We start from the raw sequence: 243,793 nt of genomic DNA on the forward strand, positions 1-243,793 counted from the left end.
ACAGAGGGCAACACCAGCTTTAAATAAGGGCTGTGGACCCTGGAACACCAATACATCCATAGATGACTAATGAATCACAACATCACTTATGCATTAACTTCTTTGAAATGCAAAGTACTCCCTTGATATTTCAGCGTTTTCCACCTAGTCCAAAGAAAAACCCAACAGGCAGAGAGGAGACAAGTGGGAAGCTGAGCAAGGTAATATTTCCACCTTGTGTCTGTTACAATGATTGCATCAGCTTTAATTACAAAGGGACTTTCTGCCCTTTAAAGCAGCTTGGTGCACATCATATTCTCAGCTTTCTTGCCTCTGGCTGCCTCCGGCTCTGAAATCGTTTCTTTCATGCATTCAAAACAGTTTGTAATTAACAATCACATTGTTTTCCTTTGAATATCGATGGAGATACAGAAAACAGAGATTGGGAGCTGAGGTGCCGATATGACTGAGTATTATTTTGCTTCCATGAAATAACTTTTCTCATTTTACAGCAAATTTTGTGCTGATGAAAGACTCAGGGTAGTGGAGAGACTTTGCTCACCAGTTGGCCTTGAAGCTTGGGAAGCTGGCTCAGACATCTGGAAAATTTCCTGCCATATCTATGGGAAAGAAGGAAATTTTAGGTCTGCTGCCCTGTAATCTTTGGCCCATCTTCAGTGCATGCCTATGAAGTAAAAATCCCTGACATCATTGCTACTTTTACAAAATATCCCTTAATGGGAAACCAGCAGAAAAAAAGAGTAAGTAAAACCAGGAGTATCTCAGCTCCACAGCTCCCTGAGCTACTCAGTCAGACCAGAGGGGGCTTAATGTGAAGCCTTGGCTCTGTAAACAAGAACCAGATTACAAACTTCTTCAGTTCTGGTGCAAAGCTTGGATGGGAGGATTGTTCCCTCCATCTGTTCTTCTCATTGACAATCTGCCTTTAAAGCCATCACTGCATAAATCTGGAGGAAGCGTAAATGCAGGAGCACCTGAATATTGTTTAACAGATGGGGACACACATTTTTCAAGCAGAGATTTCCCTTACATTGCCCCATTTATTTTAGAGGGTGTTTTTCAGTACCATCCTTGCAATGCCATGCTTGCCTGGGAATAAGCTGGCATCCCAGTCCAAGGCTTGTGGCTAGCCAAATTGATTTTCAGGAGGAAACTTTACTGCATGAATACTGCTGTGACATTTTTGGTTTGCTTTCACCCTTTTCAGTGTAATTCCCTTCTGACCAAATTCACATTTCCCATCCAAGGCTTTCAGGAGGACTGTTAACTGTGAGCACTCCTTGTTTCTCATTCCCACCCTGAAAAGGCTTGAGGAGATCATCCACACACCTCACTTGGAACTCATTCTGGCATAAACAAACAAAAGCCTACAGGAATAAACAAGAAGTCAAGTTTTGAACCCTGTGGATTCCTGCTTCACGTATCCTTCTCCTCCTTCCCTGACAGGCAGCCTGGCAGCTCCCATCCTGTTGACAGCACTCTCTCTTGTTCTTCCACCTTCCATCCCACAGGATCCCTAATGCATTTAGCACCATGGCTTTCAGCTTCGTTAGCTTAAGGGCCACTACAAGTCTGCTGGCAGCAACACAGACGTGGACTGTTGAATGTCAGAGAGGAAATTACTTTTCTTTGCAACCTTTTCACAGCTCCCTGCAGTCACTGACCCTCTGGGTCTCAAGGACCACGGATTGAAAACCACTGACTTACCAGGCAGAACATGGAGTTCACATCAGGTAAAGTCTCCAGGTTGGAACAGGCTAGCCATCAAATTTAGCAGGCAGCAGCATTTCATGCAGATAAAGGAGGGAATAAGAAAGCTACTAAAATTGCACTGGGACTTTGGATATTCCTGATGGACTCTGCCCTGCTACAGTGTCCATCCTTGTAGTGAGCAGAGTCTTGGCTGGGAGACACAAAGATATGCCTGAGGAGATGAGCCTGAGTCCTTCACCTGCTCTCCAGCATAGAGGCACAACAGCTGCTGCACTGCTGACCCCAGACACTCAGAGTTTGCCAGTCTGGTCTCCAAATTCAAACAGAGATATTAAGTGCTGTTGTCTTTTCACTTGCCTTCTGGCTCTGTAACCAGTAGGTTGCACTCAAATAGCTCTCACAGCTTTTATTTATTTTTCCCCAACCACAAGAACTAGAACTTTTCCTTTTTAATTTTTTTTTCTCAGTGTAAGCCAAAAAGCTGAGTCTTGCTGAATCACTTGTCTCCATGAACTGGGGCTTTAAGGGAAGTATCCAGTACTGGGAAGTGTGCAGTGTATGTGTGAGATTTGGCAGTGCCACCAGGAGACAGAACCCAAAGGTGATGTCATCCAGCCATGGTGGGAGAGACAACGTGATGATTGTGTTGGGGTGTAGGTTCAGCCCATGCTGGCCTCCCCCATCCACTACCCCTGCTCCTACCGTGGGAGTCAAGGTACAGATCACATCCTCTAGGAGAGATGGGCAGTGCTGTAGGGTGCTGGACCAGCAGCAAGAAGATGTAGGACAGAAGGTGGATGGTGCAGGAAGGAAAAGAAGATGAGGGAAGAAGGGATAGGGCTTGGAAGTGGGAGAAACACATGTGGAACAGGCAGGTTGTCCCCAAAACAACCTGAGTTGGACCTTAGCACCTGGTTGTTGGCTCAGTGGCCCTCATTCCAGCTGATCCACTGTCCTGGACTTGGAGAAATGCAGCAGGAAACACAAGGCAGCTTCCTGTGAGTAGTTACGTGGTGCAGCATGCCAAGTGCAGAGTCCTGTTCTCCCGGGGCCATTAGATCTCAAAATCCAGCTACCAGGAGAAATCTCAGCCTAAGAAGAAGGGAAAAAAAGCAGAGAAAATATGGTCATAGATGATGGACCCCCCAATTTCTCAGCTTTCATATCACTTTCCCTTCCCCCTCCTTCTCCCTTCTTCAGTCGTTGTATTCTTCTTGGGAGAAAGTGTCTGTTGGAAAACAGAGAGAGAAAACGACAAACACTGCTGTGGAATTATTTAACGAGCCAGAATGAATTGCATTTGAAATCATTTAAATGGGATCTGGGAGTATTTAACTGCAGCACAGGAACTTAACAAGAGTGGGAAAGGATTTTGTGCTAATTGCTGGCAATGATATACCTACGGAGAGAGAACATGCAGCAATTAGTAAGCAAGGCTGTAATTTCAGCCTAAGGTCCCTGTCTGCCCTGGAATATGGCATGGATTATCTGCTGGAAAGAAGACAGGAGCCCTGATCCACAGGTGACCAGAGAAAGGAGCAGATGAGATTCTCATTAAGTAGTCATTAACCAAGTTTTAACAGCACTGGGATGCAGGAGATGGGTTTGGTCAGACCCAGACGTCCCTTTGCATCGCCCCAGGTTTTAGTCCTGATCTCCTGTTCCCCAACCTAATTGGTAAAGCCAAATTGGAGCACAAAGCCTCCTCCAAACCCACCTGTTCTCACCCACCCAGAGGTGGCAGGGACTGACCCTGCACTCAATGCCTGCATAGCGGGGCTACAGCTCCCAGGGTGGGGAGCCTGGGGACCAATTTAATCATTCCTTGCTGAGAACTCAGCAGCTTCGGGGCATCCTCAACACTGCTGGATTTGGGAAACCAGCAGGACAAGACCAGGGAGCTGGGGCTGGGATGTAGCCTTGTTCATAGCCTGCATGAGGGCAGAGCCTGTGGTGAAGAACCATGTGCTGGGGGCATGGGGTGATGGTGGGGTGAGATAGGATGAGGGGTAAGGAAACGAGGCAAGATGAAATGGGAAACCTTTGCAGATGCAATGACAAGCAGACAGGAGCCTGCACCCACTAGAAACACCCCAGATGGCCCCAAGTGTCCTGCCCTTCCTATAGTGATGCCCATATAGGAGAGACCCTGTGGTCCCACTCTGCCAAATTCACAAAACTGGGGTACCATTGATGCCCAGCATTCCAGGCTCAACCCAAACAGAGAATATGAGAGATTTTTGAGCTCTGGAAGGGACAGCCCCTGCTGGCAGCAGCCCTGGGAGGGTGTCCTCACTGCAGGGGAAGGCAGACAGCCGGCAGCTCTTGTCCTGACGCCCGGCAGCTGCAGGCAGCCTCCGCCAGCCTCTGCTCATTGTTCCCTGGTCCTGCCGCTCCCCATCTCCATTCTCTCCCTGTGATGTGTCTGTCTGTGACTTTTTGTCTTTCAATCAGTTTTCATCTCAGTAATTCCCATTCAATGGTTAGTCCCTGATCTTTCTAATTGAGATCAGAGCTTCGTATAATAGGAATGGGGGGGAGGGAGACTATTTTTAATTTGCTACGTTCCCATTAATAACAAGTTCTAATTAAAAACCCTCCATCTTCCATCCTCCCAAGTTCAGAGGAAAACTCTCTACGACTTCTGTTGGAATCTTCTCCTGATAAATTGGTACCACAGCCTCCTAGAACAGCTGGTCCTCTTTAGCAGGCATAGTAATTAATGGGAATAATAAATGCATTCAAAGCAGGTTCATAACCCTCCTTTCTGTGCACTCAGACATCTCTTCACATTGCAAGAGACACACATCAACATTTCCATTTACAAAACAGGCCCAAAAGATCTGCTTATGTCTAACAAGCTTGGGTTTCATCAGCACTCCTTGTCCCGTGATAAACCTTGTGATGCAAAGGTTCCCCACGGACAGGGATGTTCCCTCCTGACTGGGAGTGAGGTGGATGTACCGAGCAGGAGCCATGCCTGTGTAGCATCTCTGTGTCTCTCCAGGACTTTCTGCCAATCCTGAGTTTTATATCACAGCTCCCAGGATCTGTGGGCAGGAAAGCCCTTCCCTGGGAGCCTGCCCAGTGGGGAAGGGTGTCCAGTTTTACAGGGCATAGATCCACGCTCAGATGGGTGGGGTGAACATGGGGAGAGCTTACCTTGTTCTGACCTGCTGGATTGTGCTGCCAACCCAGCCAGGACCAGCCCCACCTGTGCCTGTGCTCCTGGGCAGTGCTGGCCTTGAGGCTATGGCAGGGGAAGGCAAAATGAAAAGGGATCTCAGGGTGCTTTGCCACTTGCACAAGGAGACAGGAGATCAGGATTTTCCCTTTTCTCCAGCTCCTGTTCTGCTCTGCTGTGTCTATCTTCCTGCCCACCATGTGTTGAGGTAATGGGTGCATTCCTGCTTCAAAGAGATTGGCTGGGTCCCCTTTGCTTGAGTTTGAATCCAGCTTATTATTTTCATACCTGGGGACTTGTTTACTCCGTGTTCTGTAACGAGCTAAGCTGGTCGAGTAAGTGTCTGTCATGGCCAAATTATCTTGTGCAGCTCACAGCCCAGCTGTAGCTGTCACAGGGGTAGGCAGATATTACTGCCTTGCAACATCCACACAGTGAGACTGAGGGAGAAGGTGGAGTAGATGCCAGGTGAAGACTGAGGCCACACCATGAGCTGGAGATGATACCCTAATGTTCTGATTTCCCTTCCTGGGCACCAGACCAACATATACAGACAATTCTGTCCAGTGAAGGAGACGGGGCCATTTCCACCTGGGGTCAGCAGACACAGAGCAGCAGAAGCACAAGGTCTAATGAGCTGCACACCCTCTCTTCCCTTTGTGCAGCTCTCCATTTACAGCAGCTGCTGATTTGGGCTTCCTTGGATGTGCAGATCAGCTCTGCTGGGGATGGATGACCCCTCGCTGTCCCTTTCTCTTTTGTACACCACTGCCGAGTTAATGGACTCATCTCGGGAGTGGCCAAACCAGGAGCCATCAGTGCAGATATCCCTGAGCCGAGCAATCTGTCCTGAGCACTGATTTCAATTAAAGGGTCATTAGTGTGAAATCTTATCCAGCCCAGCTCCCATTTGCCAGCAGGAGGTCCTTCTCCCCATCCCAAGCCCTGCTCTGTGGTTAGAGCGCGCTGCTCCTGCTGGAGTCCTCCAGTTTTGCTAAAACACAGCAGCTGCTGCTAATAAACAAACATATTGATCATAGAGATATGGGCTGTCAGGGACTTAATTCATGAATGAAATGGGCTTAAGAGTGCCCGGTAGGCAACGGCTCTACTTAAAGAGCTCCTCATCAAGATGGAGCTTGGAGCTGGGAACTGAGAATCCCAGCAACTACTCAGCACTGGGATGTCACACTGGGGCTGGTGTAAGGATCTGGGGCTGAAATTTATTTTTGGGACTGAAAGGAGCAAAGCAAATTTCCCCCTTTATCCTTGTAGGCCATTGCTGAGAGGGATGTGGTACAGTGAAGGGCTCTGTGCCTCCCTCCTACTGTGAACAAGAGGCTCCTGGTTCTGCTCCATCCTACCAGGACCATCTGGGCAACCCAAAAATTCAGGGATTTTTAGGAGAAGACTATCAAATATCTCCCCCCAAACATCAAATATCTCCCCCCAAACTAATCCTTCTAGTCTCTTGTGGGTCTGGAACTTGTAGAAAAGCCAGAGCAGGACCCATGCCTGCCTACTGTAGTTTGTGATACCCATTTCAGGGGCAGATGCAGCAGCAGCATCACTTAGAAGCTATGTCAGAGCCAAGAAGAGGAGAGTATCACAGCTCCAAATTGCCAGCATTTCTATTCTCCTGACAGCAAACAGGTTTTCCTAGCTTTTGATCAGATTTTCCTTCCACAGACAGACAGTAAAACTGTTTCTGCACATAAGACCAAGGCTGTTTACATCACTAATGCTGCCATTGTTTCTGAATTGTCATCATTGTGCAGAGTCAGACTTAAACAAGGTAAAATCAGCTCAGAAATGGATCCTGCACAGCCAGGGGCTATAATTAAAACAGAAGTATATTTGAATATAGTCTTTATAGGTGCAGTAAATTACACCACAGTACATGAGGATATAGGTTGATCTGTAACAGATTTCAATCCTTTGGTATTGGCCAGGATGAAAGCAGCTGTTAAAATAGGTCTTAGTATTTATGGTCCTAGGATGTGAAGGCCTTGCTGAGAGTTTGATGGATGAACTTTCAAGGACAGGAATAGTTGTCAGCCTGAAATATTTATCAGTCTGAAATCTCCCTGCGATTCATGCCATAGTTTCATACTTCCATTTTTTCTTCCCATTTTCTAGCTGAGGTTTGTAGCTGAGGTTCCCCAGACAGAAGGAGGGTCTCTGCTGTGGGGCAGCAAACCCCACTCTGGTGATGTTATCTGTTCTTCCCATGCCAGCAGTGGCTGCTGTTTTAACCAGCTGTGGTACCCTGCACAAGCCATCCTGTGCTGCCAGCCCTGGGCTGCTCCTGCTGCCCTTTGCCCCAGGGGCTGCCTTCTGGGGCTTGCCAAAGAGATTCCTGCTCCTTGCACAGCAGGACATGGAGAATATGTCTGGACAAAGTGAATGCCTCCCCTTGTGTGTGTTTAGACACTCCTGCTGCAATGCCTTTGCTATGGGCCTCTCCCATGCCTCTGGCCAAGGAGAGATCAGGGGAGATCAAGGCCAGAAAGATAAAATGGGATCTCCATCACTCTGCATCTCACTTCTCCCTGAGAACTGCACAGCCCCATTTGCTGCCTGATCTCCAGTGTCCCCTTGGCCCCTGGCAGCAGCAGCATGCCTTGGAATGCTGCCTTGTCTGACGAGGAAGGCAGCCTGGATACTTCACTCCTCATGGCTACGGGAGGGGAGGAGCTGTATGGTTTTACACCAGTGCAGATGAACTTTCCTCTTCTCTTCTGCAAACACAAACCCAAACTCAGAGGAATGTGTTTCATTTCTGGCCCATCTTTCCATGCTGCTTTTACAAGTCTGCTGGGTTTTGCAGGGTGAGGACCACGAGTACTACACGAGGCTGCTGCAGAACCACGTCCCACTGAGGATGAGAGGGGCTGCTGAGCAGGGAAAATGCTGGTTCCGTAGGGATCCACTGCTTAAGAAAACACCAAGGACCATGACTTCATGTTTCTAGACTCCTCAGGTCTTCGAGGCACCCAGAACCTGCAAGTTAAAAAATGTTTAGACGTTATCCCCTGAGAGAGGGGATGAAAACTCTCTATGATTCACCTGCAGCAAATGCCAGCAAAGCACATTTGCTTGAGGTTTCTTGAAGCTACCACTGAAAGGTCAGATCTCTCAGTGAGACGAAAAGCTCTCTTCTTCCTTCTAGCTGTTCCATCAATACTTGTTTTTCCTCTCCATTTACTTTTACCTTCCTGTTCAGAAAAACATACACAAAGAGGGGAAAGAATGCTGCTTCCCATGTCAGCAGCTGAGCAGCTTCTTCTGCCAGTGGCCAGAACAAAGACCTCAGTACACTTGGGGACAATACTGGAGACCAGTGCTGACCAGGGCCAACACAAAGGCTGTGAAGCTGAGGTGCAGAGGGGACATTTGATCTTTTCCAGCCAGAAGTGAGGCATGGTCCTTGTCCTTCCTGTGCTCCTTTCAGCCTGGCTGGCTCCAGGGTCCTTTCTGAGTCCTGAGGCAGGAAGATGCTGTGAACAGAGAGAAGAGGAGAACACTATACATAGTGCATCTTACCTTCCATGGTTTTATGACAGCCATTGCTTTAGCCCTTGAAGAGAGGCAGCAGGTAGGAACAAGGATCCAGTTTCACCCTTGAAATGATTTCTCTGAAAACAGTGACCACTGTTGTAGCCTTCAAGGAGATGCCTGGAACCCCACTTGGAGGAAAGCAAATGGCTCTCCAAGCTTTTGGACATCTGCCATGGAGGTCACTGTTCTGGTTTGGATGGTTCCTTCTCCCAACAGCCACCCAACATGTTTTGGCCATGGGCAGTCAGTGCTGTTTGGATGGGAAAGGAGACCTCAGTGTCTGGTGTGGGAACAGGAGCTCTGAGCAGAGAACTGGAGCCCTCTCTTGCTCATTTAGTTAATGGCTCTCCATTGTGTGAGTTATTCCCACAATACCTTTTGGGAATAATATTCCTTAACCCATTGCTGGGCCCTTTGGTGATGATTACTGCAGCTGCAGCCCACCTCTCTTCCACTTGGCACTCCCACCCCTCCCTTCTCCCCCATCTCTGCCTTGTTTCTCTCTCTTGGTAGTTATGGCCTTCATCCAACAAAGCACTTAACCAGGTGTTTCACGGAACAGTAACCTGGCCCTCTCCACGCGGCGGATCCGGATGCCTGGTGCAGGAGGCATCTGGCCACCTTTGCCCTCTGGACACCTGGGGCTTTCATGGCGTGGAAAAGCTCTTGGGCTGTGGGTAGAGGAGCTTGGAAAACCCTTGGGTGGCCCTCCTGACCTGCTGACTATGATCTGCAGTCCTGACATCTGCTTGCGTGTAAAAATTGAAATAAATCACCGAAGATTTCCTCCCTGGGCTTGGGGAATGGGAGCAGTGCTGACCCGGGGACAGGGCTGGTGCTGCTGGAGAAAGGCTGAACTTTTCAGAGTTCTACTTGGGAGGAAGAGGTGGGAATGATGGGTGCTGCCTGGCCATGGTGGGCAGCTGGAGAGCCCTGGGAAGAAGCCTAGACAGGGGTGCCCACACCTCTCAACTTCTTTTGCTCCTGCAGTGCTCTTTGTAGGTGTGTTTCTTATTCCCCATGGACACTGTCACATGTCTCCCAGGGCACACAGTTTTGCACAACATCCAAGTCAGAGAATTGTCCAAGCCCACAGTATTAGAAAAGGTAGGACATTATTTTTGCTGCCACAAGAAAGAGGGATGTCTCTGTGTGGCTGAGTAGTCTACCAAAGTGGTAGAAATATTTTTTCAGAGGACCAAATCCTCTGCCTTTTGCCCTAAAAGAGTGAGACTCAAGGTTGGCTTCTCACACTGGTGCAACATCTCTGCTGCTCAGTTCCGTAACAAGCCACAGATAAGACAGTGGGGCTTACATTTCAGGACTTAAATATTCAATTAATCAATGGAATATTCCATTAGTGTAATAATCACTTGGCATTGCCTGATCTATAGGTACATCTCAGCTGGGCCTCACAAATTGATTTCTGATGAAGTTCTAATTGACTGCACAGGCAGAAGAGGACTGGGCTGAGCATGCTGCAGCAGGGCTGGTAAAGGCTCTGGCAGCACCACCTCCCCCCAAGGAAGGGGAAAAGCAGGGGGAGGTGTGATTTATGCCCCATTTATCACGACAGCCTCTACCCTATCCCGTTTTATTGCTCCCAAGTGAGGCATGAGAGCTTACAGCTTTAATGCAGAAATTTGCAGGCAGCCGGAGACCCCCGTAAGCTGCTGACAGCTGCTTGTCACTTATGCAGTGGGTGCCAGGGGTACCCTAAATCCTGAATCTCCCAACACAGGATGCAGTTGTGCCACGAGGCCTATGGGGAGGTCTCAGGTTTCCTCCAGCACGTGTGTATTCACCGGCTGGGCTCTGCCACCCCTCTCCATAGAGCTCTGGGGGATTCTTCCTGCTGATGTGGCTCAGAGAATGAGGGGATGGATGTGTCTGGAGGGAGGCAGTGAGTGGCCCACGTGTCCTTCTTTCATGGCCATCCGGCAGCTCCTTATCCTGAATTCCCTCCTTCCTGCCTTTGGAGGTGGTCCCTGAAGGAGGGTGGCACAGCAGAACCATCTCTGTTGTCAAAGGGATACCATGAAATCATAAAATAGTTTGGGTTGGAAGGGACCTTAAAGACCATCTAGTTCCAACCCCCTGCCATGGACAGGGACACTTTTCACTAGACCTGCATGACAAAGACCTCCAAAGGCTCCAACATGGCCCCACCTTACTGAAACCCTGCCCATGCTGGCTGTGAGCTTCCCTTCTGGAAGAGCTGATGATCACGGCAAGCCCTAGGAAAAGCGTGTGATGAGTCTGGGGGTTCAGGCACTCAGAGATCCCAGCCTCCTGGTGGGATGGGATTGCCAGCCTGGTGCTGTGTGTTGCACCAGGGGATGGTTTGCCCCCCCAAGGCCACTCCTGACAGCCACAGTCACAGACAGAGGTGTGCAGGGGCACGAGTGACTCAGCAGGAGCTGCTGTGATGGTGAGAACCAGCACACCAAGCCCTTCTAACAGCCCCCTGTTTCTGCCCAGATCCTCACTGCTGGCTCCCTCTGCATTCTCCTGGAGGAGCTGCTAAAAGGGAAGGTTTAGGGGTTTCCCACTCTGAGCATCAGTGGTGGCAAGGGGACAGTGGTCCCCAGGTGTGGGCTGACTCCTCCTCTCCTCCTGCCTGCGTGGGGATTCACGTGGCTGAGCTGGGCAGGGGAAAGGTGGCAGGCAGTGATTTCAGGAAAACTGCAAACAACAACATCAACGAAAGCAATCAAAGCATGTGTGCCTGGCTGCTGAATTCTAAGAGAAATAGCTGCATTTTCAAACATACAGGAGTGACTGTAACTTCCTCTCCATCCTCTGCCTGCATTAACTTAAGAGACAACCGGGTGCTTAAAGGTTACTTTGCAAGCAATGACTGTTCTGTAAAGGGCTTCTCATCTCTAACAGAGATAGGTTTTCTTTTATTGAACATCAGGCAGAGTGGATGAAACCTGATAAAAACCACAGAGTGATAGCTTTTTTCTCCCCCCCTTTTGCAGAGAGGAATAATAACTAGCAAAATAAAAAGGCAGTTGCCTTGCTGTATGTCTGTTTTAAGCAACAGCCTTGTGTGGAGGGGAATGCAGCTTAGGTAGATGCCTAATTAGAAAGATTTTGTAGGAAGACCTCTGAATCATCAGATCTGAACCTCTCTCAGCACCATCACCATTTCTTCCCCCATTATTTCTAGCCTCACCTACTTATGCAGGAAGGAGTTTTCAGTAGTTGGAACACCATGTGTGGAGTTTATGTGACAAAATTGTCCCCAGGATCATAAGGGATGGGTGGGCAGCATGGTTTGGAGGGGTGGTTTCCTCCAGATCCTGGGAGTCCATGAGTCACTTTGGGTTGTGTCTCCTTCCTGTCAACAAAAGGTGCTCTGGGATTTTTGTGGCTCCTCCCAGAAAAGGGTTTTGGCTCAAAAAAATAATAATAGCTGTAATAGCAGCCTCCTACATGGGGAAGATGATTTTCCCTCATGCCAAATCCAAGGTGGTAGGCTGTGAATCAAGCCTCTCTGTGGCTGTAGTTGGTTGTTTCAGAGCAGTCTTGAGTGATGAGGTTTGCATAATTCCTAGTTTGCTTGTTTTTGCTATTTTTAAGTGAATGTTTTTAATTACTTGGTGAGTAGAGCCAGAAGTATAACCCCTGCTGGAAATCCAGCTGAGAGGAGCAAGGATGCAAAGAGCTCAAGGAGGAGAAACCCATGGCTCTGACATGGAGGGACCTTTCCAGCAGCTTTTCCCCTCCACTCTCTCCACCTGACATTCTCTCAGGAGACCCCTTCCCCATCCAGCCTAGGCACCCGGCAGAGAAATCCCCTCCCAGCAGCCCATGAGTGCTTGCCTTGGGAGACATCAAGGACTTCCATCCTCTGGGGCTTTCCCCAGACTTCCCTCTGTGTTATCCTAAGCACAGGACATTGTTTGGTAGCCATCCAGCTTGTGAATGGGCTCAGCAGACTCCCAGGGTGTCTTTTGGCTGTCCCTCCTGGGATGCACATGGGCTCCTGATGATGTTTATTATCTGTACACGGAGCAGACCACATGCGTGGCTTCAGCATGGCCAAGGCAGAGCCCTCAAGAGCTGAGCATCCCCGGGTAACCCCAGCCTGCTCCTGGTTCCTGCAGTGGCTGAGGGGTGAGGATGCAATGAACACGTAGAAAAATTCTCTCAGAGCCTCCAGGACAGGATTCGGTTACAACAATGAGCATCTGGTGCTTGTATCCATTGTAGAAGGAGAAGACCCTGATCTCTAGAGCTGTCAGCCCTAATTTTATCTGCAACATGAAATTTAATTAAAATTCACATTATTTCTTTTCCAGAATGCTGTTTGTTTGTACCCCTCCTTTCTTTGAAAGCTGCACGACATATGAGGCAACCACGCTGCATGTGCTGAGAAAGCATGTCCAGTCCTCCATGTGTCACAGATTCCCACACAAATATGGAGACTATTAGGCAGAAGTTATTAAATGTCATTATTAATACACTGGAATGCGATGGGAGGGGATTTATTTTTATGTCAGAGCCTTGCACATATGCTCCCACCATGACAGGGAGGAAGGGGAAAGGGGAATTGCCCCCAGCAGGTACCAGAGCCATGGGGCTGATGTGGTGCCAGGCTGGTTGGGTGCCAGGTCTGTGGAAAGTGCTTGGTGAAGCCTGCTTGGCTTTTTCCAGGGCACCTGGTTGTGGGGAAGTCTGAGAACAAAGTCACCACCAAAGCCTGGTTCTGGGATTTCTGTCTTGTCCACTGAAAAAGAAAAAAAACAAAGAAACAAAGAAGGAAGGAAAGAGAAGCTTCTTCAGATAGAACACTAAACATCTGATTCAGAGAGAAATGAGCAATGGAAAGAACTGTTTTGTTCAAGTCTTGTAGACAATTTAATCCTTCCCCCTGGGCAGGATTGTCCCTTGCCTGTTGTCTCACACACACTCTGCTGTCCTGGCTACGTCTGGCCGAGCTGCTTTCTTTTCTCCAGCATCAGAAGGGCTCTGCCCTCAGCTCCTGCCGGGGTCTTTCCTCACCCTTTTTCTTTGAGATGCTCTCCCTGGCAGGTCCCAACCCACATTTGGCTGTGGCTGGGGAGCATGTCTGGAGATAATATTTCTCATCTGAGTGATTCTGGCTTTCCCCCTACTGTGGCTCCCCCAGCCTGCTTGTAGGGCATGAGCAGGGATGAACTCAGACCCTCCACCTGCTCTTGTCACCAGCATCCCTCTGCATCCATGCAGGACATCCTTTTCTCTCCCTCCTTCCCAGGGGATGAGTTTCAACCTCTCCAAGACAAACTCTCTTCCTCTCCCTGTTCTTCATTGTTTTCTGTGCAATGAAATACAGTTTCTCTCCTAAACGAGGCTACAGGCAGTTTATTAACTTCACTAATTAACCCATAATCAGCGTTATGTTCTCCTCTAATCACACCCTTGGTTCGCAGAATGCAGCCCTGCTATAGCACATGTATTTATAAAGGGAAAAAAAGCAGTGTGTGACATGCCACAAGCTGTCTTTGCAGGGATCGTGTCACTTCACTCAGGCACATGGTGTGACCTCTCTGGGGCAGGGAACAGGAGGCTCAGATGACTCCAAGGGGTGACAGTGAGCTCTGGAGCACAGGTTCAGTGGCCACTCAGGTCACTAATGGCTGGTTGTCACTGCTGGTCAGCAGTGGTTTGGAAAGCCTTGAGGTTGGAGGAGAAGCAGACTAGGATGTCTTGTAATCTCCATCTCTGCTTAAGCAGGACTATTCCCCAGGGGGTAGTTTTTTTCCTGATGTTTCCAGCTGGGTTCTCCTCTCCATGCAGCAGTGATCTTTCTGTGAATCTGTCCCAGATATGCTGAAAACATCTTGGGGAATGCACCAGTGCTTTTTAATTTACTACTGTTTTTTTTTTTTTTAATTTACTGTATTTTTTTTTACTACCTTTACTACACCAGGTACCACCTTCCCCAGCACCTGCCTTTTGCCCTTCCCATCATTGTGGCTGGATGCTCAGTTCTCCACTCTAGCCAAGTAAAATGGAGTTAGCTTTTTTAACGTTTCCTTGTAAATCAGATTTCCGATTATTGCTGCTGCCCTCTGAACTCTCTCCAAATCGTCACTCTATTCCTGGTACTGAGCTACACCGACCATGAAGAGACAATGTTTGAAAACATCCTCAACCCGGGTGGCGATCTAATGAGACAGCATATAAAAATATCGTTACATGGTGAGCTGAAGGCATTGTGCAGCTCTGTAATCATTTTCAAGATGGTAAAATCATTCTGCAAGGACAGCCTGTCTCCACTCTGATAAAATCAGGGCCAGAAAGGCAGTCCAGCTTGGAGGAACAAATTGCAGAGGTTTTTTTTTTTTTCCTTGTGTTTTTTTTTTCTTTTTTTTCCTCCAAGGATTTATTTTTAAGTAAGGGAGCTGTCACAAAGTGGGACAGATGTTGAGAAGAAGTGAAATCAAAGTGGTGGTGTTTTAACCAAGTGGAAAGTGAATGGTTTCATCCTCTGCTCCCACTTTGGTTCCCTGGCTGCCCCGCAGTGCCCTGACACATCATGTCCCAGGTGTCCCCAACCACCCCAGGCTGCCAGTGCTCTCTCTGAGCCTTTTTGGACCCACAGCTGAAGCCACTCTCTGCTTCATCTCCTGAAGCAGGTGGGTCCTTCCCACATCTCTACTTTGCTGTGAAGCTGCTCTTGTGTTTCCAGTCTGCTCTCCCTCTCCATATCTGTAAGGCTTGCTGTTGTGAAAGGAGATGAAGACAATGAATTGGGCCAAGAAGACACCAGAAGAGCCAGGTGGGGAGGCTACACCTGTGCTAGAGGTGGGTCTAGCTTGGTGTTCACCAGTTTGCCCATCACTGGGGCACCTGGGTGTTGAAGGCTCCACAAAAGAGCCCCAGTGCCCTTCCACCTTCCAACCCCATGAGCATCATGGCCTTTTCTTCTCTTCTCCCCCAGTATCTTCCTTGCCTTGTGCATTGCCATCTTGTAAACTGGGGAAAGGTGAATTTAATTACAGGCTAATGAAACTCACAATGCATTTCCTGAAAAGCTGCAATCTGAGTTAAGAGAGGGTATTTCTGTTTACAGATCTTCTTGGCATTGGTGTTTTTTTTTGTTCCTCTCTCTTTTGCATGGTAAACATGTATTGCATAAATCCTTGGCATGTTCATGGGATGCTCAGAACATTGTCCTCACTTGCCATTGTTCGGGTTAATTTATGCTGGGTTAGACCTCACCCTTTGGAAAGGGTCCAGAGTCCTGATGATGTAAATCTTCCTGATTTATGTCTCCCCCTCTCAAGGCAAAACAAAAAAACAAAACCAGAATTTAAGGAGTCTCAAAGACAAGAGAATTCAGGATGGTTTGCACCAATCACTTGCTCCTGGCAAGGAAGGTTGGGATGATTTGAGGTTGGTAAGCACAGACCTTTCATCTGTTTGTAGAAAGAAGGAAAATTAAATCTCATGGCCTGTTTGTGAAAGGAAATTGCCCAGAATAGCTCTGACAGAATAAGCTATTCCACAATAGCTCCCCATGCGGACACTCAAGCCACTTTGTTCCAGGCTAATTAGTGTGCTTCCAAGCGGAGTAATTATTCTGGAAGGGAAATCTCTCTTCTCCCACGGAGTGTCTACATGGAGGTAACTATTTGGGAATGACACAAGTGGGCCATCTGAAACCACAGCAGCTCTACAGACCAGTGTTCTCTCTTGGAGACTTCCTGGGCTTGGGGAGGTCCCACCATTTGTGGGTGGGATGCTTGGGGGGTGTTTAGAGGAGGGCTGGGGAAGCAGGGAACAGTGTGGTGTATCTGGCAGGTCACCCAGGTCAGGTGGGCTTGGTTGGACTCCCCCCATGTTACAGGCTCCAGAAGAGGAAGTGATTCAGAAATAAGAAAGGATTGCACCAATGCTGTTATTTCATTTAGTCCTCTTTCACTCCACTGTTTTATGACCATGCTATTAAATGTTTGCTCTGAGGGTTTTTTTTTCTTCTCTCAGATCAACTCACTTTTTTTTCTGAAAGCATTCTTTTTTTCACCTACTTTGCTACTGACTCACTGGAGAGCCTAGATTTAGTCTGAACGTTTCTTGGGAGACTGCCTGGTGTCTCATGTGGCTCGTTCCCCACAATTCACAGAGAAATTCCTTTAATGAAAGATGAGGATGTGTGTGAGCAGGGAGTTGCACCCAGAGGGGCAACAGCTTAGCCAAAGCATTGGGCTGGTTTTGAGCTCCTGGAGATGGCTCTGCCCTTCTCCACACTGCTTGCACCAGGCTCAGTGCAGGATGACTCAGGTCACACTTGAGGTCAAGTCTCTCTCTTCTTCTTTCACAATAAACCAGTGTGAGCATCTACATCTCTTGGAGCAAACCTCCACTTGCCTGGTTGCTCTTTGAGTTCCTCTTGACAAAATGTTTGTGATGAAAGTGCAGCAAAAATAACAGAGGAGATCAAATCCAGGATCCTGGAGATGTTTTATAATCTGCTTGTATTCAGGGCTTGGTAGATACAGTTCAGTCCAAAGAATCCTTGCAGCTGCAGTTTTGTCTTGGAGCTGTGAAGAATCTCAGCTCAATTTCTTGCTCTTCACACATCGTTTGGGAGAAAGGAGGCTAAGTCCTGCACTGTTTCTCTGGCATTTATAGTCCTTTACTGCTTGGGTTACTTTTCCCCCAATGCTTAGCCCTGGGCTTGGGGGGGACCTGGTGTTTGGAGAGGCAGAAAGAGGGGCTAGGAGGGTTGAATGACTCACACTGGATTTCTTCCTCCTGGATAAAGTTCAAAACAACTTCATAAGCATTTTAGTGTTAGAGAGATTCTCCACAGCCACAGACCCTGGCATGGACTGTAATTACACATGATCTGCCCACTCTGAAAAATTGATACTCACATGGTCCACTGGGCCTGTGTCCCTGTCAAAATGCAGATCAGCCATTCCCTGTGGGACAGAGCACTAAATGAAAACGGATGGGAACATTTTTTTCATTAATGATAACTTCTGTCTCCTTACACTCAGACTCCACAGGGTCCCAGAAAGACTCTGGGGGCATGTGATGAGAAATAAAGTAAATTTCTTTGGTATCTGGCTAGGATGTGTCCCTGTTTGAAAGAATCTGGAGTGGACTCACAAGCCATTGAGGAGCTCAGGGGTGCCAGGGGACAGCAGCTCTCAGTAGTGCTGAGTCTTATGGGTCTCCAGAGTGGAGGAAGCATTGAAAGAAGGATGGAGACAGCATGGATAGACAAGGGAAATGACTGGCCCTTGAGCTGGCAAGCTCAGGTGAGGAAATTATTGCTGCAGAGAACTAGTTGTGTCCTTACTAAATCTCCTGGGTCCTCTGATCTAGCACAGCTCCTGCAGACCATGGACTCTGATCCTGGGATCCCTCCTCTACCTTGTCCCTGCCTCTCTTCAACCAGGAAAGGAGACACAACTGGAGAAAGTAGTCCCTGAAAGAATTAAGAGAGGAGGCTGATAAGAATTAGAGGCTGATTAGTAGCAGAACTGGTCTTTGTGACCCACAAGGCCCCATGTCTCTATAGGGTCTAGGCAGGGCACATCTCAGAACTGCAGCAAGGAGTGGGAAAGTGTTCCATGGAAAAGCAGTGCAGTTTTGCCAGGAGGCAGCAAAGGAGCCTGGGGAGCATCTCCTGCCCCCAGCCCAGTCCTGGCCCTGCCACACCAGCCCCAGAGAGGCAGGAGAGACTGAAGGAGGGAGGGAGGCAGTGGCAGCACTGGGGGATCCTCAGTTTGCCTCTACCGAGGGGGAGAGGTAAAGCAATTGCTGCCAGTGAACATCTCTGACACCTCTTCAGTACCTGCAGTGACTGATATCTCCTTATTCTGAGAGATTAATTATCTGAAAATAGCTGTGCATCACCAACTACCAGATCTTGTCTCTGCAGAGGAGTCCTCTCCCCTCCCAGCAGCAGGCTGGAGCAGGGAGCAACTGGGGGATTCCTTTGAGGTGCCCCAACCTCCCCCAGCTTTCTGCACCCACCAAACCCAGCCAAACCCAAAAGCAGCTCCAAAAAGACAGCACAGGGTGCAGTGTGGCCGGGGCAAGGCAATGGTGACAGCTAAGGAGCAAAAACTCGGTTTGAAGGAGAAGGGGCCTTTGCAGTTGCACATTTTGGTGATTGCATCAGGGTTTATAAGCTGCATCCTGGGGCTCCCACATCTGTGGCAGGAGCAGGGCATCCCAAAACCACCATGGCCTGGCAGAACCTCTCTGAAGCACTGGCTCCTCGGGAAGCCCATGTCTGGCAATTTATCTCCCAGACATCTTCTGTGTCTCTGTATCTTCCTTCTGAGCTGACCCCTTGCTCCAGCCAATATTTTTTTCTCCTCCTGAATTATATTTCATCTGTTGAATCTGGAGAGATGAGCTGTGTGGAAAATTTGCAGATCTGCCTGATTTCTGCCACTTTATCCAAGCTTCACCCACTTCAAAGGGTGTAAATGCAAATATTGACAAGTTCAATAAAAAGACCCATCTAGCAGGTAAACAGCTTAAGAGGCTCTCTAATGAAGGGGTGCAGGGAAGGTACTTGAAGGGAAAATCAGCATTTTTAACCTATTTTTACATGCTGGCTCTTTCCTAAGCCCTGAATAAACCTGAAATATGGGCACATGGAGTGGTTAGCTCTTCCCAACAGCCCTTGCCAGCCCAAGTGGGGGAAGTAGCTTTCCCCTTGGGGTTGGAAAGCCAAAATCCCCTGTGTTTACTGAGCTCAGCACTTTCCATGGAGTGGCATCACAGTGGTAACTTCCCAGGTCCCCCAGCTGCCCCATGACTTGGCTGTGCAGCCCTGCCTGCAGCCATCTCTGCTCACTGGTACCCGATATCTTAATTCAGCCCTTCCTTAATGACATTTGCAAAGATTTCCACTGGTGGAGCAGGATGCTTGCTGCAGTTCCCACCATGTTCCCAGCCCATGGATGTGCTCCCCTTGTCCTGGATCGATGTCCAAATCGGAACTGGTGCAGTTTGATCTGTTCATTGCGATGCAGGGGAGGGGAGTGAGTCCAGGGAATGAGCCTCTTTGGAATTAAACCTCTCTAATGTGATTACAAATGGCTGTTAACCCTCATATCAACGTGAAGGAATGGTGTCTAGGGGTGGTGGGGGAGAACAGGACATGAAAGCTCCTTCTCTCTCTGTGCTGAATGAAAACAAGGGGCGCTTGTTACCAGGAATAATTAGGCTTCCCCAGCTCTCTCACCGTGGGTCAGGATAGTTATTTCACATTTGCAAAGTGCTTTCAAGAAGAGAAACGTGCTATAGATGCTGCAGGTACCAGCACCATTGCTTCCAGTGCTGTTTTGCTCAGGTGAGAAGATTTGAGCTGTGGGGCATCTTCCACCCAAGGATTTCACAGCCCATCTCCTCTGTCAAGCACATGCACAGGGTGGAAATATTATTATTGTAGCATTTTTGGCAAATGGAGAAACAGGAATGCAGAGCATGTGAGCTGCTGAACATCTCTCATAGGGTAGGGATTAGGAGGGAAGAGTCCTATTCCACATGCTGTTGTGATCTCCACCTGGAAGACACTTGGACTTGCAGACACTGGGTTTGGCATGCATTGATTGACAGTGCTGCTGTAGGGGCACAAGATTCTCTTCTAGCCAAGTTTAAAACCTGTTTATTTCAAAAATCTCCATGTGATTTTGTAAAATATTGTCTGGATCATTAGCTTTCCAGTCTGAAGGGCCCAGGAGAGACCCGAGTGCTCAGCTCTGGCTGTATGTCTCTCCCTCACATCAAGTCAAGCCTCAAGATCACTCACCTCCTCCTCCAGCATCCCTCTAAGCCTTAGGAGGAACTGGACATAAGACAGGTGATGGGGATGTTTCACCCCAACAGAGTCCCTGGTCTTGCTCAGAGGAGCCTGGAGCTATAATTTTGTTGGAGATACCATCTCCACAGGGCTGCCCATTGCCAGGAGTGGGGAGGCTCCCTGGATGCCAAGCTGAACATCACACAGCAGACTCTGATGAAAACTAATTTCCCCCCAACCTTCCCATTTTGTCTTTACAGCAGAAACATGAGGCAGGCTGTACAGAAAAGAAGAGAGCTGTACCAGAACAAGCTTGGCTTGGCTCCCACTGCCAGTTTTGTTCTCTCCATCAACAATCAACCAGGACAGGAGCATCTGCTTAATTCAGAAGGGCTCTTAAGCATCATCTGTGCACCCCATCACAGAAACCATAAGACTTTTCCCCCAAACCCGTTATCAGTGCATAACTCGTTGGCCAGAGAGTGCCTGCAAAACCCCTTCTAGCATTAATTTCTACAAAACTCCATGACATCCTTGGAAGAAGGCATCCAGGGGCAGAGGGAACCACTATCTCCTGAGCTGAAATGGGGATATGTGCAATGCCCAGGGGTGTCTGCAAGGACGATGAGCAGAGGGTGGGAAGGCACCTCCCCAAGGTGGGCCGTGGAGGGTGGGGACAGCAGAGGCACAGGACATTCTCAGAGCACAGACAGTAAGAGCCTTGTCCATGCTTCTCCTTTCTTCCCTGTGACAGCTTGACAACCTAACAGGAAAAATGAAGTCAGTGAAGGGAGAAATGCTATCAGGAGCCCTGTGCTAAGAGGGCAGACAGGCCAGATTGGAGGAAAATGAGAAGCTGTCCGGACTAATGCAATCATTTATCACATAATCTTGCTCAGCAGTTGGGTGGGGAGCCTGGCAGTGCCTGGCACTCAGAGGAGCCTCTCTTGGCCCCTGATACCCTGCTCCAGTTGGTGAGGGTTGTTTCCCCTGGATTCTCCAAGGCTTGAGGTTTCCCTTTGACCACCTTGTTGTGCTTGTGGTACTTACCTGCCTCATTTTACTCTTGCTGTTGTCCTCTCCAGAGCCAGACTGGGGCTTTTGCTGCTTTGCTGTGGACCCTTTTTTAGAAGAGCTGACACCTTATTGGATCACTGCTCATGCTGAGACATTTCATCACCGGGCTGTTTTGGCTCCACGCTGTGTTAGCCACTCGCCTTGAACCTGGATTTACTGCTTCCCCATCCCTTCCTGCTCCCTCATCCCATAAAATGGCATTGCTGAAACGCCACTGCAAAAAAGGGTCAGCACGAGAGCGTTACCAAAAGGAAGCAGCAAGGGGATTTCTCTCCCTGCTCAAGTTGCATCCTAGGGTTTGCTCTGTGTTCGGGCCATATGTGATCCACACCCCAGGGAACGGCCGGACATCAAAGGGTGGCTTCTGGCGAGGATGAGCTCATTGCCCCTGCTCGACCCTTGCTGTGAGCAGGGGGTGGGAGCTCCCTGACCACCCGGCAGCTCCTCCTCAGGCAGGGCTCTGAGTGTCTGGGGCAGGAACCCCACTGGCTGCAGCTGCTCTGGCTCTGGCAGGACCTGCTCTTCCTCCTCTCAAGTCTGCAAATCAGAAGAGGACCTGCACCCCCCTGTAACCCATGAATCCCCTGTGCTGCCAGCATGGCACTCATCACCGTTCTGTCCAGCAGCATTTCACACTGGGGATGGGTTATCCGAAAAGTTTTCACATGAAATTTTTAGCACCTGGCTGCAGGACCGGGATTCCCACTGAGCCACCTCTCCTCTGCAGCCGATGCTCATGGGCTTTGCCATTAACATCATCTTCTGGATCTCTGGGACAGTGATGATGTGCCAAACCATACAGATCATTTGTACAGCCCCTCACAGCCGAGCACTTAGCTGGGTAATTACCAGAGCTGGCCACAGGACGGGAAAGCCGATTTCAGCACCACTCTCAGGTTTTGTTGTTTCTTTTCCAAGGAAAAGCAAATAAATATTCAGGCACTGAGAGATGAGGGCTGGGCTGGTGTGCAGGGCATGGCTCGGGGCTGGGGAGCAGAGCTTCAAATCCTCTCTCTGCCTGAATTATTTTCCCTCCTGGACGCTTCAGCATCCCATATCTCTGACGCTCCATCTGCAGACCCTCTCCCTTGTGTCCTCTCACCTTCCCTGGCTGTGGAAAACAGCTTGTTTCCAAGAAACATTTTGGCTTGGACTAAGTTTTCAGCACTGTTGCAGCCAGGTCCAGCAGTTATTCCTCCTTCAGCTGGACTCCTGGATGGGCCCCTGCATGTGTCCAGCTTCATCACCATCTCCTCGCCACCCTGTTTCAGAGCATCTTCGGCTTGTAATTTTGACAGGGAGCTGCTCTTCTCTGAAAGAGCTCTGTGCCCTTTCTTCCCCCCAGCGCAGCCTGCATCCAGCTGGAAGATGTGGAGCCCTTCCATGCCTTGTGAGATCCTCCTCAGCAGACCTGATCCCCCTCCAGCCCTTGAACTTTCCACAGAGCCATTTGCCACCCAAACTTCTCCAACCCTTCCTGCCCTCTCTTGCAGAGGAACCATCAGGAGGAGGAAGGGAAACACAGCCCCTCTGTGGCACCAATGGAGCCTCCCAGGGTTTTCCAGCTCTGTCTGTCTGCTGAGGCAGTGTTGATCTGGGTCCAAGGAAAATGGGGAGCTTTTGCCAATATGCATCCCATGATAGGGATCCATCAGGTGTGTAACAACACCAGCCACATCTTGTCTGCCATGGAGAGGCATGCTGTGTCCTCTAGGAATAGGAAATGTTAATTATTATTAATGACACCCTCTGACTTTTATTAACAATTCTAATTAATTGGATTATTGCTATTTCCTCTCTTGAAGGTGCTTGGGAGTGGCTCACAGAAGTGATGGACATTGCTTTCAATACAGAGAAGAGAAAAGAGGGACCTCGGGTGATGCTATTTGGGTAATATAAAGTGGCAGAGGTGACAGGAGATCTGGGAGACTGGTCCTAGAGGAGGCAGGGATTAGCAATGCCAGCAACAAACCCTTCAGAGACTCGGTGGTGCAACTCAATACATGGTTCTGTTATTTTCCAGCTATAAACACATAAAAGACTAAAACCAGTCAGCCCTAAGAATGCTTAGCTCTTTGTGCCTGAATCAATGATGAGTCTCTCCAGGTTTTTGGACAGTCAAGGCTAAGCCCAGGAGAAAACTGGCAGCAGACAGTCTCTGCACATGCACAAGAGTGCCTTTGTGCCTAAATCTTTGTCTTGTCACACTTGGTCAGACAATCCATGGGGATGCCCAACACACCTGTCCATCACACCACTTCCTCCTTACCTTGAGCTTGGCATGAGATAGTCTTCCTTGTGGTGAGACCCATCATTAAATGTATGGCACAGCACCAGTTCACCAAAAATAGCTCTGAAGAAAGAGAGCAGCGTGCGTGGGGCCTGTGCACGCGCGTCTGTGTCCACAAACCCATTTGCTGTTTTAGGTGTCAGAAATAAATTTTACCACTGGAGTCTGCAGCATCTGATTAGTGAATTATTCAGTTTGGAGATTGCCTTTGCCATGACCTCATTAGTAACCCCGAGGTGAGCGGGACGCATTAGAGTAACCACCAGGCTGTCACTGAGGAGCAGAACTGGGGCATTAAAATGGATTAAAGTGCTTTACCAAGAAGTGCGGCACAACTCATAAAAAAGAAAAAAAAAAGAAAAGACAAAGGGAAAAGAGAGAGGAGTAGAAGGGGGAGAAAAGAAAGGCCAATAAAATAAATAAACAAATAAACAAACCATCCTGGCTGGCAGCCTGAGGATAAACAGGCAAGCAGGTGGAGGGGTGCAGGGGTTGCAATGTCTGGCAAAGCACAAGCCTTCTCTCTGAAGGGCAGGCCTGTGGTTGGGAAGAGGCACCTGCAGGGCTCTTCACTGTCTGCTCTGCCAAGGGAGCCCAGCATCTGCTCAGTTAAACCAGCCCTTAGGCTGCCAGCCAAATTCCCCTGGCTGCCCAGGAGAGCCTCCTTTCTGACCCCCGTTGGGCTGACACCCAGCCTTGGACCTCCTCTACATCAGGGAGTGATGTGGGGCTGAAAAGAAAGTCCTCACACACACCTCTAGGAGCTGGTGCCCATGTTGGGGTCCTCAGTTGTTCCATGCTGCTGGCTGCAAACAGGAATCTGGTGGGAATGTGCACATCCCCCAAACCTGCCTGTGAGTGGGACTTAGCTGACATGGAGAGGAAGACGTGGCCCATGGTGATCATTCAAGGACCATAATGACCCCTTTGAAGGGGGCATGATAGAGGGAGGTGGGGTGAGGCACCCCGTTTTGTCTCTTCCTGACAAGTCTACAGAAGGGAAAGGGGGATGGGTTTGTACCACACTCCCTCAGGGTCAGCTCTTCTTTCCTGGGGGGAGGCATTGGCTGATGTGAACAGCTTTCATCTGGGATGGGCTCAGTGACTGATGTGGTCACATTTGTTTGCTCAGCAGCAGTTGCAAATAATGGATGCTAAAAGGCTTTGTGGTTCATTGATGGCCATGCTCATAACCACACGCTCTTCATCCAGTTCTGGGGGAGAAATGCAGTGCTCTCCATTTAACTTCTCAGGTCCTTAACCCTGCTTTCAACTTGATGTGGCCTTGGTCCTTGCGCTGTGCACAGCAGACTGTGCTGGTGAGAGCTGCTCCAGCCTGGTGGGTGGACCCTGAGAGGAGATCATCCAAAGGTCTGTTCCTTCATCCCACCACTGCAGCTGCTAAAACCTTGGACTTGCACTCATGGGATGACTCAGACCTCTGTGGAATTTCTCCATGGCCGTGCCTGTTGACTACACTTGGCCTCTCCCACTTCTTAAGTGACAATACTGGGAGCATCTTATTGCCAGCTCATATCAGGGCCAGACTTCTAAAGGAGATTATGGAATTTCACTGTGCCATCCAGTTCTCAGAAGCTCCCAGGTTACTTCAATACAGCCAAATGTTTACTTTCCATTTAGCAACACTGGTTCAGCTTGGGCCCACCTGTAACAAGGAAGGCCCCTATTCAATGCCTTCCCCAGTTATCCCAACTCATCCATTTAGGCCACCACTGAACATGGGCTATCTCTGAGCCAATGCAGGAATGGGAGCTTGGTGTGTGTCACTTCTCTGTGGGGTTTTGGAACTTTACAGAGCTGGGCTGTTTTGGCTGACCCTGCCCCATTTCAATCCATTAGGTATGCCCTGGCCTCTCCTGGGAGGCTGTAAGGGGAACAAGAAGGCATAATGAGGGTAGGACATAGCTACCTGAGTTTTATTAGGTTTAATTGTCCCTACTTTATTATACGTGAATGCATAAAGAATGTTAATTGAATCGATTTCAAATACCCAGAGCAAACGAGCCACTCGATAGAGACAAGCTGAGAAGGGAACGATTCAGGCTGTCAGTTCCCCGGGCCTTTCCTGAATCCTCCCTCCTGTACCCACCAGGCGAGTACGGGAAATTTGTTCATTTATTGCTGCTTAATAATATATACTCATGCAGTGAGCATCCCGAGCTATTTGCATTGTCAAGTCATGTGCATTGAGGCAGAAGCTTTGCTTTCCCCTGTGTTGCTGCTGGTGTCATCTCTGAGCGTTTGCCTAACGATGACTTGAAGGAGTGAAGGCAAAGATGCAGCAGAATTGAAAAATGACTGGGGGAGCCCAACCAGGGCTCTCTGTCACTGTCCTAAGAATTGCTGGACTGTATTAATTGAGCATCTATCAGGGACATGCACAGTAGTAGATCCTCTCCCTCTAATTAAAGCAGCAGCATTGGTTTTGTTTTGAAGGCTGGCCAAATTTCACTTCAGTGATTTCCAGGATGGTTGTCCTAGTGGCAGTCTCATCTCCCATGAAGAATTGTCCTTGTCTCAGTTTAGCCATCTCCAAAAAATAATCAGCTTAAAACAGAAGAAAGTGCTATATCAGATAAATAGAACAGTCCTTGAATTTAATTTTCCTTTTCCCAGCTAGCTTCTTTTGATCTGCTGTGCTGCCACAGATACACAGGGATATGGAGAATCTTTCCCTGGATTGCCAACACTGTCTCAACAACTTCCCATTGGATCTATGTCTCTTGGCATCTTCTAAACGTGGGGGCCAGGCTTGTAGGTGGATTTTGAAGGACAGAAGATCTGCTTCCTTATCTTATGCATGGGTTTCCTTCTTCCATCTTGTGTTTCCCGTGGGGGATCCTTGCAATCCATGTTTCCAGTGCTGAGCAGAGCTGCATGTCGTGTCTCTTCACAAGATTTCTTCCAGCCCCAGTTACTTGCTTAATTAGTTGGAAAACCCCTTCTACCACCCTGGTGAGGACACTGCTGCACACAGTTCCTGGCCAGGCAGCTCAACAGGCTGCCAGCTGCTTCATGCCTGTTCACACAGCTGGGGATGTGAGTGCAGATATGGGAGCATCCCTCAGCACCTCCAGGTGCACTCTCCTTGGCACTAAATTATCCATAAGGAACCTTGCTCATCACCATGGAGGGATTACCCACTGCACTAAAGCTGGGCCTTCCTCATCCACTCACTAGAGATGGGCACTTTGCAAGGGACCAGTGTGAGAATCAACACAGGACAAGAGCCCAATCCCGTATTTCCAACATCCCAGCCAGCAGGCATCAGCACCCTCCCCACACTGGTGTTCTCTCCAACTGCAATCAGCACCCAGCTATGCCTCCAGCCCTGGAGCATCCTCTTCCAGCTCCCCAGCAGCCAGAAGAGGGTGGCATCAATCCCTGCCTGTTTTGTGAAGCAAGGCTGGAGTTTTCTTTTGGCCATTTGCTAAACAGCTGGAGTGCTCCCTGTATCCAAGGAAACCTGCCTTAACCTGCTGCTTACAGGGAGGCTTCAGTTGGGCACGGTTCTCTCGGCTCCCAGGGCTCCTGGGTTAAGGTTTTAGGACATCTGTGAAGTGACATCTGCCTTTCTCTTGCCCTCCCAAGCTATTGTGCTCCCCTCTTTGGAAAGGGAGCCTGTGTAGAAGAGAACAGGAAAACCCCTGCTTTCCTCATTTTTTTGCCACTTAGTTCAAGTTTCACAGAAATAGAGGCAGAGCCTGGAGGCTGTTTTTCTTCTTCTATTTCATTTTCCTTTCTTCTTCTTCCCTACTCCCAACACTTCCAGTGGGCGAAGTGCAGTGTAACCACCCACCACAGAGATGCTCTGTGCTGCATCTTCAGCTGGGGTCAGGTGTGGGAGCTGAGCATCACTGGGAGAGGTGTGTGAGAACTTGGGGGGAGGTGGAAAGAATTACAATCCAGGAACTCTGGAGGGGCTGGCAGAAACCTGTGACTTCGGAAGTGTCTGTGGCTGTATCTGGGACCTCCCACCTCTCACCCAAAGCAGGAAAGCTTGCAGGCAGCAGGTGCAGCAGAAAGCAGGCAATGATCTCAGGTTTCTCTCTACCCTCTCTTCCACTGGCCTATGTTTACTCTCCAGATGTAGTTGTCTGCAGCTCTTTGCCCTGCCAAGCCACTGCTGCAGCCCTGATGCTCCACAGGGCAAGTCTCTGCCCTGCCCTGCAGCACTTGAATCCATCCCATCCCATCCCATCCCATCCCATCCCATCCCATCCCATCCCATCCCATCCCATCCCATCCCATCCCATCCCATCCCATCCCATCCCATCCCATCCCATCCCATCCCATCCCATCCCATCCCATCCCATCCCATCCCATCCCAATGTGACACTGTCAGCATCCCATACCCTGCATCCCTGCCCCTCCTGTTTTGTTCCTCCTGGCCCTTCTCGTCTCTCAAAGCAGCACTGATTCCATTTCTCCTTCAGAAAGCTCACAGTCAAAAATTTCCCCTTTTCCTTCCCCATCTTTCCTGCTTAGCAGCTGGGTGCAGCAGGAGGGTAGGAGAAAACCATAGATAGCCCCGTGGGGTAGCTCAGAGCAGCTGTGAGCACATCTTGGGGCTGCAGGGGTGAAAGAAGGTGGGCAAAGCCCAAGGAACAAGCCCTGGGGATTTTGCCCAAAGGCAATTTGGGCAGAGAAGGGATACTGAGTTTCCTCCAGGTTTAGGAGCAGCGTGCTGGTGTGAGCAAGGAGGAAAGAACTCCTGTCCCCTCCCTGTTCCCATCCAGCTTGGCCACGCCAGCCCCAGACAGATGCTGGATCGCACTCAGTGTCCTGGTGCCGGCGGGCACGGCTCTGGTGCCTTGCTTGGCTCTGGTACCGTCTCGCTTTACACCAGCACATCCCTTTAGTGCATCCCCGAGCAGCTCCGGGAGGATAAATGGTGCTGTGGGAGCCGCTCCTCTCCGTCCAGCACACCCATAACGATGGAGCAGTAATGGCTGGGCTGTGCTAAAAGCCTTTTCCTGCCCGTGCTGGAGCGGGGCCGGCGCTTTCCCAGAGCCGGGTTAATGCAGCGGCAGCTCGGGAGGCGCAGCGCTGAGCGGGGTTAACTCAGCGCTCCCCCCGCGGCTGCCGGGAGGTTAAACCCTGCCTCGGCCTCGCAGGAGCTGCTTGCTCTCCAAGCCAAGGCGAGAGTGCCAACGCTTCCCGCTCTCAGGTTAAGCATTTCTTTGGCTTTCCCTAAGGTGGCAGTGCGAATCCCGGCACTGCAGCATCCTCCCGCAGCCCCGCTCCTTCAGCTCCGAGCTGGCCCCTGCCTCCCCAAGCGCTCAGCGCTGTTTCCTGGATCAGCTTCCATCCGTGACACCCCACCTGTCCCCGAGCGGCTGCTGGGGGACCCAGGGTACCGCGACACTGGTGGCTACGACCCGCCACTGGTGGCAACAGTGATACCCACACAGCCCCAGGGAGGAGGATGCAGTGGGGAGCCGGCAGTGAGGAACAGCCAAGTTTGGGAGGGTTGACAAGCTTCTATGGTCTGGTCAACAGGAGGAGAGATGCTGGAGAGGCATAGAAGGCTGGAAGAAAACTTATCTCGGTTTTCCACCAATAGAGAGAAACAGGCATTATTGCTTCGTGGTGGTGTGGAGAAGTTTTAAAGAGTGATAAGAGGGTGTTAGGAAGCCTTGGAGGCAAAGAAAGGATGCTTTGCATGCCAGCCTGACGTTTTCACTCCTGGTTTATAAGATCTGTCCTCAGCATTGCCTGTGCAGTGCAGTTTGACTCAGGGCTGGCCAAGGGAATGTGTCCTGCAAGGGCAGAGCCTGGCCAGGGCAGCGGGCTGGCTCCTTCCTCCAGGGAGCCCCACTGCTGCCCTGTACCCCTGAAGCTGCTGGGATGCTCCTTGGGGTCTTCTCCACCTGTAGCAAAGATCGAGCTTCTTTCAGAAGTTTCAGTGTGCAGTCTGTGGGCTGATTGCTGACTATGTGATCCTCCAGCCTTCCAGGGCATGGTGGCCAGCACAGGTTAAAAACTATCTGGTTGGCAAAAATACCCTGTAATTTCCTCTCTCTCTGATCACAAAGTGCCCCCTTAGGAATGCCAGACAGCCCTGGGCTGCAGGCACAGATTTGGATTTACTTCTGTTGTTCAGACCAAACAGCTGCTAAGGGCGTCAGTTATACAGACATGATGATGTTGTCACTTTATGTATCATTTTTATTTCATTGCTCTCCAATGTTTGTAATACCCCGGAGCTCAGAAGCTTAAATAACAGCTCTCCCCATATTGATTTTATCCTTCGCCATTTGGCACTCATTCATTCCTTTCCCTTTGAGTTCCTAGTAATCAGGATTTTAACTGAGCAGCATCCCTCTCCTTGCTTGAGCAGTGGCTGTGGCCAGTCAGAGATGTGAAGGGAAGGGATGGGAGCAGGGCAGTAGTTTTCTCCACAGATGGGGCTGATGCATGTGTGATGCTGCATTGCCTCTTGGACTCCTCCTTACAAAAAAAATAAAGTTAGCACCATGAACAATGTTTTCACTCAGTTGCAATAATCCTGAAGGAAGTTGTGTTTAGGAGCAGCGCCCTCTGAATTTTGGGGATGGGGCGAAGAATCTGATGGTGCTTAAGGAATTATTCCATAACAAAATGTTTTTTCATCCCAGTGCAAACTGCCTGTGAAGTGGCCATGAACTCTTCATGTGTTTTCCCTGCATGGAGATTTGCTGGTTGCTCACCCTGGGGCTTCTGTGTCTGAGCCATGGGACTTGGACTTAGGACCATGCTAAGCCTTGTTTTCCTGCTGTTTTGATTGGGATGTGGTGGTGTCTTTTGTGGCAGGACAGGTGAGAGGAGGAGCTCTCTTCTTGCCAGTGTTAATAAGCAATAGGTGGAAATATTTATCATAACTTGGTTAGATGCTCTGACACATCACTGCGGGAGGTGAGGGAGCGAGGGGAGCCCTGCAGCACGATGAAACAACTGCTGCTGAATCTGCCTGCTCAGCACAGCCAGGTCTGTACACAGACAGGTCAGACTGGCACAGCCTGGTCTGCAGCCTCAGCTTATCTGTTTGATTGTAGAAATTCCATTTGAATAATCTGCACATGAGACGGCTGCTGGGCCCACCTCTGTCACGGTGGGAAGCAGAGGTCTCCATCAAGATGCTGCTCATTACAGCACCAGGAAGAACCTGATGTCATTTCAGGTCTCCTTGGTCATTTCACCTTTAGGGGCCATCTCCAGATTTCAGCTGTGTGCAGTGTTCTGTGTATTTGAAAAAAGAAAGCCATCCTTTAATATTTAATCATTCATTAATCACTTTTATTTATTTTACTCATCTGAACTGTATCACAAGTGTTTCACTGGTAGTTATTCATTGTTGAAGCTCTTTGCTGGAGGGAAACTCTCCATTGTTTGAGACTGGGGACCAAATCAGTTCTGTCTGGGAGATGTCTGTCTCCAACTCCCTGCAGGGCTTTCCCAGAGCTCCCCAGGAGGAGCATGGCTGGCAGGGCTCTGGTTAATGCTGCTGCTGGGTCTACTGTTGATGTGCTTGGCTATCACAAACCACAAACCCTGCCTGGCAGGGGGAGCTGAGCAAGGGGAGGGGGGGAATGGAAAGATGTGCTCTGGGGACCCCATCCCGCTGAGAAGGTGGGTTGTGTTTTACATTAGCTGATGCTCCTGTGTGGTTTCCAGCACCAGCCCAAATGCAAAAAGCTTGTGGCAAGAGTGCTTGGGTGTGCTGTAGGCATAAATCATGTCAACCTTTCTCTGTAAGGATGGGGAGGGCCTCTTTTCAGCCTGGTGGGCTGATGGAGGAATTGCTCAGCCATGGGCTGAAAGTTGTGGGCACTTACCCCTTCAGATTTACCTGCACTATGAGATCTTGGGCTTTGGCTTTTCCTTGCTGGTGTTAGATGTGTCAGAGCAGGGGTGACACAGGTGCCAGTGTGAAGAACAGTATGACACACGTGTCTTCAGGACCTGCTGGTGTTATCTGCTGCTTTCCTGCCCTGCAGTGTGTCCCAGATGAGCACAGGGACCTCGACTTTGACCTTGCTGGTGCCTGTCACCAACCAAAATGACACGAGAGATCATTGCAATTATTTGGCGTGCTGCTGCAATTGCCTGCAGCCCTCTTCTCCTTGGCCCCCTGTGGTTCCCCCAGCTGGCTGCTTCCCACACATGTCCCTAATCCTGCAACTTGCCTGCCCTCCTCCTCTGGATCCTCCATTTTCCTCTGTAATCCACACCTCATCCTCCTGCAGCCTCATTGCAGGCACCCCACCTTTGTTCACCCCACACACTTGCCTTGAAACGCTAAAATAAGCTCTACCTGGAGTGTGTTCAAAGGCTAATGTACATCCTCCCTTAATTATTGATCTGTTTATTGCAGACACTTTGGCAGGACGTGGCCAGAGCTCACACACCAAATTCCTGCCCTCAGTTCCCCTTGTGGCTCACAGGGGCCGAGGGCAGAGTTAGGGGGCCTGACCTGGGCACCTTATGGCCCACCTTGAGGACAATCCCACCAACACACACCTGTGTGCCCCAGGGTCTCCCAGGTTAACCATGGGAACAATAAAGGGATTTCCTGTGGAGCCCCCCCTGCATGCCCCTCTTTCTCCTCAGGTGAGCAGAGCTCATAAGAGCTCTTTCCCCCACAGCAAGGCCCTCTCCTGTGAGGTGGTGTCAGCCCCCAGGAAGTCTGGCACAGGGGATCAAAACAATTATGCCATTGAGCCCCAGCTGCTGTCATCCCCAGGCAGGCAGAGATGAGATGCTGCATTAGCAGGATTGTTAACGACCCTGCAAAAGCCATGTCGAGAAACAAGTGTGGCAGTGGCCGGAGAGGAGGGCTCAGAGGCACAGTCCTGCTGCTGGGGCTGCTGCCAGCCTGTCACCTCCTGCTCCAGGAGCTCCAGCAGCTCCAGCTTCCAGGTGATGCTGGAGAGGCACCAAAGTGAGAAAGCACAGATGCCACCAGCTGCCGATGGGGAGCAGCCTGTGCTTGCTTGCTTTTCTCCAGAGTGAGGTGAAGTAGCTGGGACAGAGTCCTTCTTGCTCAGCCCAGGGCTGCTGGCTAAGCCAGGATTTGTGGGTCCTGGTTCCTTTGGGTTTGGCATGGTCAATTCTCCCTGCATGGTGGGTTCAGAGTGGGACCAGATGTCTTACTTGCACTCATTATGGGATGAGGATTTAAAGCGATTCAAGGTTTCCTGAATCCTCTGATGGACTAAATAACCATTTCAAACAGCTGTTGCCCCAACTCATCCTTGGGCTAAGAGAGAGATGGCAGAGAATTTTGAAATGGTGCCCCTTTGGGGCCACAGCCATCTCCCCAGTCAGTTCTGGGGGCTGCAAGTTCTTCATCCTCTGGATGCTTGGGAAGGATATTAGGCAAAAATTACCTTCCCTACCCTGCTGTAGATAATAGTAACTTCACCAGATTTATTTGGGAAAGCAGCACCTTACAAAAAGATTTTGGTAAATTGTTTTATGAAGAGCTGTTATTAGCGTCTTCTCTGCTTAATCCTGTTCTGGTAACAAACTCCCAACAAACTCCCCAGGAAGAAAGTTCAGTAACAGACTTGGAGGCATAAACCTGGAGGCTGGGGAGTATATTCTAAAGCAATTTAGCTTCCTCACAAGGGTGGATGTGGATATAGAACATCTTCTCTGCCCATGTGCAGAGAAGAGCTCAGTGCAAGGAGGAATCGATGCTCCAGTGAACTGTGATTCAACCTGGAGGCTTGCTAAGGGCCTGACATGAGCATTGTTACCTCTCTGATGAGGTACGTGTCATGGACACTATTCCTTTTGTACAGTTTCTCCCCCACCAGGTCAGCAACAGCCTAAGTTTCCATGAACCAGGCAGTGGTTCTTGAGGGAAGCTCCCAAGGGGAAAAGGTGCCTGGCTGGAGGATAGGGATACTTGGATGGAACCTCACAGTGCAAGGGAACAGGACTTGGCACAGATGTCACTCTTCCTGTTTCTCTTAAAACATGCTTGGAAAAAAGCTGAAGGCTTGTGGCCTAATTAAACAATTGATTTTGATTAATTTTAAAATCTAGAGCAATTTTTCTTACATTGAGGTTCTGCAGTGTGGGATATTCCAGGTGCTCTGTGACCCCACTGCAGTCCCAAATACTCCACTTGTCTGTTAAGAGACCGAATAAGCAATGTGGGATTTTTGAACGAGCAGACTTGATTTGGGGAAAACCATGGGGGAACATGATGGATACTTCTGCTCCTTTGTCCTGGCAAGGGTTGTGTCTTTGACTGTGTGTCCCAGCCACTCACATCACGAATTTCCTGACTGGTGCCCAGAGGCGAGTGGCTCTGAGCGTGTAAAATGCCCCGAGAGAGGTGCAGATGGCAGGGCATCAGAGCAGCAATGCTGTAATTCCCCTTATCTGCCTGCAGCATGGCCATCTCAAGTGCCTCCTGGGACTCCTTTGCAGCTCCCTCCCCAGCTCCTCTCCCAGCAGCTGCCCTCAGGCTCTGCAGCCTGGCCCTGCTTCCCCATCCCAGTCCCAGAATGTTCCTCTTTCCTCGGGCTGGAGAGGGACCGGCTCTGCCGAGCATTGCTGCCAGATCAAAGCACTGCCTTGATTCCTTGATGGCAGCTATAATCTGACCCATGTCATTCTTTTTCCTATTCTTTGGGCTTTCTAAGACCTTTGTTTCAGTCTTTTTTTTAAGAAAATACTAAATTTAATTGCAGACATCCTCCCTGGACCACCTCTTGTACATTGCAGCCATGACCAGACCTTTTCCCTGGCCAGGCACATTAATTCAGGAGCTGCCTACGTGGGAGACTGGTTCAGGTCCCAACACTGAATGCAAGCACAGCAATATTTGTTATCTTCGTGACAGGGCTGTTTCTTTAGACCTCAGTTGAATATGTTTTCTCCTGATTTTTTTATTACTGATAATTTGAGCAAAGAGTTCAAAGTCAGATGCTTTTCCCTACACTTTGTTATCAGCCTTGTAGAGTTTATGGATAGGACATCAGCTGGATTGGTTCATTCTGCCCTTGTCCCTACATGTCCACAGCATGGTCAAGGTCAACCCAAGCTTGGAGTCTTCTACCACAGGCTGCTGTCCCTGAGCTGAGACCTTCACCTTTCATCACACAGCTGCCACTGCCCAAAAATGATTGTCCCACACACCTTTCCTTGGCCCCCTTCCTGCTGCTCTTCCTGCAGGTTCCCAGGGCCACGCTGACCCAAGTTCAGGATGTGACCTTCCCTTCTGCACAGGTCCTCCTGCCAAGCACTTGAAAAGCAATACAGACATCAGATCAAAGGATGCTACCAAGCGCTTCCCAGGGTGGTGGGAACAAGGAGCTCTGCTTCAGGGAGTGACACTTTTGATGCCTGTGTTCCTGCACAGCTCAGGTGAGGGGCTGATAATTTCCTCCTGCAGTCCATCTCAGTGATGCTATGGTGGATGCTGTGCCCTCAAACCAACCCTGACATCCTCCTCTGAAAGCTGGCACTACCCCCTGGGCGTTTACTCTGCAAGCTGGACCCTCTCCAAAGTGTAGCTTTTGGGGTGTCTCTGCAAAGGGGCACACGAACCTGCAGGTGAATTCCCAAGGCAGAGCATTAACTCCTTTTCCCTGCCCCTCCTGTCAGAGCTCACACCCCGCTCTGCCCGGCACCACTGCCGAGCAGCTCTGCCCGCCCGGGGCTGGCTGCCTGTCAGAGGTGTGCAAAGTGCTCCTGCAGATCTGCAGATCCTTCTGGACGTGAGGGGGGTGCTAGGAAAATGTCAGCTCATCATTTTCAGTGAGCAGGAGTGGTGTTCTGGTAAGAGGGAGCGGGGTGGTGCGAGCCTCAGCGCGGACCTGCTGGATCGATACGGAGATCAGAGGCTCGAGTGGATGTCGGAGCTTGTGATGACTGAGCAGATATTGGACCACGGATCTCTCTCTGGTCATGCCCCCAGGGGCTGTGGTGTTTGCAGGCCTCGGGAGACAAGCAGTGCATTGGGCAGCCTTTACCTGTGATGGGGGGTGGCAAGGGGAGATTGTCCCCAGGGGACAGCTAGCCTGAGAGTGAGAGGTTAAAGGCAGCTCTGTAGGTGGGAAGAGTAGAACCAAAAACCAAACAGCTGCCCTCACTTCTGTCTGTGGTCAGGAGCTCCTCAGGCATTCCCTAGCCCTGCTCTTTCGTCTGGGATGAGTGTTTTGGTAGCAACTTGTGTCCCCATGCAGAGGGCAGCTGGGATGGGGCAGATGGGGAACTCTCTGCAGAGGAACTTGTGTTTAGTTTTGGCCAAATGCATCCCATGGACTTTCTGGAGGCTCCCAAAGGCCAGAGGAAACCCAGCCCCTGAGCCCCTGTGGGGCAGAGTTCTCACAGGAAGCACTGATTTCATTCTTCATGGAGATGCTTCTTGAAAGAGCAATTTGCCAGCATCCCTCACAGCAATAACGGCAAGGCCTCTGCTCGAGATACCATCTCTGTGCTCTGACAGCCCCATCACTCATGCCCTGCTCCTGCCTCCCTCTTCCACAGGGACAGGAGTGAGGGATGGAGGCAGGGTTGGAAGCAGGAATGATGTGTTCCCACCACGGGCAGCTCCCAACTCTTTTGGGTCTGGGTGTGCAAATGGCAGCACTGCTCTTGCTGGGCATCCTCTCTTCTTTGTCCATGCACAGGTGAGGGGTGCTGGGTTTGAGCAGGGGAAGCAAGACCAGGGGCCACCCAGCTCTGGTGGTGGCTCCTCTGCCTTCTGTGGCAGGGACTTTGCTGTCACTGCAGTCTCTTCTTCCAGTGAACTCACCAATCCCTCTGGCAGCCAGCACCAGCAAGAATGAACAATTCCTCTGTTTCTTTCTCCTGCCTACCTTCCACCTGCCCTCAGACGCCCAGCTGGATGCTCTGCTCGTGCCATTTCCCCACTTCGCCTGGCCATGTTCTTCTGTGAGAGCAGATTTATCTATTAGTGGTAGAGGAAGACGTGGCTTGGCACAAATCCTTCTCATCAGCTGCTGAAGCAGGGCCTGCCTGACACCAGGTGGCAGAGTGGGGTGGGAAAGTCATGGGGGTGGGTGGGCTCCTGTGTCCCCCGCACCCAGGACAGCCGACCTGAGACCTCCCCAACTTTCTGTGGGTCAAACCATGGCTTTGCAAGCAGAGGGCAAAGCTGGTAACTGGATTGCAGGGGACCTGAAAATCTCTCTGACCGTGTTTGTGCTTTGTTAGCAGCTGTACTCTGCTCCAGGCCAAGGGGTGACCCCACGCCCTGGAGGACAGGGGGACAGGGTGCTCCTCTGTGCAGCCCTGGCTAGCAGTGCCACCCTGGCACCTCCAGGTGACAGTGGCTTCCTCCAGGTCCCACTGCTGATCTGCCCCAAAGAGAGCCTTGCTGTGTTGCAGGACTGCAGTGGGTCCCCAAGGTTGGGTGTGTGCTCCCTGAATGTATCCCCACCCATGGCTTATCCTGTGGTGACACGTCAGGGTGTGCCGATGGCCTCACACTGGTTTTATAGGTGATGGTGTGATTGATGTCAAGTGCCACGAAGAGTCTGTGACCTTGCACCAGCCCCAGTGTAAAGGAAGCCCTGGTGTCATCCTGGGCACTGGTTTTGGGGGTAGTGTGACATCCTCAATCCCTGTGCTGCTGGGGGATGAGCCCACATGCTGCCTGGGCATTGTGGGGTGCCTGGTGTTCCCCATGGGCAGGGAAATATGACATGGTTCCCTCCATCAGTGTCTTCTGCAGTCTGGTCACAGGGCTGAGCCACAAGAGTGGCATCTCTCTGATACAGGTGGGGAAACTGAGGCAGGGAGTAGAAAATACGCCTGGGTGTTTTCCTCTCTGGTGCCTCTGGATGAGAGATGCTTCTCATCATGGGAGTGGGAATCTACAAAATGCTCCGTTGTGCTCCTCTTTGTTGCAGTGCCAGGCACTCCAGTGACTTCTTTTGTTCCAGGTGTTTCACTGTGGTAGTTCAGAAGAGGTGGGGCTCAGGGAGAAAACAGCCTTCCCACCTCAATATTTCTTCTCTAGCCCAATACACCTGCTTCCCTTGGGGAGCCCGGGCAGGAGCAACCCTGGTGAAGCTGCCTGGCATCCAGAATACCCCGTGGGAGAAGGACTGATACCCTGGAATGAGCAGCCCCTTGCACATCACTGCCATTCCCAGGGCTTCTGACACGGCTGGGCAGCAGGGGGTGAGGACTTGCCCAAGCAGGAGCCCTGCCCGTGTCCCACTGGGACAGGCTCCCTGCAGATGACCATGGGTGCATGAATCCCAGTTGCAAATCCTCTCAGTGTGGTGGAGTTTTATTCCCTCTTTCCTTCCAAATTCTGTTGTCCCTTCTGCAGCAGGATAATTCTGGGTGTGTAACGGAGTTTGAAGGTGTTGGCTCAGCCAGTGCTGTCTCTCGTGCAAAGCTCTGTGCCTGGCAGAAGTAGACCCTTGAAATATGTGGAGTCCTACACCTGTAATTCCTCCCATTGCCCGTTCTCCTGCCTGCAGCACCATCCCTTTATTGCTGTGTCTCTGTGCAGAGGAGCAGAGACATGAAACTATTGGGGAGAGAAAAAAAAAAAAAGGCATGCAGAAAAGCGCTGTGGAAAAGCAGAGCAAATTAAGCAGAGCTCTGATCTGCTTGGGTTTGTGCTTGCCAAAAATGCACCATGCATCTTAATTCGCTCTGCTGTTCAGCTCGCACTCACTGCTCTCCTGATGCCATTTCGGCGCTCTGAGCTCAGCCTTTTCAACACTTCAGTCTTCCTCTTTCAGGATTTTTTTTTTTTTTTTTTTTTTTTTTGCATGTCTGATTGCAGAATCTGCTGCAGGAGGAAAGGGGGAAGCCAGGGGAGGGAGGACGGGAACCCCGACCCTGGGTGCTCCTGCCTCTGCTTCCCGGCAGCCGCTTTGGTCCCCAATGCATTTTTTAGGGGCTTGGGGGGGGGTGCATCTTTTCTAGAAAGTCCTTCCTGGGTGCTCTTCAGTCGCTTTTTTCACACCCAGCCGTCTGATCTGCCTCTCGCTAGGATCCGAAGAAGAAGGAAAAAACCCACATTTAAATTGCTGTAATCCACACTGGCTTTTATTCTCTTCCAGTTCAGTTTAATCTCCCTTTCCTCTCCACCCTTATGTCCGGGTTGGGGGAGGAGGGGGGGAAACCCACCCAACAACGAAGGGAAAGGCAGCATCGTCCTCCAAAAGAGCTTGAGAAAGCAGGAGCCGAGCCAGAGCCCCTCTGCTCTCCCCCACCACAAATTTAACCCCAGCTTCAACTTTTCCTCCGCTGCCGTGGCTGAGCTGGGCTCCAGCAGTGGGGTTTTTCCCCTCTCTCCCCCCCCTCCTCCTGCACTGATTTTAGCGGAGAGGGAGGGGGGTGGGGAATCCTTTTTATTGCGGAGCCCGGTTCTCTTTGCAAGCCTTCCTCCTCCTCTTCCTCCTCCTCCTCCTCCTCCCCTGCTTTTTTGTGCCCGCCGCAGCAGGGCTGGCCAGGCCGGGGGAGGGAAGAGATGGGAAGGGGAGATCGCCCCCTCCTCTCCCTCTGTCTGTTTTTTTTGCAGGTGTGTCAATTTTAATTCTGCCCAGTAGGTGGGACTTGGTGACTTTCGCACCGTTTTTGTTATTTATTTATTTCCCCGGCTGCTTCTCTCCCTCCCTTCCTCCCCTCCCATCCCTCCCTCCCCAGCCTCCCGTTGCGATCCTCCGGAGCGGCTGCGGGAGCGGCGGGCGGCCGGGCCGGCATGCATCCATCCCCGCCCGCGGCCGCGGCCGCTGCCCTAGCGGGAATTACAGCCTCTCCCAGCCAGCTGCCAGCATGATTTCATCTGCTGGAGGATTTTTGCAGCTGATCGCTTGAGGTTTTGTTGTTGTTGTTGTTTTTTTTTTTTTTTTTTCTTTCTTTTTTCCTCCCCTCTGTCTTTGTTTCCTTCCCCCTTTCCCCCCCTTCCCCTCCCTCCATCCCCCCTTTCCTCCTCCTCCTCTTTTTTAGAAGCAGCAATCGGAGATGGATGTCTCTCTTTGCCCTACCAAGTGCACTTTCTGGAGGGTATTTTTGCTCTGGAGCATTTGGGGAGACTATCTGCTTTCGGTGCTGGCTTGCCCTGCTAATTGTCTTTGCAGCAAGACAGACATCAATTGCAAGAAGCCGGATGATGGGAACCTCTTCCCTCTCTTGGAAGGGCAGGATTCAGGCAGCAGCAATGGCAACACAAGCATCAATATCACGGACATCTCAAGGAACATCACTTCCATGTAAGTGGGGGTCCCCCAGGGCTCCCCCTCCCGCGGCAGGGTGCGGGCTGGGCTGCCCGTGCGGGGCTCAGGTGCCCCCGGCATCGCTGCACTGTCTGGGCTCAGCCCGACTCCCCGGGCAGAGGATGCAGATCTGGATTTTGCCTTACCCCATCCCCCCAAAAAAAACCCCATAAAAAGCCCAGCAACAGTTTGGCCAAGGCTTAAGAGGAATAAAGTAAATGAGATCTGATTCCTTAGCAGGAGAGAGAGCAGCAGGCAAAGATGCTAAAGCTGCTGCTTCCTTTAACTGTTTGCTTCTGCAAGGGGAACGGGGACGCCACAGCCACACACCGCTGCATATTTACCCAAATTGGGCAAGAAAAGCAAGTTTTTTCTTTCTTGAGACTTTGTATCCAGTTAAAATGTCATTATTTTTTTACATCCCCATATCAGAAAATGCTCCCTTCCCTGCCCTGGCGGAGTGTATCTGGGGATCTGCGGTTTCACATTTTTAAGAGGAGGGGAAAAAAAATGGGACAGTGAGATGTCCCTTAAGTAGCTTATTTAATTCACATTGTTATAATTTTGTAACTCGTCGTGGTGCCGCGGTAGGATTTGTGCGTTTTAGGTTCGGGGTGGTGGCTGTGGGGAGAAGCATCGGAGCAGAGAGATATTTTTAGTTGAGCACTTTGCGTTTGTTTGCATGCTTGTTTATCTGGAAAATCAACTTGAAGTTGCATTATCCTTGTTTGGAGAGGCAGTTAGCAAAGCCCATGTTAATCTCATCAGTGTGGAGTCGAGAAAGGAATATATTTCCTTCTCCTGAATCCATCGTGCTCTGTGCGTGTGTGAAAAAAAAAATTCCTCACTGCTTCCAATCTCTGCTCTTTATTTTCCAGTACATTTTTGGGTGAGATGAACTCTGAGCCATTTCATTATTCTAATGCTAATTGAAATGTGAGCATTTAGGGAAATGTAGCCCCCAGAGCAAGTTGCCAGTGGGAGTTGAGCAGAGAAGAGGTGGAATCCTTTATTCTGGCAGTTAAATGCAGCAAGGTTTGAAATGAGTAATGGAGGGTTATTTATTTATTTATTTTCCCATGGATGGCACGGTTGCATGGAGGGAGAGAGCTTTGGGTCTCTTCCTGAGGCTGTTTTATTTGGTCACAGTGCAATTGCAGCAGAGCCATGGAGTAATTGCAGTGCCTCTCTCGCAGCTCTGCTCATCACCTTTGCTGGGTGAAGATGACGGGAGCTGCTTTCCCCGCTTGCTTACAGGTCCATGCAATGCCCAAGCAGGTTTTCAGCAGGTCACTGACCCTGAATCCACCACAGCCCTGCCTTCCCCTTCCCAGAAAACCTTCATAAAAACAGCAGGAATGGGGAAAGTAAATGGGGTGAGCTAATGCAACACTCCCCTTCCAATTGCCCCATATTTATCCTGCGTCGTGGTGCTGGAGTGTTTTCCCTGTGATGCTGGAGGGATGAGGGTGATGCTGGGGAAGTCGGAGAAACTCGTGTTTTTTCCCTGTGCTCGCTGTTTGTTGTGGTTTAGTTTTAACCCTTTGGGGGCCGGAGAACCACAGGAAAGGCTGGGAAGGGTTTGGAAGCCACCAGCGTGAGTGACTGTGCGTTGTCAGATGCACAGACATCTGAACTGCTGTGAGAGGTAGTATTACACGAGTGCTTTGTGCCCAGAAAATGTCTTTACTGCTTTGAAAATGAAAAATGCTGATAAGCAGTCTGTAAAAAGGAGTGGGGAAAAAAAAAAACAAAAACCAAATGGACAACTCCAGAAACAGATATTGGGTATTTTTTTTGGAAAGGAGCTTCTCTTAAGTTGGGGAAGGAGAAGAAGGTGCCAGTTTTTGCTGGAATCCATATGCCTCTCTGCTTCATACTGAGCAAAGCACATTTCTTCACCCCCTGCATCACTGCTGGACCCTTGCCTTCCTTTTTGGGCTTGGGAGGGCTGAGGCACAGGACTAGGGTGAACCCCAAAATGCTCTCAGGGGCTGAGACTGAGCACAAATGAAAACTTTCCACAAGGGTCTGTGCTTACTGGGAAGGCAGTGGTGGTTTATAGGGGATGCTTATGGGAGCAGAGGGTTGATTTATGTGGCAGGGATGCTTCCCAGCAAAGGGGTCACTGCTGGGAGCCAGAGTCGAACCACGTTCATGCTCTTGTGTGGAAGGCATCAGGTCCTGCACCCTTTCAGGCTGATGTCAGGCCTCTCCTTGCCAGCCCTGACATCATGGGTGTTGGGGTGAGGGTGCCTAGAAGCCAGCCTGGTCATCGCTGAATCACTCCTGGCATGTGAGTGTGATTCAGCTGGGCAAGGAGTAGTGTTTTCCCCCTGCTTGCCATGCTCACCGGGGACTTGGCCTCGTTAGGCAGCTTGTGGGCAGCCAGTGGGCAAAAGCACCTTCTCCCACCGGGCTGGGGGAGAGCAGGGGAGGCTCAATCCTGTCCCAGGGGCTGAGGGATGCAGTGCCCCAGCTGGAACCTCTCCACAGGCCCTGGGGAAGGTGGTGGTCGCTGCTCCATCTTGTTGCTGGCGAAAAAGCAAATGGAGTGTGGGGTGGTAAAACAACCCTGCGACCAGGCAGAGCCTTATTCACATCCAAAAGAGAGCTCAGCTTCCAAATCAGGGCTTGAGTGTTGCTGATGAAAGACTGCCAGAGCCCATTCAGAGAGCTGGCTAAAAAAACCCCAATATGAACAGCTTGGAGGGCTTGTCCATATAACCCCCCTGAACAAGGGCAAGACCCCTCCATGTCAGCCCACCCCAACCCAGCACTGGGGGCTGAGCTGTCAAAACTTTGGGTTATATCACTTCTCAGAAGTGGCTGGTGAGACCCCATGAGGCAAGGACAACAGAAGAAGAACAGGGGGTACTCAGCCTATAGTGCTGCCCCAGGAGGATAGTGGGGCAGGCCAGCCCTGTGGGTACCCCCTGTGTACCCCACCATCGAGCCTCCTGTTGCACCCTTCAAAGGAATGGCCTTTGCTTCAATTGCTGGTGCTTCTGGCTTCCCACACATCCTCCTTTTGGTAAAAGTCAGGGCTGGGTGGCTCCTGCCCTGGCTGGGCTGAAGGGGACAGTAACACACAACCTTCTTGCAAATCCAGGTGGTGCCAGGTCAGTAGTGAGTGAGGCAGAGAAAAGGCAGGAGGGTCCTGCACTGAGATGGATGAGGAGGAGGTTGGTTTGGCTGATGTCCCTCTGCCCTTTTCCAGCATGCCCAGAAACTTACCTGACTTTGGGTTGCATCCCTGGATATGTGACCCTGCCCACAGATCCCTGTGAGAGCTGCCAGCAGCCCTGTCTAGCCAGAGCCAGCTTGGACCTGGCTGACACAACTCCAGTTTGGAGTCATGCTCTGTACTTCCCTCTCCCAATTCCAGGAGAGGTCACCATGGGGTTGGGATATGTCCATACCATCACTTTTCCTGTGCAGCTGGGTGGACTTTTCTGTGTCCCCAGTCAGCTGTGATTTAGTGATGCTCAAGTTGTCCCCAACCCATCCTCACCCCCGTGACATGGGGCTTTACTCCTTGCGAGACGAGATGCACAGGCAGAACTCTGATCCCGGCGTTCCTGTGGCACAGAACCCCTTGTGCCCCGTGTGCTGAGCAGCCGGGTGTGTTTGTCACGGCGGGTCCCCAGCCCTGGCCTGGCAGGGGGCTGGCTGGCACACGGGGCTCGGTGCCGGGGCGCCGGGCCGGGGGCTCGCCCCGCTGGCAGCGTGGGCAGCGCCTGCGTGCGCCGGCACCGTGCGTGCGTGGGGAAGGACAGACGGAGGAGTTTGCCATCTGGGCCTCCCTACTTCTCAGCTGTTGCTATGGCACTGCGGAGATGCTGCTAGGCAGGCGGTGGTGGCCTGTGTGTGTCACCCCTGGGCTCCCTCGAGGTAGGGAGATGTCCCTGGTATATGAAACCTCACTCTTTACCCAGCCTCACCAGGGAGAATGGGGGGTCTTGTGGTAAAATACGCTTGATGGGTGGATATTCAGGGTGTATCCGTGCAGCTCGTAGCTGCTGTCAACAAGGTGAGATGAATTCAGAGCAACCCAAGAGGAGATGGCTCACTGTGGAGCACAGTGGGATGCAGGATTTTTGGGTCTCACTGCAGGGGCAAGAGGAAGCATCTTGCTGTCCTCCATAGACAAGAAAAGCATGTTCATCCTTTCCTATCGGGCTGTCCCAGCAGTTTGTGGCAGCATCCGCTGCATGCCGTGGGCCTGGCCGGGGGTGGGAGAGCCACGTCAGCGCTGGGAGCTGTGGGGGGAGCGGCAGCACAGCCCCCACTCGCTGCGCGGGAGCTGGGAGCATGTGGAGAGGGGGAGAGAGAGGGGGTGCTCAGAGCAGCAGCACCCCTTCCCTGCTGGTGTGGGGAGAGCTGAGGCGCAGGCAATGCTCCTGTGTGTCCATCTCTGGGAAGGAGGCAAGAAAGAAAGGGCAGGCCTCTTCCTGAAAGTGCTGGAGGGAGCAGAACTTGCTTTGGTGACCCAAACAACCACGAGAAAGGCTCCTGTGATGCTCAAATTATTGACTGCTCTGCTTCAGACAACAGGCACAAACTTTTCTCCTCTCCGTGAATCAGCCACGTTGTGCCCAGTGTGCCTCGTGTACTACTACTCTCCAGAGATGAAGGGTTCTGCATTCCCAGTCTCCCATCTCCTGGTCCCAGAGGCTTTGGCTGCCCCAGAGACAATCAAAAAGATCCCTAATTCAATCCATCTTGGGTTGTCAGGGCTCTTGTTCATGCAGAGCATCTATTCTGAAGAATGTTAGGATTGGAGAGCGCAGCACCAAGCTTTGAGGACAGAAAAGGGTGCAGAGATATTTGAGACAAAGAGTTGGGCTGAGATACATGGTCTTGATGCTCTAGAGGTGATTTAAGCCAGGAGCACTGATCTGTATCCTCCCCCTTTCCTGTGGGCTGGCTGTTGGCTCCTTGCCCTGCTCTTACAGTCTTTCTCTCTGCTGACCAGTCCTGGAGAGAGGCACTTTCCGGGCACAGGTGATGTCAGGTATTTCTTCAGGAAGGAGACAGTTTTGGTGCCGGCCAGCACTTCCCAGACTTTTTCTGAGCCAAACATGGGGCCTGAGCTGCTGGCCTGACAAGGAGGAGCTGGTGGCCCAGATGGTTTCAGGGTGCATGTGACATCTCCCAAGTCCTCATGTCCTGCAGGTTTTGGAGAGGTCTGAATTGGTTCTCTGGAGAGGTGAGACAGGTGTTTCAGGTCTAGGACAGATGTTTAATGCGAGGAAGAAGAGACAGAGGAAGGAGCTGCCTTGTTGTCCCTGGAGGCTCAGAGGGGCTGTTGCCTCTAAGGGCTTTTGTAGAGCTCAGTCAGGGGAAGCTTTCTGGGTCTGCTTTATGTTATTAGTTCACCCCGTGAGAAGCAAAGCATCTTCATGTGCTTCAGCATGAGGCTGCTTGAGGTCTGCCACAGCCCTGTGATCATCCATGCACCCAGCAATGCTGGGCCTCTCAGTGAACCCCCCAAACAATCCCTGAGATATCCCATGGGATCACCTTTGGGGAGCCCTACAGGCCGATTGAACTTGGTGATGCTTCCCAGTGCCACCCTGGCACACCAGCTTGTCCTGCTCAGTGAAGAGCCTCTGTTTAGTGTTGTCCAGGAGTTTATGGCTGGATTTGGTGCATCCCATTTAGGGGGCTGCTGACAAGGGGGAAATAAACCAAGCCCTAAGACTGCCAGACTTCCAAAGTGAGTGTTACCAGTGCTTGTAACACAGAGTTTTATTACCGGGCACTGTGGAATAGCAGTAGTTCAGTGTTTCCTGCAGAGGGGGTTTCGACAGGTTATGTAGGTGCTTTCTGAGCAGGTGTGTTTGACAGCAACCTGTGGGCTCTGCTCTCCCCAAATCCTCTTGTTCTGCACCAAGGGGCACACACACAGCAAAGCTGTCATCCAGGAGGTGCTGTGGGCGAGTTCCTTGCTCAGAGGCTGCACTTTGTGCCGCGGCTGGATATCGCAGCACTTTGTGCCCACATGAGGAGATGAGGACCAGCAGCTCGCTCACCTCTCGTGGTTCTCCAGGCTCCTGAGAGCCACGCATGCAGCACCAGGACCGCGGCGGCACCGGGCTGTCTCCATCATCCCCCAAAGAAGAGACGCTCCGGGCTGAGACTGTTGGTGCAGGAGCGCTGGCAGACGAGCAGCCCCATGGATGCTCCACAGCTCCCGGCCGAGCGCCCACCCTGTGCCCCGCTGGGGCGGCCGGAGCCCGGCTCAGCCGCGGCTGCTCTGCCGGCGCATCCCGGCTCATCCGCTCCGCTATTCCCGTCGGAAGGTGGCTGTGCCGCTAGAGGGCAAGCGGCAGCGCCAGACAGCCGGGCTCCGGGCTCCGGGATGCGGGATGCGGGATGAGAGATGCGCGGGCACGGCCGGCTCGGAGCCGCACCGGAGCGGCAAGGGCTGCGGGGGCCGCGGGGGCTGCGGGGGCGGCGGGGACTCGGGGACTCGGGGACTCGGTCACCGCCTGCTCGCTGCCACACTGAAAGGCTTTGCCAATAAATAACCCCCTCCTGAGTTCTCATCTGCTCCCTAACTCGGCAGCCCCATTCCTGTGTGGTGTCGGATGGTCCCCTAGGACCCGAGTGGGTTGCTGGGTCATGCCTTTGTTCTCAGTGCTGCTGCGGGAGAATGTGGTCAGTGCACCCCCACCTACCCATGGCTCTTCCACCAGTGCTGCACGGTACAGCCCCAGCCTGTCTGTGAATTGAGGTGATTTGCAGCTTTTTGGATGGTATTGGCCCAGCCAAAGCGGGTGCGTTGAGAGGGTGTTGCTGGACAAGCAGTGCCTGACTGGGGTCATGACCTGCCCTGTTTGACCATCTTCTGGCTGTGATCCTACAAGGAAACTCTAATAGGTGTGTCCATGTCACTAATGGGGAAGCTGAGGCACGGAGCAGTGGTGGAGCTGGCCTGCAAGAAGCAGAATGAGGATGGAGATTCTTTAGCCCAGCACTGGCCAGAGATTAGGGAGAGGCCAAGCATGGAGGGAGGACCATGATAAATGGATAAATAAGGCTGTTCTATTGGTCCTGTTGTGTTTAGCAGACATGAAAGAGCTCCATGGAGAAATCCTGGAGGTAGAGACAAGAGGGCACAGGCTGAAAGCTGTCTCTGAGGGCCTCCAGAGTAGGTAAAAAGTTCTTTGCTCCTTTGATTAAATCTCTGCTGCACAGGCTGGATGGAGGTCAGAGAGCTATAGAGACCACATGTCCTTCTCCAAGGGAGGAAGGCTGAGAAGAACCTGGTGTGAGACAGAGCAAGGGTGAGTGAGGGCAGGAATATAGCCTTGACCCTGTGACATCCTCTGTGTGCAGCTCCTGGGATTATCTCATTTTCCCTGGCAGCTGGGCCAAAGAAGGGCTGGTTATTTCCCTGCTGGCTATTGCCAAGGGCTGCCAGCATGATGGAAAGGCTGTGACACCCTGTGGTCCTGCAATGCAACAGCAAATGGACCCCCAGCATCGTGGCAGAGGCAGCATTTGGGTGGATGTGTGTTGGGGAGTAGGTGATGGATCATGGGTTAGAGCCCTGATACTGCTCAGGGCCTGGGCTTCACTTCAGTTGAAGAAAGGGGGTCTAAAATCTCTCTGGAGTCCCTTTGGAACACTGCACTGGAATCAATGCCCAGATCACAGGGCCACTCCACCAACACTGCTGTGCTGTGTCCTTGGGTATCCCCATCCCCCAGGTACTACCCAGTTTCCAGACCCCAAGGAACTGGGGGGGGTCTTCCCTGTTCCCCTCTGTGTGAGACCTTGCTTTTCTGGAAGGGTGGCACCAGGAAAATATGTGCTGTATTTTTAGCTTGTTTTCATGTGCTGTAGCAGTTGAGGAGCTGAAGGAGAAGCCAGAGTCATGTGCACAGCCAGCTTTCCTCCAGCTGCCACCCAGTGTTTTGGAATGGTGGATAATGGAGCCTGGTAGTGACCATGCCCTTCCTGTACCTGCATGTGACACCACCCCCAGCTTCAGTCTGCCTAATAAAAACTGCCCTTTTAATTAAAAACAAAATTCCCAGCAGTGGAGCAGAGAGGTCAGGAAGGATTCCCAAGAGATATTGATAGCACATGTGACACTTGAGGTGCTTATTCTTGACTACACTGCTTGTTGAAGTGACAACTAAATTGTCTTGGGATCCCAGGGAAGGATGCAGGGAGAGGCTGAGCCAAGTGCTACCCCCATGCAGCCTCCTGCCTGCAGCTCTCCTACAACTCTGTGCTGGGCTCAGTTGTGCTGGGAAGGGGACAGGGCACTAGTGCCTTTGCTGGCAGCTCTGCACTGCCCCTGGGGGACTGAGAAGTGGGTAGGAACAGATGTGAGCATGGTGAAGTCCTCATCCTTCTGGGTTGTGCAAGGCTGTCCCTTAACTAGTTCTCACCATGACGTCCCCACTAGGAAATGTTAATGTGAAAATGCTCAAACAGATGCTGGGAATCTGAGTGCTGCTGAGGACCTTGCAAGCTCAGGGTCTTGCCAGGGTAAATTAGGAATATGAATGCTCAGCTGAGCTTCAGAAATGCCAGGCTCTAATTCCTGACCCTGCCAGGACATGAAGCCACATGGGGGAGATCTCGGGTGCCTGCAGCTGCTGACTTTCCTTCTGCTCCTGGAGCAGCTTTGGCCTCATCCCCCATCCCATGCTCTCCATGGAAATGCTGTGCAGTGACCTGGCCTGGGAACAAGGAGTCCTGGCTCTCCAGTCTGTGATCCAGCTGTGCAAATGTTCCCTTGGGCTGCCTGCCCTCCTCCTGCCTGCTCCTAACCCAGGCAGACAAGGCCCGCTTGGGCATCTCTTGTGTCCCTTCCAGTACAGATGAGATTGCCTGTGGGAAGCTCTGTGACTTGTGTGGCAGGAAAAATTTCTCTTGTCCCCAAAACTCTTTCTTCCAGGATGTGGATGGGTGTTCCTGGGGCAGTGATGTGGATCCTGGCTTTGTCTCTCATGACTTGCCTGTGCTCTCCCAGCCAAAATATAATCCCAGGAAAAGTAAGGTGAAAGCCCCCGAGTCACTTGGTGGCTGCTGCTGAGCAGCTTGTGGAGCAAGTAAAGTTCAGTGGGACACAGGGTCAAGGATGCTGTGTGTTCCCAGCTCCCTGGTCTGCTGAGAACATCCTGAGAACATCCCTTCCTCCTGGGGCTCTCTTTGTGCCTCTTCAGAGAAGCTGAATCTTACTGGGGACTATTTCCTCTTTTGAGCCTCACATGGGCTCTGGACACATCGGTGCTTCCAGCCCCACAGGCTGTCCCAGACTCTGCAGGGGAGAGGGCAGAGTAGCACAGACCTGAATCAACATTAGAGCAGCTCCCTTGAGAAGTGTTGTGCCCCTCATTTCAGGTGGGGGCACATGGTGAAGGGTGTCCTTGGGAGCATCAAAGCAAAGCCTGAACTCGAGGAGTGCAGGCAGGGCACTACTCTGGGCAGGGAGGGGCAACGAGGAGCTCTGCAGGGCTGGCACTGTGGGGGTTAATGGCAAGGTACAGAAGAGAGCTGGAGCGGATTTGGGAGAGGCAGAGCCTAATGAGGCTGAAGAGGTATCAGGAGGAAGAGCTGAGCTGTGGATGCTGAGATGTCGGGGGTTGTGTGTGAGGGGGTAGCGGTCGCTGCTCCTTGCAGGATGCTGCATGTTGGTTTTTTGAGGAGAGGAGCTGGAACAGGGATGCTGGGGATGCTCTCAGGTAAGAAGCTGTGCTGGTTGCTTGTTCTGGCTCTGGGTGGTTGGGAGGGATGTGAGTGTCCGTGGCTGGTGGCTGGAGCAGCCCTGGGTGCTGGTGTGGTGCTCGCTGTGGTGATGTGTGTTGGTGTTTGTGTCCCCCCAGCCCTTTGTGGGTTCATCTGCTGGCCCTTGGCAGCACAAGCCCTTGGCTCCTTTCTTGTAGCTGAGATGCCATCCCAAGGCTAAGAGGATCTGCTGCGGGCACCCCTGCCTGGAAATCCTCCTCTCTGTGCCTTGTCCTGCCTGTGCTCTCCTGCAGGACCTGATGGCTGAGGTGTCTGATGCTCCCAACCTGGTGTTGCCAATAAGCCCTTCCTTCCAAGAGGGACGGTGGTGGGATCCTTAAGCTTTGCCCCAGGCAGACTGCCCAGCACCCAGCATGTTCTGGCCCCAAGGGAAGGATGCCTGCCTTCCAAAAGGCACGGGTAGCATAGATTTATTTATTCGGAGACTTAATTAGCATCTTTAAATATTAAATAGTAAACAAACTGCGTCTAGTGGGATCAACGTTTACAAGCAGGGATTTTTTTTTCCTCCTCTCTGGGACATGCACTTGTTTTTTAAGTGTTTGGGGAGGAGCAGCTGTGTGTGGGCTCTGGTTGATGGGTGAGGGATGGACCCACAGCGCTGCTGGTGAAGGAGGGGGAGAAGACAGGGATGAAGGGGCAGGAGGGCTTGGGAAAAATGGGGCAGACAAGCAGGGGTGTGTGCCTGGAGCATTGATGTTGGGGAATTGCAGAGCCGATTTTGGCATTTCCTGCAGGATGTGTCATTCCCTCCTGCCCAGGCACGTGGAAGGGGACAGGCAGGAGATGGAAGCTCCTGCCTCAGCACAGTTAATTGCAATCAAAAGGTGGTGGTCCCTGCAAGGGGAGGTGGTTTGCAGCTGATCTGCATCCTATTATCTCTGCAAATGGAGGCCTGCCTGGTAGCAGATTACACTGGGGGTTATTTATTGGCAAAGCACTGTACAGTTTTAATTTTTCCTTTTTGCTTATTCAGGCTTTAGCTCCAGAGGAAAATAGCCTGGGGTGGCTTTGAAATGGATTCTCTCTGCCCCATTAACTTATTCAGTGAGTTTAATGGGCCTTTTTTTCTCTGAGCCTTGAAGCCATCATTAAAAGGCAGAGATTTATAAAAGCAAAGATACTCCTGAGCTTTAGTCAAACTTTGGGGGAGCGGGAGGGGGGAAATGGTGTTGCTGCTGTCTGTGGTTCTGGTGTTGCTATTGTGCCTCTCGGAAAGTTTTACACGGATAAGGGGACCAGCTTGTTTGGGATGCTGCCCGTGTATCTCTGCTGAAGATCTGTGGGGTCAGCTGGGCTGTGGGTGAGTCCTCATCTGCAAATGATGGGATTATATCTGGGCTCCTACACACTGGGATATTGCATGACCTGTCTAGGTTGCAAAGCTGCATCTCTCCAGGCTGAAAGAGAGAAACTTCTCTAGCTTTGTTAAGGCTGCTCATAACTTTATTTTCACTTCTTTTATGCCAGGGCTGGGCAGGGCTTGATGCTTTCGTGGATGTCTGTGGTCTGTGCTTGGAGCTGTTCCCCTCCATCCCTCTCTCTGTTAGTGGCATGAGTCTAATTGCTCTCCTGTGCTGAGCAGCCCAGTGCTGCAAGAGGTTGGGGTTTGCAATCCTGCAGGGATTGCACTTGTTTAGCATGTGGCCTCCTGTATCTGTTAGAAAATAGAGGAATGTCTGGAAGATGAGACTCAGATGAAATGCCCGAGTGAATTCCCTCTTGTTTTGGCTCTTCTAGGATCAACATCTCTACTGCTTGTTTTGCAAGCCTCTTCTTGGGGAGTAAATGTAGGAGCATGCAAGGTGTGGATTGGCATGTCACCTGAGGGCATCCTCCTGCTGGCATGGCTGAAGCTTTGGTCCCCAGGCCATGGCAGTGCTGCAAATGCCACTTCTGGAAGGGCAGACTTGTACCACTGACAGGAAGCAGTGGCAGGGAAGAGCTGTGGGCAGCAGGATGTGTGTCCTGACTCACTCCAGAACATTAAGTTGAGCTGTCACCTCCTGGGCTGGCAGAAACCAGCCATGGTGTGCTCCAAAGTGGTGATGTCACAACATGGTGGAGTTGCTGTGCTGGGATGACTTTTCCTATATATTTCTTTTCTTGCTTGACGTGCAGTGTGAGCAGGTCAGGTGTAACATTTGTGCCTCTGTGCCCAGCCTGGCACCTGCCCACTCAGGACAGTCAGGGCTGGGAGGTTTGTGATAGCTGGAGACACAAACACACTGCCACCCCTCACATTTTGTACTGTGTGCTTGAAGAGTGTGTCCCTCACCAGCCCTGCTGCAATTTGGGACTAGGGGCAAGATGCTGTGGGACAGGGAAAGAACCTGCTTGCCCAAAGTGATGTGTTCAGGATCACACATGTGGGGCTGACCCCAACCCCTGGCTTCTGTTGGAAAATGGGATTGGATAATGAGTGAGACACACTCCTCATGTGTGTCTGTGCTGGTGGCCCTGGGGCTGGCTCACCACTTCCACCACGCAGATCATGACCCTGCCACCAGCCTGGCAGCCCTTGTCCCTTGGCAGGGGGAGAAACTGGGGAGGGACTGTGGGGCTTGCCAGGAGGAAGGAAGGTCCCCAGCTCCAGGAGGAGATGTCTGAGGGTTTGTTTGTAGCCTCCCTGGAGGCACTGACCACCAAGGCTGCCCTTGGAACACTGCCCCGGGGCAGTGGTGGGACAAGGACGCACTGTAATGACCCAGAGGTTGTTGTGGCCAAGCAGAAACCAGCTGCAGCAAGCAGCCGTGCTGGGATAGGGATGGTTCCCCATGATGGCCTGTCTGTGACCTCCAGAACAAGGGGGAGGCTCCTTGGAGATCCATCAACTCTCACATCCCTCCCCAGGTCACAGCGGTCAGGGGAATGAGATGCTCATTTTCTAATAAAGACCCATAAAATGCACTTCTTCTCTGCCCCTGTAAATCCTTGCCCCCCTGTGCTACCTGCTGTGTAAATTGCTGCTGACCCTGTAAATCACCCTCTGCTTTGCTCTGCCTCCCCTGAATCCAGCCCTTCCTTGTAAATCCCGTCCCCATTAGTTTTCCACTGCTAACCCCCTTGCTCTGCCTGTGCTGTAAATCCTGAGCCCTGGTGAGCCTGGGGGAATGGGTGGGGTGATGGAGGGCAGCTGTCCCAGGATGGGTTAATCCTTCCCACCAGCTCCTTCAGGACTCACTTGCCAGTGGGAGCTGGTGGAGGACATTTTGCCTGGCTGTCTGCAGGGAAGGTCATCCTTGTGCTGCAAGGGCTAGGCTGTCATCTTCAGCTGGGCTGCAGCCAGCTGGCTGTAAACTGGAGGGTGTTGGTATCCCAGCCCTCAGCAGGGCTCCTGGGGATGGCTGCTCCCCCAGGACACATTTCTGAGATGTAAAAATAGCTGGAGTAAAGAGAAAAATCTCCTTTTATCCCTTGAGTGCTTGGGGTCATGCCATAGCTTAGCTTTACCGTGCCCCTATGTAATCTCCCTTCAGTGGGCACTGAAGGAGCTGTGGGCAAGAGGTCCCTTGAGTAATGGGGAATTGTCACCCGGGCTTCTGCTGGATGCTGATATACTCTTTCTGAGTCTTGAGTTGCTGGTATGACCCTGCTGTGTTTTGTTTTTCTTTTCCCCCTGAAACAGCACATAGGATCTGAGGCAAAGGGTCTGACAGACACCTGACCTGATGGAGGTGTGGGAAGCCAACATCAGCTCAGTGCCATAGCCTGGGTGTGCTAGGATGTGCCAGGGGAGGTGGGAAAGGCTGTGGGAAAAGCTGTGTCTGGAGCCCATGGCTTGTCCTCCATACAGGCTGGAAGTGCTGCTGCTTTGCTGTGGCTGGCTGGGGTGTCCCGAGGGTGTGCAGGCAGCTGGCACCCAGGCAGGTTTATTTGGTGTACAGATTACTGAGCCTTTCTAAACCCTGGTGAGCAGACAGCAGTGACACTCCAACACAGCTGCCTTTTTCCTCCTAATGAGCAGGAGTGAGTGATACCCTGAAATGCAGGAGCAGCTCTGCCCTGCTCCCACGGAGATCAGTGGAGCACAGAGCAGAGAGTCAGAGTTGGGATGGGGTCACCCATGGGAGAGTTTTGGGATGGTGCTGCCCGAAAAGCTGCTGTATGATCGCAGAACTTACAGCTTCTGCTTGGCTCACTGGGGAGGAAAATGCTGCAAGAGATCTGAATGCCTTGTGATGTGGCTTTCTGAGTAGCTCAGTCCTCAAGGCATGAGTGGGAAACTGGGATACCAGCCCAGAGCAGGGGAGTGCAGCCTTTCCTGACCTTTCCCTGCAAGTCCCAGGCCTGGAGGAGCTCCTCAGCTGCCCGAGTGGTTCAGGGTTTGGTTTACAGAAGTGCTGGTCCTGACCCAGCATGGACTCTGTGTGCCCTCATGGCAAGGCACCGACCTGTGTCACTTGTGGCTCAACTCTCCCTGATCACCCTGAGTGTGGCTGCCAGAAAATTTGCAAGAAAAACGTGGAGATGCTCAGGATGGCTGATTCAGGAATTAATATTAACTGTTGGTGATGTTCTGCAATGGACTTGGGCTTGACCCAGCTGGGTGTTTCCTTTAGACCTTTCTCCTCTGCCAAACATTATTTTTTTATTAGTTTTTCTCCTGTATCTTGTGTCTGAGCTGTGTATTAACACTGGGCTTATGATGCTGCTGTGCTCTGCCTTTGGGAGGAGGATGGAGGAGATGATGTGTTCGGTGGGAGCACAGGGATGCTAAACAGCAGTGGGAAAGGCAGGGGGCAGCGGAGGAGAGCAGAGGCAGATTTTCCAAATCCATATAAATAGCAAAAATAAATTTCCAGCAAACGCTTCCAGTCCTGCAGTATTAAGAAAGTGAAGCACTAGAGGATAAGGAAAGCATGAGCAATAACAGCAGGGATTTAGAAAGAATAAATCTTGCCAGACAAACCTGATTGCTTTTTCTTTTTGATGGAATCACAAAATTAGTGTCTGAGCAGAACGTGGAAATCCTAATATATTTGGATTTAGCAAAGCATTTGATATAGTGTCTCACCAAATCTTACTCTCAAAATTAGTTCAGTTTGCCTTGGATACGATGCTGCCAAATGGACTGAGAACTGGCTTAGGGCCCTAAACTAACAGTGATGGGCTGTGTTTGGGGAGAGGGGGAGCTATGGGAGCAGAGCTACAACCTGGCTATTCTCACTGAAAAAAACTGCAAAGCAAAGCAACAGAAACTCCCAAAATAATAATTAAAAATATCCAGGAATGAGGTCTGGGTTTGAGGCACCTTATTATGGGAATATTGACAAATTGGAGAGAGTTCAGAAGCAAACAGAGCAGAAGGGGGAAAAGGCATCAGAGGGGTCGGATTACTCATGGAGGGAGGCTGGGTCTGAGAAATCCCAGGGCTGGAGGCATTTCAGGGAGGAGCAGGTGGAGGCCAGTGGGGCTGGGATGGACATTTGGGACCTGGCAGGGAGCAGCACCTCAGAGCCTTCGCCCCCGCACAGCAGAGACTCGCTGGGCTCCCATTTCACGGCTTGTATTTCCAGATATTATCGGATAAGCAAGCAGAATATTCACCGTGACTGTCAGAAAGAACATCCCTGACCAGGGGAGCTGAGCACGTTTCCTCAGGGAAAATCTTGAGTCTTGGAAAGAGCACAAGGAGATGGCCCTGGGTGATTTGTGTCAGTAGCTGAGGATTTTTTCCCTGGATTGTGGACTTGGGTGGGAAGCTGAGGGTTGATTGTAGTTGCTTTGAGGTGCTGCCTCCTGCGATATTTATCTGCACCTCAGAGGCATTTATTTATCACTGGGGAAAAGGCTGGGAAACTGCTGGTGACAGCTGGAATGCACATGTCCCCCAAGGGAGGATGGCCAAGTCCCTTCATGTTTAAAGCTTCTGGAAAGGTGGTGACCCTTTGGTCACTTTGCAGAGGAAGGACAGGACAGCTTGATGCTTCTCACAGGATTTTGTGTGAGGAGTTGTCTGTAGAAACTGGGAAGGATGAGGTTTTCCAGGAGGTTCATCCATGAAGCTGTCAGTCCAGCATGCTCATCTCTAGGAGTCTTTCAGCACTCAGCTGGGGCCTGGGAGGGATGCTGAGTGTGTGGAGGCTCTTTGCATAACTGCAAGGTTCCCACAAGGTGAGGAAACCTGTGGCTGTCAGTGATGGCTGGTTTGGGTCATTTGGGTGCCACCAGGGCTATTGTCCCCCACTGCCAGTGGGATGGATTGGTTGAGCCAGGCTTTTCTGCTTGCCTTTTAAAGCAAATATGTGCCTTTTGATACAGCTGTGAAGAAAGTTTTAGTGTGGAAAATGTAACTTGCTAGAGGGAATGTTGCTTTGCATAGGGAACAGAAACCCTTGTGATCCATTGTGGTGGGGCAGGAATTAGCTGGGATGAGCCAGAGCTGGAGAGAAAGCCATGGAGCAGAGCTTCCATGAAGGGCTCCTGGAAGATGGGGTAGCCTTGTGTTGGTGTCCTGGTCTCCCTGTGAGATCACAGGGTTTTTTCAACCCTGCATGGTCCTTCAAGTGTTCCCCTGCTTTGCATTTCTCCCTGCCCAGAGCTGAGCCTGCTGGGATAGGGCTGAACCAGGCAAAGTTTGGGAGGTATTTTTAGCTGTTCTAATTGTGGCAAATAAATGCCATTCTTACTTGTTGGGATTGAGCTATGGCTAAATCACAACTAGTTCTAATGATGATAATTACCGGATTTCAATATTTATAGAAACGGGTGCTTCCTTCGTATTGGCAGATGCTGCTGTGCTCTCACCTTCACAGATCGAAACCTTGCCTCATTATCCCTGCACCTATTTACTTACTTGCACATTTTTTAACCCACAGATGACAGCACATGAGAGATCTGAAAAGATGTGGGCCCAGTGCAGGCACTGTAGTCTTTGGGTAGAATCTGTGGGATGAATAGGGAAGCACCTCCTGAGGACCTCTGGGTTGGATCCTTGCTTTTTGGGAACTCATGAGAGATGTTCTCAGGGCTGCAAGCTTGCCTGACTCTGCCAGAGCTTAGCCCCAAGGGGTGGCAGTGGCTGTGCATATTTTTGCCTGTGTTAGAGCTGTGTATGCTGCCTTGGGCTCCTGTGTGCACCAGCACACGTACACGCTGTAACTGGGACAGAGCTGAAAGGTGAGGCTGCACCAACAGCTCCAGTGGTGCTGGACTTGGAGCTCATGGAAAAGGCTCTGGGAGGTTCCTGCCTGCAGCAGCAGCAGCTTCTGGATGTCTTGATTTAGCAACATCACTCTAGACTCTGATACTGCAGAAGGGTGAGCACCTTTAGGGTCATATGGGTGCAGAGCCATGTGTTTGGGTGGCACGTGTGCCATCCCCTAAGCCTGGGATGAAGGTGCAGGTCCCCCTGGGCTGTGTCAGACCAGCCCTGTTGGGTGATTGCTGCCTGAAGATCCTCACTGGTATCCAGCCCCATACACCCATCAGGTCTGAGACTCCCTCCTTGAGCAAGGTGTAGAAAAGATTCACTTATTCAATTTACTATCTCTCTAGTGCCACATAAGCTGTATTGATAAATTAATCTTATATTGTTGTGACTAAACAGCCCTGCAATTTTTTACACTGTGCAGTCTAATCTGTCTTGACAGCTGTATCATTAGTTTATATTTGTTGTAATCTTATTCACTGTGCTGGCTGTGGGGAGGTTTTATTTGAGGAGCTGTGCTGCTATGCAGGCAATGGGCACAGATCTCTGCTGGGCATCTCAGGGTGCTGTGGGGTGCAGCTGGGTGTACCCAGGCAGCCACCTGAGTGCACTCCCCAGGAGTCAGCCCCGAATTCTGCTCTGCTGCCTAATAGCAGAAACTTCCTGCTAGCAGCATCCACAGACCTGACTGGGCCTCACCAGAGCATCCCTGCTGCTGTGGTTTTGATGGGGATCCCCAAGTTGGGGTAAAGACAGAGAAAATGGGGATGTTGGAGGAACTGCACTTAAGGCATCCTGAAAGTTCTGCTGTGTGATGAGAGACGAGTTGTTTACTTGGTCTGTGGTTTAGTTTTCTATGATACAGTCTGGTCCCTGTTCCACTGCTGAGGTTACCTCTGGGTCACAGGGGATAAAGGGACCATGGGAGCTGGGACTGCACAGTCTGTCACCTAGGCTTTGGAGATGTTGCAGAATGGATGGTGATATGTGCTGGCATAGTGCTGTGAGTTGGAGGTGACAGTGGCACAGAGTCACTGGTGGCTGGCTGCTCCCCTGGCTTCAGCCTTGTTTAGCTGTCCTTGGTCCAAGTGGGGCTGATTCAGGTCTCTGATTTTGTAGCATCCCTTTACTTTGCAGGCAGCTTTATGTGCATTTTCTCTCAATAACATCTCCCCCAGAACTGTGGAGCAAACAGTTTTGGATTGGTGCAATGAGACTTCTGCCAGCAGGGAGCAAGAGAGACTGCATACCCTGGGCAAGGGACAGGGGGTGGAGGCATTTTGGCTGCTGCTTTTTGCTTTGTCATAAACTTGCTGAATTTGAGTGACAAAGAACAATTACTGGAGTGAAGAGTTCTATTATTTGCAGCATCTCTGACCAGGCGTGGACAGTTCAGTAACAGCTCAAGCCCAAACTTCTCTCGAGTGCGTTTGTTTGGTTGGGAGAGTATTTGGGATCTGGCAAAATGCTCCCAAAGTAGGTGTGTAGATGTGCTCCTTGCAACCTGATGGTGCAAATTGTTCTTTAGTGCTTTGGACAGGGTCATGCACCTATAATGCAGGGTCCAGCAGTGCTCTGTGCTGTGCTCAGATCCACCCTGGGACCAGTAATGTGTGACTCTAATGGATATGCCAGCTCCTGGTGCTGTGCTGGAGTTTCCCCTGTGATTCCCCCTTTGCAGGCAGGTCTGGGAGCAGAGGGTGGGATGTGACAACTCCAGGGGCTTTGTGTAGGGCTGGTGGGGGAGGATGGTAAAACTTGATGAGTTCTACGTGGTGGTATTGGCTTTGAGGGTAGGAAAATCCCTGCTCCTGGAGGTAAATGCCTGGGAAAGCATCTGCAGCCTGCTTGTTGCCTTGCAGTGATGATGTGAAAAGGGTTTCACATGTACTTGTCCACCTTGAGTGCTGGTTGGACGCTGGTGATGTAACAACCCACCATGCAGATTGGGAGCTCCTTGCTGTAGCCCAGGTTGCAACAGAGTTAAACTGCTATTGGTGATGTGATCTCTGGTTGGGAATGACTGGGTACATCCCTCGTAGTGGCTGAAGCCTTGGTTTGCATCCTGCAGCTGGAGAGCCTCCTGCTGTCATTTGTCACGGGCTGCAGCTGGTGACAAGGTGACAGATGCCAGCAGGTTGAATATAGCTCCTCAGCATGGACAGAGGCAGGAGGTGTCCACACTGTTGGTAGAGGGACCACATCCTCCCTCTCTCCCAGCTGGGTGGGGTGATGGACATGGGGGTCCCTGGCACTTACCCTAATTCTGGTGTTGATGACAGCTGCAGTACATCTGCCAGCACGGCAGTGGCACCTCCCTGTGCACAGAGTGCTGCTGGCCTGCTGTCCACTCCCATGGAGAAGATGCATTTCCCACTCAGCTGGTCTCTGGTGCCTGGGGACCTTGCTCCAAGCTCTAGTGGTAAAGGATAATCTATCATCTGCAAGGGCTCTGGCAGTGTTTTCAGCAAGGAATTGACTCAAATCTGAATGCTGTGCAGCTGGGGCTCTCAGGTGGGAGGGGGTGACTCGGTGTGTGGAGTGGGTCCACTGGAGCACGTAGCAATTGCCCAACAGGCTGCTCTCTTTGCCACATGGAAGAGATTTCTGTTCTGCCTTCCAGCCCTCTTCACAGCATTTGATGGCTGCTGTTCACACCCTGCTTGCTGATTAGCTTCATGTCAGCACTAGGAGTGCAGAGCAGGCAGGAGAAGCCTCCCTGGAGGTTGCATTGGTGGCAGGGCCAGTGATAAAACCCAGCTCTGCTCCTGCTACCCTTGTCTGTGGCCATCTCCTGCTCCAAGTGAGGGTGTTGCTTGGGGCAAATTGCAGCTTTTTGCTGTTTATAACCCCCTCATCATTAGCCAGTGTGAGAGTGTCTCAATTATCATTTTAACCTGTTTATCCCTGGCTGAATTGCACATCCCTGCCCTTGGCTCCCAGATGGATCTTACTCATCCATTGGTGCCAAGCATTGCTTTAAGCTCAAGTACAATTCCCTGTGCAACTTGGAGTAACCTCCAGTGCTGCTAAATCCCAGGAACTGGTGTCAACTGGGAGCCACAGGGAGTTTTGGCTGGTACTGCTATGCTCCACCCATACTGATGAGACTATTTCCATAGCAACTACAGGATTTTTCAAAGGGGAGTTAGGGGAAAGATGTGCAAAGCCAAAACCAACCCAGCTTAAAACCATTATGGGCAGAATTTGTTGGCCAGTGTTTGAGGTGGGGAGGGGCTTCAGGAGATCTTGTATTGCCTCTCACCCAGAAGTTCTCTGGCTCTGTGTATTTGTGTGGGACCTCATGGGCCAGCAGCCCAAAATACAGAAATGGGAGCTGGTGCTTGTATTGCAAGGCTCGGGATGTCCTCCTGGGGCAGCTCTGCCAGGGCTTTGGTGCTGGGAAGGGGCAGGAGTGTGCCTGGATGGCTGTGTGGAGGCAGCATGTGCTGCTGCTCTCGGGGGAGCCATGGAGGATGTTGCAGCTGCTGATGCACAGAGTCATTTCCCAAGCTGGTGGCATCACTGTGCTCACTGTCAGCAAGGTGATTTCAGCAGTGCTGGGGACTGTGCCAACTCAGATGGGAGTCAGGAATGTCTGACACTTGATCCTGCTTTCCTGTAGTGTCCAGAGTCCTAGAGAGGGAGCTACAGCTTCTGGCCTTGGAGCATCCCAATGCTGCTTTGGCTCTAGGCTCTGCCCTACCCTCTGTCCTTATCCTGCTTCCTTCACTTCTGAGAGCCAGCAGAACACTGGAAGGGCTCTAAATGATGATTTTGGGGCAGAAAACTTTGGTAATGTGGTGACAGGTGCAAGCCTGGCGTGGGGACACTGTGTCCCATCCCAGGGGCTGAATCTGAGCCTTGGCATTGCAGCAGGAGAGATCAGAGTGTGGCTTGACCCAGTGCTGTTGGAGATATCTGTAGTTTTGGTGGTGGCTTGAGCCTGGGGAATTTGGGCAGGTCTGGCCTTCTGGCAAACTGGAAGGTGTCTGAGGGGCTGCTGTGCTGTGGGGAGGCTGTGAGTGAGGTCACTGTGGGGTGATATCAAAGTGTAGGTTGGTGACACCTGGTCCCAGCGCTCCAGCTGCAAAGGAGGGAGCACAAAGGCAGCTCTTCTCCATGCCATTGCCATCGCCACAGCTGGAGGAGTGGCTGCAGGAGGGCTGTCCCTGCCAGCTGCTGTCCCCAGTAAGCCCAGCCTGGCACAGAGTGTGGGTTCTGGAGCCCAGCTGCTGCTGGCTGTGAGTGAGCCACCCCCTCCCCGGAGGGCTGCCTGCTCTGGGGGCCGACAATGTCTGTATTCTTTGTGCAGAGTGAGTTTTCCTTCGCTGATAACCCTCTGAGCTTGGGTAGTTTGCTTTGACGATGGGCTGGTACTGGGACCCTCCAGCTGCCTAGGAGCAGAAACAAAATTTGAGTGATTCTTTGCAAAAACAAACAAAAAGTAATGAAACAACATCTCCCTGGAGGGACTGTGATCTGCTTTTTGGCTTCAGAATTGTTCAATGACCCTCAATGGCACCAAAAAGACACATGTCCTGTTAAATGCATATTCAGAGCAAGTGATGAAAGGGCAAGCAATGTCAGGAGGTGCATTGTAACTTCCTTGCTCCCTGCCTATCCTCAATTAATACCGAGCAGGACCTTTGGATTCCTCAAACACCCCTGTGAGATTTTATACCTGTCAGTTTAATGCCAGCCTCCTGGAAATCCTTCAGCAACAGGAGGCTCATTTTCAGGAGCACAAAGCTATTGGGCTCATCCTATTTTTGCTCATCTTGTGGATGTCCTTACATGTCACTGGTGTGGCCTCAAACCTCTGTGCAAAGCCCCAGTGATGAACAACATCTTCAAATAGTGCAAGGAGACCCTTGTGCAGGCTGGGGGTGTCAGTGCTGGGTTAATGTTTGCCACGTGTTGGCCACGCTGCAGTAACTCAGGTTGTGTCCTGTCTTGCTCCTGGTACAAAATAAATCTTATCTCATTAGCAGCCACTGCAGCTCAGCAGTGGTGAATTTGGACAGTGTGAGCTCCAGGGTTTCACCCACCTTTGGCCCTGGTGAAGGAGGTGCCCATGGTGAGCAGAGGGCTGGGGCTTGGTTGAGGGGGACTGGTCTTGGTGTCCTGAGGAGCTGCAAGTCAGGGTGCCAGGCAAGCAGAGGCTTCTCCATAGTTCAGCTATGCCTTTATCCAGAGGAATGGCAGATTGAGCCAAGAGAGGTGATAGAAACCATCCCAGGATTTGCTGTTTGTGCAGCTGGATCAGCTCTAACACAACAGCCTGGTTAGCAGCGTCTCTGGCTGTCAGAGTGTCTTCTATAAGATTTTTGCAAGGTGCTTTTTTCACATTTATAAGAACAAAGAATGCTGGGAGAGGAGCTTTTAAAATGTCTGTTGCCTCCCTGCTCTCCTTTCTTCCCCTCCCTGCCTCTCCCTGCCTGTGTCATGTTTATAGGCATGCTGGTTTGCTTTTCTTTTTCAGAGCCAGCTGACTTCCCACAAAATACCTGTTCTCCTGGGAAGCCTTGAGCTCTGAGTCACCATGACTTAATGAGTACATCCCCCTGCTCCTGAGTGATGCTTCTGTTCTTACACCTTTGCAATGAGAGCCAAGTCTGTGTGTGTGTGTCCCTTGCAGGAAAAGCTTAGTGGAGGGAAGGGAGAAGGTTGTTTTTGTGGCTTTTCCTGGTTAAAAGGGGAGTGAAGCCTTCCCCTGGGTGATGGAGGAGCCCCTCCATTGCTGCTGGGGAGGGTGGGCAGAGCTGGCTGTGATTTATTTGAAGTGCAGATACAAGCCTCAGGGGGTCACGGTAGTTGGCTCAAAAATAAACTGTACGGAGAATTTATCTGGTTCTTTGGCTTTATGGGGAGCAGCTGGAAGCTGGGCAGGCAGGTCTGTGATGCTGTGGAGGTAACGAGGGCCTTGGAAAGTCTCCTTTGAGGTTGGAGTTACCCTACCCATGACTGTCCCCATGAAGGCAGAGGCTGGGAGCCTGGCCTGTGGCCAGCCCAGCTGGGCATTGCTGCTTGCTTGTTTGAGCTTCATAAACATCTGAGGAACCAAAATGATGGAGGATCAAAGTTCAGGCTCCTTGGGAGATGTTTGGAGAAAAAAAAAAAAACAACCCAGTAGTCTCACAGGAGCAGGATCCAAGCCCAAAAAAGGTTGTCTCGTCCCTCCTCTTTCTTGGCTATGGCTTTCCCTGTGTTTGGGGTGTGTGGGAAAGCTGGAAATGGGATGAGCTGCACTCTGGGGGTGGTAGAGCTGTGGTGGGGGGAGAGGGGGTAGAAAGTAGGATGGGGGACTGTGGGAGGGCCCTGGATTTGGCTGCTGGATGGCCAAAACCGTGCAGAGGCTGAGGCACCCTTTGGCACCCAAAATGGTTTGGTTTGAGCTCCAGACTCTGGTTTCTGTGGGGCTTTCAGGATCCAGGCATGGGAGCAGTGCCCAAAAATGTGCATCTACATCAAAACAGGGTTAGAGAGGAAGCTCATGACGATGTAAAACTCCCCAAATGAGGCTCTCATGGTGGCTGTGGTTTTTGGGAAGTGTGCTTATGGGTTTGTGTGGGTGGGTGGCAGCAGGTCTGGGTTTAAGGACTGCAGCCCCTCCCAGCCATGGCACTTGTACAGCCCCACTCCTACTTTTGCTGGACTCTTATTCCTGTCTCCTCATTCCCAGTGCCATCTATCACTGTAACAGCCAGTTTGTGGGAGATTTTATTTTCTCCTTTTCCTCCTCCATCCGTTTTCCTGTCTTCAAGCCCAGCGTGAAGTGCAGTGAGTGCCTGTGCTGGCAGTGCTTCCTTTTGGGTCCCAGCTGAGCTACTACAGCCTACCAGAATATTGTCTTGACCATCTCCAAGGCCCTGTGTCTTTTTGGGGGGTGTCCTTTCTACCACATGCTTTTTGCTCTTTGGCACTGCTTTTTACCAAGAGTTATTCCTGCCAAGCTGAACTCTAGTCATCCTCCACCTTTAGTACATCTCATTGTCTTGCTAATGTATGTAGGCACTGTGGTCTCCAGGGGAGAAACAGCTGCCTTTGGAGTAGAGCTTGGCAGCTTCTTATATATAGTGTGTGTATATAAATACATTAAAAATATATATATATGTGTGTGTTTATACATACATATTAAAAAAAAAAATAAGGTATTACAGTTTGGTTTCTGAAAAGCCTCAGACCTGTTTGAAGATGGAAGTGTGAGGGAATTTGACTTCCAATTTGAAGTTGCAAGGAGAGTTAATAAAGCAGAATGTGATTACTGAAGCTGATTTTGACCAGGGTGCTGCTTCCTCTCTAAAATGCCGTTTGATCTTTAAAGACCACAAAATGCTGCACACTGCTGGCTCTCCCTGCATATGAAACACTGTAGATAAAGCATCTTTTCCTTTGGCATGGTAGTTGCTTGGAGAGCTGCTGAAGAGCAGGTGCACTTTTGCCTTACATGGGTGCAGGAGCCCAAAGGTGCTGCTTTGCCCTGAGGTTTGTGTGGTGTAAAACTCCCAGGGGAAGGTTCTTTTCATGTTCATGGGTTGCCCTCCCATCCTAGCTAGCTGCGTGGCTATTTTGGAGACGTGGTATGATTAGATATGCACAGGTTGACCTTAGCAGTCCTGAACCAGGAGTCTCTGCTCTGTGTACCCCAGCTCCATGTCCAACAGTGGGAAGCACCTATCTGGGCACAGGAGACTGGCTTTGCAGGTTCTCCTGCCAGAAAGTAATGAAAGAAATGCCCTTTTGGGGAAATATAATTGGTTTTGCCACTCAGAGGAAAAGGGGAGTGAGCTTTTTGCTAGTGCTGCAGGTGAGGAGTGAGCTCTCACTTTTACTGATGATTCACCCAAGGTTTCTGTGTTTGTGTATTTATCTTCATGTCTGCAGGACAAAACTGCTCATCCCATTTCATGCTTTCTCACTCTAGATGGTGTTTGAGACTGTGCAGGGGTCAGATAGTCGTAGGAATAACTAAGAAGGAGTTAGGAAGAGAGCCTGCAGGAGCTGGGAGGTGCCAAGGGGGTGGGCAGGGAGCTGGTGCTGGACCAGGAGCCAAGCCCTTACACAGAGGTGTTTTTGGGGCACTGTCCCCTCAACACTGCTCCCTATGCAGGAGATGCTGCAGCTCTTGGGAGTTTCCTCCTGAGGCTTTTGCACTGCTGCTTGTCTCTAATAAATGAAGTTTCTTCAGCACCGGAGTGATGTTGAACACCTCAGTCCTTGCTTGGGACGCCAGGGCTGCTCCCACCCAGGACTAGCTGAATAATGCTGATGGAATATTGGAGCAGGTATTTATTGTGGTGGCAGCTGTACTGCTGCCCACAGAAATTCTTCAGCTCTGCTATCCTACTTTGCACCTATTTCTTCCTTTCTAAAAGTATATGCCTGAGAATAATCCTCTACACTGAACAACTCTGGATGCAGTGTGTGATAACAGGAACATACTGCTTCTTGTGTGCTGCAGCCATCTGTCCATGCTGTGTCCAGGCAGCCTGCTGTCCTCTAGTAACACTGACACACTGTCCCTGAAAGAAATGCTCTCTGCTCCATAAGTCACCCTCCAGAGCTGGTGGGGGATGCAGAGGCTTGAGGAAATCACAGAAGGAAACTGGTGCATGCACAAACAAGGGGCACAGTGAACCCTGAGAAGATCTTCTGTCCCTGGTGCTGGCACTGCTGCCTGCTTTTTATGTCCAGCTCCTGTGTGGCCATGCAGGTTGGAATAAGGGCAGAGCCTGGGAAAATAAACCAAACCTGTTCAGCATAGCTTAAAGCTGTTTCTCAGGGCCTCTTCCATGGTAGGGTGTCTCTATATGACAATCTTTTTAGACAGTGCAGTTGTAGCAGCTCTTCTGCACCCTGTGGATGCTTCTGGCCAGCCTGGGGCCAGATGCTGTTGGGGTGAACATGAAACTTCTCTGGACTTGTGAAAAATGTTCTGTGGGGGAGTCCTCTCTGAATGCTTTGTGTCCTGTGACTTGCTTGTGTCTAGCAGTCAGCTTCCTCCAGGAAGATTTTTTTGAGATGCCTCTGTGCAGTGGCTTGTGGGGAGCTGTGTTGTTCCCACATCTTCTTCATCTGGGGACTGGGAGCTTTTTCCTTTGCTCAGCCCTTCTGGAAGGTTTGGATGGCTGGGTTGGATGTGGGTGGGCCCATGGGCTGGGGGCTGAGTGCATCCCTGTCACACTCTGCAGCACCCACGTACCCCGACACGACCTTGGCAGGAGCAGCAGAGCAGCACAGAGGGAGCTGTCGCAGTGGTGTTTTATGATCATTACCTTGACAAATCACAATTACACTGTGGGGTTATGCTCATAATCGTTTCTACAAAGCTGGATTTGCTTTCTCTACCCCCCTTTTCCCACTGACCTCAAATTATCCTTAATGATCCACTGCTGGGTGACCTTTCCATGGTTTTTGGGAAGGGAAAGACTGTGCTTTAAATGGGGAAAATGTTGTCCTTGTATATCTTTATTCAACTGTACTTGCCTTTAAATTTCTGTTACCAATTCACTTTTATAAATTTCATATTGAGGGAATCAAGTCCTTTGTGCCTCTAGTTATTAAATTATGTGATAAGTACCTTATAATACTGTGAAAGATGTTTGATTTCTTTATGGCTTCCTGAACCCCAAGTAGGATGTAAGGGATGGATAAAAGGAGCTGGCTGTAGCCACAGTGGCTGTGCTTAGCCCTGGCTTTGTGTGGGACCTGCACCAGCTTTCAGGGCTTCCCATCAACATCTGCAGCAGCCCTGCTTGGAGGAGGCAGCTCTTACTGGTCAAGGGTTCAGACATGTCTTTCCTTTATTCCCACTGCAGTCAAATTCACATTTGCATGGTCTGGAGCTGGCGTGCCAGGAGGTTTGTTTATAATGCTAAACATATCAGGTAATTGAAAGCTAATGTGTCTGTCTGGATTGCAAGGTTTAATATGCCTGGGTGACGAATCAATTTTCCTGTTGCACAACTAGAGAGAGGAGGCAAGTGCTCTGCTTGCCTTCCCTATACGTATATATAATATATATATATAATAATAATAGTGTGTTGGGGTGCTGCCTAATTGCTGGCACACAGCTTATTCACTGCCTAGTACCCAAACGTGAGTGGTGGCACTTGCACAGCAGGGGCATGTCATCTGCTTGGGCACTGATGGGAGCTGATGGCATCCTTGGGGAAAGTCACTCCCCTCCAGTTTGGGATAGACACAGATTTCGGGAACACATGTGTACACATGCTGTGTAATACTTGGTACTTTGTCAGGTGCCTTTTTTAGCTGTTGACCACAATGCTTGAAAAGCTGAGAGAGATTAGAGAAATGCTATCCTTGTTGTATGAGGAAGGTGAAGGAAGGCCAAACACATTAAGCAGCCTCAAGTAAATTGGCATGAGGCTGTTTCTTCACCTCTGCCTTGTGTATGTGGGATGAAATGAGCCTGGCTGTGTTTGAATCCCAGTGGATATTCCCTTGCTGCCTTGGCCCTGGGCTGGAAAGGGAGCATGTGAAGCTGTGCAATCTCAAGAAGATGACACCAGCCTGTCATCTTTTTGTCAGACACAGGCACTTCTGGGAATGAAAGGAATTGCTGTTCCCACAGGTTTGTTGGCTTGCAAGCAGGGCAAGGTCCTGGACCTTCTCAAGACCTGCTGATACCTAAACCCTGTGAGCTGGTGACCTTGTGGTCAGCAAGGTCGCTGATCTCTGTCTGTGTGATGCCAGGGTAAAGACACCTGGCTGCCTTGCTGACTCCACATGGGATCTGTGAGAGGGATGTGAGCTGACAAACAGGGCTTCACATTTCACTGGGACACAGCACAGAGCTGGGGATTGACCACTGGTCTGCCTGCAGTGGCCTGCAAGGCTTTCAACAAGTCATAAAGCATGTCTGTGGGTACATGAGATGTGATGCAGGGTGTCCTAAGGTTAATTTTTGTTAGACTAAGCCTCTGCCTTCCTTTGGAAAGGCAGCTGATTTCCTCAGCAAAGAGATGACTTTGTGACGAGAGGTTAATGTGATGCTGCACTACATCACAAGTGGTTTGTTTTTCTGCAGAAGACACTGTCTGGCCCAGGTGTGCTAGGTGAAGTTGTGGTGGGAGGTGTTGAAAGATGAGAGCTGCTGAGGCTCCTTGGAGGTGATGTTGGCTCATTCTTTTATTGAGGATGCTGGCATAAAAGGCAGGATTGCTCATGTGCTTTTCTGCTGGAGTTGTGGGGACATAAAGTCAGTTGAGGATGCCCAATGGGAAGAGCTGCAGTAACAAACCCAAGAGACACTGCAATGCCAAGTGGGGTGAATATAAATATGGGCGTAACAAGGCTTTTGCTATGGGCTAGGAAATCACCTCTGTTGGAAATGACCTGCTAGATAGAAATGCTGGATGCAATGCTTAATAATGGGGTGAACACAAGGCTGATGGGGCTGTGATGAAGGCCGGGGTGATCTCAGGCTGCAACTCATGGTTTCTTCAGTGTGACTGGGGATCTGCTCATGCTGTTACACAAGTGAGACGTCCTGGAGATTGCTCTGTGTTTCTGGTCACTCTCACTCAAGGAAAAGGGATTTAAATAGGCTGATAATGCAAATAGTTGTTTTCTATGTGTCTATCACAGTGGTTCTTCTTGCATTAATCACCAAGTGGGAGCATTAGTTGTGCTGGGTGTGAAATCAGAAGCAAAATAACCTCGCTGCCAGGACTCTGCCTGAGCAGTATGTCTGCATCACTTCTGGGACGTGAGTTAGTGTCTCTTCAGGGCACTTGAGACAATTTGCCTTGCACTTCACAGGTACAGATGCGTTGCCTTAGAAGACCTGGCATCGTGTAGCTTGTAAATGATAGCTGGGTGGGCCTGGCTCCTGCTTGAAAAGAAGGGAGGAAGAAGTGCCAGGAAAGAAAAAGAGCTGCTTAAGCAAAGACAGTTTTGACACAAGAGAAATTGGATGCAAAATGCAAGCGAGGACATTTGGGTAAGGAATGAGAGATGAAGGGTTTCAGTCTGAGTTGGGAGGGCAAAGCCCTTGTTAGTCCCAAGGTGGAATTTGCTTGGTCTGTAGAAGGCATGGTACAATCCAGCTCTGCAGTGCAAGCAAGGGGTCTTGGATCAGCAGGACCCTTCTAACATACAAGAAGTATGAGAAGGAAGAGAGTATTTAAATAAACATGCCCTACCCTCCATTCTCCACCTAAAAAAATAAGTGAGCAACATCATCTGTGGTAGTGATGCACCTCATATGGTCTCGATTAGAAGTTGGATATGAGTCTAGGTGGATCTGCATGTGGTGAGTTCCTCAGGATTTGTGAAGCATGGTAATGCTCTTGAAGCTATTGGGTCTTTCAAAAGAGCACTTTGCCTTAGTAATAGCTGAGGAATGCCACAGGAATATGTGCTTAGAGATGTGCAGGGAGGAATAAACTGTAGTCCACTGACTGTAATTCATACCTCAACGCCTGCCTGAGGAGGCCAGGGCAGGGCTGGGAGCTGTCACAGCTGTTTTTGGTGTGAACCAGGCACCCGTGCTCCTGCCGGGTTAATGAACCAAGGCAGAGGAGGAGGGGAGGTCTCAGTCTTTGGCAGCAAGTGGGAGGGTAGAAGATTTCTAGGGCAAGCAAAACCCGGGAAGGAAAAGAAGGGGAGCTAGTTGAGATACTGAAGGACATGAGAGGGACTTAAGTTTCAGGGGTGGAGTTTCTCCACTTGGTTGGTTTGCTTTCTTGTGTAACCACTGCCAATTTTGCAATCACAGCTTGACTCCTCGAGCTTTCAGAATGAGATGCATTTCTGTTTTGTTTTTTAAGTGGGTTCAGGTTAAACCAGCCAGTGAAAAGTTACACTCTTCTTTCTAAAGCAACAGGGAATCAAAGAAAATATTTTTTCTGGTGTATCTTTGAGGTGTCTGTAAACCAAAACTGATTTGTCACTTCTAGGAGCAAGGGTACAACTCATGCTAAGTTGAAAATTCAGAGAGAAGAGGGGAAAAGCCATTTCTGCAAATCTCTGAGGAGGGAGATGTTTGTGTATTTTAAAGGACTCAAAGACCCTTGCTGACCTGTACACCTAATTGTTATTTCCCTGCGTTACACTCTACATAAAGCAGCTGCTGGTTTGGGGGATTATCCTATATATGTGTGTGCATGTGTTTTTCCACTGCTGTTTTTCTTGTCTCTCTTTGGGTGTGGTATGTCTATGTTAAATAATGAACTAAAGTATATCTGGCTCAGGAAGCTCTTGGGCTCTGTTGGGGAGGCTGGAATACAGGTTGTGGAGCTGTATTTAGTCTAGTGTTATGTCACTGGGGGTAGGGGGGTTTGCCATAGGGAGACCCCCCCATACACCAGTGCTGAGTCATAGCAAATTCACACCTGGGCATGTCACTGGGAACAAGCTCAGGTCTTTTTCTGTCTCTTCTAGAATGCTGCCCACATGGCTTTGAGTGTCAGGTCAAAAATAACCTTGACTTTTTTTAGCAAACACAATCAATAAAACAAGAGCCAATCTGGCCGCCGCCTCCTTCCAGCTGTGGTTGCTCCATAACTCCTGGCTCAGGACTGTTCCATCCCTCCCTGAAGGTCACTGCTTGGATCCTGTAGCTTCAGGTTGCCCTGGTGATAAACCAAGACCATCCCATTCCTCCTTCCCATGTTCTTTCTCTTGGGGGACCCTCACTTTGCTATGTAGGAATTGCAGATAGGAAATATTTTCAACCTGTGTTTCTGGCCTTGCTCAGTCCTGCAATCTCATGGCCCAGGGCCTGAGCTGGCAGCCCTGCTTTGACTCCAAAGAGTTTCACTGAGCTCTTGGATCTCCTGGCTGACTCCTCCCAGTCTGTGTTTTGTTCTGGCAGTGCTCGCAGGGGCCGTAGACAATGGCAGGGAACACGGAGTGGCTGCAATAATGTCCTGTTTCTCATTCTGTCTGGGACACAGGCGATCTGAGCTGATGAGCAGGGCATTGGGAATGAACTGTGACTTACCCTGTCATGCAACAGCACTTGGGAACTTGTGCTATGTCCTTAGAATGACCCCTCTGGGCATGCAGACAAATCACGGAACATGTGGAAAGCAGAGGTGACTCTTATGGGTCTCTGCTTTACTTGGATCTGCATGGTGAGAGCAGAGAAATACGAGGAGATTTAGTCCAGGCTTTGTGTTTTACTTTTTTTGAGGTGGATATTATTTGGTGTGTGGCTCAAGTAGATCCATGTACTTCCCTCATGCTAATTTATCTGTTCTTGTGCAAGTACAAGGCTGGAGGAGGAGCTCATGGCCCCTGTGATTGCTCTATAAGTGGTCTAAGATTCCTCTTCTGCTTGCTCATCCTCTGGACCACCATGTGGGGGCCTGCAACCTTCTTGCCTAGAATTACAGGATAGTCGTCAGTGTTTTCTCATCACTCCAACCCTTCCCCTCTCCAGGGTCAGGTCCAAAGCCAACTATTGCATCAAGGCAGATGTGAGCTTGGGTGCATGTGTTCAGAGACTTCAAAGTTGGGCTTCTTTCACATATTGTCCGAGGGGACCTGCCAGATGTTTTTCCCCCTCTCAGTTGACTTTTAGAAAGGACTACCTCCACCTGCTTCTCAGAAAAGACCCGCTTGAAAATGTTTGTGTTTGTGGTGGGAGGGTGTCTGAATTTAATCAGTGAGAAAGCCAGAACTGGCCAAAGACTGCTTGAGACATGAGGACTGAACTCCTTTCACACCACACAGCATTGCAGAGGCCTGTGGCCACAGCCAGGCAGCCACACTGCTGCCAGCATCACTCCTGTGCTGCTGATAACAGGGGACCCTGCTCTCTGGGGCTGCTGATCTGTCACCTTCCCCCGCCTCTAATATTTCCTGAAAACGCTCCTGCAGTGACAGATCTATTTCTGTTTTTGTTCTCTATAACATAACCTGCCAGACTGCCCCAGGCGACTGAGGAATTTGTAATAAAGGCAATGTTTCCAAACGAAGCTTGGTGCTCTCCTGCCAGCAGTGCTTCCAGCCAGCAAAGACGAGGGCCCTGTTTATCCACCCCAGTTAGAGACTGGATAAATATATTACTTTTTTTCATTTAGGCCCTAAGTTTTTGTTGGGAGGTTTTATTTGCTTTCATTCTTTTCACATGAACCATTTCAATCGTCTTTGTTCACTGATGTGTGCAGTGAGGGACAATGACTTGGGCAAGGATATTCAATGGCTTGGTTGCACATTCCATGCTTGAAACTGTAGGTAAACCCATGTTATTTGACTTTTCCAAAATGCTGGGAAAACAGAATGGGGCTGGGTGGTAGGGTATGGCATCCTCCCTCTGTGTGCTGTCCCTGGCATGGGCTCAGCAGCCATCTGGTTGTGCCACAGCTGAGCCTTTCCTTCTTCTCCACAGACACATAGAGAACTGGAAGAACTTGCAGACACTGAACGCCGTTGACATGGAGCTGTACACGGGACTCCAGAGGCTGTGAGTATGTCCTGTGCATTGGGGAGGGGAATGGGCCTGGGCAGCCCCTTCCTTCCAGCAGAGCCATGGCTCCCTTCCCTCTGCAGCCTCCATGCTGCCAGTTTAAGCTGCTGGATCTACCGTGTTTTGCTATGAAAGTCCACAAAATGGAGATGAAATGCTTTTTTGGTCTTGGCTGGATCTGTGAGGAGGAGGATTGCTAGCTCCTGACAGCTCTGTCAACACACATCAGCCCTGACCTCTCCTCTCCCCTGCTGTTCTGGTTCTGGGCTTGTGTGCTGCTCTGACTCATTCCAGCCCCACAATGTAAAATTCCAGCTGTCTCCACCAATCCCTCTTTGCTGGGCTGTTGGTCCTCATTTAGTGCAGTTACCATCATGGTGGTGCTGTGCAATAAGGGAATTGCATCTCCCTGCACAGCTCTCCGAGCATGGACAGAGGTCAGTTTTGTGCGTCATGGAGGGGAAACTGAGGTCCATGGAGCTAAAGAGACTTTGCATATGCTTGGGAAGCCTGGCCAGGCAAGGATGCCACTCAGTCTCTTAATTCCCCCTCCTACATCCTCTGGATCTATGAGTGCCTTGGATGCTGCATGTGGAGATGCAGAACATTGCTCAGCGCTAATCAGAGACTCTAATAATGTGTTTCACTGGGAGCTTTACATTAAGGACAGCTCCCATGTGGGCTGGAGGAGCTGTATGGGGCTGAGCACTCAGTAACCAAATTCCAGTAAGCTGTGCTTTTAACACACAAAGCAGGCTGGCTGTTCTCTCCTCACCTAACAAAGCAGCAGAAACAGCAGATATTTACAGAATCACAGAACATGCTGAGCTGGAAGGGACCTACAAAGATCACCAAGTTCAACTTCTGGTCCCCAACAGGACCATCCCCAATAGTCACACCATGTGTGTGAGAGTAGTGACAAATCCTGGTCATAGTACTGACAGACCTTTTCCAAAGCAGGCTGTGAAAAGGATTCTTCTTCCTTCAAGATCCAGAATTCCCTATGGAAAATAACCTTCCTTATCAGAGCTGCAAGCAGCAGGGTTTCCTCTTAGGTACGAAGATGGGAGATGACTTTGCTGTGGTTAGGTTTGCTGTGGTGCTTGTGGAGATGGAGGGAGAGCAGAGGAGCAGGAGATGGCCTGTGCCACCCCAGCAAGCCTTGATGGATGTGGGAGCAGAGCCTCGTCCAGCAGCAGCTCTGTGCTGAGCCAGTGCTGTTACCACATCAGATGGAGATGAAAAACCTGAATTCCTTTTTGCTTGTAGCTCATCAAGGCTGCCCAGGGACAGATGTTTCTCCTGGGAATGGCCTGGGAAGAAGTTGTAGGTTTCCAGCACACCTCGTGTGCTAAGCAGGGCTTTAGAACAATTGTCTGCCTTGACTCCACTGCTGCCCTTCTGCATCTCTCTGCAGGACAATCAGGAACTCAGGACTACGAAACATCCAGCCACGAGCCTTTGCCAAGAACCCCCACCTGCACTACATGTAAGTGCCAAGGGCTCCTGTCCCTTTTTGCCTCTTCTCCCTATGGAAATGTGATTCCCAAGGTGCCTTTGGGGTCAGCAAGGAGAGCGGAGGGGAATGCTGATGGGGAAAGAGAGGCAGAGGTAGGAAAGGGCAGGAGATGGAAAAGCAAAATGCACAGGGAAGTGGAATGGGCTGAAGTGCAGGATGGGGAGAGCTCCTGCTGGGAAGCTGAGGGGTTTGGGTTCCTAATAACTGCCCTGGCTTTGATGGTTGCTCTAACAAGCACTGCATCATTACCAGCCTGGTGGCTGCTGCACATTTCCCTTTCTGCAGAGTTTGGGGGCAGCTGCCCCAGCACACAGCCAGAGCCTGCCCCGCTCATTAGTTTTTAACCAAAGGCTGCTTTTCTGACACAAATCCTGGGGTATGCAGCTGCCAGCTCTGCTGCTAATTATTGACTTCTTAAACTGCAGGGGATGTGGGGTAGGGATGTTTTGTGCCAGAGAGGTTGGAGCCCTGTTATCGTGGGACATCACACAAGTGTCCAGCTGCTGGGGTATTGTTAGCTATAGAGTGGTGTTCACAGGGAATTTCCACATCCTTGAGGCCAAGGGCACTGATTTCTTTTCTAGATGTGTATTTACTTTTCCCAAGGCGATAAAGCAAAGCCTGAATTTCAGGCCACTGTGCAAGGTGCTTGAAATATTTTGTCCGAGTGTCCAAGATCAAAGCCCTCTCTGCTCCACTGTAGATATGAAAGGTGAAAAGGGTTTGGTGAGAGGCCCTGGCCTCGGGCACGAGCTGATGGGCTGAATGGGAGGTTGTGTTTATCCCTGCTTTTTGAAAGCATTGCTAGTGGCTTCTTCAGTGAAAAAAGTGCATCCATTTGAGTGTGTGGGTGCACTTGGCCATCGATACAGACTTGTTCCTGGGGCAAGGAGATGGATGCGACCTGCAGAGCAGGATAGATTTGTCTTTTGATGTCTGCTCAGAGATGATGTGAACTGAAAAACCCCAAAAGCTTCCTTTTTGGAAAACCATTTACAGTTGCTAAGTGACAGTAAAGTACTTGCTAAATAGAAGATCTGCAGTACCAAAGGGCATGAATAGTTGAGGGCATTGTGCACATGAACTGAGCCTTTTTGAGCTTAAAGAATTGCATATTTTCATAATAAACCCTCGTTATGCTGACCACTGGGATACTCCTGATTTCTGCTCTTTGTTATTTTGATTTGTAGCATTTATTTTGTGTTTTTTCTAGTTGTTCCTCGGAAGCCTTCTCTCTGAACCACTCTCAATTGATTTTTTTTTTGAGGGTTGTTTGTCAATTGTGCAATTGCTGTTTATGTGTTTATCTAGCAGATAAAATTAATAACATTTGATTCCTGATGAAATTAGTTTGGATGTCATAGGAGTTTAGAAGGCCATGTATGCTTGCTTTGAGGCTGAAATGTGCCATTAATGTGTACACAGGCAATTGTTGCTGCTTTTCCCCAAAGTGTTTGTTTTTGTCTTTTGGAATTACTTTTGTGAGTGGAAAAAACCCCACATCCATCTTCTGTCAAGAGTTAGGATTGGTACGTGGTGATGAAATATGTGTTTGTTTACTGCTTGGGCCCTGTAAGATTGATCATGTTCTTAACATCTTTCTTTCCTTGCCTTTTGGAGCTTGAGGCAAGTAAGTATATTATTTGCTTGGTGTTTGCCAGTGGGTTTTGATGCTGTTCCTGGATCTTGGCAGTGTGGATGTTCCCGTGGGGGATGCTGGGCAGTCGAGGATGGAGACCTGGTGCTTGCAAGGCTGGTAACTCCCTGCTGCTTCCCAAAGGCTCTCAGCCCAGGATGCTCCCTTGCAGCCAGGGTGGCTCCCGAGGCTCTGCAGAGCCTGGCAGGTGCCTGGTGCCACCTGGGATCCCCTCCATGGCCTCAGCACTCTGCCAGCACATCAAGGTGTCTCCTTGGCTGCTCTGTCTCCCTGGAGCTCAGCTCAAAGGCCTGACATTTTCTGCAGCCTCTGCACGTAGGAGCCAGGGATAAAAGGATTAATGGAAATGTCACTCTGCTGTAGCCAGGTACAGTAGTGGATGGGAGTGAAGGATACTGTCCCAATCCTCTCGTGGTGGGGTTGTGTGCAGAGCTGGGACCATGGGATGGTGCTTTAGCCTTGCTGAGTTACTGCTACACATTTTCACTGCCACCCTGGTTTTCTCTCTCCTTTGATGGCTGTTTGGATGGCTGCTGGTGGAGCTGAGTCAATTAAGTGACAAATGTGTCTAATAAATGTTGGAGTGGCTTCACTGCCAGGGAAGGTTGGCACAGGGTGGTGGGGACCCTAGGCTGGACCTTTGCAAGGTGTTACAAGCTGGGTTTGAGCACTTTGTTTTCACTTGAAGCTCGTGTACAAATTCTGAGGTCTCAAAAGCTTATTTCCACCCCACACACGCCTCCCTTCCCATCCTGGGTTAAATCAAAACTTCCTGCTGAACTGAGTTTTTTTTCCCAGTGCCTTTCATCAAGGTTTCCTCCTCTCAGATGGGCCAGATAGCTCTGCCTTCTCCCAGTAACATCTATTTCTGGCCCTTCCTCTGTGCACGCGCTTGTCTTCAGACCCCAGCTGTGCAATCACAAGCAGATCACTTATCCCAGCTCTAATTGCAAGAGCTCAGGTTTGTAAGGGTTTGGGTGAAGCTTGGCTTGGTTTTTCCCTCCTTCCCCATCACAGAGTCAGGGAGGAAAGGTGGGAAACCCATGAAGGAGATTTTAAGCATTCAGCTGCTCAAGTGGTAAACCTCAGAGTGCTCCAAAGTGCAGTCTGGCAGGGTCATGTCTGTCCTTTTAAGGTTTGAAATTAGCTGTATTAAGTGCAAGGGGCTTGAGGCTGATGTAATCAGTGGAGGAGAGGTGGGTGACTGTCAGCCAGAGGTTGAATCTAGAAATAGCTTTGGTTTCCTCTTCCTTCTCCTTGAATGAGGTCAGTTAGGTCTCCATAGCCTTTCTGGTCATTGGTGATATGAAGCCTATCACTGCTCCAGAGACAATCCAAAATATAACAGTGGATTTTGCAACATGGATCTACCTCTTCTGTTGGTGGTTGGGCTGAGACAGTTCAGTCCTCCTAGGACAAATACTGGCTGGGTGCTAAAGAGAGGTGGATGTGTGTGTGATCTAAACTGGATATCTTCCTGTATCATGTACCCTTACCTGAGATCATCTCACTGAGAGAAATTGCATTTGTAGGTTCCTGGTCCAATGTCTCTGGATGTTTTACAGCCCTTTGGCCATTGCAAGGATGGTCCTGGACAATTTTGTGGACAGTTTTGGATGTGAGGACCGACAGGGCTTGGCTGTGGAAGACTGAGCCTCTGTAGCCAAGGTTTCTGGATGTTAGTGTTAGCAGGTGATGCAACTGAACAGAAGAAATGTTTGTGTTGACAGAAAACCTCAGTCTTTGGCTTGAGGCTGTACAAGAAAACTCTGGGGTGGTTCCTAAATTTGAGACATATAAACCATCTGAATACATATTTACTGTGTTGCTGCGTTTAGCACAGCTTAGTGAGGAAAGAGCCTTGCATGCTCTCACTCTCTCTGTCCTCCTAATGACACTGGAAACCTTTGGCCAATTTATTTGAACTTGTAGAGGGTTACGAGTTGGGAGGTTATCAACTTCCTACACATATCATGAAACTAGACAAAATAAAGAGAAGTTGTAGTGCCTTGTGGGGAAGAATTCAGCATTACCATGTTCCTCATTAGGCACTGGGAAATCCACAGCAGAACTGAGTTTCACAGTGCACCAGGAATTGGTGCACAGGGGAGGACAGGCTTCCCACTGGCTGTGGGATAGTAGAGCTGTGCATGTAGGAGAGCAGGGTCCCAGCAGGCTGTGCCTGCAGCCAGACAAGTTAATATTTGCAGTGCCTGAGTCACCCTTTCCTGGGAGCAGGTACTTGAGAGGTTGTGATTCCCTCTCAGTGTTTTCCTGGGCGGCTGCATACTCAACCAGCCAGTCAGGAGGCACAGCCTTGTATTTGCAGAGGGTAATTGTGCACACCTTATTTATTGTGTAGTAAAGAAAACAAATTAAGGCTGTGTAATTACAGAGACAGGCATGCTTTTAAATAAGGCTTAAGTAGTCAGATTTCTATTTAGAAAATTAATAATTGCCATTTCTGTCTGCATCAGAGGCTCTTCTTAAACTGTCTTCTGGAGGTTTATATGTGCTCTAAATTAGTTTGTGGGCCAGCCCAGACACAGCTTCTATCAAAGAGCACTCTCTCAGTGTTGCCTGCCAGAGTGAGGACAGGGTTGAAGATCAAGCTTTCCTTTCCAGTCGTCACCCAAAGGTCTTAAAGATGGAGACCCTGGGCTGGTTCATACTGCATGTAATTGTTTTTTTCAGTATGGTGTGGTCAGATGACCAGCTTCACGGTGTTTTTATCGGTGTGATCATGTTGGTCTCTTTCTCCCTAAAATGAGGATTGGGGAATAACTGGAAGGTGCTGGCAGGAATGCTGCAGGGACATGCTTTACCTGTTGAAAAACATGGGCTTCTTTTCATGGGCAAATTTGATTTGTGATTAATCTGTAGCTTCCCAGAATGTCCTTTGTAGGTTGTGGTGTTTTCTGAGGATGAGCTGGCTTCAGTGCTCTGGTTTGGTTCAAGGCAGTTGTGTAGTGTCAGATGAATTGGTACCTTGGTATTGAACGTAGTTTGTAGGTTTGGTATTGGGATTCCCAGAGTCATGTTACAGGTTTAGGTTTAGATAGAAAAAACACAAGGCTGCATCCCCTGAAAATTAAGGGGGATGAGGTAGTGTGAAGTTGAGTTACCCTCTGCTGTCTTCAGTGCTGTGTCAGGACAGGACTCGTAGCACTCCAGAAACTGAGGCCTGTTTGCTTTCAGAGGCTTCAGGCAATCCTCTGCAAGGCTGGCAAGCTTCACTTTCTTTGCTCTGTGTGTCTGGGAGCTTGATTGAGATCTTACGCTAAATAAAGAAATAAGGTATCAGATGCTGAAATATTCCAAGTGGAACAGTTTCCTCTCAGTCATACCTTGAGGGTCACTTTCCCTGTTCAGTGGTTAATAATCTGTTCTCTTGCTCTGAAAGAGCAATTCTTAGATATGAATTAGGGTTAAACTCTCTCTATCTTTCTCTATCTATAACCAGCTCCAAGCCCTGTGCCTGCATGCAAACCTCCACTTGATTCTGGATGTCCTATTAGCCTTCTGCCTCCTTCCCAATGGTTTCTTCCTGCTTTGTCCTTTCACCACTGCACTGCTGTCATTTCCATCCTGGCAGTCTAAAGTGTTGTGCTTTAATTGGTCTTGATTTCCAATCCATGCCCCTGAATCGATGCAGCCTCACAAGGCTGCGTGTATCAGCTGGGCACAGTGTATGACAGTGTGTGAGCTCTTAGTTCACTGGGAAGGTGGAGTAAAATGCATTTGCCTAAACCACCTTCTTGATAGTTTAATGTGTTTTGTTTTGCATTTCCTAAATAGGAGTTAAATTTCTCTGTGAATAATAAAATAAGAAGTATGAGAAATATTTAAACAGCCTTTAAGTTCTAATAGATGAATATTCCTTTACTATCCCTAAACAGGTAGCAGTTTGGGTACCTTTTGATTCCCATGTGTACTCTAAGACTGTTCCTGCTCTAGCCCCTTCCAAGATCAAATCACTGTGCTGCAATTTACTTAGGGAGGCATTTTCCCCCATATGTCTCCAGCCCTATAAAATTCTGGGCATGCCTATAGCACAGCCACTAAAATAAACAGCTGTAACATCTCCTCTGCTTCCATAAACTTTCCTGTTCTGCTCCCCATCTGCTTTGTCCCCTGGATGCCAGTGTAGTGCAGGTCCTTGCTGATATGCTAATTGGCAGCAGGGGTTTGATGGCATGTTTATTCCCAGTTTACTGCCACAGGTGACTGATAAGCAGTTTACTGCAGCTACTCCTTTTGTTGCAATGGCAGAAGTAGGTCCTGTGTTTTACCAGCCATTGTGCACAAGACCAGAGGAGAGCCTAGTTCCCTGCAGGACTGTCACTTCCCTTCAGGCTGGGTTGAAATAATTTGACCTGCATTCTGAGGGCTGAGTAACTAATTCCTGGCTGCAGGCTGCCTTGCTTGCCTGTGGAGAGGGTTTACTGTACTGTGATAGAAGGGGAAGCACTGAGTTTGTGGCTGATGTACTCTAGTGGGACCTGAGAGAGAGTTTCCAAGTTAAGCACTTCATGCTTTGTGCCAAGATTTGTCCTGATTCGGTTCCCCATCTTAAAACCTGGAATAACATTTATTTTCTCTGCATTTATTTAATCTGTTTGAGACATAACACATTGTATGATTTCTAATGAAACCTGGCCTTGAGCTGTGGAATGCTGTTGCAATGTAAGATGAGTTACAATAACTCTGTCACAAATAAGTTTTGCATTCTCAGATGTAATGTCTACCACTCTGGTACCTGGGCTCTTAGGACTCTACTGTGGGTTTGTGTCTCCTTCCTTCCTTTGAAATGTTGAGATGATCTTTCCAGTTACATTGTGAGAGTTATTTCGCTTTCTGAAATTTGATCAATTGTCTTTTGACGGACATGCGAAATGGGCAGCTGTGGTTTTTGAAAAGGTCCTGTTTTTTTCCCAGCCACTCTTTAAAAAAGTCTGTAAACAATGCTGGGAATGTTTAAAATGAAGCTGTTCCTACAATGATGTGAGGTTTATTGTGTGTTGGTTTTTGTATTTTTTGTTTGATTGAGGTTTTTGGTTTTGTTTTGGGTTTGTCTTTTTTTGTTTGTTTGTTTGTTTTTTAAACAACATTTGATTAAAATGTGAACTTCAGACAAGTTGATGGGTTTGGGCGAGTCAGCCTCTGACCAAGTCTTTGCTGTGCAACAATGGCCTGATGGATTTTTTTGTGGTGAGCTCCCTCTCAAAGAGAGGCACAACATTTCTCTTGGATGTGATCCTGCAAATGAGACATAGATGTGGTGGGGTTTAACCAAAGTACAACTGAGACCACCAAGAGCACAGAATGAGCTGATTTCTGGAGATTTGGGCATGACAAGGAATGGATTTTGTTTCTAGGCTTCTGAGATCACTGCAGCATGGAAGGGCTCCAGAAAGAGCCTCTAAGTGTCCCTCTTGCTTCCTCCCCAAACCCTGTCCTACAATGCATTTCTTACCTGCCTGTGCCAGTGTCAGAGGAAAGAGGAACCCTTCTTGGGAGGTGATACCTAAGGACACGGAAACCTGCTTAAAAGCTGCTGGGGGATTGAAGAGTCATGGCAAGATGAGTGGAAGTTAAGTGACCACAGAAGTTATCTGTCCTGGGATTTTTCTTTCCATGATCCTGGTTTACTAGCAGTATCGTTACAGGGCTGTTTTTTCCTTTTTGATATACTGGCAATAAGCACTAGGGCAGAAAAACAGAAACATTAAAATCATATGGTATTTGAGCAATAAATACGACAGGGCATGAATGATGGGACATTAATTCATGATGGTGTGTGACAAGGCAGGAATTTAAATGTCATAAGTTAGGCACCCGTGAGTTTTATTGGAATTATAAAATTTTATTAGAATACTGGTCAAAGGGTGGAGTTTCCCACCAACCCTTATTTGTATTTAGGAAGGGGTGAGTTTTGAATTACATTGGATGCAGGAGGCTGTGGGGTGTTTAGAGGGCTGCCAGAGAGAGCCAGAGGTGTGTCTCCCCTGGGAGCTGTGGGTGACAGTGTCTTTAGCCGTGCTACTGCCTGAGGATGACAGTGTTTCACGGCTGAAGCCACGCTGGGGCATTCCCGAGCCCGTTCCCCAGGGAGCAGCGCTGGTGGCCGGAGCGTCCGTGCCCGGCGCCCCCGGGGCCGCTCTTCAGCACCACGGACAGGGCCGGCGGCTGCTCCGCTCCCCGCCGCCCGCAGCAGCCTGGCCTCGGACCCAGCTCCCTGCTCTGAAACCTCCCAGAAACCTTCCCTGCCCTCCCAGCCCAGCCTGCAGTTTGCCCCCCGCCTCTTCTGCCCTTCTCTTGGAACGAGCTCCTTCCCCTTCCACCCCAAGCTCTCGGAGTGCCTGTGCTCTCCCGGCTGCAGCTGCAAGCTGGCTCAAGGTGTGGTGTGGGAGCTTGCCTGTGAGGTGCCCGGGCTGGTTTCACTGCCAGCAGTGCCTTTTTTTGTCTTCCATCTCTCCTGCTGTGCAGCCAGCCTGCCCAGCTGCCTGTTTGACAGCTGCAATACCTGCAATATCCCTGGAAATGTTCAAGGCCAGGCTGGATGGATCTCTGAGCAACCTGACCTGGTGAAAGGTGTCCTGCCCTTGGCAGAGGGTTTGGAATGATATGATCTCCAAGGTCCCTTCCGGCCCAAAACTCTCTAAGATTCTGTGAATACTAACTTTCTGAGCTGCAGTGATTCCTGGCACTGACTGTGCTCTGCAGCGTGAATGGATTTGTTTTGCAGCACTACTACCCGGCTGCTGTCTGGGGGTTTCTCACATGAGTAGTTCTCTAGGACATCTGCCATCCAACCTCGCTGCAACCACAATCCGTGGGCTTTGGCTAAATGTTTGCTGTATCCAGTTGTGCGTGTTGATAATTGTGGGTAATTTGCTGTCTCAGAATAATGAAGGAATGCCTGCTGCACTCTGAAGCACTCAGTGCTTTGTGGTGATTAGTCTTTTCATTTGAAAATATTCCTCGCAGTGACCAGCAAAAGAGAGTTCTTTTTAAATACATAATGTATTGAGAAGAATGTAACTTTTGTGTGCAGACATTTCTGTTTATTTTGACAGAGTTAACTGTCAAAAGCAAAGCGTGTTTCTGCTTTTGGAGTGGTTATAAGTGTGGAGTGTAGCAAGCAGGCTTCCCTGGGTTCTGGCTGGATTAAGTCACCACCAGTTCCCTGTCCCCCTCAGCCAAGCATGCCTTGGGCTGTCAGGAGGCACATCATGCCACGGCTCAGGTGTGGCTGCGGGCAGGTCTCTTCTCAGAGCATGATTCCTCTCTGAGTGCTCAGCTGCTGCAAGCAGGTTTTTGGGCAGAGGTGCTCCTCTGAGCCCGTGCTCGGGTGTGTCCCAGGCACCTGTGTCTCCCTGCTCCCCATTCCCACCCCACAGACATGGGGGGAGGCAGCAGCCTGGCAGGAGGCAGGTCCTACCTGTCGCTCTCTGTCTCCCAGGCTGAGTGTTTTTCTTGTCATTTGGTGAGGCATAGCTGGAGCATGTCAGCCTCACCTCCTGCTGTGGCCAGGAGGCTCCGCACAGCATGGGAGGTGGCAGCTGCCAACTCTGCTGCCTGGTGGCATGGGCCCTTAGGTTCCCCTGGTGTACACCTCCCTGTGCCAGCCCACTGCCCCTGCCTGTCTCATCTCTGGTCCCTCGTGGTGCCCAGCTCTGTTCCCAGTGCTGGGGGTGCAGTTAACTCTGTTCCCTGCCAAGGTGGGGCGAGTGCTGCAGGCTAATGGCAGGCTTTCTTTTCATTAGCTGGTGTAAACACAGGGCTCTGGCAGCAACCTGCTTTTCTGAGCCCAGGAAGACCATTTTTCCTTTTATCTATAATTTAGTGAAGTGTCAAGCCACAGAAGTTTTAATGATAATAAGCAGCAGAGGAAATTTATTTATTCGCTGCAAAGGTGGGTTTCATTCCAGGGTTGGTTTTTTTACACTTCCCTCACAAGAAATGTTGGCTGCTCATGTAATCTCACTCCCAGTGTGTTCAGGCTACCTTCCCCGAGAAGCTCAGCACTACAGTTCCTGCTTGGCTAAATGGCTTTCCAACCTTTCTCCCACGCATGACACTGGGGCCAAGCAAACTGGGAAAGGAGGAGCAAAGAAAATATAGTGAGGTGGGAGCATTCGTGTGCTTGGTGAGGTGTAATGGGATTCACGAGTTTCCCATCTTCCTCCTGTTGCCGTGCATCTCTTACATCTGCTTCCCAGACCAGCCTCTGTGATGGATTTGACTGCTGAAGAAAAGCAGGGAAGGGCTTTTTTTGGGATGCCATGTAGTGCTTGCCTTCTGTCAGCCTATGAAGATGCCAGTGCTGACTGGAGACAAAAAAGTGGATTGATCTCATGTGGAGGGACCAGGGCTTCTTCTTGAGGTTCAGGAAGGCAGAGAGTGGAACTCTGGGCTAGCCAAAGAGGAGCAGAGGATGGGATGAGTCTGTAGCAGGGGCCAGGCTGGAGAGTGAAGGTTACAACAAGGAACTGGAGCAAGGAGTCTTTAGGGAAGAAATGGGAAGTGGAAGGGGGATGGGTGTAGAAGAGGTGACAGGGAAATGGATATGGAGAGGAGAGGGAGGATTGACTGGGGTAGGGAAGAAGCACGTGTGTGTGGGAGATCTGCAGGTGGAAGCAAGTGTAAGGGAGAAATGGGTTTGCTAGGAAATACGTGGGAACTGTGCCTCTGAATTAACCAGAACCTTCCTCACCCCTTTCAATGTGGCTTTGGAGGCAATATTAGAATCTTCCTAATTATTTTTCTTGGACGAGTTTTGCTATCCTGATGATATTAATTATTCTTAAAGGTCAACAGCACTCACTTGAATCCCCTTCTGTTCTATCATGTAATCAGTTAATTAATTGGAAACCATTTAGCAGAGTCTGCCGAGAGCTTAGCCTGCCGTATGCCCTGTTGTTTTGCTATTGCTGGATATATATATATATATAGTTTTGTATTTATACCTCTTCCTTTCTTCAGAGGCTCTGAAGAACTCTTGGTACCATCCCAGTGCATTACAGCCTCTGGCACCTCTCCCTGAGTCAGGAAAATTGGGGCTCAGGCCCAGCTGTTAGTTTTCTCTTTGCTAACCCCTTCGAGGTTATTCAAGGCTTGTTGATTTCTGGGCATCCAAGTAGGTAGAGATATTTGATTTTTATTTTTTTTTTTAATATAAATTTGATGTAAGAACCCTCTAACAGTCCTTGTTCAGGAGGAAGAGGGAGCACCAGAACCTGTCCCAGCACATCTGTGCTCGATGAGCTGATGTTGAGGCTCTTGTCCTTGTCCAGCTCTCCCATGTCTGCCTGGGCATTTGGAGTGACCTCCCAGCTGGATGGTACCTCTGGTGAGCACCTGTCCCTATTGCTTCAAAGATGTTCATAGAATCATTAACATTGGAAAAAACCTCTAATATCATCAAAGTCCAATTATAGTGTACTCAGAGATGCTGGGAAATGCCCTGTGGGCATCAGTCTCTTTTCCATGCCATCTCCTCAAGCTGTGCCTTGCCTCAGCTCTGAGCTCTTCTCTCACACAGAGATGGGATTGGCTCTGGGTTCACTGGAAACCTGTGAGCAGGAGGCATTCCCCAGTCATTCTTTGTTCCCAGCTTGAAGAACAATGCAGTTTGAAGCAAACAGGGCTGGATAAACCCTGCCTCTTGCTGGAGCTGGCAGCTGGCAGCCCTTGTCCTCAGCCGGCACGCATCTCCAATATTACTTCTGCATGCCAAAGCAGGAGGAAAGCCCAGTGTACAGAAATGTTTCAGCCTAATGGATCTAGAATTGCTGCAGTTTGGGACAGAAGAGATGAGGTGGGGGCAGTGCAGCCCTGAGGACCTCAGCTGCAGGAGGGCCTCTATGGGGGAATGCTCTTGCTTGTTGCAAGTTGTTTTTTCTTTTCCTTGAGCAGAAGACTGGCCAGCTCTGTGGATGCTGCTGGACTCTGCCCTGCAGGGAAGCTGGCAGGCAAAGGGAAAGCAACTGCAGGGCTGACCCAGCTTTTAACCTTTCCTCAAGTCCTCTGAGAGTCCAGATGTCTTTGGAGAAGAGCAATGGAAACTGCACAAAACAAGGGCGAGATGAATACAGTGCAGAGGGCCAGATCCCTGCATCTGATCTGCCTCAGAGCACAGGGACAGTGTGACCCACATCTGGTGACGCCTTCCCATCTGTACCATGTGCTGAACTGAGACTGTGAGCAGCAATAAACTCTGAGGGGTGATTTGTCTCTGAACAAAGCTTTGTGCAGCTGGGAGATGCCTCAGAAGAAATTATTTGGAAGGTGTGGGAGTGTCATGGGGTAGGAGATGGCTTTTAAAATAAAGGCTGGGCTGGGTTGAAGGCAGCAGCAGGACATGGCTACTGTACTGCAGGGGCATTGGGAGGAGAGGAATGGAGCACATGTGCTGCTGGCACTGCCTGTGGGAGCCCTGTGACTGAGGTGTAGTGCCTTAATGCCTTCCCACTTGCTCTGCAGCTTTTGTTTTTTAATGCTGTGTTTAAAGAACAATGCAGGAGACCAGCCTCTTCCACCTCCCTCAGCCCTGTTTCAGTGTGAATTTGAAAATCAGGGTCCTGCAGCTGAGAAATACAGAGGGATTGGTGGTTCCTTCCTCCAGTACCACACCTCCAGGAGCAGTGGTGTGCATGTTGAATGGCAGAGTGTCTCCTCGTGTGTCACCCATGATGGTCCTTCTCTCCTCTCTGGTGCAGGATCCTCTGATTTTGGGAAATTATTGCAGATTCTGAGTCTATCCCTAGAAAAGGAAATAGTCTGTGAGGAATGAGATTATTATGTCATGGCACATGCTGTGTGACACATACCTTACAAGGTACAGGACAGAACCTGTGGACAGGAGAAAGGATATAGTTTTGCTGCCTAAGCACATAAAAGAAGATTGAACCTTGCAGACTTTTTGGTTCTGCTGTGTTTGGGGTCAGAAAGGCCCTGGGGGTTGCTGGGGTGTTGCTTGAGGAGCAGAACTGAGCTGTAGGCAATGCCAGACCTCTGTTAATTGTCTCACTCCTCCACAGCACCAATATGTGTGTCCTGGTGCTGAGCCTGAACAGGGAGCAAACTCAGGAGAACTCCTGGCAGCTATGAAATCTCAGGCTGACCAGTTTAATCCCTGTTCTGCTCACTCTGCTTTCTGGGCATGCAAGGCTTGCACGCACTTGGCAGTGCCCAGTCCTTTTCCAGGCTGCCTCAGCTGTGTCCTGCTGGGACTTGGGGCTGAGCTATTGGAGATTCCAATCGAGTCTAATTTTGCAGGGCCTGATTTGTGGGGAGGCCTGTCCTGCCACAGCTTCTGGGACTTGTGGGGGTAATTTTAGCACATTCATTAAGGGAGGACAGTACATTTTTTCCCTTAATGAGCAAAGCTGCTTACTAAACAGGAAGAGGAGGGAGGGGGACAGGGAAGGCAGGGAGGGTGATGGGGAGTGTAACAGTGCTTTTAGAGGTCATTGGAGTTATCTGGCAGGGATAAGAAAGCCACAAAATGACTTTCCAACATTTCTCTGGTTCAAACCCAAAGCTTTAGCATCTTACTTGCTGCAGATACAGAGCCTGAATGGAGCTGCCCCTACAGCAGCATGTGAGGCTGTAGCATTCTCCTCTCCCTTGGCCACCAGCACCCAGCTAAGGCTGCAGTGAGCTGGGAGATGATGGGAAGCACCTGTTGTGCCCAAATATGAAGGGAGTCACATGCAGTGCCACCAGCATATCCAGCACTGGGGACTGCAGCTGAGGATGTGCATCTCTCCTCGCATTTCTGCCAGGCACTCCCTTGTGCTCCCTCAGCCCCAGCTGCTCTGGGAAGTTAATCCCTCCCAGTCAGGATTTTCATAGTGGCACCATGTTATTAAAACGTGTGAAAAACTTCTCCCATGCAAAAATAAATGTGTCAGCTTGGAAACAAGGGCAAGTGGAGGATGGAGCTATGTGGAGGAGGGACAGGTGCCCAGGGTCCCTCCCCAACAGCAGCGTTTCTGCCATTGCGTTGAGCTGAGCTGCATAAAATAACTTACAGTTTAATTACAGGGGCTCCTGCTTGTTGGTGTCATTAATGAGGCAACTGGCTTAATTTAGCTGAATAAAAATGGCTTTAATAGTGGAAACACTTTTGGCTGCTGGGTAATTAAGGGAAAAGAAAAAATGCTGTCTCCTCTTGCATTAAAGTCCACTTGTTCTGGTCCTCACGGATTTGGACTTGTTTGTTCCACTCTCACCCATTCCTTTTTTAACTTCAGGAGCTTGTTCAGGACTCTATGGGGCACTCCGTGGCCACATCTGTCACTCATGCTGTGACAAAATGGCAAAGGTCACCTCCCCTCCCTGTTGGGCACCAGCAATGTCTTGGCAGTGCCTGTGGGAGAGTGCGTGGGACACGGAGTGTCCCCTCCTGAAATGGAGGGAGAGAGCAAGAACTGGGATTTAGCTGTCACTCAGAGGTAACAGCCAGCCCTTGAGGTGTGCAGTGAGGTGCTGGTGCAGAGGGCTGGTGGGGATGGAGTAGGAGCCTTGGGAGCACAGCTGCTGCAGCAGGAGCTCTGTGGAGTGGTGCTGAGCCTGAGCCATGGGTGGGTTGGGTGGCTCTGCCCTGGACCTGGTCCAGGTGAGCTCTCTCCAACCCTCTCTCCCTGCTCAGCTCCTTCTGGAGGCAAAAAGCAACCTGGCAGCTACTTCTTGATACTGTCTCCATGGAAAAGAGCATCTTGTGAGTGATGGAGAAAATGTCCCATGGCAAAGAAGCAGTTTGAATATGTTCCAGGAGTGCTGATGGCAGATCTGTCCTGGGAGAGACAGGCTCCTGTTCATGCTGAGAATTATGCAGGGAAGGCATTTTGCTTCCCTCTGCCTGTGTTTCCTTGATGTGTGATGTGCTGTATTTTGTTACAGGTGGAGCTGATGCATAGGCTGTTATAAAGGTTGTCTGGCACACTGCTACAGGACTGTTTCCACTTTCCTATAATTCTGCCAAATTTTAATTGCTCAGGCTGAGGTTCTCAGGTTGGGTGTCTGCTCCTGGCTGATTCTATTTTTTATTATTTCTTTCTAGTCTCGTATAAGAGCTTTCTCAAATGTTTGAGGGGGTAGAAGGGAGGTTGGGAAAAAGCTGTTTTGCTCAAGATAGAAAATGCTGGTGATGCTGCTGTTACAGAACATTTGCACCCTCCTTTCGTGGAGGGAAAGAAATCTTGTCAAAGGGCAGATTTTGCTTGGAAGACTTGGTTTTGCTCAGGGACATCTTAGGTCAACAGAATGGCTCTTGATCCAGTTGGAAGGGAGAAGTTTTGCAAAGGATGTTCAGTAATGAATAAGGGAGAGGAGTAACAGCTCTTCTTGGGACATTGCTGTTGGTGTGGGAGGGTGTAAAAATGGGGAAGATCATAGGAAATTTGGGTATGATTAAGGAAATTGAGGCTGAGAAATATTTGGGAGTGGTTGGAGAGCAATGAATAGTGTGATTTAGCTAGGAGGGAGAAGGAAATGGGTCAGGAAGGAGAGAGCTGGAACTGCCCAGCCAGAGTATAGGAGGATGAGGGTTCTTGTCACTCCAGTAACAGGGATTTGGAGGTGGTAACAGACTTGGAAATGCTGCAGGAAGGCAGAATGGGCCTTTGAGAGGCTTCGATTTGGAGCTGTGAGAGGACTAGTTCTGGATGTGAGTGCCTTGGTTTTCCCCAACCCTCCCCACTGATGCTGTACAGAACGCTGGGAAGCTTGGTGTGTGCAGCTGAGGTTTGTGACTGGGGGGAACCTTGCAAGCACCAAACAGGAGTTACAAAGTGCTGGAGCTCAGAACCTCACCTCTGGAGCCATAATTTAATCTCCTTGTGTGCATGTACTGTGATTCCATCTTAAATTACGGAAACACATTATCCTTCCCCAGGAAACCTGTCCCATCCAGCATGTGGGATGGATTTGTTCTGGGGAGAAATCACTGCTGTGCAGTGAAGTTTCTCTGGAGGAGCTCTGTCCTCTGCAGCACAAGTCAGTAGCTGTACCCTTCTGTATGTGGAATCCCAGTGCTGGCATCTCTGACCTTTGGAGTTCTTGTGACCGAAATAGTGTATTTTTAATGTGTGTTTGTGTGCAGCTCCTTTCGGTCTCTGTGCTGAGGTCTGTCTCTGAGCCTGAGGAAGGACCTTTGTGACGTTTTGAAGTACCCAAGGTGTCTGTTTCCAGTGACAGACATGTTCCTCCTCCCTGTGTGTGTCCAGGCTGATCTGAAACGGAGCCGTGGGTGTGTGTCCCCCTGACCAGCCCTGCAGAAGTTGATGGTCAGGTCAGATCAAACACTGGCTTTGCCCTTTAAGAACAGAGTCTCCTGCCAGATGTGTGCAAGGGAAGACCCATCTCCTCTCTGCCTACTGCTTGCTGTGGGTTATTGTCTGGGGGAGGGAGGAGGAGGTAGGAGTTGGTTTCCAGGCACTGTGGGAGTTGAGAAGCGGAGCACATCTGCCTGGCAAAGCCCCTTGCATTAGTGAGGATGTATCCTTTCTCCATCTCTCTGTGTCCTAAATTGTAATAACACGATCATGCTATTTTTGATTCCCTTATTTGCGTGGAAAGCCTGTTGTTTTTTCTCTTCTTTTCAGAATCCAATTTTCTCTTGACATTTCTGCCTAATGTAGCAAAACATGACCTTTGAGAAAGGACATTCCAGCGAGATTCACTCCCTCCTCTGCATTTCTGCCTCTCTCCCACATCTTGCTGTCTCTCATGCATCCCCTTTACGCTTCCTTCTTCTCCCTGGGCTGGGGGAGGGAGTTTACTGTCTCACTTTTCAGTAACAGTGAGTTGCTCCTTTCCCTCCCACTTTTCTTCTGTCTTTGCAAAATTTCCAGGTGCTCAGTGCTCTGGGTTGGATAAAGGAGAGAGTCTTGTAATATTTTTCTTCCCCCCTGCTTAGCTTTATCTGCCGTTTTTTGCCACCTTTTTCAGAGACTGGAAGCAGTTTGTCTACAGACGTGGGAATGGTGGGATCATAGTCATGTGAAATGAGGTACCTGTGGTTTGCTGTGGTTCCCACAGCAGGATAGTCTGATGTGAAGCAGAGCCAGAATTTAAAAAGGCAGCACTGTGCCATCATTGTGTTTGGGCTTGTTCTTCTGCCAGGCTCGTGGGGAGCCTTTGGGACCATGCTTTGCTGTATGAGCAGCTTCCCCACTCCTAATTGCAGAGTTCTATGCAGGTGGGACAAGACTAGAATTGCTTTCCCCTTGCTGAAACTCAGTGTAAAGGAAGAAATGAATCTGTCATCCCAAATCCTCGTGCAACAAACCTGTGCCAGCAGGAGCCATTCAGGGGTTTGCTCTCTTGGTTTTAGCACTTATTTGAAAATCAAACTGGGTTTGGGGGCTGAGCCTTGCACAGCTGGACTGCCTTGGGTCATACCTCCTATTTGGCCAGCCCAGAGCTGAATGAACCTCAGGTGATTCACTCCTCTGGCTCTTCATTGCTCTTCCCCGTGGGCCAGGCTGAGGCAGAGGGGCTGCCCTGCCTGCCTGTGGCTCACAGCAGAGATGGATTTGGTGAAGGACGTGAGGCAGCACCTCCTGTGTGTTCTGGAGGCCAGCAAAGAGGTTGGGCATTTGGGGTTCTCCCAGGGCTTGAGATCACCCGTTCCTCTGCTCGCTCACCCCATGGGCTGGGCACTTGGTTGGTGGCTCTCAGGTTGGCCAGGTATCCCTGGGAAGGCTGGCCAGAACAGAAGGTGTTTCATTACCATCTTTTTGTGCTGTTAGAAACCGGGGGCTGTTCTCCTTCTGCTCACCCTGCTCCAGACACATTTCTTGTTTTTATTAGTTCAGTTCCTTTTACATTCTTTCATCCTCTCTGGCTTTCAGCTAAAGAGAAGATGTCTGCTGGGTTGCAAAGCTCTCCCAGGTAGATGAGATTTATGTTTTTGCAAGTTTGGGCAGATGGAGAGAGGGATGGGGAGCTGTTGGCTGCTGTAGCAGTGGTACCCCTGGGTGCAAGCAGCACACAGTCATTCTGGGACACCTGGAAAGCACAGCTACTGCAGATCATATGATAACACCTTGGGTAATCATCGTGCTGTCATTTGAACCTGGCTGTTACTATTTTTAACATGAAGTTTGTACTTAATTTTTTGTTCAAGTTCTGAAATTAGACTTGTTCTTTTTGCTTATGGTTGGTTGAGCTCCAGATTCATGGGTAAGAATCAGACATTGGATTTTTTTTCCTTAACATTGCAGCAGGATATAAATCATTTTTCCCCTTTAAAAAAAAAAAAAAGAAGAGGAACTTTCATTTGGGTTTGTCCTCATTAAAATCTCTCATTATTAAATCTGAACTTGAGTTCTAAACTGCTTGACAGCCTCCCCATTGAGGAGGATGATGAGCTCTGTGGAGGTGGTAGGGCCATGTGCAGGAAGAATTATTTACAGTGACTACTTATTTTTTTTTCTCTCCCTTAATTTTCAGAGACCTCTCCGGGAACCGGCTCACCACTCTGTCATGGCAACTCTTCCAGACACTGCGACTCTTTGAACTGTAAGTCCCACCCTGGGGGTATCTCTTGGGAAAAGACAGGAGGATGAGAGGAGGAACAATTTCCAAATAAAGCTATTTTGAAGCCAGCGAATAATTACCTAAAATTCCACTGGGCAGCAACATCCTTGGGAGGCTTTCCTGGGTATGGGAGCACCAGAGCAGAACTGCTTCTCTTTTAACTTCACAGCAGCTGGCTAATTAATGTCGGGATGATGAACAAGTCATGGCTGGAGTAGTGAACGGTTGACTAACTCTGGGAGCACATTAGAAATACTTACTAGGCCAGATTTTGAGTGAATCTCTTCAAACACTTGCTCTCATCTGTCACAGGGTAGGGTAACTGCTTTTTTTTTAGTTGGTGCACGTGCTTTACAAGACACCCCTGCTTTTTTAGGCCCACAGTTCCCTTTCTCTCTAGCAATGGAGACACCTCCCAGCTCTGATGTGGGAGACCATGGGATAGTTGTGTCTCCTGGGGCACTGGTGGCCTTCAGCCTGTTGAATTATTGATAGAGCATTCAGCATCGTGCTTGAAGAATAAGTGGACACGAAATCAATGGAACGTTGCCCTGATGACCTGTTTTGTTGAATTTTAGAAATAGTTGTTTGGTGGGTATAAAAAAATATATATGTAGGATTTGTCCCAGAGGATCCTGGGAAGCTCCATTCATCCTCACTGATGATCAATAGAGCTGTAAGCCAGAAGTGACTTATGAAAGAATAAAGACAGTCTTTCAAGTGGGAGTAAGTGTGTTATCACCGGTGTTACTGCAGTGTATTTCATTTCTGTCAAATTGTTAAATGAAAAATACTAATAGTGATATTAGAAAATGGAGAAACGCCCTTCTAATGGGGAAATTTGGCTTGCAGAGTTAAAATGCTGAATTCAGAATTTGTCTCCTTGCTGATTACAGCTCTAAATATTTTTCAAGCCTGGCTTGGGTTTCAAGTTTAATAGCATGAGTCATTTGTATTCTTAGACCTTTACTTATTGTCATTGCACTGTCTGGCAAAACTCAGATTGATGGTTGTTACCCAAGAGAGACCCAAGAGTGGAGGAGCAAATGGGACTGCAGTCCTGAGCTGGAGGCATTCGCAGGGCCTGGGGTAATGGGGAGCCTGCAGATTAATGGGAATACTTCCAAAGGGGCTCGTTTTTATGTGCTTTTGCTTCATTTGGTCATATTTTGTTTCTTCAGGCACGTCCCAGGTCTGCCAGCTCCAGCCGGGCTCAAAAGACCAATACCAAGCACAAAGGGAATTGAGAAGCTGCTTTTTGGGCAGCAGAGGCTACTTCACCTGATGGATACATCTGTGTTGTCCTGATATGATGATCCTGGCAGGGAGCTGGTGTGCTTGGGGTGGCTTTGGATGGTGTCAGCAGAGTCACTTGGGGCCAGCACTCTGCTGCATGATGAGTGGGAAGGGGCTGAATTACTTGGCTCCAGTTGGAGCTGTGCTCAGAGCAGTTTTCTTGGAGGCAACAAACCCAATGAACCAAAGAAATGTGGGAGATCACAGGGCTGGTTGGTAGGAAGCTATGGTGGGGTGGGAAAGCAGTACTGGTGTGGTGTGTGCTGTCCATGGTGTCCCCTGGGGAGCCTTGGCATCGTGTGGGGCAGGAGCCTCAGCTGAATCTCTCCTGCTCCAGGCTGTGAAAGGGGTCTTGGCAAACCAACTTCTGGCACCAGCTCCAGGGAGCAATTTAGACCTAAAAATGTTCCTGCTCACAGGGCCTGCCTCACTCTTGGCTGGGCTGCAGTAAGAGCCTGGTCAAGTTCATTTTTCCTAAAGAATTTCTTTAGGTGCTTCCTGACAAATGTTCCCCTCTGAGTTCCTTGTAACTAAGGACCCTTCATCCACATAAGCACAGCTAAGATGGAGATTACCAGAGTAATGTGGTGATGCTGTTCCCCAAACATGACAGGAGAGGGATATTTTTCTCTGATATCCACTGGGATGTCAGTTTTTAAGGGGCAGGGGGATATACCTGCAGCATCCTTCCTGGGACCATGTTGAACCTTGGAATTGTTGGCAAGAAGGCAGCACAGAGGTGTAGCCTGAGCTGTGGACTCTGAATAATAATTCATATAAAGGTATTGGGAATTAAGGTAAAGACATGTTACCCACTGTGAGGTGGTTGTGGACCTGACTGCTAGAAGGATCACTGTTGGTGAAGAAGAACAGATCTCCAAGATGGGGAGAAATTACTAATGGATCTACAAAAGTGGGAAATACTGTATTTTTTTTTTTTAGAAATGCAGAGGATGGGTGAGTAAGAGACAGTTTTTTGGCACACTGAGCTCCAAGGAGGCTTCCAGAACCTGGGAAGGAGATGGAATACATGGCCCACATAAAGCGGGTGTGAAACACTGGTGAAAGCTAGAAAGGGAGTTACAGATTGACATCAGCCAAGGACTTGAAATTGAGCCAAAACTCTCTGGAAAGGGTGGTGAGCAGCAGAGGCCAATGCAGAGACAGCTAGCCTGAGGAAGACAGGCTGAGCAGCAGCATTTGTGCACAGCAGTGGAGAGGCCAGAAGATCCAGGGACACAGGGAACCTGGGAAGAGTGCCCTCTTCTCCAGAGGCTTACATGTGGATGGTTGGTGGAACAAGTGGGTGCAGAGGCTCACCAGAGATGCTTTATACTGAATTCCAGTGCCCTCGTGCTATCAGGCAATTATGGATCCAGGGGAAGGAAAGTCATGCAAGCCAAAACCGTGACTTACAATGAGGCATCTTGGAGCAATGGAGCATGTGGTGAGGGAAGCAGTGGGAGGATTGTCTCCAGGAGAGTGTTGGGAGGAGAGGAACTACAACTGAGTGTGACATGGAGACTGCCAGGGAACATGAGTCCTGACAAAGCCACTCACAGTGAACAATGAGGAGTAAAGATCACAAGAGTACTGGGCAGGTGGATGGCAACTTGGGGCTTGAAATTGCTGCTTGACTGCATCCAAGGAATCACAGCCTCATGAACGTGGTATTGCTTTAAAGAAGAGTTTCTTGTTCAACAGAGCTGAGATTTTCCCCTGCTGACTCACTGAAGAAAGGATGGCAAAAATGAGGCACACTTCCAAAGAATATTATCTCTTGCTCATTCTGGCCAGAAAAAAAGACTTGGAATGGTTTCCAGCAACTCCAGCCCTAATTCCCATGGCATGGGCTGACCTTGACCAGCAGGGCTCGGGCTAATGAGCAAACTCTCCTAAGTCTGAAGCTGAGTGTGTGCAGGGAAGCATCTGACACATGCAACAGCTCATAAACATTGGACTTAGAGCCTTTCTTATCCAGAAGTCACAGCTGGTTTCCTCTGTCATGTCCTTGGCTTCCTTTGTCATGTCCTCAGAGAGCTTAGAGCTGACATTTCAAGAAATTCCTTCCCGGAAAGACCTAAGACTCTGGATCCAATTACATCTTTGGTTGTATAAAACCTTGTAGTCCTGAACATCTTGCTGCTCTGCCCGACCCATCAGCATTTCTAATACAAGCAGTCCCTGCCAAGTTGCCCTGCAGTACATTTCTGCAATGCTACAGCAAGAGGCTTTGGTGGGAATGGGGCACAGCAGCATCTCTGTTAATGTTATGAATCCAACTTAACATGGTCTGTGCCTCCAGCTTTGAAACTTATCACCACCAGCAGTCCTGGTAATAGAGCTGTGGCCATGCAGTGGGTACTTGCCTGTCTCTGCATTAGCCGAGCCAGCTGTCAGCCAGCACACACCACTCCCTGTCCCAGTCCTTCCCTTTCTATCCCAGCCCCTTCTGGCAGGAGTTCAGAAATAGCAGCTTTGGTTGGACCACCAAGAGAAACTCTGGTTCTGGGAAATTAATAGGAATTTAAAAAAAGTAGATTTTGTTCTCTCTCTGCTGAGCGCTCTTTGCTTCTCAAGCTTAGGGAAGTGGCCTCAGTCCCAAGGTAGGAAGAGCATTTTAATTGTAAGACTATGAAACCTTGGCGGGAATTTTATGTGAATTGAAACAGACAAGAGAAGTGTGGCAAGGATCTCTACTGCCCTCTGAGAGGTTTTAGCTGCAGACAGCTTTGCTTTAGCTGATGAGTGGGGAGGCATGGGACAGGGCATGTGTCTCATTTAGCTGCCTAGTCTGGAAAAAAACTGCTTGGGTATGTGAAGTCCTTGTCTGTTCCAGAACACACTGGAGTATTGATGGCATCTCTCTCCCACACTGGTCCACCCTGGTGAAGGCTGTCCAGGCAGTTTTGGGAGATAGTGGGTACAGCTCTCTGTAGGGAGCAAAGCTGGGCTCAACCAGGCACCAGAAGCAAGACTTTTTTTGAAGAGTTGACTTGATGCTTGCATAGCTTTAGGGTTTCAGCTTTGATGGGCCGTTGTCCCATTAAATGACAGCTCATGCCATGATTGCCCCAATTTTTCTCTTTCCCCATCATAGTGTGCCTGTTAGGGGAGGGACTGTGCCTTGAGTACACCCTATTATCACTCTCTGCTTATGGTGCTGGTGGATGGCTCTGTCTCAGGTGCAGGTTCAGTCCCTTTTCGGATGAACTCCTTGAGTGACAGAACAGCTCTGCCTGGGCAGAGGGATCTCCTTTGCAGCTATGATATTTGCTGTTTCTCATAGGCATTTTCAGTTTTAAGGAGGGCTGAAGAAGGTGTGGGGGTGTGCACAGCTCCTGAGTGCCTGCAGCCAAGTGATGCTTTGGCAACAATTGCAGCCTGCATGCAAAAAAATGCCCTTTGGGTTTGTTTGTTTGTTCCAGGAGTAAGTTGTGCTGGATGTGTCCCACAGAGCCTCTTGCCTTAATTCTCACTGGGGTGCTGCACACCCGTGGTGTGAAGCACATGGCAGTGTCCTCTGGTCCAAGATGTCATCCATGTCCACAGGTAGAGGGTTGTAGGTAGTGGAGGTGTGTTACAGAACAGTAAGAGGAAGAGTTTGGAAGCAGCTGCATCTCCTAATGGTCCCTGTAAGGAAGGGATCTGAGGAGAGAATTGGAAGTCCAAGTTTTTGGGCAGGTTTAGAACAGTGTGAGTGTGGCATTGCCTATGCACCTCTCTGGATAGCTGGCTGGCATGGCAAAGCAGGCACCAAACAAGAAGGAAAGGGTATTTTCTGCATGTTGGAAATGCATTAGCAATGCATGTTAGCACCAGTGGGTGCACACATGTGCCCCTTCTACCACAGAGCTGTGCCAGCTGCCCGTGGCACTCAGCACATCCAGCCCGTGATGGGAGTTAATTTGTGTAAAAGCCCCTCTGGGGGTCTCGATCAGAGCGAGTTACATCGCTGGTGTTGGGGCAGGTTGTGGGGAAGTTCTGCCCTGAAGCCCGTGGCTCCTGTATTATTCATGGCCCTTCATGAATTAGCAATGGGCCAGGAAAGCTGCTGTCTATTACTTACAGAGCTGCCCTAAAGTGCTAGGACAGCAGCTCTCCAAGCAGCCTCGTTTTGTGAGGATATTTGCAGCGGAGCAGAATTCCTCCCCCATTGCATCTGAGCTCCCCCAGCTCCCTGCCAGGTCCCAGGGTACATTCTCAGTTACCTGATCTGCCATCCCTTACCCACGTGCCATCCCATGTCCTGCTGGTATCAGTGATTCTGGGGGGCTCCTGAGAAGGAGGTTCATGGTTGTGTAGAAGAGGATGTAAAGGCTGTGCAAAGCCCTGGCAGTACCTGTCAGAGCACGCAGGGAATATCTCATCACTCAAATCCCACCAAATCACTGCACTAATCTGCTCTGGTCTGTTAAATTTAGTGCTTTGGCCTTTGAGTTGCTTGTCTGAGCCTTGTACCTGTGTCACAGAGGTTTATGTGCTTTTGGTGGGAAAGAAATGAACTAATGAAAAGCCACAGAGTGAAGCTTAACTCAGTGTTTGCTCTAAAAAAAAAAAGGTCAGATGACATCTTGAAGTATTTGAAAATGCAAAATGGCATCATTAGGGTTCAGGTTTAGCAACCCTGGATGCAACTAGAAGACCCCTTCACTTCTTCCCTTTGCAGCCCTGTATTGACAAAACAGCAGCTGCAGATGTTTGGAAGGTTGTTTCCAAATCCTGTTAGTCAGTGGAATTAATTTTGTAAAAGCAAGCATGAATTTTTCAGTAACACGTGGAACAGAGCAGGAGAAAAGCTTTCCCCTCTATGGTGGGGGATCTAGACATCATGTGAAACAATGATTTGACCTTTGGAGATGCCCTTCTGCTTTGGGGTGACTGAGCTCACCTTTAGCACTTCTGGCTCTGCTGATCCCAGCTTTCTTTGCTTTACAGTTGTGTGGGGAGATATTTTGTTTGTTCAGGCTGTATCCTAGTTTTGCTCAGCTTTGGTAACTCAGTCCTGGGTGAGCACTGGGCTCTTCTCCCTGCTGGGACTTGCCCTTCTTGCATGTCCACAGAGACTTGCAGAGCTTTAAAAATGTAAATGAAATGGTTAATAGGTTGGAAAATCAATTATAATAAACATTCCTGGTATATAAACTATGTGTAAGTGTGGTTTAAATGAAGTACATTAAAGGCAGTGCTTTTCTTCATTTCTCCTGGCCAGGTCAGCAGGGTCTCAGTACAGTGCTGATTGATTTGATTAAAATGCATGTTCCACTGCACATTAGCTTGTGTTCTGGGTCACCAGGAGCCTGTGTTTGTACAAAGAACTTGGGAGAAGAGCTGCCAGCTTCTCTGAGTGCTTGTGGGGGCTTGAGTTGTGCTTTGCCCAGCAGAGTCTAGGACCACCACTGAAATAGGATTTGAAGGTGTAAATCAATATTTTAAAGCAGTAGAGAGCTGTCTGCTCCTTTGCTGAGGGATGACTCTTTTGAGTGTCTGGGTGACAGTGGGACCAAGTCACAGTAGTGCAGATCTTGTGGTGAGAGACAGTGAATGCACCTGTGTGCTGCCCTAGGAGATGTAAAACCTTGTGGGCACTCATGAAGGAGACTGTGTGAACACATGGATGTGTGACTGTGGCAAAGACAGGTATAATAAGTGCCAGAAGATCCCAGGTGGATAACATGGAGAAGATTCTACTTTAGCTCTCATACATGCATGGTGGCTGTCCTCTTTGGGGATTCCAGAGCCAGGTGACAGCTCTGTTCATCCTTCCCCATCCCACCATCCTTTCTCACCTCTCTCTGCCCGCAGGAGACTAGAGAGGAACCTTTTTAACTGCAGCTGTGACATCCGCTGGATCCAGCTCTGGCAGGAGAAGGGCGAGGCAAACCTGCAGTACCAGGATCTCTACTGCATGACCATGGATGCAGCCATCATCACTTTGAAGGAGATGAACATCACCCAGTGTGGTAAGAATCCCTGGGCTGGACATGAGAGAGGCCAGGAGGGATCCCTGTCCAATCCAGCACCTCAGGTTCAGCTATTTTGGGAACCTGATGTAGCAGGATCCCACCATGTACGTTGAGAACAAGAAGGTTGAAGCTGGTTGGGATAGTTTGTAGGTTAAAAATAGAATATCTGGGTAAATGTGAGGCTGCTATTAATGTCTGTATGAAAGATATTGGGTGATTTGGGGCATTTCCTTCACTGCAATGCTGCTGCTTGACAAAGTGTCTGTAGTGAGTCTGTGTGATGTCTTGAAAAGAGCTGTTTCATGTAGATCTTCCTGTGCCTAACGAATCCTGGAAGCAGCATATTGTTAAAAGACACCGACACCGAATCTTTTGTAATTACTCTTAGGAAATACATGTCTCTATTCATTTTCTTTTGTTTTATTTTTCAATTGAAATCCCTTATCTGTAGGGAAGAGCCAGAAGTGACTTTATATCTCTTTTTATTTCCTGCTGATGTTTAAAAGAGTCCAGCGGCCCCAGGAGCAATGCGAAGCATGTTCAATAGTTATCCCTTTTTCCTTCACCTTGTTCACACATCAGCTGCCTGTTTGGTGTCAGGTTTTGCTCTGCTATTGCTATTACTGGAAAGCATCCCTTGCAGAGAAAGGAAAAAGAGATGTACCTTTCACAGGGCAATTAAACTGCCTGTACACAAGCAGATGTCAAATTCACAGGTTGAAAAAGGGAGGAAAACCAGACTTTTTTTTTTAATAATCGTCCTCTCTACTAGGGATTTGGGCTTGTTACTTGTAGATAGTATTAGACAAACAGCATGCACGTTTGGATTTGCATGACTTGGTTTTTTGTTGTTTTGTTGGTTAGTTGTTTTTTTTTTCCAAGTTCACACTGTCCCTTTAAGCTCTGGAAATTGTCCAAAGTGTGCCTTCGTGTGGATGAACTAAAAAGATTTGAGAGTGCTGTAATTTCCGCCCCACATGGGATGAATAAACTGCAAGGATTAAACAACAAAAAAAAATCCTTAGGGATCAGGGACAGGAGGAGAGATGGCTCTGTCAGTGGTGGCATTAGACTGCGGGGGACAGCAGGGTGCTGATTTGGGAGCAAAAATATGCTAGTGTGTAGGGTAGGCACCTCCTCTGACTGTGCAAACTCCTGGAAGGGCAGGGAGCCATGGTGGTCTGCTTTCCTCCAGAGGAGTCTTTCTGTTCCAGTATTAAGACTCCAGGGATGTTATAAAGGCACCATATTTATGTCCTTTGCTGCTGAGGGCAGGCGTGGCTTGGTGTGGCCATGTTTGATACTAGCTCAGCTTGGAGAAGACCATACATGTCCTTCCCACCTCCATCTCCATTATTCCTGCCACCTATGCAGCTTCTTTGCTAGGTCTTGACTGCTGCTTTCTTTCTCCTGGCATCCCCCCAATCAGTTCAATGCTCCTTCCTTCCTGGTGTCACTCTGTGATGGCCATGAAAGGGTGTGTGTCCCCATCCATGACTTTGCCTTGGCATGATGGGTTCTGCTGCCCTGCACTGGGACCACTGGTGAGTTCTTCCTGTCTGGCTTATTCAATTGGTTCCTGAAAACTTCCCCTATTCAAGAAGACTATTTGGCCTTCTTGCAACCAGCACTATCTTGTTTCACGTTGCAAGGATATTGGTGCAAATCAGAGCCACCATAAATCAGTGAATCCCTCTGCTACCACCGAGGAAGAGCAAGGGCACCTTCTATTAGGAGAGCTGCAGTTACTATGAGGACACATCCTTGGTCATCTTTTCTTGATTGTTATAAATTAGAGGGACACTTTCTTTACCTGGAGTGCTGAGTGCTCTGTGTCTTGTCCCTGGGGCTGATCGCCTCCCAGTACACACAGTTTTCTCATCCTGAGTGACTGCCCTTGTGAGCAGCTTCTGTGGGAGTAGAGAGATGGGTATGGGGATTGTGTGAAGGTAAGAGTGGCCAGAACTGGGCAGCAACCTTTTAGATGTTTGAAGCTGATGAGAGGGTCTGCTCAGCTGGCACATCTCCAGTGTCTACATTTTCCCCTGTCTCCAACACCCCTCGTTTTCTTGGTAGGGCAAGGCCATTCTGTTGCCTCATGCTACTCATCTCAGGGTGCTGGAGGCTGATTTGGAAAACAACTTGGTGGGATCCGGGTCCACACACTTCCTGTGGCTGGCTGTAGAGAATTCTGCCCCACACCTGAGCAGTTTTTTTTGGCTCCTCTAGACCTTCCTGAGATCAGTGTGAGCCACGTGAACCTGACGGTGCGGGAAGGGGAGAACGCTGTCATCACCTGCAATGGCTCAGGATCACCACTGCCAGACGTGGACTGGACAGTGGCAGAGCTCCACTCCATCAACACCCACCAGGTAGGGGCTGCAACACCTCAGTGCTGCCTGTGCCCAATGTGGAAAGAGCAAAGCAGCTGCCACGATTTCCTAGGTCCATGCGTGCAGGGCAGAGGGTCAGGTATATGGTATGAGAAAAGAGAAATTGTTGTATCCAAAGAAAAGCTGAAGCCATGGTCTACCTATATGACAAGCTGGGGACTCCCAGAAAGGAGCAAAACCTTTCCTCTGTATGGCCAGAAAGTGAAGATGAGAGAGTTTCAGAGCTCAGTGCTCCCTGATTGAATTAACTTATGTCCTCTGATGGAACTCCAGTGAAACTACCTTTACAATAGCTAAGTAAGATTTTCTAGAGGCCAGTCATGCTTATCAGTGCTACAATGCCATGGCTATCCCCAGTATTTCCTCTCACTGAATGAAATACCTCCATTCACCCAGATCCCAGCTGTCTTTGGATTTTGGAGACCTCCTCACAGGGAAACTGTGATCCTCCTTTTCTGGGGGTGGTAGAGGGGAGGAAAGGAGCCACCAGATACTGATTTCTGTGTTTCTCTCTGGGATTTTTAGACCAACCTCAACTGGACCAATGTTCATGCCATCAATTTGACCTTGGTGAATGTCACCAGTGAGGACAATGGATTCCTGCTTACCTGCATTGCTGAGAACGTGGTGGGGATGAGCAATGCCAGTGTGCTGCTCACTGTCTACTGTAAGTACCAGCGGAGAGACCTTGTCCATACAGAGCCCAGAGGGGGTGCCCTGGGAGCTGTTTGAGTGCATGGCCATCTGCTACCTGTGTCATACTGGTTTGTGGGTGAAGACTGGGAGGAGCTGAGCATAGTGAGATGGAGGTGGATCCTCACACAGCTCACTCTCTCTCAAATGTCAGTAATTTTACTTTCCTGGTGCTTCCATTAACCCAGAAATGAGCACAAGAGCAGGGAAGGAACAGCAGTGCTGCAGTGGTGGTGGTGGGCATTTCCTGCCTGTGCCTCGGAAGATTCAATAGACTAAAGGAAAGGCATAGTGGGATTAAAAATCTCTTAACAAACACAAAATTTCTTGTCCTGGCACTATGTGAGAGGTTCAATGGCACCCTTGCAGTTTAAAACTTGCCAGTAATTTCAGGGATGTTAATGCTTCCTCTCAGGTCAGATCCTACAAACTGCAAATGTCATACAAATGTGCACATCTTGCAATTGTGTCAAATTTGAACTGTTCACTTTTATCTGCAAGTAGCTCAACTTTCTTTGCGCTTTCTAATATAACAAAACCCTGACCTTAAAAGGAAGTTTACACAGCTTTGTGGTCTCAAGCAGCTGAGATTTGCTATATTTTGCTGTGTCTGTAATATTTGCCCTTACTCTGTAGTTTGAAAATCAACACCCCCAACCTTGCCATGTAGAACCTTGTGAACCAAGAGAGCCTTGTGAGGTTCTGGCCACTCTTGGTAAACCCATGCACGCTGTGTGATGCTTTACTACTTTCATCTTCCTTCCAATAAGTGCTATTGATGGATGGAAGGATGAAGGTAATTAAAGTTTAGCCCAGCTCAGAGCTGACTGACTGGTCAGCAGACTAGACCAGGGTATTTTTTGCAAGGTGTTTTAGCATCTGCTCCTCCACACCTTAAACAGCACTATGCTCATGCTTATTTTCACCCATAAAATCCTCTAAGCTGCTGACAGTTTCTGCTACCCTTGCTCTTGTTGCACAGAGCCATCACTCAGGCTGTAATTTCACACTGGAAAGATCTGGGTTTGTGAGTGTAGGTGGCTGCCTGTTTTGAATCCCCCTTGCCAGGAGGATATGAACAAGCCACATGCGGATCTGGGCTTGCGAACGAGAGAGGGTGGCTGGGACACGACTGTGGTTCAGGGTAGATGGGCACTGGTGGGAGAATTTTCCTGAGCTCCAACCAGCTCTGCACCTTCTTTTCTTCTGTCACATTCACTGGCTTAAAAATTCGCTGTTGTTTTTCACAAAGATGGGTCAAATTTGGTATGTTGGTTTTCTTCCTCGTGGATGCCAAATGGATTGTCTTTGCAGCTGGATGGTGGCAGGAAAAGGAGAGTTTTAGGGGAGACATGCATCTTTGTGTCATGTATCTTTGCACAAAACTTGTTCTTCTAGTTCAGACCTTGCCAGCCTTGGGGTTTGGGACCTTAGGTGTAGGCGTTGTAAATGGGCTTTCAGAAGCTATAGCAGAGCAACATTTAAATTCTTGGTGTGTCCCAAGGGGAAGACAATGCATATGCAATAAATTGCAGGTGGAGTTTCTGCTTTTCTTATCCCTCTCCCACTCTACTCCCTTTAATTAAAACACCCCTGGAGGCTGTTCGGCGAGTGAGAACTCCTTTGGGATATTCAGGCAGTCAAAGCCCCCAAGGACAGACAGTCTCTGAGGGATGTTTGCTTCCACAGCTATGCAATCCAGAATTGCTTGGTGTGACTGAGAGCTCCCACGGGCACCTTACACACGTGCAATGTAACAGTGCTACGTCACCGTGTCCTTCTTAATGGGGACAGGCAGTCTCCCCAGGATCCCTTGGGGGAAGGAGAGCAGCAGTAGATGTGTGGACAGGACAGTTCAAGCTTAATTGTTTCTGGGCTGGTGAAATTTCCATCCCAGTCTTTAATTTATACCCCTGTTTGGAAGGGCAAGAGGCCTGGCCATGGCTCAGACCCTCCTTCCAGGGGGAGTGGAGTGGTTCTCGTGACAGTGCTGCTTCTTTACAGACATCCATGGGAAGAGTAGAAGGAACAAGTGATTTTGGAGGTTTTCAATGCTCTTATTTTCCGTGGTGCACAGAGTGGTGACGTTGGGTGGAGGTTGCTGTGAGCCTGCCATGTTTCTCTCTGCTAGATCCCCCTCGCATCCTTACCCTGGAGGAGCCGGTGCTACACATGGACCACTGCATTGCCTTTGCAGTGCATGGCAACCCAGCTCCCACCCTCCACTGGCTGCACAACGGCCAGGTCCTCCGGGAGACAGAGATCATCCGCATGGAGTTCTACCAGCAAGGGGAAGTGTCTGAGGGTTGCCTGCTCTTCAACAAACCCACTCACTACAACAATGGCAACTACACGATTGTGGCTACCAACCAGCTGGGCTCGGCCAACCAAACTATCAAAGGACACTTCCTTGAAAAGCCTTTTCCAGGTAGGATATTCAGTTTATCTCATCAGGGCTCCTTGAAATCCAAAGGTCTTACTATGGCCCTGCCAGTAATCCTTGCACCTCAACAAGGCCTCGACAGCCCATGTTGGCTTTGTCTGAACATCAGGTTGGAAGAGGTGACTCCTGGCAACCTCCTCTTCTGACCAGTATGATTTTCATACACAAGTGTACTTTGGTGTCATATGAACCGTTTATGCTGGGAGAGGTGCTAACTGTTTTAGATGATTTTATTTTGTAGCATATTCTGTAGTGTATTTATTTATTTATTTTAAAAGTCTTTAGGAATTTCAGTGGCAATAGGATGTAAGTTTGGCCAATTATTTCAGATCTCCTTTTGGTGCCCCAAAGACATTGCTGATTTTTTTTTCTAGAGAAAGTGTTCTGCTGTGTGGTAGTCATAAGCTATAGAAAGGAAAAGCCTTTAAAGTGATGCAGCCTGTCCCTTTAGTTTTTTTACTTCTAGCTTGCATTTGTGAAATGATTAAAGCTGGATGCAGCGGTGTCAGGATTGTTTTCTTTCCGAATGCAATATGTGCAATTCCAGGATGACAGGGCTACAAAAAATGCGACAGCTCAATTAGTCACTTTGCATCAGTTTGTCAGAATTTCTTAACTGATTGCTTGGAATTCCCTGTTGTACTCCCTGGTGATTCACAGCTTAAGTGCAAAAAAAAAAGCATTTGAGGACATGAAGATCCATCTTTGGGAAGTGCTGTAGAGACTTTTGTTGTGGCCTGTCTGCTTTATGGGAGCATCTTGGTCTGCTCCCTGACAGTGCAACACCATGCTGGCCATCATGGAGTTAAGATCTGTGCTGCCTTCAGGAATGATGCCATGAGAAAGTGGCAGCTCTAAATTGGCCCCTGCAGCCCAAGAAAATCCAGCAAAATAGGGCGTTTGCTAAATATAGCAAAATACCAACGGTACTCTCATTTATTATTTATATCACACCATATATGTACACAGAGTTTTCCCGCAGGTCAAATATCATAAATGCAAACCCAAATCTCTGCCTTGAAGATCTGACAATTGAACAAATGAGCTGATATGGATAGGAGTGGAAAATTTGTATTCGGACTTCAAGGATGCTGCCCTGTTTGACTATCTGACCTATTTATGTTTCCTTCTGTCAGGGCAGAAGAGCTTATCAAATGTAGGTGGGCGAGGAGAGCTGCACAGGTTTGCAGTCTCAGCTCTGTCAGGTCCCACCTTTGTGACTCAATTTCCCCATCTGTGAAATGGGGGCAGCTCCTAAGTAGGTGCTGGACTGCAGGAAAGGGAGGCAGATATGCTGCTCTGGAGAGCTGATTTTGGAAAGGGATCTGAGCCACGCTGTGGTGTGGGAAAGCACATTGATGCTTGAAGAGCATCTTGTGTTAGAGGCTCTGGGAGAATGGGGTTCTGTGAATATGTGTAAAATATTGCCCTTGTGAATGCAGCTCCAGCCACGCTTCATGTGTTGTTGGTGTGGGGCTCTTACTGACCCTGAGCCATCTCTCAGCAGGAGCTGACCCATTTCCTTTATTTCTTCTGATCCAAAGTCCCAAGCCATTGCTCACCCTGGCAGACCCTGTCAGCCCAATGCAGGATGTAATTTACTTTCCTTGAAGCTTGTTGCTTCGTCCACTACCACAGCTGACACATACATTCACTGCAGCTGACGTTTATAATTTCCCATTTGAAGGTAGATTCCTTCAGAAAATGCCACACATTGAAGGTTCCCCAGCGTGCCTCGTTCGAGCCCTTTGTTGCTTACAGCAATTCACAGGTGCAAGAGCTTTGCTGTCACTACCCAGGGTGAGATTATTAGTTTTAATTAATTAATGAAAGCACAGTGCCTGGAAGACTTTGTCAGCATAGAAAAGGACCTATGACCATGTATTTTAGAACTCCCTAGTCAAAAAGCCTCTCATTGGTAAATGGCCACACTCTGCTTTCCAGGCTGAGAGGAGCAAGGTGCTGTAAGAAGCTGGGATCTGGGACATGTAAGCTCCATGCCATGTCTGCCTTCTCTCTGATGCTGCAGGGCAGTGGCTCCCAGGACAGATTTGTGTCATTCCCCGTAAAAATCTCATTGCATGTTGTCATTGGTATCTCTGCCACAGGCTACCAGCTCCTTATTTAATCCACAAAGGTTAATGTACCCGTGATGAGTGTTCAGTTCTTCGGGAACTTCTTACAGAACTCAAGTTGGCTGAAATTTCTTGGCTATTTTTTATGCTTGGAAAAATAGGGTTTAATGGAAAAAAAATCCTTTTTGTGCATTTCTGTTGAATTTGCTTAGTCCAGCAGAGAAAAATGGAAAGGGGAAAATGTAGAAGCAGCAAGAATTTTACAAGACTCTGCCTTAATAGATGAGAAAAAGTTTCCAAATAAAATATTTCCCCCCCTTGCTAGAAAAGCCAAGGAAAGTTACTCGTCTACTTGACTTAAAATATTTATTCAGGTTTTTTCCCCTGGTTTGGAAAGCTGTTTGTCACCTGGGGTTTGTTTTACATTCCCCTCCCAAACCTCACCCATGCTCCAGTGTGAGTGTTCCAGCATCCTTCCAGGAGCCCTCTGCCAGCAAAGCTGTGTAAACTCCAGTTAATATCGGGCTCAGTTTCTTACACGGGCGAGTGAATTGGAAGCTGACGTGATTCTCCCTCTGTGTAAACTGAGTGTCATGAGGGCTTTAGAGCTCACTGTCTGGGGTCTCAGCCACCTCTGGAGCTGAAGGAGCTTTGCTGAATAGACTGGAGCAGTCAGCAGGATGACAGCAGGGCCTGCTGTGGCTGTCTGGGGCAAGAGGCAGCTCTTGGGCAGCCACAGCCTCTGTGTCCAGCTCAGGAGCTATCAGCTGGTCTGACTGACTCATGAAAAACAGGTCAGAGGAGGTCTCCTCCAACTCCCAGCCCCAAACTGGGCTCCTCTCCATGGGACTTGGTCCTCACCCTTGAAGGATTTTATCCATGGCAAAATCTGTTTCTCTCCTCTCCACCTCCATCCCGCAGAGCCCTGTGTGTCTGTTGAGCTTTGCTCACCTGCTGAAAGCAGGGTTGTTTACCAATCATTCAAAAGTGCTACTTGTTCTCCATTTTGGCCTCACAGTAGTATCCCTCCCCTCCTCTTTCAGCCCAAGCTTCTCCATCCTGACCTCCAGCATGTCCTGCTGGCACATGTGCTGCAATTTCCAGGAACAGTCGCCCAAGAAGAAAAAATATGAAAAGTTGGTTTCCTGGGCTCTTTGGGGGGGTGGATTGTGTCTGAGGTGGGTGGGGAAGGACACCCCTCTCCCTCTGCTGTGCTGCTAACTGTGTTGCTTCTCTCTTTGTCCTTTCCACAGAAAGTACGGACAACTTTGTCTCAAGTAAGTGTCTCCTTGCCTTCTGAATACTGTGGCTGGTTTCCTTCTGTGGTTTACCCTTCCCCTCTGTAATTTACATAGAAAAAATGAAGAAGCCAGAAGCAGGCTGGTGGAGGTTGCACAAAGCCCTGGCTTCTCTGTGCCTGAACAAGATTGTTGGGAAGTTTGTAATCAGCTTGGTAATCTCATGAGATGTTCATCTGCCTCTAGTGGTTTCCCACAGAAGGTCCTATAAAGGAAATGATGGTTGGTTGTAGTGTAGCAAAAGGGATCTTAATTTCATGTAGGCTGGGCTGTCCCCAGCAACAACATCTCTCTGGTGTGGGCTGGGACGAGAAGCAGGGCTCAGTTCTGTCACGTTTCTTCAACAGATTCTTCTTCCATTCCCCCCAAAACACATCATACACCACACACCACAAAAGGCATTCAATTTACTGTTTCTTCAGATCAAAATTTGCTGGAGACTGTTGTGTTTTAACCCCACTTAGCTCAGTATATTCCTGAAAACTAGGAAGAGGGCTCAAGGGTGGTGGGAACCTATTCCAGACACCAGGCACCCAAATGTTTCTCATTTGTGAGGCTGGAACAACATCAGTATAGTGCTGGTCTGTGTTTTCTCTGCTGATGTGCACAGGGAACTTTCTGATAATTGATTTGTGCCTTCTGAAACAGAAAGCTGCAGCCTCTTTTAGGGGTGAACTGAATCTCCTTAGGCCAGGCACTGCTGTTGGAATGTGCTGGTGCCTTGGGAATCCCCTGGGAGCCACACTGAATTTTCTGTCTTTGGTGTTTTGGTTTCAGTCGGTGATTATGAAGTGAGTCCCACCCCACCGATCACTGTGACCCACAAACCAGAGGAGGACACTTTTGGGGTGAGTCCTGGTCTCTTCTCTACAGAACTGCTTTGCGTTCATTCCTTGTTATTGATGACTCAGTATTTGTATTTCTCTGCTGTTTTGAGATTTGTTTGCAAGGAAAATCTCTTCCTTTATGGCTCAAGACAGCAATCAGAAGGATTTTGTGGCTTGTGTCAAGCAGGTAAAATACTGACACAAACCATCTGATCCTCTTGGGTCTGCAGTGTGGAACCAGGGAGCTCTTTGAAAACAAGGCATCCTGTGAAGTCTGTGCTGACAGGGTCAGGAATTCTCACTCTAAAAAAGTAGCACCCAGAGAACAAACAAGCAGGCAATTGTGTGTTTTTGAACTGTTATTGATCTGTTAAGCTTATCCTGGTGAGGGACCTGGGTTTAGTTTGGTTCAATTCTGTCAATGTCTGTTTGCCCTCTCTCCTGCTGTGCAGGACATACCTAAAATGAAAAAGGAAAATAAGTCTAAGGCTTATCAGATCTCAGCATTGTCTTTCTTCTGCAGAATCCCGGCAGAAAAAAAGAAAAAAAAAAGTGTGCATAAGTATTAGAAGAGAAAAATTAGCATGTTACACAATTGCTCTAATTCTGTGCAAGTTTTAAGATACTGAAATCCACGAGGTGTCAACAGAATAAGCAAAATTCAATCCACCCTGGTCTCAGTTCTCGTCTAAGAGAAAACCTCCTTTAACAGAAGTGGAAGGTTTGAACAGTGAGGCTGGAGTAATAATGTGCACTGATTATTAAATATAAAGTGCAGAAAAAAAGCTGGGAATGAAAATAGTGTGGTAAAATAAAAATTTTAAAATATCATAACAAATGTACCAACAGCAGGGAAAAGGATTGCAAAATGAAATTACTTCTTCTTGGTTAAGTGATGTATTTTCTATTATAGCAGAATACAGTTTTGTAAAAGGAAGCAAAGCCTAAATGCATCACAAGACCTAGTAGAGAACAATTGGACACATGCCAGAGAAATTGTTGTTTACATCAATGCAATAAAAGTATTTTGAGCAAAGACTTGAAGGAATAAATATTCATAAATATTAAAATAAGCCTGGGATTGTAAACCCTTTAGGGCAAGGAGGTTTTCTTTCCCTGCTTGTACACTGCCACAGTGGAACCACAGCTCCAGTGAAGGACTTGGACATTGTGGTATAAATATTTACTAGTAAAATTACAAAAAATAGGGAACCGTTAGAGGTTTTTGAAAAACTCTGATGTTTTACAGGGAAAAACTCCTTAGTTCTACTTAATTTCTTCTGTTTTCACTTTGTGTTGTGTTATTTCCCTCACTCTGTCCTGAGGCATGTTTGGATGGAGGCAGAATTGTGTTCTCAGCTGAGCTTTGAATAGCTTTAGTGTTGTAATGTCATGGCAAAGAGGTGATGTCAGAAATGGAGGCTTGGGATGTGATGCAGTGGAGGGAGAGCCCAGACATTGGAGCAGAGGTCTGTTTTCCCTGCAGATATATAGTGAGAGGCTGGGGAAAACTGGTGCCACAACAGCATCACTGATGGGAAGATCCCAGACCTCCCAGTCCTGCAAAAAGCCTGAAATTCCTCCAAGCTGTGCCAGGGCCTGCTGCTTTAGCTTGTGTTTTCCTCCATAGCTGGTATCCAGGGGGCTGCAGCAGATGGTGTGAGCCTATAGAAAGGTTAACTGGGCAAGGAGATGCTGTATTCCTGATTTAAACTCCTAAACTCCTCTGTGTTGACTCTAAGGCTTTTTCCTTCCAGGTTTCCATAGCGGTTGGGCTGGCAGCTTTTGCCTGTGTCCTCTTGGTCGTGCTCTTTATTATGATCAACAAGTATGGCCGGCGGTCCAAGTTTGGGATGAAAGGTAGGTGCAGTCACTTTCCCCGAGCAGGAGGCACCTTCCAGGATTGCCCGGCTCTTATAGCACACGTGGAAAGGTGGTGTGGCTTTATTCCTACAAGGCAAAGCCTTCTCAAGGGACTGCAGTGCTCTCCTGTTTGTTGAGAGAGTAATGGAGACAAGTGGGCTTGTGGTTCTCATCTGTGGGAGCTTCTGTGGGCAGAAGGGTGGATGTGTGTTCCTTAGGAGCACATAACTGCATCTACAGGTTGTGCACAAGAGCTTTGAGCCTGCTCCCTCCAGCCCTGCACTGTGTTCAGGACAGCATGGTCTTGGGTGAAATCTGCTTTATGGACTTGGTGGTGCACAGGTGCAGGGGGCACAGAAGAATGTGAAATTGGTTTGAGTTCTGTTGGGAAGGCAGGCGCAGCCACTCTGCCTATCTGTGAGTGGGGACTGAGATGCTGCTGTCACTTTATGTCCACACTGGGAAGGCAGTGGTCTGGAAGGTCTCTTTCTGGTGCCTCTCTGATGAAAGGTTTTCTTTGTGTCATATTCATGACTTTAGAAATTTGTTTCAAGTGTCACTGATAGTGACTGAGAAGTGAGAAGGTGTTTGATGTTTGCCAGGCAGAAACGGTCTCTGTCCTACCAACACCAGCTCTGTGATGTGACAGAGCCAATGCCAGAGTAGATGATTCTGTGCCATCTGCTTTTTGTGACTCTGCTGGTATCTCCAGCTGGGCAGCGTTGGTGGTGCCCGGTGAAGGCTGAAGGAAGAGCCTTCACATGACAAAGTAGTACCCAGTGTAACTGGTGGCTCATGCATGCAGTGTTTGAAGCCAGGCTTTGACAAACATGAGCTTCTCCCAAGGCTCCTGAGTCACAGCCTATTTCCTGGCCTTGCTGTGGTCTGTGCTGCAGGGCAGGTTGATAGGTTTGGGAATGTTCTCTGCACTAGCCTAGGGCTTTGTTTTCTTCACGTAGACATTTCCTGAGTGGGTCCAGATGGGATTCTAGCTGGAGCTTCTCCTATGCATCCTATGGAGTTAGAAGACAGGACATTTAATTAAATAGTGAAACTTCTACACCAGCTTAGGAATATTTAGTCCATATGTCCAATGATAAGAACCATCTGGTGGAGTGTACTGACTGGTGGGTGGAGTAGAGGAATGGAAGACATGGTTCCTGGGATCAATTCCCAGCTCTTCTACTGACTCATTTAGTGGCCATAGGCAATTAGCTGTCTTAACCTCTGTCTCTGCTCTAATTTCCCCATCTGTAAAACTGGGATGATGTTATGTGCTTTCTGGAGGGATTTGTCAGAACACTTTGGAAGTGCTTGGGCATGTGCCACTGATGGAGCTTGGAGATACAAATATGAAAGGAAAAGTAACATCTGACTCTAGTGGAAGAATCAAAGAGGATTGAAGTGAGCCTAATGTGAGTAACGAGTCATGGTGAACAGATGTGTGTACGTGTTTAGAGGTGTTTGGATAAGTATGGATATTCTGCATTTCCAGAAACCAGAGGGGTGCCATGATGGGCCCTTGTGTGTGAAGTTTAACAGAGGCAAAATTGTTTAGCTAGAAAAGTCTGCTTTCCTCCTCATCATGCTGTGTTCCTTCCAATTCTGATATGAAACCACAACTCTGCAAAGTTTCTACAAGTTCTTTTGGCTTTGCTTGGAGAAACAGAGTTGAGAGAAGACAAATACATCTTCAAAACCAGGGAGATTATTAAGTCACAATTGTCATAGGCACCACCATAGCCTACTCACACTGCCCAAACTCTGCTCTGCTCAGTTAACTCTTGAGCAGGAGGCATCCTTTATGGCACCCAGTGTGTTATCATTTACTAAGGAAAAAAAATAAATCCAAACCCTGAGTCTTTTTTGGGCAAGTGCATCCCTGATTCAGGAGCTGTTTGTTGCCAGCTGATATCTTGCCACTTGTTGTTGAAATCCCAGCTTGGCAGGCCTGCAGGAGCAGGTTTTTCCTGTTGATTTTGTCAGATGCAGAACATTGTGTGCTCGTGTTGGACATGTTACCTAAAGCACCTCATGAATCTATCTGAGTACATCTTTTTCCTTCTGCTTCTCCTAGTGCTGAGCAGATGGTTTATTTCCTAGAGAGAAGTGAACATGGACTGACAAAGTTGGATATCACGTTGGGCTGGGAAGGTTCCCCGGGCCAGCCTATTGGGTTGCCCACCAGGCTGCCGAATGTCCAACATCCCAGCTGCTTTCACTGGAAAGAAAGTCATTGTGACTTGAGGGATATGTGCTGGGAGAGGACTCCGAGGGGATGGTCTGTCCACCTTGATCTTCTTGCGGCTGGCAGCACCCCCTTGGAGCAGCGCAGCAGAGGCAGAGCCGGTCAGTGATCCCGCACACGGAGCCGGGCAAGGCTGCAGCGCTGGCACCAACAAAAGCTCCTTTGAGAGCCGCTCTGACGAGCTGGGCTCGCCCAGCCTGGCTCCGGGCCACCCCTCCGGAGAGGGCATTCGCCAGCACGGGACTGAAATCCCCGCTCTGGCCGCCTGTCAGCTTTGGCTGCTGGAGCAGGGTGGGCAGCGGAGCCGGGGATGGCTGGTGGAGCGGCAGGGAAACGGCAAACAAAGCTCCCTTTTGTCAGAAGTGGTGTGGCGTGAGCAACAGAGAGGCACTGGAGGGAAAACCACTGGGGAAAATGAATGGTAAAACTGAGACTCGCTGAAGTTGAAGAAATGCAGCCACTTGCTGAAGGGTGTTATCCAGAGGAGGGGGGCTGGGATGCTTTTTATTAGTGTGGGAAAAAGAAAAGGGTCTTACCAAGCAAGAAATTGAAATTTGGTGTCCTTTGGTTCTTTGGTTTACTCTGTGTCCCAAGAGGGCGTTTTTGGTTTTGTTTTGTTTTGGTTTTTTTTTCCCTTGGATGGGACAGACCACATGGAAATAAGGAGCCCAAGATCCCGTTCCCAGTCACTGCTTGCTCCAGCTCTGGGGCCAGTGTCCCACGTTCCCTGACTGCCCACCCAAGGTGGACGGCTTTACACCTCACCTCCTGGGGTCAGGCTTGTCACTGCAACCTTGTAAACAGTGTCTTCCAATCCAAGTTTAATCTCAGAGCAGATGACAGGAAATGAAATTTTGTAGTATAATAAAAAAGCCGCATGCAAGTCCCAGGACTAAGAAAAATTAAATTTCATGAAAAAGTAATAATGGCACAGAAAAGATCTAGGGCATACAAAAAATTTGGATGGCACAGTGATGGAGACTGCAAATACTTAAGTTGATGGACTGAAATATATTCCCCTTTTACTTGCTTTCTGTTACATTTGCAAGTGCCTCGGGATGAAGGACGTGTGCTCATGCATATCTGTGAGATGTATTCCTGGTACTGCACAGCTTCAATAAAACCCAAATAGAGTTAGCTGAGATATGCAGAGCAAGGTGCTAGAGAAAATCTAGAGACAAGAGCAGTAGTTTTGTAGTTTTGCTGAGATTAACTGTTTTTCAGACTCTAAGATTAAAAACTACTTCCATTGTCCAAACAAGGTTTTCTTCCTCGAGTGGAGCCAGTGCCAGCTAATGGTTCAAGACTTGGTTACAGCTGGCAAAAAGTCGATTGGTTTTTAATCTGATTTCTTAAAGAAATAAAGCGTGTGATCATGCTGCCTCTCTGTACACATGCAAGTGTGTGTGCACAGCTCTGCCTGCCTGGATTTCCCCTTTCTGTGCTGCAGCTTCTGGATGTGCTGGCCAGTTCCACCCAGAGGAGAGGGAAAAGCAATTACAGGTGACTTTACAGGGATCATGGAAGTAAGGGAACTTAATAGAATGATAACTCAAGTGATGTCCTGCTGATAAAAATGCCTGAAGCCTTTCTGGGCATTGGAGAATTCATATGGAAGCTCAGCCTGGGACAGAAAAATAGGGATCAGGCTTTCACGGGTTCTGCTGTGGTGGGTGGTGTGCACGTGTGTGCACATGCATATATGTGTTTTCTTTCTGAATAAGCAGAAACAGCAAGGAGGTGGGGGAGAACCGAATGAACAGTAAACAAATACTGCCCACACTTTCTGTAATGTTTGAGGAATCCCATCGCTATCAGTTTATTTGATATTTGCTCTAATAGCCCTGATCAAAGTGCTGGCACTGCTGATGTGCATGTGGACGTCAGAAATACTTGCAGAGCTGTTCCATTGTAATTTAGTGTTAGTTAAAAGGTACTTAAAGCAGTTGCCTATTTGATTATGATTGGGGGCCATTAACATTTTTTTCCATAAACAGATGGTTACTGTCCACTGAGTTGATTGCAGAACAATTCCAGAGTTCTAATTCAAGAGGAGCAGCTCCTGCAAAGATATCTTGGGTGCCTGGCTTTTTGCTTTTGTTGATTTGGGTTTTTAATGTCTGTCTTTTTTTTTTTTTTCCCCTCTTTCATTACGTAATTATTGCTAGAGCTTCAAAGTAGGGGGGTAATTAAAAAAAAAAAAAAAGTCAGACCCATGATCTGCTTTTCAGATGAGGCTTAATTCTGTCCCATGTTGCCTTGGCCAAGCCTGGCTATAATCATACACTGATTTTATTTTTCCCCACCCTGATTATTTGTTGTACAAGCATGGAAATCCCTCTGCAGCTTGAAGAGCCTGCACATCAAGGGTTAGCTGCTCAGGAGAAATCTGTGATTAGGGCCCTTTCATTCCTTCCTCCTGGGAGCTTGCCATGTAGTGGGAGCAGGAAGAAAGAGCAAAGTACTATCAGTCTGGCACAGCTACAGGAGAGAAATAGCCATACATCAGCAGCCACAGTTAATTAGAGGGATTTGGGGATGTATGGCTCTCCAGAGCAATGGACTGGAAAGGGGAACCCATTGCTGCTGTGTTCTTTGAGCTGGGTGTGAGATGTGCTGAGCCCCCTGAAACATCCAAGCAGAGTGGCTGCTTGGGACTGATGGAATTCAGGGGTTCTCCTTGCTGGTATCCTTCAGTTTGTTTGCAAATACCCTTGATATACTTCTACTCCTCAATATTACTTGGGTTTATTTGCCTGGGAAGTGGATTGAAAGGGCATGTGGTTTCACTGGGGCTTCCTTCTATAAATACCTATTTATACTCTGCTGAAGTGCAAGCTGTGCTATTTTTATGTTTATTTATTTAATGCCTTCAAGGTGATAAAGCAAAAAGCTCTTTGAGCTGCTGAATATTGCTTTCTATGACTCCCTGAAAGTAAGTTGTAGACGGGTCAGTGTCAGTCCCTTCTCCCAGGTAACATGCAACAGGTCAAGAGGACAAGGCCTCAAGTTGCACCATGGGAGGTTTAGATTGGATATTAGGAAAAATTTCTTCACTGACAGGATGGTTGTGCATTGGAACTGGCTACTCAAGGAAGGGGTGAAATCACTGTCCCTGGAAGCATTAAAAACCCATGTGGATGTGGCACTTAGGGACATGTATAGTGGTAGAAATGAGTGTTAGGTTAATGGTTGGAATTAACGATCTTAGAGATCTTTTCCAGTTTTAATGGTTCTGTGGCAATGTCTCACCCTCTGCTGTGCCACACAGTCTATAACTGGGATGGTGGCAGCAAGGGACAGCTGCTATGAAGCCCTGGGTTCCTTGGCAAACCTTTGAGAGATCCCATCTGTCCCCTGAGGTGCTGTGACTGTGACAGGCTTCTGCTTCTCCTCCTTGCAAAGGCAGATCCACTCTCACTCCAGCAGTGAAATGCTCGCACCCCTTGTCCCTCATTCCCAGGAGGTGTTGGCTGGTGAGGGCTTGGAAGGTCACAGTGTTCCATGGTGCTGTCCGAAGGAGCAGGGAGCCACCCTTGGCTGGACAGGTGCATTGAATGACCCTGCAGGAGAAACAGTTAGCAAAAGGTCAAGATTTATTTAGATCTAGAAATAAAACATTTTTCCACTCCCAGAAGTATTAATAGGTTATTTATAAAGGAAATGTAAAGTGCACTGACCAGCCATTATTTACTTCCGTTGCTTTTACAAAACCCAGGTGTCTTTTTTAGGCCACTGCTGAAAGCAGAAAAGAAAATAAAGATCAGTGGTGTTCAGGTGACCCAAGAAGCCCCAGGCCTGCTTCACACCATATTCCTGCAGGCTCTTCCTCCCTGTGCATGACCTCTCTCACCCGGGGTGTCTGTCTGTGTTTGCTCCAGTCCCTGGCCAGGTGTTTGACCCAGGGTGCAGCACTCACCCTGAGGGAGCCCCATGGCAGAGCTGGTGTTTGCCCAGGGCAGCTCAGCATCAGCAGTGTCTCCTCACAGACTTTCACAAACACTTCTCACCTTGTGGTGTTAAAAGCTTCATACATGACCCTCATCTTACCCGTGATTCTACATCAGCTGAGGTGCTGGAAAGAGATTTTTTTTGTTTGTTTGTTTGTTTTAATTGAATCATCCCTTTTCCAGCTTCAGAACATTGGCTTTTCCCCCAGCAAAGCATTAATAATTAGCAGTGCTGGGGATGCTGCTCCTTATAGGACCATGCTGGCTTCTCCTTTGTGTAAACCTGTAGGAGTGAGAGGGTGAGAATGAGCCCTGGATGCTTCCCTTGGACCACGGGGCTGGGAAGATGTCCTTCACCCACTCACCATCCAGGAGCTACCAAATTGGCCCAAGTCCTCATCCAACAGCTTGCACCCATCTTTGGCACAGCTGTGAGATTGCCCAGGCTCAGTCACCTCAGCAGCCTCCCCAAAGGACCATGTAGAGGGTTCTAATCCTCACAGGGCTCCTCTCCACGGCACTGATGCTCCTGCCTGCCCTTTCCTTGCCTCCAGCCTCTGTTTGCTGCATGTTCTGATGGTGTCTGTCCTGTCTGTCTGTCCTTACATGGCTCTGCTTTAGTGAAAGATGCTGAAATGACAGCACAGAACCAGAACGATTCTGTTGATCTCCAGAACAGGTACTACATACAGCAGCAAGATAAACTATTTTGTTTAACCAACATGACTAAGTCTGATGAAGACCCACCATCTCCACAACCTTGTGTCCTGTGCACTCTCGTGTGCCTCTCAGCAGGCAGTCAAAGACCAGACAACTGAATGCCAGCTTTGATGTGGCTTTAGTAAGGTGCAGGGCAGTGTTGGAAGAACCAAAGGACTTTAATTAATATTTTAGCTGTGGTTTGTCTGTACTGCACTTGTCCTGTTATTCTTTGAAAAAGATTTTGCTACTGCTAATGCTGATAAATGGTCCTCTGGGAAGATGTCCCTGTTGAGTTTATCACCTCTTCCTCCTCATGACTTGTTATGGGATTGTTGTTCCTTTATGTGGTATTTAGCCAGGGATGCGGAGATCTGTCACTCTGTACTTAAACCCTGGTGCAGGAGAGCTTTGCACTTTGTGAAGGGACAGGTGACTGCAATGTAAATGCAGGATTGGCAAGGGAAACCTTTGGCAGCTGTGAAGGCAAATGGACAGAAGAAAGAGAAAAAGGGCTGCTTGGTTTTGAATCTGGCATGAATATGCTTGAAGGAGTGCCTAGAAATTTAGAGGCAATGGAATAAACTCCCAAGGGAACAGATAAGAGCTGTCACCTGGGCTTTTCAAGCTTTGACTGGCAAAAGCACCAGGGAAGCAAATTGTAGAGAGCACTGGAGCATCTGATGATCTAATGGGCTTGTTCCATCTCCAAGTTCTATTTCTTGTGGTGCAATAGAGAGTCTGTCTATGTCCAGGACAGTTCCAAAAACCTCCATCAGCAGCACCAGTATTTAGCATCTGTTGATGGAAGTGGGATGCTCAGGCATCTAATTTCAATCTACAACCATGCTATTAAAAATCAATGGACCAGAAGATAATGCCTGTACACAAAAGCAGCTGGGTAGTATTTTGTGCACAGGAGAAATAAATCACATTTGGAGTCTCATATTTTGTGTCTGAGGCACAAGGGATATAATCCAGCTTCTGTTTGGGACAGTAGTCTTCAATTTATGCCATGGCCTTGGATAAAGTAGTAGAATAGAGGGATAGTCTGTTACCCTGAACCTGTCTTGTAGTTCAGGAAAGGGACTCAGGATGTCACTCAAACTGGCCACTGGTCTTTCTTTGGACCCTGTGTGTGAGACATGGCTGCTGTCAGGGTGACTGAGGGGCACCATGCTGGGAATGATGCCCAGTACACCCACAAAAACCCATCCCAGCCTAGTCATCAGCTGTCAATGTGCTGTGCTCCACACTTGGGCTGTGCTGCAGGATCTCCCACTGCTCTCAGGCTTGTGGCAGGAGAAGGGCTTGGAGCTGGGCAACTCATGTGTCTCACAGCCCCTCTGCTCCCTGTATCTGCTGGAACCTGGTAGTTCCAGAAAAGCTTTACTTCTTTGCTTTGGCCCTGCACCTGTAGGAGTTACCAGCCTCTTCTGGAAGGGACGGTTTCACATGAGGACCTTCACACTGCAGCCCAGTATCTCATGTACCTTGGTGTTGGGGGAGTTTTGTGGCTCTGCTGGCTGCCCTTGGATCTTGCTGAAAGACCTGAGTTTGTGACCAGCAAGGGGCTTTCCCTACCAAAAATGTGAGAAAGCCACGTTGGATCAGATGCCCATTTAGAAGCACAGTCCCTGGGCAGGTGGTTTTGCCACATCTGCCTTCAACGTCACTCAAAGTGAAGCAGTGCACAGTGTCCAAAACTGCAGAGGGTGAAAAATTATATAGTTACAGCAAAGAAAAGGGATATGTATGCTTGGACTTTGAATTAGAAACTCTTTGGCTTGCTTTCATTCCACCTGAACAACCTGCAAGAACCTCCATCTTCTCTCCATGCCAGCTCATGCTGCATCCTCCTCAGCAAACTGCAAGCTCTTCCCAGCCTAATGCAGTCAAGAGTCAGACAAGAGGCTGTGAATTAGAGTGAGAGGAAGAACATTGTTTTCCTTCACTCTGTTTTTTTTTCATAGTACAATTCACACGGCAGGGGCTGAGATGTTGGTGCCACATCAGCTCCAGGGTGGGCAGTGCCGGAGGGGCTCTCTGGCTCATCCCTGTCCTTCTCCAGCAGGAGCCCGCAGTGCTGAGACAGCTGCTGGGATCAGGATAGGGGAGAACTGGCCTTTTTGTTGCTGACAAGATGATTTCATCCCGGTGCTCTAAGAACTCTTGTGACATCCCCAATTTTCCAGATGGATAATGCAAACCTGTGAGCACTGCCGTCGCGGCCTGTGGAGCTGTGTCCATTGGTTCCATATCTGCTGACAGGGCTTCATAATCATTACACTAAGTGGAGCTGGCACTCAGGGAGGCAGGTAAAGACACTGCTGCCCTGGGGCTGAGACACATTTCTCACCATGCAGAGGAGAGATGGGAATTGGATCTCGAGATCCTCATCCTGATGGGCTGATTTCTGCCTCTCCTTCTCCTAGGCTGTGCAGCAGTGCAGGAGATGCTGACCAGATCTCTTCATCTCTTGCTCAGGAGCCTCTTGGCGCCCTTTCCTGGCATCCAGGGATGCCCTGAGTCTGACCTAGGGGCTCCCGTGCTTTGGAAACAGCAAAACAGAGCCAAGTTTTCCCCAGTCAGCAGGTGCATAGTCCATGCAAAAAGCAAAAGTCTTTATCCAAAGTGGTTGTGGTAATGATACAAAACAAAAAACAACCCCACCTATAATTTTGGGGTAACAATGGTCTAGGATCAATGTTTATTCTTATTGATTTCTTAATTTCTCCTACAATTTTTCATTTGTTTTTTGGGTAAATTCCCATGGCCATCCCTGTGCACACAGCAGGGGGATGCTGGTAAGGAACTCTGGAAAAGGGCAGGGCAGACACTCAACTGCTGGGGTGCAGTGCTGGGGGCCTGGCTGTGAGACCTGTCAGGAGAATGTGTGTTGTGCTGGGTCTGTGCTGGTCACCAAAGGAGCTCTGGGGCTGGACCCAGGGGCAGGGCAGAGAACTGCTCAGTCTGTTTATTTCAGTTAACTCATGACATGATTTTACATCCCATCCCCCTGGTTGTTCATCCCTGTGGCTGTTGCAGCTGGCTCTTCCTGCAGTGCTAAACGAGGGCATGGATGCAAACTCTCCTTCATCCCAGCCTAGTCCTTCCAGCACCACCACCACATTTTTTTGTTCTTGCCTTTTTCTGGAGCTCCCTGGTATGTGGGAGTCCCTATACCCAGAAGGGTTGAGGATTACCCAGGTTTGGTCCCCCAGTGCTGGATGGGGACAGCTCCTCCCTGTGCAAAGCATGGTCCCACTGTCCTGCTCCCCTGCAGGCTCATAACCTTTTTGCATCCTGTACTCATCACCACCAACCCATCCCTGTTTTTTACATTCCTACTTCCCAGTAAATTGGTGATTTATCACCAAAACTTGTTTTTATTTTATATTTTTGAAGTTTGCATCTTGGCTTTCTTACTTCAGCCCATGTTTGCTGGCTGTGGGATGCATTGCCCTTGTGACTTCGTGCCTTTGGTGCCTCTTGGCTTAGAAGAAGGAAGCTGAGCTTGTGGGAATGAACCAGCTCTGCTCAGTCATGGAGCCTCATAGCAGTAGTTGCTTCAGAAATTATGATGGTCCCACCTGATCCCTTAAATAGACAGATATTGCCATGTAGACTGGCTTAAAGCTCTGCCATAGTTATGCCACCCAGACTGGAACTAGCAGGGAAGAGCACTGTAAATCAAATTTATTGTTATATTAGTATGAAAGTGCTCATATCCAAGCTAGTTTGAATTAATTTTTCAAGAAAGTTTTTCTCTGAGACATTATCAAATATATTACAGTCTTCATTGACTAATTTTGTAATTCAATCAGGGGAAAATAAGGCATTGAAGGTAGTTCAGCATGATTTGTTTTTATAGACCAACTGCTTCATCCTCTTGATTCCACTATCATTTAGCCTCTTAAATATTTTTTCCTTTGATTTTTCACTATAAATTTAAAGTTAGGTTTATTAATTTATTCTTTACCAGGCAGGACAACAAATACAAGTTTCCTGCATATATGTGTATATAAAGGGAAAAGTCTTTACAGATTTAAAGAGCTTCTGCCTTCTTGACAAGTTTCTCAGCCTGGAATTAAATTGGTTGCAGCGTTTGGTAATGAGACTTCATGCCTTTTGGGCTGCTGAGTGTTTTGCTGAGTATCCTGCTCAGGTCTGTCCCTCTGCGTGGGACAAAGAGAGGAAATATTGCTGAATTTTCCAGTAATAATCTTCTTAGCCGTTTTAACCATTATTTAATTTTCTTTCTCTCTGTTTTTATTATTTTATTTTGGTTTATGCTTTAATTATATTTAAGGAGTATTAATTCTTCTATATCCTGCTTGTTCTCAATCTCCCTTGATCTAAGGAATTGTGATAGAAATTGAAATTAGATACAGCCTTTTACTTCTGAATGTCTGCAGAAATCCCATTCCTGCTTCAGGGAAGCTGGATTTTAGCTATTTCTTCCCCTTTTTAAATATTGTTATTTAGTTCTTAATAACAAAACATATTGTCTTTACTATGTTTCTTTTCTATCTAAATTAATTATGCTACTGGTGTATTTAGGAGCGATTTGGGCTTATTCTCTCTGCTTAAAGATTTCAAGTAATGGCTCTTGGCTGCTGCTGTCTGTTAAGGTGATCTTGGAGTTAATGGGATGTCAGCATGTGCCAAAACCCCTCATCAGCAGAGCACACTGCTCCACTCTGGCACGTTAAAGCTGAGGTGGTAAAGGTAAAGCAAGGCACTCTCCTGCCTTTTGATATGTGTAGGTAAAGGCACTGATTTAAGTTCTGCTGAACTCACTGTGATTAGGTTGCTCCAAAAAACGTCACTTCCTCTGGAGTGGATCCCAAAGGAGAACCTGGAGTCCGTGTTGGGTTCTGGATGCTTCAGCAAGGGCCTCTCACTTGGGTTTGCTCCTGCCAGAGCTTTGCCAGCTTCAGATGAGGGTTTTGGGATCAGCCTCATGGGCAGGCTTTGTGTTAATCTGCCAGAAAAGAATGAAGTTCTGCTTTTCTGCTAAAAGAGGAGAGGTGCTATTAAATTTTGTTGATTGAGTATTTTACTAGGATGTGCAACTGGGCCTTTGAATGCCTGCCAGGTGCCTCTCTTTTTTTTAATACCTTATTTTGTTATTTCATTGAGGCAAAACCTGGCATTTATTCGCCTGCTATTAGACAGCTTGCAGAAAGCTGTGTAAGCTCTCCTTTTGCAAAAGGTACATTAGTTCAAATTCCTGGTTGCTGTGCTGCTCTGCTTTGATACCTGCCTTTGGAAACTTTCCTGGATGCAGGCAGGGAGGCAACATGCTGTCTGAAACCGTGCCTTGAGGATGAATCCTGGTTTCCAACCAGTGGCAAAAATGTATACATTATCTCTGGATCAGGCTTTACCTTTAATTTTTTTATTTTTTTTTAACAGAAACAAGATTTGTGGTTTTCAAAACCATCAAGCTTTTGTGCAAATTCAGGATCCTCTAATATCCTCTATTCTTAGTGAAGAATCTTAAGTTTTGAACTCAGCACTTGAATGTTTTTCCCAGGAGCCATTTCCAAGTATTTTACTATCAGAAGTCAGTGCTAAGCATGCACACAGAAGGCCCTGTGTGCTTCAGGACCTCTGAACTCTCTTCTATAACACACGAGTTCTGAAGGTTTTATGACCCTTGCAACATCAGTATCTGCAGTGCACTATGACACACAAAGATGTTGGGAAGTTCCAGGCAGGGAGATGTGAAGAAATGAGTGTGTGGAAGGAGGAGGGAGAGACAATGCAGCAGTCCAGGCTCTTATTGGACAAATTCTTCATGTCACCTTTCCCAAAGCAGGTAGAGAAGGAGGAATGGAGGGGGGAGAGACAGGTGGGGAGGGGCTTTATGAAGCTCTGAATAGCTGGTGTAAATGCCTATTTGTCTATGTGGAGCTTCAGAGCCCAGGAGTGGCTGGAGCTCCCTTTTGCCATTGGGCAGGCTCTGTAAGGATAAATAATCTTGGCTGCAATTTGCACTAATGATTTCCCAAGCATGCTGGCATGTCTTGATCGGTGGAGGAGGAAGGAAAGCAGTGCTTCTGGCTTTTTTTGGGGTGTGAATGGGGAAGGCAGGAGGAGGCTGGGGAGAGGAGGGAGCAGCAAGTGTTTCCCATTTTGGTTAGTGGTGTGGGAGATGGAAGGTTGGTGGTTGAATTTTAATTTCTTTTATTGGTCTAGTAAGACAGTAGCTATGGGAGATGCGTGGCTCCACTGTGCAGGCTGCAGTCCTTGAAAGTTTTACTGAAAGACGTTGTCTTGTTAAAGAGGTTTGGTTGATATACAGTCCAGCACAGTTCTGTCAGGTTAAATTATTGACAAGGTATATATGACTGTCCTGATTAAGAAGGGGTAGAACAAATGCAAAATACACAAACTTATGCTAGTACAGAGCAGGGGGAATTGTGTGGAAGCCCACAGTTATTAACCTCATGTCTACATCACAGTCAGAGCAGACTCAACAAAACCAGCTCAGTACCTTCCTGAATTATCACAGTTTGAAGATCTGAATTTAAGCTTATACATTTAGAACCTGGAAATAGGAGTGCACACTCCTGCATGTGTTTGGAGTGAACAGAAGCACTGCAGGCTCTGTGTTCATGCCTCGAGCTGCAGCTGTTGAAGAGCAGGGGGTAAAGCACATTGTGGTACCAAGTAAAATCTTCAGGATATCAAGCTGTAATTTCCTAGAAGCTGTAGGCTGAGGGAAATGTTTCTAGTAAATATTGGTTCCTGGAGGATAAAGAAACTACAGGTTCTCATCTGTCTGAGGTTGTTTATCCCTGTTTCTGGAGTGTATCACAAATCCACAGAGCAGGCTTTGGCTGTGGCTCTGCCTTTCCTTCTGCCTCAGACATGGGAAATGTGGGCTGGGAGTGGGGAGATGCCGTGTGTGCACTTCTGGAGGAGTGAGGACCCAAGGATGCACCCGTGCTCCAGCCTCTATCAGCTGTGACAGCAGCTCTGAGATCTGACATCTCAGTGGTGCTTTTTTATTTTTTTATTTTTTTTTTTGTTGGGGGTGCTCCTTTTACCAGATTAGTTGAGCTTTACTGAGAAAGCAGCTGGCAGATAATTTCATTACTGGCCACCTGTTGAGAAGTACATATGTGCCAGCATTTTTCTAAGCATAGGAGTTTAAAAAGTAGCAAAGGGAATTAATAGACAAATCCTACTGAAATTCCTCTAACATCCTTTGTCAATCCTGGGTTTAATGTCTAACGAGTGCTGGGGTGTGTATGATGGGAGCAGGGGGTGGTACTTAATAAAGTGTTTCATTGGAGAAAACGAGCTTTACTCACAGTAACTCAGTGGGTAAGTTTGCATGGTCTTGGTGAGAAGACTGGAACTGAGACAGGCTCAGGGACTGAGACAGGCTCCCTGCTGTGGCCAGCAGCCCAATGAGCCATCCAGAGCATGCAAGGGGCTAAGGGTCAGCCAGGTAGAAATGATGCCTTGCAGACTGTTAAAATACCATGGCTGGATTTTTATTTATCCTCTGCTAAAAAGTCTGCCTCGGACAGTCCATCAGTTTGATGTTGGAGTAGCTTTTGCAGAGGCTTAACGAGACAAATCACTGCAGACTCCCTCCACAGCCACCCAGGAGGGGTGGGCTCCTCATTAGGTGCAGAAGCATTTGGAGCTGCATCTCTCTCACCTCTGGTAGCAGAATGAGCATCAGGAGCATCCATTAGACTTGATAAAAGACTGGGACACCCAAAGATGGAGCATGCTGAGGGTGAAAGCATCCTGAAATGCTGTCCTGAGTATCTCCTTTGAAGGGCAAGTGTGAATGCTGACCTCCTGCATGGCCTTCAATCAGCACAGGCTTGCTGAAAAGTGGAACATGGGAGTTTTAGAAGAAGTCTAAGTGTCCTTGGAGATGTATGTTCCTGGCAGATCTCTGGTGTCTGCTGGTGAAAAGTGCTTCCTGTGCTCCTTTACCACTCTCTTTGTTGGAGATTGTTATTATTAAGCTTCTTTGTTATGGTGTCACCTAGAAGAGATGAGGTGTAAAGGAGGTTACATTATCAGAGCCTTCTGCAGGCAATAAAAGGCAAAAATGAGAGATTAGAGATGTTTTCAGAAGATGAATAAACAAAGAACAATGGCCTGAACTTCAGGAAGATTTGTTGATGGGTTAGGAAAGGCTTTGGCACATAGAGGAGGAGGATGGTGTCCAGCAAGGGGGGATTCAGGGTGTGGACTGGTGAAGCGGAGCCAGGTTTCCAAGAGGTTTTGTGGGCTGTGACCCCAAGGGCCCAACTCTGTAGACATCTCTGCTGTGAAGGACAAGCTCCCTGCAGAAGGTGGCAGAGGGCTTGTGTGGAACAGCACTACTGCCCATGGGGCAGAGTGGTCATGGTCGCTCCTGCCTGCACTCTCCTCCATCCTCCTTCAATCTTTGCAGCTTGTCTTGCTGGCTTCTCCCCCTCCCTGTTTCCCCTTGCTTTCAGGAACTTGGTCCAGCTTTCTGACTGGAGAATTTTCCTCACCCGGGGAATTGGCCAGTACCCTTTAGTGCAAGCTCTGAACTGCATCCCTGCTCTGGGAGGCTCACACAGCACATTGTTGGCAGCTGAGCTACAGCCCCTTGGATGTTTTTCTCCTGACAAGAGCAGCATGTGTGGATTTTCTGATACCACCCTGTGTGCTCTGGTTGTTCCCTGAGCCCGAGTTAGTTATGGTAGCTTTCAGCACACTCTGCGTCCATCATCTCACTGGTGGACGTGGGTATTTCATGCAGGAAAACTTCCTTTTTTTTTTTTTTTTTTTTTTTTTCTCCTGGAGAATGAGTGAATTAAGCCATGTGTTTACTACCACTTGAGCAAAGTGGTCCCACGCTAGGCCATAAGATATACGACTGATGATTAAAATTAAGAGAGCAAACATCAACAGAGAAAACTAGAAGAGGGAAAAGGAGCCTGGATAATGGAATTACATTACTTCCATGCTAATATGACCTTGGAGATGGTCTACTGCTCATCAGGGATTTGGGAGAGTAATGTATTTGATAGCATCATCTGAGAGGGTGTGCATTTATCTGAGCATATTTATATCCAAGTTTACATATTTGTGTGTATGTGCACAGTGTTTATTCTTTCAGTTTATTCTGTTTTACCCATACATCTCTCTGTGGAACCCAGGGATGGATTTCAGGTGATGCTTTGGGGTCCTCCTGCAGTGGGTTTACATGCTAGGGAAGGACTTTAATGCCTTCTCCTTCAAACTGCCACCTGAAAAGCCAGAATAAAAAGCACTGCACCCCTTAAAGTCAATACACAGTGGCACCCCCCTCAGGGATTAGATCTTCACTCCTTAGTCTCTGTTGGAGCCAGGAGATTTCAAAGGAAGAAGCTGTCATTTGCTAATGTGCCCTCTTTGTGCCATTATTAGTGTGGAAGGAGCAGCAGAATCTCTTTTTCTCTCAGCTCTTGGGGTACCACACCGAGTTGCATTGATTACTGAGGTATCTGAGGCTCTGGCTTTGAGTGGAGAGATTTCCAGAGCAGAACCTTTTTGGATACCTGTTGGTGGCCTGAGTGCTGTGGTGCTGGGCAGGCTATAAATTATTAAAATCAATCTTTTATAATCAGCAGTCACAGTAGAAGTGAGCTATAATGAAATGGGTCCAGCTGTTTACAGACAGGCAGTGTGGGAGAGGTGAAAAAAGAGCTGGTTTTTCCCTGTACAAAATGATCTGTGGGGAGCTGCTTCTCTGGGTCAGGATAACCAGAAATGTGCATGTGTTCCTTCAAACTCTGTGGCACTTAGCTTTGTTTTAGATAAAAGCAGTGATTTTTTTTGCCTTTTCAGCTTTACTTTTTGAGGTCAGTTTTCATTCTGGAGGATGTATACAAATAGCCATTATATAAAAAAAGAAAAAGAGACAAGTTCATGGTTTAGGGGGAGGGAAAGCCTTGGGTGATGTGGGAGCTGTCTCTGTGAGGGTGGCAATTGTTCAAGGAGAGCAGGTAGCCCTTCCCAGTCTTCCTTGGAAACAAAACTGGTGTGAAGGGAATGGGATGACAAGAACGATCCTTTTAATTGCTTTAGTGGCTAATGAAGCTGTGGAATGGATATGGTTTCTGCTGAGGCTGCTTAGTCACTTTTGGGGGCCTTCTGCTGCTGAAGATCATTGTTTGGATGTGGCCAGTTACAAGCCCACCCAATATCCTCAGTACAGCTGGGTTCTCTCCAGTCACCCCTCACCTCTGCATGCCCCACGTCCCACCTGTGGTTCCCCACTTTTCAGTCCCACAGGTCCTTTCCTGTGAAATGCAGCTTTTCGCCTTTTATTTTGACATAGTTTAGGTGGAAGAAGGTTGTGTATCTAATGTTTAGTGCTGATGGTCTATTGCAATGATGAATCTCAGTGATCATGGGGTGACCACACGGAGGGATGGGCCCTGCTGCCCTCTGAAGAAGGGACTTTGAAGGAGCAGGTTTGGGGCTGCTTTAAAGGAGCTGGTTTGGGGCACCCTGGGCTCAGCTCTGAACCAGCCCTACCTCCTGTGGGTGTAGGCAGCACAAAGGGATGAACCTTTGCTTGCAGTCCATAAAACACACAATAGAAACTCCTATCCTCATCCAAGCAATTAAAATATCTACTCAGTGCATAAAAAGAATCTAATAATAATAATAATAATGGTGAAATTAATGAGATTTCAAATGTCTTTGTTAACCAGCCTGGGTTTTTTAAGTTCAAAGATGCATCGTGTTGCAGCCCCTGTGAGCTGGGGAGTTGTCTTCCCCCAAGTGCTTCAGGCTGTGATGAAGGTTGAGCATCCCTGATCAGGCAGCCTGTGTGGGGCATGTCTCATCACAAGGGAAACAGACATTAGTCAAAATGCAGCCCCGGAAGGGACGAGAACAAATTTGCAAAACACTCTGCCTGACGCCTTTTGGAAGGAATTCAGAGAAGAGCAACTAAAATGATTAAAGTTCTGCAGGGAATGTATTGTAAAAAAAAGATTATGAAAAAGAAAAACTAAATATATAAAATGCAGCTAGACCAGATTGAAGGGAAGCAATCCTCAGCGGTGCATATTTAGAAGAGTTGAACAATGAAGAACTAAAAGGACTGTTTAGGATGCTGGAAGGAAAACATGGGGTATATAGAATCAATTAAGCAATGAAAAACCTGGGGGCTGCATATCTGTGTCCCTTTTCCAAAGGAAAAAGGCACTTGTCTTATTGGAGCATGGAAGAGTCTCTGAAATGGATGAGGATGGAATCCATGGAAATGGGTGCTGCAGCCTTTGGAAAGTTTCCAGTTTTCTGGGGGCTAGGGGTGAAGATGACAAGTGCTCACCACATGTCACATGGTGGAGATGTCCTCACTGAGGTCCCTCCAGGGGGGGATGTGGGTATGGAAACCTCCTGGGCCCACTGGGCTTTCCTTTTCTCCTTACATAGTGTGGAGGGGGGGCTGAGCACCTGGACTGCCTTCTCCCTTCCCTGCTGCCGTGCTGCTGCACCAAATAGCAACCTGGAAGGTGTGATAGGGACAACTGGCTGCAGTCTCCCTGCCTTGGCTGATTAATTAACTCTTCAGATTAATTTCCTTCCTGATTACCGCTTGATTAATTCCTCCTAACTCTGCGAGACCTCCTCACCACTTAATCCTCTTTATAAGCCCTCAGAGTGCAATGCTTGAAGTAAACATCAAGCAGGAAAAAAAAAGCAAACACTCTGAAATGCAAACACAACAGTGCTGCCAGCAGGACCCCTTCCTGTGCCAGGAGCTGGCCCCGTGGGTTGCCCCATGGCTCCCTGCCCCAAGGGCTCCTCTCTCCTCCAAACCCCACTTTTCTCAGCAGCTCTCCAGCGTGTCTGTAGCAAATTGCACAATTTCACTTGTTGAGCCTGATAATTAGTGACAATATCCCGGTAATTTGCAAAGGGGGCAGGAGGAGGGAGCTGTGCTCAGCTGTGTTCAGCAGCAGGAGAGGAGGCTTTTTCCCTCGTCTCTTCATTAGAAGGAGCAGCTGAACTCATGAAGCAGCTTTTGATGTAAGCTAGAGCATGGGCTACTGTGCTGGCCATCAGGGCTTGTGCTGTCTCACCACCCAGACCTGTGGCATGGGGCAGAGAGAGGCTGGGGATGGCAGGAGGAGAGGGGTGAGGGGTTAGTGAGGGCACAAATTTGTGGATTTTTGGTGGTGCAGGAGGAGGCAGTGGGGTCAGAGAGATAGGGGTGATCAGGCTGAGCCTTGGCTTGAGTCTGAACAACTCACATGCAGGAGGCAGCAATCCTGATCCTACTGGAGATTTTTAATTTCATTTTAATTTTTTTTTCTATTCCTGGGCATCTACTCCCAAAGGCCTCTAGATGCTTTAATAAAATATAAGTAAAAACATAAGTTATGGTGAGGAAAGAAATGCAGCCAAATGAATCCCTAAACAGGAACAAAAGCTTTTCCTCATCTTCCCTACACTCAATAACCCAACGTTTACCCCTGGGAAACATAATGCTTAAAGAACAACAGCACTTTCTTGGACATTGTTTTTGAGGAATGTTTTGTGGTTGGTAACAAAGCTGTAGTATGCACCAGCTAAGTTCTAGTGAATTTGTTGTTCTTGTGACCTCAGCTGCAATGGACACAGGAAGAATGTTTTGCACCCAAGAGCCAAGCTTGATTTTTGTTTCATGGCTGTACAGCATGTGTCATCCATAAACGTGACCTAAACTAATGAATTTGGCTGAGTTTGAACCAGCAAGTGCAAAAAAAATAAAGATGGTGTGTGTGGATAGAGGGACAGGGAATGATTTATTTCTGTGTTGATGGAAAACAAAAACAGATCTTGGAGGTTTTTGGGGCTGAGGCTGTTCCTTTTCTGCAGCCTTTGCTGCCTCGTGCTGCCCTGTGCTCCCTGGGTATTGCCACAGTCATGATGTTTGAGTCTGTCTTTAGATCTGGTGGAACCAAAGGACTCTGATGAAGGGGACTGCACACAGATAATCTATTCTCATATCAGAGCTGCTTTAAGCACAGTCCTCCAAGATTATTTCGGTGCACCTGATAATCTCTGGCCATGAAGTCACTTGGGCCTGAGATTGTTTTACTCCATGTCACTGCCTATACAAAAATACTCATTTTGGCCGTGTGAGCTGTGTTCTAGGTGACATATGACAAATTACAGCTGTGCTCTGCTGCTTTAGCTTGCATAAGTCTGCAGCCCAGCCTGGGGTTCTCTTTGGTGCAATGTCCCAGTTCCTGAATTGCAGGAACAGGTTAATGGTCTGATTTGACTGTTCTGAACTCGTGTGATGATATTCCTGCTGGGATGGGGTGAGGAAAGGATGGAGTTTTCTTGACAGCCTGCATCCTTGGGAGTGGGCAGCATGGGAGCTGTGCCTGGCTGGGGTTTCTGGCCTGGGAAGTCCCATATCTGAGTAAATGCAGGTGGTGCTGGATTAGGAACCTGAAGTGGCCTTAATTCAAGCCTCCCTGTCCCCCTTGTCATCCATTTGGAGTTGAAGCAAAGGGCACCTGCAGCCCCCACAAAGCTCCCTGTTTTCCAGATACTGGAGGTGCTGTCATGGCCTGGCCAGTGATTGTCCTTGTGTCTAAGATCTGCAGAAATCTCCTTTTGGGTGTCAACAGGCAGAGTCCTGCATGTGTGACTTTTGTATGCTTGTCACATTGTTCATTGTAAAAAAATTCCATTTATTTGCCTTTTAATACTACTATTAAAGCTTTACTGCCAGCTGATCTTCAATTCCTACAAGGGATGGGGGAGAGTAAGCTGGAATCTTTGATCTCCTTTGCTCTATTTTCTCTGTCCTTGTATCGTCTTTACGGCTCTTTTATTTCCTTGACTGCAAGAAAAAAAAAAAAAAAAGTCAATATGAAAGTAAGAGAGAAGGGGAAAAAAACCCGGAATTTATTTTTGTAGTGGTGAAGGGATCCCAGCAGCTGTAAGAGCCTTGAATTCTGTCTGTGGATCAGAGATGTTCCCAGGTGGGTAAGAGGGGGATTGTTTTCTCAGGAGGGGCAGCTAATGGTAGGAAGATCCCCAGCAGTTTGTCTGGGCTAAGAATGTGATCTGGATCAGAGGAAATTAACTTCTGAAAAGGGGAAAAAATGGCTATTCTTACTATATGCTGAAAATCTAGCCAGAGGCAGCTGGAATAAGGCTTGGTGGAACAGTGCTGGCACACTTTCTTGGTTTCCTACGCAGCTTGGAAACAGCAGCAAGAGAGAGCTGAAAGCAGACTTGTAAGGAAGGTGGCAAGTCTGGGAGAGAAGGGAAAGAACAGACCAAAAATCATGGATGAATTTCTAGTTCGTGCAGAAGATCCAGATATGCACATAAATGATTGTTGAGCAATGAAACTGTAGTTTTAAAAGATGTTGCTGCCAAAATCCGCAGAAAAGGTGCTTCAGTGCCGAAGGAAATTTCTCATTTTGTAAGGTGACCAGAGGGCAAATGCACAATTCTTGCACATTGTATCAGAGCCTCCCTCTGCACATCCCCCTCCCTCCATCCCTCACCCTCAGGCGATTTCACCTCTGTAGAGATGACTTAGCACATGAGGGATGTGGAGGGATTGGATCCTAATCAGATCATTACTGCAGCTGTGAAGGAATATAATTTCCCATCCACAAGCCATCACCTCTTTCAACATCTTCTTTATTTATTTCTAAATAATGTATATACATTCCCCGAACCACGTGAATCAAAAATAAAATCATTCTTTGTAAAAGGCAAGAAGAGAAGTAAATCAAGTTTAGACAGTGTGGAAAATGTTCTTTTCTTCAGAACCAAACTCTTGCAAAGACCCCAGATGATTTGAAATTTAGGTCTCAGGTAGACACATGCAGTCTTTACTGCCAGCTAAATAATATTCCATTATATACAGAATCCAGGTACTGGACTTGTCTGTTTAACACAGTGGGCTTCTGTGGCCAAAAGGGAACAGAAGAGATGGGAAGAAATAAATATATTGGAAAAAAAAAACCCAAATGCATCAAACCCCAACACCAGTGCTGCAGTAGCAGTAGCTTAGGACACAGGCAATACTTTTTGCATAGTGCTTGTTTAGCCTAAGCTCTGTCACCAGGTTTTGGCCAGTGTTCTGCACTGCTCCAGGCGCTGGTGACATTTGAGAGCAACTCAAGGTGGTGGTTTATGAGCAGAAGGTGCAACAAGGACCTTGAGCACCTGTAGAACTCCTTGAGCTATAAGAGAGGGCAAAGCCTTTGGTGGGTGTGTTGGCCTCCAGTTCCTCCTCTCTGTTAAATCATTGCTTCCAGGCACAGCTGACTCTTGCTTAAGCTGTCTCTTGCACAGGCAGAGACACTGGCACTGGAGAGTCTCAGTCCCCAGATACCAGCTTTTTGAGAGGGGTGGTTGGTTTTGCTCTTTGCAGGTAATCCTGTGTGGTTTCATAAACTGCCCTGGAAAGCATTTGAGCTACAATGTTGTATTTATTCCACAGACAGAAGCTAAATGCTGCACGTATGGCTGAGGAACATTATATGGTGTCAGCTGTCATCTAGATGAAACACTTGAAACATGACACGTGCAGCCTTTTGGCAGACAGAGGGGTGCTGCTATCACCCAGCTTTGGGGAAGGATTCTGACTTCCCACACAGACTCAGGGAAGAAAGTTTTCATGAGATGTTGGAGAAACTCTGGAGCAGCCAACACTTGAGAGAACATTTTCTTAAAACTTCACAGGTGGCAAAGAGCTCCAAAATATCTGCTAGTATGCAACTAAGCAGGAACAGGAGGACAACAATTGCATGAACTCTGTGCAGTGGCAAGTTGTTGATGCAGACTGATTGCAGGGACTTACTCTTAATAGCTCTGCCTAATAGCCTCCAACTTCTGGGGCTGAAACTGTACTCTTTCATGCATAAGTCTTGCTCTGCTGGCAGTAATTTTGCAGGCTGTGTCTCCATCCTGGACTGTCAAACCACAGGATCTTCTTGGTGAAAGCCTGTGTGCACAGAGCTGCATTCATGCATGTGTACTCTCAGGTAACTGTCTTGGAAGGGCATTGTCCTGCTAATGGAAATACAGATTTCTGTGTTTTGAGGCATCTACTTGACAAGGTTATGGCTTTGTTTGTGTGTTTTCAAAGGACAGGAGGAAGAGGCTGGAGTGGGGAGATCCTGCTGGGTGGCTTGAGAGTGCTCTGCCTGCATAGAGCTGTCTCAGCAACATCACCATTCCCCACTTGAAATGCTAAATTATTCTTCTCCTCTGTTGTGTGATTGTTTTATGTGCTTTTCTCAGCAAAATCAATCAAGAATTGATAATTTATAAGCTCCTATTTGCATTTTTTTCCACTCTTCAAGGGGAAAAAAGAGAAGGATAAAGCAGAAGGTATTGTCACAAGTAGAGGAGTGGGGGGGATGCAGAACTGAGCACCACCTCCCTTGTCTGTGGGTTTGGAGTATGCTCAGTGCTTATGCTGATGAGGGGGTTGGTCTTTGCTGCTGATTCCTTAAAGATCTGCCCTTGCTGCTCACTGGAGAAATGGTGATATAAGGGGTGATGATAGGAGGTGTAAGCTTGCCTGTAGGGAAAAACAGGGACTCAACCTTGAGAGGTGCCAGGCATGGTCATCCCCAGCAAAGGTATCAGAGTGAGAGTGGGAACAGAGCACTGCTGGGTTAGTGCATTCCTGTGTGTGCAGAGTGCCGAGGAAAGAGAGAGATTGGACTAGGCAGGTAGAAGGAGAAAGCTGGGTTAGCTGCCATCCCAGCTTACACCGAGAAAGAAATACCCTGTGGCAGCATATTCCACACTTCAAAGCCTGAACCCTGCCTGCTGTCATACACATCCTCACGCACACAGGGATGAGTCCTCCTGCCTGCCCACCTTCCCACAGCCACTGCTGCCCCGTGGGCACATGGCCCATCCCCATCCCACCCCCCTGCCCTGAACTGCAGTGATGGCATGGGAGGAGGGAGCCATGACCCCTGGGAACTGCCCTACTTTGGGAATTTTGTGGGAAAAAAGTAGCTCTATTGTCTTAAAATAGAGATAAATATTATAGCTTTGCAGAAAGCGAAGTAAAAGAAGTGAGAGACTGCTTAGAGAAATAAAAGCATACATTGGTACTGTAAATAACTATGTAGGCAGATGGCTGCACAGCCAGTCCGTAGACATGGATGTTATCAGGATGCTCCTGCAGAACAGGAGACATATCAGTTACATGGCCCAGATCCTGCTCTGAACTCTTTGTCCCCTTCACTGGTGCTCCTGCCAGAGGAGTCATTTGCATGGCAAGCTTCTGCTTTTCCTTGTGAAAGCTTGATTGCTAGCCTCTATACTCTGCAGCTTTCCAAACATTGCATCTTCAAGTTGGAGAGCAGCCTTGGAAGAAAGAGCTTAATAAAATAATGAAAATCAATTGATGAGACCAGCCCGACTCAGACCTGCCTCTGGTTGAGCTCCTGTGGTTCCTGTCAGGGAGCTGAGCTGTGGGTGAGCCAGCCCCAGTGGCTGTTTGTGCCCCTCCAGTGCTCAGGTATTCATGGATGCCATGGCATCTGTTGTGCTGCCTCCTCTGCCTAGCAGGGTTTCATCCTTGAGCAGATGATGTAGAAACACAAAGCAAAGCCTCAGAGTGAACTGTTGACACCCTTCCTTTGTAGGGTGTTAAGATTTTTTTAAAATATTCTGCGTTTGTCCTGGGTGGTTCAAACCATGATTTGGAGAATTCAGCTAGGGAGGTCTGGAGAGTTGGCTGGCTCCCAGCATTTTCCCATTAGATACTCCTGCCTCAGTTTTCAGCTCTTGTTCTTCTACTCATGACCTGAGACAAAAGGTCTGTAGTTGCTTAAATGGAGACGTGAGATTCTTGCAGTTTCCTAGAAAGACTTGGGCGTTCAGCTTGTCTTTAGAAATGGCAAAGGTTGGTGTAGGTGATGCATCTTCAAAGCAGCTCTGTCTTTGCCTTTCTGCCAGAATGACCCTTTATCTGTCCCAGATTCCTGGTATAACCAATACTGGTCTATCCCATTTGACTCAGCTTCTTGGAAAACAGGTGTTACTAGATGGGTAAATAGCTGATACAGTTCAAAGTATAGCCTGTGGTAGGTTGAATGATTCTGAAAGCTTTTCTTAGACTGTTTGTTACATTTCTGGTTGCAATTTAGACAATCATATAACTTGGCAAATTATTTTGTTATGTTCCAGTTTCTTCCTGTGTAATGAAATTTCCATTCTCAGCCACTGATGCCCATCTTGAAGGAAAGCCAGCAAGGTTTTGTTATCATTTTACCAACCACCTGCTTCTTAGCAGGGAGAGCTAAAACTTGACCACACTGCTGAGAAAAGACTCCACTCCCACCTTCAAAGTTCTGAGTAAAGAGTGAAAAACACTCCCAGTTCTGTCTTTCCAAGCCTTCCTCTGATAGGCTACTGGCAAAGATGTGTTGGTTCATCACACTACCAGAGACTGTACTGAGAGTTTTGTTAAATATAGCAGAGCTGTGCAACACCCCCGTGTGCTGGACGTTCAGTCTGTTCCTCGCCGCGTGCCGAGCGAGGAAAACGGGCAGGCAGCTTGTTCTTGCCTCTGCTTGGCACAAGATGCTTGCTATCTTTGCAGTCCTTGTGAGAAGCACGTTGGGGCTGGACAGCATGCGTGAATCCCCTGGTGAAGATTCCTCTCAGCCGTGGGAGAAAAGGCTGAGTTGATTTATTTGGGAATTACCAGAAGTTGTTTTTTCTCTGTAATGCCCTCAGATAGTGGCCAGCGGAAATCTCTCTGCATCCACCTCTTGTATTATGTGGTTATTTGGCCATTCACATTAGAAAACGTGCTTTTGAAGAACTGTGTGTTCCCAGCAAAATATCCTGGGGGTCTTTTGGTCCCATCTTTCCATGACTTTGGTCCTCCCACTTCCCACGCTTCTCCAAGCTCTCACTGTGCCCCAGCTGCAGGTGAAATGAGCAGCTCCCTGCACTGCTGCTAATGGGGCTGCAGATTGATAGCTCCTGGTTGCAGAAACACTTGTCACGGGCTTGACAAGCTGCTCAGGGTTGCCTGATGTTGCAGGGTGGAGGTGGAAGGAGGGAGCTGCTGAGCTCTGTGCTCGTGCTTTATGGCCCTCCTGGTGGGACTGGTAGGCAGCCTGGCATAGCAAACACTCAGGGCATTTACTAAGTGATTTATGAATTTGTAAGTTTTCTGAGGCCCTGAAGCAAAAGTGCCTTTAATTAAATTTTTATTCTCTTCCTTCTTCCCTACTTCCCTGCCTTTCCCCTCCCTATTTTTGTCCCTGCCTGTGGTTTGTTTACTGAGACCCAGCAAAGCTTTTGGAGAACAGGTAGGAGTCTGTGAGCGTAGCCAGGAGGAGCAGAGGATGGCAAAGCAAACAAGCAGATGGTGGATATGATAAAGCAGCCCCCAGCCGCTCTGCCAGGCTCAGAGAGGGCTCTGCAATGCAGTTCAAGGGTCCCACAGTAAGAGCTTCCTGCATCCCTCTGCTCCGGACTCAGATTTGGCAAGGTGACCGAGGGACTGATGGCCAAGCAGTGTTCCTGTGTTCTCATTTGCCATGTGCTCAAATCCTGGCTTTGTTTAGGGCTACCTGGAGAGTCGGGGTGCTGGGAGAGAGACAGCCTTATGTTGTTCTGCATTGCCCTGCTGCCTGTGACACACACATGCAGCCACCCATCCCCGAGTGGTGGCCCATCCTGAGGGGGAGTACATGTACCAAAGGAAAGGAGGCAGCTTTCCAATATTATCACTTTGTTTTTCTTTGAAAGAGAGTTCTAGAAGAATAAAATGAGAAATTGGCCTTGCCTTTGTAGTCAAGGGACTGGAGGCAGCTCCCCCAGGAGACGCTGCCTTGGCATTGCCTAGGACTTCCCCCATCACCAGGCTTATTTTGTGATCCCTCCCCAGCCACTGACTCAGTGGCAGTGTCCTTACCCAGCCAAGCGATGTCAGTCCTGTGAATAGATTTCTATCAACCCACTCATCTCTAAAGAGCTGCAGTTAAAAGGCTCTGGAGACATAATTGTGTCTGCGTAACAGCAGCGATGATTTCCTTGAGAGGTAGGATGAAAAGTGGCTCCATTCCACTACTTCTGCAGAGACTTGATAGCTGCTTCTAGAAAGGGACTTGGTTGTGGTCCAGCAGCCCCCACCACCACAGCTTTCCCTGCCTTGTGCTGCCTTCCAGCTGCCTGCTTGTGCTGTCTGCACACTGGAGCCATGGTCTGTGGGGTGTTACCAGCCCCATGAGTGCCTCCAAGCAGGTGAATTTGAGAGTGGGGTTGGCAGGGTCTGCTGCAGGATGCTCTGGGCTTTGTACAAGGGGCACTTGGCCTGATGCTCAGCAGACACGTTACCCTCAACTAGAAAGCCACCAACCTTGTGCAAGATCACATTTCTATTTTTCCTCCCCTTATTACCACACTGTGGGTGGGGATGCTGCTTATCCCACTTCTTTCTGCTCCCTTGGTGGTGCAGATGGAGAAGTCACTTGACCTCCACATGTCTTCAGGTCTGTCTTCCCAGTGTGGATGTGTTGTTGTGTCACTTGTCATGAGCTACAAAGCTGTCGAGCAAAGGATGTGTTTTGGGAGCACAGAGTGTGGAGCAGGGGGACAGAGCTTAGTCATGGAGGTAAATGCTTGAATGCCTCATCTTTCCCTGCCCTCATGGCTCACAGGCTAACGTGAGGCAGCTTCCCTCCCACCTGCCTTGGGGATTTTGATGAAATAGCTTGGGAGAAGGATGTGAAATATGTGTAGGGAGACAGGAATTTGGCTGGTGGTGCTTCTTATGCACTCATGCTTTAAAAGCTGTTGACTGAGGCTGCAAGAATCAGCAGAATCAGAAAGATTTGAATCTGAAGATCCTTCCTTAATGCCACTTAATAATGCCAGGCCATTGCTTGTGCCAGACATGCCTATGATGATTGTTGTGTTACCCAATCTCTTGCATCTGCTCAAGAGTCCTTTTTTTCCCCTTCTTCATGCCTCTGTCCTGGCAAAAGGAAGATGTTTGTTTTGATTGTCCTGCCTCCAGGGCTGGCACCACATTCAGGTGCTGCTGCTCTCACATGGGGCTTCATGTGACTTGTCCCCATTCTCCAACCACCCACTGCAGCATTTCCATGTGGCTGACTCCCACCCTTTGCTTCTTTTCCCAAGCTGCTCTGTTTCACTGGTATCTTCCAGTCAGAGGCCACTGTCCTGGTTATCTCCTGGTGTTGTAGAGGACAGAGGTGGATCTGGGAGTGACTTCTCTTGGGGAAGCTGGGAGACGTGCTCTGCCCCAACCTCCACACTCACGTTGGGTACTAGCTGCTTTTTTATCAACCAGAATCAGTAGGTGCTGCATTTCTGCTTGTTTTAATTGATGATTTAGACTCTTGATGCAGAAAAATGGGTCTTGAAAAGCACTGGTGTTGGGCTGATATGGGGCAAGCGGCCAAGAGTTTCTGGCTGGGCACTGAGGGAGCAGAAAGGCACTGGGAGATACAGGGCAAGCTCCTTGCAAGGTCTGTGGAACAAGTCCCACCCCAGGACTGCCCAGCGTTGAGGTGACAGGTGATGCATTTGTGAGCACCTGTATTGAAATGCATGGAGTGTTCCTCACTGACCTCCAACAGGAGCCACGTCCATGCCTGGAGCTCCCTGGCGAGGAGGGGAGTGTGCTGTGCTCTTTAGAAAGGGAAATATCTCCAGACCTTGGAGGAATTAATTATTTTGTATTCTGGACTCTTGCCTTCTGACAGATCTATCTGAATTACAGATTAACTGTCAGTGTGGGGACAGAGGGAGCCATTTCAATGAATCGCTCTCTAATTTATTAGAGAGGTTGTTTGGGCTGGTGGATCGACAATGCAGCAAGTTCTCTGAGTGGGGAGCTGGTTTAAATCTCTCTCAAAACTAATGAGGGTCCCAGCAAGGCCAGTGGAAACCCCAGAACTGCTACACTTTACAAATGGGATGTCAGCCCCCAGAAAGCTGTGATTTCAGAGTCTTTCTCCAGGGACTACTTCTGTGACTTTTAAACAAAACCATCACCCTTATGAAGAAGGGGTATAAATTTTGGAGAAAGGCAAAACATCCTGGAAAACACCAGTGCATTGATGCAGCAGTTGGTATTAGTTGAGCCAAAAATTATCAGTTCCTTTCCCATCAGTTCTGCCTGGAGAATTTAAAGGGTTTCCCTCTACTCTTTAAGTCTACAAAGGTTTTTGTAAAAACCTTCAAAACTCATTTCTTGTTGATTCTGGGCCTTGTAGCAAAGCTTAACACACCCAACACTGTTATTGATGTGAGCATCGTGGGCTAGGGAGCACCAGAGCTACCCAAACCCTAGTCTTGCTTCCTCTCCCAGTTGTTCAACATGAAGGAAAAATGATTTGTTTATTTGTTTATGGATATTTCTGACATGCACTTCATATTCCAGAAGAGTCTCATAATATTACAGGAGCAGATTCGGGATTTAAACCATTATACAAGTTAAATACGTTTTGATTCTGTAAGCAACACACTATTTATCTTGGGATAGAATAAATCTGAGAGACTGATATCACTACTGGAGATCATATCAAGGAGGGCTGTGGAGGGGAAAAAAAAGCACATTTACTTTTTGAGAAGTGTAAGTTTTAAATTTTCATTGCCCTCATGCATGAACTGAGGCAAACTAGGAGTGCAAGGATTTTTATTATTTTTTGACCATGTAAGGATTTATCTTCTGGCTAGAATGCAAACATCACAAGTCTGATTTTAAATTTGGGTCTACAAATTTGCACCCTGAGTAAATGCAGCCGCCTGCTTGCTGGCAGGGACTGGACACATGAGGTGTCTGCTGGAAGTGAACCCATTGGCATCTGCAGCCTTGATGGCTGCTCGATGTTTTCATAAAAATTCCATTTCAAAACAAAAAGGTCAAAAGTTGACCCAAAAAGCTACAACCAAAGACTATTTTTGTTTGAAAAATTACAAGCACTATTAATTACTGCATGAGAACCAGATGGTACTGACCAGTTTAGTTTCATGGTCCAAGCAGGATCTTGAAAGAAAACCAAGAAGAAAAACACACAGCAAAGACAAAACATGTGTTGTGCCAGGTACTTAACATTTTGATCGCTCCTTCTATTTGAAACCTCTGAGCAATGCAGAGTAAGGCACTTTTTTGTTTAATGGCTGATTATTTTTTTTTAATTTATTTTTTTAGCTTGACAGAATATTAAACCAAAATAAGGAGGCCTGAAAATTAATGTCTTTTTATGACTGCAAAATCCTCTGGTGTCTTGAGAGTTTCATAAACTAGATATTTGGAGAGGGGATGCACAGCTCCCTGGGTTTGGAAGGACTGGAGAAAAATAAACCTTCTTGGTGCAGGGGCAGCTGGGCTCCAGGGAGAAGGGGCTGGTGTCAGCACGAGGTGATGTGGCTGCAAGATAGCCTCGTCAGGCTAATTGATCTGGAGCCTTTGCCTTTCCTGCCAGGGCTGCCTGTCTCCTTACCCATAATCCCCAACTCTTTGATGGCCTGTCAGGAATATGGGACTTGGCCCAGTTTTACATTTATCCAATAACATTATGAAATTGATAGTGACACTTCCATTGGCACTGATTTCAGTAAGAGACTGGAGCCAGAGGACAAGCGGCTCGCTCTCATGGCGGCTGAGCTTTCCAAGTGGATCAAGATGGCCCAAAACTGATCTTGCAGTGGCCAAGGCATGGGAAGGGAAGTGGTGGGAGGGGGATGGAGGTGGCTGGTGGACTCAGAGCTAATGAGAAACACGCCTAATGTTTGTCCTCAGCCTGCAATGGTACTGGCTGGTGGGAAGTATATTCTGCTGTCCTGGCTTGTGTTGCAGAGCTGCTGCTGGCAGGGCTTTTGCTCCATGGATGGTGTTTATTAAGCAGCACTGGGCATCAGTCCCTGCAAAGGTCAGGAAAAGCCTCAGGCAGGAGGGTAGTAGTGGTCCCAGCTGTTGACTTTCAGGCCTTCAGTGATTCTCACTGTTCTAAGCATTGCCTGGCACAGTGTCAGGCTCCTGCAGCATCACGCTCTTGGCTCAGGTCAGTGATCCAGCACCAGGCTAGACATTCTGGTGATGGAGTTGCCAGTGGCCCCCTTGCCAAATATCACTGGGGGCCCTCTTGTGCTAAGGGAGCTCCACACTGAGTGGGTTAGATAACACAATCCCAAGCTTTCACCCAATGCTGGCCACATTGGGTTGAAGGTGATGCAGTTGCCGCAGCCTTAATGCACACTGTGTGCATGTTCTTTGCCATCTGAATTACAGAATAGATGGGGGTGTAGCTTATCCCCTTCCCTGGAAGTGTTGAAGGCAAGGATCAATGGACTCTTAGCAACTTGGTCTAGTGGGAAGGATCCCTGTCCATGGCAGGAAGTCAGAAGTAGATGATCTTTAAGATCCCTTCCAACCCAAACTATTTTGTGATTCTATGATTAAAGCATTTCTCCTTTCCTCTCCATCTGGCACCTATTCAGTCAGGGTCTGGTTTGAGGTGGGGAAAAGCATCACTTTGGTGCTGAGTTTGCTTAAGATGACCCCTTGATGCATTCTCATGGTGCATTTGCATTTTCACCAAAGCAAAGGCTTGGGGGGAGGGTTTATCAGTTTGTCACAGTCCCCCTCTTTGGTGGCTGCAGGCCAGGAGAGAGGATAAAAAGCCTTAGGCTGATGATAAATTTGAAATGCAGAAAGAAAATGTGTCTGCTCGGTGCTGAGCAGGCAGCCCTGCTCCAGGCTTGGGTCTTTGTGCAGTGTCACTCTGGATGCTCATGAGGAGGTGAAATGCCACCAGGGCCACGTGTGGTAAATGCAGCCGTGGGGTCCCGAGGGTGTGGGGAAAGCAGATACTGCTGCTGCCTTTCTCACGTCCCTGTGGCAGTGGATCTGGGCATGCCTGGCTGCCCATCAGTGTCCAGGGAGCTGCCATCCATTGTGACGGGTGTGAGCGTCTCCCTCCTCACAAGAGCTAACGTGACCCAGGGCTCAGCAGGTGCCGCTGAGCGCTGCTCTTACACAGCCATGGTGCATTTCTCTGGGAGATCTCTTGACACCTCCCACACTGAGCAGGGGCAGACCTGTGCTTTGGACCTGCAGCTTGTCACAGGGAGGGCCAGGAGCGAGGAAGGGGCTGCACGTGTGTGTCATGAGGGGTGTGGAGGTGCCAGAGCCTCCTGTGGAGGAGCTGTAGGAAATGCTGCAGTATATAAAGCGTGTCTTGCGAACAGAAGAGATTAGAAAGCTGATATGATGTTATTCCGATTGATTTTGCTGTTGTATTTATACCTGGAGGTAAAGAGCAGACATACTGGAAATCAATTGGCCCCATGCTCTTCCCAATCTCTCTGCAGCGCCGTTCGAATGAAATGCTTATATCATTTTTACGGTGTGTCTGTGATAGGGATGAGTGAGCCAAGAGATTAATAGACACTGGTGAGGCTGTTGCCCAGCCACTGCCTGGATCCTGCCTTGTAAAGCCTGTGCTGCTCTGGAGTTCAAGGTGCCCCCGAGGTGACAGCTTGGTGACTTTGCTTGGAAAAAAAAAAGAAGCAAATCTAGTCAAGAGGAACAAAGTGGGGAGAAAGGTGAATGGCAATAAGCTGATGATTTGGGGCAGGCGGGATGTTGCTCAGCTCTGGAGCTGAGGGGGCTGGATGGAGTCCTGGGGGCAGGAAATGAGGTTTTGTCTTCAAATGGATCTGATCCCATACAAGGGAATGGAAATGATGGCTTTGTGCATTGAAGATAAGGCAACAGGGATTTGTTTTGCTGTATCGTAGTGCATCCAATACCCAACAGCCACCCATCCTGCCTCACCAGCCCTTCCTGCACCCCAGCCTTGGGGCTGGGACAAGAGGGCTGCAGCAGGGCCATGCAGGGATGTTGGCCACACACAGATGCTGCATTCCTGGTGTCCCTGCTCACTCCTCCTGCCTTATCCAGGTGCGAGTTTCTCTGCTGCTGCTGCCTCTGCCTTGCCAAGATGCCATCACAGGAGGTTTCTCTGCAAGAATGGATGTTTGGTTTGCAGCTGGCTCCTCCTCACAACCTGCAGGGAACATGCATGCCCAGCAGTGGAAAAAACAGCTTGTTACCAGCAAATGGGAGAAGATAGGTGGGAGGAATGGTGGAAGGTGACTGGGTATGGTCTGAATGCCAGCACTAGCATTGCCAGACTAAACACTATCTCCCTCCCTGCTGTGACAATTGAATAAAACAGACTTTTCTTCCTCTCCTGTTGCCTGCATTAGTTGCTAGTTGTTTTACCTGATCTCAGCAGCGAAAACCTTTTTGTCTTGGCAAATGAACCAACTTCCCAGTACCCATATGTTATAGCATGGGAGTAGGTATTGGCTTATCAATCCCTCAGGCACTAGCAAATCCTTGCATTGCAGGTTGTAAAATATTAATCTGGTTATCCTGTGGCCTGTTGGCAGTTGCTTTGCTGGTCAGGCACTTTCTGAGTTGGAGATTTTGGTAACACTGGGCTAGAGTTAAAGCCTAGATGTAAAATTTCCTGCTTTGCCTTCCTGTGAGTGCTGGCTGTCTTTGCTGTTATGCATGGCTCTGGCTTGTCAGATCCCACCCTTTTTAATTATCAGATTGTATTACTGTAAGCATTTTCTGTTTCTTGTTCTGCTGGATTTATGCATTTGTGCCCTTATATGCATTGACTTTATATTTTATATGATTTGATCTTAATGTTTCCATTCCTGAGTGCGAGTGCTTATAGGATTGATGTCTAAGCTCAATAAATAAACTTGAGAAGGAGTGGGTAAGGGAAGGACATGGGAGGAGTGAAGGAGGTTTGGACATCCTCTACACCAGATGGAGTGATGCTCCAAAGAGGACTTCCAGGATGGCTGGAGGCTGGAAAGGGTGAAGGGGGGATGTACAGGGCTGCTGCAGCCCCTCTGCCATGATGCACCCCCTTTTGCAGCAAGAACTGCCTTCTCCCTGCTGCAATCACTTGAAAAAATCAGAGAGAGAAAGAAATGTCAATATTTAAAGCTGGAAAGGGGCTTCTGTAAATGGCAGTATTTTGGCAGCGTTGCATCAGGAAAGAAAGTGCTTTAAGGATTGTCTGTGTAGGGATCGCCCACTGACAACGGATCTGACAGCTTTTTTTTATATGATAATGCATCTGCAATGTATGAGGGGCTGGAAGGTGCAAGTGGGGGGAAGAGACACGTGTCCAACATGAGAAGTGGTGGGTGCAGAGACCCCAGGCCTGCCCCTTCCTTTTACCATAAAGTTCAGAGAGCTCTTCAGCTCCTTGAGATCATCAGGATCTCAAACCCATCATGTTGTTGAGGAGAAGGGAAAAGGGATTGCTCTTTGCTCGTGCCTTTTTTACTGGAGAGGCTGAGGATTTGGAGTATATCCCCTTAAGAGTTCAGATTTATGTTCTTGATGTCTTCATCTGCCTGCAAAGCTCAAGGATTTGATTTTTTTGTATGTGTTGTTTCCCCAAAAGCTGATGGAAGAGTCTGTGCACCCTGGGCTATGGCAGAGAAGGAATTGCCACCTTTGGGAGCTCCTCAGTCACCACAGTGGTGTTCAAGCAGGGGCTGTGCTGTTCCAGGCAGCCTCTGCAGCAATGCCCTCCAGGTCCATTGGCATGATGCAGAGATAACTTGGGGTGAATTTGGGACATGGAGATGGAATTGAGTGTATGGATGTGGGAAATGCTGCTTGGACACAGTTGAGGAGATGGCGAGAAAGAAGGAGCTGAGTGCTGGAACTAGGAGGGAGGTCTGGATAAAGCCCATTATTTTGTACAAGTGAGGGCTCAGGGGAAGAAATGCCACAGGATAGACCACTCTGTGGCTGGGATTAGTGACTCTGGGGTTGAGCAGTGGCTGCTTCCCACTGTAGGAGGGCAGAGAACAAACTGGAGCCTGTGACAGACTGGCTCCAAATGGGCCCCACGTCGGCACCAAGTGCTGCCTTGGCCCTGTGCCCACATCTGTCAATAAAAATTAAGAAATTGATTTTCTTTTGTTTGCCTGAAAGGACGAGGCTCTCTTTATGAGACAGTAAATGCAATCTTGCTCTGAGCATGGCTGGATTTTTAATTGTATTTATTGTGCTTTCGCTTATTCTTTTATGAGTTTCAGTTCCCCTCATTGCTGGTGCAGAGATCAGCCCTGGGGTGTGGGTTGATTTCAGCTCCAACAAAAGGTTGGTAATTTTTTAGTTTCTTTTTAAACTTATTTGTTTTTCTGGTAAGCTGAAGTTTGAGGTTATTTTTACCCTTGTTTATGGGCGTGTGTATAGCTCTGAGTTGTAAAGCTGGGCTGAGAGATGTAGCCTTGGAATTATCTACTTGCCAGTCAGTGATGTGACCTTTTGAAGAACAAAATTTAAGACTATGATTGGGGAAATATGGAAGTGCCAACAGGGGTTTGGAGTCAGAGGAGGAAGGGATTTTTATATACTATATATTGGAATTTAATGAGGTCTGCTTCTGCACTTGCTATACAATGCATGGTGACCCACTTTATTAGGAGAGCTTTTTTTTTTTTTCCTAGTTATGGGTCATATACAGTTCCTAATTAAGTAGGTTAATTATATGACTCCTTTATATTACAAAGGAAAGTGGAGATGGCACAATTAGCTCTTGCAGTGATAATTTTGATCAAAAAATGGTGTTCTGCATGACAGCTCCGAGAGGTGTGGGTGGGGAGAGGGGATTGCCCTGTGGCCTTGAGCACTTGCCTCACTCATCTCTGCCTCAGCAAACTCGGTTTCTGTCCTGACCACTTGGGCTGGGATGTGCAGGGAGTTGTCCTGTCTGAAACCAGCCTGGAGACCATGGCCCCATCCTGACCCAGTGCTGCACCCACAGCGCCTCTGATGCTGCCCAGACCTGCTCTGCAGCACTGGAGAGTTCCCTCCTTGGAGTTTCTTTGGAAGCATCACAAAGGGAAGATGCTGAGGGCCCTGGCTTCAGGTAAAAAGTGCTGCAGCCTGTGAGGGCTCTAAGCAGCATCACTCCCTGTAGCTAAACTGTCCTTGAAATAAGTTTCTTTAACCTTTCCCTTCCCAGCCTGGCAGTGCTGAACCCCCACAGCATCCCTGGGTTATCTGTTCCAGTGCTCAACCAGCCGTACTGTGAGGCATCAGGGAGAACATTCAAACTCTAATCTCCCTCAGTGCAATTTAAACCTATTATTCCTTGTTTTATTCCCAGTGGACATGGAGAACAGCTATTATATTTCTCTTTGCTGCAGCCTTTTACATATTTGAAGGCTGTTATCATGTTTCCCTTCAGTCTTCTCCTCTGAACACAAAGCATAATTCTTTTAGTTTTCCCTTAGAGGTCATGTTTTCTTCACCTTCAGTCACTTTAGTTGCTTTGCAGAGGTTACTGTAATGCTAAGCTGGAGTTTTTGTTTTTTCTTCACCTGTTTGCCTTGGGGCATTCATTCTATTACAGATATATGAGAAGTGACCATTATCTTCTCTAATCTATGGTTATTTATACAGTACCTTATATTCCTGAGCCTGTTTTATCATAAAGTATAGCTCTTAGCCTTGATAAATAATTTCCCACTATGATATGATTGTACAAACAGGGGTCCCTAAGCTATTTATTACTATTATTATTTGCTTTATTTTTCATGAGTAACAAGCTGTCTGTATAACACTGTGAATGAACCAGGCAATTCACAGAAATGGACTGAAAGCTATATCCTATTCACAGAGCTTCCAGAAAAACAGGGAGGTGAAGGTAAACACCAAGCCAAACTCTAGTTTAGCCAGAGGAAACAGTGCTGAGCAGAGAATGAGAGATTTTCTGAAAAGGAGAGATTTTGGGGGAATCTGGAGAAGTGTTTACGGAGATGATAATAACAGGGCGGATGCAAAGTGAGAGAGTTGGAACATTGCTGGGATGGATGGATGGATGGATGGATGGATGGATGGATGGATGGATGGATGGATGGATGGAGTGCAGCCTGACTAGGAGGCTGGGGGAGAACAGAGGGTGGAGATGAGGCTGGGAATGGTGGTATTTGAGTGAGATGTCTTTCTCAGGAAAGAGGGAGTAGAGGAGATGTGGGAGGGAAGAGAGAACAGAATTGCTGCTTCTGACGTTTCCAAAAGTAACATTTCCAAGCTGCCTCCCTGCTCTTTGTTGAACATCAGCTGAATTTGGTCCTGATTTCCAGGTCGTTGTGGCTGACTCTCCCACTGGCATTGTGAAGGGGCAGGTTGGCAGTGGCTGCAGTGCTGGGCTGGAGCAGTGGCTGCTTCTTCACTCAGGGATAGCCCTGGGCAGCCCTAACATCTCCCCAGCTTTTCCTCACAGGGAAAAGCAGTGATGGAGTGCCTCCGTCACTGCTGCTGGTATTGCTTCCTTGTCAGGAAAACTGCATGGGGTCAGCATGGGAAACAGCCCAGCTCTGTCCTCACAGACTGTGTGGATGCTGCTGGCTGGTGAGAGCTCTGCTTAGAAGGAAGGAGAGCCAGGGAAGAGTCTTTCAGAGTACAGCTGTAACAGGTTCAGTGCTCAGATCATGGCCTTCTTAAATTTTTTACAAATAGCCCCTTTTTATAGTCAATGTCCATAGTATGTTTGTCCATAACACAGGCTGAGTTATTCACAGAAACAGCTATTGCATCACTGTTCTGAAAAGCTCTGAAATATTTTATATAATTTTTAAAATCACAGGATGGTACGTTAGGAATTACTCCAAGCTACCCTTTGTCTATTATTATACATTTTTGCTGTACAAACTGTCTTCTTTTCTATCTCTCTCTGCACATTTCCCTGTCAAATGGAAGGTAAACCTAAATCTCTAAAATCTGTACTCTCTTTTTTTTTTCTGCTTCATTTTTTTTCCTTTAACGTTACCTAGAAAATACACTAGTAGTAGTGAAACCAGTGAGAATTCCAAATAAAGCCATTCATCAGCATTATATATCAGAAAACTAAACCTCTTTGACTACTTAAAAGCAAAAATATATATGCTATTGCCAAGATAGATTAAAAAATTTGAAGTCTATGTAGCTGCTTTATTTCAAGGAATTGCTAATGGCAGAGTATATTTTGAGTCAGGGCAATATAACACCTATAAAAGTGATTGGTGGCTGTTTTGATATCCATGATGTTTTTAAAGTTTGTCTCAGGCTTGCACAGTGAGTCCAGCACTGGTCTGAGTCTCAGAGTGACAACAGAGGGGCCGTGGGCTTAGAAGGAATTGGATCTCAGCAGTGACCAGCCAGAAGAGATGGGAATAACAGAATTAATGTGATAAGGCTGCATGACTGTAGCTGTAGGAATTAATGTTGTCCAGATTTATACTCCCCCACCACACCCAACAACCCACAACCTAATAGGAGAAACTTGGAGAAGTCCTCAACTGAAAACTGCCTTTAATCAAATTATATCCTTTGGAGGATATTGAGATGAATTATATGTTCTAGGCCATGTCAGATCAGTGCCTACAATCACCAGAAATGTTTTGGAAAGCTGGAAGGCTAATGCAGTGAATCCATTGTAAGTGTTCCTTAGGACTTTTGAGAATGTGATTTATTTTAGTTTTTTTCAAGACCTGGAAGTACAGCTGGAGGCAGTAAACTGTCCCTGAATTACTGCAGGGGTAGAATATACTTTACATGTGTTCTCCCTGTGGTGCCTCTGCCTTTGCAGTTCTTGGGGTTTCTCAGTTTTGCAGAAATGTGAAAGGGTTGAGATAGAGAATTAGAGTTCGGCTCTGAGGCTTTTGAGGGTTGGTAGGTCTTGTAAATGGACAAGCCTGGTGACATTAACCTGAGCTGGGTGACTCAGACGCCGAGTCCATTCACAGGACAAGATATTCATTGGGGAATGGGGATGCAGCTGTGGATCAGCTGAGATGTGGTTACCTCTTGCCTCAAAGATCTTGGATATGTTTGGGGCATGAAACTATGATAACACATGAAGAAAGTCTCCTAAGAAGTAAACCACAGAAAAAACCCAACCCTGTGGAGTGTAAAGAAGGTCAGACTCTGGATCTGTTTATTGTCAGGGAAATGGCCACGAGACAGTTGGCTAATAGATGCTTGCTATGCTCATTTTCACAAGTACACAACCTCCTGGATTGTGCCTTGCTCTTTTAGATGTAGCCATGTCCTTTTAACCTAGAGGGACACTGCCATGATCTGTGTTCCCTAAAAATGAGGAGGTGCTGAGCAAGAAAGAACAGCAAGGGTCAAATGCTGGCAGGGTTTTGGGAGTCCCTGAGAAGCAAGTGCTCAGCAGGGTGTGTGTCAGCCTGGTGTTTGGTTACATCCTCTTTGCTCCTTGTCACAAAGGTGTGGTTTCTGCTCAGAATACAGAGCTATGAAAACTTCCTTCACACAGAAGCACACAATGGTTTGGGTTGGAAGGGACCTTAGAGATCAGCTATTCCAACCTTCCTGCCGTGGACAGGGACACATTCCATGAGATCAGTCTGCTCAAAGCCTTGTCCAGCCTGACTGTCATTCACCAGAGAGGCCTTTCACATCCCCTGATGAGTTGCTATTCTTTGGAGCAACACCTTGCCTTCCTAAGCAAAGCAGTATGCCTTCAATAGCCTTCACTGCTGCAAGGGAGATCTTTATGGTCTTCCCTCAGATTATTTACACCAGTCTATACCAGTTGATATTTTTATGTGTTTGTTTTGTTTTGTCTTTTATTGAACTGCACCTTGAAATGCAGAGTTGTCCCCTTCCCACCACAGCTGGGCCGGCCAGCAGTGCAGGGTGTGGCTGAAGAAATGTGCACATCATACAAAATGAGTCATCCTGGTTCGCCTGCAATGAATTGACATTGTGAAGGAACAGAAGTCATTCAAACCAGAATTGCCCATTTGCTTTTTGTGTTTGGAGAAGTAATACTGTGTGTAGTCCCAACAGAGGCATCTTGCATCAAGAGCTGAATTTTGCCTTTGCACCTCAAGAGCTGGAATGTCACACGGGCCTGAGGAGTAATGCTAAAAAAGCCAGAACCTGCCAGAAGGAATTCACAGTAGAGGGAGAGAGTTTTTTTTCCTCGTGACTAAAACACCTGTCACAGCTGCCAAGACTTTGCTAATTACACAATAACTTTATTATATCCCACTTGGAAGAACAAACAATACTTGAAGATCCAAAAATGAGCAGCCTTTAGACTAGATTAATGCAGGCAGAATGGCTGCATGGAGCCGGTGTTTGCCTCGTCCTCACAGTAGCTCTGGAGAGTAAAATGGCTTGAAGACTCCCTTCTTTGTTGCCAGTGCTACATAATAAAGTAATTGTGCAATTAGAAGCAGATTACTGTTGGGAGATGAGCAATTTTTATGCGATGTAGGTAAAAGGCTGGCTTCTCTGAATAAGTTCAAAACCTAAGTGCAGCATCTCTGTTCCTTTTTACTTGAGCTTCTGGTAATCTGGTAACATCCAGACAGGAGAAAAGGAGTGTCACTTATTGAGTGTGGATTTTCTTCCCATGTTAAAATATTGAAAAGGTTTGATGGAAGATTTCATTGTGGTCTCTAACTTGTCCAACACCAATGTAGCAAGAATGGCTGCAACAGGTATTAAAGGGTCTAAAACCAAAATAAAACAGAAGGGATAGAAACCTTCCATTGCTCCCATCTTGCATGCCTGATTACTTTGCTTCATTTTCTTGCCTGTCTGATGGTGCTGTGAGCTTTTGGGGGTCAGAAGGGTAAGGGGAAGATGCTACCATTTGTGTTGGTGGTGGTGGGAATGAGCTTGAGCTGAGCAGGATCTGCTCCAATACATTGTGGATCCCTGTAAGCATCAGCCTGACTGAAGGGCTCAGTGAGTTTGCCCCGGTGAAGCTGGAGAAGGGCAAAAAGATGGGCAACACACTGGGCAACAGACATATCACAAATGTGGATTTGAGGTGTTTCTCCAGTCGAAGCATGGTTATGATTTCTGCTGAGCTTTGTGATGCCAGAGCATACAGGCAACACAGCAACTGCTCTCTCATGACAGCCCTAGGAGAGGACTTTGTGCATGACCCTCCTCTGATGTGGTGTCACCTGTAGCTTTTAACTCTTTGGGGTTGGGATTAGTCTGATACCTCAAAGCCAGGAAGGAAAATGTGAGACGTCTCCCCTACGCTGTGAGCTTCCCAGAGAAACTAAACCCGGGGATGGGACAACTGGCAGGAATGGCAGGACAGGCTGGTGGTAATGCCCTGCCAACCTGCAGCAATCCATCAGCATGTGATCAACAGGCTTCACTGGCCCCTGTCCTCTGCTGTCCCTGACAGATGTGTGTGCTGTTTGCAGGTCCCGTGGCAGTGATCAGCGGAGAGGAGGATTCAGCCAGCCCTCTCCACCACATCAACCATGGCATCACGACTCCCTCGTCGCTGGACGCCGGGCCAGACACGGTGGTGATCGGCATGACCCGCATCCCCGTCATCGAGAACCCCCAGTACTTCCGACAGGGTCACAACTGCCACAAGCCAGACACGTGTGAGTGCCCACCCCACCACAGCCCCCCAAGGGTTGAGGGATGGGCTGGGGGGATGGGGGAAGGAGGGCGAGGAGGAAGAGGTTAAGAGGATGAGGAAGAAGAGAAGGAGGTTTTTGAGGAGAGTGGGTCTTGGTATGGTCCAGAAACCAAAGTGAATCTCAGGTCTCAGAAATCACAACATACATGTAGATGCTTCCAGAAAAGACTTTCCACTCTCACCTTCACCTCCCTTCACCCTCCCTCCGCCACCCACCCTTCACCTTCCCCCCCACCTGAAAGTGCCATTCCAAGCCGGGCTCTTCTTCCTCATCAGCTCCAAGCATGAGGTCCCAGGTGTGAGCAAGAGCCCCCTGGCAGCATGGGGATGGATGTGACCCCTGCTTGGCTGGGGAAAGGACCTGCCTCCCCTTCCTCCTCCAGCAGTTTCCCAGTCATGGGGCTTCCTCTTTGGCTCCCCAAAGGGCCAGGGGGAAACTCAGGATACATGGGCATAGGTGTGGTAGATGCCTGGAGCTATCTTTGTCTCCAGAAATTTTAGATGCTGGATGTCTTGTTTTTATGGGCTTCTGTAAAGCTTCTGCATCTTTCCTGTATAAATTTGGGTCATGAACTGGGCTCATTAGACTAGCAGGAGGTGATCAAGTGGCCCTCTCCACTTTGTGTTTCTAAATTCTGAAAAGGAAAGTGCTGTGTAAAAGGATGCTTTTCTGGGAGTCCTGCACCACTTCCCACACAAGTGGTGGGATGCAGCCTTCCCCAGCATGTGGCTCACAGGCAGTAGCTGAGCTCTCCCAGGCCTCTTACCAGCTCTGAGATGCAAGCTGAGCAATGCAGGAGGTTTGGGTAACATTCCTCTCTTGCTATTGCACATCCTTTTGGTGCGTCTTGGTTACAGGTAGAACTGGAAAAATAAAAATCCTTCAAAACCAAAGGTGAAAAGCCCTCAGCTTGGGCTATCTCGGTGAAGCAAGGTGCTGATGTCACCTCTGCTCTTCCTTTGGCTGCTGGTGACTCACAGGTGCAGGAGACAGAAGTCAGTCCCTGCAGACAGGGAGAAGGCACATCTCCCAAATGTGGCATTAAATGCTCAGCAGCAGCAGGCTGCTCCTGCCTCCATTCCTCCATCAGGGGAAGGGGAGCTGCAGTTGCTGCTCCCATGGAGGTATCCCTTGGGCAGCCCCACTCTGCCCCTCATGGGTCCTGCTGGCTCATGCCCAAGCCCTTAGCACCGTCCTTCACTTGCCAGAGCAATGGGATGTACCCAAAGAACGTGCCTGGCTTTCCCCTTGATTTTCATTTTGATGTGCTAAATTTGGTCTGTTTGTAGAGAGGGGAGGAGGAGGGCGGTGATTAGGCAGGAGTGGAGAAGCTGAATGTAGCGTGGTTTTTCTGTGCTGTTAATTATATATTTTACATTTCTTATAGCACCTCATCTCAAAGTGATTTACAAACTCTGATGGCTTGGGAGGGAGGGCTCCCCCGCTTTACTTTTTCTTCCTTTCCCTCCTGTGCTGTCTCAAATCTCTTTAATCTGCATGCCGACCATTGCAAGACGTGGGCGCTGTTGAGGCTGTGCAGTAGCAGAGCTTAAACCTCAAAGGATTAAGTTTTGCTCTGAGCTTTTGCCCTGTGGGACTTGCCAGAACTGGGTGAGTTGCAGGGGAAGTGACTTGCAGCAGGATTTCACCTCAGAGCTTCATGGGGCTGTTTGAGTAGGATCTGAAGGGTTCACAGAGATGCTTGGGGTGGCATCTGGAGGCACTTCTCCTGTGAAGGGTTCCAGGAGGGAATGCTCCAGGTTTTCCAGGACTGCAAGGCAGTGGGGCTGAAACCAAACCCCACAACACTGGTACTCCCTTTGGGGGATAATAAGAGGCAAACTACAGCTGGGTGCTTGCAGGTTGAAAACCCTATTTTTTTTTTTTCTTTGTCATTCATGGGGCAAAACCCAGTCCTTGACTCCTCAGGCAGAGTTGAATTTGGTGTATGTTTTGTATTTTAGTCCCCAGGTCTTAACTTGGTCAAAACTTCTGACTTCACTGGTGGCTTTGCTTGAGGCTGGAAAGTTTCATAATTCACCTATTAAATTAACCATGCTTTGGGGAGCTTTTGCTGTAAGGCGTTTGTTTGATCTGATGTGCTCTACTCAACATAAGCCTGGGCTGGAGAATATTTGTTGCTCCTGTTCTCCCTGTGGTTGTCATGCTGGAGGGTTTTTCTCTCCCCTTGTGCAGAGCTTGGACACAAACATTTCTCCATTTGCTGTCACTTCTAAAGAGAGCTCCTCTGGGCTGGCGAGTGCCTTGATTCCCAGCTGAGCCTGTACAGATGCAAACTCCTGCCACCACCTCCCCCAGCTGCGAGCAAAGGTGTTCTGACACCCAGCATCTCTCCTTTGCACTGAGCTGTTGCTAGAGCAACATCTTCAGCAAGCATTTTCCCTCTCCAACATGAAGCTTTTCTCCTTCCTTCCTCCTGCAAGCATCCCTGGGCTCTTGGATGCTGCCTAGGTCGAGGACATGCCGATACCCATTGCCGTGCTGCAACGAGGGGAGCAAACTCTATATGCTTAATGCAGTATTAATAGTACATTGATGTGATATAGATTTCTGTCACCCTCCATACTAGCAAGCATCACTTATCACGCAGGGATGACGGATGTTTATTCCCAGCCACTTAGCTCTGCATAATGGAATTGCAGCTGAAATATGGAGAGAAGCTCCCTGCCTGCAGAGCTGGAGGTCTCTTGCTCCCTCTGTGCAGTGCTGTCCCATGAGATCTTCCTGTTAATGTGTCCTCAAGGAGACAAAGACCTGTTCTTCACTGGGAATGTGCTGTCCTCGTGTCAATGGGATGAAGGGCACAGGAACCAGTCCTCACTTCTGGCTGCCTGGGATTTTTGCAGTTAACTTACCTTCTTTCTGTTGCTGCCTGACTTAGGGCAGAGATGGGACAAGCTTGACTCAGGATTCTCTTTCTGTTCCTGGGTGAGGGGTTCTCAAAGACCACATAAGACACCAGCACCACCCTGTTTTCTCATGTTGGAGCATTTAGTTATTGAGAAGATGCTCCCCTATCTCTGTGCTGTAACTCTCTGCTCTGTGCTGGGTTTGCATCCTGTCCTTGGTCCTACCTGGAAGGTTAAGGAAAGGTTTGGCAACGTGGACAGTCCAGGCACAAATGGATTTCAGAAGAATAAGCTAAAACTGCCTTTTTCTCCTGATCTTGTGCACATGGAAGGGAAACCAAGTTCATATCTGCTTGGCAAACAGCAGCAGGAAGAGCAACAGGTTGTGATGAGTTTGCACCTCAATATCTGGAAATAAACAGATCAGAGGAGAAGAATGGGAATTGTGGCAAGCACAGTGGGCAGAGAAAGTGATGAGGATGATAGTTTAGGACTACATAACATCAGCCTATGGTCAGAGATTTTGGCAATGCAAAACATGATCCACTCTACCCACATTTGTTGCCAGAAGTCGGCTGTTTGTCCTTCTGGGTAGGCTTGGCAGTAACAGCAGCTTCTTACCTCATCTTCCTCTCTTGAAGTTCAGGATTTGAATTCCCAAAATTCAAGTTTTGTAATTATGAGTAGCTGGAGATTTCTGTGGTGAATATTGGTAATGTTTCAGAAGAAACATTTTGGAAGGTTGTTTTGCTTTAATAATAGTAATTAAATAGTAATTAATTCCAAGCACAATGCATCAGATGCAGATTAGTTCTTGGATCTGATCTCTTGAGCTTTACTCAAATGCCACAGCACAGTTTTGGAGTTGTTCAGTTCCCTTGTATTTCTCATCTAACAAAACAGGTCTTCTGGAGAATGACACAAATTGGAGAAAAAAAATCCAGACCCTGAAGGAGAAAATTGATCTGGGGGCAGATCCCTGCATCCCAGCAGTGGATGCTCAGTTGCAACAAGTACTGTAAAGCTGAACTTTTGGAGCAAATTCTTTGATTTTAGGGGAGTTTTTTGCCAGCCACGACTGGAGCTGGCTGTGTTTTCCAGGACTGGCGCAGTCTGGGGACTGGGATGCATTCTCCACACGGGTGGAGCAGCCGTCCTTTCGTAGAGTCCTAATGAGAGTTTTTTTCAACCTCATTTATTACAGGCTGCCCTGACATAATTACATATTCGAAGTTAGTAATTACACGTATTCATGCTAATTAAGTAATTAGATATAATTACACTAACTGTAAATACGTGGTAATCGGCTAAAAAGAAGTACTTCAGAAAAAAACAAGGCAAATCACACAATAAAAGCGCCATCAGCACTCTTTCACTCAGTACCCTGTCTTTATCTTGTATTTCAGTGCAACTAAAAGGAACATCGTGGTTATTTCAAAAGTCATATTTCTTAAACAAATTGATTTTCTTACCTCTGCTTTCAATAGATCTCGAAAACTAAAATGAAAAGGATATTTACCCTTAACACTGTTATTTTTTTTTTTTTTGTCTGTTTGCCTAGTGTGATTTGTTCATCCTGGGCATGGGAAGATAAAAAGTATGCAGCATTTCTATTTTCGGTCAGTTCATGGTCCCATTTTTGCCAAAAACAGCAACAACATAAAACTGAAGTCATAAGTGCTTGTAGTTTTATTTGCCTAAAAAAGAAAACTGAAACAGTTGGTAGTGGAAAAGAAACTTTTCCCTTCTTTTTTTTTTTTTTTTTTTTTTTTTTTTTCAGGGATAAGACAATTTGTCAAATATTCTTTTTATGTAGCATAAATGTGGAGCGCAGGGTGAAGTGACAGCAGCACTCTGCTCCCCTGTGCCCAGCCTTGGGGCCAGGCTCTACAGGTTTCAGTCCCTCACACAGAGCTCTGCTGTTTCTTGTCTTTTCCTCTGGTCTCCTTTAAAATGAAGCCCCCAGGCCCTTCTCCAGAAGGACCCAGCTCCCATTGCTCTTCTGAAGTAGGCACTTGTGGGTGAAGACTCTTCTGTGCTGGAGCTCTTGTGGTCTCACAGTCTTGTCCTTCTCACTCAGCTCATGTGAGATATTTTAAGGGTTTTAACAATAACCTGTGAGTAGCTGTTTACTCATTTATGTGTGTTTTGCTACTCTGTGCTGTGTCTCCTCACTGTTTGTACCAAAGCCTGGGCTTGTGGCTGGGGCTATGGAAGAGCCCTGACCTCAGAGCTCAGCTGCCAACAAGTGAAGGTGTTGGGGGTCTCTGCAGTGACCTTCTGCCTGCAGATTTCCCTCCCTTCTGGTTTGCTGTTGGCTCTCATGGAAACTGCTCTGAGCGCCAAGTGTTGATGTGAACATCCTGCAAAAGTTTTGGATGTTGAAGAAGCCTTGTGGGCTCTGGCTGTCTGTTCCCAGAGCAGGTGTTGTAGGTATCTGAAGAAATGTGTGAGCAACCAAAATTACTGCTTCTGTCCCCCACCAGAGAAGAACTGAACTTCCTTTGTGCCCAGAATCACCTTCTTGTCCCCTACCCAGGCTACAACATCTGACCAACAGGAAACGTATCATGGACAGTGGGACTTGATCCAACCTTCCCAGCTCTCAGTTTTCCTGCCTGGGGCTATTTTCTGCTCTGCATCATTTCTTCTATCCCTGAAAGCACAAGTGGAAGAAATATCCCACATTTTCCAGATGTCCTTTGCAGCAGTGGAGTGCCTATTCCACCTATTACACCTGCACTTTGGGTTGCAGTCTCACACTTCAGACCTTCCTGCTGTGATGGTGCTACAGAAATGAGATTTTTTCAGGATATCCTGTAAAGGCTGGCAAGATCCATTGCTTATACCTTACCTTTCAGCCAGCTCTGGAGATGCTGTCTGTGTGGTTTGTACCATGAGGAAGAAAAGCAGCGTGGCTCTGCCTGGTCCCTGCCTGCTTTAAGAGGAGCTGCTGAAGCCAGCAGTGCAGCCCTGCTTGCTCCAGATGGGATGGGCACCTGACTTGGTTTGAACACAAGATGATCACCTCTGCTGCTGTTTGGGTTTTAGATCCATTCTCTGTTGCTTTGACATGTGTTTACTGGAGATATTTGTAGCAGCACCCAGGATCACAGAGGGACTAGCAGGCTCCAGCCCTGGCGTGGGAAAGTGTCACTGACAGCACAGCTGAGTGATGATACTTTGCTCCCTGGTGATGAAGATCCATGAGGAAACCCTTAAATCAAGAAGAATGTGGCTTTGGGCTGTTGATGGTGACTAGCCTGCAGAGAGGCTGCTCTGGTGGTGGAAATACTGCTGGATACAGACATCAAGGGGTTGACAGGGAAGTATTTTCTCGTACAAAACTTTGCTTTCTTCTCTGCCTAAAAGCATCCCCACTGGACTGTTTAATCCTGATGTCTGTGGGGCCAACAAGCAGGGTTGGCTTGCCTGAGGTGATTTCAGGAAGGGACCTCATGATGTGTGAACTGTCAAGAACTTAACAATCCAAATGAGAGGAGGTCCTGACCTGTTTTTCTACTGAATTTGGAGTGGCTCTAGTGCAGCAGGCTGCTCTTTTTGCCTGGCAGCCTCATCCCTGCATCAATTGGGTTGGACCGGAGTACCCAAGAATGCAGCAACTCATGGAAGATGTGTATGTACACCCTGATATTCCACCTTATATCCAGCCCTCTGCTCATCTCATACAGGGGCTCACACCCTCCCACTCCTCTTCCAGCATTCCCTGGCCTCCACACACACCTCCCACTGTCCCTGTCCACTCACCCATGGTCTGGCATGAGTCCAGACCCATCGTGTCAGGGTGAGAGGAGTGGGACACAATAGGGAGAAAAACAGGTTTACATTCCCTCTGTTACCAGCTGTGTGTCTGGGTACTGGTGCTTCTCCCTATCCGTTTGTGCTTTTGGTGTGCTTAAACCTGAAGGAGGTGTTTCTGTCAGAGAGAGCAGGGCTCTGTTCACCAGCCAGCACTCCTCATAGGTGTGGCTTCATCCCTGCAAGACAAGAGGTAGCAACACAGTGCTCAACCTGAGGCTATTGAATATTCAGGCTGCCCAGGTATCAAGAGTGTCCTCCTAATGGCTCATTGATTGTGTGGATTTTGCTGTGGGCCAATGCAAAAATAGCTGGTGTGTGTATGTGTGCATGGGCAGAGTGGTGGTATTTCTTTCTTTTGGCCCTCATTTAAACATTTGTCTTGCTTTTGAATGAGTTTTCTGTGGCTTATAGTGCTTGGCTGTTGGGAAATTGTCTGGCAGCTGGGGTACCTCTGCATTCCTGGGATAAAGAGGATGTGCCTGCAGTACCTGGCCATGGAATACCACAAAGGAACCAGGAGTTCCCAGAGCTTGCAAGGACAATGTGTTGTGACTTTTTAGTGTCTCCAGGCTCCTTTTCAGGTTTAAAATCTCTTGGAAGTGCGTGGGGCCTCACTGTGATCAGACAGGTGTCTCTGGTTTGGAGAATGTGGGCTTTCATTGTTTGTTCATTGTCTGGTTAAATTGTGACTCCTAATTAAAAATAGCTGCTATTGTTTAGGAGTTGCAGCAGTTCTGCATGACCACACACAGCAGGAACATTATTAGTGGTGCTGCTCTGTGGGACAAGAAGTACAAACCAGAATGTAGCAGAGAATCTGCACATCAGTAGAGGTTAAAAAACTCCAAACCTGTGCTTAGTACTGCTTTGGGGCTAAGCAGCCCAAAACATCCCATTCAGTCCTGAAACCTGGGGAAAGACCTATGTAAAAAAATATTCTGCCTAAAGAGTTCTTTGTGTGGAAGGAGGCTTTTGTTTCCCAGCCTTGTGTGGTGCTGGCTCTGAGGAGATAGGGCGGGCAGAGATGGCTCCCAGCAGCACAGGGCAGGTGGAGCAGAGCACGATTGCTTCACATAACAAAAATGCAGAAATTGTCCTTTTTGATTGCTGGACACTTCCACTCCACCTGCTGTCTGTCTTGCTCTTGTTGATGGGTGCAGACAGGGGTGGGTCAATGGGATGAAGGAAGGTGCTGCTGCTCATGGAAGCGCCACTTCTGCTGGTGTGCTCCCAAAGCCTGACCTGAAGCAGCTGTTTTCCACCGTGGTTGAGAGTAAAGCACTGGCCTTGTTGAACAAGATGTGATTTGCTGAAGTGAGCATACCCACTGAAGAACTCAGCAAACCCATTTCCATGTGCAGCTGATGTAAGAATTGTATGCAAGCGTCTCGAGGTGAAAAGCACATTGGGGTCACAGCATGTGAGGATTGCTCTCAGTGCCTGGGCTTGTCTCCCATTAAGGCAAGGTTTATTGCATAATCCATTTTTAGATTCCTGCACATTCATTCCTAAATACACTGCAAGTAACCTAGTGCTGAGCCTTGTTTGAATTTGTTCAAGCCCTCTCTCCCTGCCCCTCCCTGGATGCATCTCTTTAAGAGATGGGAACAAACTGAGACCTAGTGAAAGCATGGACATTTCTGTGTGTACCACACCAAGGATCAGGCTGTCCTGCTGTCTGCAGCCAAGCATGGTCAACATGGGCACAGTAGTTAAATTAAGTGATGATTTACAGTTTCATGTAGACTCAGCTTTTTCTGATGCTCGTTCCAAGTTCCTTTGCTGATGCTGCAACAGCACCTGAAGTTTTTTGTCACCACTGTGGGTCTGTAAAAATGTCACACCTTTCTTTCAGCCCTACTAACCTATTTTTCCTCACTGAATCAGAGCACTGAGTCTGAAGGTTACTATACCTACCTATTTTTATATATAAATCTCGTATATATGTTTGATCTATTTTAAATGCACCAGTTTATAATGTGTGGACACCTGTTCTTATCTTACTTGTACTTTTAACAGGTTTTACATCATCCTTCCCTGTCCAACCACCATACTCCTTGTTTCCCTTTGTGAGATAAAAGGGAACTTTTTTCCTCTTACAAACATCTCTTAAATTCAGGACAAGCAGTTTCTCTCACTCCCATAAGTGTGACAGGAGACAGTTAAGTCTCCTAAGCATATATAGCAAATTGCAATTAGAAGAAAAATCTGGAACAAAATTTCTTCAGTCCTTGTCTCCCTTATCCCAGCCCTTCTCACCCCTCTATCTCCCTCTTTTAGGATTAAGCCAAGCTAATCCTCAGATGAGCAAGATCTTGGGAAAGCCAAGAGCCAAGGGAGGAGAAAGAAAAATCCTTCACACTCAACACTAATAAGGAAATTATAGGCATCCTACATTATGAATTGGATGAATTTTTAATGGTTAGAAATGCAGTTGATTTATAATGCATCCATCCTGGACTGCAGGGCCTGTCGCCAGCTAATAAATAAATGACAGGCCCTTTGTATTAAAAGTATCAGTCATTTTACGTCTCTGTGCTGTAATTGATGAGGAGCACTGAGCAAGGGAGGTGGTGGCCATCAGGTGTACCAAGAGCAAGGACCTTGTGTTTCAAGATGTACCTGAGGGCTTGGCATACCAGAAAGTTACAGCCCAATTGTCTAGGTCTTCTCTCAGATGGTCCACGGCTTCTGCTCTATCCCATTGCTCACATCCCAGAACCAGAGAAATAAAGAACTTAGCTGGGGCTGCATGGTTTTGAAAGGTCATTTTAAGCCGAGCTTAGGGCCCTGTTTAACATGTCTTATGCTCTAGAAAAAATTAGTTGCCCTGGACAGCAGGAATGGCTCCATCTGAGGTGGCAGCCCAAAGATTCCTTCCCACATGTGGAATGGGGCAGGAGGCTTTGGGTCTGCCTCGTGTGAGACTCCTGGTGAAGGCTGGGGGACATTGTGCCTTCTGCCCTCTTGACAGTCCCAGCTATTGGCACAGTCAGGGTGAGACGAGCTCAGAGTCAGGGATCAGCATGAATTCATACAAATCCCACCGCAAATGTTCACACTGAGGCTGTGTTAAAAATAAATTCTGGGCAAATCCCAGAGATGGGGTGGGATGGGACTGTTTACTCTCATGCCAGATCCCAGCAGAGCCCAAATGTCAGGGGAACATTACTGAGAGAACACCAGGCAGCTGAGTATTTGAGGGATGGGGTAGATTTCATGCTCTTCTTAATGAGGAGAAGTAACCTGGCATGTTGTATTTCCACTATTTCCTGGAAAGAGGCATTTCTCCTTCCAGCCCATCAAGGGGCTGCCGAGCATCTTCATCTCCATTTTATGGGTGAGGAGAGGCAGCTGGAAAGACATCAGTTTGCTCAAGGCCATGCCAGCTTGCTGACAGCTAGCAGCCTGGCCCATGTTCAGCCCACTGGACCATGTTGCATGTTTATGAGTCCCCACCTGAAGTCCTTTCACAGCCAGTCTTTTGGAGTCAGGGGTTTAGATGGACAAACACGTCCTTGGAGCTGCCAGCTGCATATTGTGATTCCAGAAAATGGCAGTTCTGAACTTTTCCTGCTCTTTTCCAGATAGCTCAGATCAGATTCTCCCTTTCCACCTTCATGGGGGCCATGCTACAGTCTTAATATGTTCTGCTTTGCTCTCTTGACTACTTCTGAAGAGACCTCTCCTTGCAGGTCTCATTACACCTGGGCATTGCCCCCTGGCCAGCTTCACTGGGGTGTGTTGGAACCTGAGTGCTGGGCTCAGAGGAAGAGCAGTCATTTTTCAGCTTGCCTTTAGTTCTTGGCTGCAGGAATTAGGCAGGGAGGCTGGGATATGAGCCTGGCTGCCCAAGGAAAGCATTGCTCTCTAAGATGCAGACTTTCATCTTGACCTGGAGGAAGGAAACGCTTATTGCCTTATTTATTACATTTCCCCATAGCTGTGTAAATACCATATCCATGATAGATATAGATCTTATGAATAATATAGAGATTTGAACTAAGTAATTGCCGTGCTTTTTTAATACAAGAGATCCTCAGTGTCAAGTAGTATTAATGATCTGTCTTGACATGGGCTCTGCAGAGGGTGATTGCAAGCCCCAGTTCCGTGAGAATTTGAGAAATTGGGGGAGAAATCCTAATGTGCTGTTCATCCCCTCTGTTCCCTGTGGGACACTTCAGAACAAGTATCCTGTCTGCTGATTTTTTCTCAGCTTTCCCTAGACCCTCTAAGGACAGGAAGGCTAAGTGGGTTTTGGGAAAACAAATCCCTTTTGTAGGCAGGCTGGGCTGGGCTGTCAGAGGAGGGAACTTTTGGAGGAAATGTAATACAAAGATCCTTGCAGCTCCCTGTGGTCACTAACAGTTCTCCAGACATTTCTAGAAGAGCAAAATGATTAGTTACAGTGAAATAGCTAAATTCAGGCAGAGGTAATGATATTTTATGTGTCTGCTGATCTGAGCCTTGTCTCTTCTCTGTAGCCTTAATATGAAGCTCTCCTTTCCACTTGCTCTCTGAAACCCTTGTGCAGCCTTGCTGCTGTGTGCTGTTAAATAGGTGGCTACGTAACTATGAGAAATTCTCATAAACTCCACTCTTTAATGCCTTAGAATCTTTGGGGATGAATTTAAGATATTAGTAACTATGGAGCTTTACCACCTTTTTTGCAGTGACATTGTTGTGGGGGAAAGGATAAGAGGATAGCAATCACATGATGTGGTGTGGGTCACTTTGTGCCTTGCATCCCTGGTGGCAGGGAGCTGATAGCTCCACTGGCTGGTCCTTCTTGCTCCCTGCTGTAGAGGTATTGGTGTTACAGCTACAGAACTCCAAGGCCTCTTTAAATAAATAGAGATATCTGAGAAGGCTATGAATGGCTTTTCAATTTATTTTTTTCCCCCAAATATAGCACCTCAAGTCTGAGTCAGGCTGTAAACCTTTTTCATTCCCCTCTTTCTAGCTGTGTCCTGCTTTAAGGTTATTTCTCGTCCTTCTTCCACCATCACCCTTTTAACAGGAATGAAGGCAGGTGAGACCAGTGGACTGCAGCCCCTGTTCTCACTTTGCCAGTCCAAGAGGAGCAGGTCCTGCTGACCCCTGTGGACTGTGTGGAGCAGGAACCATGGGCTCAGGTGTTTCTTTGGCACAGGAATGGTAGCTCATTAACACTCTGTGCCCTGCAGATAACTTTTATTGATCATCAGCTGCTTAATCAAAAACTGTATCACAGTTTGTTTCGATTATTTTTTCCATCTCTTCATCTCTGGAGAATTGGCTTAGCCAGAGTTAATGTACTCATTATGCAGTTGGGAAACCACTGCTATAGACTGCTATGTAAATCAAGAGATTAAGAAGGTTTGTGTTCTCCTTCCCACATGTAGCAGGATGAATATATTGGGTGCATATTCCTCTGCCTGATGTGGCGAAACTGGCATGAAAGAAGTTTGGCTGAACTGGGTTTTTGGCAGAACTCACCTCCAAGGTTGCACAAAGCCCAGGCTCCACATCTACATCCCCACAGTCCTGTACAGTGTAGAACAGCACTGCTACTGTACCTGCTCCTGTATCTAAACAGATCTGAGCACCCCAGAAATCAGCACCCTCGGGTTTGTTGTTCTTGGGCCACAGCTGGAAACTCTGTGAACAGTGGCTTTACTCTTTTGAAAACTGTCAGAGCTGGGTGAAAGGAAGCTGTGCAGCAAGTGGCAAAAATATTTCCCAACTTCTGCCATGTATATAATGAGCAGCTCTGGGAAGTGTCAGGCTGGTTTGAATGGAGACACAGGAAAGACTTGAGAGGGAAGCCCAGAGACAGGAGTGCTGCTTGTTATGCCATTCCAAACTTATTTCTTACTCTAGTTATGATGAATGTCTTGATATGATTAATTTTCCTTTTGTCTTTTAATGTTTACTGCATAAAATTATTCTCCTTGATCCTATATCGTATCAGGGCTACATACTCCATGCTAGCTATGGTGTTGCAATGACCTAATTTGATTGCAGAGGGTCGTGTCCTGTATAATGTTGTCTCATTTTCTCAGTAGTCGATGCAAACCCAATTTTATTTTCTTTGAAAAGAAGGAAAGAGGAGGCAGGAGCCACAGCCAAGCTTATACCTGCAGCACTTACCTTGTTGCCTGGCTGTAATGACCCATGTAGTTCAGCTTGGATGAGACCTGCAGGCTTTTTTTATTTATTTATTTTCCTATGGTGCTGAAGGGGACAAGGGGTGGAAGCTACAGCAGAGAAGGGCTCTCATTTGTAGGTGCTGGCACCACTGATTAGCCTCAAGGAGTCATTAATCCATCAGGCTGGACGCTCTCTTGATGGAGCTTATCTCAGGAGGGGAGGGTTAGCTGTGTCTCCCTGTGGGCTCTGGGTGAGTGTTCAGCTTTCTCCTCTTGTCTCCAATTAGATGCTCGGTCCTTTGTACCGCTGTGTTTCACCTGCCTCAAAGACCCTTCACCTGCCTTCCGCCTCTGTAATTTACGAGTAGCTCAGAGGGGAGAAGGAGGGTCTGGTCTCAATTTGTGTGGCTCATTTGCATGTGAAATAAGCACGTCCCTTCAGCAGAGCTGCCAGCAGTCTCCTGGCCCCGCTGCTCTCATTCAGCGCGGCTTTGACAGCTCCAAGGCTGTGGCTCGCTGAGCGGTGGCAGGGCTTGCTCATAAACTGGAAGTGTCACTGTGTTTTTGCAGAGCTCGTCCAGAAAATGGTGTTTTTCAGCAGCTCATAAAGGAGGTGTCAGCCTGGGATTTGGTCTGTGGAAAAAGAACCTGTTTTTGCAAACTGCAGAGCTCACAAGCTCTCAGCTCTGGCTCCAGGGCCATCCGTGCTGGCTGAGATTGCTGCTGGGGCAAATTATTCAGCTGATGGTTTCATTGCTAATTTCCTCATGAGTCTTGGATTCTCTGACTCTGTATTCATCTCAGGGTATTCCTCATTCTCAGCCCTGTTTTTTCTTGTCCAGTTGGGCTTTGAGTGGGCTTTTGATTGAAAAGGGATCTGTTGTGGTGAGAGAGGAGGAGTCAGAGAGGCACTGGCAGGCAAAATGTGCTTAGGGGTTGAATGAATAAATCAACAGGTCTCCAGGTGTGCCATCAAACAGGCTCTCTTGTCTTGATCCAAGGATTTAGTGGGAAGAGGCCAGGCAGTGGAGTGGCAGAGGTCTCTGTGGCTGGGCAAGGGCCAAGGGAATAGAATCATAAGTCTTGATCACAGCAAGAAAGGGAGGAGACTGGACATTGGTCACTCATGTGATATCCTCCTTGGAAGAATACCACATTCCATGAGGGAAGCACAACTCTAGGCCTGATTTTTTTTCTCCATTTCAAAATATTTAATCAGAGAATCAAATATGAAGTCTCTTTAAGAGGAGGCTGGCACACGGCAGCTGGCTGAGTGTTGCAATCAATGTATCCGCTGTGGAATGTTTCCTGCAGAAGTATTACATCCTCTCTCATTTAGTTGATGATCTTTAGGGTGAATCAATCAAAAGATGCTGCACACAAATAGTTCAGCCTGTGATCCTGTGGGTGTCCATTACAGAGGTATTTGCTCCATGTTAATGGACCTGTTGATTAACAAAAACCCTACTGTTTTTTAAAAAGCAAGCTGTTACTTGATGACAATTGTTAGCATTGGTTTTTCTGCCTCCCCACCTCCCCAGCACAGCTCTCATTCTGTGCCAATGCAGGTGACTGCAACAAAAGCCAGGTCTGCACTGCTGGGGAGAAGAGTCTAACATCTCACCAAGCAGTTATGTGAGGAGAACCTTCTCCTGGAGGTTGGGAAGGGCAGAGAGAGGCTTCTCTGTACTCAGTGGGTGATTTCACCACTGTGTCTTGCTCTGTTAATTGTATTTCTGCACTCATCTGCCTTGGCAAGTGATGTCCTCTTGGACTTCAGGTATATCTAAAGATATTTCCCTGAAATCCCCATCAGGCCAAGGCTCAGCAGCTCTTTAAGGAGTCTGGTTGGATTTTACACTAGCTGAGTGCACAGGAATTTTTATTTGGGTCTGTAAAGCTTATGGTCTGCTGAAGCAATAGTGTTCACTTTGTTCCTCTACAACACGGACACTTGTCAAGTCTCCACATTTCTGCGTGAAAATGTGCTCATGTTTCAGTGTTAGCTGTTGCTTTTCTGATGCTAGCAGAGCAAGAACCCCAGCTGGAATTTTAAGCATTAGAAGATGGGAGTGGTGCCTCCTGCATTGATGTCCTTATCTTTGAAAGCCAAGTCCGAGTAGACCCAGCCCTGTGATGGCTGAAGCGATGCAAACACGGGAGCAGCATACTCAGTGCTGCCAGAGCTCTGGTGTGGCACTGGGAACACATCCCAGGACAGAGCAGTGTGCTGAGCTGTGTACACAGCTCCCTGCAGAGAAACTCACACAGCAGGGCTGAGCAGCCCAAAAGAACCAGGCTTGTGGCTCTGGGCTGTGTTCAGCCTCATGCTGCTGTGTGCCAGCAGCTGTTCTGCGCTCTGGGAAGCGTGTTGGGATCTTTCCTGCTCAGCTGGAGGCTGTGGCAGCATTTGGTCCTGTCCCAGGCTGCTGGTGCAAAGCAGCCACTGTTCGGTTTGGCAGGCCAAACATTGCTTCAGGCTCCACTGCAGAGGGGACCAACCCCCCCGTGTCACTTGTTTATCTCTGTCATTTATTGCTACAAACCAACTCACCCAGAGCCGTCCTTCCCACAGCTGGTGGGAGTCAAAGTGCCGAGGCTGTTAGTGGATTAGGGCAGCAGAGTGAAAAGCATTTGGCGTTTCTATCCTGATTCTTCTGGGTGCCTTTAATTAGCATGATTGCTCAGCACAGATTTTGCCATGTTCTTTAGCTCCCCTGGTTAAGATAATTATTCCCCCAGCTCCTTTTGTTCCAATTCCTGATCGCTTACAAAGTCTCCTGTTAAAAGCCATTAAATCCGTAATGTGAGAGTAAATGTTGAGCAGCGTTGTGCTCTCGGCCCCACACGTGTGAGCTGGAGCTCTGGCCCCTCTCCCTCACTCCTCTGCTCCCTGCCACGTGCTCCGTGCTGTGGCATCACCCTCTGCATCCCTCTCACGCTTCCCCCCCAGCCATCCCACGTGTCCCACACTCAGCAGGTTGTGTGCACGCTCTCCCTGCTTTCTGCTGGCACTTTTGGCATCCCTCAGCTTGGTTTCCTCCGTGCTCAGGCTGGTTTTGACAGCGAGGTTGAGTTCTGGGCTGTGGACTGGGATCTCTCACATTTAGTTGCATGTGCAAATATGGAGGTGCCGTTAGACGTGTATGTTCTTGCATATTTTAGCCGTGGTGTGGGGAGTTCTTGCTTCAAGGAACAGCTGAAATAGAGGGGGAGATGCTTTTCCACCTAGCTGTGGTAGAAAGCAGGACTTTTGTTGATAGATGATGGAGAAGAGGAAAGACTTATTTTTCTTATTTTTGAGTAAAGCTGTTTTCCTCTTTGTCAAGCATAAAAGCCTCCAGTGGAGGGAAAACAGGTTTTGGATAGCTGTGTTCCCAGGAGTTTCCATGTTGCAGTGCCTCCCCATCTGTAGACCTGTGAGCTCAGCCCCTTCACTGCTCCTCATCTCTGCTGATGTTTGATCAGCACATGCCCATGGCTCAAGTGGGGCAGACACACAAAGGCTTACACAGAGTGATGTGGTGTGAAATAAAATTGAGCTCAAGTGCTTTAAATGCCTTGTGCATTTAGGTGAGTTGATGTGAGAGGGAGAAGGGAAAGAGGGAGATTTATTTGCAGACCCAGAATGAAACTGGGGCAGAGAAGGGTCTGGCAGACGTAGTTTGTTAAGCTCAGAGCTGATTGCTTGAACAAAAATTCACCACTTGCTGGAAAAATCTTCTCAGAAAGGATTCCTGGTCCTTCCTCCCTCTTTTGAATTTTGACCCCTAATCAACAACAGACACACATTTTGGGTTTAGATCTTGAGTTGCTGCCCTGCTGTGCTGTGCCAGCCCTTCCCCATTCTGCAAACCTTTGCTCTGGGATGGAGTGAGGGTTTTCTGGCACAGCAGCAGCCCCTCACAGGGCTCCTCACTCACCTCACCGGTGCTTTGCTGGCTGCAAGGAGCTTTCCAGGCATTTCATACATTCTCTTGCAAAAACCTACCATGTTTCATGTGTGTTTGGTGGGAGCAAAGCTCCTTCTCCTGCAGAATGAAGGCCACCACAAATACCTGGCACTCGTTTGGTTGGCACTATCCACACAGTCCCACAGGAGCTCTGCAGTATCAGCATAAATCTGTTTTTCTGTCTTCCCCTGGGAGACCACAGCCTTCCCTGTGCCCTGGGGTGTGTGTTTTAGAGCTTGTGAAATACTTAAAGATACTAAGACATGGTCTTGAAACAAAATCTGGAGCTGGGAGCTCTCCCTTGGGAAGTGTAATAACACGCTTTGACATATTTTGGTGCAGAAGACAACTTATTTTGAGAACCATCTACTGGGGCAATTATCAAGAGCTGAAGAACTGTGGTGGCAGCTTTGTTTCCAAAGCAATCAGCAGAGTAGGAGCACTGGAGAGACACAGATGAAGAACAATAATTCCGGACAACGCAGCATCCAAACAGCCTAAAAAAAACCAACAAAACCTTGTTCCTCGAAACTCCCTGCTGCTCTCACTGTGTTTTAGCCCTCAGCTCTTCCTGTTCCCATTTACAGCTTCTCTGTAGTGCTCGGTGCCTCCTTGCCTGCTGAGATCTCCTGCGCTCCTCAGTTTCCATCCTCGGTTTGTAAACTCCACAAGATCGTGTTTTCCCACAGGATGCTCTTCCTGACACTTCAGACTCTTGGGCTTGTACAGCTCCTGGGCTTCCTGGAGGGCAGCTCTGGCCTTTCTAGATGACATAAGGTGTTGCTGGAGCAGATGGCAGAGTAAAGAGACTTGAACAAGCGAGGATTTATTCTGGGCCTTGATCAGCTCCTCCCGTCCTCTGAAGAGCAGGAGAGCATCCCTGGCACTGCCTGGGCTGGGAAGGTCCCAGCTGCAGGCTGCAGCAGTTGTGTGTGATCCTGTCCACCATCTGTGTCTCTTCTTGGTGTCTGCTGTCATATCCCAGCCCTCTGGCTTTACCAAGCACTTCTGTCCCCTTCCAGAGCTCCTGCAGAGGATGGGAGCCTTGGAGCTGGGGCTGTTCCCTGCTGGATGTTCAGGACTGTCATTGGTTCCCTTGGAGACTTTGGAGAAAACGTGGTCCTGCTTTGTGCCACCGTTTTGCTGCCTGTGTAATAAATGTAACAGCTCCTTCCTCCCCAGGGAATGAGCAAGGCATAACAAATTAATGTTTATGAAGCACATTCCAGCTGGAAAGAACTTTGAAACAGAGCTGTTGCTGTTCTAACTCAGGGGCTTCCTTTACTGGTTGGCTCTTTGATGTGGTGATCTGTGGTACTGGTGGATCAGCTGTACCATAATTGGAATTAATCAGCAATTAAGGAACACGAGCCCAACCAGATTCTTTCCCAGTGGATATTCATCTCTGGGCACATTAGTCAGTGGTTTCAATAACTCTGTAAAATGCTTGGGGTAACTATTGCTATCTGAAGCAGCTGGGGAACAGAGGCAGTGTCACAGGGACACAGATACCTGTCAGGCAAAGTGGAAATAAGAAGCTCTTGTAGCAATGTGCACTGTGCTTAAATTGGCAGCACTCCGAGGGCTGACTTGAAAAAAAATTAAAAATTGACACAAGAATATATTTGAAAACCAAAGTGATGAAAATTATGTATTACTTGCTAGGACGGGATCTTTCATGCCAGGTCTCTAGGGCTTTGTGGAGTGCAGAGGCAGCAAGAGTGCACAGTGGTGAGAAGTGGGGACTTGTGGAGGCAAGGAGACAGGATTTTTACCTCCCAGCAGTGAGAATGGTAGAGGAGAAGGCTCCTGGATGTGTCAGTGCAAGGCCAAGGAGAGGCAGAGGCAGAGTCACAGCTGGATGATGCCCATGATGTCAGCTACCACCAACCTTGCAAACACTTTCCTGCAGCTTGTTCTCATGGCTGACCTGTAACCCCTGAGAGTTTTGCCACGTGTCTTTGCATGGCCGTGGGTGTTTCAGGGGACAAAAGAGCCATTCTCCTTGCTCAGGGACCTTCTCTGTGACCCACTACCACTTAAATGAGGCAGAGACTGATCTCTGCATGTTGTGGGCGAGGCTGCTGGGTGCCCAGCCTTTCCCCCTTCCCTGGTCCTCTTACAAGTCATTTCACATACTCTGGCTTCGATCTAACAAAAACAAAAACGATGAGGCCCAACTGATCTGGCTGCTTTCCATCATGCAGTGGGCCTCCGAGTGGCTTTAAATAGCTGCACCTCCGTGCAGGCTGGAGAAAAAGCACTGGCTGTGCCTCTGGACAAGAGGGTAGCTTTGGCTCAAATCACAGGCCATCTCAGACCTGAAAATAGCCTTTTATTTTCTGTCATCCTTGGTCTTATAAGAAAGAAGAAAACCATCACCTATTTTTTTTTTTATTTTACACCCTGTTAAGTGCTTTCCTACTTTGGGGTTTTTCCTAAGGGGGATTGGTGGGAATCTTGGAGCTCTGCCTCCTGAGCTATCAGGATACATCATTTAGTATCTTGGAACTACTCCATCCATGAAAGAGTTCCAGAGAAAACAAACTTGTGATCCTGGCTAATATGGACATGGCCTACATTAGTGGTGGCAACAGTGGAAACACAACGGATACTGGAATTCCTCTGACCAAAGGTTTAGTGAATCTTACAAAGTCTTCAAGAGTTCACCCCATGGAAAGCTGTGAATGCTGCTCTTTCCTCAAGGAAAGGATGTTTGGCTGTGGGGTGCCTGCAGAATTCTCCTACCCCTTCCTCTGCTCTAACCAAACATTAGAGAAATTCATGTGGAAATGAGATCTTCTGGATCCATTTGCTTCTGCTTTTCTCTTGCTCTCAGCCCATCTCTTCCTTTCCCTGCCCTCCAAAACTGTCGCAGTGCTGCGATATTCTGTTTGTCATTTTGGGTTGTGGACAAGCACGAGAAGATGGCACAAGCTGCAGCTAGAGCTCCATCTAGCACATCCCCAAGAGGTGTCCTGTGATGTCAAATCTCATTGATTAAAGTGGGAAACTCTTATGCCAGAGGTTTAACCATGGAAAATGAAAACAGATACAAGGTGAGCTGCCATAGGGGGGAATAAGGAATAAGGATTGTGCTCTCAGAGCCTTTCTAATCTAAGAAGAGGTGTAATCTCCTTGAAGATTTGCTTGAGGTCTGTGTATCAGTGTGAAATTCGTCTGTGGACTGAATTTTCTTGAGGTTCTCCATTTTGGTCCATACTGTTGGGCTCTTTGACTTTACCTTGGACAGTAAAGGAGATGATGTGGTTGTCTGCAGCTGAGAGCATCAGGGAGAGCCACACAGTGTGTTTCTGTGACCGGCTTCGTTGTGGCAAGTGAGGCCTTAGGCTGGGTTGCATCTCACCCTGTTACGTGCTATGAGAAGAAGGAAAACAGAGGGTTTTGTTTCCTAGCCTGGCAGATGAACCCATCCATGACAGGAAACCTGGGTTGTTGTGTTGCTTACCCCTCAGATATAGACATTGCAGTGCTGACTTTGACTAAAGGGAAGGCTATTTCCTTTGCTCAGGATGTGGGCCAGGCCTGATGGTTTTCACGCTTTCTTTGATGCTATTCAGACTTCATATCTGCACATAGAGAAAGATAAAATGTACACTGTTGTTGGAGTCTCCCACTGCTTTTCCTTTATATCCTAAATTCTGCTGTAACTCAGAAGAGAGCTCAAAGCTCTGTTGCCTAATGTGAGCTGCATGGATAGCAGAGTTATGTTTGGCCAGCTTGTTGCCCTTAATTTGCTATTTTTATTTAACCCATTTTTGCCAGGCGTTAGCAAACCTAGCATCCCGTTGCTTTTCTCATCCTTTCCCACAGCAATTTATATTGCTGTTTCAGAAGCAGTTTCCATCCCTGGGTTTCAAAACTGGTCTGCACCCCTCCTGCTGTGGCAGATAGGGATGCTGTGAGGAGCAGTGCATCATTTTCTGCGTCATTCCCTCGCCTCCCCGTGTCACAATCCCTGCTGCTCCTCTCAGGTGTTGTGGAGCAGCCTCAGGTCTCCAAAGCCTTAGAAGCATGCTCTATTTGAATAATGGCAATTTTACCAGAAAGTACACAGGGAAGGCAAGGTGGAAATATCTGTTTTTTCTCCTTAGTTTTGCTCTCTCAGTGGAGGAAGTTGTTCCTGGCAGGGTACTGTCCATAGGCTGGATTGGTATGGGCATGGGGCAGAGTGGCCAAAACCCATTAGCCAGGATGTTGGGAAACACAAGACAGCTCTGGAGGACTAAGTGGATGGCCAGGGTTGAGGACAAAAACTGATTGCATGGTTTGGTTGCCTTCAATTATTTTGTCCTTTCATTGCCACATCCATCCAGCCTGCTTAGAGAAATGTCCCATCTGCTCCCTCCATCTCAAGCTGTTAGAGCTGCACAGCAAATCTGAGCTCATTCCTCCTTCCCTGTTCTCCAACACTCTCCATACATTTATTCCACTACCATACGATGGCTATTAGTAGAGAGATTATTATGTTTTAATTTAAAAAGTGATATCACCAGAACTGGGAGAAGCACAAAGTTTAGTATGTCAGACCCTTCCTAATTTTGTAGGTCTTTGGAGATGTTTTTGATTTCAATCTACAGGGTGGGGATTTTTACCTCCTTACTATTTTCAGGCTTGCACGTTGGAGTTTCCCTACAAATCTACAACCAATGTCAAAGATAGTATTTTTACTCCCATATTCCAGCTGGCACTGACAAACATGAAACTCCATAAAAGTTCTTGTTTTTAGAATTTCCCCAACTCCTTCTAGGAAGTTGAATACTTCTATTTCTCCTTTTTGTTTTCCTTCTGACAAGAAAGAAAGAAAAAAAAAAGTAAAGCAGAACTCCCACATTTTTAAAGACATTTCCAAGCCAGTTTTTCAGAAGCTAATAGCTGTGATGGTAGATGACATTTGTCATAGCAGCATCCAAACTCTGAACCTGTTGAGATTCACCCATTTTAACCCTGGACATCTCCGTGAGCATCATCCATCTCACATCTGTCAGCGAAGACATAAACCTAGCAAGAGCCTTGTTGGTTTCTGCTCCATACAAGAGAACGGGGTTAAAGGTAGCAGTACAATAGGGGAAACGGCAGTGAGGAAGAGAGAGAAAACCAGTCAGGAGAGAAGCATGTTTCTTTTCAGATTCTTTGGGGACTTTAATAAATGAGAAGGAGAAGATGCCGAAAGGACCGGTGCTGCCTTGTTCTCCCAAGCCAGCAGGATGTGTGTGTTCAGCCCTTCAGCTCCAGAAACGTGGGCTGTCCTCCTGCCACGCTCCTCACTGTCCCTCGGCAGCCCCTGCATGGCAGTGGTGGGGCAAACCCCACTGCAGCCCCGTTCTGCAAAGACCCTGCTGTCACTGGAGATTCACAGCACAGCACTGATGACAGAGAGCAAAGCCCTTGGAGTCCCCAGCCTTAAGTCTTGCTGATATTTCACATGTCCCCTTGCTGAGGCTGTGTGTCCCCAGTGGGTTTTTAGGTCTGCTGGATGTGGCCCGGCAGAAGTGAAATTGCCTTAATTTAGCAGAGCTAAGAAACGCAAAGAAAATAAAGCAGACAGGAGTTCTCCTTGGAGATACTTGGTATTGTTGAGGATAGACTTTCCCAGCTATCCTTTGGTAGCCATAAAATATATTTATATTACGAAAAACAAAACACAATAAATAGTGACGTTCAGGGATGCCGTGTTTATTTGCGTCCCAGTGACTCTGATCACTTTAAACCGTGAGAGTTGAGCTGGGCTCTTTCTCACTCTCATTTCGTTTACTAATGATATTTCAACGCTTGGAATTTGCCTATGAATCTTTTTTATGACACATGAACCAGAGCTGAGCCTGGCTTACTCTCCCATGTGGATCGGCCCTTAAGGGCCACTGAGAATAACAGATAGTTTCCCCCAAACAAGTTTAAACAGTTCCAAACCAAACAAACAACTTCTGTCTGCATCCTCAGGTCCATCAAACATGTGTTTGATGTGCAGATAGAGTAAGCTAGTGCAATGGAGAAATATAAATAGATATAAAAGACAAAATAGAAAGAAGAAATAGGAAAAGAAAAATCTTCTGGCCAGTGTAGTTTTGGTGTGAGAAAATTTCCTAGCCTGTTTGAAAGTACTCTTCTTATTGAGATCAGTTCTTAATGGCATCTATGCTGCTCCATGCTGCTCTAGTGGTGCCAAATTTCAGTTAACTTAGCTGATTTGCTCAGGATCCTGAAGACTAAATGAGGTGCAGGAGTATTTTCTAAATCTTAGAGCAATTATGTAGACAAGACATCCCAGTAATTTCTTGGAAAAACCCTTTAGACACATGAGAATTTGGTATAGATGAGAGCAATCCCCAAGATCCTGCCATACATGTCTTGGTCATGGCAAACAAGTGAATTTCCCTGACTGGGGCATCCCAAGGCAGGTACATTCTGAATAGATGTTTGATACAGCCCTTTAAACATTATATTTGTCCTGTAAGTTTGTTGGACTGAAGGAAGGAGCTTGCCTATGATTTCTGCTCCCCTTATTTTTCTTTCTCATCTGGCTGGTGTTTCTGGCAAATGCTAAACCTTCAGATCACTTTCAGTAATCCAAAAGGAGGAGATGAGGAGAAGATGCCCCCATCATGCAGGGTTTGGTGTAGATGGGACAGCTGGGATGAAGAAAGGTTTATGGGGTCAGGTCTCCCCAGCCTTGCAATGGTACTTTTTGGCTTCAGGAATGTTATGCCAGATTAGATAAATCATGAGAGAAAAGTAGGCACAGGAAGGAGTCTCCCTATTCCTCACTGTCTGCCTAGGGAAAAGATGGACTAGGTAGGAATTTGGACTTAGTGGTAATCTCTGGAAAAGAGTTGTCCCCAGTTGTCTGTCCAGACCTCTTGCATGCCCTTGTCCTCAGAGCACTTGTGCCTGCACACCCCACATGAAATGATTGCCTGTTCTTTATGGAAAGACAGAGTGAGGTAGTCCTGCCTGGAGAGGACATTTTGGCTTTAATTTAATGGCAGCCGTTTGCTAGTTATTCATTTGGTTCTTTTTTATATAATCACATGTGTGTCGATATCTCTCTCTTTTTTTTCTAGTTTTGCTCTTTTTTGTTTTTTCGTTTACTTTATTTTGCTTTTTTCTTTTTTCTGTTTTTTTTCCCCCTTTAGGTTTCAGAGAAATTATGTTGAATCCAATAAGCCTCCCTGGACATTCCAAACCTCTTAACCAAGGCATTTATGTTGAGGATGTCAGTGTTTATTTCAGCAAAGGACGTCATGGCTTTTAAAAACTCCTTAAAAGTCCCTGTTCTGATGTCAAGTTTATAGGCTGTGCCCTCAAAATGGTGGGAAGCAGTAAGCGTGGTCTGTATGGATTGAGGTCTCCTCCTAATAGGACTCTACAGCCCTGCCTGTACACACGTTAAAGCCAACTGAAACTGTGGTTTTCTGTCACCAGATAACAGGGTTGTTCTTTTCCTCCAATGGTCGCTGTGTTCGTTAAATATTCCTGCAAGGCACAACAGCAGCAATGAGAGCAAATAAAGAGAATTAAAACCCAATTGAAAGGAGTCATCCTAATAACACAGTAAATAATTGTACTTTTGCTTTAAAATAAAACACACACAAAAAAAAAAAAAAAAAAAACAACCAAGCCAACCAAACTGACATCTTTAGTCATGTCCTCCCTGCTTGGAGTTTTCTTTGTAAGCTTGTGTCTTCGCAACACCCAGTGAATGCTGCCATCACCTCTTACGTGGCACCGCCATGGGAGGTCTCCCAGAGCGAGCCAAGGCGGGGACCCTGGAAGAAACTAAAGCAGAATGAAGACTTTTGGTAAGAACAAAGGCAGCCCCGCTCCCAGTTCTTGCACAGAAAATAATGTTGGAAGGAATGAGGATGGAAAGAAAAAACAAAAAGTATCTTACTTCTCTGACAGGAAGAGTGTGGTTATCTTTGAAGTGCACATATTCTAGGAGGCTTCTTTTGTTTGTCTGTCTGTCTGTGTGTGTTAGAGCGGCTCTTTGGATCTGACTATATCGTTGTCGTACTCTGGTCTCTCCCTGCTGCTTAAATGATGAGCTTTATCTGAGGAGTTGCCTGGAACTTCCCGCATGGATGGAGAATCCATAGCGCAGGAGGGTCTGTGTCCTTGCCAGGACTAGAGCAGTAAGCAAAGTGGAAAAGCATATCAGACGCACGTAGGTCCCATTGCTGGGCCTTTTCCAGCCCCCTTTAGCTCTCCCCTGTATTCCCACCCCACTAGAGATTGACTGCAACCCAGTCATGTACCCAGAACCAGCAGCTCGAGGCTGGCTGACTGAAGGAGAGGAAAAAAAGTGTTCTGTTGCTTCTTCTCTGGCAAAACCAGGAGTATTTATCCTGTTCTGACCGGTATTTGTATTCTCTCCCCCTCTCCTATCCCACTTTTGTCTTACTTCATCCAAAGCCTCTCAGATGGAAAAGTAAACCCTTTCATCCTGTCCTCAAGAGAAGCCAGCTGCCCTCGTGGCAACTTTCATGGCTTTCCTTGGACTCTCTGGATGTCATATGTATGAGTTTTGCTCACACATACACATATGTGTATGAGATTTGCTCACACAAATCAGTGATAACCTATAAGCAAAGCAGATTTTCTCTAGAGGACACAAAATATTCCAAAAGCTTCAGGTGTGGCCAGATCCTTTTGAGAGGAATATTGGACCAGGAGCTTGCTCACCAGCCACTCAGCTTTGCTTGCCTTCTTGGTGGCCCAAGATGACCTTATCACATCAGGGGTGTCTCTAAATCACCAGCCCTCAAGGGTCACTGCCACTGGAAAGAGTCACGGTCCCTCTCCACCAGAACTGGGCAGAAGCCTCAGAATGGATGTTCTGCTTAATCCTGCCTTTACAGGTGACCTGTGTGAACCACCCTGGACATTGCCAGGAGGTTTTACTATCAGCTGTCCCATAGGGATATCGCTGGGAATATTCCATTCTCTTGCTTCTTCTCCTGGTTTGTTTGCATAAAAAGGTAAAGTGCAATAGAAGAGTACTGGAGAGATGGTGGCAGATTGCTTTAAGTTAACGGACATGCCTTAGGGGGCATCTGGTTAGCGTGAGGAGACCTGGCTCAGGTTGGATGGCTTCAGAAACCATGACCAAATCTCCCAACAACGTTTCCTGCCCGCATCGGAGCTGGAAATGCCAGAGGTGCACTGCCAGAGAGGACCTGCGGCCGTGTGCCATGGACACCTCAATTCTGCAGATTCACAGAGTGAGGAGGAGCTTCGCCGAGCGTGTGAATCACTGGGTGCTTGTCTGAACTGAACTTCCCCATCTCCTGGAAGTCACCCACCTGACCTGGGGATGTCTTGTCCGTCCGAACTGTCTCCTCTCCCTAGCACTGTTCAGGGGACTCTGCTCTCAACTGTGTGTATCAGTCGTAGAGATGCATCTGTGGGCCTGGACCAGAAGCCTATATCCAAACACCCTAGCAGAGGAAGGGTTGAATTTTGCAGCTCAGGTCCATCTCTGCTTAGAAGAAATCCTCCGGACCGTACAACATAATTAAAAGCAGTTCTCCCCACTGTGATCGATGTCTCAATTTGTTTAACACCAGTTAAAGTCTCTGGTTCCTCACTGCTGAAAATGAAAGCCAGTCGTGGCTGTTTCCGATTGGTGGCTTTAAGTAGCAAGTCTAAGGATGTTTCTTTTTTAAATTTTATTTTATTTTTAATTATTGTAAATCATTACCTCATTTTCTGTCAATGAGATTCCTTCATCTTTGAGCATTCTTATCTTGCCATAACTATCATCCTGTGCTAATGGGAAATGGGACGGTCCCTTTTCACAGAGACTATAGGGGTGTTCAATGTCTAGTTTCTTAATAAACACTTTATTTTCTAACGAAACAGCTGCACCAGGTCTCTTCTTTGAAGACAAAATAAATAAATGTTCAGAATGACATGTCCTATAGTCTACTTCTTCATGAGATGGTCCATGTGTGGGGAGTTTGGTTTGTTTTCTTCTTTGGCGGGTGCGGAGGGTGGTATTTACAGTTGTGATGGGAACATTGCTCAGGTGTAGCTCTTGTTTCTGTCATTCTCGCCAGGCATAAAGATGTTTTCTTGCCTGAGAGCTTAGCTGCTAATGGTCTCAGTTGACAACCAGTTGGTTTTTGTAGCATAAAATGGTCATATTCTCAGGGACAAGCTGGTACTGCAGGAGATTGTGTCAGGATTTGCCAGACAAGTTTCTATAGTTAGTGGAAAAAGTTTTATTAGAAGCCTTATCTCTCAGGGAGCTTGACAGTAAAAGATTGTTCTGGCTGCAGTGCTTTTGTTTCAGGATATGCTGTTGTTTCGAATCTCATTGCTTGGCTGTGCAAATTGACAAAAAACAGAAAACCTGGCTGTTGGTTACTGGATTGTTGTCCCCTCCTCAGGAACAATTAGCCTCATGTTAAGCTCAAGGGTGTGTTTAGAAATTCATGTCTGGGTGGTTGGATGCTCCAGGAGGAGAGAGGAACCATTCTGCAATGTGTGGGACTTGGCATGAGGGTGTGTCTTAGTAGTTGTGTCTTAGAATTGTCAACAGGAGATGTCACTGATGCAACTAAAAGCTGCTGTGCCAACCTGCAGGTGACAGTGGGCATGAGGACGGGGGTGTGTTTGAGCACATATTGGTGGATGGTGCTGGAACCCTCTTAGAAAACCTGGTGAGAGTTTTCATGAGCAAATTAAAAACATGTTTTCCAGCATCCTTCTGTTCCTATAACTTCCTGGCATGACTTTCAAGCAAATGTCTCAAAATGATGCTGTGAGTGAATTTCCACATGACCTTCCCTTCTAATGAGTGTGTCTCTAGGAGTGATGGGGTGCTGTGGTTCATAGGACTAGGTGATGGCTGAGACCTTGACCTTTCCAGGAATGTCTGCAGTGCCCAAGACAAATGTTTGTCTCCTAACATAACCTTACACAAGGAATGAGCAGCTGAACTGCATTGGATTCCATCCCTGTTTCCTTTTTCTTTCTGAGGTGTGGGAAACAAACATGGGGTTTGGAAGCTCTGTCTTTTCTTCTCCACTACTGCAGGGTCTGTTATCAGATTTCACAGCCTAGAAACATTGCAAACAGTGGTTGATTAGCTAAATATTCAGGCCGCTGCTGTGGTCAGCTTTGGTTCACTTTGCCTTGTGTTTCAGGAGAACTGACTCCTTATCTATGAGTTCCCACAATATTTTTGATGCTGTCAGTTCAAAAGGAGCTGGTTTAACTCTAGGCTCTGACAGGCATTGCAGAGGAGCTGGGCACTTGTTTCTTCTTGTTCTTCCTTCTTGATTGTCTCTGTTGCCTGATGTACCCATGTGAAGGCTCCATGTTCTTTGTGACAGCTGGACCATGAGTTGATAATGCTTTACTGTTCTCTCTCCCCACTTTGGCTTCAAATGATTCTTCAAATAAAGAGTTATTACTGAAGGAGTTTGGGATGCTGATTTGGTAGGGTGAGGCAGTAGACCTCTAGCAGGAATGATCAGCTCTTTCTGGGCATCACAACCCTGCCTCCTCAGGTATTGTAGAATGTGGAGCCTGTGTGTGAATAAGCAGAGAAACAAAGTTTTGGCTCATTGTACTTTGACTCTAAAAAGATGGAGTCATGTTTCTTTTAGTTCCTGCTTGGAGGGAGCACGATGGGCACAGTGTGTTTCTGGCTCTCTCCAGGGTGGACTCATCATGTGGGACCTTGGGCTCAGACTTGCTTCAGGGCAGTATCTTGTGTGTGGGATGCTGTAGGTCATGATTGGAGTATACTGAGTTTCTGCAGCTGCTTATCTGCATTGTACTGAGTCCTGATGTTCTTTGCTGCTCTTTTGTTTATTTAGATGTGCATTTGAGGAGTCATGCCTTCTCTCCCAAGAGGCTTGAGCTTGTTTTGAAGGTGGTGGTTTTGTGTTTTTTTCTACCATCAGGTCTTTGTCATTTCCCTCTATGTGTGTCCTGCTGTCCAGGGAATTCCTGGGAGCTATGGGGAATCAGAGGAAGCTGCTTCTGCTGATTCAGCAAACTGCAGCAGTGCATCACTGCTCAGCTCTGATTTGTACCCAGAACAAGCTGCAGATCTTCGGGGTTAAGCCTGGCATTAGCAGAGGATAAAGAGGCCTAGACACAGTAGTAAAGCTAAAAACCACGGGTTTGGAGGAGAAGCAGCAAGAGAGTGCACAAGAAATCAATGCTGAGTGATTTCATTTCTTTCCTTAGCATTTGGAAGTGCTTCTGGTGCTGTTTGTGCAGTGAGTCAAAGAGTCCATATTAACCATGCGTTTACCAGTGCTTGCAGAGCCTGACCAGTGGGAAGAAAATGTAACAAACTGTGGGGAAGTGCATACAGCTGCTTTGAAGGTGAGGGTGTAGTTTAATAGGAGACCTGCCCACTCACAGCTGGAAAAGGTGCTTTACCTGCTGAAGCAATGATATACCTTTTGCTGTTGTGGTGCATTTTGTTTTGCTTTTATCTTTTGTGGTTTTCCCAGTGTTGTCCCCACTACTTTCCTTAAGACAGGCAGGCTCCTTGGTGGTGCCAGCATGTGGTCTGATGCCACAGAGCTAGAATAAATCCCAACCCACACACCAGTAAATAACTGCAGGAGGATTCCTTCGCAAAGAGAAGATGATAGTTTCTCCAGCAGTAAAGCAGAGTGCAACTGCAAGACAGCTACATTTGAATTTTGATATTATTTTGAACTTGTGAGTGTAACTGCTGACTAATCAGCAGGAATACATTTTGGTTGTTCTATACAAAGTGGAGGGATTTGTTCTAAGTGCTGGTTAAATGATTTACTCTGCTGTTAGTGACTCATTTGTGATCTGTGCCTGATTCCTGCAGAGAAGTTGACTTTCTGTAAGCATTTGTTTATTATTCCAGAGTATTTGCCCTTTTTTTTCCCCAAGATCTTGCTTCAAATATTCATATTGTGTGATGGGTATTGGTTTTGTTCTTGGATTGGGTGAGTGAATGCTTCAGACAGGTAGTCAGGAATGTAGCATGCAGAGATACCCTTCAATCATCTGTTATCTGGGGTTGTCTATAACCCCATGTTTCTTTTTCATATGTTGGGATTTGTACCATCCCAACAGGTCTTCCTGCAGGCAAGAAACACTGTCATTGCCTGAGCTTTTGGAACAGTTAAGAGCTTGTTTTCAGAGCAAGTAGCATTCCTGGCTCCAGTCTGAATCCTGGGAGCAGCCTGTGTCTGACCTGTGTGTGGGCTTCCATCCACTGAGGGCAGAGCAGCCACTGCTGGAGGTCAGGCTCATTCATGAGGAGTCAGGCAGAGCCAGACTGGAGCTGCATTAGCTCAGTAAACTGCCAGGATGTCTGAATAAACTGATTTTGGCCAGGTCATCATTATCTTAAGTGAGTCAGAGATGTGTCCAGGCTGTTTATTAAGATAATTGGGAGGGGGAGGGAGGGATGCTTGCAGTCCATGGACAAGGCTGGTGAGGTGGTGGAGTATATTGCAACATCTGATGCAAGAGAGAAGGAGCTCCTGGTCTTGCAAGCTGATGTATCCAAGGCCTGATCCTGCCAGGATTCAGTCCCTGGTGCCACTGTCAGCATGTACAGTGACATCATGCTAATGCACCTTTCTAACATCACCGATGTGAGCTTGGCTTTCCAGGCTGAAGAGTCATACCTCTGCTCAGGTTTCCTCGTGAGGCCTTGTTGCCTGGCAATTTTGGAGATATTCTGGATCAACAGAGCATTTTGGGTTTGCTCTATCAGTGTCAGGCAATATGTGGGGATGATAGGAACAGTTGTGCATGGTCACTTCTTCCTTGATAGTGCCTGCTCCAGCCCCCTGTAGGCTTCTTTGTGCTTCCTGGACACGTTTGTTTGCTGGGTGGTCCCAGAGGGTTTGGAAGTTTAAGTGTTTAAGCTCCAGTCACATGCTCAGCACTGCTGGAACAACTCCAGAGGTACGAGTCCCCCAAAGCCACATCTCACCATGCACAGGCGTTGCAGGCAACTGAGAAGGGCCTCACTTAAAGACAGGTAAGTGTCATTTTTCTCCTTCTAAGGAGCTATTGTGTGTAATGTGCTGGATTTAGACGTCTAGCAGGAATTATTTTGATGGATCTGCTCTAAATGCATCAATGATAACTGACTGCATTAGACAGTATCAGTGGGAAACTGTCAGTCCCTGCTTAGGAGAAAGCAGGGGCTCTTCTGGCTGGAAATGCTGCAGGTCTGGAACTGTGGGAGTGGAAAATCAGAAGAGCCAAGTGCTGCTGGAGACTGGGGTTAAGGCCCATGGCTGCTCCTGTTTGACCACCTGGGTCAGGTGTGGCGAAGGAAGATGCAGCCCAAACGCCAGCAGGTATGGCAGAGCTGTGGGAGGTGTTTGGCATAGCTGCTGACTCCTTTGGAAAACTTGAGAGCACAGAACTGCAAGGGTGGCTAGCTGATAATAGTGCCAGCCTCTCGTTTTCATTAGCAATCAGCAAAAAAAAGGCTGTGGTGTTCCTTAAATCTGCCCAGGGCCAGCAGTGCATTCAACACGGAGAGAACACCTTTTTTTGCAGCCATATGACATGCTTGCCACTCAATCCAACAGAAGATCTTATAGCTGTGGCTTCACAAGAAGGTAACAAAATCCCTGATGGTGTATCTTGGATGAAAGTATCATCCTGTGACTAGACTGAGCTCAGTTTAATCCTGTTAACCTCACAGTGGACTCTTGGGAGGTGGGTAACATTCTCTGTAGGTCCTTAAGCTTCTCTGCATGACAGTAATGTGTGAAGCATCTCATGTTTTGCCAAATTTCCTTTTCTGGATTCAGTGGTGCAGGCATGAACCTAAAGAAAAAATAAATAAAAGGGCAGAATGATATCAATAGCAATCTCACAAGGGAAGGCGAATATCTCTCAACAAAAAGATAAAGTCATCCTTAGAAAACAAAGACTCTTGAGCATAAAAGATATTGTCATGTACCTTCTAAGGAAGACCTCTAAGACTCAAAGAGCAAGGAAATGTGGTGATCATGAGCTGTAGATACAGCACAGACTGAAACCTGGATCTTTGATCCAAAAGGGCCACTGAGCTCAAAGGGCTGCACTGGAATCTATTTGGATTATGCCTTGAAGGGCTGCTTCAACTCTTTGGGGCATGTCTGTGCCCCTAGTTTATAGCACTGTGATGCTCAGTCTGTCATCCAGCTGGGCTGTTGGTGTGGGAGGCATCCCACAGCTTGCTGGACATAAGCCACTGAGGACTCCAGCCCTCCCACTCTAAAACCTCTCCACTTCTCATTTCCCTGTGCTCCCTTCTGAGTAAGAACAGATCCCCACTGGTTGGAGCTTTCACCAGATCTCACCCAGTCCTATGCTCAGGTTCCTGAACAAGAAACCAGAGGATGGGCATCTATTCAGCTGGAAAGGAAATGCCTTTGGCATAATATCCAAAGTTGTGTCCTAAGTTTTGTCCTTGTCTGGATAAGTAAGTAGATGCTCACCGATGATGATGCAGGGGTGTGTGTGTGTTTGTGTTTGTATGTGTAGTAGGAAACAAATGCTCATGATGGAAAAGTGGTGTTGGATTTCCAAGGGAAGAAACACATTCATTACATGTGATCCACAGCCCTAGGCAGAGGACTGGAGGTCAGGGTGGTAAAGCCTTGGGGGGATTAGGCTGTGGCATGGAGGTAAGTTTTTGCTGCAGCTTCCCTGTCTGCAGTTCTGTATAAACGATTTAAGTGCCCCACAGTCCACTGAGGGTGTCCATGCACTGGGACTGCCAGCGATGGATGAGAATAACCTGGCTCTGAGCTGGGTGTGATTCCAGACAGCAGCTCTGGAGACCCTCAGCAGCACGTCCTTGTGTTGTAGAGACTGAGCTGGGAGCTCAGTTGCAAGCTCAGATCAGCTGCTTGGGTTTGGGAAGAAGCGGGGAGCCACAAGGATCCTTTCCCAAGGGACATCCAAGCCCAAGTGCAGGCAGCACACATGCTGCTCCCTGCTCCCTTAAAACCCTCTGAAAAAAAGACTCTTTGTTCTAGGAGATATAGATTATATATATTTTAAGGCTCCATGAATCATTCATTGCCCAAAGATAAAACTGAGCATCAGAGCCAAAGAAAGGCTGAGGCTGTGAGGCGAAGCAAGGAGCCTTCCATTATGTATTGTACTCAAACTTGACCTGGCAGTACCTCCTTGAAATCTTGCCTTTGCTTCGGGAAGCCCTCTTTTTCTCCTAAAAATCTGAACTACTCACCTACTTTCAGTAGATAATTGTAGGAAGAGCATAATCATCTGCTTCCCTTGTTGTACAGCTTGATGGCTGGCTTTTGAAGAGCTAAAGTGTATGTCCTAGTGAGCATGTGAGAGCACAGTGGGGCTGTCAGGAAAAGCATGGACATGTGGCTTGGAAAGTGAATGAAAGAGTCCTAGGGATGCTCTGGGATCAAGCAGGGTTTAAGGATTAACACTTAGTCTGGCAAACAATGTCAGGTAGGGATTATTGAATGGTTTGGGAAGAGAAGCTGGGCGTTTTCTGACTGAGCCAAGCACTTCCAGGCTCAGTGTGGCACAAGCCAGGTGTGAATAAGGGCTCCTGCTCACATGTGGTCATTTGGTGGTCAGCATGAAATGAGTTTGTGGATGTGAGCCTCATGCCTGGCAGAGAGATGTCCTTAGCTCAGAAAATGTCTCTGGTTTCTTGGATGGAAGCAAATGGTGATGATTAAATCCAGTTTGGCTGTATGGCAGTGATTTGTGGTGTCCTGACCTCTTGGCAAAAAGAAATAGCCAACACAACCTGTCTGCATAGCAGCAGGACTCACAGCCAAAAGAGTGAAAAGGGAGGAAGAGGGACTGGTTGTTTGGTTTATTTTCTTGTGCTTTGTTGTTGTTGTTTGTTTGATTCTGTAATTTAAGAGAAGGGCTAGAAGTTGAGCTTTCACTTTTTAAGATCATGGTTTTCTTTCCTACATCAATTGTATTACAGTAAAAATTCGTGTTCTGCTTGTCCTGATTAAATGGCAAACTGTTGTACCACAGCAGCAGGAAACTCTCATGTTGCTTTGCTATTTCCTTTTTAATTACTGTCACCAATTCATTGGCAAGAGTAATCTTATTGCTTAGGGCTGGAGACACCTTCCCTTTCCATTGCTATACAGCCCTTGGGATTGTAAAATGCACTTTTGGCAGTAAGGTGAAATAAAGAGAGCTTCATTTATTTGCTGCCCTTCATTTGTGCCAGCACCAGAGCTTATGAGGCCACAGTCTAGCCTGGGTATCAGATATTGTCCAAGTTAAAAATAAACCCGCTTTTAACTCTGCTCACTCAAAAGTTATTTTTCACCCAGAACCTTTCAGGGCACTGCTTTGCCAAACAGTGGTGACAGAACTAGGGAGAGAGTGACCAGTGGTGGGGTAGGGTGACAGGCACCCCACAGTGTCAGGTAAGTGGCCAAATCAGAGCATCAGGGCTGGCAGCTGATAGTTTGCAGCAAGCAAACATCATGACATGCAAGACGTCTGCTGCAAAAACTGGGAGAGAAATTATTTAGAAACATGTGCTCTTTCTAAAGCTTTTATTTTTTAATAGAGAAAACCTTTCAGGCCCCTTTTTAATTCATAATAAAGAGCAGGTTGAAAAGAAGAAGAGGGTAAATGAAGACAGTGAGGCTTGCTAACTTCCTTTAAAGTTGGAAGGTCACCTTTAAAAATGGATGAATGCAGCATTTGGAGGAAGCTCCAAGGCAGCAGGCCTGGGGTTCAGCACTAGAATAGGAGGCAGAACAAAGATGAAAAGAAGAATCCAGTTGAGATCTAGGAATAGCTGCAGAGCTGCAAATCCCCGTGGTGGACTTGGGTGGAGGCGGTGTTTGAGGGAGCTTCTCTGCCCGCTCGCAGAAAGCTGCAGTTGTGCGTGGTGATGTGCTGGGAAAGTTAAATTTGGAGCTGGATAGCCAGCTGGACTGCACAGGGGCACATGGACGGGTGCTAGCACTGTGGGAGTAAGCTGGGATCTGGGATAAAATTAAAGCACTGACTGCCCATTTGCATTCAGGGATGCTGGGTAACTCTACAGTTGTCTTGCCTGGTTTGGCTGTGTCCCTGCTGACTTTTACCCTTTCCTAGGACTCTTCAGGAAGTGGGAAAAGGGTGATCACAGCATGAATCCTGGTGATGACTTGCTAGTTCCCAGTGCCAGCCCTTCCCACCTTTCCTTGACACAACCTGGGAGCTGCCTGGTGGGAAGAGGACAGGAGGGATGGAGTGGAGACTGTATTGAGTGACCCTGGTGTTGATCTCAGCTGTGTCTGCCCTGGGCAGATGTTCCCTGTGTCAGGGGAACAGTTCTTAGGAGTCACTTCAGAACTGAACACATTCCATATTTAAGCAATTGCCTGTCTTTCCCTCTGAGCCAAGATGCAGGGGCATCAGACACATGCTATCTATTGCTTATTAAGTGGTTTAACAAGCCCAGCTAATTACAATGTACTCAAGGATTTTGTAGCTTATGAAGGCAGTCCCTGTTTGTTTGTGTCAGTGCTTTAATACATTAATACACCAATTAAACCTCAGGAGGTGTGCATGCTCACACAGCTTTACTTACAGGGAGGCATGTTGATGGTTTTCATGTCAGCTGGGGCTTCTCTGGCTCTTACAGCTCCAGCTCTGAAGGGATGCTTGTGGTTTTGCACTCAGCCTTGTCACTGGAGGGACATCCATCCCCTACATAAAAACATTGTTCTCCCTGCCCAGAAATATGTTGTTTTACAAGCCTCAGGCAGACATGGGCACTCTGTTTTTACGGTTTCCTTCTCTCAGACAGGCCTTGGAGAGTTTCTCAGTCCCTTTCCTTCTCAGTGCTGATGATACAGGCAATTTGTGCCTGAAAGTGTTGTCTTCCCTGCCTCAATTAGTCCCGAGGGGTCAGCAATGGGGGAGCTGCTGTCTGTGACACATGCATTTGTTTGCAAAGGGCCCAGCACATTCATTAAGCCACAGGATAATGAGCAATAATCAGTGCACAAGGCGCCCGGCGTGAGCCAGTGCAGGGATGGGCTGGAGCAGGCAGCGAGGGTCAGAGGTAAAAACCTCCTCAGTGCACTCACAGCTCAATGAAAAGAAAGCAATCGTGGGGGGAGGAGAAGGAGAAATGACAGATTAAAGGAAATTGTGCAACTGTAATAAATAGACTTGAAATTGAAGTGATTATATTCCCTGTGGAGCTGAAGTGCTGAGGAGGGTCTGCAGAAAGGGCAGCCACACAAAACCAGTGGCCTTTCAGAGAGATGGCTTACAGGGAATGTGAAGCGAGTGGAAGAAAGCTGGCTGGGCTTTAATGCAGGTCTTTCAGACACAGTTGGGAAGGCTGCCCTAAACATTCACTCTAGTAAAAATAAAGATAATAAAAGACAGGATGATGGGGCTGACATAGACCAGGCTGGCTAAGCAAGAGACTGAGACCATAATGGGGCACTGCTGAAGTACCACAATGAAAGGAGAGGGGAGGAAGAAGAATGCAGGAGAAAACAAAGGAATGGAAAGCAGCAGCCATACAGATGCTGAGGGTGTATTTCAGACAGGAAAGTCCTTTTGCACATAAGCACCTCAGAGACAACAACACTGGCCTCACATCAAGGAGGGGTTTGGAGTTTTGAGGAGAACAGTTAGCAGGTACAGAGGATATGTAGGAAAAGGTGTTTATCTTGAGAGTGATACATGGAGACCTTACCCTGATGACAGAACAAAAGCCAGCCTGAATCAGTGATAAGAGGAGAGAAGGACTATTAAATATTTTCCATCTGCCAAAATGGTATCCAACTTTATGGAAGATGAAGAGTTCATATCAGTGACCAGCTGTTCAAGGGCACGGGGCCAGGTGAGCATCCTCTACAGATGGAGAGCACATCCTGAGGGTATGCACACAACTTGCCAAGCTCTTTGCTGACATTTTAATTTGACTGTTTAAAATTGGGCAGATGGATGAGAGTTTGAAAGTGGTGGACATCATGGGGACAAGAGACAGACCAGTGAGTTTGGTGTTTGCTCTGGGAAATTCCTGGGAATCCTCTTAAACTTTGAAGGATGTTGTGGGAGAACACCTGGAAAGCAGCTCTCTCTGAAGGCCAAAGTAACATGGCTTGGAGTGGGAGGTCACACTACATTAATCTGTTGGCATTTCCTGAGGAGCTCACTACCACCATATCTGAGGGAAATTCAGTGGATACAGGACACAAGAATGTGACAAGCACCAGCATCTGAAATTAATGACTAGGGGTAGAAGCATTGACAAATGCATTGACAAAACAAAGAGCCCGTGTAGAAATCTGCTCTAAGAGCAAGAGGCATAAAAGAGTTGTTGCTAAAAGTGTTTCCAATTGGAAAGAGGTAGAAAGTGATGTGTCCTGGAAGTCACTGTTAATCACCTGTGTTTTTCTTGATGTCTACTAATGATCTGGAAGAAAATTCTGAAGGCAGGAACCAGACTCCTTCCTGCTGTAGCATCATGGACTGAGGGATTTTTCACCAGCACTGACTATGCTGAAGGTCCCAAACACACTCAGAGCCTCTCCTGATTTGGGATGTGTTTGAGAAAGGAATCCCTAGAGAGAGAAGAGAAGCAGAGAGAGAGACACTGAAATTTATGCTACAGAGAAACAGCACTATCCATTAAGAAAGGATAAATGAAGCAAACTGGGCAGCATAGGAATTTTTTGTTCGTTGAACTCCTTCCAGAAATGAAGACGTGATTTTTAACAGCTTGGTAATTATTCATTCCTTTTTATTTTCTTTTTTTTTTTCTTCTCTCACTACAATTACAGTTTCTAGTTTGGAGACCTCAAATGACTTGATGTGAGCTCTGTTTGCAGGAGAATTGCAGCCTGGCTGTGTAAATGCAAGAAGTCTGAGTGAAATTTTGAACTTTGGGTGCTCATATGCACTCAGATATTGATCTGGGTAGGTTTTCCCACTACCTGCTTAAAAAATCTCTGCCCTGGGAAAAGGTTAAGAGACTTGCTTTAAACTCTGATTGATAAAGAAAAGACTTCAAGGTGACCTTTTCAATACAAGCTGAATTTGGGGTCACTTTCCAAGCTCAGATTGCAATAAGGAGACAGCATTTGTAGGGAGATTGATGGATTGGATTAGTGGCCTCTCATTTTGCTGTGTTCCCATCCCAATATCTGATGCTGGCCCTTCAATTAAGGCAGTTCAGGAAAACAGCATATATATTCTTGTTCAAGCTATTTTTGGGTGAAATGAGACCTGTCCTAGGCTAGTGAGGAGAAACAGATAAAGGTATTGAAGATCTTTCCACCATTATACCCCACTCAGTGCTCTACAGCATCACCCACATATATTCATTACAGATTGCTGTTGCCAGCTCTGGGAGGTTCTTTTTATGCCTCTGCATCCTCAGATAATTGAAAAACAGTATTACTCTTTCCCACCTTCCCCAGTAATCTTGCTGATTTTGGTCCTTTCTGCTAACAGTATGTTCTTGATGTAAAACTTCACAATACACATTTAAATTTAAGCTGTTAAGCCATATATGATATATATAAAAAGTACATATATATAATATCTTGGTTTTGTAGATGAAGATCCTCATAGTTTGCCTTCCACATGTGCCTTGAATACCAACTTAACAATCATCCAGTCTTCAAACAGAGTTCAGTTAAAGCTGAACATGCACCTTTTCACCATCTGCAATTAATCATGTCTTCTGAGGCTACCAGCACTGCAGAATGTTTTCTTGAGTCTCACCAGGGCCTTTAAGAAGAATTAACTGAGTATATTTCCTCTGGTGCAGACACTGATGTTTGGCCACAGGAGAAAACCGTAGGATTCTTTCCCCCCCCCTCCCTCTTGCACTCATTGAAATTTGTGCTGGATTTTGTGAAAATTCACCCCAACTATCTGGCTCACGATGGTGTGAGACATTGCTGAAGGATGACAGACAGAAAAATGGACAAATATATATTTTGTTTTATCATCCTGTGTTCTCCCCATGCTGGGAGTGTCAGAGGCAATAACCCAAGATGGATTCTCCTTTATAGCCACAATAAGGGCAGGAGGCAGCAGGGAAGCAGTGAAGCAGTGCCATCAGGGAAGGATGCTCTAACTAGAGCATGTGGTTCCTTAAACAGTGCTGACCTCCTGGTGATGAGGGATTTTCAAAGCCTAACCCAAGGAAGCCGATTTCTGGCTCACATCTCACTGCTAAAGAGATTTGTTTCTGCCAAACAGAGCAAGGTGGTGCTGGCTGGACAGTGGCTCTGCACAGCCAGTGCCTGGGAAACGAGTTGGATCTCACCATGGAACAGCTTTGGAGTCAATGCATGGCTGAGTTGATGCCTTTAGAGATCCTCTTCTGCAGGATGGACCCAGGGGGCTGGTGGGCTCCTTTCTCACATCAAGAGCTGCTCTGCTGTTACCTCCCTTTATATTTTTTTTTCCTACAGCAAGGGGAACCTTGGAGGAAAACTGGATTTCTCTTGGTGTGTAGCCTCACAGGAGCACCAGCACAAAATTAATTCCTACTTGTGAATCAGGCACAGGCCAAAGGAGCATAATCATGCACAGACCTGGAGGGTTAGATGAGGACCAGCTGCTCTCCCCATCAGATTAGTAATTCCTTTGTATGATACTCCTCCTCTTTATCCCTCTCTGCATAATTTGCTGCCTCTTAACAATAGCCTAAATCACCCAAACCACAGTAATTTTAGAGCCCAGCAGGCAGAGCTGTCTCACATTACTCCTCCTTCAGGGGTTTCCTTCTGCAAGAGGAGTTGGTGAGATGGAAAAAGGGATGTGCAGACAGAACAAGCAGGGAGAAATCCAAGGAAACCTCAGGCAGAAACAAGGGCAGAGCAAGGTCCATTTGGGGTGTTAGGAAAACGTGAATCTGAGGGAGCACCTCATCAAGCCACAGACAAGGTCCTGCAAGAAAGGGAGGAAAAGTAGGAAGTGGGAAAGAAGGAGAGAGGTGGAAATTGGGCAAACTAGAGAGACTTTCTAACGAAATCCTAACTTGAGCCTGAGATCTGTCTTTCAACACCTCATGTTCTTGCTCCGTATGGCCTCACTTCTGGAATTTTCGTGTTCCATGGGTTTGGCTGCATTAGCCACTTGTTTAACGACCACCAAGCAAAGTTGTTGGTGGGAAAATGACTAGGCATGGGGCAAGAAATGATATTGCTACCTGGAGTTTATAGACACAAAAAAAAGGAAAAAAAAAGAAAAAAAAAAAAAGAGTTGATGCTACATTTCTTTCAAAATTCTCCTTTTCCTTTTTTCCTTTGTGATGATGGTGAGGATGGCAACAATCACAAGCACTTTCAACCTGCCTGGAGCTCTAGCTGGAAAATGCAGAACACAAGCCTCTTTCACCAAATTTTCTGCTTTGAAATGGTCCAGGAATTCTGTCACAACAGATTTTTCTGACAGTCTTTATGCACTTCCACATCTGGAGGAAACTGCACTTTGTCTAAAAATATTTCTTCATTTTGCACCCAACTTTGGGGCCAGTTCTTGTCCTGGACTTTGCAATGGGGATCACAGTTTTAGTCTGAACCACTTCCAAACCATACCTCCTTCTTTAGTGCCACCTTTCTAATAGTCTCATATTTTCCAGAACATATTCAATATATCTGGAATCTTTTAGCAACTGTAGTGTGGGCTAAATCCTTCAAACTGTGAATCAGGGCAGCAGCTGAACAAAACTGAAACAGTTGTATCAAAAACCCCCTAAATGAAATTATATGGAAAAGCTTAATGCTGTGACCTGAACCCTGTGCTGCAATATTTGCATGGGTGTGCAAGCACACTTCAGCATGGCACAAAGGTTGATGGCTGGGATGGGAATGACACCAGCAAGATCTGGCTGCTGAGGCCAAAAAGGGCAATAATCGACCAAGAGATGTCTGTCAGAGACACATCCTGCTCTGGGGGCCAGAACTGGCTGGGATGAATTCTGCTGGTACCTTTTGGAGGGAGCAGAGGTGGTGCCTGGCACACTTTTGTGTCTGCCTGGGGCAAGGGGGAATGCAGTCTAATCAAGGCTGTTTCAAAGATGAGGGAGATTTTCAGTGCTGCTCCCAAATCAGGGAATGTGAGGAAGAGCCAGTGCAGGGATGAGGGCTGGGAGAAAGGCTCATGTGGCACCAGTTAAGCCAGCTCTGTGTGGCATCTGTCTGCTGGGACACTGTGGGGGTGCCAGAGGACAGCAAAGGCCAAGGGCTGAGTTCACTGCGAGCAAACTCCTTTCTTCAAAGGACCCAGGAACTCATTTCTGGCCCTGCAGCAGCTCAGCCATGGAGGGGCTGCTGCCTGCACCAGGAGTCTGCTGCCCTGTGTGCAGTGGAGCTGGGGAAATGTGAGGCTCTGGAGTCTGCTGCCATGTGTGCAGTGGAGCTGGGGAAATGTGAGGCTCTGGAGTCTGCTGCCATGTGTGCAGTGCAGCACTGGCTGGGGAAATGCTCAACGCTGCTGAAAGCAGGTTCTGGTTCTGCTGGGCTCCCAGTCCTGCTGTATCAGGTAGGGCCATGCAGTCAGTCTGGAGCAGTCCATAGCCCTGAACCCCTGTGACTCAGGGGTGGAAAGTAAACCCCTGTGCTCCTGCTGGGAGACATTCTCCAAGCTGCCAGGCTGCTGCTGAGACCCAGTCACTTCCCGCTTTCTTGTGATTATCCATCACGGCACTAGGATGCTGTTAAGTGTCTGATTACTGTGTTGTTAAAGCCTTAAGCCTGAAATCTGACTATCACGTGGTCCCTCGAGGGGCAGCCAGTCCCCCTCCAACCCTCCACCAATAATCCTTCCTTTCTCTTGGAAAAATAGTAAAACAGAAAGACAAGTGGTATCTGTCTGCAGCAGCACTTTCCAATCAAGTGAAAACTAGCTGGAAAATCAAATCAGCCGGTAAGTTGCTGCAAAACACAACTCTATCTCCTTAAAATCTCCTCTTTTGAAGGGATGAACTGAACAGCAATAGCTGCTGATGTAAAACAAACCATTATGCCTCCTATCTCCTCTCCAAGCCCCCCTCCCTGCAGACACATGAGTCTGAAGGAGGCAGATGCTCTCTGAAGACTATTTTCCTCTGTTAAATAAATTCACTTTCAAATAATGTGTAATTAAATGTGTGGTATTGAATTAATGTTTTATTCTGAGTGCTTTGGCAGCAGGGGACCTAGGGGCCTGGCTGGTGGAAAGAAAACATGCTCACCAGAAAGAATCTCTTCTCCTCTCTCTTTCCCTTTTCCTCCCACCCTGCCAAGAATCCCAGTCCCTGTTTCCAAGAGCTGCTGGAGTATATCAGTGAGCTGGTGAGGACGATGCTTTGTGTAAGATCCCTTTTGTGATACGTTATCATGGGGCTCTTGGACATTTCACCCAGTGCAAAGAGCCTAAGTGTGCCCTCAGGATGAGAAGCTGGTGCTGGGTGTCTAAGGAGACAGAAGCTGCTGAAGCTGAAAGGCAGTTTATCCTTCCAGCCTAGTGTCAGCCAGAAATTTAGAAGGTGCAGATGTTGGGAATCATTAGATGGTTTCTAAGTCTTTTACCTGGAATGTTAGTAAGGTTTTGGTCCCATCAGCAGTGTTTTGTGTTCCCCTGGGAGCCAGCTGAGGAGAAGTTGGTGCATGCAGAGACATTGGCAAGCCCAGGGTGAACCTGTCCCCAGGCTTTGTACAGGTGACAATAGCAAGGGAGACCAGAGTGACTGTCTTAACCTGAGAGGATCTTGACATGTGTCTTGAGCACAATAAGCAGAGGCAGAGGCTGGGTTGGGACACAACTCATTTACAGCTGCCTCCTGCCTAACCCCAGCCCTGGGGGCCACAGGGAGCCTTGGGAGAACTGCGTTTCTTTTGGTAAAGTCTTCAAGGTCCTCATGCTAAAGGACACTTTAACCTTTGACAGCAGCTCAGCTGAAGAGATTTACCTTGTTGGATCAAGGGAAGGTCCTGTTCATATGAACTCTTACTTGAGTAATTCCAGAAAGTCATAAATCTGCAGGAGGACATGGAGGTGGATTCTGACTCACAGGCAAGAGCCCACTGCTGTGCAAGGCATGGATGTGCTGAAGGGTTCTTTCATTTGCTGCTGTGGTCATTGTCAGGCTGGGGGTGATGCTCAGGATCTTTCCTCTTGCTTTATCTCCTTTTGTTAAATCTCCCCAGGATAACAGTTGGTTCTGCAGGACTATGCAGTGTTGTGCTTCCCGGCTGAGACTGCTCAGCACTCAGTAGCTGTGGGACACTTTGTATTTCTCTCTTCATAAAATAATTGCTAAGTGGTTTGTGCTCAGATTTATGGGACTGAAATGGATGAGAAGGGCTTGGAGTTGTGCTTTGTTTTATAGGAATGTCAGGTAGTTTAAGGTGAGAGAGAAGTTTTTGCTTAAAATTGATTGTGGAATGTTTTTTAGATTTTTTTTTTTTCCCATGAAGTAAATGAGAATTTGCTTTGGTTTGGATTTAAACTTTGCAAATATGTCACATTAGGTAATGTCATCTGCTTCCAAGTGGTTGTCAGGGTTTGGTGAGGGAGCCTGGTGGGCTCTGGAATTGCTTCTGCTTCTGATGAGTTGCTGGCTTAAGGGGTGCTTGTGCTTTGCCTTTCTATCAGCTCTTTTACACACACCACATCACACACACACAAAAACTCTCTTTCCATTTCCTTTCAGCTCCAAGAGCACTGTACATGTGCACTGTTGTTGGTGGTGGTCTTTGTGTGGCTTCTTTTGGAGCTGGTGCTGCAGCTCAGAGGGTGTTAATCCAGTCACTGGATTAGCTGCAAATCACACCCCTCTGAGGAGCCTGAGGGCTGTTCTGCAGCATCTCTCCCTCAAATCAGGGCTGGCTGGAGTCAGCTGGAAGCTGAAAGGCAGCACTTTGGGCCAGGGCTTCCTCTCCCTCTGCTATTGCAGCAGCAAAAGCCAGAGGAGCTGGTGATGTCCTGATTGCCAGAGGTATGCTTGGAAATGGTGGATGTCAGGTATTTCTAAAGCATATGAGATCTGGCATGCAGAGGTTGCTCCTCTCCTGTTTTCCTGAGCTCGATTGCACTGAACTTTAGCTTCTGGTGTAGATTGGTATAACTGGATAATTCTTTTAGCCAAGATTGTCCAGCTAAATGCGTCAAGGCCTGTTATTTTTTTACCAAGGTCCATTTAGCAGCATGTAGTGCATTAGCTCTGGGTCTGCTGGGTCAGCTGAGCAATAAAGCCTCCTTCCCACCTGGGATCTGCACTCATGCCTTGTGCTGCTCCCAAGGAATGAAGCAGATGGTAAGAAAATGAAAAGAACTGCAGAAACATAAAACAGCTTTCTCTTAAGGTCTTTATGAAGGAGTACGATTGTTAGCTGAGCTGAAGGCTGTGGTTGCTCCACCAAGATCCCCAAGATTCAGATATGCTTTACATAAATCTCTATGATTTGTGTCAGAACTGCTTGGTGCTTATAATCACGACTTCTTTGTGTCCAAGTCCTTGAAAAGTGCCTTCCAGAGGAACTTGGCAAAGAACCAGTGTCTGGGCACTGTGCCGAGTTGTCGGAACGTGTACCTGGGCTCCTTCCCAGAGGTGGCTCATGTCAGAGCTGGGAGAGAAGCCACCAGAAGTGAAGGGCTACCTACTTGGAGTCCCGGCAGAGATGAGAAACAGCCTGTTTATGTCTCCATTTTTTAAAATGATGTGGGACTGATTCTCCCTTTGTTTACATGTACTTCACAGCAGTCCATGATTGAAATCAATATCCTCCATTGACTTTGATGGATTTGCATTGGGTCAGGAGGGAGACTCGGGCTCTGTGCAGCCTGCCTATGTGTTATCTTCTCTCTCTATGAGACCAATCTGTGAGAGAATGCCTTTCCAGCCCTCCAGTGGCAGGGCTTTTTGATCTGGTCCTGCCTAATGCATGCTCTGCTCTGATCAGGTACATCACGTAACTCATTGAGATGTTTGGTTCCCATCCAGGCTGAGATTGACTGCCTGACATGAAGGGCTCTCTGCTTGGTACTTACATGTCGTGGTGACAAGATTTCCAGTGTAAATTGTAAGCTTTGTTTATTTGCTTTTAATTGTGGCAGAGCAGCGGAGCTGTGCAACATTTATTCACAAGAGTTATTCCAGCAGTGTCGAGGAAGAAATGAATGAATCACATTGATAAGTGAGAACTTTGCTACCTTTTTGTGGACAACTTATGTAGAAAGAGAAGAGACAATTCTTTGGCATAAATTAGTTGTTACAGCAAATGACTCAGCCACTGCTGAAAAATGTCATTGTTGTTATCATTTATAAAGCGCTGTTGATGCAAATGAGGCTTTAGAAGCTTATGAAAATCAAGACCATATCTACAAAGAGCCCAGGATCAGACTCAAATCAGGATACCCTAGAAACAGATCTAAAATAAGTCAATTTTAAAACAGGGCTTGAACAGCAAGAGGGGCAAAAAAATAGTGAAGAAGAAAAAGAGAGAAGTGCCATGATGTAGAAAAGCAAAGGGAGGGTGATGAAGAGGTGCAGGAAAGGACCTACCTTTAGGGAAAACAGGGTCACATGTAAGGGGAGAAGAAAAAATAATAAAAAAATGATATTGGTCTTTTCTAGGCTAGAAGAGGAATCTTCTGATAAAGAGGGCAGCAAAAGTAAAAGGGAAAATGTCTATAATTTTGCTCTATTCCACCAGCAAGCTACAGGTCGTTTGTGAATTAATAGTCTAGGGTCAGGAAACCCACTGGAAATACAAGACAGACTGCTTGCTGTTTGGGAGTTTGAAAGAAGATGTGATGTGAGAAATTAATTGAAATTAATTAATTTAACACTTGATATTGACCTGGTGTAAAGGATCCAGCATTAGTAGTTTTGCAGTTTGCTCTAATTTAAGTTCTGGCACTGCCCATGGTTTTCTCTGTTTGGAGATTGATTTGTCCATTTTCCTCCCACTGTAGTCATCTGTGTCCAAACACAATCATGTGCATCCAGGTTTCAAGAGTATTAGCAAACCATGGTTTTAAAGATGCTGGTTGTGATAGGAATTTGAAATGCAGAATTTGCAGTGTCACTGAACCCATCTCTTCTTCATCTGATGCCCAGGACTGATTTAGAAATGAGACAGTAATTGGAAAATTAGATTCATGAAATGTACTCATACAACTTCCTGATAACCGCTCATGTGATTGAAAAGTGGTGGTTATTCAAAACAAGGTTTTTTCATTGCACACAGTCTATTACCAGATCCATATGCTCTACCTGGAATTTGGGGGTTGAGTTGGGGTCTTTTTGCCTTTGACCTTGCCATAAGATAGAGAGACTCTGCAATATGAGAGTAAAAGATGGGAAAAGAATCATTGAACCAGTGATGTAAGTGGAAAAGTTCTGATTTTTCCTGGCTCTGTCACAAGGGCCAGAAGTGACCCACTGGGGCATTATAGATTAATGTATGAGAAAAAAGCAGAATTAATCCTGTTCCCTCTTCTTCTTCTCTGCTATCCCATGGCTGTGTTGGGTTCACAAGTTTAGCAAACTAGAAGGTGTTTGTCTCGAGGAGAGGAACAGACATGACTAAGGATACATGAGAGCAAGTGATGGGGAAGAAGTTGTTTCTGGTTTTAGACAGACACTTTTCTGACTAAATTCACTTTAGGCACGGATCAAGTCAGCTGTCCTGCAAAAGGTTCAGAGGTGATTAGGTAAAGATCCCTTTGCAGATCCAAAGCTGCTACCCTTCTGCTTTGGCTCTTCCAGAGAAAAGGAAACTTTCTGCTTTGGAGGCCATGGGTAAAAGTGGGTCCCAGACTTACTGTTGATAATGCTCTAACTTGCCCTCATGCTGCCATCACTGAGCTAAAGTAATTTCTAACCAGCTGCAGGTCAGGTGCTTTCTGATGTGGTTAATGGGTGATTCAGAGCAGCAGTGAAGGCAAAAATTTGAAACACCTTCTCTGTGTCTTAAATCTTGATGGACAAGAAGGAAGGTGGGGAATCTGCCCAACTTTTCTTGTGTATCATGAAGAAACATCATGATCCCGAACAAGGACTGGAAGATGTTTCATTGTAAAGTGGAATTACTTCAGTGTCAGGCACTCACATCCTTCCTTGTAGGTACAGCATGGCTTTGAATGAGTTCACATCATGCTGTCAATTCTGCTTATTTTTTTCAGGTCTTGCTGTGGCTTCTACACAGGGTCTTCTTATGAATTGTCTTGTTGTCTTGTTTTTATAAGTTAATGGTACATGGGGAGGAAAAAATAGAAAGAGTGGTGCTTAGGGAGAGGCAGTTTGCATGCACCTTGTCTACAGGGCTGACTGCAACACAGCCGAGACAGATTAGCACAGCACTGCCTGCCTAAAACAAATAAACACCAGCTGTTTATCAGACGGGGCTGGCTCCTTCCAGGAGCAGGTAAACAGATTTATGCAGATGAACCTCGGAGGTGCCCTTGCAGCACAGCATCTTTCATGGCTATTTGGCCTTCCTCATGAGTTACAGCCCAGGATGGGCGAGCACAGAGGTGCAAGGTGAGCACAACACCACCTCCAGCCACATCGTGCCACAGGGGTTTGTCACTGCTTTATGGATAAAGCCTGTATTTTATAGTGGGTTAGAATTAATCATAGTGATAATCTTGCCGTGAAGGGAAGAATTTGATCTAAACTTCACTATTTTAGGCCTCTAGCATGTGAAAAAGCCATTTATTATAAGTCACTTCTTATTCCATTTGTGCCTAAAATACTATGCAGCAAAATTTATGGCTATTTGAGGTTGAGAGAAATTGTGATCAGTAAATGTACTTTTCTGATTCAACATTAAGATTGTCCGGTTGCTGTCAAACTACTTAACTTCATGACTCTTTTATTTTTATAACCACCCAAGTTAACTTTAAATCCAACAGTGCTACACAAGTCCACTACTGCAAAAGGATTGCTCCTCCCTTGATTCAATTCTGTCTGCCACAATACCACACTTAATTCTTCATATAAATTTTCCCTGAAACTTCTCAGGTGACTCTTAACAACTAGCTGTAAAATCTGGTCTAGAAGACAGATGGGATATTATTTTAATAATGTAGACATAATTACATAGTTTGGATGCCAGCTCTCAGAAATGTCTAATAATTTATTAAGATGGTAAGAGGAAAATTTGGGAGCTGAAAGTTTTGGGCAAGACCCTGGAGAGTTTAGAAAGAGAGGTTTGCCTCAGTTCTCATGGTGTTACTCATCTGAAGTGTAAAAATTCTTAAATAGTATTGCTGGTTTTTCTGAGACTGTTTCCTTTTAAACTTCATCTCACACCAAATGGGACAATCCAATTGCAATTGCTACATTTCTGAGTTTTTAAAAATATGCTTGGGCTCCTCTTACTACAAGATCATTCCTCACAGCTTTCTTGATTGCTGCTATTTGGGACATCAAGAATGCTAATACAAGGTTTATCAATACAGTAACACCAAGGTAATGTAGTGATGAGTGCTATAGAAATGTTTGCCAAGACAAAGAGGATAAACCCCTTTTCCTCTACTCTGTTAAATAAATTGGTGCCATTTGAGCTTTTCTTATATGAGGAGTTTCCTCACCCAAGTGCATCACTTTACATTTCACCACGTTTTATCTCAGATTTCTCAAGGTACTCCTTAAACACTCAGCTAAACCAGGTGGAGAAGGCAAAGTCCACGTGTGATTTGTTCTCCCTGGCTGCCACTGCAGGTTTAAAACCAGTCATTTTGGATGTGCCTACCAACCTGTGCCTTAATGTTACTAATATTATTAATATCGGTAAGAAACAGTTTTCAGCCTATTGAACAATTAAGAAAGGTCAATGGGAATCCCCAGAGAGGTGTCTTTCATTACAAGGCCCATTGCTTGTGCAATCTCACAGCATCCATCTTCCCAAGCAAGCCAAGGGCCCAGAGATGGCAGCTCCATAAACCTGCCTCTCAGCTCCTAATTAAAAAGCTTAATTGCATGAAGGCTATTAGAATGCTTGTCTTCTATTGGATTTTTTTGTGCATTAAGTGGTACCTATGTTGTTGTTGGGCACGTGACCCCTCAGGTTTATACAGGTGCCTGCTGGGGTGCCTGGGTGGCAGGAGCTGGTGGCAGATTGTGATGTGTCCCTGCAGCCAGTCTGAAACCCAGAGTCAGTCATTTCCACCTCCTTCATCTGCAGTGCCCCAAGGAAATGCACCTAATCTAAGGGACACATACCTTTACAGCTCCCGTGGCACAAGGAAGAGATGGAAAAGAAAAGTGGTTCAATTTATGAGCAAACAGATTCAGGGTTATGAACATCCCACAGCAGTGGAAAGAGGGCACTGTCCCATGTAATGCCCCTGCTTGAGGAGACGTCTCACACATCAGCTTTTGCTCACTGAGCACTAGAGAAGAGTGCTCAGCTCTCCACTGGCCTGCCATGACCATCAGGCTGAAGCTGGGAGTGGTCTGTGCTGCCACAGATCTCAAGGCTGATGGAAAGCTCTACTGAAGGACAGTTCATAGACATGAAGTTTTGGGTGCTGTGCTGTGGTGGCTGTGCATTTTCCACAGTTTGTTCCAAGCATTAAAAAAAACCCTTTTTTATTGCTAAAGAGTTCTAGGGGTGCTGTGATACCAGAAAGGTGCTTAGAGGTTTGCTGAGCCTTAGTGTCCTCAGAAAAGAGCAAGTTTTTCCACCAGCCTGTGACATTTAATCATGACACAGAGTCAGTGGATATCTGATAGTCACCTGCCCCTGTAGGTGCCTGGTACCTGGGCAGATTTAATCTTTAGGAATCACCTGTTAGCTGAGCAAACCGATTTTCAATGGCCTCTATACCTCTGGCAAATTAAAACCTACTGCTCTTGTGATTCTTCCTGAATCCTTGGTTGCTGTTCTCTGTCAGTCCTCACTGTCCTAAATGTCAGTGGAAAGGATCATTGAAACTAATGGGTTCAGTTCATCTGTTGTGCCAGTGATGGCATCCTGGGATGACCTTTTTGAGGGAACAGTCATGTAGGGGAAGGCTGCAGGGTCAGGGTCCTGCTGTGGGGCAGTACTCAGCATTTCCAGCCTGCTCCTGCTGATGCCCTAAGAACCTTGGGGGTCACTGGTCCTCCTCCTCCCAGGAATGCTTAGACTTGCCAAGCTTCAACCTCAAAAATCTGTCATGTTAGAGCTTAAACTAATCCCAGTTGAAATGCAAAACTCAACAGGGCTTTCTAATCTCACCTGGCCTTTCACTGGAAGGATGTGACCTTTGCTACACCTCACAGGAGATGGATTATTTCCAGGATCATTCGAAAGAGATTCATGTCTTTGTAGCAGAATTTGCCCTGAAGGTTCCTCTCCCTGAGGACAAGCTTGCCACGAGCTTGTCATGAGAGCTGATAAAGCTCAAGTACTTTCCTCACAGATGTTTTGCATGAGACTAACTCCATCACAGAGATGGCTGCGTTCTGTGGGTGGGTAGAAAGATCCCTGCAGATATTTTTGCGAAGCAATTTCAGTTCCCTTGCAGCTTGCAAGAAAATTGAATTAGTTGTTTTCCATTCACTGAATTAACCCTGATTCATTCTTCCCTCAACCCTCTCCCTCTTCCTCCCCTCCCTCCAACAGATGTCCAGCATATTAAGAGGAGAGACATCGTTTTGAAGAGGGAGCTGGGAGAAGGTGCCTTTGGGAAGGTGTTCTTGGCCGAGTGTTACAACCTCAGCCCCACCAACGACAAAATGCTGGTGGCAGTGAAGGTAAATCCCAAGGGCGAGTGACAGGGGCTGGCCAGTGAAGCGAGACTGCATGAGCCTGTGTGGGAAAGGGAAGCAGGGGAGGGCTGGGGGCCAGGGGTGGAGATTTATCTGATGCCGGAGGTTGTGGTAAATCCACTTAGTCACACAAAGTTTCAGTGTTTCGCTTCAAGGTTGTGTGTTCTCAGCAGTGCCAAAGCCTCCCTTCCTGCTGACACGGCCAGGGAGGAGAGGCTGCTCTGGAAGCCGTGGGCTCCCGTGCAGCTGCAGCAGCACAGTCTGGATCCACCTCCCTCCAGCAGGCACTGCGGCCCTGCTCCTTCTGGATTTCATCTTTTTGTCCAACATGCAGAAGCTGAAACATAAAAAGGCCTCAGCAAAAATGAGCAATGAAAGCTAAGCGTGATGAGCCAATTTTCTGGGATCAATTTGCTGCAAGATGGGCAAAGAAACTCGGCTCGGCTCCACTCTGCTCCTGCTTGCTTAGCCACAGGTTGCTCCTGTTTTGGGTATTTTAAGCCAACATGAGCTCAGCTTGGCTTGTGCTTTGCTGCTTGCATCCTTGTGATATTCCTCGTGGGAGCTGTGCCCCATCAGTGTGGCTCTGGGCAGAGGAGAACACTCAGTGCAGAACTGTGCTCTCCTCTCAAGTGGCACCAGTTGGCAGAGACACAGTTTAATCCCTGGGATTTAACCAATGCTTCCTAACTCCTTGGAGCAAGGTCTGCATTTGAACTGATGCTCCACAGGGAAAAAGGTTCCAGCACTCTCTCTCCAAAGTGCTGGAGGCATCCAGTTACGTGTGACTTGTTCTAATCATTGGCAGCTCAAGCCTTTTTTTTTTCTAGCTCAGATGTCCCCTTTTGCTCCAGCAGTGAAGTGCAAGATTGCACCTTTCACCTCTGAGACTGGTTAAAGCTGAGGACATGAAGGCACTCACATGATTTAATTGGTTGATTATAGGGTTGGTACCTGCCTGTCAGTGTCAGCCATCCCTCAGCAAGCCTGGCTCCCAAGTCTCTTCAGAGTTTCATTTGCATGTAGGCAGAAACAGCATCCAAGCTTGTTTCTGTTAATTGCTACTATGAGCTTACATCTCCAGAGTGCCTTTCATCCTGCAAGATCACACAGCTCCAGCTCTGGAGCAGGGCCCTGGAATCTGGCTTCTTGCCAGCTCTGGGAGTGGCAGGGAAAAACATCCCTCTAATTTGGGCCACATTATAAATCTGAGGAAAAAAAAAAGGAAAGAAAAAGAGGAATAAAGGCTTTACATACTAAGTTGAGATTTGGCTGCAATTCCTGAAGATCTCATGTCCCCAAGGGAGGCTGAGAACTACCTCCCCAGTCACTGCAGCTCAGGGCAGCAGCAGGACACCCTGGTGAAGGGCAGCTGGGTCCACAGCCCAGAGCCTGCCTCTGCCCTGCTCTCAGGAACTCTCTCCCAGGCCCACAGGAAGGGGCTGTGTTACTCGCTCTCTTAAATGGACTCAGATTTTTAGCAGATCTAGAGGTTGCAGCCCTGCAGATAAACTGAGTTTTGATGTGAAGGCATGGACAAGCTTCCTGTTTTATTCAGCTTGCTTCTAAAAGCATCCTAAGAAATGCACAAACACTATATCCAGGAGAGCGTTAAGGTGACAAAGTCAAGTACGAGAAATGCTGGAGGGACTGTGTTCAGGGCATGTCCTCTGAACACCTTATTTTCCATTTCTCTATGGCTGCTCCATTGTGGAGATCACTCCTGTGCTGGAATATCTCTAGAAGTGAGTGTACCTGTTTTCACAGCCTCCCAGCAAGTTACTGGATTCTATCATCCCCTTTTGCAGAAGGCAGATGCACAAGCTGGGAAACTGAGCTGAAGAGATCTGCTTTAGGTGAAGGATGGAGTTACTGACCTCTCTTTCCAGCTCCGTGGACAGCAGGTACCTGACTCAGAGTGAGCCCTGCTGCAGCAATAAACACATGGTACTTGTGGAGACCTGGCCCTGATGCTGCATAAGAGGGGATTTTCCAGGTAATATTGGAACAACTGGCACTTCAAGATGACAGCTGCAACCTGCAGATGCTCAGGGATTTGCCAGAAGTTATGGAGGAATTGTGTGATGGAGGCTCAAAAAAAATCCACCCCAAACCTTCCTGGGAGAGGCATTCCACTGATTTTACTGAGATATCCCTTCTCTTTCTTTGGTCCTGGTCTTCTTTCCCTGTTCTATCCCTTCCAGCCCCCTTATTTCTAAATGCTTGACTGTGCAACCTTAGTAATGGGGAGGGGGCTAATAACTTATTTTTGGTGTGTGATATCAATGAACTTACAATCTTAACACCTTATAAAAATTATTGTGTGTGAAGGAGATGAAACCTAAACTCACTGCTGCTTGAAATATTATGTGCAATCACAGGAAAAAAGGGGGAGAAAAGACTGATGGGGGAAGGGACTATTTTCCTGCAGAAAAATAGGGTGGCATCAACATTATGGAGGTATTAAATGACTAAAAGTAATTGAGTGTCTGAGATAAGAATGGATGCTTTGCCATCTGCACCATGTAACTAACATTCATCTAAATATCTTTAGCCAAGCTATTCCAAAGGGCAAAGAATTAAAATAGATTTATGCCATGTGAATAGCATTTTGGGGGCAGAATCAGATGAGGCAGTGTCCTAAGGCTTGGGGAAAAGCCTCACAGCAAATCTGCTCCAAGGGGAAAAGCACCTTCTCTGGAGGAGTCTCTAGAGCACCAGCGCCATGGGCCAGCCCAGGTGCAGTAACAGAGTGCTGGGCCCCATCCTCCATGCACAGCTTTCTGATATTTAGCATCCCTTTTTGCACATAAATTGCAGCCTGCAGCTGCTAAGGCCACCTCTGCTGTCTGCATGGGGAGATTCAAGGCACAGGGAAAGGGGGCAGGTGTGTTTGTGTGTAGGTAAGGGGAGAGCTGCCCAGTGTCCCCCACCACTAAAGGGGAACTGGTGCACATCAGACCAACACAGGACAAGTGGAATAAGTTTTCTCGAGTTCTTTTCATGAACTTAAGTCCTTTCCAGCTCCTGTTGGGTTGCACAGTTAAAGCCAGAATTGGTCCTAAACAGTCCTGGCATGTGGGGGACGCAGAGAATATGATCCAGAACCAACAACTCAAAACAAGCCTCTTCATTTTTCTTAAATGTTTGCAAAGACTATGCTGATTCTTGAGGCCATTTCATCTTGCCAAATGGTCTGGACTTTTTTATCAACTTTTTTATCAAGTTCTCCCTTGATACCCTGAGATGACAACAAGCTGCTTTCAAACTAGCTCTCCAATGCAACTGCACAATAATCCACAGACAAGCCAGAACCCAACCTTGGAGAACTCTGCCTTATCATCAGCTACAGCCACGGCAACATCTTCATGGCAACTCTGCAATGTTGGGCTGGTCCTCACCACCTGAAGCCTGCAAGCTGCCTTGCAATGGAAAGTGGCATTTTCAAATTGTGGGAGATGAGATATTCTCAATAAGGATACTGATTTCAGCATCAGTCTGCCAGGGGAGCTGTTATAAACAGCAGGGAATAAAAACATGATTTTAAAAATTATGAGAAAAGACTTGACAGTGTCCTTCTTCAGAGGCAGTTTGAAAAATCCACACAATAACTGCACAGCCAGGCAAATCCATCTTCTGAATAAAGGCAGTGTAGTCAGCTCTTTCAAAATAAAAGACAGATAGCAAGGACTGCCTGGCTCAGGAATTTAATAATAATGAGATATGAAGCCATTCACCCCTAGGTCACCAGTATAAATTCTTCCCAAGCTGGGAATAATTGGAAGCTATTACCCTCTGAGGCATGTTTGCTGCTGCCTAGGAAATGAGTTGGGGAACCCACTGGGACAGTAACCACAGGAACGACAAACTAACCTGGTGCCACCAGCCCTCCCAGCACACCTGGGCCAGTGGTCCCTCTTCCCTCCCTTCCTCATCAGCTGCTCACAGATGCTGTGACCCCTTTGTCCTGGCTTTTCCCCAGCCTGAGCCCGCTCTGCATCCCTTATTCCAGGCTCTGAAGGACCCCACGCTGGCAGCCCGCAAGGATTTCCAGCGGGAGGCAGAGCTGCTCACCAACCTGCAGCACGAGCACATCGTCAAGTTCTACGGCGTGTGCGGAGACGGCGACCCGCTCATCATGGTCTTCGAGTACATGAAGCACGGGGACCTCAACAAATTCCTCAGGTATGTGGGAATGAGGGCACGGGAGGTGCTGTGGGGCTGCCCCACAGCCTCGGTGAGACTTGTTCTAGCTCAGTGGTGCAGCAGTGGTGTCATGATTCAGTGGGCTGAGTAGTGAGAGATGGTTGTTCCAAGGGCAGCTTGGAGGAGATGATGGTACTCACCAGATTTAGGGCTTTTGTAGCCCTATCCCAACATTTTCTCTCAGGTAATCTCAGGAGCCGTGGAAATCAGGGTTTTCCTCTCCCACCTCAGCAAGTTTGAAGCTGCAGGAAGTGTGGTTGTGATCCTTCTCTGCCCTGTGGGGATGGAAGGACATGAAGCCACAGCTGTCAGCAGCTTCGAGTCCTGCATGCCCAGAAAATCCATGTCCTGCTGAAGCACGAAGGCCACTTGCCATCACTCCCCTCAGCCACTGAGCTCCTGCTTCAACAGCACAAGAACAAAACTTTCCTTTGAGAAATCTGTTGGTGTTCTTGATCTGATTTGTGTCCTGGGCATTTACTGGTCACTGGTTCTCATTTCTGCATTCAGAAAAGACCTGAGAAATGTTGGAGGAGCTCAGGCAATGCCTGTGGGGTCCATCCCTGACCCCTGGTCCCTAACCTGTGGCACCAGGCCACTCATGAAGTCAGGCAAGGCCTGAAGAAGTGCTGTAATTACCTCCTCTGTCTCTAGAGAGATGCAAATTGCCAGAGCCCCCAGTGCCCCCCATCATCATTCAACCATTTCATTAGCCTGAGGCAGATAATTTGTGTGCTCTGCATCCACCAGCAGCAAGGGCCAGGGAGCAGCTGTGGGAGGATGTTTATGGTTCTCTTCTGCCACAAAACAGAAATTCCACTCTGAAACCTGCGTGCAAGTGGAGTGGTACTTACCTCTTGAAATAATTAGTAGTTTTATTTTCCAATATTTAGAAAATTGGACCCTTGATATTTTCCTGTTTTGACTGCTAAGCATGAATATGATTGCAGGAGGAGCAAGAATCTTGTGCATGGCAAGTCTAGATCTAGATCACTGAGTTTTTTCTACCAACACAGTTTCTGACCAGGAAGCACAAGTTTTTCCCTGAGGTTTTCACTTCTAAGCAATCACCCACACAAGAATATAAGGAAGGATCCTAAAGATTTCTTCTTTCATCTCCCAAGTAGTGCCAACCTGTCTCCAGCTTCTTTAGGGCATTCGCAGGGCAGTGGGTGAGCTGGGAACATTCCTGCATTGATTTTCACCCTCATTTTGCTATAGTTGTGGGTAGATTGAATAGGATTTTATAGCTCAGTCCCTGTCTCAAGTTCTGGATAGATCCAAGACATCTTTGTCAAGGTAGGACAAGTGAAGGCTGTTGGATTTACAGAGCTCCTCAGACCCACATTCAAGGGGGAGCATCCTTGGTTACCTGGGACCCTGTTTTGTGGTACCTGGAGGGCTCAGCAAACTCCCAGCAGCAGCAGATTGAAATCTGTCACCAGCATGAAACCATGAGCTGTGCTGAAAGGGTGTTTTAGCCCAGATTGGTGATGCAGTGTTAAGGACAATGCCTCAGCCTTGTGACCAAAGGCAGGCAGTCTGAAAAAGAAGGTGAGAGTCGCTATTCTTCAAGTGCTTCACAAAGAAGAACTCAAAATTGACCTATCCTTTTTCCTGGCAGAGCCAGCAACCTTATTCCCTTAGAGGAGTCAGATATTACAGCTGAGGAACAACCTCTCTCACTGCTCCAGTTGACCTCCCAAAGAGTGTAGCACAGAACAGGCTCTCTCAGTGTCTCGGAAAAATGTCTTGTGCCTACTGCCAATTCCTGATGGAATTGCTTCACTCAGCAATGTGTTCCTAAGGCTGGTATCATGCTGGAGCCATGGACTCTTCACTCCCATGTCCCAACCCATTCTTGGGACACGTCTGAGAAACATTCATGCCTGATGAAATTAATCTCCAGTCTCAATGGAAAAGAAAGCTCGTTGTATTATCTTTGGCCTTTATGAAGGAAAAGAAACTTTTCCAGGTGTGTGGTCCCTGGGACTGCAGCTTCTCATCTTCCAGCTGTGTTTAGCTGCCAGCTTCTCCTTCCAGTGCAGCCTTGGAAAATGCAGCTATGTGCTCCTTTCCCTGCATGCTGGAATGTGGTAGGCAGTGAAAATACCCTTTGTGTCCCAAAGGAAGATGGCTTTGGGGACAAGGGAGCTTAGACCCTGCAAAGAGGCACTCAAAATGCCTAAGGGGTCATATGGAAATAGAGTTTGGGCTTTGTTGGGTAAGGCATCTGCTGGTGGAGAATGGGGGCTGCAAGGGGGTCAGGAAGGGTTGATGATGCAGAGCTGCTTGGAATCCCTCAGTAAGTAGCAGTTTTAATCATGAAACAATTCACTCAGCTCACAGCAGGAGACAGTGACTCCCAGACACTGGAGGGCAGGGACACAGGGAGTCTGTAAGACACTCAGATGGACTTTTCCTTGTTTAACTGCAGAAATTGGAAAAGCAGTAAAATGGAAGAGGCTCACTTTAGATCCAGTTTCCTAGAGAAAAGCACAATAAATAAATTCCCCTCAGTGTTGTTAGACCTTTGTATGCTTCCCAGAGAACAGAGAGTTTTAGTGGACTGAAACACTAGCTGGTGTGGCAAAGGGAAGCACCAGGATCAGCACGTAGCAGCTGGGTTAGTGGTGGCATGTGCTGGGATGGCTCCTCATGCCTCCTAGGGCCACCACACTGGTGGTGCCACAACAGACCCTGCTATCTGCACCAGGGCAGGCTGCAGTGGTGGTGTCTTGCCTCAGAAAACACTGATAGCAAAGGTCTTGGCATGGAGAAATACAGGCATGACCTTCCAAGGAGCATCCCTAGGAATGGTGTGCATGGGAGTCTGCCTGCAGGTTGGGTGGGGGGCAAGGCTGGGTGTTCCTGGCACAACCCTCCACTGCCTTGGGGCCTGCAGTGACCACATCCCTCTCTGCTCACTAAGGGTGTCCATCACTTCCCCCTTTTCCTTTGGTTACTGGTTTTCCAGCTTTTCTTTCCTTTCTGGGTCAGCAATAGTTTTGAAGTAGGGATAACAGTGCATTGCCAATATAATGGGTGCCAATATAGACCCATTGTACAGTCTGTTGTGAGTTGTTGCCATTTGCTGTTAGCTCAGACAGGCAAGTTTTTGTTAGAAAACTTGCAGAGTTCTGCTGTTCACTTTCCTATGAAGCAGCACCACAGTCAGACTGTCATGGGACAGAAGAGGAATTTCAGAAGAGGAAGCCAGAATGGTGACTTTTTTCCCCCAAAGCCTCCATCAATTCATAATGGAGAAAGACTCCAATTGTTCTTTAACAGGGAATCCACCCAATTTTATGGACTCTCTGTTTAAACTCCTTTCCCCAAGGAAAGATGGGCATACCCTTCTCATATTCTCTATAGCCTTCTTGGCATAACTAAATGTGCTAATATCCTTCCTATCCTAATGTCCTATGTCCATCTCATAAATGTGATGATTCTTCTTTCTTCCGGATTTTAACCATTTGGGATAGAGAAAAGGAGAGAAGAAGGGAGAGAAAGATGTCTACTATATAGGACACACCAAGCATCATCTCAAAGAGAACAGTATGAAAGCCTCAGAGGACTTGCTGTGCCATGTGTTAGTCATGAGGAGGAAGGTCATAGCAACATCTCTTACATTTCCCTAAATATGATGCCTTTTGTTATTCCACCTTCACACAGGTTACCACAGGGTGAGCTCTGCCAGGGGAAGAAGCATCACAGAGAGAGCAAGACAGAAACATTTGGCACACAGCAAAGAAGAGGACAAAAAAGGGACAGGACAGGAATAAGGCTGACCTAAAGTCCTGCATGCTCTTGGTTCATCAAAATATTTCCTTTTGTTGCCCAGGGTGTTCTTTGCACCTACTGACATCCAGGGCTAAACTTTGCACCTGTGCTCGTGCTGTCACATTCACAATACCTGTGTTACCTCTGGGACAGCTCAAGACATAAAGAGATTTTACAGGGATGAAGCTGCTAATGTTCCTCTGAAACATTTTTTGTGATCTCTTGTATTGGTATTGATCAGGGGGTGGCTTGTTGGTGATGTGGGGAAAAGAGAGGAGGCTGTTTGGTATTGAGATTAGGTAGTAGAAATGTGGCAGCTTTGGAAGAAAAGGGAGTGATATCTCTGCCTTTGGGTAGAGAAAATTAACTGGAGCAAATGTAAATATCTGAGGGCTCATTAGCTTTGCAAAGGTCTTGCCAGAGAAGAGTGTCCAGGCTGCCTGAAGCCAGTGGTCCCTCTGTCCTGGCAGTCTGTCTCTATCTCTGAACAGGATAAGGATATACGGCACCCACTCACCCAGCAAATGTTCCCTCAACCTCCTGTTTTTCCTTAAGCCTTTCTTCCTTTCCACTGGAGCTCTGTGTCCATCCTCACAGTGCAGAGCTGGGGCTGGTCCCCATCCAGCAAGAACAGTGACTGTGTGGGATTCCTGTCTCTTGGTCACTTCTGAGACCCAACTCTGTGCTTTTTGCTTTTCCCTCCCTATAGGGCACACGGCCCAGATGCTATGATCCTCGTGGATGGGCAGCCTCGACAAGCCAAAGGGGAGCTAGGGCTATCCCAGATGCTCCACATTGCTAGCCAGATCGCCTCTGGAATGGTGTACCTTGCCTCCCAGCACTTTGTCCACAGAGACCTGGCTACCAGGAACTGCTTGGTCGGAGCCAACCTGCTGGTGAAGATTGGAGACTTTGGGATGTCAAGAGATGTCTACAGCACTGATTACTACAGGGTAAGGCAGTTCAGTGGCACTCTAAATACTCAGAGCACAGGGAGATAGGAAATGTTACGTTAAATGAGTTTTTGGACTCACTTGCTTGGTTATTACCTCATTGAAACATGTGCACAGAAGTTGATCAAGCATCCCTAAACCACTGTCCTTAATCCTGTTCAGTCCTGGCCATGCTTGTAGTTCAGACACCCATGCAGATGCCTACACACAGACTCTGTGATACTCCAGCACACAGTCACATGCTTTTGGATGGCTCTGAAATCATTCCATCCTTACTGCCTATTTTTATTCCTTGTTTTTTGAAGACATTGACAAATTAAAGGTAATGATGATAAGTAGAGATGAAAAATACTATAGGCTGTGACCTCTGGTTTTAGACTAAAGAAACTTAATACAGGGACCTAGAGAGAAAGCAACTGAAAGACTGACTGATAAGTGCATAAAATATGGAAGAATAATAGTCAATTTAGGTTTGACCTCAGAACATTTTTTTCTCCCAACAGGGTCATCATTTAAACAATGGAATAATTTGCCAGGGTAGGTTGCTGAGAGCCTGTCATTAAAGAAGTTCAGGAAGCAACTAGATAAAAATGCCTGGGTTTAGTGTAGAGGCTAATCCTGTACTCATCTCTGGGGAGAGACTCAATGAGCCAGGAATGCTTTTCCAGCCTTTTCTCCTGTGATTCGTGCTCACACTGTTCCCTTGTCTTGCACACTCCCTCTGTACCTGTCTGCACTGTCCTGCCTGCCTGATGGCAGCATCCCTGGGGGAACAGCGTGTGTCCTTTCCCAGCTACATGAGAAATGTGATGTGAGAAGTGTTTGGAGCACACTGGAGTTTGTCTCTGGACCATCCACCAGCAGGGAAGGACTTCTCAGACTAGGGGAGACATGGTTGCTAGCCTGATGCTTGCACTGGGGCTGATTTATTTCTGCTTACAATATGTATATTTGGCTTTGAGGATGATTTCTCCCAGCTACCCAGGAAGGGGTGGCCTATTGTTTTGATCTGATTCAGGAAGTTTTCATTATTGATAGCTGCCAAGTGCAGTTACTGTGCTGGGGAGGAGGGAAACATGATCAGATTTGTGCTGAGACATATCACCTCTCCCAGGCCAGAACACTGGATTGCCACTGGGTTTAAATGAGGGAACCAATCTTCACTGGGCAGCAGAAAAGCCCATGCTGGGAAAAGGTCTCAGTGCAGTTACTGGGCAGTGATGAGGAAAGAAAGGTGATGTGGTCCCATAATTGCTGAAATTTCAGGAAGGAACGAGTAGGAAAGAGAGGAGCCCAGGGGAGGATGAGAAGCAGCACATGTGGTTACCCAAGTTCTTGCCTGCCTTCTTGCCTTCAGCCCTGTTAATCCTGCCCCAACCACAGGCAGTGTCACACTGCTGGACACAATCCCAGCCGAGCTCCTGCAGCACCAAGAGCTCTCTGTGCAAGGGGAAGAATTGCTGGCTGTTGCCACAGCTGGGAGGGCTGAGATGATCTCCACAGGCCAGTTTATTGTCGTGGGATTTTTTGTCTTCTCTGTGGTGGTGTCCTGTAGCCCTCATCCTGTCTGTGCCAAGTGCTTTGCTGAGGACTGCTCCGTGCTGTCTCATGCGGTGTCCTAAGGCTCTTTAGTGGACTTTTCTCTGCATACACAAATTGCCACTATGACTAAGTAGTGAGCAGTTATCACCTACTTACCAGAGCAAGAGCTGAGTTTCAGACCATCACAGCTTTTTGTTCTTAGTTGATTTTCCTTTCTTTACTTTCACTTATTTTTAATAATAATAATAATAATAATAATAATTTTATTATTAACATTAATAATAATAATAAAATTATGTTTAAAACTTTTGATCATGAAGTTCATTCATGGAGGCTTTATCTCTGTTAAAGTCCAAAGAAGGTTTCTAGCAAAATAAGATTCTGATTGCCCATATTTAAACTGGTGGCATGAGGGGCAGATGGTTTACATAACTTGTCCAAGGCCACAGCAGGAATTGGTGACAAAGCTGGGAAGCCTTCCCAAGCCAGCAAAGAGCAGAATTCCAGGGGCCAGGTGTCCTTCATGCCTCCTCCAGCCACAGTCCAACCACACTCCTCCCAGAATATGAGCAAAGAAACTCAAATGGGAAAACCAAACTGCTCCTTGGTCTCAGCTATGAAAGCTGGAGATTTGGCTGAAGAGTTGAACTTTCAGTGTCTTCAGAGCTGTGCCTGGTCACATCTATGATCTGGCTGGTGAATTTTCCAAGTCTGTTTCCCAGTGTTTGTGCATTGCAGCTTTCCCCTTTAGACAGTCCACCATTGCCAGCAGTGGGACCTGGAGCAAAGTTCTGCTTCAGCTCTAGAAAATATTGCTTGGTGTGTCCAAGATAGAGCCCTGGGAGAAGCTGTAATTTGTCATCTTCTGGAAACACAGGGAGAAATCCCACCCCCAAGCTCTAGCTCTGCAAGCAGACTCTCTTCAGTCTGCTGGGTCCCCATGTTTGCTCCTGCCCAGCCCCTGCAAGCCTGGATAACTGGGTATGTGGATATATTACTGTGTTCCAGGCTGAGGATTAGTTCCTAGCCATTTCCTTTCTTTCCCATTTTTTAATCTTTTAAGACAAAGAAAGTACACCATCTGGCTCCTGCATTTGTGGGATGCAAAACTGCTTTAACAAAGGTGAACTGCATAATTTTCTGTTACACATTTGGATACAGAAAACAAACAAAAACAGCAGAGAGGCTTGTTCCCCCTCTCTGCAAGTTCCCCGTGCTCTGCCTGAAGACAGATGCATCCTTTTCCTACTGCATCACAGAGGGATCCCGTCAGCTGTTGCTTTTTAACCTCCTTTCAAGAAGACAGGATGGACAGAAAATGGTTGTGGAGGTGGAAGTGGTGGGGAGAGGTGGAACAGCATCTGAGTGGAAAGTGGAGGAAAGTGGAGGATCTGGGGAGACAGGGAGAAGTAGCCCAGCTTCTGTGTGAAGAGGGAAGGCGTGGCTGCTGAAGAAGCATTTCTGTGCTGTGTTGTGTAATGTGCTGTGCAATCTTTGGTGTGGGTCTCTGTGGGAAGGCAGGACGGAATATATCCACACTGGAGAGGAAAGGTTTGGGCGGATTTCATTTTCCTTGTTGTTTTCTCTAAAAAAACTGTGTGAGTAGGCGATTTTTTTTAGGTATGACTCAGGACTGTGACAGCAGGTGGTGGGACGCTGCAGGTCAGGGACATTGTGCCTCAGCAAAGCTGAGGGTGGCACGGAGACTGCAGCAAGTGAGGCACAGGGTGCCTGCCCAGTGCTGTCCTGGAGGATGCCAGGGTGGCTGTGGGGGAGTGTCAGAGCTGGGGGCATCACCAGGGCTGAAATGAGAATTCCCAGCTGCTCTTTCACCCTGCACACTGAGGTGTGGTTGCTCCAAGAGCCTGGCTGTGGCTCTGGACCCACCCAAGCTCCAGTAATACCAAGATAATTTTCCATTTTTCCCCCAAAATGTGTAATTCAGTTCCAAAACAAAATCACGTGGCAGCTGTCCAAGAAAAGGGCAGTATTTCTTCATCTTTAAATGAGAGCACAATCTTAAACTGTAGTCAAGACTCCTTAAACTCCCAAGGTGATGTCCTGACATGGGTGGGACATCAGGCCACATGCCAAATAGAGGAAAGATTTATGTAGACATGAAACCTCATGAAGATATCCCTCTGTCCATATTTCCTCTGTCCTACTCTTCTGGCATCCTGCTCCAAATCTTGGGCTGGGCTGGGCTTGAAACCTTGTAGGGATTTAGCTTCATCCTCTCAAAGAGGTCAGGCCTGAGTGTTCCCCTGGTCATTTCATCATGCAGAACACACCTGCTTTAAAAAAAAACAAAAAAAAAACCAAAAAAAAAAAACTATGGATTTTTTTTTTTTAATTTTTTTAATTTCTAGCAATTCAGAGATAAACATAATGACAAAAAATGCTCCCTGCTTTTGTGTCCTCACCAGTCTGGAGCATTGTTCGGATCTGGGAGAAACAACATTTGCAGGAAGAAGTAATATCATTTAATAGAACACACGATATTGTTGGAAGGGGGAGAAAGAATTAATTTTAGGTGTACAAACCCTCTCTGAGTTCTTCTTTTTTATTGTTATTTTCTGTTGTATCAGTTGGCTTAATAAAAGATTCATATCTATTCCCATGAACCTTGGCTCTCACACCCTTAGACCATCAGAACCAAAACATTTCTGCTATGACTTTGGCCTTAGGTCAGTGTTCCTTAAAAAGTCTGGGATCCCTTCTCCTCTGAAGTATTAAGGTTTACTGTGTAAACATTTTATTTCTTCTCTTTCTTTAAAATGGCCAGCAAAACCCCTATATTCTTGATAATTTTGAGTACCCATTTAAAGTTGCTTTCTGATGACCATCTCCCATCTAGACCATTTCTTACTCTTGTTCTTTTCCTCTGCCATTCAAGACTGGCTTCTTTCTCATGGATACAGACAATTATTTTTCCAGTGAAGTTTCCATGTGTGCAATAGATCACTGAGATTTAGCAGCTGCCTGGGTCCTGCTCCTTTGGAGGCTCATGGTAGATAAGACTAACAGACAAGCCTTGCATTGAAACTGGATTTAGTCTGACCCACAGTCTCCTCCATAGAGGGCTCCAGAATAATCACACCATCACTGGTGTTCCGTTCCCACCAGCTCTGACCTCTCTGCAGAGGCTCAGCTGGACTCTCCCAGCTGCCTTTTTGTGCAGACTTGACTGAGCCCCTTAGAGCTCATGTGGCTCCATCAGCTGCACAACACCCACTGCCAGCCCCCTGGTGCTTTCTTTGTGGTTTTGCTGTGCAGCTCATGCAGTGTTTGTGCAGTGTGAGAGGTGGATCCTAGCACAGAGGAACTGCTGCCCAGCCCTGTCAGCACCAGGATGGAGCCCTGTGATGAGTGTGCTGAGGCTCTGAACCACCACCTGCTAAGGGAAATGCCAACAGGCACAGGGAAGGCACAGGGGAGGAAAACTCCTTCTGAATTTCTAGCTGGCGTGTGGTATTGCCTCACTTTGGGAGGGAAAATAAGGTGTCACTCTCAGGTTTTATGGTAGACCCTGTGCACACTGGCTGTAAGTCAGCCCTGGACAGAGAATGAGCCAGGCTGTGCCCCCAGACAGTGTCCTCAGGCTCAGTTAATGCTGATGGGTGGGGGAGAGCAAACTCAGTCCTGGCCACGCTGGTTGTTGTGGGGGATCTCCTGTAGAAGGTACATTGTGTGTGTCACATTCAGCTTCTAACATCAGCACCATTCCCAGCACCTCAGTGCTGTGCAGATCCATCTGTGCACTGCCTTTTCCTCTTCTAGCCCTTCTCTGAGGTGGAAAATGTGATGTGCTGCTCTCTCTCCATCCTTTCTGCTCAGGTTTTGGGAAGGTTTCACATTTATAAATGTATGTTCTATTAGGAAGAGGACTTAGAAATGAAAAGTGTTTTAATTTTCTCCTACTTAGCTGGGATTCTGGAAATTTATCTTCCTTTGTCAGACCTATGAGAGTAGGAACAAAAAAGTCTCATAGTGGCCTGGAGATGTGACTGATACAGATGTGCCAGTCAAGCAGAGCCACAGTCTTCCTATGTGCAAGAGCCTGTGTTTGAAAGTATTACATGCCCTTCTCAACATCTGTTTATCCCATGTATCCCATCACCCCAACCCCGATTTGTTATTTCTTTCCTTGTTCTTATTGCCATCATTCCCCCTGGATGACATCTGTATGCCTCTTTAGGTGTGGCTCATGCCATGGTGCCTCCCAACTGCCCTGACTGGGGTTTTGGGGGCAGAGGAACCAGGTTCCTCCTAATCTGCAGTAGGGTTGGAAGGAGGGGAGGTGAGGGACTGGCTCAATGTGGGTGTGTGGGTGAAGTGTCTCTGTGCCTGTCCTGGTGTGCTCTGCGTGCAGAAAAAGTCACTGTGATATTGAACGTGCTAGTCTTTGATATCTCTGTGGCTCCTATAAAAACCTCTGCAAATTGAATTTGTGGCACAGCTCCTTATCTCCTGAAAGGAAGATGTAACAGCATCATCTTGTGTTTTAGCCAGACATTTTCCCTCAACACTTCCCCATTTCTACACTGAGGGAAAAACAAATGTTGAGTCTTTTTTTTCTCCTCCTGTTTGAAACCTTAAGAGCCCTTCACACAAAGCAGCTCAAGTGCAGAAGAATTAATTGGGGAAATTAGGTTGTGCTGTATTCCTGGCATTTCCTCAGAAACGGTAATTGCCCTAATTCTCCACCCTGTCAAGACCTGCATCCGCGCCCTGTTTTCTCCCTCCCCTTTTCTCAATGTCTACCTGTTGTTCTCCTGCTTGAGTTGCTGTTTTCATGCTGTTGCCATTTATTTCATTCCAGTAATGAGAGGGATGTGGCAGGTGAAGAGCTCTCACAATCTGGTGACATCTTCTTTGAAGCACAGGCACAAAAGAGCGGTTTGTTTTTGGGAAATAAAACCTCCCTGTTCTGGTACTTGACCTCCATGCTAACCTCTTCTCCTGCTCGGGGTATGTTGCTGCTGTCATTGCAAGTCATTTGGCTCACAATTTTTGTTTAATACAGTCTCAATATTCACCTAAACCCTGACCTCCAGCTAAATCCCCGTGTTCCCCCCAAACCCTCACATACCTACTGAGACCTTATCAAACTTAGGATCTTTCAATCAAAGCTCAGCCCCATTTCCAGGCATTTGAATTGAGGCTTTTGATTTCTCCCAAACATCAGGCTGAGATCCAAAGGACTGGGAGTTCAAAGCCTTTCATTTTAGCTTCCTGATGGTTTTTAACCTTCCATTTGCAGAGGTTAAAGATGTAGCCAAACAGGGAGGAATTATTTGTTGTTCAGTATTTCCTAGCCTAAAACACCTGAGGATGTATATGACAAGTTTTGATTCAACAGAGATGATTCTTCCAGTCCTTATCCATGCTGACTGGACTTTGGCTACTCTTAAAAGCTGTCCAGGCTGATCTCTGCTTTCCTGGGATCTGGGGAGAGTCCTGGGAGTAACCAGTCAAATGCTGGAGCCATCCCTGGGGTGGTGACAGCATCCCCAGAAGTTAGAATCAGTTCAGTTCGGAAAGCTGGGGTTGTTTCTCAATGCAGCCAAATTACCCAAGCCTGTCACCTCTGCTGTAAGAACTTGAAATAGCAAATTTCCTGCAAGGAAGTTCAGGAACCCTTTCCTTCAAAGCAATTCCCTTTGTATTAAACTTTACTATGGAGGGCAGGACTCTTCTATTTTCAGTGTTCCCTGGCTGCAGCCAACAGATCTAGAGAGTCAAGAAAAGCTACTTGTGATCCTCATCCATCCTGGAGTAGTTTTTCCCCTCCCCTGACTGTGAAACTGTTTTACTTTACCCTGTTTTATTTTGTTTTGTCCAAGTGTGGTTCCCAACGCCTGCTAGAGACTGCCTGCATGCAGTGTGTTCTCTTCCTCCTGCTGTCCCCACTTGGAGCATCCCATTAGCCTGAAAGCTGTGACACACAGGGAAAAGAGCTCAATGCCTCATTTTTAGCAAGATAGATTCTCCCATGGTGGAGATCCATCCAAAACATGTTTCACTGTGGTATCACTGGAAACAAGGAAGGATTTTGTACACAGAAGGTCAGAGGCACTGATGGTTCTGGGTTTTAGCAAGGTGGGTAAAAATTTAAACTGCATTTAAATTTAAACTGATTTAAACTGCAGCTAGAGCAGAAGAAGGTAGAAAACCTTATGCCAGCATATTATTCCAGCTTCATTATTCCAGCACAGCTAGACCAGAAAGAGTGTGGGTTGTGAACTGTTCATGCTTTAGGAGGAGCACTGTCACTTCCAGTCCAGCAAGACTGGAATGTGCAAATATAAAACCCTCCCCTCTCATCCTGTCTGGGTTGTTAAACCCATTTCCTCACTGCAGCCCAGCTGGCCACTGGCCTCCTCCTGCCTTCACCTGCAGGACCATGATCTCAGCCCTCCTTTACCATGGGTGAGGCCAAGAGATCTTTTGTGTGGTGACACATTGATCAGGAAAGGTGGGGATCACCCCCAAAGCTTGGTGTGAGAAATTATAAGCCAGTTTAGTGAGATCATGGATAAATTATGCTTTGCTTCATGACAAACTGAAGGCCTCCCTAAAAAAATTAAAATGCAAGTATCTTCATCAACCTCCCTAATTAGGATGCTCGCATGGAAGGAAACCACTGCTTTTCTTTTTTCCCTACTGATTCCTGCACAGTCAGAGTTTCTCCAGGCTTTCCCCTCCTGATTCCCCCCAGTTTCATAGTCCTGCCTCTCTCACAGCCCCAGCGAGCTCCTTCTCCCCCCAGCTGGGTGGAGAAAGCCCCTGTTTGCAAGCAGCTTTAATACCCACACTGTTTAGGGCTCGGCTGTCAAAAGGAGTGTGTTCAATGTACAATCAAGGGGCAACGATGCACAAAATTGCACACACACATGAAATGGGAATCTTTTCTCAGAGCGTGTTGAGCTTTGAACGCTTAAGTGATTTCACCTCTCTCTTCCCCATCCAATTATGTGGGCGACACATGATAAGATTGCTAAAGGAATTAGTGAGGGAAATCTTTATACTGCCTAATCAATAGTGTTCTGCTCAGCAGAAGGCATCTTCCCACTCTGGCCTCAGCCATGCTCCTGTTTGCCTTCTGAAAACACAAGTTCACCTCCTCTCTATTTGGACTGTGGAGACCAAGAGTTAAAGCAGCAGTGTATCTGTTGAGAATGGTTTTAGTTAAAGCGTTTCTTTCTTGCTTTAAAAAAAAAACAAACAAAAAAACAAACCAACCAAACAACAACAACAAAAAAACCCAACAAAAACCAATGCAAATATATAGAGAACCCTGCCAAATCCACATTTCAAGGTTTTGGAGATGTTTGCTGTGTAGGCCACATGGACCTTCTGCCCCTTTCTGCAGTATGGTCCTTACAAGAAAGGCCAAAAACCTTATAAGCAAAGACGCTGGATGATAATTTTTCTGAGCATCACTGAGGCAAGACGCCAGATTTTATGGGCCACTAGACAGATCCAATATAGCAAATCCTCTGTTCCACTGTGGATTCTGAGACCAAATTATCAATTAATGTGAAGCATTAAAAAAAATCCAAATCCCTTTTAGTTCCCTGCAGTCATTAGTGACAAGATACAATATCTATAGCTCAAATGCTTTGCCAGCATCCCCTGGCAGCAAGGCAGAAACTTCACTCCTATTTTTTCCAACATATATTAAAAAAACATATGAGATCAGTGGTTTTTACACTCAAATTCGGCTGCCTCTACATATTTACTTAGATGGAGAAATAAATCAGGTTTGGGTTACTCTCCAGGTTAGTTATTTGTTATTGGAATAAATGCATCGTAATAGATCTGACAGAGGGAGATGTTTCCCTTTCAGCTTTGTGTTTGAGGTAGAATTTGCTTTGTTCTGCACTATATAATATTGATGTTTTTCCCCCACTGCTGGATGACTTCATTTGCTCTGCTTCTTTCCAACATCCATGCCTCTAACACAGCTGGCTTTAGGATGCAGCTTTATGCATAGACTTCTTTTTGTTTTCCCCCAACTGTAACACAGAGGCAATTCAAACAACCAGCATGAAACAATTTTCTAAACCTTTCCCCCCTGCCCAAATTCCTACCTCAACATTTTGGGAAGGGAGGTGAGTCAGTCATCCAATGGGCAATTCCCCAAGCAGAATGCTCGCTTTCCACTGATGGTGCAGGATGGGCAAGTGCCCAGGGCAATGACCAGCTGGACACACCCTGAGGCCGTATTTTGGGTATTTCCCAGGCACCTCTCAGCCTGAGTTCCTCAGTAGCACAGCCAGAAGTGTACCCCAAAACCTCTGTGTTCACCAACTGCCTTTCCATCTTAGGATTTTGTCCCAGTGGGAACACAAATATCTCGCTGGAAAGTCAGCAGACTTTATGCCTGTCATTCACTCTTAATGTGCTCACTGAGATCCCTACCCCCTTTCCTCTCTCCCATTCCCCAAATCTTTCCTACTTTGATGCAGAGGAAAATGTAGTGCTGTATTTCCAGCCCCCGAATTTTGCTTCCCCTGTCCCTTTCTAAACCTCAGTTTTCCAAGTGCTGGCAGGTTTGTGGGTGATTTGAAGCTGTGGGATCAGGTATTTTCTTCCCCAACCTGCGACAGTACTGATGGACAAAGACTTTTGGGCCAGTGTAGGGTGATGTGTGAGGTGCTTCACTGGGACATTTGGCCAACAATACCCTTAGCTCTGGCCGGCCTGAGCTTGTTCAGTGAAGACATCAGGCGTGGGCCTTATTCTGCTGGCAGAGGCAGATAAGTCCCTGCACTGTGCCCAGGAGGGCTGGCAATGGGCAAGAAGCAGGATGCTAAAGTGCCAGATACACAGGAAATGCTCCAGCATCCTAAAATTTCTCTTGTCTGGAGCAGAATTCTGGGTCCCTCAAGGGATGGCATTCTGTGTGACCATTCTGTGTGGCCTCACAGTCCAAGGAGAAGTTTCAGGAGGCTTTCCCAGCTCACCCTCTCTCAGCACTGGTGCAGGTGATCGTGTGGGGTGCAAGGTGGTGGTCACAGGGTCCAGAGGGTCTCACCTGTGCCACGCCCTCTCAGCAAAGATTGTGGAGTGTTGGGATGTTGCAGCCAGCAAAAGACTTTTGGTTCCGTTAAAGACACACCCTTTCCCTTCTTGTCCCCTTGCTTCATCCCCCCCATCCCTCCCTCCCTCTCTCACCCTTCCCTTCTCTTTTGTTTGTCTCCTTCCCTTGTTTTCACCCATTCACTGTCAGGAAGGGCCGCGTCTGAAGGGCCAGTTCAGCGCAGCGTGGCAGCGACAGAGACTGGCACCGTCGGCAGCTGCAACAGTGAGTGGATCCCGAACCCTGGGGCAGCTGGAACTGGGGGCCTGGTGCTGCTTGGGCATGGAATGGCACCTGGGGTCGAGTGGCTTTGGGAATAGGTCGGGTCTTGTGCGTTTGGCAGTGGTCTGTGATGGGAACTGCACACGTGTCTGCTATAGCCACTCTCTGGGGCTTCTCTGGATGGTGAGGTAATATGGGGTGAATGCAGAAGTCCTCAGTGTCACCTTCCTTCTGTGGGTGTCCAGGCTCTGTCTGCACTAGTGGACAGTGTGGGCTGTCCTTGGCCTCTGATGGCAGCAAGTGCAGCATGGTTTGTCTCTGTGCAGCTAAAGTACCCCGTGCCTCCAAGCAGGGTGGCATTTCACTGCTCACTGGGACTGTCCCTGACCTGTGCTGTCCTCTCAGGAGCTGCTTGGACAGTCCAACTGTCATGGGCCAGGCCATTTGAGTGGTTGGATTGTCACATGCCAGCCCTGATGCCTTTTGTCTGCTGGTCTGGGCACACTCTGGGTGTCTGACTGGGTGTCTGCAGCTGTGATTGAGTGGACGTCACCCAACACTTCCCACTGCTGCTCCCATCCCTGGGCCAGAGGAGAGGCAGTGAGGGGCTGCTGTGAGTTTGAAGCTCTGACAGAGCAAAGGAGTTTGGTTCTGCCAAGGCTGTGTCTGATGAGAGCCAGGTGAGGGCTGGTTACACCTCAGCTCACCCTGCTCTCCCCTCCTACAGAGCAAAGCCAGCATCCCGTGGTGCTGGCTGCAGGATCCTCAGCTCAGTGTTCCCAGCTGTCACAAGCCTCCTCCAGGAAGCTGAAGCAGCAGCATCCAACTTGGTTGCCTTGTGGGATTTTTCTGCTGGCACACAAGGAAATGCTCTGTTGATCCAGAAAGTTAGGGAGTCTTTCCTTGAGTCCATTGTGGAAGTGGATGGGAGCTAATCCACCCTAAAACACTGCACAGAGCAGTTATGATCCTTAATAGTTTAAGGCAGGAAAGTGATGTCTTACACACTTTATTTCCCAATAGCTTCCCTGTGCCAGCAGTCCCAGAGATGGGCATAAACATTTGCAAAGTGGGTATGACTGGGATAAATCACCTGGGTGCACTTACCCCAACGTCTATGTGGCACTGTCAGGGGAGCTGTTTGCTCCTGGCCAGGTGATGCAGGATGAGCTGTCCCCCACCGAGTGTCAGGACCACTCCTCCTGCTCCTGAGAATGCCTACAGCAGCTGAGTGCATCTTGCAAATCCTTCCTGGGGTCTGTGACAGAGCAAGGCTCTGGCACTTCCTGACTGTTGCCAGAACCAAATGGGAGTGTGAGTTTAGATATTGCTGATTTTGCAGGGGATATGTCAGCAGATAAGAAGATTTGCCACTGAAAGGTGATTTTGTTACACTTAGCCTTTCTCAGCCAAAATTGAATTGTGGGGTGTGGATGGGAATTTAGTTCTAAGCACTGATGTAATTTTGTATCCTTGGCCCTGAAGGCAGTTTAAAAAAATTATTTTCCCCTGTGCCCTGACACTATTTTGTTGCCTTTGAATCATGTCCTTATGACAGAACAGATACTGGGGTTGACCTTTGCAATGTGACATAATAATATGTGACTTCTTTATAGCTCTTTTCATTCAAAATGCTTGGCACACTATGAATTTGATCTTGCAGCCACTTGCCACTGGGCCTAGCACTCACTGCTCCAAGCAATCCCTGGGGAAGCCAGAGGAGCACAGAAATGCTACATCTGGTATTGCTTGCAGGATCAGGCCCCGGAGAAATGTAGCACATCTGTGAATTACCACGTTCTGTAGGGAGAAAGCCTTACCCTCTCATTTATCATTTTTATTTGCTACCAGAATGCCATGCCCAGCACTAACATGACAGCCTCCCCTTGGCTACAGTGTCATGGCTGGTGATGCTGGAGCAGTATTCATAGCTATTACCTACTACCCTGTTGCTTTTTTATTATTTTTTCCCAGCTCTAAAAGCCTGTTAATTAATAAAGTTCTTTAGCTTATCCTGCACCATTTGATCCTGCAGAAATCACAGCATTTTATCTTATTAGCAAGTAGGAATTAAAGAATTAAAACTACTCAGGGGAAAAAAAGGACATTATCACCTTCCCTGGGCATCAGTTCTGAAAAAACCTTGCCCTGTACCTTCAAAAACCCCAAGCTCAGTCCCCAGGGCTTGACAAAGGATGGGAATCCCAGATCAGTGAATGCTTAGGCTGAAAACTGCTTTGTGCTCTGCCATGCCTGTTTTGAAAGGGAGAGCAGAGCCAGGTGCAGGGAGAAGAGTCCAGCAGTGAGATCCCAAACCAGGACTGTGCTGCAGGGCCCTTCCCTGCTACTGATGTCCTCTGCCACCATAGGAAATTCCATTAGTGCTCCTGTGCCTCAGTTTGCCATTGTTAAAGAGAGATGACTGTTTGTGCTTGCCAAGGAGATTCACATGAAAATAAGATTTCAGGGGACACAGTCATTACAGTGTTGGGAAACAGGTAAGTACCTTAGGAATATGTAGGGAGTCTGTGAGCTGAGACATTTGAGGTATTGGTTCATAGAGTGAATTTTGGGAATCCTCAGTGGCTGGAAAATGCAAAGAAGGAAGCAGGTAGGATCCTTACAGTTTGCTCAAGATTGGTAGAACCAGGAAAGAGAGCTGCTTCACCCTCTTGATGAGAATTAGTTAAATCTGTGGATTTAGCCACTAACCATCATCAGGTACCTACACACTTCACCACTGCTTGCCATCAGCAGAGCACTGCATCCCCACCTCACCTTAAAAACTCTTTTGAAAAATTACTTCATTAGGAGTAAAGAGATCTGGAAGGGATTCCCTGGGTCATCAAATCCAATCCCCTGTTGCATCAATCACATCAGATTGATCCTTTTCATAATCAAGCACCACTATTAAATGTGCTCCTAAGGGGAAGAAGGCAGTCCCAGAATCTCATTGCTTTAAATCGCAGCTGCCCCTGATTTCCAGTCTATGCTTAGTCATGGCCCATTTGTTAAACAGCAGGTACCTGGCCTAGAAGCAAGAAATTTAACACAGTTTTATTAAAATAACCACCCAGAAATCCTCACCACGAAAAAATGCTGACGTTGCAAAATAGAATGTGAAAGGTCAGGTAATGATAATGGAGAGACCTGAGCTCACTCTTGTGTCTTCCTTGTAGAACAGATCCACGTAATCACCTGCCTTTAAGCCTGAGTGATCCAGGGGAGGAACAAGGCAAAAGTACTCACAGAACAAAGGAACCTTTTTGCTATTCTTTGCCATCATATTCATTGTGTAACCCTCTGTCTCTCTTGCCAGGTATAACTAACGCTGAGCTAAACATTTGGCTATTTTTTTCCTTCTGCTGACAGGCTTTTCCCTGCCATTTATAGCTTCACTGTACAAGCCATTACCTGCGCAGCATTTTTGACAAGTCAGTGAGTTCACAGAATCATGGAATTTTTCGGATTGAAAGGGACATTAAAGACATTTAGTCCTCCTCCCCTGCCATGGGCACGCACACCTTCCACTGGATCAGGTTGCTCAAAGCCTCATCCAGCCTGGCCTTGAACTCTTCCAAGGCTAGAGTTTCATTGTCCTGTTTTGCACACTAGGAAAGGAATTCCAGAGCTATCAGCCATACCAACTCATGGTGCTTCAAGGGCAACTTTCCCCCTCCAAAATGTCCCTGCTTTGTCCAGTGCAGTCTGATTGACTCCAAACCATGCAAGTGCCACCCAGGCAGAGGAAGGTGGCTGGTGCAGCAGCCTGCAGTGTATGTTGCATGCCATGAAAATGCTGGGATGCTCTAAACCCATGATTTGTCCAGTTAGTTCATCTTAATACACAATGAATGGACAGAGGGGAGAAATTGGTGAGTACAGGCTCAAGTGTAAAAACTCAGTGTTACCCATCAGGTGTGATGACCCAGCCCAGCTGTGATTTGATGGCATTTGGAGGTGGTGCTTAGCTCAGGCCACTGCTGTACAGCATGGCCAGAGTGACTAAGGAGGAGGGTTCCAGTGCCAAAACCAGGTTTGGAACTAGGACACTGCAATCTCATGTTTGCTTATTTAACTTGGCAGGTATTCAAATGAAACAGGCACGGAGGGGATGTATCAGAGCTGATCTTGGTAGCCACGTGTGGGATTTTAAGTTTCTATTTCAGTGCTCATGCTTGGAAAAGAAATGCAAGCAGACCCTCTCACCCTCCTTTTTTTTTTTAATGCACTATTTAAATGTCATAATAATCATATAGTGCCCACCTTAATGTGCTGAGGAAATTAAAATATTTTATTAGTCTATAATCTGAAAATCATTACTGTGCTTACCATAAAAAACTGCAGGTCTTCAGAGGGAATTATGTCAGTGGGTCTGAAATGAATGCAAATATATTTTGTTGCTGTGAAGGTAGCAGGGGTCAGACAGACAGCCCCCAGCCCCAGGGCAGCAGGCTGTTAGCGTGGGAGGGAATTAAATGCATCTCACAGTGGGGAGGGAGAAAATGGATCCCTTGGCTGATTTTCCTGGAGTTTTGCAGTGTGAATGCCTGGGTCTGTGCCTGGCTGGTTGGGATGGTTTCAGAGGAAAGCCTTGGTGCCGTTCCCACCCACCTCCCTTGCAGTCAGGGTAAGGAAGTGCTCCAGACATCTCATCCCCAGCATGGCTGAGCAGCTTGGAACCTCTGGCTCCATCCTGCTTCCACTGACGGCACAGGTGCCTGTTCCCCTCGGGCATCCACATGCCCCTGGTGCCCCCTTCCTCCTGCAGATGATTCTGGATGTGTCTCTCCAAATAACTGCTGCCTAACAGGCAGGAGACAGCTGCATCCAGCTCTAAGAAAGCAGCCCATTCCCACTGCCTCTGGCAGCTGGCTCCCAGAGAAGCCAGGTGACAAGGTAGTCCCTTTGGTCAGGTGTCCCTGGACACTCCCAGAGCACTGGCTCCTGAGTCCCTTGCTCTGCACAGCCAGGCTTCTGCTGGTTATTCCTCACCACTTTGGTTGAGTGTCAAATGGTTCAAAGATTAATTACCATTTAACTGGCTGTATTTCCATCTCTGTGGAAGGCTGCAGTGGAAAAGACAGGAGTACTGGGATCATTTACCCTGGTATTACACAGCAGATTACCCTGTACTTACAAGGTCACCAGTTACTGTGTAATTAGACCTCCAACGCAGGGAAGTCCGTGATAGGCTTCCAAACCACTCTTCTTCCTAGTGCCAGAGAAGCAGAGGGATGGCAGCAAAGTGCAGGCTGAAGCCTCATTAGGTGCATTTAAAGCTGTTAAATAGTTTAAAATTCAAGCTGGGGGAGGTGCAATGAGAGGGTAGCAAGGCCACCTGTACTTGTCAGAGAAAGGGAGTGAAAAAAAAAACCAGAGCAGTTTGTCTAGGAAATGCCAAAACAAAGGAGGGCTGTGAGGGAGCTCCGTGTACCAGGCAGCTGAAAGGCAAAAGGCTTTTGCTCTTCAAGTGTCACCAGGGACATCTTTGCCAGTGGTGAAGGACTCTGCTGAGGCAGAGACCCTGTCCATCCCATGGGATGGTGTCCATGGAGCTGTGGAGGATGCTGCAGTGAATCAGGACAATGCCTCTTGCTCCAGATTGCTCTCCTCCATTTCTCATGTGCACCCAAATCAAACACCTACTCACAGAGCATTTGGAAGAATGACAAATGCCTTTGATTAGCAAGCACAAATTCCAGTGGCAGCTCATTGCATCTCCTGAGTGGCTAATAAAGCACCAAGCCCATTCTGATCAATATACAGCAAGTAGTGCTGTAAAGTGAGATTGTGCCTGCCCCAGGCCACGTTGCATTTTGTCTTTATAAACCATGCCCGTGTCAAGCCAAGCACAGTCTCTTTTCAGTGGCAGCTCTCTAGAATTTCTGGCTTTCAATGAGCCAGTGAAACAAATACTGTTCTGAAGCCCTCCACGTAAAGAACCCAAGTTAAAAAGTGTATGTTTCTACATCAATCATTAGTTTAAATACTCTCTTATTACAGTCACATCTCCCCAGTTCAGCCCCACTAAGAGCATCCATACAGCTAGCAGCTTCTGAAGAGATGAAGAAGAAACAAAGATAATGTGAAGCCATTGATTAGTGAGGATAGAAAGGGCTGTATGTAAATAATTAAAGAATGACCAGAGTGGGGAGACGTGCTACCTGATTGCAAATATTTACAAAGTTGTGAGCTTGAAGGTTAGAAAATGTTGAGAGGAGTATATAGAAGTTAGCACAAGGATAATGTGGTGAGGATGAGAGTGGGGAAAATCAGTGTGGCAAGCAGGAAATTTCCATTGTGTATTCAAGATTTGTTTGTGATTTCCTGAGGGAGGCTGTGGGTTGTGCACTGGGATATATGGATTGGTGCCCATCAATACCTTAGCAAATCCTTTAGGGCCTGCTCTCACAAAGGAAAGGGAGAAGAATGAAATTTAATGGGTTTTTTTTTCAGCTCTGCTCTCCCCCTGTAAAGTGTTTTCCTAGGCAGAGGCGTGTCATTGCCAGGGCATGGTGCACACACACCTCTAAGGCTCCTGGACTAGAGTGGCTTATCCAGAGGAGAGAAAGCAGCCAAGGCTTTAAGCCCAGCATCTGTAGTCACGTTTATCCTTGAAGTAAATGCTCCAGCAGTGACATAATTGAGGACTGTCCTGTCTGCTCAGCATATGTCTGCAGGGGTCATTCATCCTTTCTGACACTGCAGAACATTAGCGGTTTTTTAGACTCACTTTCTCCTTCCGTCCTTCCGCTTGTGGCTAACCCTAATGGAGAGCTGATGGCTAGAGACTCTTCTAGGAAAACTGGCCTGTTTGGAGAGCTGACTATCTAGGAGCTGTCCTGTATTAGGGCAAGACCAGTCAGATGTGTCCTATCAGGTGCTGGGTTTGTGCAATGGCCCCAGCAGGGCTGGCTGGGGTGAAGGGTCTGGCTGGCTGCAGGAAGGGGAGCAGAAGGCACCTGGTGATATCTGTGATGGCCACTTAGTGCTTGAGGGCTCTAATCGCATCTGGGAACCAGGTTCCTCTGTTTGTGGGTTTGCTTATTTATTTATGCTCCTGGCTAAATAAAGTAAGGAGGAAGAATTTTAACACAGTGGTTGAAATGCATCGGACTGCAGCAGCACTGTCCTACTCAGGGCATCCAGGCAACTTGATAGAGAATGGAGGGAACTTCAATGCAAAGAAAGACTTAGCTGGAAAAATAGAGAAGACGAGAATGCAAAGCTTGATTCCTTTAAATATTTAAAATTTAGCTTGTTTGTCAGCAGAACCCTGCAGCCCAACCCCAGCCTCACCATCAGCATATTACCATTTTGGCTATTGCTGGTTTTATTCTTTCGTTCCTGGTGCCACTGCTGTTCCCCCATGACAGCAGTGCTCAGACAGGTGCTGTCACTGTCCTCTTCTGTGCCTGTCTCTTTTGGGCTCTTGTCACCATCTGCAGCCTCTCCTTTGCTTGCCACACCATCTTTGGACAGGGATGCTTGAGGCAGGCACAGGAAGGAGATGTCCATAGCAACTTCCCGTACTTTATGTCTCAGGAAGTTTATCTATGAACATCACTATCCCCAGTGTGTCTCCAGAGTTCTGACTGATGGAGGGTGGTGGGTGCAGGTTGGGGTTTGCCCTGCTGTGAAATGCAGTGTTTCTTTCAGCAGTGGCAGAGCTGGCACAGCTCTCCCATCAGCACTGATGGGTTTAATCACATCATTAGTAGGTGTGACACTGCAGCCTCCGATGATGAGCTCTTTATTCTAACATGGCTTTCAGCGTGTTTATCTGAGATGCCATCTGTGCCTGCACTGCCTTCATTAGGAGAGAAAGCCTATGTATCTTCTGATGTTGGTCTGTATTTCTGTGATGTTTCCCTGCTGAGAAACCACTGTTCAACTAGAGGGTGAGAACCCACACCTGAAGGAAAGCAACAATACCCAAAACACCTAAATGGGCCAAATAGACCATTAGGAAGTGCACTGTTTGGAGGAATCCTCAACTGGTACATGAAACTGGCTACAAGAAATGACCCAGCTGTTTTATTCCTGAAAGATTTTCATCTTGGCAAAGCAGTAAGGCCCCATGCTTTATCTAAAGTGATGTTAGTTTTCAGGAAAATAAGGGACAGTTTTTAATTTTTAAAATACTTTCTATTTTTGTACCTCCATACCATGCTTATACATAGAAGTTTCTGGGTTGCTTGTCCAAACTTTAGATACAATAGCATTAAGCTCTGTGGGTGCAGATCTGAGTGTCTAGCCTCCCCCCTTAAAAACTCCATGGTATATGTTGTATGTATTATTAACTGTATACCATATATGCAGCTATATATTTTTGTAGCTGTTCATTGATCAACAAACTGGCAGCATGGTGTGCTCGTGGTGTTCTACTGCTCTTGACAAGATTTACAAAACACAAACCAGGCAGGAGCTGCCACATCACGGTCTAGCTACACATGAAAGAAAGGGAATGCTTTCATTGAGAGGTGGCATGCCCTGGCTTGTATCAGTTTTCTGTCTGTGTGCTGCCAGGCCGATGCTCAGCGAATCTGACATTAACAAGAAATAGATTTCCAAACAATCTAGCCTAATGAATTTTGAATATTATCATGATTAATGCTAAGGCAGTTGAACTGATTATCCAGTATCCAGAAGTAATGGAGCCTTATCTACATCTTGTGTAGTCCTCAGTCAGGAATGGCTTTGGCTGCAGACAAAGATGAGTGTTGTTGGTTACTGGGAGGGGAGGTGCTGGCAGGACACGATGGAAAGGGAGATGATGAGATACCCATCTGAAAGCATTTCAGCATGGAGTGATCACACATGCAGGTTCTTTATTGCTGCTATTTCCTAAGCTACATTTCTCAGGCCATTTTCAGACTTGGCTTTTATACCACCAGGTTAAGATTTATTGGGCAAATATTTTTCCTCCTTCTCAAAGCCAGAAACTGAGTTGATTTTCATTCTCTGCATGGCCAAAAGAACAATATCCTGATGGACGTGTTTCTTGCATCATGATGGTTTAACTTAACTTCTATCTGATAAGCTTATGAGCTATTAAATACTTTTTGTAGCATTACCAGAAAAATGATAATGCAGAACATTCATGGAGAGTTTCTGTTGGCACAAGCAGTCTTTGCAGACTCCAGACCCCCTTTAGGGTATTATATGTCTCTGAGCAGGCCTGTCCTAAGAAAGTGTGTTCTGATGGAAGGGTCTCCAGCTTTGTGAAAACAACTGGTAAATCTGTAAGGTGCCTGACGACCTATCTGGAGGCTGTAGTTTGAATAGATTTAGTGGCATTCCCAGCCTTTGCTGTTACCTGGGCAGTGTCCATGAGAAAGGTAACTTTTCACTGGCTCTGATGTGTGCCCATCATGTTGTGTCTGTGGTGCAGAGGACTTCAGAGGCACACAGAGATCCACAGCTGCCCAATACCCACCCACAGCTGAGCAGGGAACTCCAGGGTCTCCTGGGAAGCTGACCAGAGTATCCCTTCCCAGCACTACCACTTTGCTCTCTGAGTTCCTAGTGTGGGGCTGTGTCATTCTGGGCCACAAGAAGCTCTCCATAGGTGGCTCAGGGAATCAGTTTGCTAACCTCTCCTTCACCTGGGAAGGCTCTGGCAGCAACCTTTAGGTCAAGGATTTAGGACCTGCTAGGAGGTGTTGGTGTCCTCACTGACCTCTTTACTACATGCTTTACAAACTACAGCTCCTCTGCTCCCACCACCCCCCAGCTGAATAAGACATGGGTGGGGTTTCTCCCAGTTTATATCATGGTGTTGGAGATCATGGCTTCTGCAGCTTTTAATCAGATGAACATGGAACTGGCCATTCCTCTGCAGGCTGATTGTGCAGTTGTTTCTAAGCAGCGAGTGCAGCTGCTTTGAGTTTTGGGAAGAGAAGGTGAAGAGTGAGTTGTGGTAAGGTGCACGCCAAGCAGATTATTGGCAAACATAATTAAAAATATATGTGCAATTTCTCCTCTGTTTCCCTTGTCTTAACCATCCTCTGCATTACCTCTGGCATTTTTAGACAGTAGATAATATGGCTGAGAGGACTCTTGGGCACAGGCAGCTCTTAGAGCAGCAGTGATTTATCTCAGACCGTTTTGAGGTAGCAGAATTTACCTCTAGCTACAGCCACCCCTCCATGTCTGCCCTCCCTCATTTACATAAGTAATTGGCAGCTTGTTAATGGCTCATTAGGAATGCTGAAAGCCGTGGGATTAAAACACACTCAGTGGAGCAGAGATGAGGGGTAGGGGGGGAAAGGCCGCTGTCCCTGCTTGCAAATTACACCGCTTGATTCAATGTGATTCAGAATTACAGGTCATAAAGCAACTAGATTGTTAAATGAAGTAAGGAAAAACAATGTCAATGGCAGATTTTATTTTTAGACTCATGTTTAAACACTGTATGTGCATCTAGGGGGAACAAACAGTCCCTTGCCAAACAGTCCTACTGACAGCAGGAAGCTCTCACCCCTTTCTCGGTTTCACATTAACCCTGCCTGGTCAGTGTTTCCTGCTCCTGAACAAGTCCATCTGGGTCCTTACATCACCTCATGGCAGGGACATTTGGTTCCTTTTCCCATGTTCTCTCTGGGTAAATCCAATCTTCTCACCTCTAGCAGCAAGCAACCAGCATGTCCCTTTCCTTGGGCAAGACTGCGACACCCAGCACAGCTCCATGCAAGTAGGAGAAACAGCTCCAGGCTGCTTTGTGAGTTCTGTAAATATCAAAAATCCTGAAAAAAAATGCTGTGAGATGTCTTTGGTTGCTGGCATGCAGGGAGGCAGGCAGCCAGCCTTTTGCTGTGGCACTGCCAGAGCCTGCAATGGAGGAGATGGTTGGTGTAGCCAGGGAGAATTCCAAGAGAATCACCATATGCTGTTCTCAGAGAGTGGAGTATGGTGAGTGAACAGTTAAGTACGTTGAAAAGTTTGATAGAAGCTTTTTGTTGTTTGCTGTGTGTTTAATCTCACGTTCAGCACTGGCCAGGACAGCAGTGACTGCAAAGGTATGAGAGCTGAAGACAAGGACAGGGATATGACGGCTTTTGAGTCACTTAGAAGAAGCCCAGCCTGTGGGCTGGTGCAGCCATAACACGATGCCTTTCCATCAGGAGAACACCTTGGGGATTTTTGGAGGCCAGGGTAATTCTGGCAATGGTACAGTCTCAGATGTAGCTAGGACCTTTCTTCCTGGATAAGCTGAAAGGAAATTACAGATAAAGCACTTGGGAATCACATCCAGTCATAATTTGCAGTTAAATTCAGCAGCCTCTGATCTAAACTTGGGTACTTAAGAGCCTACTAAGGTGGCAGTTGAAACTATGAAGTGAGGATAGCTAAGGTTCAGCAAAACTCAGCTCTGTCTGGAATGTCAGAGTTAATCCCTCTGCTTTGTAAAAGGTACCCAGGAATCTGTCAGGACTCACAGAGGCAAAATACTGGCACATCTGAAAAATTTCTCAGTGCAGCTGGATCCAGGCTGAAGGCAAGGAAGGAGTGTCTCCTCCTGGATCCTCAGCTAGGAGCTTGTTCTGCTCTTTGCATCACCTCGAGAAGTCATCTCCTTGTGCCCCAACCTGAACTGACAAACATTGACTCACAAAGGCACAATCTACAGCAGTTTTGTTTGTTTTTCTCCAAGAGCTCAACTTAGCCAAACAGAGCAGCTTTTCCTCCTTCTTGCTTTCATTGCTTTTTTTTTCTGCCCTTACATCCTCTCAGATGACCCTGAGAGCCACCTGTGGCTCTTATTCATACAAAGCTGTCCAGAGCTGCTGAATTAACAACACATCCTGCCTGAAGCAGGAATCAGTGTGTTCTGGTGGGGACTTACAGCTGGGGAAGTCTCAGAGCTGGATCACCCAGCCCCTAGTGCTGAGTTCTAAAGGACATATGATTTGGTGTGGTACAGCCTGGATGGCATCCAGGTCTGCAATGGAAGAAGATCCCAGGTCACCCCTACCTACAGCAGCATGAACAGAGGTGACAATCAGAGAATGTGTGCCCTATCTCTAGGTTGAGTGGATTGAATGTTGAGTGGAATTTCCTGGAGAGGAATGGTGCCAAGGTCTCCACTACTGCTACATGATTCTGTACAAACTCAAATGTCTCCGTTTCCTGCACAAAAATGGCAAGTTCAAATAATGCTGCATGACACAAAGACACCTACAGTGGTTCTTATGATCTTCCCAAGGCAGGAGCAGAGCCTCTATCAAGTGTGCCAGAAGCAGGAGGAAAGGTGTCAAATGACCTTGGAAAGCAAATGTCAAATGACCAATGAAAACAAAAGGACTGAGGCTTATTTTTGTTGTTTTGTTTGGGTTTGTTTGTCTGGTTTGGTTTTTATTTCAACATTGCAAAGGAAACTGCACAAAAAGAAAAAAAACCCCACAGGCTAAGAGTATGCTGGAGACCAAATCCCATTCTGAACTGAGATCCATGGAGCTGTCTTCCATCTGTGGGTGTAGACAAGATGGCTCAGTAATTCCCCTTTGAATGCTGCTTTGGGCTACAGCCCTGGTGCTGGTATATGAACTGGGAAGGGCAAAAACAGGGCTTCCCACTCAAAAGCTGCTTTTCAAGTGCTAGTATCTCTATTCTCACCAGTCCTAAATTTGCATGAGGGTTTTTCAGCCCTACTCTGGTTTTGATTTCCAGGTTATCTCTGCTGGTGGCCCGAACAGTGGATTTATTGCACAGTCTTTGCTGAGCACTGCTGCTCCACTACCTGCTGCTGTACTGTCAGACTCATCGGGGGATAACATGTCATCTTTTCCTTTCCTAATCAGCTGGATGTCATTCAGAAAGCTGGGACAAGGAGAACTTTTCCCCTAGACACCAGCTTTTCTTGGTAGCAGACAAACCTCAAGCCTTATAATACTACTTCTACATAGCACTTATATGGCTTTACATCCTCAAAGTGCTGTACTAGCATTAAGTAATTATTTCTCTCCCTAATGGCCATTAATGCTGGCCTTTCATGAACCTCCCCCAGCTCCCCGAGGTTCATATCTAATCCAGCAATAAGCTGCTCAGAGGGAGTGGCTGGCTATCTTGCAAGTCCATGGGCTTGGATGTGTAATGAGGCTTCAGAGCAGGGGCCAGGTGCCCTGGAGTATCAGAAACACAGGGCTGTGCATCAGATCATGCCCTTGGGAGTATCCACTAGAAAGGGGTGGGATCAAGTAGGGGATACTGCAATCTTGAAATGAAGAGGAAGAAAACTTTGGCTGCTCAGAGGATGTGCACTGATTGCTCTATTTATGACCAGGATAGCACTGTGAATGGAAAGAGCAGAGCAGTGGGAATAACTCTGTCAGTGTGGGCATGGGGAGTTGAACTAGAGAGAGAAAGTTAGCTAAAAATGTCAAACAAAGCTAGACAGCCATGGCAATGGGATAAAGAGGCCAGTCTGCAGGTCTGTGAAGCATTAAAATAACAAGGCGAAAGGGCAAGCTTGGCAGCATCATAGGATTTAAAGAGAGGAGCAGAAGAGGATTTACTTGTCTTATTTGCTTGCAAGCAGAGCCCTCTTCCAAGCTATGGAGTGTCTCCAGGGGAGATGCTGTAATGTCACTCTTTCAGGACATTTTATCCTTGGGGAAGGTGAGCCTACCTTTTACCAGGGCTCTCCCATCCCTAGCTCCCCAGAGAAATGGAGAAGATGGTGTGGGAAGATGACATGGCTGTTTTAGAGAAGACTCAGAATTAGCATGCTCTTAACAAACACCAGTCCTGCATGGTCACTTATTTCTGAAACCTGCTAGACCCAGCTCTGAGCAAGCAGAGGCTGAAATAAACTTTCACCTTCTCCCTAAAGGCATGGTAATTATTCTTTCCAAAGCCAAGGATATGCCTTGTAAGCTGCCTTTGCAAAAGGAGAAAACAGCACCCTTTTTTCAGCCTGATTTAATAGCATCATTTTGCTTTTATGCTTCTGGCAATGGCTGGTCCTGTAAAACAAGTAGGTAGCTGTGGGGATCACGTGCCAGTCTACAGTGGCAGAACACAGCTCACAATCACTACACGTTATGCAAAGGATTTCTGTCACCCTGGACACACTCTGCTTCCCATGGCATCACTAGCACAACCCCTCTGTGCTCAGCTCTAAATCATTTTGCTACATCATCAAATAACAGGGTATGGCTGACTGCAGACCAGGAGGACTTGGTGTTCACTTACTGCACAGCTTTGGAGCAGGGCCTTTCCCTGCCTTCCTGCATCTGTTTTTTCATCTGTGAAATGGGAATTTTAATCCTAATCAGTTTGCAAGGGAAGCAGTAAGGGATAGTAAAAGGCAATCCTTTAAGGCGTAGTAGTCAGCCTTATGTGCTAGGTTAGACATTGGAGAGGGTTTATGGTAGAGTTTAATTGATGCCTGTTCTGCTTATGCCTGGTAAGCACAAGGCTTAATCTTTGCTTTCAAAAATGTGGCACCTTGCTTGAGATGCAAAGGATGCCTCTGCAAGGAGCAGCTTCTCATCTCTGAGCATAGCTGGGCCATGTTTTGGGACCCATAAATTTCTGGGCATTGTTTGTTTGAATTTTCTTCCCCAAATTAATTTGGTTATTAATTATTACCAGATTCATTTGTAGTAAAAGCTGTGTCTCACATAGCTGGGAGGAATGCTTTGGCTGTTTCTGAACTTCAACCTATGAGCTAAGCCAAGGTTGTGTTGTCACATCCTTGGGACAGCTCTTTACTGTGTATGTAATTTTGCTGGCAGATGTTCATCAGGGTGTGTCCAGAGGAGACCAAAGACCTTGACTTTATTTTAGCTTATTAGAACTGAGATGGCACTACTGGCTTCTCTGATCTGCTTTCGGGGCCAGATCCTCGAGTGGTGTAAATTAGGACCCTCCCATTTGAGCAGCGCTGCTGTGCTACTGTCTGTGTAAGCTGAGGGCCTGGTTCACACCTTCTGAACTGCTCTAAGACCTGTTCAAAAGGGAGTTAACTGTGCTCAGTACATTGTACTACCTGTAATCGCAAATGGTCCTGAAATATTCAGGATATTGCAAATGTAGAGAGCTTTTCAACAAGTAATCATTTCGAGATTGCTGGAAAACTGAAGAGTTAGTGCTACTTAAAGGAGAATAAAATAAGCATTAGCACAAAACAGTTTTTGCAACAATCAGGTTTGATGTATGTCCTGTTCTGCTTATAACGTTTCCTCAGAGCCCTTTGCAAGAAGGGGAAGCAACTTGTAAAAGCTAGCAATGCAGGGAAGAGCTAAATTTGCAGCCAGGGTTTCGAAGGAACAAACAAAGAAAAGCGTATTTCCATTTCCATTACGGCGGAACATTCTTGGGAGTTCAGAGCAGCAAGCTGAGACCACGCCAGCCAAGCCGCCTCTAAACAGGAGGTGTGGAGCTGCAATGAGCTTTTTATCATCAAGTGTCTGCATTTAGGAAAGAAAGATCTCCCTGAGACTTTTAAAACTCCTCTTTTTTGAGGGAGAGTCTGTTTCAGAGTAAGTAGCCCTTTGAGTACAACACTGCAAACCTGAGTCTAAATTCTGCCAAGCCCCACAGAAATCTGAGCCCCTCCATGCAGAAAGCCAGCTGAGCATCCTACCCCTTTCACACCCTATTCCAACACACTCTTGTTTCCAAGCACTGCAGTGTCCCTGTACTGACCCTTCCCCACACTAGCTCTGCTTTAATCAGTGAAAGGAACCTGTGGAAAAACAGGCAGCTCAGAGGAGAGCTTTTGTTTGTAAAAGAAATGTTTTCATCCCAGCAAGCACAACAATCTCATTACTTGAAATAGCCACACATATGCTGGAGTTCTAGACAGCAGATACCTTCTCCCCTCATCCTTGGTAGGACCAGAGAGATTTCTTCCTGTTTGATTCAGCTGCAGTGCTGCAAAGTTATTAGCACTGCTTTTTTGGTGTCCCTAATGAGACAAGCAGCCTTCCAAGCAGCTCCACAAAAGCACTTTTCTCATCACCTCTAAAGCCTCAGACACTTTACCCTCAGCAAAAACAAGTGTGGAGACTTGCAGCCCTGCTGCTTCCAGCACTGGTTGGTCCTAGCAATTAGCTGTTTCCCCAGAGATGGAGCTTCTTGTGCAGAAGGACAGAACAGGAAAAAACCTTGTTCTGCTCAGAGAAACTTGTTTAGGAATCTCTAGTGAATCCGAAGGTAAATCCATCTGCTTTGCAACTGATTGCATGTATCCTGCAAGCGTCCTGTGCACCTGCTGGATTCGTGTGCCTTACAGAAGGGCTGACTCTTACCTGAGGAAGTGCCCTTCCCTGGCTTGGCATACCCCAATTTTATACACCCCGTTCCAAACTCTCCAAAGGGGCTGGCTTTCCCTCCTCCATTGAGTGATGACCATATCCCTACCTGTAAGAGCCTGTTCTTTACCTACAGACCACCTTTTGCAGTGTGGTCCTGCAGTCATTTACATATGGAAAGCATTCTCTGAAAAGGCCTGTAGCACAGTTTTGTGAGTACAAAACCTTTCATGCAATTAGGTGATGCACAGATGCCTGTGCATGGCTTTAGAGAACCTTTCTGAAGAGGGACAGCCCTCATGCTGTATCTCTGCTGGGTATCTCAGAGTACTGAGGCCCTGAAATTCTTTACTGACTGCTCTTGCTCTGTGTCCAAGTTCACCAGACTGTGGGGCTGGAGTATGTTCTTGGCATTCTGCATTTGATTGCCTTGCCAGCCCATTTTGGGTGGAGAGGATGTAATTTATCTTGATACATTTCACTCCCTGCGTTAACCAGGTGGGATTGGTGGGTAAACCCATGAGTGGTAGGGGAGGCAGGAGCCAGCCCAGCTTTTTGGAACAGCTCCTTGTTGCTGTAGCTCACAAGGAGGCCCTGAGTTTGTGCACATCATGTCAGGGCTGACGTGACATGAGGTGCTCAGGCACTGGAACAGACTCCACAGGGAAGTGCTCACAGCTCCACGCCTGGCAGAGCTCAAGGAGCATTTGGACAATGCTCACGGGTACATGGTGTGATTATTGGGGTGTCCTGCATAGGGCCAGGAGCTTGACTCAATGATCTGATTCTATGACCCCTTCCTCAGGGGTGCCCTCACTCAGCTTTCCCTGTGCCTTTGTCCTCACCCAGGTTGGAGGACACACCATGCTGCCTATCCGCTGGATGCCTCCGGAGAGCATCATGTACAGGAAATTCACAACAGAGAGTGACGTCTGGAGCTTCGGGGTGATCCTCTGGGAGATTTTCACATACGGGAAGCAGCCCTGGTTCCAGCTCTCAAACACAGAGGTACAACAGTGCCGAGACACTTCAGCTGAAAACTGTATTTTTTGCCATCTCTCCTTTCCAGGTTGTTTGCAAAGAAATTAGTGCACGGATGGTCCCCTCCTTGGCACTCCCATGGTGAAGCCATAGGATAAGTGTCATTATCTCAGTTTAAGAGCTGGGAAAACTGAGGTCTGCAGGAATCAAAGAGCTCTACCAAAGCCGTGTACTGGGTAATCCTCAGCCTCTTGCTGCTAAGTTCCTGACGTTATCTGTCATATCTCACAAACTCCCAGGGTGCTGCCAGAACTGGGGATACCCAAATTATTGCTGAGATCTAAGTCATGCCTTGAATTTTCCCTGGTTTCTCCTTTTGTAGCTAAAGCTCTCACTGCAGGCTCCAGTTTGAGAGAAATTGTTTTAAGCCTGATATATCACATATATGCATTACATACATATGGCACATTTCCTTGGGGTTTTTGCCATTGGGATATCTATAATATGGTTTGCCCCAGTTCACTGAGGGTGGAACCCATGGAGCTTGTTTGCCCTTGTTATTTCTTTGACTAGAAAAAGTTGTGGCCCACCAGGACAGAGCTGCTCTGTAAAAATGTTGAGGGAAGGCTGGCTAGGATTAGCAGGGTGTCACTGCTGAGGTTTGAGGTACATCAGCAGAAATGCATTGGAAGATTTTTGCTTGGAATAGCAGGAGGTATTATAGAAGAGGAAAAAGATGCATTGACATAGCAGTGTGTGGGAACCTTGAACATTTTTATCCTACTGTGTATCTAATGGATTTCAGAAATTTCACCTTTTGTAATGAAAAATGTGCATTTTCTGCTTTCTGGGTACAGATCCCTTAATTAAGTGAGTTGCAGAGATGGCAAATCCAAGGTGTTGCTTTACAGCTCTAATACTTGCCCATTCGTGTGCTCAATGGGGCCTGACTGTATATCCCAAAGTAGCACACGCAAACATTTTAGAGGCACAAACAATGGAATCGACAGCGACAGAAGTTATTTGTCACGCTATTTAATGAGCTGCTCTTGCATTTCCCTGTGAGGGTAAATACAAACACACACAAATGAGCACATGGAGCTTGAACACGGGCAGTCGGCACACTGGAGTGTGACAGCTCAGCTTTGCCCAGGCATTCTGCCTCAGTTTCCTTTGCAGGGCAGTGGGGCTGAAAATACCTACCTGAAATCTTGAGGGTGTATTGGTTTGCTAGCATCCCTGGGATAAAGTATCATCCTTCCCTTACCTGTTGGTGTGTCCACTTCTTTCTGCCTGCTAGCCACAGTATCCTGATGAGAGGGAGCCACATTAGCTCCCATCAGTCTCGTTTTTCACAGTTTGTGGAGGGATGGGCAGAACCTATGTGGCTGCAGAGGACTGACACCTCCACCAGCTCCTGGATGGTGTGCATCAGAGCAAGTCCCTGTGGCAGCCCAGATGCAGTGCCAGAGCCCATGGAGGGACAAGTCAATGAGCCTGTGACAAGGTCCTGGCTGCCAAGACTGGACCAGGAGCAAGCACCAGGCTGGCCTAGCATCACCCCTGCTGGGTTTTGGCATTGGCAAGGCTGGGATGCCCACTCCCTCCTGTGCCACCTGCATGGCCTCACTCTCCCATAGCATTTTTAGCAGCTTATTGCAAGGCTGGGAGATACCATCTCTGAGCAGAGGAACGAGGCAGGGCACCACTCAGCCAGTCTATTAACTTCTCTCTACACCTTTCCTTTTCCCCTGGACAGAAAGAGCCCAGCACAGAGCTCCTGTGCATGTCCAGGATGTCTTGACAGGAACCATAACTCACCTCCTCCCCACAGTGAGCAGCCAGCAGCTCTGTGGCAATGCAGGCTTCTCTTCATGCTGTGTCTTGCTCTCCTCGCTTTCAGCAGGTCCTAATCTCTCCCCTCTGTATTTGTATGCAAACAGCACAGTGATAAGTATCCCTCGAGCTGCGTGGTGGGACCATTACTATTCATAAATGATAAACTCCAAACACCTCTTGCTGGGTGGCTTCCCTCAACACGCTGCCTGGGACTGGTGTTTATCTGCAGAGCGTGGCAGGCCGCTCGCGCTGCAATGCTGGGACTCATCAACCCCAACCAAGGAGGCCAGGCAGTAATAGCAGCTCTCTGGAAACTCATATTTCCCTTTCCTTTTCATTCATTCCTCCTGTAAACAATACACAAAGAGACCCTTAGGAGAGTCCTTTCCAATGGCATCCTTCCGAAGAGACTCTACTGTTATCCAGGACCTCACATTTTTCTCATTAGCAGCACCAATCTGACCCAGAACTGAGTGATAGCACTGTAAATTTTTTTCTCCATCTCACAGATGTGATTTGACATGAAATTTCATTCTTTTAGTTGCTTTTCTATGGCAGAAAGAGGAGAAGTATGTCGGAAAAGATGCTCTGAACTCTTCCTTATAAACCTCTCCTGGGCTTTGCAAAGGAAAGGACGCTTGGTTTTCAGACAAGAAAAATATAATTTCAGCTGTGCAAAATATTACTGTACTTTGGGGATTTTAAGACTTTGTTTCCTTCTTCATTTAGCCGGAAAAACTGACATCATAAATTAAAACCTATTTCATTTGCTTGTGACCTCCTCTTTGGAGAGTGCATTGAGGTAGGTAGGTGTCAGACAGGGAAGGTTTTTGCAGTTTGAAAAACTGCAGCTGGAGACAAACTTTTCATGGTAAAATTATCACTAGCAACAAACAGATGAGCATTGAGGTTGTGTAGATCTGAGATTTGGCTTCTCAGTGCTCCCATTCACTGAATGGTGCCACATCAGCCAAGCAGTATCAGGGACAGGACATCCTCCATAAACTGCCCAGCTGGTGTTCAGTGTTTCTTTTCTTTTCTTTCTTTCTTTTAGGTCATTGAGTGCATTACCCAAGGCCGAGTTTTGGAAAGGCCCCGAGTCTGCCCCAAGGAGGTTTATGACATCATGTTGGGCTGCTGGCAGAGGGAACCTCAGCAACGGCTCAACATCAAGGAGATCTACAAGATCCTCCATGCTCTGGGCAAGGCCACACCAATCTACCTGGACATCCTTGGCTAGCAGTGGCCACTTGTTTGAAGTCCCTGCTCCTTCCTCCCGTCCTTCCTTCCTTCTCCTCCTCCCAAACCCTTTGCCCCTCAGCTCCCAAGCAAACATCTTCATATAAACTCAAGTGCCTGCTACACATACAACACTGAAAAAAAGCAAAACAAAAAGCAAACCAACAAAAATCCCACAGAACAACAACCTGTAAGGCAGTTTGGCTTATATATATTTATAGATATCTCTCTCTATATAACTTCCACACCAATACAAAAAGAAGCTGCTGTTACAGAAAATTGTGAGACTATATATTAAAAAAAAAAAAAAAAAAAAGAAACAAAAAAGGGAGAAAAAAGTACTTAAAAATATATATATAATTAAAAAGAAAGGAAAAAAAAAACCAGAAAGAAAGGAGAAGGTATCTTTCCCCCGAGCAATCAAGCAGTGAAATGTAACCCTGCTGTGAGAATGGTTCGGGCTGCTGGGCAGGGCTCTAGACTGGCCATGGCAGCGATGCCATCCTGGGTAGGAGCCCCAGGAAGAAAGCCTTGCCCTGGTTGTATGATATGCACTGAATGTGTGAAATCAGTCCTCCCTTTTCGTCCTTGCCTCCCTCCGTCCTTGCCAGCCCGCAGGTGATGGGCACAAAGCCAGGGCAGTGCCCCTGGATGAACTCTCTTTTACCAACCCCTTCCCTCCCTCTTAGTCCCTCCTCATCCCCTCTCTGCCTTCCTGCCTTTTTCCCCCCCCTCCAACATTTCAGGACAATTTTTCTAATTTGCTGATTCTTAAATGTACAGACTCAAGGCTTTTGAACACACAGTCAAAGGATTGTGGCAGCTACGGGTAAAACACACACCGGTGCAGCCGCCCCTCCCGCAGGCTGCGGGCTCCTGCCCCGTGGCCAGTGCTGGGCGAGCAGCGGGACCGCAGTGGCTGCTCCTGGGACTCCTGGGGACCCGGTCCCGAATCATCCCCATCCCATGCCAGTGTGTGAGGCAGGAGTACT

The 243,793-nt window shown here is 47.7% G+C and overlaps 1 protein-coding gene across 3 annotated transcripts; it reads left to right on the forward strand.

The window, feature by feature from the left end:
- Window positions 1-39,020: 39,020 nt before the first annotated feature.
- On the forward strand, window positions 39,021-243,184 carry NTRK3 (neurotrophic receptor tyrosine kinase 3). Of its 3 annotated transcripts, XM_088172617.1 has the most exons (18): window positions 39,023-39,818; window positions 72,113-72,187; window positions 73,608-73,679; window positions 91,834-91,902; window positions 99,022-99,179; window positions 101,412-101,554; window positions 102,101-102,242; window positions 104,400-104,696; window positions 108,040-108,063; window positions 108,862-108,932; window positions 110,669-110,771; window positions 151,956-152,144; window positions 202,538-202,668; window positions 206,696-206,868; window positions 211,382-211,625; window positions 222,406-222,480; window positions 239,592-239,750; window positions 242,617-243,184. In XM_088172617.1, the coding sequence occupies exons 1-18, from the start codon at window positions 39,571-39,573 to the stop codon at window positions 242,800-242,802; spliced, it is 2,559 nt and encodes an 852-aa protein (XP_088028743.1). In that variant the 5' UTR covers window positions 39,023-39,570; the 3' UTR covers window positions 242,803-243,184. The 3 variants fall into 3 exon arrangements, with proteins under 3 accessions (XP_088028745.1, XP_088028743.1, XP_088028744.1); XM_088172618.1 differs by lacking the exon at window positions 222,406-222,480; XM_088172619.1 differs by lacking the exons at window positions 202,538-202,668; window positions 206,696-206,868; window positions 211,382-211,625; ... (1 more) ...; window positions 239,592-239,750; window positions 242,617-243,184 and adding an exon at window positions 176,114-178,838 and having other exon boundaries at window positions 39,021-39,818.
- The last annotated feature ends 609 nt before the right edge of the window (window positions 243,185-243,793 follow it).

This window comes from Sturnus vulgaris, chromosome 13 (genome assembly GCF_052056855.1).
Source record: "Sturnus vulgaris isolate bStuVul1 chromosome 13, bStuVul1.hap1, whole genome shotgun sequence".
NCBI classification, from domain to species: Eukaryota; Metazoa; Chordata; class Aves; order Passeriformes; family Sturnidae; genus Sturnus; species Sturnus vulgaris.

Bases quoted from the DNA above. Each gene is read 5' to 3' on its own strand.
- NTRK3 (XM_088172617.1), top strand. From the start codon at position 39,571: ATGGATGTCTCTCTTTGCCCTACCAAGTGCACTTTCTGGAGGGTATTT. The intron at 104,697-108,039 runs GTAGGATATTCA...TCCTTTCCACAG, and splicing joins CCTTGAAAAGCCTTTTCCAG to AAAGTACGGACAACTTTGTC. The intron at 239,751-242,616 runs GTACAACAGTGC...TCTTTCTTTTAG, and splicing joins TCCAGCTCTCAAACACAGAG to GTCATTGAGTGCATTACCCA.